Source organism: Acinonyx jubatus, chromosome A3 (genome assembly GCF_027475565.1).
Source record: "Acinonyx jubatus isolate Ajub_Pintada_27869175 chromosome A3, VMU_Ajub_asm_v1.0, whole genome shotgun sequence".
Lineage (NCBI taxonomy): Eukaryota > Metazoa > Chordata > Mammalia > Carnivora > Felidae > Acinonyx > Acinonyx jubatus.
Window position 1 is genome coordinate 12,299,146 of NC_069388.1, and position 242,727 is coordinate 12,541,872.

Consider the following 242,727-nt stretch of genomic DNA (forward strand, 5'->3'; position numbering starts at 1 on the left):
ACGAAGAAACTGGAGTTCAGAGAGGTTATGAGATTGCCCAAGGTCACGCAGCTGGAAGAAGCAGGAGCTGCTCCTTCTAGGACACTGGGGCCAGGACCCTCACGGGCCCCACCCCAGCCAGGAATCAGCATCTCACTCCTACAGCACCTCTGTCTCCCAGGCAGCAGGCTCTACAATCATACTTCCCCAAGCCCAAGTTCCGCTGCTTACCCTCCGGCCCCACCGCCATCCCCATAGCAGCACTGGCTCCTGGTGTCCTGGGCAGGCCACTCACACCTCAAACTGTGTGGCCTCGGGTCAGGTACCTCGTCCACCGGGCATGCAGCCCTCACCTGCCGGCAGCTCCCTGGAATGGGCCCCAGCTGGAACCGAACACAGTACCTGCAGCCACACAGGGAGACACCACCCCCAAACACCCGTGAGCATTTATGGAGCACCTGCTGGGTACCTAGCCTTATGTAGACCCACGTTGGTACAGTCTCTCCCTGAGAATAGAAACCTTCCCGGCAGCCCAATATTCATCAATTGAATATGGTTGCATAAAACAAAAGACCGGCTCTACTCTTTAAAACTAACCTCACTGAGGGGGCACCTGGGTGGCTCAGTCGGTTGAGCGTCCGACTTCGGCTCAGGTCATGATCTCACGGTTCGTGAGTTCGAGCCCCATGTCGGGCTCTGGTGCTGACAGCTCAGAGCCTGGAGCCTCCTTCGGATTCTGTGTCCCCCTCTCTCTCCGCCCCACCCCTGCTTGTGCTCTGTCTTTCAAAAATGAATAAACATTAAAAAAAAAAAAACTAACATCACTGAGGATTTCTGTGTATCAAGCCTCTTCAAGCATCACATCCAAAAGATTATGTGGCTTATTTCTCACCTGCGTCCCCACTCTAATGCCAGTGCCGCAAGGGCACAACTCCTGTTTATTCTGGTCACAGGTGTGTCCAACTCCTAGAATAGTATCCAGCTCCATAAAAATTTGCTGAATGAATCATTGAAGTGTTGCCCCACTTTACAGATTAGGAAACTGAGCATCAGAGAGATAACGTGCCTAGAGCCACACAGCAACTAAGTGGCGGTGCCTAAAATGGAACCACCTAAACCCAAAAAAGCCCAAGCTGACACTCTTGAGGGTGCCACTGCAGTTTACAAAAAATCCTCTTCTATAGAAAAGATGTATCGGGAGAATTATTTAAAAGGGCAGTCCCCCATTCTGGAGTATCTGAAATAATGAGCGAATTACAATTTTACTTCTACCCACCTTCTTCTACAATTAGCAGGAAATGCCCCCCCCCCCCCCCCCCCCCCCACCGCCCCGGTCCTTCGGGAAGAGACACAGCCTGTGGAGCACTTAGGGGAGACTCTGTGTGGGGCTGCTGCCCCCTGGTGGCTGCAGCCTCTGGGAGGCCTGAGGAATAGACTTTTCCAGGACAAGCCAGAGCTGTCCACAGCCCCTTCCATTCTGTGCTGCCCCAGAACCCTCCAGAATCTGTCTCTTACCAAAAGCCTGTGGAAATTGGAACGTTTGTCTTCCCAATACACTTTCTCTTCCCCTTTTGGTGGTTTATTTGGAGGATTCTTGCCCTCATCCTGTGAGTACCCTGCAAGTAGTTCTGTCCTTTTTTGTTCCTTGCTGTAGCCCCAAGTACCTGTCATATAACGGGCGTTTAATAAACACCGAGTGAATGAATGAACAAATGAACGAAGTTGAATGGAGACCCATTACTAAGGACTTCAAAAATCCATGTTAATGAGCTTACAAATGAACCAGGACAAGAAATGGGGAGGTGTTGATGCTATCAAAGTAAGAGAAAGGGACAGGATGGAAATTTAATCCAAGGAAAAGTGTTCACAAATTTTACCTTGACTTTGGGTTTATTTGCATTCACTTACCCTAGTGTCTCCTGCTCCTTGGGGACACCTTGCTTTTTCCGCTCTTTCCCATAGCTATCTGCGGCTATCAGAGCAGGGACTGTGGGCCAAGGAGAAAACAGAGTTAGGTAGCCCAGCACCGCCCAGACTATGACACCACAGGAAGCAGGGTCAGATACTGCTGGTGTTTGAGCTATTTCTATGGCAACCCAAAGGAGAACGTGGGATCTGGTAACTGGGTAGGTGAGCCCCACTTGTACCATTTAGCAACGCTGGGGGCAGGGTCAGATTGATCTCTGTGTCTCAGGGACTAGCACAGTGGGCTGCGGAGTGGGTCTCAATAAAAGGGTTTCAAATGAATGATTTCCATGAATGAATGAGTAAAACAGAGTAGATAAAACCTCCCAGCGGAGTGAATGGATGGCTGGCTAGCTGAAATGATGAAAGAAAGAAAGGGAGAATGGATGGCTGACGGATAAATAAATGGGGAAGTGGGAGGATAGATGATTGGTAGAAGAGCTGATGAATAGAAAGAAGGATGGATGGAGAGATGACAGGTGGATGGATAGATGAATGAAGAAAAGAAATCGATAGACGGAAAGGTAGACGGATGAGCAGACGAATGAGTGGATAGGAAGATGGAAGGATGGAAGAAAGGAGGTACAGGGCAATGGATAAATGAACCAATAAAAATATTTTGTTGAGCCAACTGCCAGGTTTCTTTCTTCCTAGAGCAGACAGAGAGCAAAGAGGAGGTGAACAGAGAGTTGGTCCATAAGAGAGTGGAGTTTCCTCAGGAAAATTAAAAAGCCAAAGGACATTCCCTACCTTGCCCCATTCCCTGAATGATTCGGCGTTGAACTAAATGATGCTTGTGACCTAGACGAGGGCCGCACCAGGGCATCCCAGGCCTCTCTCCCTGCTGCTGCCATTAGGACTGGGTTTGGTCTTTGCCATAACATATGTAATAACAATTGGCCTTTCCTCCTCTCTTCCAACATCCGTAGTACCTTTTTTGGTGCAACCTACGGCCCTGAGGAGAGTGCAGAGAAGCTCTCCCTCTTACAGCTGAGTGATGTTGGTCAAGTTCCTACTCCTCTCTGAGCCTCAATCTCCTCGTCAGCAAAATGGGGATGATATTAGTGCCTATTCATAGAGTTATGGTGAGAGCTGAATAAGATGTTACAGAACGAGCCGTGCACCCTGGGCAAGTTTTGCGCCTCTCTGAGTCTCGATTTCCCTTCGGTAAAATGGGAACAGTAACACTGGCCTCATAGAGTCAATAATGTGGCAAAGTGCTTGGCACCGAGATGTCCAGAGGAAGCCAGAGCTCCTCACCTCATTCACAAGGTGAGGAGGGCAAATCAGGGTAAGGGAAGACAAAAGTCCTAAACTCAGACCCCACCCAGGAACTCGTGGAAGGCCCCCACGTCCAGCCAGGTGGTTCCCCCCGACAGCTGCCCCACACCACCACCCCGGAGCCACTCCAACTCACTTAGAGACTGCTGGCACTCTGCTCCCTGGGGCCTCTGGTCATCCACACAGCCGGCCCGCTCTTCCAGCGGGGGGCAGGGGGCACCCCCGTTCCTTGGCTCCCGCAGGACATGCCTCTGGCGGACGCGATGGGAGATCTGGCAGGGCTTGAGACAGCGACCCCAGCCACTCCACTCGGCCACGACACAGGAGACCCCTGGAAGAGAAGGCGGGGTCTCCAAGGGTAACTTGTGCGGAATGTGGCTGGCCAGCGGCCAGGTCTTCACCTTCCCCACACAAACCCCCCAAAACACCACATGGCCCCTAGAACTCGTGCAAACCTGAGTCCCTGCCTTCCTTGAAAGTTCCTCTATGACCACTGTTTACAGGTCCAAGGAAACTTGGAATTTCATGTTTTATTTACCCATCATGCTGCCGGTGACCATTGGGCTGTCTCCATCACTCATTCTTTCAATCAGTGTTTCCTGGGGCGCCTGGGCAGTTCAGTTGGTTAAGCATCTGACTTCGGCTCAGGACATGATCTCAGCGTTTGTGAATTCGAGCCCCACATCGGGCTCTCTGCTGTCAGCACAGAGCCTGCTTTGAATCCTCTCTCCCCCTCTTTCTGCCCCTCCCCCTCCTACTCTCTCTTTCCCTCTCTCTCTCTCTCAAAAATAAAAGAAACATTTTTTAAACAATTAAATGTTTCCTAAGCTCTTAATGGCAACTGATTTCACCTCCCCATCCCTCAGTTTCTTCCTTTGTCAAACAGAAACAATAGCAATATTCATGTGATAGGGTGGCCTTGAGGATTCAGCCAGATATGAACATAAAGCGCTTGCTCCTGGTACATAGCAAGTACTCAATAAACACTAGCTTTTCTGTTGCAGCAGTGAAACGAACCACAGCTGCACTAGCAACATCATGGGGTGGAAGGAAACCCCTTGCAGAAGCCAGTTCTGGCGTGATAGTATTTACAGTTTTAGAACCTGCAAGACGGTGCTCTACGGTGTTTAAGAATTCGTACAGGTAGGGGCACCTGGGTGGCTCAATCAGTTGAGTGTCTGACTCTGGGTTTCGGCTCAGATCCTGATCTCACGGTTCGTGGGTTCGAACCCTGCATCGGGCTCCGTCCTGCTGGTGTGGAGCCTGCTTGGGATTCTCTCCCTCTCCCTCTCTCCCTGCCCCTCCCCCGGCTCACACTCTCTCTCTAAATAGAGAAATAAAACTCAAAAAAATTAATTCATACAGGACTCATATACATGAGAATATATATGGTCAATCCTCATTATTCCCAGATTCTGTATTTGCCAATTCACCTTCTGCTAAAATTTATTTGTAACCCCCAAATCAATACTTTAAGGTGCTTCGGCGGCCGTTCACCGACACGGGCAGAGCAGTGAAAATTCTGAGTCACACGTTCTCGGCTGAGGTCGAACAGGCCGATGTGCCTTCCTGGGTGGAGGCCGCGGGTGGAGCTTCAGCCCTGGGGCCAGGTCTACCCGGTCTGAATCCCAGCTCTGGCACCCGGTAGGGAGGCGGCTTGAGGCCAACCCCTTGACACCCCTGAACCTCAGCTTCCTCTTTTGTAAACCAAAGGAAACAGAATCTACCAAAATGAGTGGCTTTAGGATTTAAGATCATAGTCTCTGTGAGATATAGGTGTGCTTATTTCCCTAGGAGCAATGGTTCGGTATTCATTAAGTCAGTGTTTGCTGTGATTTCATGGAACATAACTACTGTGAATCATGAGAACAGACCGTACATATGTATTCATTGCATATATTTGTGTATGTAAACACAGGCGTACATATGCAGGGGAACTGTAAATACCAAATTCAGCATAGCAGTTACCTCTGAGGAGAGAAGGAAGGAGAGCCACTGGGTGGGGGGGAGGGGAGGGGAACTCAGAAGTGCCACAGTGGCATTCCTCAAGACTTGTTTCTTAGCTTCGCATGATGGTTTGTTGTAGTGGAGTATGTCTGAAATGGCTCATCACAATGAAAGAGGGAAGGCGCTGGGTGTCGGGGTCCTTGAGATGTTCTGTGTGCCTACCACGGTGGGGGGCTGTGTTGGGTAGGTATTTGCTGATGATGGAGCCCCTGGGACCTTCAACATCTTTATCCAATTCCATAGCCCCGGATCAGAACGGGACCAAACGAGACAGAGAAGGGAATCAAGCCAAAACACAGGATCTGAGGACTTCACCGGGAAGAGAATTTCTACAGATGTGTCAGCACACTCACACACACACACACGCACACACACACAAGGCAGCTCCAACTGTCAGAATTCATTCACTCATTCCACAAATATTTACCAAGAGTCTGCTATGAGCCAGGCACTGTCCAGGGGTGAACAAGGAAGATGAAGTCTGTCCTCATGCAAAGCACTCATCACCTATGAGACATGTCCCAATTCAGCAACATGAATGAGGTATGACCACCTCAAAATCATTGACTGCTTTCACCACCCACCTAATAACGACACTATGTCGCTGGTGCTGGACCAGGCAAGTCACATACTGACCTCCTGTAATCCTGCCAACAATCTTAGGATGTTGTGCTCTCCTGGATCCTTCTTTGTCCTGTGCCCTCAGGAAGCCTGTGCATCACAGAGGCTCCCTGGGCAGCTGGCTGCCAGGTGACTTGGGGGAGGGGGTGGGGAGGGCAGGAACCAGCAGGGAAGAGAGCCCAGCCCTCCCTTCTGGGTGGGGGGAGCCTCAGCCACGGATCCCGCTCTCACCAGGCTCCCAGAACACCATTTCCTCCTGCACCCCTGCCCTCACCTTTGTGAATAGAGCCCTCATCAAATTCTCTTCCATTCAACTGTTCTGGGTGTACCATCTGTCGCCTGCCAGGACCCCGGCTCCAAATGTATTTGCACTGTTGTCAAATCCATCTCGCAGGGGAGGCAAGTGGGGCTTAAGGGGGTGGAATATCTGAGCCGAGGCAAGGCGTTGGCATCGAAGTTGGATTCAAACTGCAGTCTCACAGGATCGGCGCAATGACAAATGAGAAGCACTGTGCAGACTGTAAATGCTCAATACGACAGGGGTCTTGATGCATTTAGGGCCTACTGTGTGCTAAGCACTGGTCTGGGTTCTGGGAACACAGACGAGCAAAGCAGAAAAAGCCGTGCCCTTGAGCAGCTGACATTCCATCCGGGAAACAGACAGCAAACAGCACATTATCCAAGTTCAGTGACTGATGCTCTGGCAATGAACAAAGCAGAATAAGAGGGGCAGCGGTGGGTGATAAGACACTGTTTCAGATGGAGGAGTCACAGAAGGCTCCTGTGACAAAGGATGTCTGAGGAGATGAGGGAGGGGGCTGTGTAAGCATCTGGGGGGGAAGTGTTCCAGGCAGAGGGATCAGGGGGTGCAAAGGCCCCGAGGCAGGGTCAAGGTCGGATGCTGGAGGGACAGAGTGGCTGGAGGAGAACAAGCAGAAGGAAAGTGATAGGAAGTGAGGTCAGAGAGGGAGAAATAGTGATAGCATCCAGGGCTCTGATGACTACTGTAGGGAGTTTGGATTTTATTCTAAGCATGAAAAAGAGCCATTGCCAAATTCTGAGCAGAGGAGTGACATGATCACATTTCAGGGTTTGGTTTTTTTTAATGTTTATTTATCTATTTTTGGAGAGAGAGAGAGAAGGAAGAGAGAGAGAGAGAGCATGAGCAGGGGAGGGGCAGAGAGAAAGGGAAAGACAGAGAATCCCAAGCAGGCTCCACGGGGTCAGTGCAGAGCCCGACGCGGGGCTCAAACTCGCAAACCGTGAGATCATGACCTGAGCCAAAATCAAGAGTTGGATGCTTAACTGACTGAGCCAACCAGCCGCCCCCACATTTCAGGTTTTAACAGGATGTCTCTGGCTGCTGCATGCGGTGAGAACAGAAAGAGGGAGACCAGGAAGACTGCCACTGCTGTTGTCCAGACAAGAACAGATAATCTACAGTAGAAGAAGCTTCTAGAAGAAAGGAGTTCTATGTCACTGGAAGTGCTCACAGAGTGGCTGGACAACCTGGCAGGCAGACTGCAGATCACAGTCAGGCACTGGCTGGCAAAGTCCCACCATGATCCCCTACCCTGCCTACCAAGCAGGTGAGAGATTTTGCAGAAAATTAGGCAAGCACCACTCTGCAGATTCCTTTGCATGTTGCTGGCATCTGTGAGGTCAGCAAGGAGGATACACATGTGACACTCCCAGGGAACGGTCATCACGTCTCACCTGGGCCTGGGGTCGTGACCTCAATACATTCATGTGATTAATCATATGTCATCAGCCTCCTCCACTAGAATGTCAGCTCTCCGGAAGCAGGGCCCCTGTTCCCTGCTGAATCCCAGTGCCAAGCACGGTTCCTGGCACACAGGGACCCAGTAAGTACTGAGTCCGTGAATAACAAACGAGCAAATCTTGCCTTAGCAACAGCAAAAGAAGACCACAAGTTGGCGTTGCAGAAAGATACCACCAGATGGCAGTGTTTCTCAAAAAAGGCCATGCCCCTTTTTTCTGAGCAAAGGAGAAATTCTAGCAAAAAAAGAGGGGTTGGGGGGTGGTTTAAGGTTGCTCACCCAACCCTGGAGACTCAGATAACATCGTGCCATCTGAGCCGGCTGGAGCCAGACCAAACTTCCCACAGTCCCTTTGGACCCCTGCCCCTACTCCAACAGGCCCAAGCTCCTGGGGAAACCCTTTCTGAATAATCAAAACCCCACCTTCTTCTCTGAACCCCATTGCCCAGCCCCCTGACTGTCCATCCTCCTCACTGCTTACCAAAAGGATTTTTCCGGAATGTAGTTCTAGCTCTAGACTGTTACCTGAAATCCTTTGTGCTTCCTGTCTCCTATTCATTGCAGTGTTCACCAAAGGTCTTTTTTGATAGTGGATCATAGAGATCCCCAAGCCTAGTGACTAAAACTCATAAGTGTTCCTACAACACACTGCAGTCACTCACTCACTCCTCCCATTTAATATCTCAGCACGGTTTTCACTTTGAGTTTCCTGAAACGCATGGTCTCCCACAGCTCAACTTTGGGCAGCTGTCATTTCTGCCCTCCCAGCCTCCTTACCCTCATCTTCTGGTAACACCACCTCAAGTTTTCTTTTGGGGAACCAACCCTCCCCACTCTCCACCCACATGAACAGAGTTGACCTCACGCTCTCATTCCTAGGATGGAGTATGTGACCCAGACAGGGCCAATTGCACATCCCTTCTCCCTAAGCTCAGCAATTGACTGGATCTGGAATGAGCCTGTGACCCAGTGGGGCCTAACAGAACCATCCCTAGGATTTTGATTGGAACGGCTGGGAAAAGGATGCTCTCATTTCACGAGGGACACAGTCTGGAGCTGTTGGGTACTACCTCTGCCACCACCTGGTGACAGTATGCCTGAAAATGAGCTAACACAAGCAGAGCTGAGTGGTGGAAAGAATCGTGACGACATCCGTGGAGTCCTGGGATCCAGCCATGCCTGAAGCCAAAATCCGTGGATTGGCTTTCAGTTACCTGGGCCAATAAATTCCCTTGTTCATTTACATAATAGGAATTATGCCACAACCCTAAGAGCATTGGTTAGTACAATGAGGACTCAAGTGCATAAGTGAGGACATTGATCCTCACAGGGTTGAAGTGGGAATTTTTTTTAATGTTTTTATTTATTTAATGTTTTTTATTTTTGAGACAGAGACAGAGCATGAGCAGGGGAGGGGCGGAGACAGAGGGAGACACAGAATCCGAAACAGACTTCAGGCTCTGAGCTGTCAGCACAGAGCCCGACACGGGGCTCGAACTTACGGACTGTGAGATCAGGACCTGAGCGGAAGTCGGACGCTCAACCCACTGAGCCACCCGGGCGCCCTGAAGTGGGAATTAAAGAGCATATAGGGCGCCCGGGTGGCTCAGTCGGTTGAGCGTCCAACTTCCGCTCAGGTCATGATCTCACGGTTCATGGGTTCGAGCCCCGCGACGGGCTCTGTGCTGACAGCTCAGAGCCTAGAGCCTGCTTTGGATTCTTTGTCTCCCTCTCTCTCTGCCCCTCCCCCACTCATGCTCTGTCTCTGTCCCTCAAAAAAAAAAAAAAAAAAAATGAACATTGAAAAAAAAGAGTATAAAATACGTGAAAACATTCGGTAAAGAACTTCAAAAATGTGAAACTGGTTTCTAACTAATGGCTCCAGCCCCACCCTCTCCCTGCCTACACTCCATCCTCGCCAACCATTGCTAAGCTGCATCTTGCTCTGACTGAAAGTGTTTATTTCTTTCATAGCTACCCAAATATGGACTGTCAGCCTGAGGCGAACCACAGCCTCATCTTCCTAGACCCGACTGTTTCTCGCTGGCCTGGGCACACAGCAGATGACCACCTACTGTACCGCACAAGATGCGGGAAATGTCAAGGGCTGCTCTTTCACCTGGAGGGTCAAGCCTCCCTCGCCAACATGCCTCAGACGCCCCCTCCCTCGAGCAACCATATAATACTGTGGTCTGGAGCCAGCCTGCTGGGGTCCAAATCCCGTATCTGCTGCTTAATACCTGTGCAACTTGGAGCAGGGCACCACCTCTCTGTGCTTCATCTGTAAAATGGACACAACAACCCCATCTATTCTGTAAGGCCGTTATGAGGCTTAAAAGAGACAATTTATTTAAAGCACTTAAAACAGTACCTCCCTGGCACTCGGTATGTACTCAGTAAACGTTAGGGGGTTTTTAATCATCCTCAACATCACTGCCCACTACCATCGATTACTGAAGTCAGTAAATTTGAACTCCTATATATCTCATGAAAAAACACACTCTTCTCTCCTCCTTATCTCTTGCCTCCCTACTGGTCCCCGCATCCCCTCCTGCCCTGCTCCCCCGGGTGGTGGGAAAGTGAACCTATCCCTGCTCCATTCAAGCCCTCGGCTCCGCCTAGCCCAGACACAGGGGCAGATCCTAGGCCTGCTGCTTTTTTGCTGCCTTCCCAAAAGAACAAAACAAAGAGGACGGCAAAGCTTTGAGGCTCCTGGGCCCATGAGCCCAAGCTCTTTATGCAAAGGAATACGCTAGAGAGCTGATAAAATCCTGTGATTCTGTAGGTGTGGGTCAGACCGTGGGAAAGTGATCCCTCTGATCCCTCTGCCTGGTCCTCTTCCTGAGGCCCCCATTCGTGGGCTGTGGCAGGGGAGCTCCTGTGGCTACAGGGAAAGGAGAGATGTCAGCCCCACACTCTAAATGACCCCATGGCTGCCTGCTCTCTCTGCACAGAAAGCAAAGGAGTACAAAAGTTGTCCCAAGACAGTCCTTCAGCAAATTTAATCTGGGGGGAGGCTCACTTGCTATGATTTAGGAATATACCATGCCCCAAATTACTTTTCCCTCTCACTGTTGCCCGAATGTCCACCATTAGCCACTCAAACTTGTGGGAAGCTAGCACTAAGGGCTAGAAGACATAGGATTGGATCCAGACCCAAATCCCGCCGGATGGCCTTGGCTGGCCAAAACCCTCTCCCCCAAGCTAAGCTTTTTTCCCCCTACTGAACAGGCACATTATTGTAGGCCAGAACCCCAGAGTGCTGGCAGAAAGTAATCAGATTTGATGAGACACCCAGTGCAGCCCATGGGCACAGAGTAGGTAGGTGATAATAAAAGTCAGGTCCCTTCAATTTTGAATTTTTAAAAATTGTCCCCTCTTTTAAATGTAAATTTCCTGAAAGAAGCCCCACTGATGTCTCAGGGTGGAAGAGTCCACCAACTTTTCTCCCTGACAAAGGAAAGTTGGATCGCATCACTTCACAGGGTGCCACAATTTAGATTTTTGTCTCCAGTGGCTGTGAAAAATTTCCTTCCAGAATATGAAAAAGGCAGAGTCCTCCCATTACTATCTCAGAAGCAGACCCTGGGGCACGTGGCTGGTTCAGTCAGTGAAGCATGGGACTTTTGATCTCCAGGTCATGAGTTCAAGCCCCACTTTGGGCTTAGAGCTTACTTTAAAAAACAAAATAAAATAAAAAGGCAGCCCCTAATTTCCAAGCCTAGTGGATACCACTCTGGCAGGGTCTTTATTAGAGGGTGTGTTTGGATCTTGGTCTGGTGGCCACAGGCCTGTGTTACCTACTTATGGATCAGGTCCCTTTGCCTCCGCCGGCCTACCCAAATTTTAACCTGCTCCCCGCCACACCCCACACCCGCAGTTCCTCCGCCCTTCCCAGACCACCCAGCCCCGGGTCCCTCCACTCCAAGCTCCCTCCAGATTTCAGCGCCCCCCTCGGTTCTCATCACCTTCTCCCTGTGCCTTGTGAACTCCCTGCCCGCTCCCCGGCCGCACCCCATCCGTGACCCTCTATCCTTGCCCCATCCAGCGTTGCCAGATAAAATCCGGGACGCCCAGTTAGATTCGAATTTCAGAAAAACAATCTCTTTTTAACATCAATATGGCCCATGCAATATTTAGGATATACTTAGACTGAAAACGATTTTTTATCTAAAATTTGAGTCTAAATGGGCGTCCTGTATTTGAATTTGCCAGATCTGGCCACCCTACCCCAATCCAAGCGCCCTTCCCTCCCTCGCACCCCTCGCACCCCTCGATGCTTTCCGAGCCCCTCTGACCTCACGCGCCCCCTCCTCTCTCGCAGCCCTGTGTGCCCCGACCCGCCCATTTCCGTTCGGTGCTCTACGCCCCGACCCGTGCCTGGCGAGCGCCCCTCTTCCACGAGGCACCCCACCCTCGTGCCGCCCCCCTGGACCCGCGCGCGGCCCTTGCGCCCCCACCTCCCAAACAGCCCTTAACTCTCCACGCGTCCTTCTCCATTCGGCCCCCGGGACTCGCGCAACCCTGTCCACGCCGCACGCATCTCGGTCCGCCCGCAGCCGCACAGCGCGCTCTTCGCTGCTGCGTCCTGCGCGCGGGAGCCCCCCTCGCGCCTTGCTCGCGCGCTTCTCTGTGCCCAGGGCCCCTCCGTGGGCGGCTTCCTTCCTGCCGCCGCCGCACCCCCTTAATCCTGCTCCCTTCCGCGCCCATGGCCCCGCGGGCTCCTCCTGGCGCACCTGGGCGGACCGCGCGGCAGTCCCGCACCGCACCGCACCGCACGCCTGGTCGCAGAAGCAGCGCGGGGGCCCGCGGGCGACGCAGGTCGGATCGCGGCCGGGACAGCAGCGGCCCAGCGCGGCGCGGCCCTGCCCGGGCCAGAGCGCTCCCGACGGCCCCCGGGCCCAGGACACCCGGGCCACCACCGTCAGGGCGAGCGCCAGGGGCAGGACCCGCGTCGCGCTGCGCAAGGCCGTGGCCGGGCTCAGGCTGGGGACCGAACATGGACGCCGGCGGGGACCGACCCCACCTGGCCCGCCCCGACTTGGGGCGGAGGCTACGGGCCCGACCCGTCCCCAGACCCACCTCCCACCTGTCAAGGAGCTGATGCCCGTCGCCCATTGGTCCGATCCAAACTTTGCACAGCTAGTGGAACCAGGATAAAGGTAATAACCTCAACAACTTCGCAAGGGGGCCCCACGGCCCCCAGTTTCCAGGGAGATAGAGGGAGTAGAGGCTCATCAAAGTAGTGTGTTGTAAGAGATGACGATAGTGCTGTGTATTGTTATAGTGATAGCAGTAATAGTCACTAATCATAATCATATTACCAGTAATACCAACAATAGCTGTCAATACTATTAAAAATAGTGGTAGGCATAGTAATTGCCAGGAAAGGAGCCTGGGAGCCAGGCTGCGTTACCGTACTTTAGGAGTGTCGTCAGGATTGTCCAAACCTGGGTCCCTTGGATGTACCTTTATTTTTTGCTATACCCCTACCAATATTTTTCTTTGAATAGACTCACTTTTAAAACTTAAAATAGTTGTTTTTTTTTTTTTTTTTTAAGAAAACCATATCACTCAAGAGGATGAGAAGACAAGCTGTAGACTGGAAGAAAAAAATTTGCAAAAGACACATCTGGTAAAGAAGAATTATCTGGGGGTGCCTGGATAGCTCAGTCAGTTAAGCCTTGGACTCTTGATTTCCGCTCAGGTCATGGTCTCATAGTCATGAGATCCAGCCCTGTATTGGGCTCCACCTTGGCCGTGGAGCCTGCTTAAGATTCTCTCCCTCTGCCTCTCCCTCTGCCCCTCCTATGCTCACACTGTCTCTCAAAAAATTTTTTAATTAAACTAAAAAATAAAATGTAAAAAAGGGTGCAAACATTTAAAATGTTTATAATTTCTTTTTTTTTTTTTAAGAAAAGGTAGGGGCGCCTGGGTGGCTCAGTCTGGTAAGCGTCCCACTTCGGCTCAGGTCGATATCTCGGGTCCTGTCTGTCTCTGTGCTGACAGCTCAGAGCCTGGAGGCTGTTTCAGATTCTGTGTCTCCCTCTCTCTCTGCCCCTCCCCTGTTCACTCGCTCACTCTCTCTCAAAATAAATAAACATTTAAAAAAATTTAAATAAAAAAATAAAAATGGGCAAAAGATCTAAACAGACACCCCACAGAAGAAGATATATGGATTGCAAGTAAGTATATGAAAAGATACTCAACATCATGTGTCATTAGGAAATTGCAAATTAAAACAACAATGAGATACCACTATATACCTACTAGGGTGGCTAAAATTCAAAACACTGACCACACCAAATGCTGACGAGGATGTGGAGCCACAGGAACTCTCATTACCACTGGTAGGAATGCAAAATGGCACAGCCACTTTGGAAGACAGTTTAGCGGTTTCTTAGAAAACTAAATATAGTCTTAGCATACGATCCAGTAAATTGCACTCCTTGGTATTGACCCAAATGAGTTATTTACCCAAATGAGTTGAAAGCTTATGTCATTCAAAAACCTTCACGTGGATGTTTATAGCAGCTTCATTCATAATTGTCGAAACTTGGAAGCAACCAACGTATCCTTCAGTAGGTGAATGGATAAATAAACTGTGGTACATCCGGACAATGGAATATGATTCAGCACTAAAAAGAAATGAGCTATCAAGCCATGAAAAGACATGGAGGAAATTTAAAGGCATGTTACTGAGTAAAAGAAGCCAATCTGAAAAGGCTACATACTGCATGATTCCAATTATACGACATTTAGAAAAGTCAAAACCTGGGGCACCTGGGTGGTGCAGTCGGTTAAGCGTCCGACTTCAGCCAGGTCACGATCTCGCGGTCCGGGAGTTCGAGCCCCGCGTCAGGCTCTGGGCTGATGGCTCAGAGCCTGGAGCCTGTTTCCGATTCTGTGTCTCCCTCTCTCTCTGCCCCTCCCCCGTTCATGCTCTGTCTCTCTCTGTCCCAAAAATAAATAAACGTTGAAAAAAAAATTTTTTAATAAATAAATAAATAAAAAAAGAAAAGTCAAAACCATGGAGACAGTAAAAATATCAATGGTTTCCAGGGTTGGGGAAAAGGAGCAATGAAAGATCTTTAGACAGTAAAACTATTCTGTTCTGTATGATACTATAACAGTGGATACAAGTCATTATTCACTGTCAAAACCCATAGAATCTACTGCTAATACCAAGACTGAACCATAATATAAACTATGGACTTGGGTGATAATGATGTGTCCATGTAGGTTCATGATTGTAACAAATGTACCACTTTGGTGGGGGATGTTGATAGTGGTGGAATCTGGGTGGGGAGCAGGAGCTATATGGGAACTCTGTGCTTTTTGTTCAATTGTACTGTGAATCTGAAACTTCTCTAACAAATGGAAGTCTATTTTAATAAAATTTTTAATGTTTATTTATTTTTGAGAGAGAGACAGACAGACTGAGTGTGAGCAGGGGAGGGGCAGAGAGAGACAGAGACACAGAATCTCAAGCAGGCTCCAAGCTCTGAGCTGTCAGCACAGAGCCTGACACAGGGCTTGAACTCACGAGCCCCGAGACCATGACCTGAGCCAAAGTCAGACGCTTAACTGACTGAGCCACCCAGGCACCCCCAAAAGAAAAGTGTGAAGTCAGTAATATTTTTCATAAATAAAGGGAGGAGGAAGGAAGGGCACAAAGACATACAGGGATACTATAAGTGAACTAAATCCTCATGTATTGGGGGCAAAAATCAATAGATAATGTCTAAACTGATAAATCAACAAATGTCCACATAAGTACATTATTTAGCTATATGGAAATAACAACTAGAAGAAATAGCTATAAAGGTTAGAAGTGGTTGTCATGCCAACTAAACATGTGAAGATGCTCTCCTAATAAGACACTGCAAATATCAAAGTACGGAGACACCAGCAAAGGTCTGAAAGGTTGGTTTTTATTTAAATAGAATTGAGGAGGGTGAGAAGAAAGGAACCCTTGAGTACGAAGGTGATGGGCAAGTACATCCATACAATCTTTTTGGAGGACGGTTTGTCATTAGCTACCAACACTATAAGAGCACATACTTTTCACTCAGGAATCCTTACAGATAGAGGCACTCATGTGCAGGGAAACATTAGAACAAGGTTCTTTGCTACTTCATTGTAATGTCAGAAAGTTGGCATCGCTCTCACCGTCCCTGAGTAGGGGCTGGTTAAACCTATCATGATCCATCCCTATCAGGGGATATTGTACAGTCTCCTAAATTAATAAAGCAGTTGATGCACTTATGTGTTAGATCTTCGAGATTCACTGTGAGGCAAAAAAGCAAGGTGCATAGCAATGTAACAGGTCACCATTTCTGTTGTTAAAGTATATTTATATTATATGCTGACATATGCAAAGCATATCTCTGGAAGGGGATGTAATCAATTGGTAAGAAGGGTTGCCTTTGGGGAGAGGAGCCAAGTGGTATTTTTGGAAATGTTTACCTCATGCCTATATTACCTATTCAAATAAATGTGGGGAAAAAAGTGATTGCCTCTAGAGAACTGAATGGGGGTGGGAAGGGTGGGAAGGGGTGGTGCATTTTAATTACACATATAATAAAAGATATATAATATGCATATTATATATAATATTGATATAATATAGAATATTGATTTACAAACGTTTTCACTACCAATAAAGAGAGGCAGAGAGAGAGAAAGAGAGGCAGTCTCTGTCGAGGTAAGGGTCAAGTGGGGGCAAGCAGCCACTCCTGACCATGGCATGTCCCTGAGCATACCCCATGACGAGGACCAGCAGCTTCCTGTAGTTTTCAGCCCCCCTGCTTTTGTGGCTTCTCTCTGTCCTGCCGGGTTTGAAGCATCCAAGTAACTGGTGACCCAGTTCCCAGGAAACCTCCCATGCTGCCCTTTTGTGAGGGTCCTGGGGGCTGTGGGGCTCTTGGCAGATGCCACATTTGTGTGCACAGAGAGAAGCTGATTCACCTCGTAGCAGGGAGAAAAGGACCCATCAGAATGCAATGAGCTGTCCAGCTGAGGGGTGGCACCCCTCTCCCCACGGGTCTGGGCTGCAGGGCACTGTGCTCTGGGTGGGGGCAGGAAGGCTACTCAGTCTCCCTTCACCCCTGTCTCAATTACCTACTGCTGCATAATGAACCACCCCAGAATATGCAGGCTTAAAATAACAATTTATTATTATCTTTAAAAAAAATGTTTATTTATTCACTTTTGAGAGAGAGAAAGAGCACAAATGGAGAAGGGGCAGATAGAGAAACACACAGTGTGAAGCAGGCTCCAGGCTCTGAGCTGTCAGCACAGAACCTGACGTGGGGCTCGAACCCACAGACTGGGCGATGATGCCCTGAGCTGAAATCAGAGACTTGACCAACTGAGCCACCCAGGTGACCCCAAATGGACGAGGTCATTCTGCCAAACAAAGTCACCTGCTGGATTTGAGCCAAGGGTTTCTGAGGGCAAGTTCCCATCTGGAGACAATGAAAAATGTGCTCCTCAGAACAGGACTTTATTTACACCTAATATCTACATTCCAGACTGGGGCCTGGACAGGATGATTGCCCAGGAAGATAATGGAGTCATTAATCTCTGCCCAAGACTGGGCTCCCCCTGCCAACTTCCCATCTGGATAATTAAATCAATTGGCAGTCCCATGTCAGGTCTCCATGGAGTCTGCGGGGCAGAAGGACAGAGCACCTCTGGCTGCCGCACTTGGCGTCTCCAGAGGGATAGGTTCCTGGGTGACTTTAGGACAAGCCAGCTGAGCCCAGGCTGGGGTTCCTGGCCCTGACTTGCTAGGTTCAGGACTCAGGCAAATATGGACGTGTTGGCATGTCAGTGGTTGGGAACAGTTGTCTGAGCTTCTGTGTTTGTGTGGTTGCCCACGGGGCCCTTCCATTCTTTCTAACTTTACCCTAAACATTGGTTCCTTTACACCACAAGAGTTCTGCACCCCACAGCTGGTCCATCTCTCCCCCCCCCCAACTTTTTTCCCTCCTCTGTAACTAGCACCAACATGTTTCAGGGGAATGCCCTCCAATCTTTTTTAAGTTTTTATTTATTGTTAGTAATCTCTGCACCCAACGTGGGACTCGAACTCACAACCCAGAGATCAAGAGTCCCTTGCTCTTCCGAGTGAGCCAGCCAGGCGCCCCAGGAAGATAAGCTTTTAATCAACTTGGCCCTCACTACCCAGAGCACAGCCCAGCCTCGGCATCACCTGGGAGCTTGTTGGAAAAGCAGAATCTCAGGCCCCATCCCAGATTTACTGAGCCAGAATTTCTGTTTCAACAAGATCTCTGGTGATTTAAACTCATTAGTTCTCAACCCTGGCTGGGCATTAAAAACACCTGAAGAGAGTTTCCCATAATACCAATACCTAGGATCCTTTGCTGAAATTTCGATTCAGTTGATCTGGAATATGGCCTGGACATCACTATTTTTTATGGTATAACATACATTTAGTAAAATACACTAACTTCAGGTGAATAGCTTAGTATTTTTTACACACGTGTACACACCCACGTAACCACCCGGATAATAACGTAACATTTCCCAGAGCACCCCACAAAGTTCCATTTTGTCCCTTCAAGGTAGGGTGATGGGCCATCCCAGTTTATCCAGAACTGAGGGGTTTTTCCGGGACATGGGACTCTCAGTAGCAAAACAGAGTCCCGGGGAAAATCAGGACAAGTTGCTCACACTCCTTCCAGGTCTATACTCCAGCCCACCTCCAGAGGGAAACATTATCTTGCATTTTATCTAGCAGGTACGTTTAAGTGTCCCCCCAGATGACTTTAATGTGCAGCCAGGGCTGACCCAGCAACAGAAACACGTGGGGACCCTGTGAAATTATTGCTGGGCCTTTTACTCCTACACTTTCTAACTCAGTAGGTCTGGAGTGGAGCCAAGAATTTGCATTTCTAACAAGTTTCCCAGGTGATGCTGATGCTATTGCTCTAAGTACCTTCCTTTGAGAGCTACAGGTCTAAGCCAAGCACAGGAATTCTCCCCTTGACATCCGGGTTTAGGCTTGAACACATTACACACTTCTGGCCAACGGGCACGAGGAGAAGACTTCCCATCACTTCCCGGGATGCACTCAGGTAGTCTGTTAAAACGGTACCCCTGGATTGTGCAAATCCCTAGCCCTGGGATGAGGGTGGGGGGGTGGGGGTGTGGGTCCTAGGTAATATTTTTTCACCGATGGAGAGATGCATGGAAGGGGATGCTCTCTTCTTTTGGAAGTCCAGCAGCGTCTGGGCATGGCCCCTGGAGCTGCCTCATGACCTTGAAACAACAAGCCTGAGGACTAAACACAAACCAAGCAGGGTAGGGGAGAGGAAGGGGGAGAGAGCCTGAGTCCCTGAAGAGACTGCTGAACTACAGGGTCGACCAATCTTATACGACCTTCTCAGGAATGTCTTTCCTTTTGGTTTCAGTCACATATAATTGGGTTCTCTCTGATTTGTGGTCAAAAGCATGTAATACCCTGCTGTTCAATTTGTGGTCCAACAATCAGCAGCATTGGCATCCCCGGGAAGCTTGTTGGTTTCAAATGATGTCTAATGCCCTTTATTCAAAGGGAAACAGTGCAAGCAGCAGAGCACTGTTCCTAAGGGATTAGGGGCAAGCTCGAGTTTTATAGAGCTTAGAAGAGGCAATGGCAACTCGAAACAGAAGGGTGATGGGCTAGGAGGTCCTATTTCTAGGGTGTGGTAAGCTAACTAAAGCAGAGTTGAAGGATATGGCTGGTGCGTGTTAGATTTCTTGACAGGTGCTTCCTGTGAGTGCAGGCTGGCTTCGGGCCGGATTCGTGACCTGGGCTGGGCCAGTAGGACAGCCTCCATTCTTGTAGGGGGTCCTGATACACGAATTAACTTTACCTCAAGAAATTCAGACTCTTGGGCCCCACCACAGACTTACTGAGCCAGAATCTGCATTTTCACAAGATGTCCACAGTCGGGTCTGAGAAGCACTGCTCTAACTATACAGCAGCACACAGGCTTTGGATTTTCTGCACCCTTCTACGGGCCACCTCCCCCAACTGATCGCTGCATGAAACCACGTCATTGCTAATAATCATATGAAAAGATGCCGTGGCACTGCCTACAGGAGCCCTCCAGCTGAGCTTCCTTTGTGACTCATTGGTCAGAACTAGACTACATGCTTCAGCTGCCAGTGAGGCTTGGAAGGTGGGTGCCTGGCTTCATTTCTCTCTATTGTGGGAGACAGGCTCTGCCTGCAAAGACCCAAAGGAGTTGAAAACTTACGTTCACACAAAGACCTGCACAAGGATGTTTATAGCAGTTTTATTCATAATTGGCAAAGCTTGAAAGCACCCAAGATGTCACTCAGTTGATGGATTGCTAAACTGTGGTACACCCAGACAGTGGCATATTTTTCACTGCCAAAAAGAAATGAGCTCTCAAGCCATGAAAAGACATGGAGGGAACTTTGAATGTATATTGCTAAGCCAAAGAAGCCCATCTCAAAACATTGCTGGATGATACTAACTATATGTATGTAGCATACTGTATGATTCTAATAATATGACATTCTGGAAAAGGTAAAAATATGGACACAATGAAAAGATCAGTGGTTGCAAGCGGTGGGGTGAGGAGAGAGGTGGATAGGCAGAGCACAGAGGATTTTTAGTGAAAATACTCTGTATGATACAATAATGTTGGATATACAGTCAACCCTTGAAAAATGCAGGGGATAGGGGCACTGACCCTCTGCACAGTCGTAAATCTCTGGATAACTTTTGACTCCCCCAAAACTGAACTACTAATAGCCTATGTGAACCAGAAGCCTTACTAATAAAACAATTGATTGGCACTTACTTTGTATATGTATTATATATGTATTCTTACAATAAGGTAAGATAAAGAAAAGAAAATGTTATTAAGAAAATCATAAGATGGGGCGCCTGGGTGGCTCAGTCGGTTAAGTGTTGGACTCTTGATTTCAGTTCAGGTCACGATCTCACAGTTCACGGATTCAAGCCCTAAATCAGGCTCTGCACTGACAGTGTGGAGCCTTCTTAAGATTCTCTCTCTCTCTCTCTCTCTCTCTCTGTCTCTCAAAATAAATTAAAAAAAAAGAAAATCATAAGAGGGGCACCTGGGTGTCTCAGTCAGTTAAGCATCCAACTCTTAGTTTCAACTCACGTCATGATCTCACAGTTCATGAGTTCGAAGCCCACATTGGGCTCTGTGCTGACAGTGGGGAGCCTGCTTGAGATTCTCTGTCTCCCTCTCTCTGTGCCCCTTGCCCACTTACACTTGCTCTCAAGAATAAATAAATAAACATTTTTTAAAAATCATAAGAAAGCCATGGCTTGCTCAGCCAGTGGAGCTTGCAACTCTTGATCTCGGGGTTGTAAGTTCAAGCCCATGTTGGGTGTAGTGATCACTTAAAAGTAAATTTAAAAAAAAAAGTAAGAAAATTGGGGCACCTGGTTGGCTCAGTCAGTTAAGGGTCTGACTCTTGATTTCGGCTCAGGGCATGATCTCACGGTTCGTGAGTTCGAGCCCCGTGTTGGGCTCTGCACTGTGTCAGCGCAGAGCCTCCTTAGAATTTTCTCTCTCTCTCTCTCTCTCTCTCTCTCTCTCTCTCTCTCTCTCTCCCCCCCCCCTCTTTGCCCCTCCCCCAGTCATGCTCTCTCTGTTTCTCTCTCTCTCAAAATAAATAAAGTACATCTCTTAATAAATAAAAGAAAATCATAAAGAAGAGAAAATACATTTGCAGTACCATACTGTAAAAAATTCATGTATAAGCGGATCATGCAGTTCAAACCCATGTTGTTCAAGAGTCAACTGTATGTCATTATACTTTCGTCCAAACGCATGGAATGTACAACACCAACAGAGAACTCTAAAGTAAACTACAGACTTTAGGTGATTATGATGTGTCGGTGTAGGTTCATGAGAGGCTGTGCATGAGTGGGGGCAGAGGGCATATGGGATATCTCTGCATTTTCCTCTCAATTTTGTTGTAAACCAAAAACTGCTCTAAAATATTATCCTCTTTAAAATAGCCCCCCCCCCCCATGGGGCGCCTGGGTGGCTCAGTCGGTTGAGCGGCCGACTTCGGCTCAGGTCATGATCTCACGGTCCGTGAGTTCAAGCCCCGCGTCGGGCTCTGTGCTGACAGCTCGGAGCCTGGAGCCTGTTTCGGATTCTGTGTCTCCCTCTCTCTGACCCTCCCCCGTTCATGCTCTGTCTCTCTCTGTCTCAAAAATAAATAAACGTTAAAAAAATAAAATAAAATAGCCCCCCTCAAAATACATATAGTATGTATAAGTACATAAAAGATCTAGAAAGATATACAATAAGGTTTAACAGTGGAGTTTCTGAGTTACGTAATACTGTTTTATTTATTTTTGTTCTACATTTATGGCTTTCTATAATGCCCTTATTCTGCTCTGATAACAATGAAAGTTTTTTTTTAAACTTTTTATTTAAAAACATTTTTTTCTTAATGTTTATTTACTTTTGAGAGAGAGAGACAGAGTGCGAATGGGGAGGGGCAGAGAGAGAAGGAGATGCAGAATCTAAAGGAGGCTCCAGGCTCTGAGCTGTCAGCACAGAGCCCAACTCGGGGCTCGAACTCATGAACTGCAAGATCATGACCTGAGCCAAAGTTGGGCGCTTAACTGTCTGAACCACCCAGGGGCCCCTAAACTTTTTATTTTGACATAATTATAGGCTCACAGGAAGCTGCAAGATAGTACATAGACTATCGTGTATCCTTCACCTAACTTCCCCCAAGAGTGCTATCCTGTATAATTGTAGTAGGATATAAAAATGAGGGAATGAACTTTGTTACAATACGTTTAACTAGACCACAGACCTCATTCTGTTGTCACCAGTTTTTTGTATCTTTATTTGTGTATGCGTGTACACAAGTATTATTCTATATGTTTTTATTCATGATAAATAGATTCATATATTCATGTAACCACCACAAACAAGATACAAAGGAATTCCATTGTGGTATCCACTTGGGATTACACTCCTCTTCCCAGTCCCTATACCCAGGCAACCACTAATCTGTTCTCCACCTCTGCAATTTGGTCATTTCAAGAATGTAATATAAATGATCATACATATGCAATCTTTTGAAATTGACTTTTGTCAATAAGCATAATACCCTTGAGATCAGTCTAGGTTGTTGCATGTTATCATAGTTCATAATAAACATTTTTTAATGTTTATTTATTTTGAGGTGGGGAGGGGCAGAGAGAGAAGGAGAGAGAATCCTAAGCAGTCTCTGTGCTGTCAAAAGCCTGATGCAAGGGGGCTCCTGGGTGGCTCAGTGGGTTAAGCCTCTGACTTCAGCTCAGGTCATGATCTCACAGTTCATGAGTTCAAGCCCTGCGTCGGGCTCTGTGCTAACAGCTCAGAGCCTGGAGCCTGCTTGGGATTCTGTGCCTCCCTTTCTCTCTGTCCCTCCCCCACTCTCTCTCTCTCTCTCAAAAATATAAAAACATTTAAAAAAAAAAAAAGCCTGATGCAGGGCTCGAACACACGAATTGTGAGATCATGACCTGAGCCAAAATCAAGAGTCAAACATTTAACCAACTGAGCCACACAGATGCCCCTTTAATAAGAATATATTTGAGTATATATCCCACCTGAACTCTAATATATATGTTTTTTATTAATTTTTTTAATTCCAGCATAGTTAACATAGTGTATATTAGCTTCAGGTGTACAATATAGCAATTCAACAATTCTTTTTTTTAATGTTTATTTTTGAGAGAGAGAGAGAGAGAGAGAGAGAGAGAGAGAGAAACAGAGCACAAAACGGGGAGAGGCAGAGAGAGAGGGAGACACATAACCCGAAGCAGGCTCCAAGCTCTGAGCTGTCAGCACGGAGCCCAATGTGGGGCTCGAACCCACAAACTGCGAGATCATGACCTGAGCCCAAGTCAGACGCTTAACCAACTGAGCTACCCAGGCGTCCTTTTTTTTTTTTTTTTTAAAGTAAGCTCCACACCCAATATGGGACTTGAACTCACAACCCTGATATCAAGAGTTGCACTCTACTGAGTGAGCCAGCCAGGCGCCCCCGATTCAACAATTCTATGCATTACTCAGTGCTCATCATAAATCTACTCTTTAATCCCCATCACTTATTTCACCCATTCCCCCCTCCCCTCTGGTAACCATCAGTTTGTTCTCTATAGTTAAGAGCCTGTTTCTTGGTTTGTCTCTCTCTCTTTTTTTTCCTTTGCTCTTTTGTTTCTTAAATTCCACATATGAGTGAAATCGTATGGTAGTTGTCTTTCTCTGACTGACTTATTTTACTTAGCATTATATTCTCTAGCTCCATCCGTGTTGTTGCAAATGGCAAGATTTCATTCTTATTTATGGCTGGATAATATTCCATTGTGTATATATATATCTATATCTATCTATCTATCTATCTATCTATCTATATATATCTATATATATCCATTCATTCATCAATCATGGACACTTGGGCTGTTTCCTAATTTGGCTACTGTAAATAATACTGCAATAAACATAGGAGTGCATATATTCCTTTGAATTCATGTTTTTGTATTTTGGGGTACACTGTAGTATGATTACTGGATCATTTTTAACTTTTTGAGGAACCTCCATGCTGTTTTCCACAGTGGCTGCACTAGTTTGCCTTCCCACCAACAATGCAAGAGGGTTCTCCTTTCTCCACATCCTCTCCCAACACCTGTTATTTCTTGTATTGTTGATTTCAGCCATTCTGACAAGTGTGAGGTGATACCTCATTGTAGTTTTGATTTGTATTTCCCTGATGATGAGTGATGTTGAGCATCTTGTATCCATTGGCCATCTGGATGTGTTCTTTAGAGAGAGGTCTGTTAATGTCTTCTGCCCATTTTTTAATTGGATTATTTGTTTTCTGGGTGTTGATTAACATATATGGTTTTAATTCGTGTGTTGTGTGTGTGTGTGTGTGTCCCTGTTTCCAAATGTGAGGATAGGATTTGGAAACCACATGTTTGGTTTTATCCCCCATGATAGTCTAGCCCGAAAAATTAACCAGGGAGTTGGTGACTTGGCTGTGAGCTATTTTAGGGCAGAAACTGATGGATAATTATCCTTCTTGTTGCCTCTTTGGCTCAGCTCAATGATTTGGTCCTGAAATGATTCTAATCAAGCACATGGGGGAGGGAGTGCAAGTATTCACTAGGAGCTCGCTCCTCAAAACACATCATATAAAACTAGCATCAGTTTGTGTGTATGTTTTTAATATACACTGGCAGGCATAGAAAGTACATTTAACAACATTGCCTGCAATTGTTGTGGGAAAATGCTAGAAATGAGAGCAGATTATGGTCTGTGCCAAAGGCAGACATGGTGCCTGGAAGGAGCAATCTGCAAGGATCTCTGGGAGACCACTGGCAAAGAGGTTATTTTGGAGTCCTTGGGTTCGAATCCCAGCTCTGCCTCTGTACCAGTCATAGCCCCTTGGAAGGAGAACAATTCCGGCAGACTGTATTTAGAGAATACCGCAAGTGTGTGTGCAGAATATAAGGAAACCACCAGGGCTAGTGAGGAACGCTGGAGCTGGAAATAGAAGGGGGCACCCCCTACGGGGGTGAAGGAGCCAGGGAAGGAGAAGCTACCATAACCCGGAAGAAGAGTTAGGTGGAGAAGCACCCTGCAGGGTGAGGCCAGGGGAATGGCCAGCTCAACTTCAATTACCACTCCCCCTTCCAATCTCCTATTGAAGCTCCCAGCACGGGCTCTAGCTGTCCATGCTCCAGGAGCACTGAGCAAGGTAGACTAGGGTGAGGAGGCAAGGGAAGACCTTGGCAGAGCCATTAACTACCTGTTTGGCTTAGGTAAATCACTCCCCCTCCCTGGAGAAAATGGAGAAAGCTCCATTTTCTCATCCATAAAGTCGGGATGATAATATTACCTCCTTTGTAGAATTGAGGTAGGGAATAAATTATAACATGTGAAGTACCTAGTGTGGAGCCCGGCAGGACATTTCAATAAATGACAATTACAGATGATGGTCATGACAAGAATGACTTGAGTAGGGAGTAATGGGGCTTAGAGAGAGGTATGCTCTCTATGCATCAGGTACTATGACAAATACCACCACACTTTGTACATAGCTCCTCTTGCTGTAAAATCATCGGGTCAACCTAGGCAGAGCCAAAATTGATGTCAGAACTCCAGACGGCACCAACTGCCACTTTAACACTGGAGAGAAAAAAGAAAAGCTCTCACCTGCTAGGACCACCCCCAACCCAAGCCTTCCCATCTGCAAACTGTGGCCCCGTGGTACAGGTCTGTTTTAGCAAAAGGACCATTTGTTTAAATGAGCCTGCCAAGTGAGAGGATCCAGATTCCTCCTTTTCTCTCTTTTTAAAAAAACCACAGATATAAATAAGCCCAAGATGGTCTGTTTCTGCCGTGACTAACAGATAAAAGGAAAGACAGTCACCTTCTAAATAGATCAGCAATTAATTAACATTGGGAACTTGGGAGGAATTGATTGGGGGACCTGTCCAATGGGTGGGCCACGGGGCCTGCCAATTCCATCCACCCAGGCTTTGAAGCCAGTTTAGAAACTGTTGGGAAAACCCGAAAAACCCAATTCCCACCCCCTCCCACCCACACCAGACAATCTTGAAGGAAAATACCCAAGTTGACGGAGAAATGAGTTACTCGGAACATACAAAGTCCATCAAATCTTCATCTTAAAGAGTAGATGCCATGTTCCCAAGCCAGGTGCCCCCAAGGAATTAGGTTGACAGATTCAGCAAATAGAAATATGGAATGCCTGGGGCTCCTGGGTAGCTCAGTCGGTTAAGCCACTGACTCTTGATTTCGGCTCAGGTCATGATCTCACAGGCTCATGGGATGATGCCCCACATCAGGATCTGCACTGACAGTGCGGAAACTGCTTGGGATTCTCTCTCTGTTTCCCTCTCTCTCTGCCCCTCCCCTGTGCATGTGCTCTAGCTCTCTCTTGCTCTCTCAAAATAAATACATAAAGTTCAAAAAAAAAATACAGAATGCCCAGTCAAGTGTGAATTTCAGATAAACAACGAACAATTTTAACTGTGTCCCAAATATTGCATGGGATGCACTTACACTAAAAGATTATTTGTTATTTATCTGAAATTCACATTTAACAGGGCATCAGGTGCTTTATCGGGCTCAGGAATGATGAGGGCGGTCCTGAAGGGACACAGCCCAAACCGAGCCTGTGGACACAGGCTCAAACTGGCAGCCTCCTGGACATCTGAGGCCCATACATGTGCATTTTCTAAGTCTTTGCAGTTAGTAAAATTGGAATCGGTTGAGAACAGTTTAAGGATTTCTGGCTTCCTTTGAGAATGGGAAGCTCCAGCCGTGCTGCTACTAGCCACCCTCCTATGATAACATAATGGGGACAGAAGGGAACGTGGGAAAGTGAAAACTGATCACTGATGTGTTAGATTGAAGGGATTGTGGGTACACTTGTTTCTGGCTGGTTTGTTGCGTGAGTCTAGTGGTAGCACCATTAGTAGCCCACGTTTCAGGCCAGGAGAATGTGCCCTTTCTCAGGCTTCGCTGCTGCACTCGACCCCAGAAGTGCTAGCTGCACGATCTGAAAAGCTCGCCCATCTGCAAGGCCACTCACTACCAGGCCATCTTCCTTCTTCCCAGCACAAGGGTGGAGGCTTTGCTCCCACCAGTTGGAGAAATATGTGCCCACAGTGCCGCCTAGAGACACAGGCTGGAGTTGCAAGTCCTGGAAGGCACCCCTCTCCATCTTCCCTGGCAATTGTGTAGCCATAATTAGAAATGAGGTAGACAAAATCTAGAAGGAGAAAAGAGGAAGATTAAAAGAAACTAAAAAATAACAAGCGTGTGAGAAGTTCTTTCCATATTCCAAGCAGAGTTATGTGTTCTTTTATGCCTCAAAAGATCCCCAAAGACTGGATACCATCCATGTTCCTACTTTGCAAATGAAGAAACTGAGGCTCAGAGATGTGAATCATTTGCTCAAATCTGCATGGTTAATAAAGGGCAGAGCTATGATTCAAACCCAAGAAATGCAAGTCTACAGCCCATGTTTTTTAATACATATATTTCTAATGTTTATTTATTTTGAGAGGGAGGGAGAGCACTCATGCATGTGGAAGCAGGAGTGGGACAGAGAGAGAGAGGGACAGAGGATCTGAAGCAGGCTTCATGCTGACAGCAAAGAGCCTGATTCGGGGCTCGAACTCACGAACCATGAGATCATTACCTGATCGAAATCAAGAGTCAGATGCTTAACTGACTGAGCCACCCAGGTGCCCCTGTTGTTAATATTTTTTAATATTATCATACAATAAGGTTGACTTTAGTTTTTCTTCTGGTGCACAGTTCTACAAACTTTGACATATGTATAGGGGCAACTGGTTTTGACTCAATTTTGGCTCAGGTCATGGTTTCACTGAGTTCAAGCCCTGCATCAGCTCCACACTGACAGTGCAGAACCTGCTTGGTATTCTCTCTCTCTCCCTCTCTTTGCCACTCCCTGCTCCCCCGCCCCCCACTCAGAATAAATAAACTTTAAAAAATGTATAAAGTCATGTTACCACCACCACAATAAGGATACCCCAAAACTTCCTTGTACTATTCCTTTATATTCACATCCCCTACTCATCCTAATTCTGTCAACCACTGTTCCCCATCACTATAGTTTTTTCTTTCCAGGAATATCAAATAAATAGAATCATGCAGTATGTAACCATTTGAGGCTAGTTTCCCTCACTCCGCATATCTTGGGATTCATCCAAATTGTTACCTGTATCACAAGTTTATTCCTTTTTACTTGGGTGAAGATGGTTATAACTAATTGAACACTTAACCTGTGCCAAGGCTATACTAAGCATTTTGACATTATCTCATTTGATCCTCACAGATTCTGAAGAGGAAGGTAATGTTATACCCATTTTATAGATGGGAGATTGGTAGAAGTCACAGGCTGTATGCCAGGGGTCAGGACTAGTCCCAGACTCAGAACCATTTATAAAATTGCTCTGTTCCCGGACAACAAAAAGTGAGGTGTGGGGGAGACAATACCATCTCCTTGCTGGAATTCTGCAAGATGATCTGTGGGTCCTTATCTTTCCCCACAGCCTCCCAGAAATGCTTGTGATTCCATTAATGCAGCTAGTGAGGGTCTCAAGCAAAAGCCCTTGCAAGACAGTAGAGCATAGAAATTAGGGGCCCAGGATGGAGTTCAAATCCTAGCTGTCACTCCCAAGGTGTGTAACCTCAAGTAAGCTGGTAAACCTCCCTGAGCCTCAGTTTTCCTGTCTTTAAAATGGGATAGTAAAAATAAAAATAAAATGGGGTAATAACAAGCAGGGTTGGGATATAGATTAAATAATAATTAACAAAATATCACACATGATAAGCACTCAATGAACACATTTATCCCTATAGTACCCTAACACAGACCTCCTCCCATCTCAGTGTGGCAGGAAGATTTGTTTATTCACTAGATATGTATTGCATCCCTACTATTTTCCAGGCCTTGGGCTAAATGCTTTGCAGACATGAGTTTAGTGAACCTTACAAATTATCGGAAGTAGATATTGTTATGAACCCCTATTTCACACATGAGGAAACTGAGGCTTGTAGAGGTGAAGTTATTTGCCAGATCCCTCTGCTAGGACAGAGAAGTAAAATAAGACTGAAGCATCAACTGTTTGGTGGGACTGAAGCTAGGGAGACAGGATGCAGAATTCGGGTATCCAAGACCTACCATTGGCCCTGGAGCTCAGGGAAGCAGTGACAGCAAACCCAAGAAACAAGGTGGGTGGGAGATCTCTCAGGAGCTTCTTTGGTCCCTAGCTGGCAGGCATTTGGGGCCACTTCTTCCAACAAGGAAACCCAGCAAAAGCATTTGAACTTTTAAGAGCCAAAAATTGACTCTTTCCTACATCCATTAGGCGGCATACGAGCTATTGGCTGCACTTAAGAGCCAGACGGACAGGGCTCGAATCCTGGCTCTGCCACTCTTACCAGCTGTGTTGACCTTGGGCAAGTTGTTTCACCTGAGACCATTCCTTCAATTGTCAAATGAGGTTAATAACACAGCCTGCCTCACAGGGTTGTTGGAAGAATATTTTATTACATGTAAAGAACTGTAATTAACACATAGTGAGGGCTCAGTAAATGTTAGCCGTGGTTACTATGATTATTACTGCAGGGGCCGGTACCTAAGAGGGAAGCAGACCATGGTGAGACCTGTGGTGACCTGGAAAGCGCAAGGGCATCCCTGCCCAAAGGGATGGATGTTATTCAGCCACAGTCATTATTACCAGATAGGAAAATGAGTCCACAATGACCAGACCTTCCAATTTTCCACTCAAAGCCACGCTGGCCTCCTTTCTACTCTCAACACAGCAACCAACAGGCATGTTTTTACCTCAAGGCCTTTGCACTGGCCTGCAATGTACTATCCCACTGATATTCACACAACTTACCCTCTGATCTAATTCAGCTCTGTACCCAAATGTCCACCTTGACATTTCCATTCTTATCCCTTTTCCCCACTGTAATGGGTTTTCTCTATTGTATTCATCATTAAATAACAGGCTACTATTTTTTTTAAGTTTTTTACTTTGAGAGGGCGAGAATGAGCGAGGGTGGGGCAGAGAGGTGGGGAGAAAGACAGGCTCCACACTGTCAGCAGACCCCGACACAGGGCTCCATCCCACGAACCACAAGGTTGTGACCTGAGCTGAAACCAAGAGTTCAACCAACTAAGCCACACAAGCACCCCAACACACTATTATTTTTTATTCTTCTTCCCTCCATTGGCAAGTTCATTTTCCACATTGGCAATACCGCCCCCCCCCCCCCCACCCCCACACTATATATTCTCACACCTAGAACAGAGCCTGGCACATGGTAGGTACTCAATACTTATGGAATGGATTATGTCTTCATGCTGCCAGTCTGTGAGTGATAATTCAATGACCAAAGGAATCATTTGGCCATTTTTGCCTTATTGAGCACCTACTATGCAAGGAATAGGTCTGGAAACTGCAGAGGATAAGAACAGAAAACCCTCCTGTTCTAGTAGAAGACAATAAGTTGGAGAGGAAAAAGGAGGGGCGCTTTGGAATCAAACACATCAGTTGGTGACCCAATTCTGTCTCTTGTATAGAGCTGGGGAACTGACTCTTTGAGCGTCACTCCCCCACCTGTACAATTGGGGTAAGAATCATGCCAGGTCTCTCCTCACTGGGCTGTTGTGATGAGTAACAAAGTGTGCATGTCAAGTGCTTTAGCACAGTCCAGCCAAAAGGCGAAGTGTGTGATTCATTCTTTCATTTAACAAATATTTAGTGAGTGGCCTACCACATGCCAGGGACTGTGCCACTTGCTGTGGAGGGGCTACAAAGTGAAAGTTGCTACTTACATGGAGTTCTGGTTTAATAGGGGCGGGGGTGAGGGAACACTGACAATACACTATATACACATACTATGTATATATACATATATATACATACACACATACTATATCATATATATATATATACACACACTATATATATTAAAAATGTCACATATGCATAGGTACTATTTATTAGGCAGTAGTAATACGAAAATAAAATACAGGGTAAAGGAATAGAAAGGGAACAGATTAGATAGGTCCCCAGAGAGGGTGACATTGAATAAACAGCTGATTGAGACAAGGGAGTGAACCAGGCAAAGATATGGAGGCTAGGATTGGTCACTCCAGGCAGAGGGCACATCAAGTCCAAATGTTCTGAAGTAGGAGTGATCCTTAAGTGGAAGTAAGTTTGATGGCTGAGACAAAGGGATGGGAGGTCAGAAATCAAGGAAGATGGTGTGGGCTGCTGACTGGCTTCTACTCTGCGTGAGGTGGGGACGCTGGACATGGAGTGATTCTTTGGTTTTCAAGATCACTCCAGCTGCGTAACAGATCTTAAGGGGGAGTGGTAGTAGAAAGGACAGTAATGAAAGCTTGGAGGATGGTTTGAATCAGCAGTGACAGAAACAGATGGTAAGAGGGGCAAACTTCAGATGTAATTTGGAGGCAGAAACCAATAGGATTCACACAAGCAAAATGTCAAGGGTAAATTCCCAAGGTTTTCAGCCTGAGCAACTAGACTGAAGGTGTTGCCAATACCTGGGATAGGACTGTGGGAGGGGCAGTGGGGTGGGGATCAGTTCAGCTTTTGAAGTTTAAACTGAATACAGGAAGGGCAACACAAGTCTGGAAATGTAGCTTGGGGACCAGTTTCTAATGTGCTGACAAATTCAGGAAGGTCAGCTGGCTGAATTCAGGGACTTAATCTTAGAATTTGTCTGGGGAAGGATCTGCTCCCCAATTCAGTCCGTGGCTGGAGTCCACCTTGTTGCATAGATGTTTCACAGGAGAGCTTGCTTCAACAAAGCAAGCAAGCCGAAGACAGATATGAAGGGAACTAGCCAGAGAATTAGCAAATCAGGAATCTAATCTCCAGTGACCTACCCTCTTCTGTGGTTTTCTAGTCACTGGAATCACTAGGTCCAACACACTCAAGGAGAGGTGATCACCGGAGTAAATACCAAGAGCTAGCATATAAGGCACAATAGAAATGGCCCAGTGTGGAATGCCATCTTTCTCAGGTTAGATGGACTCTTAGGACATGTTACAATTATTGGGCAAGGGGAAGGAACACTAGGAGGAGACAAAGGAGAAGGAAAATTGGCCAGTCTGCTATTTTCCAAATCAAGTATAGCCCCAATCCCATTTACTAATCTCATTAAGTCACCTATAAAGCAAAGAATCTACTTGTCCAAGTTTGGGATCTGCCCTCCATTTGCTCTGTCCCTGGAGTTTGACCCCTGTAGACGTTTTGTTAATTACCCCTGGGTTCAAGGTTTATCTGTTAACCAACTATAAGAGCATTTTTATTTGAAGAATTTTATTTTCTTACTCCAGATTGGGAAGATACAAGTTAGAAATTTTACCACAGTTCAACAATAATTCTTTATTCTTCAAAATGCACACAGGCCCCTAGACAGTCTTCAGGTTACACAAAAGCCTTGTGAGACTGATTCATCCAGAACTATTAATTATCCTTTCTCAGAAAAGCACAAGGTCAAGGCCAATCTTTTTCGAGGCTTGTATTCAAACTCCAGTTGAGAAAGTCCTTAAAAAAAAAAAAAAGATTACAATCAGTAATACTGACATTCAATTCTGATATAAAATGCTCCTTGTTTAGGATATGAGACATCTGGTTAAGACTTCAGGAACTAGGTGGATGTACAAATAAGTACCAAACATTCTAGAAGCAAGCTGCCACGTTCAAGAGGAGGTCCATGCAGCAAGGATTTTCTTACAAAGAAGAATCCCAATTGAAACATGACCTGGAGCTTCCTGCTTTTTTGTATTTTCTGCCAAGACAGACAGAATTAACTTCATTTTTTCCCTTCTTCCAAGACCTAGCAGTACCAATAGGTTAACAGTCTTCAATTCTCCCCTCCTGTTTTATACACCCACTTGGGAAATAGGTTCCTAGGTTATTCCCTAGTGGGCAAATGCAACACCACTATTGGGCGGCGGGGGGAGAAGCACATTTAACCTTCTTACAAGGGGACTGACAAATAATGCCATTTGCAGAAACCTCACCTGTTATGGGACAGACTGAAACAAGCAGATCAGTCTACATCAATCGACTTACTGCCCTGTGCTTCACAGGGCTGCGGACCTGTAAGAAGTTAGCAGATAAAACCAAAATAAAGGACCCAATTCCTGGGAGGAAAAAAGCAGAGCAAGCTCAAACCCCACTAAAAACAAAACCCACATAGAAGGATAGAGATAAGTTATCTCTGGGGCCAAAGCATCAGACAAAACACTGGCTAATGGTTCAGTTAGATCAACAGGGTCGATCTGATGGGGAAAAAAGTTATGTCATCAGCTGCAATGGCCAAATTTGAGTTAGAACAGAACACGAGGAGGGCAATCCCCACATTTGAAATTAAAGTGAAAGTAGGGTGCCTGGATGGCTTAGTCGGAAGAGTATGCAACTCTTGATTTCAGTGTCCTGAGTTTGAGCTGCATGCTGGGTGTAGAGATCACTTACAATTTAAAAGAAAAGCAGTTACTACCTCTCCCTTCTCCAGATCCTGTGTCTACTCAGCCACGTGGACATCACTTACCAAGCCCTTCCCACTCCTGGTCCACTTGGAAGCCTGCTTTCTGCCAACAGTAAATCTGAGATGAAAAAAAAACAGGAGGTCCCAATCAGCTAGATGCCCAAGGGTGTGGGGAATAGAGGAGCTGCTCCAACTGGCATATCAGACAAAAACTGGCTTAGAAAAGTTAGATCAACATGGTCGATCTGTTGGGGAAAAAAGTTCAGTCATCATATATGCCAGCAGGGAGCTCTTGTTCTCGCAGAAAAAGGACTGAACAAGGAATATTTGCTTGATCTACTTCTAACACCTGCATAGTCAACGTTTGAGCACACCTGTATTCTGTTGGCAGTAACAACTAAGACACCCCTGCTTTCTGAGGGTGTACTTACAGAAACACTCTGGGACTGCAAGTTTTAAGAAAAATCTGTCCCCCCAGTTAAGTCCTACCCTTAAGAGGTCATTCCTGGACTCAAGTGAATTTAAAGGGTACACAGTGCAAGATTAGCTTGAGCGTCTAGGTCAACACACTTCGCTTTGCTTTAAAAATAAAAAAAAATCCTTATGTGGGCATCGATCTGGCTGGCTGGGTTGGTAGAGCATGTGACTGACTCGATCTTGGAGTCGGGAATCCAAGCTACACAAAGGGTGTAGAGACTACTTAGAATTTTAAAGTCTCTTGTAACTACACCCCCACCCCCGCACTGCCTCCTGCCAGTCTCTCCCTTGCAGTGTATTCCATCTCCCTTGTTCTGCCTTAGGTGAACCCTTTTTACCACCAGCACACACAGCCTCGGCCTCCACCGCACTAGGCTGCCCCATGCTCGTGTTATCCATCCACTTGGAAATCTAAGTGCACACAACGGTGTATCACAAAAATGAAAACCAAAAAACCCACATCACATGTGAAGAAATGGGACCCAAAAATGTGCTTTCAGGAGCACTAAGGCATTTAACAATGAGCTAGGGGCCCTGGGGTGGCTCAGTCAGGATTCTCTTACCCCCTCTCTTGGTCTCACCTCCACTCCCACGTACTCTCAAAATAAGCCTTAAAAAATTAGCATCTATTCACCTTAAAGAGATCATTCCTTGGGTCGTCTGGGTGGCTCAGTCAGCTGAGCCTCTTAACTCCTGATTTCTGCTCAGGCCATGATCTTACAATTCATGAGATCAAGTCGCTCATCTGGCTCTGCACTCAGGGGAATGCTCTCTCAAAATAAACATTAAAAAAGACAGAGAGAGGCACCTGGGTGGCTCAGTCCATTGAGCATCCTACTTTGGCTCAGGTCACGACTCAGTTTGCGAGTTCCAGTCCTGCATGGGGCTCACTGCAATGGGCGCGGAGCCCGCTTCAGATCCTGTCTTCTCTGTTGCTCCTCCCCCACTCACGCTCTGTCAAAAATTAAAATCTTCATTTCTTTCCCCCGAAGTCTGCTTAGCAGGTGAAAAGGCTCCCCACAGCACGCATTTCCTACAATAGGCCAGGAGACCTATGCTTACCCCAAGTCAGGAGACCGAAGGCTGGAGACGTCTACGTGGGGGTCTCTTGGAGGCCCAGCAGCGAGTGCCTCCCTCCTCCAAGATCCATTCGGTACCCTCTGATCGCGCTAACCTGCGAACCAAAAAAGGGGCATCAATCGCCATCCTTCCCACGGTTGGAAAAGAACATGGCCGGGCCTCGTGAGGCCGGTGTATCAGAACTAACTGGCAAGTATTCAAAGACATCACCATTGTCGATCTGATGGGGAAAAAAGCGAAGTCATCATTTACACCAGCCAAGGACTCCTCAGGTCCGCGGGCAGGCGCGGATTTTTCCCAGTTTAAACTCGTCTCCTCAAAGCCTTAAGGCCCATTTAAGGTCAGTAGAGAGAGACCGGGCAGGGGCGACAGCAAAGAGGAAAAAGGAGGAACAGAGATCTCGAAGAGAAAACAACAGGATCTCCACTCACCACACACAGTAGCAAACCCGAGTTTCCGGGCCCAGACTTCATCGGATGGGTCGGATGAGGTAGGACCCAACACGAGGAGGGAGAACCAGGGCCAAAGACGCAAAGGAACGAGAAACGCCCTAGACCTCTCTTATATAACCAGAGGAGGCTCTCGCGCCTGCGCACTGTGCCGGTGGCACTTCCCGTTCCCTCCCGCGCCACGCGGGGCTCTCTGGGAAATGTAGTCTCGGAGTCGCCGGGGCGAAGGCTATCTTATGGTTGTCAAGGCCGCCCTAGCCCCGCCCCCTTCCCGGTACACTCGGGGCCACCAGGGCTCGTCGGCCTCGCCGCCATGTCGCGCTTCACACGCACCAAGCCACCCGGCGGGTTCCCCCTCCTCCGGGGCGGGCTCAGGCCTGCGACGGCCCTGGGCGCTGTTAACCCGCCCTCCTCAGTCCCCTCCCCTCAGCCGCGCCCGCCCGAGCCCGCCGGCCCCGCCGCCGTGGGGAGCTGAGGCGACACCAGTCCGTCCACCTGCCCCTGCCGGGCCTGAGGGCGGAGGCGCCGGCAGAGCATCAGGGCCCGGCCCCCTCGTTCGCAGCCCAGAGGTCCCCTCCTCCTCCTCTTCCTACTCTTCCTCCTCCTCCTCCTCCCCCCCGGCCCCCGCTCAACTCCACTGTTTCCCCTCTTCCTCCTCCCCTCCTCTCGGCCCCTCGCCCCGCCCAGTGTCTGCGGGGGGAAAGGAAACCGAAAGTGCGCGGCGCCGGGCGGGGCCGCGGACCAGCCTGGGCCGGAGTCCGAGCACCAGTCGCGGCGGCGGCGGTGGCTGCGAGAAGAAGCGTCGGAGCCGGGTGAGTGACCCCCCCCGTCCCGCGCCCCGGCCCCGAACCTGCTTCTGCCCGCCGCGAGCCCCGGCGCCCGCGCCGCCCCGCCACTACATCTGCCGCCACGAGCCCCGGCGCCCGCCTCAGCGTCCCCACCGCCTCCTCAGCCCCCAGTGCCCCCTACCTGCCTCAGCATCCCCGCCGCCCCCTCAGGACGCCGCCCCATCACCCACCTCAGAGCCCCACGTGCGTCCCTCAGAGCCCCACCACCCCCTCGGCGCCCCCGTCTCCACCTCTGCCTCCGGCCCCATCAGCTAGTTCCGCCTCCCACCCCCATGTCTGCCCTCATTTTCTGCCCCGGCCGCCCCCTTCGTCTTCCTGTGTCCTCCCCGGCCACCGCCTCCTTCACCCTCAGCACCTGGGTTCCTCATCCCCATTTCCAACACCGGCCTCCCCCCCCCCCCCCCAGCGGGGCTCAGCCAGACCTTCTTGAAGCCCCCCTACCTCCCTGCCATTTCTGCCCCAGCCTAGCCACTTCCCGGTCCTAACCCTAACCCCCCCCCCCCCCCCCGACCCCATAATATCTCCATCAGAAACTCCTGGGCTCCTGGTTGCCGGTGACCCCTCCGTCCCACCTTCTATCCTCTCGGGACCCTGGAGAATCCCCCTGATAACCCACCTCCGGCCTCTGGTTTCAGCCTCCTCCACCCCCCTCCTACCCCCCCATTACCCTTCTCTGATATGACCCCTCTACCACCTTGACCATCACTGATTTTCTTCTTCCTGCCCTTTTAGGCCTTGATTCCCAAAGAAACTCACTTTAGTCTGCTTTTTTTCGTAGCATTTCCTGTTCTCTCTGCTCCTTTTTCTTTTTTCCCTTTTCTTTTACCCCTTTTCAGAAAATTTGAGTATCTATTTTAGTATTTTTCAACCAGAGGAGAAGACATTTTCTCCTCAGAATTTTTTTTTTAATTAAAACACACACACACACACACACACACACCCAAAATACTGAATGCACTTGAGAGCTGGGTTTGATAAGATGAGAGAAGAGATTCACCCAAAATACTCCCGGCAGGAAGGAAAAGGACTCCTTTTTCTGAAAGGATAAAAGCTACTCCTCATATAATGCCAAATCTATTCACAGTTTCCAACTATGAATATTTTAAAAGTCAGTTACAGGGACAGTCTCAAAAATCCCTTTGCTGGGGACTCTGAGTCACCCACTCATTCCCTAGCCTCAGCTCATATGTATGAGTTGCATTGAGAAGTTCCCTTAAAGGGGCTTCCTCTTCCTCTTACAGGATCACTGTCAAAAATCTTTAAGAAGAAAGGAGAAGGAAAAAACTGCAGATTTCTAGCTGGTCCTGGGGAAACAGCATTCTGTAGATGCTAAGCCTCTGGTTATTGAAATATGTAATTTTTTCTCTTTGGTTCAGTAGAACAGAGGGCTTAATCGGTTTGGCTGCATTCCAAACGATAGGATAAGGAATAACTGCTCACTAATTATTTACAAACTGTAGAATACTGTAAGCTATAGAGTTCTGCATAGCATAACTGTTGGATGGCATGGTGAATACATGGTTTTTGGATTAACAAAAATGTACTTCTTTCTTCCCTGGCAACAATATTTGTCTGCTTCGTGGGAGAGGAAAATGCAACCTAGCAACCGATTAAGTAACTTGGCTAAAGACATAAACCAAACAGTAGTTCTGAATGGGAATTGATGACACTCCCTGTGCCCCAACGAAGTGCAAGGATAAGAGGGAGGGAGGAATTTGAAATCACCTAAATGGTGGATTTAACATTTTATATCATACTGGGCATTCACAGAGTTGAACACTTGTGCCTGTGATTAAATCTGTGTTTAACTCTTAGTTTACAAATCGTTAAGATGTAGAAGCAGGAGGATTGGCTTGATGCTGTTTTGGGTATTTTTCTGCTAGCTGCTGTGTTTTAGGGGCCTTAATCTCTCTCAATCTGTGCAGATTTCCAGATAACCGAAAATAACGTGAGCGTGGAGGAATTCAGGTAACTCAGACATGGAGGACAGAAGACCTTGTTTGGAGGCCAGGCCAAGAAATCCTTATACTAACCACAGAGGTGAGCAAGATTTTCTACTTAATGGGAAGGAAATTGAATTCCTATGAATGAGCAGACCCGCCTAAGACTAACAGCCTCTCTTAAGTAAAGAATGGCTTATTCCTTAGCCACAGCATGAATGACTGAAAAATAGACAACCCTCTCTTTTTCCTAAGAGCTGATGAATGGGTATAGTTCACATTAACAAAGACAGCGATGAGGTAGGTGTCTGAATTGGAAATAATTTTTAGAGCAGTACTACCCAAAAGAAACATAATGCAAGCCAGAAATGTAATTTTTCATTTTCTAGTAGCATTTAAAAAAGTAAAAAGATGGGGGTGCCTGGGTGGCTCAGTTGGTTAAGTGTCCCAACTCTTGGTTTTGGCTTGGATCATGATCCTGTGGTTTGTGAGTTCAAGCCCCGCATCTGGCCTTGTGCTGACATCACGGAGCCTGCTTGGGAGTCTCTGTCTCCCTCTCTCTCTGCCCCTTCCCTACTCATGCTATTGCTCTCTCAAACATAAATAAATAAACATTTTAAAAAAAGCAAAAAGAAACACATGAAATCCATTTTAAAAATTTAATAGTAATTTAACGTGTTTAAATGAGTATATCCAAATAATGTCATTTATTGTAGTAACTGAGTACAAACATTTTATTGTCAAGTACTTTAATAATTTCAGCATTTTTACTTCCCTAAATACTCAAACATTATCATTTTTTTAAAGATTTTATTTTTAAGTAATCTCTACACCCAAGGTGGGACTCTAACTGATGACACCCCCCCGACCCCCCCTCCCCGACATCAAGAGTCGCCTGTTCTTCTGACTGAGCCAGCCAGGCACTCTTCAAATATTATCATTTTAAGGTGTTATCAGTATAAAGAAACTTTAATGAGATGTTTACCCTATTTTTGGTATTCAGTGTTCAAAGTTACACATCTTAATTCAGGCTAACCATGTCTAAGATTCTTAATAACCATACGTGGCTAATGGATATGTATTTAATTTAATGGCATATGTCTAGAATCCTAGTCACCAAAGTAAAGCTCATTCCAAAAACATTACTCTACTGCTATGATTTTTCTATTTGCTTAGAACTTTCAAACAAAACCAAATGGATTCCTGTTTTTCCCTAAGTTTGCAACATGTCATCTGAGTTTTAGCTGTAGAATAAATGAGGAAGAACTGTGGAATTTTATTTTATGAGCTGTGTGACTATTCAAAGAATGAGAAACAATACCAATTTTAATTCTTCAAAACATCAAGTCTTTGGGTCAGATTGAAATATTAGAAGGACTTTCTTTTGATATTTTGAGAGTTTGAAAAGTAAATAAGGTAACACTTATAAAATTTAGACTTCAGTAACACAGGGTTTATATTTTGCCAAATGTTCCTTTATGTTGTCACCTCAAAATTTTCTCTGCAAAGTACAAAACCAGGAAAAGTGCACATAAATAGATTTAGCATCTAATGTCATGAAATGGTACAGTCATCTTGAATATGATGTGCATTCATAACATTTTTATTCTCACATCATTGTACACAATCTTATTTTGTTTGTATTTAAAAGCTCCAAGTAATTCTGCCAAGTTGGGTCAGCTCCATCAATTTTATAGGAAACGAAAGTGAAAGACAGTGGGCTCTTGGTTAATTTGGCCAAATTTACTTCTGAAAGGTGTGGCAAATTAAGGAAGACAAGTTCAGCTTCATCCACAGGGTGATGTTAGCTTTCATGTGTGAACTTGGTATATCTCCTCCTTCCCCCAACAACTTCTTATCTGAGGGCTGGTAGTAAATAATACTATGTGGATGAACTTGTGCTTCAGAAAGGAGAAAAACTTGAGTTTCATTTTTCAGTTTCCTAAAACAAATTTGAGTTTCCTTTTTCGGTTTCATTCTCAATGTATTAACTAGCTCAAAAACATCTTGGTAAAGGAAACCCCACCTTCCCCCTTGCCATCTGATGCTGGACAAATTTCAAGAAGCATTTCTCCTGTAATTTTATCCCACTTGATGCCTGTGTTGCCTGTAACATAATTGTTTAGTGGCAGATCCAGTGGCCTGGAAATCAATAGAGTATTCCCAATGGAAAAGTATTACTAGTGCTACTAGTAATAACATTAATGAGAACTTTTTACATGTTGGGTATACTATTAAGCATCTTACAAACGCTTAGTCTTTACACCTACATAGATACTTAGGCTTAAAGAAAGTATTTGACTTGTTCAAGGTTATACAGTGAGGAAGTGGCAAGGACAAGATTTGAATCAGGACTGTTTTGCTCTGAAATTCATGCTTTGGCTATTATTTGGTACTGGCAGAAGACTCAGAAGCAATGAGCTGATCTTTTTGACCATCTGAAATAATCTCAGCTCATGAGGATTAAATGAGATACTGCAAGTATTTATCCTCTAACACGGATTAGGCACTCAACAAATGTTTCTTTTTTTTTTTTTTTTTTTAAGTTTATGTATTTAAGTAATCTCTATACCCACCATGAGGCTTGAACTCACAACCCCAAGGTCAAGAGTTGCATGCTTTTCTGACTGAGCCAGCCAGGCGCCCCAACAAATGTTTATTCTTTTTCCCTTTTGCACCCTTTGAAAAAACAGTGTTTTCATAGTATGTGCTGCAACCACAGTAATCTATTTTACATTTATTACATGATTTCATAGGAGGTCTTTTTTCTCTGCAAAGAAAACCTACTAAGTTCCTTTGTTGTTTTGGAAAATGAGAGTATGTCCCTTGTTGTTCTGTTAGATTTCCTTGTACCTTGACTTTTGTGCTTACCCAGTATTCCCATTGTGTTTAGGGCCTGTGGATGGAGAATTACCACCAAGAGCTAGAAATCAGGCCAATAACTCACCAGTGAATGCTCTCAGAGGAGGAGCTAACCAGCCTGGGAGGCAGCCTAGGGCCACCAACCATGCTGTTCCTGTACGGCAAAGAGAAGAAAGGTTTGGGGCTATGGGCAGGAATCCACATCAGGGAAGGAGAAACCATGAGGGGCGCACTAGTGATGAACCTAGAGGCCAAAGACGTGGTCAGGAAAATGATGCTAGGCGGAGAAATGGCAACCAGGAGGGAAGGAACCACAGACCACCGTGGTCCGATGAAAACTTCCAGCAGTGGCGAACCCCACACCAGAAGCCTGCAGAACAGCCACAGCAAGTGAAGAAACTGGGCTACAAATTCCTAGAAAGTCTTCTGCAGAAAGACCCTTCTGAGGTGGTCATCACTCTTGCCACAAGTTTAGGGCTGAAAGAGCTCCTGTCTCATTCTTTTATGAAATCCAACTTCCTTGAGCTCATCTGCCAGGTTCTTAGGAAGGCTTGCAGTTCCAAAATGGACCGCCAGAGTGTTCTCCATGTCCTGGGCATACTGAAGAACTCCAAATTCCTCAAAGTCTGCCTACCAACTTATGTGGTAGGAATGGTCACTGAACCCATCCCTGACATTCGAAACCAATATCCAGAACACATTAGCAACATCATCTCTCTCCTCCAGGACCTTGTAAGTGTCTTCCCCGCCAGCTCTGTGCAGGAAACTTCCATGCTCATTTCCCTCCTGCCAGCTTCTCTTAACGCTTTGAGAGCCTCTGGGGTTGACATAGAAGAGGAGACAGAGAAGAACCTGGAAAAGGTGCAGACCATCATCGAACATCTGCAGGAAAAGAGGCGAGAGGGCACTTTAAGAGTGGATACCTACACTCTAGTGCAGCCTGAGGCAGAGGACCATGTTGAGAGCTACAGGACCATGCCCATTTACCCTACTTACAATGAAGTGCACTTGGATGAGAGGCCATTCCTTCGTCCCAACATCATTACCGGAAGATACGACAGCACTGCTATCTATCTGGATACCCACTTCCGACTCCTGAGAGAAGATTTTGTTAGACCCCTCCGTGAAGGCATTTTGGAACTTCTCCAAAGCTTTGAAGACCAAGGCCTCAGGAAGAGAAAATTTGATGACATTCGAATCTACTTCGATACCAGGATTATCACCCCCGTGTGTTCCTCATCAGGCATTGTCTACAAGGTGCAGTTTGACACAAAACCACTAAAGTTTGTTCGCTGGCAGAATTCCAAGCGGTTGCTCTATGGATCTTTGGTGTGCATGTCCAAGGACAACTTTGAAACATTTCTTTTTGCCACCGTGTCCAATCGGGAGCAGGAAGATCTCTGCCGAGGAATTGTCCAGCTCTCTTTCAATGAGCAGAGCCAACAGCTGCTAGCGGAGGTCCAGCCCTCTGACTCTTTCCTTATGGTGGAGACAACTGCATACTTTGAGGCCTATAGGCATGTCCTGGAAGGACTTCAGGAGGTCCAGGAGGAGGATGTCCCCTTCCAGAGGAACATTGTGGAATGTGACTCTTACGTGAGGGAGCCAAGGTACTTGCTAATGGGGGGCAGATATGATTTCACTCCCTTAATGAAGAATCCCTCAGCCACTGAGGATTCTCTGAGGAATGCCGAAGGCTTAAGATATCCCAGAGTGAATGTCTTAGACGCTAGCCAGTGGCCCTCAAAAGAAGCCCTGAAGCTGGATGACTCCCAAATGGAAGCCTTGCAGTTTGCTCTCACAAGGGAACTGGCTATTATTCAAGGACCTCCCGGAACAGGTAAGAGAATTTTTCAGATCACGTGACCTCTTCCCTATGAGATAGGCAAGGGAGGCTTGTCTCTAGGTTTCTTGAGTGTCTTGATTAGAAACATTCTCCTGAAATGGGCATCAAACCTACTTACAAAGTAGCTGTTCGTGGTGATTTTCCAGTGGGCAGCCATTGGTATGCATGGTAATAAAAGTCACTAGGTTAGAGAAGACTGCTGAGGGGTCAAATTTAGGAAGATGCATGACCTTTGCTTCATCAAAGGCTATGTTAATTTTTATTTAATTTTATAGTACTTTAAATTAAATAATATCAAATACATAATATTAGCACTGTGTGCCAAGTAGCATTTTACTACTTGCTAGTAGTGTTGTGTCTACTGATTGCATCCTCACAACAGCTCTGTGAAGTAGAAACCATTCTATTTTACAGATGAAAAACTAAGACAAAGAGGTTGAATAATATGTTGAAGTTCATAAAGGTGGTAAGTGATAGACCTAGGACTTGAACTCAGGCACTGACTCTATAGAGTCCTGCCTCTTGTAACTACTACACCATACTTCTCATGGAAATATGCCTCTCTGCACCCTCATCCCCATATGTCACTCTAATCCTACTTTGTGGTGATAATTGCTGTTGTTTGATGTGTATCTTTCCAGATGTTCTCAAAGGTGACCATTGATCTCTGTGTCTGTATTCTTATGTTTACATACATGCACTTATACTTTTTTCTTTCAATAACATAAATGGTCAGTTATTTTTATAACACGTTACAGACATTTTTTACATTCGTTACACTCCAGTCACATTTAGAAATGTGTCTCTTTTTACTATGCCTGCATTCACTGTAAGGAGTGAGTGTACCATGATGTTTTTTGTTTGTCTGTTTGTTTGTTTTGTCATTACATAGAGTGCTTTGGTAAGTGTCCATCATCTATATATCTATGTATCTGGTATGTGTTTATTTTTAGGTATTCTTATTATTTCCTAAAGTGGGAATTCACATTAATAGTTATAGTGTGTACTGCAAATTATCCTCCATAAAGGATACACACACATGCAAAAAAACACTGGAAAGAGGTCTTTAAAAAACACTAATAGGGCTATTGACTGGCTGGCTCAGTCAGTAGAGCACGTGACCCTTGATTTCAGGGTTCTGAGTTCGAGCCCCATCTTGGGTGTAGAGTTTACTTAAAATCTTTAGAAAAATAAAAAACACTGATAAAGTAATAGCAACTCACAATAAAAAGTTATATAACCTGGGGCACCTGAGTGGCTCAGTTATTAAGCTTCCGACTTTGGCTCAGGTCAGGATCTAACGTTTGTGAGTTCGAGCCCAGCGTCGGGCTCTGTGCTGACTGCTCAGAGCCTACAGCCTCCTTCAGATTCTGTCTCCCTCTCTCTCTGCCTCTTCTCCATTTGCTGGCTCGCTCACTCTCAAAAATAAATAAACGTTAAAAAAAAAAAAAAGTTATGTAACTGAATGGAAACTTTTTTCTGATAAGAAACACCTATATAATGGAAAAATATGCATAATTAAAGAGATGCTTTCAAGGCTTAAAAAAGAAAAAGAGGATGTATCAGTTTACACTCTCACCAAGAATGAACTAGTGTTCCCATTTCCTTATATCTTCTCCAGTATTGTTGTGTGTTATCTCAATGTTTTTTGCTGATCAGCAGGTTTTGCTGATCTGTGTGGTTAAAAATTTTGAACCATTATTTTTTATGTTTTAATAAAAATGGTTCAAAAATTTTTTTTTAATCTCTCTTCCCACCATTCCACTCAGTTCCTTTCCCTAAAACAATGTTATCTTCCTGTTGATCCTTCCAGAGGTATTCTATAAATGTTCCAGCAAATGGTTGAATTGAATATATTTATTGTACTTTATGATTTTCTTTCTTTCTATTTATTTATTGTAAATTTTTTAAAGTTTATTTTGACAGAACGGGGGAGGGCAGGGAAGAGCGAGGGACAGAGGATCTGGAGTGAGCTCTGTGCTGACAGCAGAGAACCCAATGTGGGGCTTGAACTCAGGAACTGTGAGATCATGACCTGAGTTGAAGTCAGACACTTAACCAACTGAGCCACCCAGGCACCCCTCTTTTTGTTCTTTTTTGGTTTTTTTTAAGATTTTATTTTTAAGTAATCTCTCTACCCAACATGGGCTTGTTTGAACCCATAACCCCAAGACCAGGAGTTGTGTGCTCCACTGACTGAGCTAGCCAGGCACCCCACCCCTTACTTTTTTTTTAACCCATTACGCTAGAAATCATCTTGTACATGTTGCTTGGTCCATTTAGAAAATATCTTGGTGTTCCTTTCATATTGGTACATAAGTAGTAACTCTTGTTTATGATTGCATAATATTCCATACAGTGGAATAATGTCTTTAACCAGTCCCGTGTGGAAAGATTTATTAGTACAAACAATATTTCAGTGAATAGCCTTGTTTGTGAATCATTTCATATACAAACAAAATATATGCAGAAGAGAAATTTCCTAACCTGATCAAAGAATATATAATTGTGTAATTTTAATAGATATTGCCAGATCACTCCCTGGAAATGTATGTCACGGTGGTTAATTTGTATTTTTTTCATTAAGAATGAGATTAAAAGGGCACCTGGGTGGCTCAGTCAGTTGAGCATCCAACATTTTTTTTTTCTTTTTAACATTTATTTACTTTTGAGAGAGACAGAGTGAGGGAGACACAGAATCCAAAGAGGGCTTCAGGCTCCAGGCTCTGAGCTGTCAGTGCAGAGCCCAGCGTGGGGTTCAAACTCATGAACTGTGAGACCATGATCTGAGCCGAAGTCAGTTGCATAACCAACTGAGCCACCCAGGCGCTCTAAGCATCCAATTCTTCATTTCAGCTCAGGTCATGATCCCAGGGTCGTGTGATCGAGCCCTGCGCCAAGCTCCTTAAGCCCTGCTTAAGATTCTTTTCTCTCTCCCTCTGCCCCTCTCACCCGTTCGCAGTCTCTTGCTCTTTCTCTCTTAAAAAAAAAAAAAAAAAAAAAATTTTAAAAGAATGAAATTAAATATCCTTTTGTCAGTTTATTGGCTATTTATATTACTACTTCTGTGGATTGGGTTCTTTTGGAATGACTTCTTACTGCTTTGGAGGAGCTTTTTGTATATTCAAAATCTACATGTTGCAGTTAATTTCCCTTAATGTTATCACTTGAATTAGGACTCATTAGTTCCAAGTGTACTAATAATTTCAGGCTAGCTTAAGCCACACACATAAATGGTTACTAGGGAAGAACTGGTGAATATGAGGGGGAAGTAGTAAAGGGGGTCCTTTTTGAGGTGGGAATCCCAAAAAGTATCTATTCTAAGGGGAAGGAAGGAGACAAAGTAAATGTTAAATTATAAAGATTTTCTTTCCTTCTGAGGTATCCTTATCCATCCAGTCCTGCAACTAGAAACCTAATTTTCCTTTTCTGTTACCCACCCTAGCCAAACCATTATCAAGTTCCAGTCAATGTTACCTCTGAAACTTCTCCCCAGGCTTTAGCCTGGAATATGGCAGAAACCTCCCAACCCTATCCCTATTCCTTCTTGCCCACTCTTAACTCAGTTTTCACTTCCCCAGAGAAGTCTCTTCTAACCTCTGACTAGGCCAGAATCCCAATTATATGGGTTTTTTGGTACTGGGTATTTCTCATTTCCCACATTTATGATTTTACATTTGTTTCTGTGATTATCTTTCTCTTCTACAAGTCTGTAAGTTCCAGGAAAATAAGAACCATAGTTGTTATGGTCACTATGGTATTTCTTGCATCTAACCCAGTGCCTGACACCTGTTAGGCACTCAATACTTACTTGAAGGGGAAAAAGGTGACTAACCCATCCAGGCACCCCTGTGGAGCACAAGATTCTTGCTCTCAGGGTCGTGAGTTCAAATCCCATGTTGGGTGTGGAGCCTACTTCATTTAAAAAAAAAAAACAACAACCCAAACGAAGGGAAAAAAGGAAGGAAGAAATTGTTGTTATTTATCTTGCTATACTGAAATCTTTGATTTTCTTGTATTGCTACCTCACTCACCTTTGATTTTTTGAAAACAAAAAAACTTCTCAACCTGACACAGTGTAGGGATTTAGCTATTTGTAGACATAATTAATTAATTATTGGCCGTTTACTAATGAGCCCATAACTCTAACTTGAATGTTGATTTTTCTGAGTTTTTCCCTCCTTTCACAAAGGCAAGTCTGTGGTATATTGAGAGCATTTCTAAATAATTTGCTAGATGAGAGTTAGCAAGTAGCCAGTAAACAACTGGCTAAAGAATACCTTACAGTTGTGAAAAAATATCTTAAAGCTGCAAAAAACAGAAGGGATTCTTTTTATGTGCTGATAGCTATCTCCAAGGTACATTAGGTGAAAAAGCAAGATGTAGAGTAGTGAAAATAGTCTGCAGCTATTTGCATTGAAAAAAAAAGGGAAGGCTAGAGAAAGACTATATTCATTTTTTGTTTGCATTTGCGTAGAATGACTAACTCTGGAAAGTTACACGAGAAACTGGTAATACTGGTTTGCTTCCCAGAGAGGAACTGGATGACTGGGAGAAGAGCAGGGACACTTTTCGTAAAATACTCATTTGTGCTTCTTGGATTTTTAAACCATCTCAGTGTATGACTTCAAATTTTTTTTTAATAATAATTTGCTGTAAGTAATTAATTACTCCTTCTAGAAAGTCTTTATTTTTTTTTTTAACTCTCCTTTTTCTTTCTTTTTTAGGCAAAACCTATGTTGGTCTAAAAATCGTTCAGGCACTTCTAACCAATGAGCCTGTCTGGCAAATTAGCGTCCAGAAATTCCCCATCTTGGTTGTATGTTATACTAATCATGCTTTGGACCAGTTTCTGGAAGGTAATTCTAGGCAAAATTGTTCTCTATCAAGACATTTATAGTTGAACCATCACCAACTTCGGTAGCTTAAATTTTATTGCTATTTGAACTAAGCCCGTAGTCCTATCCATGACCTGCAGGCTCTGTCTGGTCTGCTCCAGCCAACTCTGAACCTTATCTCCTTCCTCTTCCCGACTCCAACAACACTGATTGTCTGCAGTTCCTTGAATTCCTCCAGCTTCTCCCTTGGGCCATGCTGTTCCCCCATCTCTAGAAGACACTTTTTCTCTCTGCATCTTGACTTCATCTATCATCTAGCCTGGTTGACTCCAACTCATTCTTTAGATCTCCCCTTAAATATCTCTTCAGGTGTATTTTTCCAGTTGCCCCCAGACAAAGTTAAGCCTCCTTTTGTATTTTTTCTTCAGAGACTTAATACATATGTAACAATTTATTGTATGAGTTTCTACCCTAGACCATAAACACTGTGTGGGTTGGTCCTCTTTCTTGCTATATTTATGGATTCTAGCACTCAAAAAAATACTAATTGTATTAATGAATGAATAAATATATGTTTTTCCTTTTCCTTGAATATTATTTTCCATATCTTCCTTTCACCCAGATTAAATATTTTTTATTCTTGGAGTCTCAGTTTAAATATTAGATTACCCCACCCGAACTAGGTAAGTTGCCCTCTTATATATTTACAGCATCATGTACTTACAGTACTTACTGTACTTATTGCTATTATGAGAAATTGTTTAACGTGTATCTTCTGTGCCAGAGTGTGAGACCTGAGAACAAATTAGGAATAGAGTCTGTGCTTTACCTGCTATATCTTAAGAACCTAGCACATGCCTGGCACATAGTGACCAGTTGGTAAATACCTGTAGAGTGAATAACAGAGAACATTTACTAAGTGCTTACTTTCAAATCACAGATGAAGAACTGAAGCCTTAAGTTTAGAAACTTGCCCCAGTTTACATAGCAATAGTGGTGAAGTCAAGGTTTGGGTTCCCAGATATCTGATTCTAAACCTATGTTCTGGGGTGCCTGGGTGGTTCCATTGGTTGAGCTGTTGATTTCAGCTCAGGTCATGGTCTCACGGTTGTGAGATCGAGCCCTGCATTGGGCTCCGTGCTGAATGTGAGGCCTGCTTGAGATTCTTTCTCTCTCCTTCTGTCCCTCTCCCCAGCTTGCTCTCGCTTACTCTCTCAAAAAAATAAAGGCTGTGTTCTTAAGTACACATTTTACTGCTCTGCAGGTCATATCATCTCTGAGGCCTTTTTGGTCATTAATAGGGTGGATTCCTGTAGGTACCAGTTTGTTCCCTAAGGAACCAGCTGAGATAACATCCGAAACACATACAGCTCTCACCTGAGGGAATCCAGCGTAGCTCCTCTCACCTCTGCTATGCTCCACTTTGCTCCATAGGCATCTACAAGTGTCAAAAGACCAGCATCGTGCGGGTAGGTGGAAGGAGTAACAGTGAAATCCTGAAGCAGTTCACCCTGAGGGAGCTGAGGAACAAGCGGGAATTCCGTCGCAACCTCCCCATGCACCTCCGAAGGGCCTACATGAGTGTGAGTCCCAGCTTTGGATATCTGAGATAGTTCATGGTAGAAATAGACTAGGTAGCAGTGGCTTTCTGGGTAGGCAGTCCAGAGGAAATAGGTGCTCCACAAAGTGGTGAAGGACTCAGGTTCCTTCCAGCATTCCATCTGTTAATCCCATGGTGTGACCTTTGCCCTCAAAATCAAGATGGAAAAAGGGCAGAAAGGAGCATACCACCCCTCCCAGCCCCTGCCAGGACCTTTTAAAGCTACTCCCCCCGCAAACCACCAACAGCCCTATTTACAGCCCATTGGCCAGCGTAATGTCATCTTCTAGCTGGGCAGCAGTGTACCCAAGCAAAACTCTGAGTCCCTATTACCAAGAAAAAGAGAAGTAGTCTCCACAACAGTATCCTTAGCCTGTTTTTCTGTTGTGTTATTTGTTCTTTTTTCTTACTGGTGGTAGGAGTCTGTTAGACATTTTAGATAGTAACCCTTCAGTTTTAAGATTATTTAAATTAAGACTTTTTTGACTGGTCTATTTATTTCTTCTCTCTTGCTGTTCCTGTTTTAGCTTTGTTTTCCCTCATGGCAGAAACTGAGTTTAGGGGATGATCTCACTTGCTTATCATTTCTTTCCCTCTGTTTTTGGCAGATTGTGACACAAATGAAGGAGTCAGAGCAAGAGCTGCATGAAGGGGCCCAGACCCTGGAGTGTACCATGCGTGGTGTACTACGGGAACAGCACCTGGAGAAGTACATCTCCCCCCAGCATTGGAAAAGCCTGATGAATGGACCAGTACAGGTAGGGGTCATCCTGGGGGCTGTAAGCATTTCTCTTGCCTCAGTACTTGGAGGCAGTCTCTAGCAGAAGCAACAATGCGAAGCATTAGCTGTTAGGATAATCTGATGCTGCCATAATGTGAGAAGTCCCTTTTCATGAGGAGAGGTGGCTGAGTATACTAGTCAAGAGCAAGACTCTGGAGTCAGCATGCTGGATATGAATTCTGATTTTGCACTTGGCAAGTTACTTAATTGTTCTGTGCCTGCTTCCTGTTTTATAGAGTGGGGATAATAATAACATTAAGTTGAACCATATGAAATTGCTAATATTTGTAAATTTGACTTGCAGAAATGGCGGTTTGTAACAGATCAATGTAATTGGTATAGGACTATTATTTGGATAAACAAGTTAGTATTTATAAACCACTTAATTAGTATGCTATAAGAGATTATTCTATAAAGCAAAATCATAAGGCAACCCAGCCCATATAGAGAGCCTGGAAGTCAGGCTTAGTGACCTTAGTGACCTAAGGTAACATAGACTGTGTGCCATGGCCAGTATGATCCTCAACAGTCAGCAGTCTCTCAACAGTCAAACGGGTAATAATGCCTGTGTTCAAAGGATGTTCTAAGTAGTAACTGACACAATTCCTGTAAAGTGGTTGGCCAGGAACCCATTGAAATGGTAGCTCTGTTATCATTGAGTTGGTGATTTCTAGGGTTACCCAGAAGCCTGAAGGGGTCAGTCAGTCAATCTATAAATGACTAAAGCAAGCTGGGTGTGAGACATTGGAAAGTAGAGAGGACTTGGCAGACTGGAAAAGAAATGGTAGCAACCCACTCTTAGCCATTTGTTGCCATCTCAGATGCAGGCTCATTGCTGCCATAGATCCTGATTTTGTCAAGAGCAGAAATTTTTATTTTTAAAATTCTCTACAAGTTGTATTTAATGATCCCGTTGCCCAAGGGTTGCCAGCTTGTAGCCTCTGAATTTTAAGAGAACTACTTTTGATCCTTCTCAGAAACCTTTCCTTTACACTGGTTGTCATGGAATTCTCATGACTGATAATTAATTCCTTCCTCAGGATAGTGAATGGATTTGCTTCCAGGGCTGGAAGCATTCCATGATGCTGGAGTGGCTGGGCCTGGGTGTCGGTTCTTTCACCCAAAGTGTTGCTCCAGCAGGACCTGAAAATACAGGTAAGAGTGCATGTCTACCAAGAGTCACATCTTAAGGTGGAACATGGTAAAGACCGGAGACTAAAACTTGAAAGTAATACCTAGAATATATAAAGAGCTGTAATCAAGTAGAGAAAGACAATAGCTTGATAGTAAAGTAAATAAAAGACACTTAACAAGCACATCACAAAATAGGAAATTGTAATGGTCAATAAACATATGGAAAGTACTCATTAGAAAAGAGCTAATAAAACCACAATGAGATGCTGTTACACATCGGATTGCCAAAAATTTTCAAGTTTGCTATATTGACAAGAAGGTGGAGCAGTAGGAACTATGATACACTGCTAGTGGGGATATTAATTGGTACACCACCTTCAAATAATAGAAAAAGAGAAAACTCAAATATTCATCAATATTTGTACAGCACATGGATCAGTTACTGTCCATTTAGATCATGAAATACTGTACAGCAGTGAAAAGGAATGAATTACAGCATATATGGCAACATGAATCTCAAAAACAGGCTGAATGAAAAAGCAAGGTGTAGGAAAATACATTATAATATTCCATTTATATAGAGCTCAAGAAATGAAAAAAAAGCCAAAATTAGATGATGTGTTGTTTAGAGATGTATATGCATTATGTATATAGTAAGGTTATTTCAAAAAGCTAGGGAAGGGAATGAGCAATACAAAATTCAGGTTAGACAGGCCCACAAGTGTCTTCGAGAAATTGGGGATTTTCTCCTTAAATTGGTTGGGACGTACCTAGTTGTTCATTTTTTTTTTTTCTTAATGTTTTTATTTTAGAGAGAGGGCATGAGCGGGGGCGGGAATGGGGGCAGAGAGAAGGAGACACAGAATCTGAAGCAGGCTCCAGGTTCTGAGCTGTCAGCACAGCGCCCAACACAGGGCTCAAACCCACAAACTGCAAGATCATGACCTGAACCAAAGTCAGGTGCTTAACCAGCTGAGCCACCGAGGCAACCCTGGATGTTCATTTTATGTATTTTTATTATCCTTTAAGTTGCCCATTTACATCATATATCTTCCTTTGTGTATTTGACATAAGTGAAACCTTTCTTAAAAAGGGATATGTTTATATGATATTTAAAAATATAACAAAAAAGTATATAAGGAAACCTAAGTCTCCCTCCCCTAACACTCATTTCTCCCAGTTTCCCCTGCTAGAAGTAACCACTTAAACCCCTTGAGAATGTTTTCGTACATCTAAGGTCTTATAAGTGTCCCCTTCCATTCTTTGGCTTCAAGAGTTTCACCCCTGTCTTGCCTGCTTTCCTCTTAGCCCAGGCAGAAGGGGAGGAGGAGGAAGAAGAAGGAGAAGAGGAGGGTTCGCTGATTGAGATTGCCGAGGAGGCTGACCTAATTCAAGCAGACCGGGTGATTGAGGAGGAAGAGGTGGTTAGACTTCGTCGGCGGAAGAAGGAAGAGAATGGGGCAGTCCAGGAGTTGGCTAAAGTGCTTCTGGCCATGAGGCTCGATAACTATGGCCCCGGGACAACAGCTGGTCAGGAGCAAACTGGAGGAGAGTGGGAGGTAAGCTCACTTCCTCATGGCCTCTGGAAGCCCTGACAGAATGGGAAATGGGAGTTCAGTTATTACTGCCAGATGGTGGGGGTTAAACTCTCCTGAAACAGGCCTGAGAACATCTGTTCTGACTAGAACTGCAGCCCCTTATTTTCACCCATTTCTGTTATAGCAGCGTATTCACCTTGTCCTCACAAGGTATTCACCTTGTCCTCACTGTAGTATAAGATGGGTCCAGTTCCCAAGAGTATAAAAATTGTGACCCTTCAGAGGGGCGCTGGCAAGAAATTCCAACTTAGAAAAACAGGAAGCAGGTGACCAAATGGCTTCTCTTGAACTTTCAGAAAAATGCACCACATATGGGTCAGATCAAACACTTACAGTCTCAGTGCTTGATGCTTTCATGGATATTGTCTTCTCAAGTACGAATGAATCTATGAAAAATACATTAAGATTTTAGAGAATTCAAGTAAAGCAGAATGAAGCAAGCCTTCCAGGCTGGAGGGAGTACTCATCCTTTATTCACCCTGGAATTTGACATTTCTCTTAAAGCCAGAATAATGTGAATGCCCAGACTTTCCCTTTGTTCATTCCTTTGGTAGAACCAAGTGGTCCTCCAAATTTACCATTCATTACTATGACGGTAGAGTACTGGATACTCAAAATAACATTTTCTAAACTCATGATTTAAGAGACTGTCAAAGTCAACTTTGGATGCAATTTTCCCTGGTCTGCTAGCTTTTAACTTGATCTTCTAGTTCAAATCTGATCCTAATACTTGGAATTATGGGTTGGGCATCTCTCTGCCACGTGGCCTCAGGGGGAGTTGATTGGTTTGGTTTGGAACTAAGGGGAGGTTCATAACATTGTGACATCCATCTTTCATGCCAGTCCTTAGTGACAGAGCCAGGGGAGAGCACTTTCTCCTAACTGGTGCCTTTCACCCTCTTGTGAAAGGTACTGTCTCGATATGATGGCATTAAGACCATCTTAGCAGGCCCTGTACAGCGTTTAACAAGAAAGACCTACCTGTACTACTTTTCATGACATGTTTTAGGAATGAGAAATAGCATGTGGTCAAAGGACATTCAGTGATAACAAGTGTCAGTACTATTCTAAGTGCTTTCATGTATTTATTCCTTTAGTCAAGTCAGCAACCCTGCAAAGATGTATTGTTATTATTCCTCATTTTGTAGCAGGCGATGCTGAGGTACATAAAGGTTGAGTAACTTACTCTAGAGGTAGATGGGGCTTTGAACCCAGGCAGACTGGATCCAGAGCCCCCAATTAGCCACTTTGCAATGGATATGTGTTAGAAGAGTTTGAGACATTCAAGGAAGTTCTTCCGAGGTGGCAGCCCCTTTTTAATGTGCTCTGGTCTCGACCTTGGTCTTAGAACTGAGCCAGTTTCTGCTCAGATGGTAACCCTGGCTGTTAATGATATCCACAGACTCAGCGCAGCCAGAAAAAGAAAATGAAAAAGAAAGTGAAGGTTGAACTTCGCAAACTCAACACCATGACTGAGGCTGAGGCCAGTGAAATCCAAGATGTTTGGCAGCTGGACCTGAATTCTCGCTGGCAGCTATATAGGTATTTATGCCCATTGCCTCCTCCCCCCAACTCCCAACCAGTGCACATGATTACCCCAAAGGGTTCCTTTTCTGTTCCTGCAACGTAACCCCCCCATCCCTCCACCCCAACCTTCAACAGTGTTAACTAATGATTGGTTGCATACCCCCAGTGAACTGAGTGCTAGGGGTGCAGACATGGGATAAAATAGACACTTGGCTCTACCTTTTTTTTTTTTTTTTTTTTAACGTTTATTTATTTTTGAGACAGAGAGAGACAGAGCATGAATGGGGGAGGGACAGAGAGAGAGGGAGACACAGAATCGGAAGCAGGCTCCAGGCTCTGAGCCATCAGCCCAGAGCCTGACGCGGGGCTCGAACCCACAGACCGAGAGATCGTGACCTGAGCCGAAGTCGGACGCTTAACTGACTGAGCCACCCAGGCGCCCCTTGGCTCTACCTTTAAATGGAGCTTAGAGTTTATCCAGGGAGACAAATTAGTTAATTCCACAAATAAAAAGTTAACAAATGGGCATAACCGCTAAGAAATAAAAGAACAATGAGTGCTAAGAATATGAACACGGGATTTGAGCTGGTCTGAGGTATCCAGGAAAGTGACAAGGCAAGATGTGAAGGATTAGTAGACATTAACAAGACCAGCAGGGAATGGGGAGCAGATGAAATTATGGGGACCACATACATAAAGGCCTTGACGTGGAAAGGAGTATGTCTATTTGAGAAATTGAAAGAAGGCAGCCAGCATAGCTGTGGCTCAGAGAAATGGAAAGTGAGGTCAGAGAGGTGGGAGGGGCCTAACTGCAGGGACTCATGGGGCAAAGGTGAGGAGCCGGATTATCAAAGCCACTTTTCAAAAAGTACCGAAAAGCTCTTGGAACATTCTGTAGCAGAGTAGTGACATGATCAGTTTTACTTGTAAAATGAGACTGGAGAATTAGGGAAGGGGACTCAGAGATGTGCCAAGGAGAATTTGTGAGAAATTCTTGAAGCTTTTGAAGTCCCTTACTCTCTTCTCAATAATTAACCTGTATTCTTTATTCTACTCTCCTCCTTAGCTCCTAGCCACCTATGTACATCTCTCTGTACTTCTTTTTGTTGGGCATTTTGGAATCTTGGTTCCCTGCAAACCTAGGTCTCTCCTTCCTCTCCCTCTGTGGCCCGTAAGCTCCTCAAGGGTCTCGGTTCCACCTCATACACACTGCAGGGGGTTCCTCCACCATCTTAAAGAGCACTCATCTTCTTTCTCTGGTTCTTCACATTCTCCAGGCTGTGGCTACAGATGTACCAGGCCGACACCCGCCGGAAGATCCTCAACTATGAGCGCCAGTACCGCACGTCAGCAGAGAGAATGGCTGAGCTGAGGCTCCAGGAAGACCTGCACATCCTGAAAGATGCCCAGGTTGTAGGAATGACAACCACAGGTAAGAAAGCATGGGGACGTTTACCAGATCCAGCCATTCACTCCTGGTGCCAAGCTTGTATCAGATTATCTAGAATAGGTAAAGAGAAGCTTCTTTAGGAGGTTAGAGGGAAAGGCCATGAAAAGCTACTGAAAGTGAGTTATGTTTAGGGAACTCATGATGAAATGCACCCACTTGTCCCTGCTGCATTCGATAACCTGACAATGACCAACATGGGTGTTGGTGGTCTGGAGACCACTCATTAGCACTTAATCTCTCATTCAGTGGCCACCACAGCCCTGGATGGATGTGAGGACTCAGTTTTCACAGACTCAGATTCCAGCCTCCAGTGCATCAGCTTAGAGGAACTTCTTCTCTCTTGACTCCAGGTGCTGCCAAATACCGTCAGATCCTGCAGAAGGTAGAGCCTCGGATTGTCATTGTGGAAGAGGCTGCTGAAGTCCTTGAGGCCCACACCATTGCTACATTGAGCAAAGCTTGCCAGCACCTCATTCTGATTGGGGACCACCAGCAGGTAGGGCAGGTGCCCCTGGAAGATGAAGAGAGAGGGCTCTTGGAGGGTTGCACTCAGACAGAAGACCCTGGCCTCTCTGCTTCACCAGTCCTCAAACTTATTAGTAGCTCTCTGTGATTCTTTCCCTCACCTCCCACGTTCAGTCTAAGAGCAGGTGCTCTTACATATCGGGTATATTTGAGAGATAGTATCATTCATTTCATAATGACCTTTCAAGTGGACTATTAAAACAGCCTCCTTCTTGTTCCCCTACTTTGGTTTTTGCCGTCCTCTAATCTATTCTTTGTAAAGGGGCCAAAGTGAATTTTTTTTAAAAAGTAAGTCAGATCATGACACTCTATAGCTTAAAACCCTCCAGTGGTTTCCCATTGACTTAATACAAAAATCCAGCTTCTTAAAGTAGCCTAGAGAGGCAGATATTCTCAGGTTCAGCCTGCTTCTCTGACTTCCCATATCACCATCATTTGCTCACTGTGTTCCCACCACCTGCCCTCCTTCCTGCTCCCTCATACCTTGCTTTTCAAATGATAGGCAACTTCCTCCATGCTGGCATCAACTCAGGTGTCACTCTTTAGGGAGGCCTACTTAAGGAACCACCACTCCTGGGCACTCCATCACATCACCCTTATTTCTTGCCTTCATGTTCTTGTCACTCTTTATCCTTAGCCTGTCAGTACCTAGAGCAGTGCCTGGCATATAGAAGGCACTTGAAAAACATTTGATGGGTAGGTTGGTGGTTAAGTGAGTATATGATTGGATGGATAAAATAAGTCAGTAGAGAGTCCTCAGACATGTTTGTTTTCTCAGCTGCGTCCCAGCGCCAATGTGTATGATCTAGCCAAGAATTTCAACCTTGAGGTGTCCCTCTTTGAACGACTGGTGAAAGTAAACATTCCCTTCGTCCGTCTAAATTACCAGGTAAGAAGCCGGACCTCTCTTATTACCTACCACATGTTCAGGAGAAGTCTCCTGGGAGCCTGCCAGTTGCCAGCAAGAAAGGTCTCATAAAAATAAAACTGGCTTAGGGGCGCCTGGATGGCTCAGTTGGTTAAGTGTCCGACTTCGGCTCAGGTCATGATTTCAGTTCGTGAGTTCGAACCCCACATTGGGCTCTGTGCTACCAGCTCAGACCCTGGAGCCTGCTTCAGATTCTGTATCTCCCTCTCTGCTCCTCCCCCACTCATTCTCTCTCCTTCAAAAATAAATAAAAACATTAAAAAAAAATTTTTTTTAAATAAAAAAAACCTGGCTTAGTAATTCAATGACTGTTAGACTTTTTTTCTTTTCTGTTTTAAAATACCACAAGATGAGGGGCGCCTGGGTGGCGCAGTCGGTTAAGCGTCCGACTTCAGCCAGGTCACGATCTCGCGGTCCGTGAGTTCGAGCCCCGCGTCGGGCTCTGGGCTGATGGCTCAGAGCCTGGAGCCTGTTTCCGATTCTGTGTCTCCCTCTCTCTCTGCCCCTCGCCCGTTCATGCTCTGTCTCTCTCTGTCCCAAAAATAAATAAACGTTGAAAAAAAAAAAATTAAATACCACAAGATGAGCTGAGTTTGTGTTGGATGAAAGAGCTGTTTACAGTCTGCTCTTTTCTCCTTATTCTTTCACATTATCTCCAGATTTTCCACCAGCAACCTGGTCTTTAGAAAACTGTCCCTTTATTCTCTGCCCATGTTTCTTTCTTTTCTTTTTTAACTAGGCTCTACACCCTATGTGAGGCTTGAACTCGCAACCCTGAGATCAAGAGTCACACACTATACCAACTTGAGCCAGCCAGGCACCCTCTTTCTGCCCATGTTTCTAATGACCTGTATGTCTTATTTCAGCACCGCATGCGCCCTGAAATTGCCCGGCTTTTGACCCCCTACATTTACCAGGATCTGGAGAATCATCCCTCTGTTCTCAAATATGAGAAGATAAAGGTGAGTCTGTCCTATTTGATCTTTCTGTGATGTATCAACAACCAAGGAGGCTGTATTACCTTAGGATGAAAAAGGGTTTTCAGAAGGATCTAGAGCCAACTTTTTTAAAAGCTCGTCACTAAGTAGAAATAGTGTAGAAGTTGAGAGATACAGACGTGGGTTTTGAATCCCAGCTCTGCAGCTGTGTAACTGTTTAGCAAGTGATACACCAATTCTGAATGTCCTGATCTTCTGTACAGTGAGAATAATGGGTACTGCCTTGTTACATTATTGTCTTGAGGGAGATAATGTGTGTAAAGCAATCAGCACAGTGGAGTGCTTTTAAGTTAGCTGCTCACTCAACATCATCATAACTTTTGCCTGTTTGCTGAACCGTAATAGTTGGATCATGGATGGCTGTTGGAAATTATAATATTAAATGTATTAGTAGTTAAAATAGACAAATTCTGTATCCATTTTCCTACTTGCCATGGTCCCAAAAGAAAACATACAGTAGTGACTGACACCAGAATTAAAGATTATGGTACAAAGTATACAAAAAGCCTCGCTAAGTCTCTCCCTGGAATAGGGTCAGTGGCCAGTACATCTGAAAATAGGAAGAACTGCATGAGTGAACCTTCTGACATACCATTTCTTTTCCTTTCTAGGGGGTCGCTTCCAACCTTTTCTTTGTAGAACACAACTTTCCTGAACAGGAAATCCAAGAAGGCAAAAGCCACCAGAACCAGCATGAGGCTCGCTTTGTGGTAGAATTGTGCAAGTACTTCCTGTGCCAGGAGTACCTCCCCTCCCAGATCACCATCCTCACCACCTACACGGGGCAGCTATTCTGCCTGCGCAAACTCATGCCAGCCAAGACATTTGCTGGCGTCAAGGTCCATGTAGTTGACAAATACCAAGGGGAAGAGAATGACATCATCCTCCTCTCATTAGTGCGGAGCAACCAGGAGGGCAAGGTGGGTTTTCTCCAGATATCCAACCGCATCTGTGTGGCCTTGTCCCGTGCCAAGAAGGGTATGTACTGCATCGGAAACATGCAGATGCTAGCCAAGGTGCCCTTGTGGAGCAAGATCATCCATACCCTTCGAGAGAACAATCAAATAGGCCGCACACTCCAGCTGTGCTGCCAGAACCATCCTGATACCCACACCTTAGTATCCAAAGCTTCTGATTTCCAAAAAGTGCCGGAAGGAGGCTGCAGCCTACCCTGTGAGTTCCGGCTGGGCTGTGGACATGTCTGCACCCGTGCCTGCCACCCCTATGATTCCTCACACAAGGAGTTCCAATGCATGAAGCCATGCCAGAAGGTTATCTGTCAAGACGGGCACCGGTGCCCTCTTGTTTGCTTCCAGGAGTGTCAGCCTTGTCAGGTGAAGGTGCGCAAAATCATTCCTCGGTGCGGTCACGAACAAATGGTTCCTTGTTCCATGCCTGAGTCAGATTTTTGCTGCCAAGAACCTTGCCCCAAGGTTCTGAAATGTGGGCACAGATGTAGCCATCCCTGCGGTGAAGACTGTGTGCGGTTTTGCTCAGAAATGGTCACCGTGAAACTCAAGTGTGGGCACAGCCAGCAGGTGAAATGTGGTAATGTGGAAGACCTTGTGTATGACCTGCCAGTCAAGTGCACCACCAAGTGTGGCACGATCTTGGACTGTGGGCATCCTTGTCCTGGGACCTGCCACAGCTGCTTCGAAGGGCGCTTTCATGAGCGCTGTCAGCAGCCCTGCAAGCGCCTGCTCATCTGCTCACACAAGTGCCAGGAGCCGTGCATCGGCGAGTGCCCACCCTGCCAACGGACCTGTCAGAACCGCTGTGTCCACAGCCAGTGCAAGAAGAAGTGTGGGGAACTGTGCAGCCCCTGCGTAGAGCCCTGTGTCTGGCGCTGCCAGCACTACCAGTGCACCAAACTCTGCTCTGAGCCCTGCGACCGACCCCCATGCTACGTGCCTTGTACTAAGCTGCTGGCCTGTGGCCACCCCTGCATCGGTTTGTGTGGGGAACCGTGCCCCAAGAAGTGCCGTGTCTGCCACCAGGAAGAAGTCACCCAGATCTTCTTTGGCTTTGAAGATGAGCCTGACGCCCGCTTTGTGCAGCTAGAAGACTGCAGCCACATCTTTGAGGTGCAAGCCCTGGACTTCTACATGAATGAGCAGAAAGATGATGAAGTTGCCATCAAGTTGAAAGTGTGCCCTATCTGCCAGGTGCCCATCCGCAAAAACCTGAGGTATGGAACCAGCATCAAACGGCGGCTGGAAGAGATTGAAATCGTCAAGGAAAAGATTCAGGGCTCAGCAGGGGAAATTGCAACCAGCCAGGAACGACTTAGGGCCCTCCTGGAGAGCAAGAGCCTCCTCCACCAGCTGCTTCCTACAGACTTTCTGATGTTAAAGGAGAAGCTGGCCCAGAAGAATCTGTCAGTGAAGGATCTGGGCCTTGTTGAGAATTACATCAGCTTCTACGACCGCTTGGCTGGCCTGTCAGACTCTCTAAAAAAGGTGCATGTCTTAGAACAAGAGAGAGTGAGGAGTCGACTAGAGCAGGTCCATGACTGGCTAGCCAAGAAGCGTTTGAGCTTTACCAGCCAGGAATTGGATGACCTCCAAAGTGAAATCCAGAGGCTCACATACCTGGTGAACCTCCTGTCCCGCTGCAAGATAGCAGAGGGGAAGCTGAGAGGTAGCACAGCAGAAGAGGTCTACAGTGTCCGGAAGATCCTCGAGAGAACATGTAAGTTCACCCAGGAGGATGAAAAGTTGGTGCAGAAAAAGATGGAAGCTCTGAAAACCATTCTTCCCTGCTCTGGCCTGGGCATCTCAGAGGAAGAACGAGTGCAGATAGTCAATGCTATGGGTTATCCTCGGGGCCACTGGTTCAAGTGCCCCAATGGTCACATCTACGTGATTAGCGATTGTGGGGGAGCCATGCAGAGGGGCACATGTCCTGACTGCAAGGAGGTGATCGGGGGCATAAATCATACTCTGGAAAGGAGCAATCAGCTTGCTTCTGAGATGGATGGAGCCCAGCACCCTGCCTGGTCTGACACGGCCAACAACTTGATGAACTTTGAGGAGATCCGGAGGATGATGTAGGAAGATGGTGCACCGCTGCCTTGTGCCTAGCCACCACCTGGCTGGGATCGGCTCCCTTACGAAGGAACCGAAGTTTGTTTTTTATTATTGTCCTTTATTCTTAGTACCTATTTAAGGATCCACTTTTAGGGATTGCCCACGTTTGTTTCTAGATTTCCCCTGCGCTAGAGTAAGCACTTTACCTCCAGAACTGAGAGCAAAGTTAACAGATACCTTCTTTTTTTCTCCTGCAAGTTAGTGGACAGGCTCTCTGGAGCATGTTTGGGGCTTCCACCTAGGGCTACCTACTGGTATCTCTGGGTCCTGACTCAGATATTTTTTCTGCAGTGCTCCGGGGGCACAGAGTATGAACTCAAGTGAAGCAGACTCATTCTAATTGCCAGGCCCTAACTTGTAGACTAATTGTAATTTCCAATAAACAGAGGCCCAGAGGAGTTGTTTATGAACTGCTTATCCTTTCAAGGAGCACAAAAATCCCTCCCACTCTCCTCCTGGGGCATCCTCACTCCCAGAGATGGAGGCATGAGATAAGACAAAGACTTCCGTGACTAACCCTGACCCAGTTACATATTCACAGAGTGGGAAAGTGCGACTACCCACAGCTGGGGGCTCTGCAGCAGGCCCAGGCTGACTAAGGAGTGATCCCTCATACCCTCTCCTGTGACTGGCACTTTGGAATGGTGGTTTCTTTGCCTGCAGGAGTTCAGTAGCAGTGCTGGTTCCCCAAGGCCCTGAATGGAACTAAACCAGCAGCACCTATCCAAAGTGTGACCTTTTGTCCCAACACTACTACAGCTTTTGCCTGGGCAGGGTTAGCATGCCAGCAGCTTCTGCAGGCCCCAGACCCATGCCAGAAGCCAGCCCCCAGGCCTGCTGCTGCCTGCATACATATTCCCTCAGTCCAGTGTTCCTAGAACAGACACTTAGGCATCTCAGGTCTTTCTAATGTTGGTGAGAAAAATATCCTTTTCCTATGTATGCATTTCCTTTTTTGTCTTTACTATGCACTTTAGCCTATAAAGCCAATTAATAAAAATGATGATTGAGAAAATCAGTGGTCCATGTTTGTCAACTTCTAGAAACAGCTCAGGCAGCCTGAGACCATGAGGATGGGGATGGAGCCACTGCCTACGAGGAGGCCAGTCTGGTTTCTGTGGTACGGAGTTTTTATTTAGCTGGTGAGTCCTCTGTACTTATGGTAAAAAGAATTTTTTGTTGTTGTTGTATAAAAGCATAACTTGAAGTTTGCTTCCCCAGAGGCAACCCTGTTAACAGCTTCATGAGTCCTCCCAGAGGTAAGCTATACATATGCAATGTATGTAACTCTTAAAAAAAAGTACGCAGCTCTGCACTTGGCTTTTTTTAACCCAACAACTTAGCTTGGGGACCTTTCTGTAAGCATATACATATGAGGAGCCTGAACCCTACTCCATCATGCATGTGTGCCATTATTTACTGGAATGAAACCCTCTGCTGGTGACTGTTAGGTGCAGCCTAAATGAATAGCTTCGAACACACTTTTAATCTCAAGGGTTTGTGCTACTGGTAACTTAAAATTTTTGAGCTGGTGGTGGGGAGGTGTATACTCCTTGAAATTATATAGGACAGGGTACAAACATACAATTTTGTTAAGGGGGATCCCTTCACTCTCATTATCAAAGGAACCTATGATTGAGAAAGGATGAGAACCTCTGTTCTACAGGGTAAAAGCTGGTTTTTGCAACAAAGAGCTAACTCATCCCTTCGGTCCCTTTGAGCTTCCATCTCTCCAGTAGCACTTCCACAGCACAGTCTGTCAGGGTATGGGTTCAGGTAGACCCTGGTTTCAAAAACCTGAATTCCCAACAGTGTAACTCTGGAAAGTTACTCTCTTGGCTTCTTTATCTGCAAAATGGGGCTAACTACCTCGCTCACAGGGTGTAGTGAATTTAAGGAGACGGTGCACTGTACACAGAACGTCTGGTACGTGGCAGATGGTCACTAAATGATAGCTTTTAGGTCTTAGGACACATCAAGAGAACTTCTAGCAAGAACATCCTCCACAGCCACTCCTCTATAAGCATATAAGATGCATAGGAAGTATATGGGGTAGACTATATTGAGGGAAGAGACAGGAATAAAATCTACAATTCAGATCGGTTTATTCTCTCCCAAAATATACTTCCTCTGTTTGGGGTGTGTGTGTGTGTGTGTGTGTTAACTTGTAATTTTTTTTTTAAGTTTTATTTAATCTCTATACCCAACATAGGGCTCAAACTCCCAACCCCGAGATCAAGAGTCACATGCTCCCTCAGCTGAGCCAACCAGGTACTCCCCCATCTGGTATCTTTGTGTGAAAGTTAATCAGTAAGAAGTGAGCCTTGGCTGACTCACAAGGATGCTTAGGAAACAGCTCTACATATCACCACCACTCCCAACCTTTTTTTCTTTTTTAATGTACAAATGACACACTAAATTTTTTAAAGTTTTTTTTACAAATGGAGAAAAGAGACCAAGCCAGGATGACTTCCCATAAGGAAGGGATCTAAGGGCTGCCCCACGAACTCCAGGCCACCACAGCTACTTCCTCCTCTTGTACCTACAAAGAAAATCAGCAGAGTGAAGACTAGCTCCCAAAGACAGAAACAAGGTGGAGCTTTCCCATGAAAGGTTTGTTCTCCAATCCTAGTCATAACCTCTGGCCCTCCAAAACTGCAAATATTACCTGGATTTAGATTTAAAGTTTCCTCCTCGTCTTTGGTGGTGCAAGCCCAACTGTTTCCTTTCTTCAAAGGAGGGGCTGTGGGTTCAAGAAGGTAAGATGCTGAAATGGCTGCTGGAAAGACAGATGTCCCAAAACCCCTACCGCCTGCTCCCACATGAGGCATCACTAATGCATCATTTTCAGGGCCTGAGGTTCTACACGTAGTGTTTTCCCCTGATTAAATATGGGACTGTGGAATTTAGGGCCCAGCTCCAAAAAAAAGACTCCCTTCTCATGCATATAAAACTAATTGGGGCACCTGGGTGGCTCAATTGGTTAAGCCTCTGACTTCAGCTCAGGTCATGATCTCACAGTTTGTGGGTTCGAGCCTCACGTCGGGCTCTGTGCTGACAGCTCAGAGCCTGGAGCTGTTTTGGATTCTGTGTCTCCCCCTCTCTCTGCCCCTCCCCTGCTCACACTCAGCACTCTGTCTCTCTCTCAAAAATTAAACATTTTTAAAAACTAAAACATTTAAAAAAACAAAACTGGAGCACTGGCTTGGCTCAGTCAGTTAAGCGTCCAACTCTTGGTTTGGGCTCAGGTCATGATCTCATGGTTCACGAGTTTGAGCCCCAGATCAGGCTTCGTGCTGACAGCACAGAGCCTGCTTGGGATTCTCTCTCTCTCTCTTTCTGCCCCTCCCTTGCTCGCTTGCTCTCTCTCCCTCAAAATAAACTTAAAAAAAATTTTTTTTTTTTAGTTTTACAAAAATAAACTACTTGGGAAGCTTAATCTATCCCCATCCTGGGGTGGGGTGTGTATAACACATTCCTATGAGTAACAAGGGATCCTCTGCTATTCTATTTCTGAACCAGAAATGTGCTGTTTCTCCTCCAAGGTAGGAGGGCCTTAATTCTTTCCTCCTATTCTCACTCTGGGATCCAGAGATGGGCTGTGGAGGGGGGAAGGTGTCAGACAAGAGCCCTTAAAATTAAGTATTATAAAGCTACAGGTATATGGGAATTGGGGAGCACAGAAGGAGGAAGAAGGTGTATAGCTTTAATCATAATATGAAGAACCCCATGATGACTTAAAACTCTACCCGGCTCGATACTGTTTCAAGGCCTTCTTGCTTGTGTTAGTAAGTTCTTCATCAAATACAGATTTCTTCAGCTGCTTTTGTTTCTTGGCTGTGCAGAGAAAGAACAGGTTACATATGTCCTCTTTGGCCTAAGCTCCCAAATCCAATCCTTAAGCTCAGGGTAATGGTTCCAAATTCAGTGAATGCTCTGGTCTGGTGATTTACTGACATGGAAACAAGACATCAATCAGGTCCCAGCAAAAAAGATGAGGAATTCAGAAGTGCCACATCTGAAGAACCACTCCAAAGGACGACTGCAGAATCCCAAAGTAAAAACCACTGAAATGTGAAATGGGCTGAAAGACTGACTTCACTTCTTTCTACCCTGACCCACTCCTCCAAGTAGCAGTTTGTAAGGACATAGGCTCCAGAGTCAGAAATGCCTGGGTTCAAATCCTAGCTGTCCCCACTAATCATGGGGTCACTTCTCCACTTGGGAACCCAAAACTGGACAGCTGTACACACTGGTGCACACTCATTACTCAAAAACTACAGGGTCTTATCATCCCTCCAATCTTCTCCCTGACCACAAGTACAAGTTTCAGGGAGAAGCCTCCTACCAGACAGTCCCATCTGCCTACCGGGGACTCTTGCTGGCTCCTCTTCCGGCATTGCTCGGGCCCTCTTGGCTCTGCGATTCCTCTTGGCCAGCCGCTCAGCAAACATCTGTGCCTTAAGGATTTCAAACTGGGACCTTTCTTCTGCCTAGAAAGAAGGATGATGTGAGTATGGAACAGACCAGGAAGCCCTGACACATGCCACTGGGCCGGGACTCAACTCCGAAGGGAAAGCCACTCACTGTCATCTCCCCCTTTTTCTTGGCATCCTTCATAAACTTCTTCCTCTTCTTCTTTCCTCTTAAGGCCAAGTCAAACTCCTGCAGAGCCTTGGCAACTAGGATGAGGAGACAACATGAGATTTCCGGTACTCTTTTGTATCTTTTTTTTTTTTTAAAGCAATTTAATTTTTTTTTTTCCTCTTAACGTTTATTTATTTTTGAGACAGAGAGAGACAGAACATGAACTGGGGAGGGTCAGAGAGAGAGGGAGACACAGAATCTGAAACAGGCTCCAGGCTCTGAGCTGTCAGCACAGAGCCCGATGCAGGGCTCGAACTCATGGACCGTGAGATCATGACCTGAGCTGAAGTCGGACGCTCAACCGACTGAGCCACCCAGGCGCCCCTTTTGTATCTTTTTTTAAAGACGTGCATGTATTTTAAATTGGTATGTAAGAGTTCAAAAAGAAGCAGCAAAAAAAAAAAAATGAGAAGCAGCAAATCATGTCCTTTCCTGGTGGTTACCTCCACCAAGTGGTAATCTCACTAAATCACATGCTTATTGCACTATTCCTCAACCCATTTGAGACATTATCTACCTCCTGTTATGAAAGATGATTTGGTTCACTTACAGTCCCAGACCTTTCCACAATATAACTATTTTTAACACAGAAACTTAACGTACACACACTCTAATTTTTTGTCCCATCAAATACAGGTGGTATTTCTTAAACTGCGGATACAACCTCTTAGCAGGGTAAGTTTGCAATCCCTAACAAAATAATAAATACACACACCCTACAGTTTCACTTTCAGGGATTTATCCTACAAATCAAATATACTTGCTTAATTGTGAAAGGGCATTTGTACAGTTATTCACTACATGTTTACAACAGCAAGAAATTATAAACAACCTCAGTGTTCCTCAACAGTAAACTAATTAAATAAATTATAATCTACCCACATGATGGAACACCGTGCACCCATTAAAAAAAAAAAGTTAACTAGGTACGTACCTGTATAAAATACAAGCTACAAAATTAAGTGGAAAAAGCAAGGCATATGGGGCACCTGGGTGGTTAAGTGTCAGTTGGTTAAGTGTTCTGACTCTTGGTTTCGGCTCAGGTCATGATTTCATAGTTCGTGGGTTTGAGCCCCGTGTCATGCTCTGTGCTGACAGCACACAGCCTGCTTGGGCTCTTTTTCTCCCTTTCTCTCTGCCCCTCCCCCACTCTCTCTCTCTCTCGTCAAAATAAATAAAATGAAAGAAAGAAAGAAAAGAAAGAAACGAAAAAGAAAAGAAACTAGGTGTAGAAAAATCTGAATTCATTTGTGTGATAAAAAGGGAGGGAGTGTAGGGAATACATATAAATATCTTCCCAACCTACTTTTTTTAAATTGTGGCAAAAAGGACAGAACACAAAATTTGCCCTTTTATGCATTCTACATCTACAATTCAGTAGCACTAATTACATTCACAGTGTTGCACAACCATCACCATGATGTTTCTGTAACTCTTTCATCATCCCAAATGAAAGCTCTGTAACCATTAATAACAACTCCCTCCCCACAACCCCTGGTAATCTCTATTCTACTTTCTGCATTTATGGATTTGCCTCTCTAGGTACCTCATATAAGCAGAATCACAGATATCTGTCCTTCTGCGTATGGATCATTTCACTTGGCATGTATTCAAGGTTCACCCTTGCAGCACGTATCAGGTTGTACCACGTACTGTCGTTTTGTGTATCTGTTCATCTGCTGACAGACACAGGTTGCTTCTAACCCTTGGCTATTGTGAATCATGCTTTAATGGATACTGGCATAGAAGTATCCATTTGAGTCCCTATTCTCAGTTCTTTTGGGAATAGACCTAGCAATAGCATTGCTGGGTTCCAGGATAATTCTGTGGTTAGCTTTTTGAGAGACCTCTCCAACATACTTTTTTCCTTCTTTCTCTCTTCCTTGGTCTGGAACCAACTCCTCTCAGGCTCGTGGTTCAGCACCTCTTTCCCCTTCTCCAGGAGCCGTTTTGCTGTGTTGATCTGTGGAAACAGCAAAAAGGTGGCTGCCGTGAAACCTACATCTGAGGATACGTAACATGGCAGCTGCAAGAAGCCGCTGCCTGCAAACGTCTGGGGCTCCGATAACGTTTGGCAGACACAGCATTTCGGAAGGGCAGAGCCGGCAGGGGCTGCGGGCTCTGCTCTGTGGTCGGCTTTCTGCACTGTACTGCGGGCCACAGCCCTCTACGCGGCCACACCTGGACTTCCGACTGCTGCAACTCTTTCTCCTCAGCCTCGAGCTGCAGAACCGCATACACGTCCTTCTCCATTTTCTCAATCTTGTCCCGGAACTTGAGGATGACATCTCAAGGGAAGGGAACCAAACAATTTTTTAGCTGAGGATAAGTACTGTGTAACTGATGAAAACAATATAAATGTGTATTTAGTGACGATAGAAAATGGGGATTTTTTACATGTTATTTCTCTGCTTAACAACACCCCCCCCCCCGCCCCCCCCCGCCCCCCCCCCCCCCCCCCCCCCCAAAGAGCCTGTTGCTCTTGGAATAATCCAAACTCCTAAGCGTGGCCCCTACCTACCTCTCTGAGCACCTATCTCCACCTTGCTCACTGTGCCCTGGGCCCTCTGGCTCTTCCTTCACTTTAATTTGCACACCAAGTCTGCTGCCTCAGAGGCTTTGCCCTGTTTTCCTCTGCTGGGCACACAGTCTCCAGAGCACTCACGGCTGCCTCGTTCTCCTGATTCAGGACTCAGCTCAAATGCCATCTGTTCAGAGGCCTTTCCTAAACAGCTTTCGAAAGTAGCATCTCTCCTCCTGTCATGCTAGATCACATCTATGATTTATTGTCTTTTTTCCACCAGAGTCTCAGCTGTTTTGCTTTCTGCTATATCCCTGATACCTAGAATAAACAGCACGAGGCACTTGGTAGTCCCAGGAACTGTTAGCTGACAGAATGAATGACGTGAAAATGAAAACGAGAGGAAAAAGACATCATGAATGGAATAAAGGTCTCAAAGGATGTGGCCCAAATGCTAACGGTGAGCTCTTCCACTTACTGTTTTCTAATACTGAATATATATTATTTTTATAACTTTAAAAAACAATTTTTAGAAAGGATGTGCTTTATATGACCCCTACAGAGGAGAAGGAAAAGCATGAAAGATATCTAAAACATAGAAGTGCTGCCCTCTGCCCCCCTGTGAAAGGAAGGAGGGTGATTAGTAGGGATTTTACCCCAAAATGAAGCCTTCTCTTCCCAAAAGATGGAAAATAACCTAACAGTGGGGCACTCAGGGCACAAGTCTGTCATTATTCCCTTTCACATAGAGAGAGACCAAAGCCCAGAGAGGCAAGGTGAGACCGGCCCAGGATCAGTCAGCAAGGAAGGGGCAGGACTGGGATTCAAACCTGACTCCTGACCGCAAGGCACCTGCTCTCACCTATTACCCTCTACCCCCAGCTCTGTCCCACAGAGTCCGATCTAGGACCCTGCCCTGCCCACCCCAACCACCCTGAGCTGCTGCAGTGGTGCCTGCTCACCCTGGGGAAGTATCCGGGCCTTCACAGGGGCTTTGGCGGCTTTTACAATCTCCTTCAGCATCTTCCGCTCCTCTTCTCCCACCAGAGACACTGAGCGCCCAGCCCTGCCAGCCCGCGCCGTTCGCCCCACTCGGTGGACATAATGCTTGATGGTGTTGGGCATCGTGAAGTTGATTACCTGCAAGGTCAAAGTCAGACCTGGGAGTTGGAGGGAAAGGGGACACAAGGAGGCACAAAGACTCCCACCAAAAGTTCAAGGAAGATACGAGCTGCTCACCGTTTTGACCCCCTCGATGTCAAGTCCACGGGCTGCCACATCTGTGGCCACAAGGATGTCAATCTGTTCGTCCTTAAAGCGCCTGGAAATAGCCACAAACAGATGTTCACTTGGATACTTAAGCCCAAAAACGCTTGCAGGAGCCTGAGCCAGCAGAGAGAACACCAATCCCTCTGGAGTCAAGCAGCAGAGTATAGATGGTCAGAGTGACCATCTGGACAAGATCCTAAACGTCAGACCATCTAATACTTCACACAACACCTTAAACATCCTGTAACACAGAACAAATGTAGTTTTGTTTATACCACCTTAAGCCCCAACTCTACAAATACGAAAGTCAGGAACCACAGAGCTAGATTATAGGAAGTAGCAGATGCAAATGTCTTCCGCGTTCAAAACAGCCTTTCTTTATAAAAATAACTTTCAGCTGCCTATGATCTATGGGGATAGGTGGAGAATTCTAAAGGTTTCTCCCTGCCTACCAGCATGACTCCATTCTATGAGAATTAAACAAGAAAACACATGGAAAAACAAAGGGCAAGGGCACAGCAAAGTAAATGATGAGGAAATGGTGGCTGGCTTTGATTCCAAATCTCGTTCTATCAGACCCAGGTATGCCCACTGCTCTGGAAAACCTATAAAGAACAAGACACATGCTATGTCCTCCCAAATCAGAATTTCCTGCTGTGGCCCCCTCAGCAGTTCCCACACTCTATCCTAGGGCACGGGTGTCATCTGCAGGACTACAAGGAGTTCTGAATGTGTCTGAGACAACCTTACAGCAGTGAGACTAAAATCTTTGAAGTAGGGAGTCATGCTATCTGCATTCCATGCTACTGCTCTAACGTAACCTCTGTGTGGGATTTCCCCCCTTTCAAATGAGAGCCCTCTCTGAAGGATGGAGGGGAGCCTCAGGCCCCGAAGTTTACCGGAGGGCCTCCAGCCGCTGTGTCTGTGACAGGTTGCCATGGAGCTCGCCCACCTGCAGCCCCATGAGCCCCAGGAGAATGTGCATGCGGTGGGCCTGCTTCTTGGTCTGGGTGAACAGCATCACGTGGTCAGTGAAGGTTCTTGTCAACAGAGCTGGAGAGGAGAGAAGAGTGAGCTGGAAGCCACCTCCAATACATACTCCCCACTCCCTCACCTATGAAGTGGCTGCTGTGCCTGGCACTGGAGAAGACAGGCTCACGTTCCAGGGCAGAGAAGAGAAGCCAATTCCCAAGTGTGATAAATGCTGTGGGAGAGTGAAAGCAAGACAGGGAGGCAGCTTTAGGGCTGGCCTCTCTAAAGAGGTGATACTAGGCTGAATGACAAAGTACAAGATTTGGGGGAAGATTTCAGGCAGAGGAAAGAGCAAATGTAAAGGCCCCGAGGCAAGACAAACTTGGTTTCAACGAAAGCAGGAGAGCATGGCTGGGCATCATGAGCAAAGGCACCAAGGCTAAGGACTCCAGGCAGGCAGGGGCCAGGTCCCAGAGGGCCATACGGGACTTGCTAGGGAGTGTAGATTGTGGTCTAAGTGCGATGGGGAGACACCAGAGGGTTGTAAATAGGGAGGTAACATGAGCAAATGTTCACTAGTAAATGATCACTTTAAATGATCAGCAGTGTGGAGAAAGGGTTACCAAGGAACAAGAGTGGGAGAAGGAGCCAAGTACAAGGCCACTGCCAACAATTCAGGCAAGAGAGGCAGTAGCTTGAACCAAGGGCCAGAGGGGTGGTGGTGGGGGAAATAGCTATGTATTCAGCAGGACCGAAAGAGGACTGGACAGCAGGAAAGAGGTGAGGTGACAGAAAAAGGGGAGGAAGGACCTGTGGCCCACGTGGCAGAGCAAATAAATAAACAAGTACCATGCAACAGGTCAGGGGATCCTGAGAGAGGAGGTGTCAGGAAACACCCCACCGCTAGAGTGTGCCACCCACAAGGCCAAGGGAATCTGGCACCCTGGGCTTTCACCTGCCACGATGGCTTCCCGGTCCCCTTCCCGATTCGGCCGGATCCGGACAAACTCCTGCCTCAGGAAGGGGGCCACATCCGTGTTGCTGTTCACAAATATTCGGACGGGATTCTTCAAGGAGACAGAAGCCAGATCTTTTACCTGCCCAGCACAAAGACAGGAATGCTCACTGGCCTGCCAGGAGGCAGGGAGGTGGGGAGAGGAGGAAGCAGTGGAGGCAAGCCATGTTTGCCCCAGGCCCCCCGCTGCAGCCCAGGCAGGGTCCTCTGCACCCCTCCGTTCACCCCACCAAGCAGAATTCCTGAGGCCCACCTCGTCTGTCATAGTGGCTGAGAAAAGCATCGTCTGGCGGTGGTGGGAACACATCCGGATGATCTCCTTCATCTGTTCCTCAAAGTACTCGTCCAGCATCCTGATACGCAGGGAGAAGGAATCAAGAGAAATGGACTGGGCTTGCATCTGTTGCAGTGATGTTGTAACTGGTTACGTTGCAGGCTCATTTATTGACTTATGAATTAGTACTGTTGGTTTAGCCGTTCACCAAGATTCACTAAGAACTATCATCTGGCCACGTTTGTTTTTATCTTTTTTTTTTTTTTTTGCAGAGCTATTTATAAGTTGCAGACATCACCACACCTTGACCCTAACTATCTCAGTGCACAATCCCTAAGGACCTTCTCCTACATAATCATAATGTCGTTATCACACCCAAAACGTTGAAGTGTTTGAGTAGTGTCTAAACTACAGTCCATATTGAAATATCCCTAACTATCTCCAAAATGTCATTTTATAGCTGTCTTTTTATGTTTTCAGTTCAGGAACCAAAGTTCCTACACTGCATTGGCTGTCATGTTTCTTTGGTCTCCCTTCATCCAGAAAAGTCTCCTCAAGCTTTTTCACATTCTGTCTTTGTCTGATTATTTCCCAGTGACCTGATTCAATAACTCATCACTGCGAGAACGTGCAGGGATGTGGCTGTGCACCTCCCTCTCCATCTGGAGACAGACAGTCACTGACGTGAGTTTGATCACATGATTAAGGTGGGACCTGCCAGTTCTCTTCACTGTAAAGGAACCTTTTTCTTCTTGTAGATAATATTAATCAGTATAGGATTACATTAACTCCAATTTGTTCAACTGACCAAATCCTCTACAGTGTTTCTCCCTCCAGCTCAGGCTCCAGTCAAGGATCAGGTACCACATTTAGCTGTCATGGTCCTTGGTTGCCTTAATAAGACCCTTCCACAGCCTTTCTTGGTCTTCTGGGACATTAACATTTAAAAAAACTTTTTTAACATTTATTTATTTTGAGAGAGAGACACAGAGTGTGTGCGTGCACGAGAGCAGGGGAGGGCGGGGGAAGGGGGGAGGGAGGGAGGGGGAAGAGAGAGAGAGAGAGAGAGAGAGAGAGAGAGAGAGAGAGAGAGAATCCCAAGCAGGCACTGCACTGTCAGCACAGAGCCTACCGCAGGGCTCAAACTCATAAACTGCAAGATCATGACCTGAGCCAAAATCAAGATTCAGACGTTTTAACTGACTGAGCCACCCAGGCGCCTCTAGACATTAACACTTTTTAATACAATTCCCTTCCCCTTCAAAACCTAAATCAGATCATGTTCCCTTTGCTTAGAAAGATCTCCTTTACCTCCCTCAGGACTCAAGAATGGTTCATTTGCTCAGGGGGATTTAATCCATTATTCAATAAACACTTACCAAGCATCTGCTAGATACCAGACACAATCCTGGACGTAGAGCAATAAGCTCTTCACAAATATGTTCCAGGGGAGAGGAGGGACACAACCACCACGGAACCATTCGGGTGACAGTGTAGGAGGTAGGAAAGGTGTAACGCCTCAGAGAATGGAAGACAGAAGTGTTAGAGGGGCCAGCAAAGGCTCTTCCAGTAAGTAACAGCTGGAACAGAAACCTGAGGAACTAAAGGTTCAGTCCAAGCTGAGAGGACAGCAAGTGCAGAAGCCCCTTCATGGGCTGACAGGACTTCCCAATGGCTGCTTTGTGGGTGGACGATGAGGACACAGATGATGCGAAGAATTCTTCCCAGAACAACTGGAAGACAGGGCTGCCAAGCACTGGGATGGGAAGAGAGAGGAAGGGGCATATGGGGTCAGAAGTTCAGTTCAGGACCTGTTTAGTTTGGAGATGCTTCAACTGGAGAGGAAACCTGAAGAGGCGCCTCATTCCCCTGCCTCCACCTCAATCATTAGTCCGGTTCGTTGAGGTTCATTCTGTTTGGTCATGAAGGAAAGAGGTAAGCAGATGGGAGCCATATGAGAGAAAGGGAGGGAGGGAGAGAGGGGGAGAGAGAGAAAGAGAGAGAGAGAGAGAGAGAAAGGAGGGAGGGAGGGGGTCCCCTATCTCAGTAACAGACTGTTGAATCCTCACCATGCACCTGCCACTTCACCTATATTACTCCTTGAATCCTCAACACCATGAGGAGGGTATTATTCTTAAAATTTTTTTTAATGTTTTTATTTATTCTTGAGAGAGAAAGAGAGAGAAACAGCATGAGCAGGGGAGGGGCAGAGAGGAAACACAGAATCCAAAGCAAACTCCAGGCTCTGAGCTGACAGCACAGAGCCCCACGAGGTTCTCAAACCCATGAACCGCGAGACCTTGACCTGAGCTGAAGTCGGACGCTCAACTGACTGAGGCACCCAGGCGCCCCTTGGTGGGTATTTATTCTTATCCCTCACTTATATTTCCAAATCTCAGGAAGTGGCAAAGCCAGAATCTGATCTATCCTCCCTCTTCACCGTCACATTATAGAGAGAGAAAAAAAGCAAAATAATCCAGGCTAATGAGGAAGAGGTCCAAATGTGAGCAGCTAAACTGGCATCACACACATGGCTATGGCAAGATCCATGCAGAATAATGTGGTGGCCACAGGACCTCAGAGCACCTGGGGCCTCACCATTCCAGGTATACCTGTCAGCCTCATCCAGGATGAGCACCTCGATACTGCTCAGGTGGAAGGAAGGGCAGTTGTGGAGGTGATCGATGAGCCGGCCTGGGGTGGCGATGAGGATGTCAGGCGCTGCCCTAAGAGCTGCTTCCTGAGACTTCACATCCAGGCCCCCTGCAGAGAAGAGCCCCCCCCCCCCACAGGTGGTCAATTCGGTCAGTGGTTCATCTGTATTGACTGGGCCCTGCCACCTGCCATGTCTCATCCCAGATGCAGGGGAAAGAGCAGAGGACAAGACTGGCAAAGGCCCTGCTCGTGTGGATTTAAAAGACACTGGGAGAGGCAGATCATTACATTACAGTTGTGCTAAGTGTAAAAAAAGATGATGACAGGAAGACACTTCAGAATAGGTGGATTCAAACACACAAGGACTGACAGAAGCAGCTGCTGTGAAAACTAATGCTTTCTACATTACCTCTCACTTCCCCCTGCACAGGGAAGGGAACTGTTAGAGAACAGTTATCACATAACATCATCAGAAATATTCTGCCCCAAATATTTGATTCTTTATTCATACAAACCAAAAATTACATCCTAAATTGGTTTAGTACCAAGAAAATTTTTTTGCCCCAAATCTTGGAAGTTTCATTTTTTAAGGCTGGGTAAGTCTCAGTTAAGCCCTCCCCCCTCCCCCCTCCCACCACTATCTACTTTGACAACACCTCGTCTGCTTTTTCAGTGGGTTTAATCGTAGGAAGGCTTTCCCACCCGCCACCACGTCACAGTCTCTCAGGGACAGCCAGACACTCACCCACAGCCAGGCAGGTGGTAATGTTGCAGAACTGAGCCAGCTGCTTGGTTACAGAGTGCACCTGGATGCCCAGTTCTCGGGTGGGAACCAGCACGAGCACGCGGGTGACAGGAGCCTGGCGGGGTTTGTAGATCAGACGCTCCAAGACAGGTAGGGCAAAAGCAGCAGTTTTACCTGTGGGAAAAGGTAGCAGCAAAGCAGTGAGGGGAGCTTCAGTCCCTTCCAGATTCAGGTATTCACCTGAGCCCAGAAAACCTACGTATCTGTTCAGGAGGAAATGAAGCAAATTTTTTTTTCATAAAGCTTTTTTTCTGGTTTTAAACCACAGCATCCATGCAAACAATCTGAGAAGTACAAAAACAAATATGAAAATAATAAAAATCACCCACAATTCAGCCAACCAGAGATAAAGCACCAACATAATGGTATCTATATTACCAATATTCTTCTGGATGGACAGAAATATTAAAAGACAAATTTAATGCAATAACACTATATATTCTGTTCAGTAATCCCCGTTTAAAAAAAGCACCTTGTTAACGGTGCCTGGCTGGCTCAGTTGGCAGAACATGCAGCCCTTGATCTCAGGATCGTGAGTTAAGAGACTCATGTTGGGGGTAGAGATTACTTAAAAAAATAAATAAATAAATGTTTTCCTGTTTCTTTAAATACGTTTATTTTAATGCTTGCATAATATTCAATCACATGACTATTTCTACTCTATAATTAACTGTACTGATATGAAACACCGTGATGAACATGTTTTATAAAATCCTTACTCCCATTAGAGCAGCGACAAGAAGTCATGGTCACAAAGATACCCTAATAGGATATTCACAGGTCACAGATTTCAGGGGAGTCTGGTGAAGGTCATGTTATTTATACATAAGCCCCAGTCACAGGAGTGAAGATTTTATGAAAGGAGTGTTCATCACAACCTTGTATATTAGTGCAGTTAATTGCAGAGTAAAAATAGTTACGTAATAGAATACTATGCAACCATTTTTTAAAAATGAAGAGCATTTTAAAAAATAAGAAAATGTAGGAGCGTCTGAGTGGCTCAGTCAATTAAGCGCCAGACTCTTGATCTTGGCTCAGGTCATGATCTTGCAGTTCCCGGGGTCGAGACACGCATCGGGCTCTCACAGAGTGGAGCCTGCTTGGGATTCTTTCTCTCCCTGTCTCTCTCTATCCCTCCCCTGCTCTCACTCTCAAAATAAATAAATACACATTTTTTAAAAATAAGAAAATATAATGTTGAGGGTTTTTTTTTTAAAGGAAATTAATAAACAGAATATACAGTGTTACTACGTTACCGTTTATATTTATATATATTTTTTTAACATTTAGTCATTTTTGAGAGAGAGAATGTGAGCAGAGGAGGGGCAGAGAGAGAGAGAGAAGGGGCAGAGAGAGGGGAACAGAGGATCCAGAGCGGGCTCCTTGCTGACAGCAGTGAGCCCAACACGGGGCTCGAACTCATGAACCGTGAGATCATGACCTGAGCTGAAGTTGGACGTTCAACCGACTGAGCCACCCAGGTGCCCCTATATTTGCATATTTAGCAAAGGTGGCCCTTGGGTAAACCAACATAGACCCTTGCTGCAGGTTGAACACCCTCCTTCTGCCTCTTCCTCTTACCTGTCCCAGTGGCTGCACAGGCACAGATATCCTTCCCCAACAGACCCACAGGTATGCATGCCTTCTGAATCGGGGTGGGCTGCTTGAAGCCCATGGCTGTAATGGCCTGAACAGAAAAGACAGGGTCACACAGGAGGGGGAGGAGGAGTCCCAACATGAAACAAGCAGGTGGTGACTGCTTCAATCCCTCCCATTCATTCCGCATTTATCAAGTGCCTACTGTGTGGGAGGCCTGTTCTAAGCATGGAGGACACAGCACTACACCAAAGAAATAAAAACCCCACCTTGGCAATCTTACAATCTGGTAGGAAAAAAAGACCAGAAAGAAACACATGCCACATGGAGATAAATGCTATGGAGAAAACTACAGCAGACAAGGGGGTTTGGGAGGAGAACAATTTACAGTAGGATCAGGGAATGTCTCACTGAGCAAAAGACACTGAGTAGAACCCTGAAAGAGGTGAGGAGCACCCCAACAAGATTACTGAAAAAATCTTCCAGGCAGAGGGAGCAGGAAGTGCCAAGACCCTGAGAAGAAGACACCTAACCTTTTTGAGGCCCAGTGAGGAGGCCAAAGAGCGAGGAGACATATCAGAGGAGACCAGAAGGAGCAGAGCCTTACAAGCCAAAAGGGAACTTTTTGTTTAAGAGGGTTCTTTGGCAGTTGTGTGGACAACAGAATTCAGGGAGGCAAAGAGCCCAGTTTAGGGCCAGGAGCCTAGTTAAGGGTGACTGCAATAATCCCATGGTTGCCAAAAGAAGCCAATACCTTCAGCAGAGGGCGAGAAAGGTTCATGTCCTGGAAGGAGAGGTTTTCATCATACTGGGATGCATCTTCAAAAAATCCTCCTGCTTCCTACACCAGGAAATCAAAAGATGGACCAAGAATTCAGCAAAATGGGCCTAAGAAAACTAACTGGCCTCAAAAATCCAGTCAGGATGCAAAAATAAGCTGCACACTGTTGTCCACGCTCATACGCACCTGTCCTTTCTTCTTCTTCCGCTCCTTTACTTTGAGTGTATCTGTGGAGAAAAACAGAGCTGACAATCAGGGCTTGTGCTTACTGAGCATGTACAATCTGCTAGATGCGGTCCTAAGTGCTTTATGTGGACACCTCACTGAATCTACCCAACAGCCTGAGGGAGCTACTGTCATTAGCCTCGGTTCACAGGTGAGGACACCAAGCAGCAAACTGGGCAAGTTCCAGAGACCACCGTGCTGTATTATCATATTTTAGCACTCGTTTCTGCAAGAAATAATTACAGAGCACCCTTTTCATGGCGGGGCCCATCTGAGGTGGGATGTGGGGGACCTATCACCCCAAATAGGTCTGAATCTTAGAGGTGCCAGCAACTGTGTGGGGCTGGGGATGGGGAAAAGGGTACAGTCTGCCTGCAAAGTACGACAACCATAACAAAATCCCAAGAAAAAAGAGAAGCTAGAAGGAGTTTAACAAGGAGATCTTAAATGGAACTGTGTAGAAGAACATAGGAAATCCTACAGAGGAAAGGCAGACCCTTTCCAACTTCCTGTCCCCCGTTCTGACATCGCCTCTGTAGCATCCACCTGCTTTGGTGAGGATTTTCTCATCAGCTGATGAGTAATCAGTCTCTGAGTCTTCATCTTCTGGGCCTTCCTCATCCTTCCCTTCAAGGTCTTCCTGCTCCTCCAGTTCAGAGCCCTCCTTTGCTTCCTTCTCCTTCTCTGACTTCCCAGACTTGGCTTCTTTATCCTGGAAAAAATATTTTAATAAAGCAAGGCAACTACAAAACTTCAGGAAATCCAGAACCTCTGAAGAGCAATCTTATGCTCTCCAGCCTGGGCAGAACTCTATGTGGATTCTTAAGGAATATTAACCACAGACAAAGAAAAGCCTGTCTGCACCAGACATTCTCCAGTTCATACTTAAAGAAAAATGGTGGGGTTGTGTTGAGGGTAAAGCTCAGGGCTTAACTACACACAGAAGTACCTGCTCTGCTTTCTCACCTCTGTTTTCCTTTTCTTGCGAACTTTCTCAATCTTCTCATCTAATGTAGTAGCTGCCCTCTGCTGATAAAAATAGACGAAAAAGAAACACACATATGGGAAAGGGACGAAGCAAGATTTCTCTGAGGGTTGGGTCTCAAATGTTACTACAGAAAAGGCTTGTCTGTCCTTGGACAGATTAATCAATCTGCAGATTATTCACAACAAGAACAACAACAAACATAACAAATAGTCAACTGTGAAAAATCCTGACCTGGAACCAAGAACATCTATATTTTAGAAGGTGTTTACTATTTACAACAATATAATTACCGAGAGGTCACATTTGTATCTGAATGCTACTTAGAAAAACCCTTCCCCATGCCAATCAGACAGAATTTATTTGTGATTTTTTTCCCCTTTTCAGTATGTTTTTAGAGAATGCCTTTCCTAATGAAGGAAATAAGATCTTTCTGATACATTAAAAATAAGATATTTCTGATACAGATTCTGATCATCTGTAGATCAATTCATTGGTTTGTAACTAGTCTGTAATACACCTATTTTGCAATATTTTACACGTTTGTTTTAGTCAAGACTATGGGTTATTTGTGACTGCTTCTCCCCACCCCACGTGTTTATTTCCAAGAGTTCCAGTGTCTGTTGAATGTAAGCAAGTGGCAAAAGGCAGTGAGGTCCAGGCTAGACTCCGAAACCTACTGTCCAACTCTACCAGGCCTGGAACCGCCTATCTCTGTCAGTTCTCACCTTCTTCTTGAGCTGGCTCATGAAATCAGCCATGGCCCAGCTGCCATCGTATGCCCCCTCCTTCTCAGTGAAAACAAAGTCAGGGTTGAAATCGGCACTACGGTTCTTCTGCAAGGCTTTCTGCTTTCTGCCCAGTACAATGGGCCCCTGGGAAGAGGGAGAAACAGAGTGACTATGGTACTGAGATGAAAGAGTATAGAACAGGAATCTACAATTGTGGCAGATTTTAACACAGCTCTCTCAGTAACTGATAGGTTAAGCAGACAAAAATTAAGTGTCTGTAGAAAACCTGAAGAGTACAATAAGCTTCTTTCCAGTGAACATGTAGAGAACACTGCACCCACCATTATAGAATGTGTATTCGGAACAAACATGGAATAAGTACAAAAACTGATCACATAGGAGGCTTTTAAGCAAATCTTCAAAGTTTCTTTTTTTTTTTTTAACGTTTTTATTTATTTTTGAGACAGAGAGAGACAGAGCATGAACAGGGGAGGGCCAGTGAGAGGGAGACACAGAGTCTGAAACAGGCTCCAGGCTCTGAGCTGTCAGCACAGAGCCCGACGCGGGGCTTGAACTCACGGACCGTGAGATCATGACCTGAGCCAAAGTCGGCCGCTTAACCGACTGAGCCACCCAGGCGCCCCGAAATCTTCAAAGTTTCAAAGAATCAATATTACACAGATTATTTTCTCTTGCTGCAATTCAATTAAGTTAGAAATCAGTAACAAGGGGTGCCTGAGTGGCTCAGTCAGTTGAGCGTCTGACTCTTGCCTTTGGCTCAGGTCATGACCCCATGGTCATTGTATCAAGCCCTACATCTGGCTCTGTGCCGAGCATGGAGCCTTCTTAAGATTCTCTCTCTCCCTCTGCCCCCTCCCCCACTCATGCTTTCTCTAAAATTAAAAAAAAATTTTTTAATCAATAACAAAAAACCCATACATGTGGAAACTGGAAAGGGAGGAAGACTGGCTGGACTATGGCTTCCAAGAACTAAAAAGTGCTATGCTGACTTTTTTCCTTACTTGACTTAAATAATTTCATGAGAACTCTCACGCTAAACTTTGTTAGTAGTAATGATTGCATATCATTTCTTGGATACTCAGTTTAACTATCGATAGCTGTATAGCACTTCATATATCAACTTTGGCGTCATCATTTATTTTATGATAGTTTTACATTCAAGAAATAAAAAGATTCTAGCTGCTAAGCAGAGAACACCCTGGGGGAAGAGGGTGCAAGAGAGGTGGCAAGAAAAGAGCTGGAGATCAAATATGTTAGGATGCTAGGTCCCCAAGCACAAGGTCTCAGTAGCATGGACTACGGTGGGAGCAGTGTGGTTGGAGAAAGGGGGAGAAGCTTAAGAGAGATTCTTGAGCTAGCCTGCACAAGACTGGAGGGGGGTGAGGAGGAAGCTGTCAAGGTTGACACCCAGGTTTCTGGCTTGAGATGGAGCAGATTGGCAAGGTGAGGGAGACCAGAGTTCAACTTTGGTGCTGAATTTGTTGAGGCCCCGGGTCACTCAAGTGGAGGTGTCTGTAGGCAGATGAGGCCACCATGGGGCAAACACCCAGGTTGGATCTTTCAAGGGTGAGCATCTTTTTCATGACACGATTCCTCTTTTAACTGCCATAGTGCTTAAAGTCTGTAACCGTCCCACCCAACATTAGCTTCAGGAGAATGGTGTCCTTGCCCATCTTGTTCACTGCTGTGTCCCGAACGCTTAACACTAGGTGTAGCACACGTAAGTGTTCAATAAATACTGGCTTAATGAACGAATCGCTGATCAGGAATTAGGCCTGGCCTCGCCCCTGGGTCTCTAGTACGCAGGGCGTGGATTCAACATGAGGTCAGTGATGGACACTGAGTTCACCAAGACGACACAGCACGCTGCCGGCACCGGAGCGGAGGTGATGAAAAGTTAGTGGCGAGCAAACTGAAGAAGATCTTGGGGCCCCCTTCCAGGGACACTTGCCGGTCTGGCAGGAGGCCGCCGAGGAGTTGAGGGCAGCGGCCTGAAGAAGCATGGAGAAAGGAAGCAGTGACAGAAATATGAATGCGCGCCGCAGCGCCCCGAACCCAGATAGGCTCATACCTCCTCCTCCTCGTCCGCGGAGTCAGACTCAGGCTCCACCGGCACCTCGTCATCTTCGCCTATGGTCCCGATTAAACCCAACTCTGCCAGCATGCTGCCGCAGCACCACTTCCGTAAACCAGCTCGCGCGCAGGCCGGCCCTTAACTTGCCCAAGACCTCCTCGTCGCCACTGCGCATGTGCCGACCTCACTTCCGCTTGCGGGCAGGCCCCGTGGCGCTCCCTTCCCCCATCGCGGAGTGCGCACGCGGCAATCTGGGAGGTAACTTGGGGTGACGGGTGTTGGGTGACGGGCTAGGCGGGGCTGGGCTTCGGTGAAGTCCTTTGTCTTGCTTGGTTCGCCGGTCGAAGTGTGCGCGGTGCGAGGTGGTGCGCCGGCCTAGCCCACTCTGTGCGTGTGTATTTACGGACAGTTGTGGAAGAATGTACAGTGAACTCTTAGCGGGGAATGCCACTGCCTACTAGAATTCATGTGTTTTTATTTTCCTCTTAGATTTTTTTCCACATTAACATTTATCTTCATAAAGAAAAAAAGTTAAAAAGAATAGCTAACACACAGTGCTAGCGGGGGAGGGGCAGAGAGAGAGGGAGACACAGAATCTAAAGCAGGCTCCAGGATCTGAGCTGTCAGCACAGAGTCCGACTCAGGGCTGGAACCTGAGCTGAAGTCCGACTTAGCCACCCAGACACCCCAGATAGCTAACACATAGAAGTTACGGTGTGCCGAGAACTGATTAGAACTGATTACGGTACTTTTACGTGCATTAACTAATTTAGTCCTCATAGCAACCCTAGCAGAAGGTACCATTATTATCGACATTTTACACACGGGGAGAATGAGGCACAGAGAGGTCCCGAGGTCACAGAGCCAAGATTACAACCGAGGCAGTGGCTCCAGAGTCTGGGAAGTAGGTCCCAGAGCTTACCAGGAACTTTTCCTCCTTTTTGCGTGTGGAAATCCTGGTAAATGTAGCTCGTTGATTGCCTGCTCACTGATTGCCTCCTCTAGGCAACTTGCCCTACACATCTGCTGGAACGGGTACTTCTCCCAGACTACCTGTCCTTGGTAGCTATTTGCTTCTTCCATATCAACACCAATTGTTTAGTTATCTTTTCCGTGTGTGTATGCGATTTTTACCATTAAAAAAAACACTTTTAATGTTAATTTTTGAGAGAGAGAGAGAGAGCGCGCGCGCGCGAGCAGGGCAGTTGGCCCAGAGAGAGGGAGAGGGAGACGCAAAATCCCAAGCAGGCTCCAGGCTCGGAGCTATCAGCACACGGCCCACTGTGGGGCTTGAACTCAACAAACTGAACTGGGAGATCATGACCTGAGCTCAAGTCCCACACTTAACCGTCTGAGCCACCCAGTCTCCCTGATTTTTACCATTTTTAAGTGTACAGTTCAGTGCTATGTTTACAGAATTTTTTCATGAATGCAAATGAACCCATTCTCCTCTCTCCCCAATCCTTGATAACCTCTCACCTACTTTTTGTCTCTATGAATTTGCCTATTCTAGGTATTTCATGTAAGTTGAACTACACAATATTTATGCTTTTATGTCTGGGTTATTTCACTGAACGGTGTTTTCAGGGTTCATCCATGTGTTGTAGCAGGTGTCAGAACATCACCGTGGCTGATGTTCTGTTGCATGTATATACCACATTTTGTTTATTCATCAGCTGATGGGCACTTGGGTTGCTTCCACCTTTTGGCTATTGTGAATACTGCTTCAATGAACAGTGACATACAAGGGTATATTTGAGTCTCTGTTTTCATTCCTTTTGGGTATATATCTAAGAGTGAAATTGCTGGGTAATACGATAATTCTAATGTTTAGCTTTTTGAGGAACCACTAGCACCACACTGAGTGTTATTTACCTATAGATCTTAATGGAAGATCTACCTCTCATAAGCACATAGAATAAAGCTTTTTATACAGTTACATGGGCCTTTTTGGCCTCCTGAAGTTCATGCACTCATCCCAAGTGAAATCCCTGTTCCAGGCAATGGACAGCAGAGGCTTGATCTGATTCACTTTCTGTCCACTTCTATTCACTTCTGCTGCCATCATCTCATTCAAGTCACCACCTTCTCTCAACTGGATATCTGCAACAGCAGACTGGTCTCCCTGATTCTACTCTTGCCTCTTTTCAGTCCATTCTGCACACAACAGAGAGATCTTTTACAAACCCAAATCATATTGCCTTGCTCCCCTGCTTGAACACTACATTACACTTAGAATAAAATCCTGATTCCTTTTGAGCAACATGATCTAGCTCTTGCCTAACCCATCTGCTTCTACTGTTACTTTCCCCCTTGTTTCCTGTACTCCAGCCACGTTGGCCTTCCTATTACCCATATAAGCCAGTCTCATTCCCACTCGAGGACCTTTGTCTGACTATTCCCTCTGCCCAGAATGCTGTTCCCTTCAATCAATTCGTGACTGCCTCATTCCCATCCTCAGATTTCAGCTCAGATAGAGAGTCCAATGACCACCCTGTATACCAGCAACACCCATCTTACAGTCGTGCCCTATCCCATCCTTCTTATTTCCCTCCTAGCACTTAGCACTTAGCACTCTTGGAGATCATTTTATTTGTTAACTTGGTGAACTTGTTTACAGTCTGTCTTATTAGATGTGAGCTCCAGCAGGGTGAGGGCCTTGTCTATCTTGTTCACTGCAGTATCTGTAGTGCTTAGTATAGTGCTTAGCACATAGTAAATGGCACTCAGTAAATGCCAGGTGAATAAACAAGTAGATGAGTGTCCTTATGTGTTTTTGAATCATTTTTAGATGTATATCAAGTCTGTATGCCAATGTTTGCTCAACTCAACTAGACCTTATATCAGCTCTGGCTCCTTCCTCATTACCTGAGGGGGGAACCATGTCCAACTCATCCTTGTACCTTGGAGCACTACTGCAAGTTCACCATCTGTAACAAAGGACCAACATTTTAAATGTCCAATCCAGGGGTGCCTGGCTGGTTCAGTGGTAGAGCGTGAGACTCTTGATCTCAGGGTTGTGAGTTTGAACTCCATGTTGAGTATGGAGATTACTTAAAAATAAAATCTTAAAGGGGTACCTGGGGGGCTCAGTTGGTTAACTGTCCGACTCTTGGTTTTGGCTCAGGTCATGATCTCATGGTTCATGACTTCAAGCCCCACATCAGGCTCTGTGCTGACAGTGCAGAGCCTGCTTGAGATTCTCTCCTCTCTCTGCCCCTATTGCTCTCTTGCTCTCTCTCTCTCTCTCTCAAAATTATAAGTAAACTTAAAAAAATAAATAAAATATTTAAAAAATAAGTAAAAATTAATTAAAAATTAATTAACAATCCATTGCAGACTGGTACTTATGTGACATATAATGAAATTTTATATTTTATAGCAATGTCAGTTTGCTAGAAGACTTTCTAAAATCTTATTCTCAATTTCTGTACTTGTATTGTCCTGAGTAGGTAATAAACAGATTATAAATGGGCATCAGGTACAGTCCATATTTTAAGTCTTACTGTCTTAGAGCTCAGCACGACACATGGTAGATGTCAGTGTTTAGAACATTGACTCGAATTCTTAGAAACCCAAGACAACATCACACTGGATTAAAAGCAAAGATGGACATGGACTTTGTTTACTACAAAACATCAAATAATGCCAATTGTAGAGCAGTGCTGTCCATTGGAGAACTTTCTTTCTTTCTTAATTAATTAATTAATTAATTAATTTAGAGAGTGAGAGAGAGAGCAGGGAAGGAGCAGAGAGAGGGAGACAGACGATCTGAAGTAGACTCAGCAGGCCCAATGCAGGGCTCAAACTCACGAACTGTGAGATCATGACCTGACCCAAGGTCAGACACTTAACCTACTGAGCCACCCAGGTTCGTTCTTTCTCTCTCTCTTTCTTTCTTTCTTTCTTTCTTTCTTTCTTTCTTTCTTTCTTTCTTTCTTTCTCTTTTTCTCTCTCTCTTTCTCTCTCTCTTTCTCTCTTTCTTTCTCTCTTTCTTTCTCTCTTTCTTTCTCTCTTTCTTTCTCTCTTTCTTTCTTTCTGTAGGCTCCATGCCCAGCACAAAGCCCATATGAGGCTTGGACTCACTACCGTGAGATCAAGACCTGAACTGAGATCAAGAGTCAGATGCTTAACCAACTGAGCCACCAGGCACCCAGGTCCACTGGAACATTCTGCAGCAATTAAAATGTCATATCTGTCCTTCCCAATATGGCAGCCACTAGCCAAATGTGGCTGTTGAGCACATTATAATGTAGCTAGTTAAGGAATGGAATTTTCCATTTTTATTTTAATTAAGTTAAATAGCTACTTGTGGCTAGAGGCAAATACTTTTGATAGTGCATCTGTGTCAAGTTATATCTTTCTCAAATGACTTTATTTTATTTATTTAGAGAGAGTGCACAGCTGGGGAGGGACAGAGAGAGGGAGAGAGAGAATCCCAAGCAGGCTCCTCAGTGTCCACACAGAGCCTGACATGGGGCTCTAATTCATGAACCATGAGATCATGACCTGAGCTGAAATCAAGAGTCGGAGGCTTAACCAACTAAGCCACCCAGGTGCCCCTCAGGTTATATCTTTGAAAACTTAGTCCTCTGTCTCCTTTAGAATCTGATATCCAATCAATTTCCAAGATCTATCTTATTCCACTGCCTAAATACTGGTCCAGTGAGACCTTCCCCCATTCTCCAGTTCAATGGATGACAACACCATTCAAGAAGTCTTACATACTTGATTTCTCCCTCTCCTTCAATATTCTCTCCAACCTCCCGTATCTTCATATCCTCTCAGTATTAATTCATCTTACAGGTCCCTTTACTTCTCCCCATCTCTACCATCGCCATTATCTCACCTGGATAGTAACCTCATAACCAACTTCCCTGCATCCAGTCTGGTTCACCATTCCCATCCCCACTGCTCTGCTGAAAATCCTTGAGTGACTTCCATTGTTTTTTAGGATAAAACAAACGTCCTCCTCTGGTGCCTATAAGCCCTTCTTTGGTCTAGCCCCATTCCCACTCCCAACCAACCCTTAAGTAGGTCAAATCTCCTCCTCCTCCTCCTCCTCCTCCTCCTCCTCCTCCTCCTTTAATTGCACTGTCATGATCAGTGCAATTCTTTGGAGCATCAGACACAAGTTCAACTTTACTTTCATTTGTAGTGAGCTGATTTTTGATCTCTCCCACTAGATTATCAGCTCCACGAAGACCAAGAGTGGGTCTGTTTTTGCTCAACATTTTATTCTACCACCTAGCAAGATGATAACATTTGTTACCAAGGCAGGTTAGCAGAGTGACTGAGTTCACAGCTTGTGACACTAGCTCTCTAGGTTCAAATCCTGGCTCCACCTCTTATTAGCCGTGACTTTGGGAAGTTATCTTCTCTGTGTATCAGTTTTCTCGTCTGTAAAATGGCAAGAGAATAACACCTACTTTTTTTTTTAAGTTTTATTATTTATTTTGAGAGAGAGAGAGAGAGAGTGCAATTGGGGGAAGGGGCAGAAAGAAAAGGAAAGAGAGAATCGCAAGCAGGCTCTGCACCAGAGTGCTGGACCCACTGCAGGGCTCAAATTCACGAACTGTGTGATCATGACCTGAGCAGAAACCAAGAGTCGGACACTCAACCAACTGTTATTTGGTGCCCCAAATAACACCTCCCTCTTAAGAGTTAAATTTTTTTTTTAATTTATTTTAGAGAGAGAGAGAGAGAGCAGTGGGAGAGATGGGTAGAAGGAGAAAGAGAGAGCATCCCAGGCAGGCTCCATGCTCAGCATGGACCCTGATTCTGGGCTTGATCCCACAACCTAGGGATCATGAGCGGAGCTGAAATCAAGAATCAGACGCTTACCCAACTGAGCCACCCAAGCACCCCACCTCTTAAGAGCTTTGGATTACATGATTTAAAACAGCACTTGGCCTTTGGAAGCACTTAATGTCAATTACTATTAAATGAATGCTTTCCAAAAGTTTGCGTTATACCACTTGGCTTTTATGAAAGACCTGTGTTAGTGCTGTGCTGTGCTGTGCTGACTGAAAGAAAGCAGAAGAGGATGTTCGCTTAAAAAAAAAAAAAAGCAAAGCAAAGGCAAAAAGCAAAAATAGCTTTGCTGTTACTGAAGCAGTGCCACAGCCTGAGTGGCCCCACCAAGCCCCTTCCCTGGGAACTAGGCATCTTAGCATCAAACCACTATAGATTTGTGATTTTTTTTTTTTAATTTTGAGAGCGAGAGAGAGAGCCAGCACACGTGCATGTGCATGTGAACAGGAGAGGGGCAAGAGGGAGAGAGAGCATCTTAAGTAGGCTCCATGCTTAGCACACAGCCGGACATGGGGCTCTATCCTGTGACCCTGGGATCATGTCCCTGTGATCATAACCTGAACCTAAATCAAGAATCAGACACTCAGCTGACTGAGCCACCCAAGCGTCCCAAACCACCATAGCTTTGAAATGTGTGTGTGAGCATCCGTACTTTTATCTCAATTTATTTTGTGCATCTGTTACCAAGATGTGTCCTAAAGTATCAGAAAAGCCTAAGAGGTTGTTTTTGGGGGTCTGGACCACTCACAAAAATCCATATAAATTAACAGTAATTGCTCCTTCACTTTAAGATATTTCAGCTTACGGTAGGAATGCTCTACTTTTGAATAGCGGGGGAAACCTGTACATGGACTTTGCTATCAGCCTCCCTGTTAGGATCCGCCAGTAGGGGGCGCATGGGGGAGACGAGGGCTGGAGGAGGTAGAAAGGACCTGCTCTATTTGCCTCCTGTTCCTGCGAGTGTCACTCCAACAGCTCCTCTTCGCCCTAGAATGGCCGATCATTCCAGTTTCCAGTAGATTCTAGTTTGCAGTTTTTTACTGTTCTTTTTAACACTCACAGAAACCAGTTTCAGTGTACCCGCTCAGAGCACCAGCAAAGCTGAGCCGTGATGCCTCCTCCACGGGGACTTTGGATCCCAGCCCCGTGAGAACTTTCTCTGGGTTGAGAGACACCGGCCTCTTAGTGCTTCTCTGCTGCAAAGGTCCCGCTTCTCGAAACTTGTTAGTGTTGGTGTTTCCAGCCTCTTCCCTTTGTCCCCCCAGCTCATGGCTGTTCCTTGCAATTACTACTTCCATAATACTTAGTGTTCCTTCTTGCCTTTTACGTTGCTAACACCTGGTATGTTGCTCTTTAAATACGTTCACAAACTCTTTGATTTCCTACCTTCAAGAGGGAGAGCTGAATCCCCTCCCTTGAGTGTAGGCTGTACTCAGTGATTTTCTTCTAAAGAACAGAATGTGGTGACGATGTTGAAGTTTATAAAAAATTTAGTGGCTATACTTAGTGATTTCTTAAATACCTGCTCTGGGAGAAATTAGCTGCCGTGAGGTGAGGACACCAGCAGCCTATACAAAGGCCCACATAATGAGTAATTGAGACCTCCTGCTAACAGCCGGTAAGAAACTGAGGCCTCTGTCTTGTGAGGAAGATATCCTGAAAATAGATCATCCAGCCCCGGTCAGGCCTTCACATGACTGTAGCCCCTGCTGATATTGTGACCACAACTTCCTGGGAGACCCTGAGCCACAACCCTGTAGCTGAACCAGTTTCTGAAATCCTCACCTGTATAAACTGCAAGGTACCAGATGCTTATTTTTTATTATTATTTTTTTTTATTTTAGAAAGAGTGCATGAGAGTGTGCACAAGCAGACGAGCAGCATGCAAGCACGTGAGCAGAGGAGGGGAAGGTGTTTTTTTTTTTCAGATTTCACATACAAGTGAGATCATATGATATTTTCTTTCTCTGACTTATTTCACTTAGCATAATGCCCTCAAGGTCCATCCATGTTGTTGCAAATGGCAAAATTTCCTTTAATGTGGCTGAATAATATTCCATTGTGTATATACACCACATTTTCTTTTCTTTATTTAAGTTTTCTTTTATACCACATTTTTTTATCCATTTATACATTGGTGGACACTTAGATTGATTCTATGTGTTGGCTATTGTTAACAATGCTGCTATGAATATGGGGGAACAGATATCTTTTCAAGTTAGCATTTTCATTTCCTTTGGATAAATACCCAGAAGTGGAATTGCTGAATCATATGGTAGTTCTTTTCATTTTTTGAGGAACTTCCACACTGTTTTCCACAGCAGCTGCACCAATTTACATTCCCACCAACAGTGCATGAGAGTTCCCTTTTCTCCACACCCTCCCCAATGTTTGTTATTTCTTGTCTTTTTGATTAAAGTCATTCTAAGAGGTGTGAGGTGATATCTCATTGTGGTTTTTATTTGCATTTCCCTGATGATTAGTGATGTTGACTGCCATTTCATGTATCTGTTGGCTATCTGTATGTTTCTTCGGAAAAATATCTATCCAGATCCTCTGCCCATTTTTAAATCAGGCTGTTTGTGGGGGTTTTGTTTTTGTTTTTGTTTTTTGCTATTGAGTTATATGAATTCTTTTTTGTTTTTTTAATTTTTTTTCAACGTTTTTTATTTATTTTTGGGACAGAGAGAGACAGAGCATAAACGGGGGAGGGGCAGAGACAGAGGGAGACACAGAATCGGAAACAGGCTCCAGGCTCTGAGCCGTCAGCCCAGAACCTGACGCGGGGCTCGAACCCACAGACCGCGAGATCGTGACCTGGCTGAAGTCGGACACTTAACCGACTGCGCCACCCAGGCGCCCCCTGATTTGTTTTCTTTTCTTTTCTTTTTTTAATTTTTTTTTCAACGTTTATTTATTTTTGGGACAGAGAGAGACAGAGCATGAACGGGGGAGGGGCAGAGACAGAGGGAGACACAGAATCGGAAACAGGCTCCAGGCTCCGAGCCATCAGCCCAGAGCCTGACGCGGGGCTCGAACTCACGGACCGCGAGATCGTGACCTGGCTGAAGTCAGACGCTTAACCGACTGCGCCACTCAGGCGCCCCGAGTTATATGAATTCTTTATGTATTTTGGATATTAACTCCTTATCAGATATATAATTTGAAAATATTTTCTCCCATTCAGTAGGTGGCCTTTTCATTTTGTCAGTGGTTTCCCCTGCTGGGCAGAAGCTTTTTTTTTTTTTTCTAAGTTTTTGTTTATTTACTTTGAGACAGACAAGTGGGGGTGGGGGCAGAGAGTGAGGAGGACAGAGGATTCAAAGTGGGCTCTGTGCTGACAGCAGGGAGCCCAATGTGGGGCTCAAACTCATAAACCGTGAGACCATGACCTGAGCCGAAGTCAGATACTTAACTGACTAAAGCACCCAGGTGCCCCTGGACAGAAGCTTTTTAGATTGGTGTAGTCCCACTTTTTTTTTTTTTTTTTTTTTTTTTTTGCCTTTGTTGCCTTTACTTTTAGCGTCAAATCCAAAAAAGATTCCCCATTGTATATCCTTGGCTCCTTTGCTGTACATTAATTGATCACATACATCTGGATTTATCTCTGGGCTTTCTGTTCCATTGAGCTATGTGTCTGTTTTTATGCCACACCATACTTTGTAACATAGTTTAAAATCAGGAAGCATGATGCCTCCAACTTTGTTCTTTCTCAATATTGCTGTGGTTATTTGGAGCCTTGAATAATATTTTTTTAATGTTTATTTTTGATAGAGAGACAGAATATGAGCAGGAGCAGGGCACAGAGAGGGAGGGAGACACAGAATCCCAAGCAGGCTCCAGGCTCCGAGCTGTCAGCACAGAGCCCAACGCGGGGCTTGAACCCACAGACTGCGAGATCATGACCTGAGCCGAAGTTGGACGCTTAACCGGCTGAGCCACCCAGGCACCCCAAATAATTCTTTACATTAAATTTTTTCTGTTAAAATAACTACTATAGTTCTGTCTCATAACTGAACTTTGACATACAAGCCAAAAGTAATCCAGACAAGTACACACAATCATATGTACATCAAAGCACTGTTTCTAGTGAAAAATTTGTAAATGATCCAAATGTGTATCAGCAAAGAAATCATTCAGGGGCACCTGGGTGGCTCAGTTGGTTAAGTGTCTCTCTCTTTTTTTTTTTTTTTTTTTTAATGTTTATTTATTTCTGAGAGAGAGAGAGAGACAGAGTGCAAGCAGGGGAGGGGCAGAGAGAGAGGGAGACATGGAATCCAAAGCAGGCTCCAGGCTCTGAGCTGTCAGCACAGAGCCTAACACGAGGCTCGAACTCACAAACCTCGAGATCATGACCTGAGCTGAAGTCAGACGCTTAGCTGACTGAGCCACTCAGGCGCCCCAAGTGCCTAACTGTTAATCTCAGCTTAGGTCTTGATCTCAGGGTCATGAGTTCAAGCCCACATTGGGCTCTATGCTGGATGCAGAGCATACAAGAAAGAAAGAGAGAGAGAGAGAGAGAAAGAGAGAGAAAGAAAGGGAGAGAGAGAGAGAAAGAAAGAAAGAAAGAGAAAGAAAAAGGAAGAAAGGAGGGAGTGAGGAAGGAAGGAAGGAAGAAAGAAAGAGAAAGGAAGGAAGGAAGAGGAAGGAAGAGAGGGAGGGAGGGAGGAAGAAAGAAAGAAAGAAAAAGAAAAACAGAAGAAATAGTTCACTCAATTGTGTCACATTCCTACAATGGAAAACTGTAGCCATTAAAATGTATGTAGCTTCATGTATGCTGACAAAGAATTATCTAAAATATCTTAAGAAATCAGATTATAAATGCTTTTTTATTTTAGACTTTTTAAAAAGTAATCTCTACACCCAACATGGGGCTCAAACCTACAACCTCAAGATCAAGAGCTGCATGCTCTGCTGACTGAGCCAACCAGGCACCCCAAGAAAGCATCACATATGGTAAGATGGAATCTGATGGGTGAACTATTAAGAAAATAATCAGATTTTGTGCTTTTTGCTGCTGTGGACTTACCAACTGAAAGAAGGGGAAGCTAAACTTCAGGCCCATCAAGGAAGGTGAAATTGAAGAGACCAGAGGTGAAAGCAATAGAGGTATTTGTTATCAAGGTTATGAGAAGAAGGTTTTGAGAAGAATGCTTCTGTGGAGATACAGATTCCTTAACACAGGAAAGGGGTATAGGCTATTTAAGTTGAATACAAACAACTAAATCAATCCCAGAGAGTTCTTTATGGGGCAGTGTGATGGTTAATTTCATGTCAACTTGACTGGACCATAAGATGCCCAGATATTTGGTCAAACATTATCTTGGGTGTTTCTCTAAGTGTGTTTTTGGATGAGATTAACATTTAGGGGCGCCTGAGTGGCTCAGTCAGTTGAGCATCTGACTCCTGATTTCAGCTCAGGCCATGATATCAAGGTTCATGGGATCGAGCCCCACCTCGGGCTCTGCACTGGCAGTGTGGAGCCTACTTGGGATTCTCTCTCTCCCTTTCTCTCTGACTCTCCCCCACTCATGCTTTCTCTCTTTCTCTCTCTCTCTCAAAATAAATAAATAAGCATTAAAAAATTTTTTTTAAATAAAAGAGAGAGATTAACATTTAAATCATTAGGCTGCGTAAAAGATTGACCTCCATAAGGTGAGAGAGCCTCATCCAAGCAGTCAAAGGCCTGATTAGAATAAAAGACTGACTCTTCACTGAGTAAGAAAGTATTCTTCCTGTCTGATGGCCTTTTTAGAACTGGAATCAACACTTCCTGATTCTACAGCAACTCCCAACCTTCAGACTTGAACTGGGACATTGGCTCTACAAATTTTGGATTTGCTCGCTCCATAATTGCATGAGCCAGTTCCATACAATCTCTCTCTCTCTCTCTCTCCCTCCCTCCCTCCCTCCCTCTGTCTCTTTCTCTATGTCCGTATCTACATAGATATCTCCCTATATAGCTATAGATATCTCTAGAGGAATGAGATAGGTTGATAATCTCCAGACCTGAAGGTTATATCCAGAAACAGTGGCCAAATCACTCCACAGATCTCCTTTGTTCAAGACACTACTGCTGCTTCTAGACATTGTGATTTATCCTCTGCCCATAAGACCAGAGGCCACTGCAGCCTCTGAAGCTGAGAGTTTCTCCTGCCATGCTGGCTAGAGTGGATTCCAACCGTGGCTCTCTGCTTCCTATTGAAGACTGGCACTGATGCTTCTGGTTGGCAGAGTCTGGGTCATAGACTAGTTAGGTCACTCTAGCTGCAGAGACCCTGAGAAAGTCATTATCTAGTCTCAGTCTTAGAGAAGCATGAATTGATAAGATGGGATGTTCCCCAACACTGCAAGGGGAAGGAGTCCAAGGATGTTGAGCAGCCATTATTATAACAAATATTCATGGCAGCTAGCCTGGAAGGGCAGAAGGTGTTGAATTTCTGAATAGTTAAGACCTACACCTCTCACTCCTGTAGCACCCTGGGAAGCAGCAAGTCTCTTGAGAGTAGTCCATGCTTGGACAGACTTGGTACAAAGGAAATGGTTGCTAAGAGGAGTGCCATCTAACTCTAATAGGACATGGTTTTGGACTCAGTCTCTGAGCAAATCAGCAGTGATCATTGAGCAGAAAACTAAAGGGCCTATCCCAATTTTCTTTATTCCTTTTTTTTTAATGTTTATTAATTTTTCAGAGAGAAAGCATGAGCGTGGAAAGGGCAGAGGGAGAGGGGAACAGAGGATCCAAAGCAGGCTCTGAGCTGACAGCAGTGAGCCGAAGGCAGGGCTCCAACTCACAAACTGTAAGATCATGACCTAAGCCGAACTCGGACGCTTAATTGACTGAGTGACCCAGGTGCCTCCCCAATTTTATTGTATTATGGGAAGCTGGGTTCTTATTATTTTGTTTTGTTTAGGTGATTCCAAGAGATGGGAAAGAGCCCCCCAAAAGAGTTGACATTAGATTTACTGCCAAACTTGGTGAATGTATACTGAATCAAAGAAATTCAAAGTTGATTTCTCTTGATAAAAGGGCAGATAGGGTGACCCAGACTCCTTCTATCCTCTTGGTCCACATCATCATCACATGGCTTCTACTACACTGTCCAAAATGGCTGCTGAAACTCCAGCCATCAGGCCTCATTCCAGCAAACATGAAGGAAGGGGCAGGGAAAGAAGAACTCATATTCTCTCCTTAATCACACTTCCTGGAAGTCATACAGACAACTTCTGCTTCCATCTCATGACCAGGACCTACTCGTGGGCAAAGAGGCTGGCAAATATAGATTTTATTCTGAGCAGCTATAGACCCAACTAAACATCTAGAGTTTTACTGCTAAGGAAAAGTGGATAACAGCTATTGAGAAAATAGGAAATTTCTGTTACAGTCAAGAGGCACATAACACTAAAATGTTAGCCACAATTATATCTGGAAGGTGAAATTATAGATGATTTTTAGTTGCTTCTTTTAATTTTCCCTAATGTGTGCTTTTTTTTAACTTCATTTATTTATTTTGAGAGAGAGTGGGGGAGGGGCTGGGAGAGAGGAAGGGAGAGAGACTTCCAAGCAGGCTCCGCACTGTCAGCACAGAGCCCAAAGAGGGGCTCAAACTGAACTCACAAACCGTGAGATCACCACCTGAGATGGATTGAGCACCCAGGTGCTCCTCCCTAATACTTGATTTAAAAAAATTTTTTTTTAACATTTATTCATTTTTGAGAGTGAGAGAGACAGAGCATGAGCGGGGGAGGGGCAGAGAAAGAGGGAGACACAGAATCCAAAGCAGGCTCCAGGCTTTGCCAGACATGGCCTCAAACTCAGGAACCACAAGATCATGACCTGAGCCGAAGTTGGACGCTTAATCGACTGAGCCACCCAGGCGCCCCATCTAATACTTGATTTTTAAAAACACTAACCATATATTTAAAACTAATCAGAGGGGAATGGGGTGCCTGGGTGGCTCAGTCGGTTAAGCACCTGACTTCGGCTCAGGTCATGATCTCACAGTTTGTGAGTTTAAACCCTGCATCAGGCCCTGTGCGGACAGCTCAGAGCCTGGAGCCTGCTTCTGATTCTGTGTCTTCCTCTCTCTCTGCCCCTCTCCCGCTCATGCTCTGTCTCTGTCTCTCTCTCAAAAATAAATAAGCATTTAAAAAACTAATCAGAGAGTAAAAAAGTATTGCCACTCTTTCCAATCTGAAGGGAAAAATACAATATGAATAAAATAAATGATAAAATGATGTATCAGATCTAAGGCGATTTCTAAAGAAACACCTGTGTTCGCAGGAGGGCTAGTACAATGTTCCCAAGGAAATAAAACTTCTCTGAAAATGCAGCTCCCTCTAGCAACCCAATCATGATTCTTTCCACCTACAGATAAGATCTTGTCCTTCCCAGCATGCCGCAAGGATCTGTTTGGACTTGTCATGGCACAAAGTATGTTTAGCATTGACTTACACCCTGGTACCACGTGACTACATTCCGTGAGTGTTGAGCATCTCCCTGGATCATGAATGCTGCTCCAAGGGTTGCAGCTTTGTTATTAGATGGTGCCAAATCCAGGCTGTCTTTACATCTTAATTCCCCTGTGTGATTTGCAAATGATAAGATCCGGGTAGATGTAGAAACCTTGACAACCTTGCCCAAGAATGAGCAAGACACATTGTGAGATGCTTGGTGGTCAAAGATGTCAAGAGCTTTGGAGATTTGCTGCACTTGTCTAAAATACATATTTTTAAAAATGTTTACTTATTTTGAGAGAGAGAGAGAGAGAGAAAGGGCAAGGCATGTAAGCAGGGGAGAGGCAGAGAGAGAGAGGGAGAGAGAGATTCCCAACATGGGGCTCAATCCCACGACTGGCTGCAGGATCATGACCCGAGCCAATATCAAGAGTCGGACATATGCAACTGAGTGAGGCAATTTCATCTAATTCCTTATCTCTTCTCCAAACCTGAGTCCAAGAAGCTCAGGCTGGAAAAAAAGACTTATTTTCCTTCTGGGAGGGAGGCGCCTGATATCAACACCAGAACTTGAGCTGTGTTTAGGAGAACTCAGTCTTCCCATCCAATTCAGCACAGAGTTTCTAACTGACTTTATTCTCAGGGAGTCAAGATGGATGTTAATAATTAATATTGAGCAATATTCTACTACCAAACAGTGGCACCGACTTAAGGTCACCTCACTAACATAATATCTTCATATGTTCTGGAACAAAAACAGACACTGGGGATAATTCCATCTCGTTCCCTCCGCCGTGTTCAGGGTTAACCATTCTCATGAATTTGAACCTTCATGTAACCTTCCTGTTGGTGCTATTATATCTCCATTTTACAGGTAGAGAAAATGAGGCACAGAGAGATAAAGGAATTTGCCCAAGGTCACACCTTTAGTAGGTAATAGAACCAATACAGACAGGTGATAAGTGAGATGAAGGAAAGACTGCAGGTTGGTAAGAGGGAGTGGGACATGTGGTCAGGATAGTCAGCTGTGGAGAGGTGACCATGTTCCAAAGCTGAGAACCAAAGATGGGGCAAGAGGCACTCAGCGAGATTTCTAGGAAGAAAGAATAGGTGCACAGGCTCCAAAGTGGGAACAGATTTGGACAAAATGGCTGCCACGCTAGCTGCTATCTTGGACCAGGAGGGTGAGGATAGCAGACCAGTAGGTAGAAGGAGCACGCATTACTAAGGTCTTTATGGAACAAAAATCTCATATAGGTCTTGAACTACCAACCTAGACTTCATTTATGAATGAAGCCAAATGATCTTCTGTGTTGTTTAAACCCTGTTTTGTTTTGTTGTCACATGCAACCACATCTAATCCTAATTGATTCATTGTCCCTTCTATGCATTCAAATAAAATGTATGCATCTGTACAAATTCACTGTATTGATTTTATTATACCTGTCTCATTTTTGTTTCTACCCTATAATGTCTTCATCTTTTTTTTTTCTTTTTTTAAGTAGGCTTCACAGCCAATGCCGAGCCCAATGCAGGACTTGAACTCACGACCCTGAGATCAAGACCTGTGCTGAGATCAAGAGCTGGACGGTTAACTGAGCCACCCAGGTGCTCCTGTCTTAATCTTTCTTAAAACAAGTTATAGTCATGGTGCAATTTTGCTTTTGGCTGTGGTCTTAATTAGAAATCATTTTATTGTAAGAAACAGTTGACTGTTGAAATCAGATTAGAGGCATCAGGTGTGGGGCACCTGGCTGTTCTGTTGGTGGAACGTGCAACTCTTAATCTCAGGGTTGTGAGTTCGAGCCCCAAGATGGACATAGAGATTACTTAAAAATAAAATTAAGAAAGAAAGAAAGAAAGAAAGAAAGAAAGAAAGAAAGAAAGAAAGAAAGAAAGAAAGAAAGAAAAGGCATCAGATGTCTCAAGGAAATATTAACAATATAAGCCTTCTTGAGCACTTATGTTTTTTTAAATATATTTTTAATTTTTTTAATGTTTGTTTATTTTTGAAGAGAGAGAGAGAGAGAGAGGGCGAGCGTGAGCAGGGAAGGGGCAGAGAAAGAGGAGACACAGAATCTAAAGCAGGCTCCAGGCTCTGAGCTGTCAGCACAGAGCCCAATGTGGAGCTTGAACTCACAAGTTGTGAGATCATGACCTGAGCTGAAGTCAGATGCTTAACCAACTGAGCCATCCAGGCGCCCTTTGAGCACTTATGTTTTAAACATTATTCTATGATTTATGCACATTGACTGATTTAATTCTCACAATAGCCTTATGAAGTACATCAATACCCTAATTTTTGTAAGTTTTATTGAGATACAATTCATATACCATGTTTCCCAGCCACTTAAAGCAACATCACCAAAATCAATTTTAGAACATTTTCATCAAATGAAAGCCCAAGAAAAGCCCCATACTCTAACTATCATCCCCAATTTTCACACACACACACACACACACACACACACACACACACACTCAGCCCTAGGCAACCATGAATCTACTTTTTGTCTCCATGTATTTGCCTGTTCTAGAAAATTTATGTAAATGGAATTATACAATATGTGACTAGTTTCTTTCTCGTAACATGTTTTCCAGGAGCATCCATGTTATAGCATGCACAGTACTCCATTCTTTTATATGTGCCTAAATAATATTCCATTATATGGATATGCCACATTTTGTTCATTTATCAGATGATGGGCATTCAGGTTGTTTCCTTTTTTTTTTTTTTTTTTTTTGGCTATTATGAATGATGTTGCTATGAACATACATGAACCCATTTGGGGGAAGACATATTTATTTAAATTTCTTGGGTACTACAAGTGAAATTATTGGGTCATATGTTTTATTTTATATTTTTTAATTTTTTGATGTTTATTTCTGAGACAGAGCATGAGTGGGGGAGGGGCAGAGTGAGAGGGAGACACAGAATCCGAAGCAGGCTCCAGGCTCTGAGCTGTCAGCACAGAGCCCGACGTGGGGCTTGAACTCACAAACCGCAAGATCATGACCTGAGCTGAAGTCAGTTGCTCAACCGACTGAGCCACCCAGGTGCCCCTTGGCTCATATGTTTTAACTCTGTGTTTAAATTTGGGAGGCACTGCCAAACTCGTCAAAACAACATCAGGAGCATCAGACTGGGAAGTCTGCTTATTATAATTACTCATAGGCCCAGGCTTCACCTCAATGTGAAATTTGATCATTACTGAAGCAGCAAGAAGGGGATTATGGCAACAAGTGAACTGCTTCTTAGATCCTTTGCCCAGAAATGACACATTTCCCTTCTGTTCACCTTTCATTGGTCAAATTAAGTCATATAGCCACACCCAGTGTCAAGGGGGGCAGGAAAGTACCGTCTTACCTAACATGCAGAGAGGGGAAGGAACTAGAAACATTTATAGAAGGATCTTATCACTGCAGTGAAGACTTAGGGAAGGCCCTTATGATGGGGATGACGTCTACTCTGAGACCTGAAAGATCAGAAAGAGCCTGTTTGAGTTTATCAGGGCAAAGAGATACTCAACATCACCAGTCAGTAAGGAAATGTAATGTAATTAAATATAAATAAATAAAATAATGTAAATTAAATAAATAAATAAAATAAAAATAATGTAAATAAAGACCATGAGGAACTATCACTTCACACCCACTAAGATGGCTACACAATTGACCCTGAACAACACAGGTTTGAACTGCATGAGTCCACTTATACATGGATTTTTTTCCCACAAATACAGTAGAGTACCACATATGTATTTTCTCTTTATTCTTTATTTTTTTTAATTTTTTGTTTATGTTTATTTATTTTTGAGAGATAGAGAAAGACAGAGCATGAGCAGGGGAGGAGCAGGGAGAAAGGGAGACACAGAATCCGATGCAGGCTCCAGGCTCTGAGCTATCAGCACATAGCCTGATGCGGGGCTCGAACCCATGAACCGTGAGATCATGACCTGAGCCGAAGTTGGAAGTTCAACTGAATGAGCCACCCTCTTCTTCTTTTTTTAAGCATAAGCTCTACACCCAACGTGGGGCTTGAACTTGCGACCCTGAGATCAAGAGTCCCATGCTTTACCAACTGAGTTAGCCAGGAGCCCCTATTTTCTCTTTCTTATGATTTTCTTAATAACATTTTCTTTTCTCCAGTTTACTTTATTGTAAGAATGCAGTGTATATATAACATACAGAATATGTATTAAGTACCTATGTTGTCAGTAAGGCTTCCAGTCAATAGTAGGCTATGAGTAGTTATGCTTTGGTGGAGCCAAAAATTATGTGCAGATTTTCAACTGTGTGTGTGGGGTCACTGTCCCTAATGTTCAAGGGTCAACTATAATAAAAAAAAATAGATAATAACAACTGTTGGCAAGAGTGCAGAGAAATTGAAACCTTCATGTGCTGTTGGTGGGAATGTGAAATGGTGCAGCCACTTTGGAAAACAGTTTGGTGTTTCCTCAAAAAGTTAAACATAGAGTTACCATATGACCCCCAAATTCCACCTCTAGGTATATGCCCAAGAGAATTAAAAACATATAGCCACACAAAATCTTGTACCTGAATGTTCATAGTTGCATTACTCATGATAGCCCAAAATAGAAACAACACAAATGTCTATCATTTGATAAATGAAAAAACAAAATGTGATGTATGTATACTATATACTATACATTTTAATTTATTTTTTAAAGGCATCTCTACATCCAATGTGGGTCTTGAACTCACAATGCTGAGATCAAGAGTCACACACTCCATCAACTGAACCAGCCAGGTGCCCCATTATATATGTGTTACTTATACAGGAATATTAATTGCCAGTTAAAAAAAAATAAAGTACTTGGGAATGCAGGCTGCTGCAGCCACTCTGGAAAACATTATGGAGGTTCTCAAAAAACTAAAAATACAACTACCCTACGACCCAGCAATTGCACTACTAGGTATTTATCCAAGAGATACAGGTGTGCTGTTTCGAAGGGACACATGCACCCCCATGTTTATAGCAGTACTATCAACAATAGCCAAAGTATGGAAAGAGCCCAAATGTCCATTGATGGATGAATGGATAAAGAAGATGTGGTATATATATACAATGGAGTATTACTCGGCAATCAAAAAGAGTGAAATCTTGCCATCTGCAACTACATGGATGGAGGGTATTATGCTAAGTGAAATTAGTCAGAGAAAGACAAAAATCATATGACTTCCCTCATATGAGAACTTTAAGAGACAAAACAGATGAACATAAGGGAAGGGACACAAAAATAATATAAAAACAGGGAGGGGGCAAAACAGAAGAGACTCAAAAATATGGAGAACAGAGGGTTACTGGAGGGGTTGTGGGAGGGGCGATGGGCTAAATTGGTAAGGGACACTAAGGAATCTACTCCTGAAATCATTGTTGCACTATATGCTAACTAATTTAGATATAAATTAAAAAAAATAAAAAATAAAACAAGTTATAAAAAAAAATAAAGTACTGACATACACCACAATATGGATGGACCTGGAAAACTTTATGCTAAGTGAAAGAAGCCAGCCACGTATTTTATGATTCTATTTGTATAAAAGGGCCAGCATAGGCAAATGCCCAGAGACAGAAAGCAAATTAGTGGTTGTCAGTGGCTAGGGAGAGGAAAGAATGGATGTTAATGCATTTGTTTTCGGGATGATGAAATTGTTCTAGAATTAGATAGTGGTGATGGTCATACAACTTTAAGAATATACTAAAACCTGCTAAATTGTATACTGTATTTTTTTAAGTTTATTTGTTTATTTATTTAGAGAGAGAAAGAAAGAGGAAAAGTTGGGAGGGGCAGAGAGAAAGGGAGAGAGAGAATCCCAAGGAGGCTCTGTGTTGTCAATGTAGATCCCAACACGGGGCTCCATCCCACAGACTGTGAGATCATGACCTGAGCCGAGATCAAGAGTCAGACATTCAACCAGCTGAGCCACCAGGGCACCCTTGAATTGTACACTTTAAAAGGGTGAATTTTTTTTTAAAGGAGCGAATTTTATGGTAGGTGAATTGCATCCCAATTAAAGATAGATAGATAGATAGATAGATAGATAGATAGAGTAATAAATTATAACCCACTGAATAAGAGAAAAATAAAGAAATTGAAAGTGTGATAGGAATAGGACATTTACCTAGTTTCAAAGTACCTTTTTACAAAATACCTAATAAGTAAAAGGAAAAAGAGTAAGTATACAGATGTGAAGACTGGCAGACGTTGCCTTAATCAAATGAGCAAAGTGAACACCATTAGCAAAGGGACAGATCACAATCATGTGCCACCTGACTGGATGTAATGAGAACACAGCATCGTTGGTGTTTGATTTTTTTGCCAAAGATGCATAACCTGAATCTAATTGCGAAGAAACCTCTGCTAAACCCAAATGGAAGAATATGGCGCAAAATAACTGGCCTTCGACCTTCAAAAGTGTCAGGGACAAGAAAGTTGAGGAAAGACCAAAGAACTGCTCCAGATTGAAAGAGACTAAAGAGACAGAACAACTTAAATGCAAAGATCTCTTCACTGCAAAGGACATTATTGGACAAACCCGCGAAACTTGATGAGTTGGCTGAGGATTGAACAATGTATTCTATCATGTTAATTTTCTTATTTTGATGGTTGTATTACGAAGAAATCCCTTGTAGGAAATACACGCTAAAGTATTTGAAAGTGATGAGGTAACAAGTCAGCATTTAGTCTCAAATGGTTCAGCACAAAAAAAAAAACCCCAAAAAACAAAAACACCTATCAGAGCCGTATTTATAACCTGTTTGTAAGTTTGAGGTTGTTTTATTTATTATTTTTAAAGGAAGTATATATTTTTAAAAATGTTTATTTATTTTTGAGAGAGAGAGAGAGAGAGGCAGAGAGAGAATGAGACAGAGAATCACAAGCAGGCTCTACACTGTCAGTACAGAGCCTGATGAGGGGCTCAAACTCATGAACCATGAGAACCTGAGATGAAATCAAGAGTCAGTCACCTAACCAACTGAGCCACTCAGGCGCCCCAAGTTTGAGATTGTTTTAAAAAATTCATATACTAATTCCCAGTGAGGTTTCTTGTTTTTGTTTTTTTTAAGCTTATTTATTTATTTTGGGGAGCAGGGGAAAGAGAAAAAGAAAATTCCAAGCAGGCTCCGCACTGACAGTGTGGAGCCTAACACAGGGCTCAAACTCACAAGCCATGACCTGAGTCGAAATCAAGAGTCAGATGCTTAACCGTCTGAGCCACCCAGGTGCCCCTCCAAAGAAGTTTCATACTTTCTCAATTAACTATATTTTCTTCATTTCACAATCTTCCTTATAATCCTAGAGTATAAATGATATCTACAATTTATTTGGCACAAAATTCATACGTGTGTGACAACATTCATAAAAACCCTTGTAAACTGTTGTATCACTTAGAGCTCAGAAACCAGCACTGCTTAACTCAAGCGGGAAAAGTTATTGACTAGAAGGACATGAGATACATGGCCAGCTCTTTTGGAAACAGCTCCTTCACTTAATACATGTGTGTTGATCTTGGGCAACTGACTTAATTACTCTGTGCCTCAGTTTATGCATTCATAAAATGGAGGAAATTATAGTACCTACCACATAAGATAGTTGAGGGGGTTAAATAAATTAATACATGTAAAGCACTTACAACAGTGCCTGACATATCATTAGTGCTTTGTAAAGGTCATTTATTATTATTAATTGACTTGTCCAAAGAAGCCAATGAGTGGCCAATGCAGGATTTGAATCCAAGTCCATTTGAGACCAAAACCTGAGCTCCTTACCATGACAATCCTTTATCACAATGTCAACTGAGCCACAATTCTCCCTCTTTTCTCCTAAATGCTGGTGAAATCCAAGAGCTGTTCCTTCTCCCATCCCACTAGCAATTACTTCCTTTTGCATTCTCCTAGGGTTTATAAACAAAAACTTGTCAAGCCGGCTGGTCCCTATGAGAAGCGCAGTTAGTGCCCACACCCTGCAAAAGCTTTTGCTTTACTGGTTTACTTTGTTTGCTTTGGGTAATGCTATTCTTTTAAATATAGAGGGCATTCTGTCTAAGTAATACTGTCCATAGTCTTTGATCTGGGCATGCAACGGCTGCAGCTGTGAGGTAATATGCTTGGTTCATGCAGTGTCTGTCTGCCTTGTAACTAAGCATTATCCTTCCTTCTCATATGTGATGGAAAATACGGGGTCAACATCTGAAAGAGTAGTGAAGTTTCCTGGAAGGTGTTGTATTTTTTTTTAAGTTTATTTATTTATTTTGAGAGAGAGAGGGACAGAAGCAGAGAGAGGGGGAGAGAGAGAATCCCAAGCAGGCTCTGCACTGTCAGCGTGGAGACTGATGTGGGGCTCGAACTCATGAACCATGAGATCATGACCTGAGCCGAAATCAAAAGGCGGATGCTTCACCAACTGAGCCACCCAGGTGACCCTGGAAGGTGGTGTATTAATCATGCTTTAAAAAAAAAAAATTGGTATTTTGTGTTTTGACATCTTAAAAACTTGTCAGTAGGAGAGCCTGCTCCCCCCAGGGCTACTCCTTAGAGACACAGAGCAAAGGGCTCAGCAGCACATCCCTTATATGCAAGCCAACCAATCTCTAGTGTGTGGCTCTTGTTGTCCTTCTCAAACTAGCACACAACAAGCCAGTGTTTCCTCTGCCCTAAATCATCCCAGGGCCAGGTACAGGCAACTAGAGAGCACCCCTGCAGCCCAGAGCCCATTGGCATTATTCAAACTGGACAGTCCTAAACCCAGCCTTTCCCCTCTTTCCTGTCTTCTGCCACCAGGTGCCAACAACACTTGCTGCTTCCCCTGTGACTCCACATGGCACATGGGTATCCCCCTCTAGGACCTGTGAGTACAGTAAACTTCTTCCTTGAAGAAGAAGAGCATTGTTCTCGTTTCTTCTTATGGCCACACCAACTTTACCATTCTATCTCCAACATACGTTCTTAGAACAGCTATTATAAATTTTTTCTAAAAAATATATTTGATTTATGTTTATTGTGAAAACACTACTAATGCCTGTTAATTCTACTTAAATAAAAATATATAGTACAAAACACTGTTAGACTATAAAGAAAATTTGAGAAAGGCAAAAGATAACACCTATATCATACCACTTCAATAAAACCATCACTCTCCTTTTCCAGTCTGCCTTCTAACTTTGCTCCATATGCATTCCTCTTTTTATATGATTAACAAGAAAATATTAATGATCTATACTAATTTTTTAAAAACTTTTTTTTAAGTTTATTTATCTATTTTGAGAGAGAGAGAGAGAGAGAGCGCACACGCGCGAGAGAATCCCAAGCAAGATCCATGCTGTCAGCACAGGCCTGATGCAGAGCTTGATCCCATGAACCACGAGATCATGACCTGAGCCAAATCAAGAGTCAGACACCCAACCTACTAAGCCACCCAGGCATCCCTAAAACAATTTCTTCTGTCTCATTTTAAGACCTTAAAAAGAAAAGGAGTGATCAGAGAAACAGGAGAGAAACTAGCAGAGAGTAGTGTCCAGATGCCCAGGAAGGAGAATATTCTAGAAGAGAGTGATGGGCCATGTCAAATGCTAGTGGAAGATCCAGCAACAAGAGATGTGAACATGCTCACTGGACTTAGTAATGTTTTAACAAAGTGTTGGTAAACCTTTCAGTAAGTTTGGCTGTGAGAAGGGAAGGAAGAAAATGGGATGGAGCTGGAGATACAAGGAAATTAAGACATTTGCCTGTTTGGGTTTTGTTTTTCAGATAAGAAAGACTTGAGAATGTTTAAATAAAAATTGGAAGAATATAGTTGAGAGCTAAAGCTTAGATATCCAGAAGAGAAAATGAATCCTTGGGAGTGTAAGGTTTATATGAAGCAGAGGAGGAGATAAGGATTGGTTTGGATAGGAGAGACACCAACCATTCCTACGGGAACAGCAAGAAGATTGTTTCAGATATAGGTGGGTTATTGTTTTTGTTTTGGGAAGATGAGTGAATTTTTCAAATAGATACTGGGTGGCTCAGTTGGTTAAGTATCCAACTTTGGTTCAGGTCATGATCTCACGGTTTGTGGGTTCGAGCCCTGGGTCTGGCTCTGTGCTGACAGCTCAGAGCCTGGAGCCTACTTTGGATTTTGTGCCCCTCTCTCTCTGCCCCACCCCTGCTTGCTCTCTCTCTCTCTCAAAAATAAGTTAAAAAAAAATTAAACAAATTTAAAAAAATAGACACTGACAAAGCAAATAGGTGGAATTTTGATCAACAGGTACAATCAAAATACAGATGGTCATGGGAATTTAGGGTGCTGGAAAGAGTGTTTTTGAAATGATGGGCCATAACATTTTGCTGAATATAGAAAGATATGAAAGGTGGAGAAAGTTGATGGAAGGAGAGAAACTAGATGGGTAAATAGATTGGAGTTCTGATTAGCTAGAAGAATAGTCTTAGTGAGTCATGGAACACAGAAGTTGGAAGTGTTGTGGCCAGAATGTAGAATGATATTTTGGATATATTTCTTTTTGATGTCAAGACCCAGTATATAGTCATAAGGAGGGATGACTGAGGTAGGATGGAGGAGAAGGTCACTGAAAAAGAGAAAGTCCTACAACTAAATGACCAGGATCTTGGATTGGCTGTTCGTATGAATGTTGAGGTCACCAGGATGATAAGTGGAGAATATGTGAGCCACGTGCTAAAACATGGTGTAAAGGAGTACCTGGGCATTCAGTCAGTTAGGCATTCAACTCTTGATTTCGGCCCAGGACATGATCTCGTGACAGTCTGTGGGATTGAGCCCCACATCGGGCTCTGTGCTGATAGTGTGGAGCCTGCTTGGGATTCTCTCTCTCTCCCTTTCTCTCTGCCCCTCCTCTGTTCTGCATGCACTCTCTCTCTCAAAATAAACCGAAAAAAAGAAAGGAAGGAAGGAAGGAAGGAAGGAAGGAAGGAAGGAAGGAAGGAAGAAGGAAGGAAGAAGGAAGGAAGGAAGGAAGGAAGAAGGAAGGAAGGAAGAAGGAAGGAAGGAAGAAGGAAGGAAGGAAGAAGGAAGGAAGAAGGAAGAAGGAAGGAAGGAAGAAGGAAGGAAGGAAGGAAGGAAGGAAGGAAGGAAGGAAGGAAGGAAGGAAATGTGGTAGGTAAAACCAGTGGGGAGGCAACAACAGGGTCATATTTCTCCTGAACTCCCTTCTTGAATTTCCAGATATCTAACCAATATCTCCACTTGGATGTCTAATAAATATCTTAAAATTAACAATGTGGTCAAGCCTAGAAGTAGGGGGACTAGAAAAGTCATTTTTTAGGCACACTGTTGCCCTAAAAATGAAGTTGGGGTTTTACTGCAATACGAAAATGGGAAAATGGATATCATTAGGCAACAATGGTCTCTCCCACATTGTGTAACACTCATTTACCAGATTATTATCACAGTGAAAATTCAGGTAGGCTCAAAAGTTAAGGGGAATATCCAAAAAATATAAAGAACTCTTAAAATTCAGAACTGTAAGACAACACAATTTTAAAGTGAGGAAAGGACTTGAATAGACATTTCTCCAAAGACAATATACAAATGGCCTAAAAGTACGTGAAAAGATGCTTGATATCATTAGTTATTAGGAAAATGTAAATCAAAATCATAATGAGATACCTCTTCACACTCACTAGGATAGCTATAATTTTAAAAATGGAAAATAACAATCATTGGCAAAGATGAGGAGAAATTAGAACCCTTGTACATCACCAGAGGGAATGTAAAATGGTTCAGCTGTGGAAGACAGCTTGACAGTTCCTAAAAGAGGTAAACATGGAGTAACCACGTGACTCAGCAATTCGACCCCTAAATATATACCCAAAAGAATGGAAACAGAATTTGAAAACAAATTCTTTTACATGAATGTTCATAGAGGCACTATTCACATAACCAAAGGTGGAAACAGCCCAAACATCCATAAACAGAGAAGCGGATAAACAAATTGTGATATGTATATAAGGGAATATTATTTGGCTATAAAAAGGAATGAAGTACTGGGGCACCTGGGTGGCTCAGTCAGTTAAGCATCAGATTCTTGATCCTCAGCTCAGGTCATAATCTCACGGTTTGTGAGATGCAGCCCCAAGTTGGGCTCTGCGCTGACGGCATGGAGCCTCCTTGGGATTCTTTCCTCTCCCTCTCTGTCTGTCCCTCCCCTACTCTCTCTCTTTCTCTCTCAAAACAAATAAGTAAATAAACATTAAAAAAAGGAATGAATACCGATACATGCTGCAACGTGGATGAACCTTAAAAACATTGTTATGTGGGAGAAGTCAAACATTAAAGGTCACATACTATATGATTCCGTTTGTATGAAATATCCAGAATAGGTAGATCCACAGAAACAAAAAGCAGATAGATGGCCTTCAGAGTTTTGTGGGGGAGGGAGGATTGGGGAGCAACTGCTTAAGGTTTCCCTCTGGAATGATGAAAATGTTTTGCAACTACATAGAGGTGGTGGTAGCTCAACACTGTGAAATGACTAAATGCCACTAAATTGTTCACTGTAAAATGGTTCATTGTATGTTATATGGATTTCAGCTCAATTTTAATAAAAAGAAAAAAATTAAGTGAAAGAGTTTTAGTATTAGGAATGATAGAAAAGTCATTTATCAAGATACAGCAAATTTTCAAAAATATTTATTTATACTATTTTTAAAATGTTTATTTATTTTGAGAGAAAGAGAGAGAGAAAGAGAGAGAACAAGTAGGGAGGGACCCAGAGAGAGGGAGAGAGAGAATCCCAAGCAGGCTCCATGCTGTCAGTGCAGAACCTGATTCAAGGCTCAGTCTCACGAACTGTGAGATCATGACCTGAGCTGAAATCAAGAGTCAGACGCTTAGCCTACTAAGCCACCCAGATTCCCAGACACAACAAATTTTTTAACTGATGAAAGCAATACATGATTATGTATTATGATTATACACACGATTATACATGATTATGTATAGAGGTATGGAGTATAGAGTAATTCAAACACAGAACAAAATGTAAGTGCCAAATTTTTTTTCTGCCATGTAAATACAAGTCTATGTTAGGAATACAATTTTGTGGTTTTTGACAGCTAGAGTTTGAAAACCCAGTGATAAAGGAATTTTTCTCTACCACTATCAAGAAGAAAGAGAAAGAGGAGACAGAAAATGAAGAAGGAGATGGGGGCACTTTGCTGTCTCAGTCAGAAGAGCATTCGACTCTTGATCTCGAGGTCATGAGTTTGAAACCCACATTGGGTGTAGAGATTACTTAAATAAAATTTTTTTAAAGGAAGAGGAAGAGAGACAGCAGACAGAGGTGAGGGAGTAAGAAAAAAGTTGGTTTTCTAACTAAGTGTAAAATACTAAGAAACAGATTTTTCCCCCGATATGAGAAAGAAAAACTCTGTGTTCTGAAAGACAATGATTTCTAACCCAGAATTAGACCCAGCCAAATTATCTAGGAAGTGTGAAGATAGAATAAAGACGTTTCGGGATATGCAAAGTCTCAAAAATTTCTTTTCTAAGTCTCTTTCTCAGAAAGTGAGTGGAGCATGAGGGAGAAAACCATGGAAAAGGAACTCATGGAATACGAGAAACAGGAGATCAGCCCAGGAAAGAGGCAAGAGCAAATGCCTGTGCCACAGCTGCCCAGCAGACCTGGAGAGAAATCAGTCCCAAACAGAGCAGGAGAACAGAGAACGGCCAGGTAGGGGAATGTCGCCAAGAAAATAAATAAATAAATAAAAAGAAATGGGTAGACTATCTGATGTGTTTGAATCTCTTGAAAGGAAATTTCGGTTTCTGTCAGAGATTTTGTGGATCAATTGGTGATAAATACACAGAAAGTGAAGTGTAGCCAATTTGTTGTACAGATGGGAACTGTGGGTGTAGGAAGAAAAGAAGTTTATTCTTGGAATTGTTCTTCCCCCATGCACTTGAATGAAGTCTAGGGCAAGTCTCATGGCTTTTTTAGTCACTCTCAGGTAATAAAATTGTCTCAGTCACTGAAAACCTCCAAACAGCCTCAGTTCAGTAACTTAAAAGTCCACTCCCGTGCATTAAGCTGAACCGTATGAAATTGCCATTTTTGTGAGTCGAAAATGATTGAATGTTGGCAGTTTCATCTGATTCACTCTAATAAGAGTCAAAATTTCCAAATTAGATTAAAATAAAATCATGTCAGGGCGCCTGGGTGGCTCAGTTGGTTAAGCGTCCGACATTTGGTTTAAGCTCAGGTCACAATCCCAGGGTTTGTACTATTGAGCCCCCACATCGAGCTTCTCCTTGACCGAGTGGAGCCTCCTTGGGATTCTCTCTCTCCTTCGCTCTCTGCCCTTCACCCACTCACACACGCACGCTCTCCCTCAAAATAAATCAATAAAATAAGATAAAATAAAAATAAATAAATAAAATAAAATCATCTCTCCCTCTGCCACATAAGCCTGCTTTGGACTGGCCACCTGAGGTAAGAAAGGGAGGCCTGGTAGGCTTCTCTATTTCCCCACAAAGCCTTCCACCATCCTCTTCCACCAGGAGACTGTCTCTGGTTCCTCTGGGATAGAAGGGGGCTGTGGAAGCAGGAGGGAAGAATCAGTGTGGCACTCTCTGACCTTGGCAGAGATTCACAATGGACACTTCCTCTCCTGGAGTGCTTTTGGCTTGTGTGATTCTTCCAAGGTGCTCCTCCAACCCCCTGCCCTGAGCTCTGCTCCATGGGTGGGGCCTCACTCAACAAAAAGGCCCCTTGATTTTATGACCGCTTATAATTCTGCCCTCAGCCCCAGGCATTTGGCCTCCTTTACCTCACACCTTGGGACCAACCTCTAAGACCAGATCCAAACTAGTGTTTCCCCAGCACGGCCCAGTCCGGTCCTCAGGATAGTGTCTTGCACCCTGGAACAGCACCTCCACTTCTCTCTGCCACTATCAGAGTTGCTAGCCAGCCATGGCCCCTTCATTTATACTTCTCAGGCATGAGTCAGGCACCACCTACTGTGTCACCTCAGGTTCAGGAGACACATCAAGCTCATCAGGAGGTCTGGCTGAAGTGCCTTTTTTTAAGCTTGAGGTGAAGAAAAAAAACATCCTTCTCCCACAAACAGGCAGAGGTGTACTCACAGCTCATCACTGCTCTCCAAACATTTTCTGTGATCTTGGGAAATTTCAACCTCAGCCCTTCATGCTCTTGAATGGGTAGAGGACCAAAGGTAACAAAGCCAGGTTTTGTTTTTGTTGTTCTTTTTTAATGTAATAGGCCTTATTTTTTTAGGGCAGTTTTAGGTTTGCAGCAAAACTAGAATACAGCAGAAGGTACAGAAAATTCTCACGTACCCCCTAGCCCCCACACACGCACTGCTTACTCCACTATAAACATTTTCCACCAGAGGGTACATTTGTTACAGTCCATGAATCTACATGGACACATCATTATCACCCAAGTTCATAGTTTACATTAGGGCTTACTGTTGGTTTTGTACATTCTATGGGTTTGGATAAAGGTATAATGACATGTATCCACCATTATAGTATCATGTAGAGTAGTTTCATTGCTCTAAAACTCCTCTGTGCTCTGCTTATACATCCCTCCGCCTAAAACCCTGGGGGCCACTGATCTTTAATTGTCTCCATAGTTTTACCTTTTCTAGAATGGCGTATAGTTGGAATTACACATTATTTAGCCTTTTTAGATTGGCTTTTTTCACTTAGTAATGTGCATTTAAGTTTCCTCCAGTGTTTTCATGGCTTGACCACTCATTTCTTTTTAGTGCTGAATGATATTCCATTGTCTGGATGTAGTACAGTTTATTTATCTTTTCAGCTACTGAAGGATATCTTGGTTGCTTCCAAGTTTTGGCAATTATGAATAAAGCTGCTATAACCAGTTTTTAGTCACCTCTTTAGTCACAAGTCCTGCCTAGGCGGACTTACATTGAAATAGGGAAGCATCAGCTGAAACTGAGACTGAAATGGTTTCCTGTCTACATCCTGTTACACAAGAAAATGAAACACCAAGGCAACTTATAACTTCAGGGGAAAAATTATACAGGCATCATAATAGTTATACAAGTAATCATAATACTCTGCATGGCTTAGGGGTGACTACTACTTATTAAGTCTTAATAATATAAATATTAACTATTGATTGAGTCCATAATTATGATAGAAAGATACTGGAATGGAGAAAGGGAGTTTTTGTGTTGGAGCGGGTAGGAACAGGACTAAGAGAACCAAATTCTCATCTTCCATGAGAATCAACAGATCTAAATGGGAGAATCAAGAAAAGCTGTGTAGACATATCTTTTAGAAATATGAAGGAAGTGGGGCACCTGGTGGTTTAGTCAGCTAAGTGTCTGACTCTTGGTTTCGGCCCAGGTCATGATCTCACAATTTCGTGAGTTTGAGCCCCACATGGGGCTCTGTGCTGACAGTGCAGAGTCTGCTTGGGATTCTCTTTCTCTCCCTCTCTCTCTGCCTCTCCCCTGCTCAGGCTGACTCTGTCTCTCTCAAAGTAAATAAATAAACTTAAAAAAAGAAAAAAAGAAATATGAAAGAAGAGGGGTGCCTAGCTGGCTCATTTGGAAGAACATGTGACTCTTGATCTCAAGGTCATGGGCTCAAGCCCCATGTTGGGCATAGAGATTACTAAAAAATAATAAAATACTAAAAAAAAGAAATATGTAGAAATATACCTGAAGAAAAGAGTTGAAAGTGAGTGGATTGGAGTATTGATTTTCATGATAAGCTTCTTAAAACTATTTGTCTCTTTAAACTATGGGCACATATTACTTTAAGAAGCTTAATTAAAAAAATTTTTTTAACATTTTAATTATCATTGAGAGATAGAGAGAGACAGAGCATGAGCATGGGAGGGGCAGAGAGAGGGGTAGACACAGAATCCGAAGCAGACTCCAGGCTCTGTGCTGATAGTTCAGAGCTGTCAGCACAGAGCCCCATGTGGGGCTTAAACCCACGAACCATGAGATCATGACCTGAGCCGAAGTTGGATGCTTAACTGACTGAGCTACCCAGGTGCCCACTTTTATTCATTTTTCTATTGAGTTTTAATCTTTTTGTAATTCATGGGACCTGTATATGTTATAAAATTTGCCTTTCTGTGCTTGAGATGCAATTTTTATTCCAGTTTGTGACTTGTTTCTTTATTTCCCATGATTATATTTTATTTTCATGAAGTTAAATGTATCAATCTTTTCCTTTAAGTCTTCTGAATTTTGTGTTACAGTAAACGGGTCTTCTTCACTTCTCCCACGGATTCTTTTGGTACTTTTATGGTTTCCTTCTTTCCATTTAAATCCTTGATCCATTTGCAGGGCATCTGGTTGGCTTAGTCAGTAGAGCGTCTGACTTCGGCTCAGGTCATGATCTCACAGTTCATGAGTTCAAGCCCTGCGTTGGGCTCTGTGCTGACAGCTCAGAGCCTGGAACCTGCTTCAGATTCTGTGTCTCCCTCTCTCTCTGCCTCTCTCCTGCTCATATTCTCCCCCCCCCCCTCTCTTTCTCAAAAATAAATAAACATTAAATCCTTGATCCATTTGATATTTTTCCAGGTATAAGATAAAGTATGGGTTTAACTCTTTTTTCCCCACAGATACTTTGTAGTTGTCCCAAATCTTTTATTGCATGATATCTGTCTTATCTCTATCAATTTGAAATAACACCTTTATTGAATACTAAATGCCTACTTATGTTTGGGTCTATTTGAGAATTTCTCTTCTCTTCTGATTTGTGGAACTAATTAGGCACTAGTACCTAATAGTTTCTGTCTTTTTTTTAAGTATGCTCTGTGCCCAACATGGGTCTTACACTCACAACCCCAAGATCAAGAGTCACATGCTCCACTGACTGAGCCAGCCCAGGCGCCCCCCCTAACAGTTTTAATTAGTAAGACATGATAATATGTTTATTATTTGGGCAGGAATTTTCAGAAATGTTTTCTTGTTAAATTTTCCATAAGAATTTTAGACATGGCTCATCTAGTTCCAAAACAGAATCTTGTTTGTTTTTTTATTAGGATCTCATTGAATGTCTGATATCTTTAAAAAAAATTTTTTTAATGGTTATTTATTTTTGGCAGAGAGAGAGACAGCATGAGCGAGAGAGGGGCAGAGAGAGAGGGAGACACAGAATCCGAAGCAGGCTCCAGGTTCCAAGCTGTCAGCACAGAGCCCGACGTGGGGCTCGAACTCACAGACCGTGAGATCATGACCTGAGCCGAAGTTGGACGCTCAACCGACTGAGCCACGCGGGTGCCCCAGAGTGTCTGATATCTTAATGATGCAGTCTTGCTAGTGAAGAACATAAATTATATATTTTTAAGTCTTTTTCTTCATCCTTCTGTAGAATTTAAATCTTCTTTTCATATACATGGCTCCTGGGTGGCTCAGTTGGTTGAGTGTCCTACTTCAGCTCAGGTCATGATCTCGCAGTCTGTGAATTCGAGCCCCGCGTCGGGCTCTGTGCTGACAGCTCGGAACCTGGAGCTTGCTTCGGATTCTGTGTCTCTCTCTCTGCCCCTCTCGCTCATGCTCTGTCTCTCTCTGTCTCTCAATAATAAATAAACATTAAAAAAATAAAAAAAATAAATCTTCTCTTTATATAGATTGTGCATTGTTATTGTAAAATTTATTCCTAGGAATTTTCTTTTTTTTTTCTTGCTTTGTAAATGCTGTTTTCCATTACATCTTCTAAGATATAACCTTCTCCCCTTAAGATGCTGAAATAGCCCTAGGGGAGCAGTCTACCTCAAATAATCTTGAGAATTACTCATCCAGACCAGCAAGTAGTTCTCAACCTTGTTTCTCCTTGCAACATAGTCTACAGTGATTTTGACATATACTAATCAATCCTCAGGTGTTCCTTGTTCTTTAGGGACTCCAGCAGAGTTGAGAGACTGTGGTTCTTCAGCAGCTTATGGAAATATATGTGTACCAGGCACTGTCTTAGGGGCCAGGGACACACCGTGGTGACCAAGATAGCTTGAGTTTGTGCCCTCATGGAAGTTGCACATAATCCTAGCCAAATAGAGCAAACTTATCAGATAATTGAATAATTATAAGGGTAGAAAGTTCTGCTAATGGGCCATGAGAGTAGAGCAGAGGTAGTTCCTCAGGTGTTAACATCCGTTAACATCCACACCCGAGGCTTCAATTACCTTTCAAACGCTACCCATTCATACATTAGGTGTCCAGTTCTGACTCTCCTCTGAGCTTCAGACCTGCCATTTGCACTTCCTCATAAGGAAGTAGAGTCTAAGTCTCCTCCCTTTGTATCTGGACAGGCTTACATCTCATTTGTAGCTAGTAAACTACAGTGGACGTGACTGTATATGACACCCAGGGCTAGGCCACACAAGGCAAATGCAGCTTTGCCTTGTTCTCTGGAGCACTAACTCGGAAAGCCTCCAGCTACTGTGTAAACAGTCTGACAGCCCTGAGGCTGCCATGCTGTGAGGAAGCCCAAAGCAGCCCATGCAGAGACCACGTGGACAGTCTCTAAGGCTCCATGAAGAGGGAGAGGCCCAGCCAGCCTCCAGGGGCTGCATGTGGTCCAGCTCTACATCAGAAACCCCTAAGTTAGAAAAGCCTAGGCAAACTCTTTCTGAATTCCTGACCCACATATCTGTGAGGGATGATAAAATCATCACTGTTATTTTAAGCCACTAAATTTGTAAGTGATTTGTTTTGTAGCAATAGAAACCAGAATATGGGCCACGTGGCTTTGTATATCTTTTCTTCCTAATTAGAATCCTTCCTGCACCCCTTTTGCCTAGTTACCATCTACATATGCTGCAGATATTTGCTGAAGCTATAATACTTTAGTATGCTTTGTCCCTAAACCTTGAAACTTGGGTTCATAACGCCCTCATAACACCATGTACCTTTCTTTAAACTTTATTTATTTACTTTGTGAGAGAGAGAGAGAGCTGGGGAGGGCGAGGGAGAGAGGGAGAGAAGGAGAGAGGGAGAGAGAGAGAATCCCAAGCAGGCTCCACACTGCCAGCGTGGAGCCCGATGAGGGGCTCAAACTCATAAACCATGAGATCATGACCTGAGCTGAAATCTATAGTTGGATGTTTAAGCAACTGAGCCACCCTGGCGTCCCATCTTTCCTTCCTGTAGTCATCACAGTTGCATTTGGAGTTCTTTGACCAGGGTCTGTCTTTCTGACAAATGTTCAGCTCCACAGGCCAGCATTCAGTCCATACCGTTACACAGTAGGCCAGGCATTGCAAACTTAAATGTTCACAGGAACAGGAAAATAACATAAATGAGAGACCTGGGCAGGGTGGGGACTGCAGTGAGATGAAAAGAATGTGCCCATGTATAGAGTGCAGTTGCCACTCTGCAGGCTGTGTGCAGCCAAATCTGCTTCATGTTTAAAGAGATGATATAAAAAAAAGAAAAAGAAGGAAAGAATAAAGAGATGATACAAACCCATATTATTATGTATTAGAATGATAGCAACTAATTAAAACTAAAAACACAGAAGAAAGAAAAACAACAGGCTGAAGATTTAATACTCATTGGTTTTTTGGGGGGAGGGGAGGCTGTTTTTGTTTTTCCATCAGGTCAGCAAAGAGCAAGCATGGGGCTAGAGATTGGTCAGATAATACACATGACATGACCCTTTCAGGTTTGGTTGGTCCCCAGCCACCTGACCATAGGAGTGTTCTTAATACTCCTTGTTTTTTGAGAATGACTCTGAACTCATTTTGTGTAATCAAGGAATTTTATTTAACTGAGGCATAGGTTAGCTGTGGGGCTGGCTGGGTTCAGGGGTGGGTCATTTAGATTTGTTTTCTCTCTTTGTACCTGGAGACTGTGAGTCAAATTCTCTTCTAAGGGCCTGCAGACTTCTTGACTCTTGCCAAACAATAAAAGAATTATTTACTTTTCTTTAAGATAACATTGGAAATAAGAAATTGTGACCATTAAGTAAATTACATTAAAATCTGTGTGTTCCTGCCTAGAAGATAAATTATAGGTATTTGTAATAAGGAATGGGAACAGGTAAATCTTGTAAAAACCCTGTAAGAAGTTAATTTTTATTTAAAAATTATACTTTGTATTATTTATGATCTATCAAAAAATAGAAAAAGAAGGGGTACCTGGGTAGCTCAATGGGTTAAGCACCCAACTCCTGATTTTTGGCTCAGGTTATGATCTCACAGTCATGGGATTGGGCTCCATGCTGATCATGGAGCCTGCTTGACAGTCCTCTCCCTATTCTCCTCTCCCCTTCTCTCGAAAGAAAGAAAGAAAGAAAGAAAGAAAGAAAGAAAGAAAGAAAGAAAGAAAGAAAGAAAAAGAAAAGAGGTATCAATCCATGAAAAAAACATAGAGGAAACTTGGCATATTACTAAGTGAAAGAAGCCAATCTGAAAAGGCTACAGAATGCATGATTCCAACTATATGACATTTCTGGAAAAGGCAAAACTATAGGGATAGGACAAAGATAAGTGATTGCAAGGGGTTAAGAGGAGGAAAAGGGAGGCAGTACCCTAAGAACACGTGACCCCTAGAATGACACGTGATCAGTTGCTGGCAAGAGCAGATAGTAGCCTAGGCTGCTCAGTGCGGCACACCTAGAATTTCACAACGCTAAAGAGAGTCCTATCATTCTTAAGATGGGAAGATGAGACAGCGTATCAAGCTCTCTACCAATTCTTATGTCCACTGGTTAAGTCAGGAAATTGTTCCCATTTAACCAAGAGGGAAACTGAGGTCCAGCTGTATTACGGTCCAAGTTGTGGAATAAAATCCAAAGTCTGGATTAGGAAAAAAAAAAATAGCGGGATCTCCCTCTGAATATATGGAAGAAGGGAAATAAACTGAGACTGGAAGTCATTCGCCCATCACTTAGGTCCCCATGGGTGATAGTAAAATGGGTAAGAACATCCTCTTCTACCTTTACATCTTTGAAGAGATTGTCTGATTGTGCAGGGACCTCAGCTTTGAGTTTAGAGAAACACTTCTGTGTCTGCTCCTTTATCCGAGTGAGCTATACTTAGGAGACTGCTTAAGGGTTAGAGAAAACAATTCTCCTCTAGCAGAGGACTGGACAAGATCTGAATGTTGCTTATCAATGTTTTGGACCGGCATTAAATGGACAGTGAAAGTATTTTGACTGTTTGGTGTCCTGAAATTCAATCTTATTGCACTTTACAAGAAGCAGAATAAGGAGGCCTGGTCCAGAGAAAGGAGCCCTCTGTGGCGGGGGCAAGGTCCCAAAGCCATGTTTGGAGAAGCCCCTTTAGCCAGAGAACCTCGTATCATGAATTTATGCAAACTAAACTCTATTGCCTTGGCTAGAAGGATTGAGCAATAGTTAGATTGAAAGATACTGAGAAAGACAGGCAGAGAGAGAAAATAAACTATTTTTAAATAGTGGGGAAGCAGTCCCAGAGTGAGAAGAGAGGAGGCCTGGGCATCTGCAGTTCTTTCCATTTCCTGGCCCTCTCACAATGAGTGCATTATTCTTTGCTGAGTGTGATTGTAGATATCCAAAATTTCTCACCATTAACCCTCACCCCCAGCCCCCATATGAGCGTGATGAGAAAAGCCACTTAGTTTATCCAGAGCTGGGTAAAAGAAGTTGCAATTTGGCACTCATTACAAGTTACTCATTGTTATTTATTATGTGCTTCACCCTCATAGAACGTAAGCTCCATGAGGGTAGGGATTTTTGTGTGTTCACCTCTATATTCTCAACTCTTGGAGTAGTACCTTGCACAGCAGTAGGCGTTTAATAAACATTTACGGAAGGAGGAACTAAGAGAAGGAGAGAAACAAGGAACGGAGGCTGGCGAAAAAGGACGCAGAGGAAAACGGGAAGAACGAAGTGGGGCGGAGTTAAGTAGGACGGCCCAGCCTCGCTGCGGGTCCAGTGAGCAGCCCTCAATTCCCAGACTACAACTCCCAGCAGGCCCCGGGAGCCAGGGCCGGCCGCCGCGACGCCGGCCCGACCAGGCCTCAACCCACCAGGCTCCCGAAGTGCCTTGCGATGGCAGGCGCCCGCGCAGCGCCAACCGGGACTTGTGGTTCGAACTTCGGGGGAGGGGGGGCGGGGGCGGGCGCAAGCCCCTCCCCCGTCACTTCCTGCCGGGCTGCGGGCGCCGGAGCGGCTCTTCAGCGTTTGCGCCGGCGGCCGCCGCGTCTGGCTCGGCTCCCCCCCTTCCTCTGACCCCCCGGCCCGGCGGCACCCGCCTTCTCCGCGGCCACTCCGCCTCTTCCCTCCTGCCGTTCCCTTCCTCCTCTCCCTTCTTCCTTCCTCCTTCCCCTCCTCGCCGCCCCCGTCGCCGCCGCCGCCGCCCAGGACCGCCGGCCGGGGGACGAGCTCGGGGCAGCAGCCAGGTGAGGCGGCCGGGCCTGGCGGGGCCCGCGCGGGCGCCGCGGCTACGGAGGGAGGCGGCGGGTGGGGCCTAGGCCTCGGCGGGCCCGCGCGCTTGGCTTCTTCCCGGGCCTCTGTCCCGCCCGCGGGGCCTTCCTGGAGGAGGCGGGTCCTCCCGCGCCCCCCGCCTCGGGGCGCCCCGCGGCCTGGACCCAAGGCGCCCCAGCTCCTCCACCCCTTGCTGGGGCCAGAAACAGGTGCCACGCCGCCTTTCCCCATTCTTCCTCGCGCGCGGGGATGCCGAAGTTATTCCTGGGGCGGGGGGTGGTAGGGTCGGGGGGGAGCTCCCCGCTTCAAGTCCCTGAGCGTCTAAATCTCCCCAGCCAGATCCGGAGCATAGTGGTTACGAGCACAGCCCAGGTGTCCTGACACGGGTACAAATCCCAGCGCTACTCCTTTCAGCAAGTCACTTAAACTCTTTGTGTCTTGGTTGGAAAAGGGGCTAATGCGGTTCCTGCCTCGTAACGCTCGCTGTTAAGGTTCCGTGAAATAGGGCGTGTGAAGCGCTTATCAGAGTGCCAGACCCACAGCGTGTCCCAATAAACCGTCTGCATAATTTATTAGCGTGATATTAAGGTATAACTTAATGGGTAAAGTGGAAATAAATTGACCTACCTAGGTTTTCCTTGAGGCAGAAAGCTTGAGCGTGCCCACCGCCTGCGCCGGGGCTTTGTTTTGGGTTGTTAACATCTGAAAGGGGCGTACGTTTAATTGGGACACTCTGTAAGCAGGCAGTCTGTAAAAGATGCTGTTATTTCCATCTCCTCCGCTGAGCCAACTACAAGATTTCATCAGTTCCTTCAGTGTGAGCAACCTGTCCATTTTTCCTGCCATCCTCCGGCTTCTTGTCATTTCATTTCTGGGAAAGTTGCTGGCCGAAGCTTTCCTTGAGTTCAGGAACCCTTTCCGGAGCATTTGCTCGGTGTCAGGCCCTGGAGGGGGCGGTGTATGAAGCTGGAAAAAAATATGTCTGTCTTTTCTTGCGCTGCATCTCTAACTTCTAACTTTTTTTTCACTGCAGCTTTGCTTTTATTCCCTCCGTCCCTGTTGGCCGACTTTCCTTTTAAGCCCTTGCCCCATCTCCGTGTCGCAGTATTGCTTGTGTGGAAGTTTTCTTCTGTTCCTGCGAAGATATGTGCTTCAGTCTGTTCTGCCTCTGTTCTCTGGCTGTGGGGACGTTTTTAAGGTCACTCTTCCCTTCTGCTTGTAGCTTTAATTGTTTAGAGGGTGGTGGAAAGAGAGTTAATCGGGCTTTTTGATTGATTTTGGCCTTTCAGGAGTCTGTGTGCTTACCAAATATAAATTACATTGCCGCTTGTTGAAGTAAAAACTAAAAATACAGTTGGATTGTAGAGGGAGCAGTTTATGTCCTTCTGGTGACAGGTGGGATTTTTAAACCAGCAACTTTAAAGATACCGAGTTTGTTTTAATTCTTTATGTAGTTGCGATGTGTACCTTTCATTAAAGGAAATGTAACTCATAGTGGTTCAAATTTACAAAAAAGCAGAGAGTGTGTGTTTGCTCTACTGAATGATCTCCTGTATCATAGGATTGTTTTAGGTAGTAAATTTCCTTACTGAATTCAAAATTGTTTTGATTTACACCTGTCTCTTAATAACATGTGATGCAAAGTGGCCTCTCTGACATTGACATTTTCCTGTAATTTTCTGACAGAGTCATTTCTGGTGTAAAATATTTGTTTGGATGACTCTTTAAAAACACCTAAGAAACAGCTGTACCAGAGTGCCTGGGTGGCTCAGTCAGCTAAGCATCGGACCCTTGATTTCAGCTCAGGTCTTGATCTCAGCGTTGTAAATCCAAGACCCACGACTGGCTCTGTGCTGGACATGAAGCCTACCTAAAAGAGAGAGAAAGAGAGGGAAAGGAAGGAAGCAAGAAAAAAAAGAGAAAGAAAGAGAAATCTGTGCAACAAGCATGCCTCTAGCCACATCTGAATTGTAGTTTTGGGAAAATGGTATTTTAATATTGCAGTTGATAACTTTTTTTATGTTTATTTTATTTTTGAGAGAGAGAGCCAGAATTCTGGGGTGGGGGGTGGGGGGGCAGAGGAGAGGGAGGGGCAGAGAGGTAGAGAGAGAGGGAGACACAGAATCCAAAGCAGGCTCCAGGGTCCGAGCTGTCAGCACAGAGCCCGATGCGGGGCTCCAACTCGTGAACTGTGAGATCATGACCTGAGCTGAAGTCGGACGCTGAACCGACTGAGCCACCCAGGCGCCCCATAACTTTTTTTAAACAACTTTTTATTACGGAAAACATGCAAAAGTTGGATAACTATAGAGAATCCCCATGTATTGGTCACTTAGCTTTGACAATAATTAACTTGTAGCCAAGGTCATATTGTTTCAAGTAGTACCTCCTCCCCCAAAGTAGGTTATTTTGAAACAAATCCTAAACATCATATAATTTTACCAGATTGCCCCAGACTGTTAATCTGTCACAAAATTTACTTTTAGTGAAATCCTAGTTCTCATTTTGTTTATTGGACTTGTCATCTTTGTTTATACTTGATTATCATACAGCAGAAAAAGAATGAGCTGCCACATTAGCTCTTGGTTCAGTGCTTTTCCCACTCAAAGTCATGTCCAAAATGTTGCCTTGCTTCTTTGTGTACAAAAGCAACAGTTCTTGAGCTATCAATGGCTATAATTGAAAAGCCATTTTCGTTTTCGTGGAGACCTGTTAAACCACTTCTAATGGAGAATAACTTTGTGTCATAGTTAAACTATAGTTAATAATTCATAATGAAACTTTCAAAGTTTCTTTATGGTGGTATAAATATGCTGCTGTCACCTCAGGTTAAGAATTAAGCAAAGGGTATTTGCTTTCCAAACTCTGTTGTAGAATTATTTTTAGTAAGTATGAATGAATTTCACAGCATAGATGCTCATGTTTTTTCTTTCCTGTCTGAAAAGAGATTTTTTTCCTAGAATGGAGGTTGACAGGAATATTGCGTAAGTAAGGAATCATTACTTAATTTTCAAGTTTCTGGTCATGGACACTTCACAGTTTTTAGACCTGTAACGTAATTTCAATTGTGTATGTTTACTTTTGAGCTTGATCAGGTGTAGTGAAAATGGATGTTAGGTTATACTTGTTACAATCTGAGAGATGGAGAGGGATATGAATAGCTCTTAAAATTAACTTAGGAAAAAATAATTTGGTATCTAAGAAAGGGCACAAAACGTACTTTATTTTTTAAAAAAATGCTTAGTGCTTCCCAGGAGGCTCAAAGTAAAACTTTTAAGTATTTGGAATTGTTACCATAAATACAGTTTGTTCAGACTTAAATTGCTCTCTTTTAAGATTCAGCCAGAAAACCCATTTATATACAGATTATTTTAAGTTTGGAAATGAGCATGACTCATAGAACTTCCCCCCCTCATCTCTGAAGTCTAACCCATTAACATTCTGAGTGTAATCTTCAAACGGTGGCCTATACTGTGCTGCTGTATCCAGCCTCCCCTCAGTAAGACAACGAAGATACTTACTATAGGAGTCCAAGCGGGTCTCCGCTTACTGAGCAACTTTCTCTTGCTCTTAGGGGATGGAGTGAAAGTGAAATTCACCAGCATAAAAATGAAACTTTCATGAAAAAGACATCTTTTTGTTGGATGTCATAAGTCAGTTCCAGGGAGCTTGTTTTTATGATCCTGCAAACTGGATCATCTTATTTGCTGTTACACTTAGTGACACAGACGTGTTCGGTTTGTGGAAATGTGAATTCTTCCCCCTCAAACAAGAGCTTTTGGCGTTGCTTTCTTTCTCTCGGAATGGGATTCTGGGGCCTTCAGAAGTGTTTAAAGAAGTTTATGACAGATTTTGTTTCACACTAGACCTTTTGTGTCACACTAAACCTATAAAAGCTTGTTTTAAATTTTCAACTTTTGGTGACAGAGACCTTTGTGGCTAAAATGCTTCTGGTGTAATTTTCTAAATGAGCTTTTCCTTAAATAAAACCTCATTAAAAAAAAATCAAGGCTTAACATTTATGCTGTTTCAAAAAGTATAATTTACAAGTTAGAGATTGAACTAGAAGACATGTTATTCACTATCCTTATTTTTCCCCAACATTCTATTATGAACATTTTCAAACCTGTAACAACATTTAAAGAATTGTAGCGTGCACCTCTGTATCTACCATCTGCTTTCTGCTATTGACATTTTACTATACTTGTTTTATCACGTCTCTTTGAATTCATTAATTCATTTTATTTTTCTTTTTTAAAAGTTTTTGTTTTTGAATTTTTTTAAGTTTTATTTGTTTAAGTAATCTCTGCACCCTGCGTGGGGCTCAAACTCATGACCCCGAGAACAAGAGTTACATGCTCTTCTGACTCAGCCAGCCAAGTGCCCCCCATTTTATTTTTCAGTACATTTCTTTTTTTTTTTTTAATTCATTTTTGAGAGAGAGTGAGCAGGGGAGGGGCAGAGAGAGAGGGAGAGAGAGAATCCTAAGCAGGCTTCGTGCCGTCAGCAGAGCCTGACATGACATGGGGCTCGATCTTTTTTTTTTAATTTTTTTTTCCAACGTTTTTTATTTATTCTTGGGACAGAGAGAGACAGAGCATGAATGGGCAAGGGGCAGAGAGAGAGGGAGACACAGAATCGGAAACAGGCTCCAGGCTCCGAGCCATCAGCCCAGAGCCGGACGCGGGGCTCGAACTCACGGACCGCGAGATCGTGACCTGGCTGAAGTTGGACGCTTAACCGACTGCGCCACCCAGGCGCCCCAACATGGGGCTCAATCTTAAGACCGTGAGATCTTGACCTGAGCTGGAATCCAGAGGGTGGATGCTTTGCTGACTGAGCCACCCAGGTGCCCCCACCACAGTTAATTTTACATCGAGGCAGCTCTATAAGGTGTTCCTAGGACTTTAAAAGCTTTGTTGATATTTGTTTCCAATTTTGCTTTGACTCTAGAACTTTTTGCTTTCTTGAAGAAATGTTTAATGAATTTTTGCACCAATGTGTGCTTATCTATAAATCAAGTGTTACAAAGTTTGAATAATGTTGGCCAGATCCTTTGTTCTCACCTACTAAAGAGAGAATAGGATTACAAATATATAGCTGTGTTAATTGTAACAAATGCCAATAGATAGATGACTTGGATATCTGTTGCTCTAAACTAGAAAATCTTACCAAAGGAAATTATTTATTATTAAATGGTAAAGTGGGGGAAATAACTGCAAAGAGCTTAATTTTTAAAATATTTACATTCTCATAGTAGTGAATAAGGTTGATGTAAAAGTAATTTATGTCACTGGATAAGAGAAGGTAGACACAAATTCTGCACAAACTTTATTATAGTTTCTGGAATTACACATTTGCATTTATTTGTCAAAGGAGTATATTCAGGGGGTTCCTCCAAAGTAAGTATATTTACTGAAAGCAAAAGTGGGAAAATCTATCGAAGAAAGTACTTGCTTTCGATTAAAAATTAGTCTTCTAAATATTAAATTTGTAGCCCATCTGCTTCTGTTTAATCTGGAATCTAATTTGGGGGAGAAGTGTGATGATTTTGTGAGTTTATAACAGTAATGGAACCAAATTAGGCTATTTTTTTATAATGTAATACAGAGGTCATAATTGTTCTAGAAGATTTTTGTTATGTCTACCAGACTACAAAGTCTAAAAAAAATGTACTTAAGTGCCCTGGGGTCTTTGCCTTAAATGAAAATGATTGTTCATTAGATTGTCTCTATATTTGATGTAGCTTTAGAACTGGTTGCCCAGTGAGTGGGTTGATTTTAGTCAGCATGTTCTCTGTTCCCATTTAAAATGGTTTTTACAAGTGGTGTGTAGCTATAAGCTTATATTTATAGATGTTTATGTGGCTGAGGACAGGATTAGTAAATTTGCTGGATAATAATACTTGCTACTATTTATTGAGCTCTTAACCATGTGCTAGGTAGGTTAGGATTACAGGATGAGGGTTACTTGATGCAGGAAAGGAATCTGAAGGGTCAGATTGAATTTAATAATATAAAAAGCTGCTGTTCATCAGGCTCTTCCTTTGTGCTAAGAGTTGAAGTAGACGCTTTATGTTATATTTCTGATACTCGCAAACGTCTTTGTAGATGTAGGTTCATAGTGGCTGAGGATACTGAGGCCTGTCTAGGAGGCCAAGTAACTGTAGTGGGGTCCTGAGCTCTATCCATTGAACCATCCTTCGTCTCTGATTATGCTCAGGTGCTTTTTGTTTAGGGTAATTTTTTCTGTGTGTCACCAGTGCTTTACCATAGGTAGGATGATTTTTGTTTACCAGAATATCAGACCAATTTGAAAAAAAAGTCTGTATCAGTAATACTCAATTTTTAAAATGAACCCTATTCATCATTCCCTTGAAATAGTTTGAAGACTTACGGTGTCCTGGTTTGCTGTGATGGATTGATACAGTCAAACTAAAACTTTTAAGGTGATTCAGAGTTTGTGGAGTTGGGGGAACTACTTAGAAGTAAACGGGGAGAAGGAGGTTTCATGAACCTGTAGGAGGCTCTCCCCTAAATTATTGCTATAATCATTCATGAAGTTTGCTAAAAATGATTTATGAGCTGTAAATAAGGTTGTTGTTAAGAAAATCAGTTTCTTTATTTTTTTTTCATGTTTGTTTATTTTGAGAGAGAGAGAGCAGGGGAGGGGCAGAGAGGGAGAGAGAATCCCATGCAAGCTGTATGGGGTTCCATCTCATAAACTGAATTGTGAGATCATGACCTGAGCCAAAATGAAGAGTTCGGATGCTTAACAGACTGAGCCACTCAGGCACCCTGAACATGATTATCTTTAAAATTACAATATTCTACTTTATTGGATATGAGTTAACTAAACTTCCAATTAACTTTATAGGGCCAGGTAGCTGTTGCCCTCTTTGCCTCCTAGCCATTTCTAACATCCATTTCCTCACTGATGGTATTGGGAATATTTCATGTAACTTTCTGTTTGGTATTGAACTGCCTCCTGAACAGTTTCTTTTTTATTTTCTTTGAATTGCTGATCTCCTTGAATAGGAAGCCTCTTTGGTTCTCCACCCTGGCGGTAGTCCTCTCTTAGGGTTAGTTTTAAAAGGCTACATCAGTGAAATGAAACCTGTTGTTTGGATTTGGGGTTTTCATGAGTTGGTGTGTGAGTTTCCATTGTGTGTTTTAACCTCAACTGAGGTGACCGTGTAGTCTGTAATGACATACGTGTGTCTCATTAATCATGAAAAGGTGTTGGAAATGGGTCTTCTCTGGGGATGAAGTGAGCACATGCTCCTTCTTAAATTGTCTATATCGGCTCCCCTTAGGCACAAGCTTTTTGATTTAACTAGATCTTGTCTGATTTTCTCACAGTTTTACTTTTTGAAGTCCGTGCTTTCTATAGATTAAAATTAACTGAGGCATGAATTTTCTACTCTTGCAGATTCCACCCTGATACAAACAGGGCCATTGTCTGCTGATGGCATTGTGATTTCGTACAGAATGCTAGGCAGTCCTTTCCTCGGTCAGAAAGAAGATAATTTATATGTAGTGATAAGTCTGATTATGCCTGGAGGCTTATGTTCTTTGTTGCACAGTTTAACCAACTTGCTCATTGAAGCTCTGTGACCCTTCACCTAGATGACAAATAGAGTTAGGTAAATAGTTTCCTTTTGGTTTGTAGTATAGTGAACCTTTACAGTCTGGAACATTCAGAGTATGATTACTGGGTACTGATTTTCCTGTTAACAGACCTTACCTGTTTAAGCACCATACATAAAAAAAGAATAAATTTTTTTTGGAGGGAGGGATAAAGTTCTTTCTAATTTTGCTTTTTTTTTTCTTAATTTTTTTTCTTTTTTAAAATATTTTTTTAAATGTTTTATTTGGAGAGAGAGTGCATGTGCTCGAGAGAGAGTGGGGGAAGGGCAGAGAAAGAGGGGGATAGGGGACTCGAAGTGGCACAGAGCCCAGTGTGGGGCTTGATCTCACAGTTGAGAGATCATGACCTGAGCCAAAGTTGGATGCCTAACCCACTGAGCCACCCAGGTGCCCCAATAATGTGTTTTGACTGTGACTTAACATCATTTTATAATATCAGTTGCAGTGTACCCTAAGAAAGTGATGTTTAACAGCTAACCCTGGCATGGAATATCATACTTTACAAGCATTTCACCTACATTACCAGTTAATCCACCCGAGAAATACACAGTTATTATTTTACTATCATATGAAATTGGTGGTGGTAACCCCATTTAATATATTAAAAGGTTGAAGCCTCTTGCCCTATTAAATGAAGCATTTATCATCCAACTGAGCACCAGAGTTGGGACCCAAACTCAGATTTCCAGCCAGGAGTTTCCTTCCACCATACCAAACAACACTGTGCTTAGCTGGTTTGCCCTTATCCTAAATCAGCATTTTGCAGCTAAGGGGTCTTTGTGTTCTTATGTATCTTCTTTAGTTATGATGTGATGTGTGATCATAAATGATTTGTTACTACAAGTTAAAATGCCACTGTGAATTCTTAATTTAAGTTTGTGTTAGGTTCAAGGTTGTTCCTGTACAAATGTGAATTCCACAAGGACAGGGACTGTATCTTATTTGTGCACCCCTTTCTCCCCAGTGCCTAGGATACTGCCTGCATATAGGTGTTCAGTAATTGTTGAATGAATAAAGCAATGAATGTAATTCACTGTTTTGCATTCTAGTGTGTGTGCTTGAGTGGGAAAGAAAGAGATTTGGGCTTTACCCCCCCCAGTCTGTCTTCCCTACCACTGCTTAGAGAGAGTAAGTGCTGTGTAGATACACTGGAAACAATCATGACAGCTTGGGATTATCATTTGAAAATGGTTGAGGGATTTCAAAAACTGAGTTTGCTCACAGGAGTGTGAATGTGTATGAGTGTCAGCTATCCTTGTATTGTGTAAGTATGTCTGAAGTCCAAATGGTTGCACGCTGCTATATTTCTCTCCCCTCCTCCTTTTTTCTTTGTTGTAAAGTTGTTGGTGATTGTTTCTTACTGTTGTCATGATGTCAGATTCTAGCAGCTCCCTTTTTCCAGTCTTATTTATTTCATTCTAATTTTTTTTTTTAATTTTTTTAACGTTTATTTATTTTTGAGACAGAGAGAGACAGAGCATGAACAGGGGAGGGTCAGAGAAAGGGAGACACAGAATCCGAAACAGGCTCCAGGCTCTGAGCTGTCAGCACAGAGCCCGACGCGGGGCTCAAACTCACGGACCGTGAGATCATGACCTGAGCCGAAGTCGGACGCTTAACCGACTGAGCCACCCAGGGGCCCCTCATTCTAATTTTTTAAATTTCTGGGTTGGGCTAGAAAACTTAGATACCCAAACCTAACCGTAATGGTTCAGCACAGATAGGCTTGAACTAAGGCAAAGGCCCCAGGAGTAAAAGGCATGAGCTCTCCAGGGTGGTCTTAGCTATCTCTTTGGGCTGCTCAGAGGCCTTTTTCAGTTTCCACTAATGCTAGTCTTGTGAATGGGTGAGATTATGGAGCAACAGGATTCTAGATTGTTAAATTGTTAGCATAGTATACTATTTACAGAAGGAACTTTAATTGTTAAAATACTGTAAAACAAAGAATTTATTTTATTTCTGAAATTTTGGACAGTGAACAGCTATTTCCATCCTCTGTTAAGCCCCAATAGCAGTGAGGAATTGAAATGAATGAAATTACTTAATGTTGTAAAAATGCAAAAGGCATCTCAAGGTAAGGAGTTTTCTTTGTTACTGACTGCAACCCGGGTTTGAGCTGCGTATGTCCATTTATATGAGGATTTTTTTGAAAATACAATACAGTATTGTATATGTATCTTCTCTTTATGATTTTATTAATATTTTCTTTTCTCTAGCTTGATTGGAAGAATACTGTATAGAATACATATAACATACAAAGTATGTGTTACTCAACTGTTCATGTTGTTGGTAAGGCTTCTGGTCAACAGTTAGGCTATTAGTGAGTAAGTCTTCGGGGAGTGAAAAGTAAAAGCCTGAATTTTCCACTCTGTGGGGTGGGGCATCGGCACTCCTAACCCTCTTGTTCAAGGGACACCTGTACTACCCTTTAAAAAGGAAGATACCTGTAGCTAAATCAGACCTGAGAGTTTGAGAATTAAACTCTTATGTCTCCTGAAATCCAGTTCTAAAGAACGATTATGGTTTGGATTTACTAGAGGTAATGTGCTTTTTTGTATTGTGCAGTTTAATATAAGAATATTTATGTACAAAGTGCCTTTTTGTAAAGTTTCCCATGCAATTGTATTTGTATCATCAAGCATATGGTAATATTTATAACAGAATATTTAGCCAGTAGTTTAAAAAAATCCATAAGTTTAAAAATCAGGCTTGTGTGATCAGACAGTATATGATGTCCAGTTTCTTTCTTTAAAATTAGTTTCGAGGTATTCACAGCTCTCTCGTGGTCATGTCTCCACAAAGTACTCTTTACCCAGTTGGCAGTTGTATCTTTCCTGAATTCTGCAGTGTGCTGCTTTAAGCCATGACATCATGCTTTCAGACACTTCCCTACTTGTAAATTTTAGGTTTCCCCAAAACTTGAATAGTATATATCTTCATTTTCAGAAATGATCTACTCTAATAAATTATTATTGTTTCTTATTTTCTAGGAGTTTCCTAACCACATAACCTCTCAGAACTGAACCAAAACAACATTATTCCTGGAGCACCTCTTTTTAAGGTACACGTAATTTGGTGCTATAATTTCAGGCCTGTTCATAATCTAATATTTTTTGAACTCTTGAATGACTTGTGTGGAAAATGACTTTTATTTCTGGCTGTAATATTAGAGAAACAGAATAAATTGTATGCAGTTTGAATTCCTTCTCATTCTTGAGATTTAATTAGAAAGTAAATACAGGGAAGGTTGATGACTAGAGTGGAAAGCCCTTTAGCGTGTACTGCCATATACTTTAAATGTTGAGACATGAAAGTTGACCACCAAAACTGTCTTTTTTTTTTTCTTTTTTTTGAGATTATTTATTTTGAGAGAGAGATAGAGTAAGCACACGCACGCCAGCAGGGAAGGGACAGAGAGAGAGAACCCCAAGCAGGCTCTATGCTGTCAGCACAGAGCCCAGTGCAGGGCTAGAACTCACGAACCATGAGATCATGACCTGAGTCAAAGTTCAAGAGTCAGATGCTCAATTGACTGAGCTCTCCAGGTGCCCCTAAAGTTGTCATTAAACATAACTTGGTTGGTGAGCATCCTGATTATAGTGGCTTTTGTCGTTTGCCTTTCAGATTGTTAATGTAAAACTTGGTTTTCAAACTTGTGGAACTAATCCAACATTGTTTTCTGTCATGAGACAGGGTTATGAATCAAGTTCCATTTACCACTGGCTGCTTGTGATGATCTGGACCAAAAAGATTTTACAGTTTTATGTCAGGGCACTGTGAAATACACTGCACCTGTCATACTGCCTTTTGTTTTTAGCACTTTACCTCAGAGCTAAAAGCATATCATTATACCGTATCCCCGAGGTAGTGATTAGTGGACAAGTTAAACCCAGCTTTCTTTGGGAATGAGGAAATTGAAGCATAAGGAAATTAGAGAAGTTGTACCAGGCTCAGTGAATGGATTTACACTGCGTTTATTTAATGCTTTTCTTTTCAAAAAACTGAATAACTGTTACAATGCCTCAGGATTTTTTCATTGTTTCAGCTCTCAGATTGCTACAGCTAAAGCCTTGTCAAATATCCTACTACAAGGTGTCTGGGGAAACTGAGGCACCAGGCAGTGGATTGCCAAGAATTAGGTGGATAATTGCTATTTTGTTTGGGAGTAGAACTGAAAGCCACAACTCAGAAGTTTGATCTGATTTAACATCGTTGGTTGCTACTTAGCAGCAAGGCTGGTTTCTTAGAAACTGGGTCTTGACTCTGGTCTGTTTTGCATGAAGATGATGGTAAATGCAGTCGTGTTTCTAGGTAGTCGGCACATAGTTACAGAGTACAATTTCCCTTTCTGAAAGGAAAAGCCAGTTAACTTTATATTAAACTAAGCCCCTTCCTATTTAAGAATAGGTCACACAGTACTACTCTCCAGCAAATCATGAATAGTTATTCATTTTGGTTGGTTTAAAACATTTTTTATGTTTTTATAAGTTTAGATTTTAAAAAACACTTCCGTGTTTACAAGAAATAATGTGTTTGACTTTAGTAATTTTTAAGAATTCCTCCTAGGGAATGGGAGAGAGGAGGTTGATAAGGTTTCAAAGCTAGGAAAAAAGTAAGGTTTGCAGCTTATTGGGCTGTAGAGGTAAAGTTTTTTTCATCTTAGTATACAGTTTGGTGTGATGGTTTTTATAGGATGAACAATTGAGAATGAATTCTCTTTTAGGAAGTGTTTCTTTAAACAGACCACCCAGTGGTTACATTTGTGTGGAAGGAAAAGCCTCCGCTTCCCACTTGGCACTGAGCCACGTTTGAGACAGGAGCCACATTCAGTCACTTGGATGCAAAGATCTTAACAGCCTGAGCTTCCAGGCATTATTTTTGGCTGATTTTTATTGTTTTGCAAGTGATTATGCCTCCTTGGGGCTACTTGTCCCGTCTTTCTTTTGAGCACCAAGTACGTAGTGGTCTGTTTTGTTTTTCCCTCTGTCTTAAGTAGATGGGTCATATTTCTTTTAAAGAACCTTTTAATTATCGGGTAATTTGATATATGGGCCTGCTATGGGATATTATTTGCTTGATAATGCTGTTATCTTTTTAGAATTGATTATGTAGGAGTACAGCGATTGCTGTGTTTCTGTTTTTGCAGCTGCCTTGCCTACAGGTGTTTGGATGATGTTTGGAGTCAATGAATTGCTATTCTGGGAATCAGAGTGGGGATGGTGGGTGCTGGTAGGGGTGAAGATAGGGAGATAGGGTGAGTTTATTTGTAGAAAACATATGACTGCATTGCAATTTCTAAGGTGTGTCCACAGAGGATCTTGGAAATAACTGTTGAATTTAAAGGAATGATGTGGGCATTTTAGATGTATTTTAAGGCTATTGTACTACTCTTGCATTTGTGTACCCATGCTATGTAAGATTTGAGGGAGGACTTTGAAGGAAGAGGTATTTACTAAAATGTTTGTGGCTATCGTAAAAGCTTGTCCAGAATTGGGATGACTTTTTCTTTTCCTTTTTTCTTTCACACACCTTGTTTGGAAACATTGCTTACGGCAAAGGGGAATGATGTGTTGAATACAAAAGTAAAGTCATATATTACGGTAGCTACAAATTGGATATTAAAAATGATGTTCTTCCATAATTGCTGAAGTAGTTGTTTCATATGACAACATTTAACAACCTGGTAGTTGAAAGTAAGACTAAGCACCCTTATAGATATTTCTGTAAACTATTTCTGGAAGGATCAGCCTTCTTGTGTATTAAACAGATCACTCATTGCATTCACTATGGCCTAGACTTGGTAAATCACTGCTGAGTGAGGAATTTGCATTTGTGCCTCATCACTTTTTAACACATTACTTGTAATCTCTTTCTTTCTTTATTTTGAAAGAGAGAGTGAGAGTGTGCGTGTGAGCAGGGGAGGTGCAGAGAGAAAACGAGAAAGAATCTCAAGCAGGATCTGCACTGTCAGCATAGAGCCCCATGTGGGGCTCGATCTCACGGTTGGTGAGATCACAACCTGAGCCAAAAGCAAGAGTCAGATGCTCAACCGACTGAGCCACCCAGGCACCCCACGTAGATATAATTTTTTAAAAATGCTTTTGTAGTATTCATGTACCCATATTCCCCTTCCCTACTACCCATTAAAAAGTACTTGACACTTGTAAAAAGGAAGCTGCCAGCCAAAGTGAGACTCTTTGTTTTTATAAGAAGACTTTTGTATCACCAAGCCAAATTTGGGACTTGGGGGAGTTGGAATTAGGAGTCTTTTAAAAAAGATGGTACCCCTAACTCTGCCCTATCACTCCTCTGTGTTATAGTGCTGATTATTTGTGCTAGATAAATATAAGGATTTGAGAATAAGATGAACATATTATCCTGAGTTGGTGTCTAAAGCTCTTCAAATAAGAGAAACCAGGAGATTAAAGGCCCTCATCTGTGCTGGAGGCAGGGAAAGAGCAACGCAACACAGGCTTAACAGTTAAAGGTGTTTCCAGAGCTGGGGGAAACTGAAGTCTTTGTGTTTTCAATTTTCAACCTAATTTTACTGTGTGTAAAATATTGTTCTTTTATAAGAAAACTAACAAATCATTTTAATCTCTTTTGAGTCCCTAATGTGTCTGGTGGAAAGTAATCCTTAAAGATAGGCTCAAAAGAAAAGACAAGTTTTCATTTAAGGTTTTAATCTTCGGGACAGAGTACTGAACAGCAACAGATTCTACATTTATACAGAAGTAGTATCTTCAGAATTCCATGATTCCACTAAATGCTGCTGTGAACTGTATAATTAGCAGTAGTGAAAAGCTTTATTTGTTCAAATTATGTGGGTAAATAGTATATTTTACCCTATTTGTAAACTACGTTAGCTGCCTGGCTTCTCTTTGGGAGGGGAACATCTGTTTGGGTAAAATATTAGCCTCAAAATTTTTTTTAGAGCCTTTTGAAATGAAAAGGAGATTTTCTTTTCCTAAAAATATAAGCTATTTATTAAATTAGTAATATTTTATTTTGTTGGTTGGTATATGTATACTCAAAATAGCATCCCTGGTCCCTCTATCCACTAGATCCCAGTAGGTCATCCCATCCTCCAGTTGTGACAAACAATATCTCCAGACATTGTAAGATGTCTTTGGGGACGAAAATTGTCACCTCTTTAGAACCACTGCATTAGCTTCTCTTTTCAGGCTTAAAGACACATAGAAGTGTTCATGTGCTAATGAGTACTGTTTGTTGAATTTTACTATTGGTCATGGTGGAAATTAAAAATTTGTAAATTACTAGGGTTTTAGGAAGTTTCTATTTGCTGTTTTGAACTACTTGTTTCAACCAGTTGTTATAAAGATACAATGCCAGGTGAAGATGAGGTTAACATTTTGGGGGCAGTCTTAATTAAAGGCCATTTGTTCCCTTTTTCAACTTCTAGAAAATCTGTGTATTTATGTCTGTGACTGGAGATGCTGGTTGTGGGCCTGCTGTAGACAGCATTAGCCAAAACAGATCCCCTGGGGCCCTACCCTTTCTAAATTTAGTTCATTCATTCAGTCTCCTCCTCTGAGAGCCACCCAGGGCAGGGTTGGGCTGCTGCTTATGGGATGGCAGGTAGGCTCTGGAGCAGACGCTTTGCTTTTGACTTTTTTTTTGACCTGTAACCAGCGGTTGGTGTTGTGCAGTTGTGAGTGCACTATAGATGATTTGGGGAAGGGGTGGGGGAAATGCCATTGAGGCAAAGTGTAGAAAGAGGGGGTGCAGGTGGGTGGGGGGGCATTGAGAGAGAAATATTTCTATTTTGACAGCTGAAGGAAATCAGAATAATGACACAAGGTCCTAGCTAATTTTTGGGTGGTTCTGGACTTGTTTCTTGACATTGGCAACTTGTCTGCCAGAACGGTTATCTAGTCTTCAGTGGACCTCGTCTGTCACTTTGTTCTGACTCCAAAAGTAAACAAAGGAATAACTGCAGTATGGGGGATTTTGGTGAACAAGGTGGTGCTTAGGTCTGTATATCCAAAGTCATGTTTCAGCTGAGGTATTTGGGTTGTTGTTTTTAGTTTTGCAGTTCTTTTTGCTCTCAGCAAGAGAGAATGTGCCAGAACTTCTCAAGTAACTTAATTGTGGTCCTTCATCTCTTTCTAAAGATCCAGCTTTAATTAAAAATCATCTTGAGACTGTTAAAAAAATTAAAGTAACACTCTATAATAGAACTTTTGATTTGTTTGCTGGTTTCTGTTTTGATTGCCTTTTTCTACTCTCTGTTGCTACTGGTTATTTTTGAGTACTTTTGACTTGCTTAAACATTTTCAGCTTTTTGAAGGATGGCCATGAACGTAAGCAGAACTGCCCTTATTTTTGACTTAGGAGGAAATTTAAATGTAATAGAAGTAATGCGTTTGGAACTTATAAGATGAAGTAAACCATCTCCTCTGCTTCCTGGGTCCCACTGCCCAGCCACACCGATGCAATGGCCAGTCTGAAATCTGTTCCTCTCTTCTTCCTCTTTGCCACTTTTGCTTTTAATAGTACAAAGGCTATAGAATGTTCTTTACTATTCAGATGATTTCTCAGGATCTTGCGTATTAATGTAGATGCAACAGTTTTGTTTGTGGTCTGTAACTAAATGAGACATCTAGACAAACCTCGTAGGAAAAAAAATAGATCTTTTGTCATCATGAGGAAAAAGCAGCAGCAAAAGTGAGAAACTCTTCTCTTTCTTCAGTGAGCTTAAAGGAAAACTGTAAGGGCACCAGTCAGCACATGGCCCTTCCATGGAAGCAGTGTTTACAAATTCCGCATTAAAGGGTCTTACGAACCCATTTTGCTTTCAGCTTCTTACAATTTTGAGGCCAGAAATCTTTACCATATCCTATATGGTATGGAAATCCTCTCCGTATTTTTTAATTTGCCATTTTGAATATAAACTATAGTTCATAGCTCTTAATATTCAATAGTGAATGTCATTTCACCCTACTGGATTCTCTTTATAAAATGAACACGCAGAGCCTATGGGTATTGTAAGTCCTTTAAAAGCACTGTGAGAAAGTCACGAGGCCAGGAACCTCACTGTATACCAAGGAGAGAAACACTTCTAATACATCAACATAGCTACAGGCCTAACGGGACTAATTTCATTCTTGAGTAGGTGACACCAATTTTGACTGAATATTGGCGATTACATATCTCCTCTATAATTTACCTTTTTATTTTCTTTCCCTTACAACTTTTAGGTAGAACTTTAGACTTCATAGCACTGAATTAACCTGCACTGAAAGCTGTTTACCTGCAGTTGTTCACTTTTGTTGAAAGTGACCATGTCTCAAGTTCAAGTGCAAGTTCAGAACCCATCTGCTGCTCTCTCAGGGAGCCAAATACTGAACAAGAACCAGTCTCTTCTCTCACAGCCTTTGATGAGTATTCCTTCTACTGCTAGCTCTCTGCCCTCTGAAAATGCAGGTAGACCTATTCAAAACTCTGCTTTACCCTCTGCATCTATCACACCCACCAGTGCAGCTGCAGGTAAGCGTATGAATCCAAGTGTCTTCTTTTTCAAATGTTTTCTTAGCCTGTTTTCTGATCTGATAAGTAGACTGCAGATGTAGGGAACTCTCACATTACCTTCAAGAAGCAGAAGAAAGTATTAACATCCATGCTTCTTTTTTCCAGATATAAAACACTGGTTGTATATTGGGTTGATGGAGGCCTGAGTTGACAGACCACTTCAAAGTGTAAGAAAGAGAATTGAAAAGTAAACTATAAAACCTAGTTGGTTATAAAGTGGTGTCTAGCAGAAAGAATTGAACAGTAAATACCACTCTGGATATTTGTTGTTTTATGGGAAAATTCTGCTTTAAAAATTATTTCCCAGAACTGACCACGAATTCTTGTATGTGTGAGCCTCCATTTTATATGCCTTTGAGATTACATCCCAGGCAAGGGGGCAGCCACATTTACTGGAAAGCCAGAGAGTATTGGCATTTGTTAGTTTTTATTTTGAACAAGTGAGTTTAAGTTGAGGTTCCAGAGGTAGTTCAGAAATCACAGTGAGGACCCATTAGAAATTGAACACTGAAGCAGAGAGTTTTAGAGAGGGAGTAAGTTCGGAAGCATTTAAATCTGATTATTAAGAAAATAAAAAAGAACTAAATGTGCTTGTCGATGGGGTGCCTGGCCCGCTCAGTCAGTAGAGCACGTGACCCTTGATCTTGGTCATGAGTTCGAGCCCTGCATTGGGTGTAGAGATTACTTAAAAACAAAACTAAAAAAGGAAATAATAGCAAATAAATGTGCTCATCGGTGAGAAAAGACTTGAAACACCTGAAAAATAAACAGACCTGAAAACAAATGTTCTGCTTCCCAACCCTCCCCCAAAGTGGTAAAACCAATTAAATGGGGTGTCAGCATGGGTGTCTCCATACCAGAGTCACCTTCTAACACATCTCTCAACCCCTTGTGTTTGACAATTTCCCTTGCATTTCCTCTTTCATTTCTCATTTCCTTTACTTTATAAATCTGTTCTTAGAGTGTTGGCTCACCCCACTCTCAGCTGCATGGCATCTGTCACACTACCTCTAGACTTCCGTGGATTGGCTCACCGGGTAGCAGTCTTGACTGGTCATGATAACCTAAGAATTCAGTTTTCCCCAAATTTGCCGTCACAGACCATCTTAAAAGGAAATGTTATAGACTGTTTCAGTCCTCTGGGATTTACTGCCTTTTCTTCTAATGTGTTCTTATATCCACATCCTATTACTCCTGCCCACCACGGACATTTTATTTTACTTGTAGAATTCTCTGAAGTAGATAAGGTCTGAGGATGGCAGCCTCTGAGAGAAGACTAGGAATGAGACACTAGCTGTGTAGAAAACGACAGTCATTGTTTGAGAGATGGTATTGGCATGTTGAGTTTTGCGAAATAACGAACAGGGTACAGCTGACAGCTGTTGTGAGAACCAGTGTGTCTGTGCTCAAAAGACCTCCTTGTTATTCCCTTGGTTGGTTATAATACCAGGGCTGCCTCTGATTTAAATCTTGCTTGCCTGCCATGGGTTAGTTATTCCCCTGCCTTCTGTTCTCTCTTTGGAAGACCTGCCCTCTCCTAGGTTACCTGGCTTCAGCTGGTCCGGAGAAGACCCCAGCTGTGTATTCAGGCAGGTGCCCCCTTGTGGTTTGCAGTTGTGCGTCACTGCTGCTCTGAATCCTTAAGACCTTCCGTTTTCCCCTGTTTTTTCATGTCCCTGGGAGAGCAGCAGTCCTATATACTGCTAGTTGACTTCATTGCTCTTACGTTATTTTTCAGTTCCTTCTAGCATGGCACACCCCAAAGAGAAAACCCCAATGTGTCTTGTGAATGAGTTAGCCCGTTTCAACAAGATTCAGCCTGAGTATAAGCTTTTGCGTGAGCAAGGTCCAGCTCACTGTAAGGTAAATATTGTGCTTGTGCATTTATAACCCACCAGGAATGTTTTCTGTTTTTTATACTGCTCCACATGGTGCTGTGGTTCAGAATACATATTTTCAAACCACTGAGGCTGTCTTCAGGAGATGCCAAAGTATAGATTTTTGGCAAGTCGCTTCTCTTGACCCTTGCAGAATGGGTCAAAGAAAAGATATGCTTCTTTTTGGGAACTCCAGTTAGCATGTGGTTGTGTTTAGGATTCTGAGTAGGGACCATTCCCAAGCCCCTGTGAATGATTTCCCGTGAATTTTCCAGGCTCTGGGTCTCCTGGCTGCAGCCTGCCTCTGGCTCCTTTCCTGCTTGTTTTCACGTGTACCTTACTTAGGCTGGGCCGGGATAGGAGGGGAACAGGAAATCCATTTTCCCACTTGTTAGCCATTCAGGTAAAAGGTTTGAAAATGAGAGGTAGAAATTAGTCTCCAAGTGAGTCAGTCCTTTGGACTGTCTCTGACTTCACTTATCCTTGTCCTTCCCCTTATCTTAGAGAATGGAAGACTGTAACTTAAATTTTTTACTATTTGCTATTTGGGAATTCAGTCTTTGAAGCTTGTTTGATAATGTAAATCTTGGAACTTAAATGTGTGCATATCTGGCTTTATCTTTGCAGCTGCAGTATGAGAGAGGGTGTGGTATGAGAGAAGGAATCCGGCCTCCTATTTCTGATCCTAGCCTTGCAGTAAACCTAATTAAGGATGAATTATTGGTCTCTTTATGCCTCATTTTTCTTGACGTGCAAACCTCAGGCCTTGAATGATATCAAGTTTCTCTTTTAATTTGACTAAAAGTAACATCAGCCATAATCCTAAATAGGTACCTTAGTGTGGTGAGGTGAGTCACCTTTGGTGTCAGGCAAATCTGGGTTTAAATCTCAGCTCCTTACTAACTATGTGACCTTGGGCAAGCTACTACTGTTTTTTGAACCTCAGTTTCCTCATCTGTAAAATGGGGATAATACCTGCCCAAATGGGTCTACTGTGAAAATTAAACCAGAGAATATATGTTAAAGTGTGGAGCACAATGCCTGACAGTTAGTAGATGCTTGAGAGATGGTAGCTATTACTGTTATGCATTTCAGAAACACAAATTTCTACTCACATGAAGCTAGTTTTCACATTTTTCTAAAGCATAGTGATATTTGAAAGGTTTCTTTACTTTTGGAAGGCAATTAGTGATTTCCTATAACTTCTGTTTCTTCTACAGGATTTTTTTTGCAGACCTTAACTTTGGGATTCCCTTTTATTAACTGTTCTTGGTATTTTTTGAAATACGCACTTTCTCACCTAACCTTTAGTGGTGTGTTAGGTAATTTGGCTGTGTGTTCAATCTGTAACTGCACTTTTATTTACAAGTTGTTCAAAGACGAGAAGTTATTCCCTCCTCGGTGACTATTACACTATTTATTTAAAAATCAGTGGTCTGATGTACTTTTAATTCTATTAAAACCAAGATTCTAACCTTGTTACCAACCCTCTACACAGAAAGGCAGCAGAGTGGCAACAGCGCTGGCGGGGAAAGTCCTGGAGAAAGGCAAAACTGTTAATGGAATTAACCCTTTTTTGTTTTTTAGCTTTTTCCCTTTAAATGTCTTTCCACGAACGGATCCTGAAAATGCCCCAGGGATGGCACAGCGTAGGCTTCTGCTGTCTGGCTGTTAGGCCAGCCAGGATTTTCAGTCCACGCTAGTGGTGCCTAAATGAGTAACCTTGTGAACTGCAGCAGAAATACAGGGGACCCCTAGTGTTTCCACTGGGGTGAAGGATTCTTTCATTTTCCCCCTTTAGTGGAAGCTGTGTACTGAGGGAATCCTGAAGTTAAGACCTACAAGAAAAGTCAGCTGTGAAGGCACATCGCGCCCATCCCTTTAGGCACCAAATTTAAGTGATCTGGACATGTTCAGAGGAGCACATTCACATTAAATTATTCACAGTAAATTATTTGCAAATGAAACAGTGATATCCAGTGATAAAGAAAAGCAGAAAAACAAAAGCTCCAGTTGGTTTTGCTAAATTCTTAAGTAGTGAGTCTCAAACTTTGCAGTGCGTCAGAATCACTAGGGGAGCTTATTAAAGAATACTTGCCTAGGGTCTCCGCTCTTGCTTCTCAGTCGAAGTCCCTGGACATGTATATTTTACTAAGCTTCCTAAGATAAGCACCAAAGTTAAAGAATCACTGTGCTATGATGGGTCATAGTTTTTGACAGAATATTCAGTTCTGATAGGATTAACATAACCTAATTTCAAGAACAGAGTGTGTATTTGGGTAACCTTTATACTTAAAAAGGAATAAAGAGGCTTGCCATTGTCAGCGTTTGCTGAGGGCAAAATCAGCTGTTTTGGACGCCTCCTTGAGTTCAGAAACGTTTCTAGATCTTTGCTTGCTACTGATTGGATTTTCTTCCCCAAATGGAGGCAGTGTCTGAATAGTATAGTCTTAGGAAAATAGAAGGCAACTTTTTAGAACCTGGCTCACATTCCCAAATTCATTCTAGTTTTTGTCCTGCTAGGGTTGTTTTCAGACGAGACCACAAACACGAGAACATCAAAACAAACGTCTTAATTTGCATGAGATACTACTTTGTGTCTAAATCAAGTTTGCTGAATTTCTTCCCTGAGAAGTAATTGGAAGACAACTTCTGTTTGGCTGACTTCCAAATTAGCATCTAATATTTTAATATAGGGGAAAACATTTTTTTTTAAATCTCTGTACTTACCTCCATTTTTCAAAGCATAGTTTTGTCATAGAGTGTTGTTCAATGCCAGTCAATGAGACATGTATCTTTTTGTGTTTATAAAAATAACAAAAAATGGGAGTGAGGGAGTAATTTGCCAAGGTAATGACCAGGCCTTTTAAACCATGACCATAAACAATGTTCCAGGTCCAAGCGACATATTACAGTCAACCTCAGGTATCGTGAATTGAGAGCTCACAATTTTCATTTGTAGGTGTTTACAGTACAGCTAACACTTGGAGATCAGCACTGGGAAGCTGAAGGAACTAGTGTTAAAAAAGCCCAGCACACAGCTGCTGCCAAAGCTTTGGAAGGAACAAAATTTCCTAAACCCATAGTCCGCCCTTTTCGTAGCGAAGGAAGGAATCCAGGTATTATGCGTGGGCCAAGACAGGTTCCTTTCAGAAGTGTGTCTAGAGGTACCCATTTAGTATGTATATGCATTCTTTCATAACTAACTTACTGACTTTGCAAGCACGGTTTCTACACTACCAGTGGCAAACGCTTACCTTTTTAGAATCCTTAACCATACTCCAAAGCATTGGTTCCCAGTCTCTGGTCTCTTGACTCCTGAGGATCTGGAAAGAAGGTCCTGAGAGGTAGTGGTGTCACCAAACAATGGCTAAGATTGCAGAGAAGCCTAGTGAAAAAATTGCCAAGAATGTAGGCCTTAGCTGGAATCACTTCAACCCAGTGTGGAAATACCAATTATAACATGTTGATCAGAAACGCAGATTGTCATTTACACGTCTCCTGATCATCAAAAAGAATGAGAAAATGACTTAAATATGTATTACTTAAATACTATTAGTAGATAACACCTCTTCAAACAAGGGACCGAAGGAGGGAGAAGACTAATAAAGAAGAGCTTCTGGTAAAAGCTTGGGGACCATTGACCTGTTGCTGTGGATGGAAGTGGCTGAGCCACGTTACCACCAGGCACACGAAGCCATCCCAGTCCCTTTGTACGTAGGAAGGAATCCGGGAGATTTCAGCCACACCTTCCTTGTTGCTTTTGATTTCTTTGTGGTATTTCAGATTCATTCTCCACTGCAGGTAAATTTTATGGGTCAGAACTGTTCTTGAGATGATTCAGGTTATGCTTAGTAAGAACCTGTATGAATCATATAAAAAATATAATTCTGAAAGTAAGAAGAGAGAGGCTGGTTACTTCTGTGACCTTTTGATTTTGCAAATCCAAAAATATTCTTATAAATTTGATTCATGCACTAAATTTAGTTGAACCAGTTCCTAGTACAGAATCAAGTCTTTTTTGTTGCTGTTGTTTTCTTCTACATACCTCCTAAAGAGGCATTTTAAAGTGGATTTTTGTGTGCATTTAAGTTGAACTTTGCCATTGCTAGTGTTGTTCTGTGTTTGATGTGAAAGTGTTGTTCTTAGATGTGATTGTGCGCTCACACTACTCTTTCCAGCCTGGTTTTTCTTTTAAATGTTTTTAAAGGTTTATGAATTGGATGAACTGAGAGAAAAAAAAAATTGGGAAACGAACAGTGTGTGTGTTTTCTACAGTTGATGATTGTGAGATAACCCAAATTATACTTGGCTCTTATTTATATGGAAACAGAACTCCTTTTCCTAACAAGTATGCTCACAGGTCAAATCCCATCGTAAATACTGAGATTGGAAATATCTGAATGTTTTGTGACCCTCATCTGACTTCTCCAGATAGAATTTACTTGCCTCCTCCTTCTTAATGCCACACCTTTCCTTATAGCACACCTCCTGTTGGTCCTCTGGGGGTAAGAATTGTGTCCCTTAGCACCGTGCTTTCCATCCAGTTACTGCTTAGAAAGTGCATTGTTCGATGAAGTAGTGTGCAATAAACATACTTCTAAGTGTAAGCCAATAACCCAGCGAGTCAGTACAACCAGAGTTATATCGGCTAAGGATTCCCAAACAGTAAAATGATTTGGACAGTCACATGGGATTTTTTTTTTAATCGTGGAATTTGATGTGTATTGGAACTGATATCTAATAACTGGAATGAGTGACTTTCTCTGGTAATGTCTTATGCTAGTTGCTGCCCCTCTAATAGCTCTTACACTGTATTTTGTGCTGTTGACTGTGTATTAATATCTAGAAATCACAGCAGATTCTTGGATTTCCTGACCTGATGCCTAGCAGTGAAGTACTTAGATACTTTCCTGAAATGCATCATGAATCCAGTTAGTAGAAAGCATGCTATTCTTTCTGATTTTAGTAACTGTCATTCTCATGTCAGAAAATAACCAGTTCTCTGTGTTGCTTCTGTATTGCAGAAAGCATAACCCCTACTGTAGAGCTAAATGCACTGTGCATGAAACTTGGAAAAAAACCAATGTATAAGCCTGTCGACCCTTACTCTCGGATGCAGTCCACCTATAACTACAACATGAGAGGAGGTGCTTATCCCCCAAGGTATGTGCCTGTTTTACTTATTTATAGGGCAAGAGAGAATGGAGGAGGGGCAGAGAGAGGAGGAGAGAATCCCAAGCAGGCTCCACGCCTGGCACAGAGCCCAACACGGGGCTCCGTGTCACAACTGTGAGACTGTGACATGAGCTGAAACCAAGAGTTGGACGCTCAACCGACTGAGCCACCCAGGTGCCGCTGTTTGTTTTAAGTACAGGTGAAGATATATCTCATTTCTGACATGGAAGAAGAAAATCTGTAGACTGTGGAGCACACAACGATTTGGTCATCTTCAGGCTTGCCAAATGCTGAAGTCATCTTAATCGTGGTGCCTTTGGAACTGTGTCTTGATGCCTGCTCCTTTACCTTCTGTCACTGGCAAGAGCCTGAGTGTGCTCCTCACTAGCAGTATGGCTGTGCCCTGAAACCATCTGGTTAAAGATCACCTTTCTAACTGCTTTTTGTAACTGAGTCATATTTGAGCGTGATTCCCACAAACACCAAGATTCTCAGCATTCATAGATTTGTTGATTATTGTTTATTGGGTACTTTTTGGCTTTGCATTTATGTGCTTGGTAACAGCTTTGGAGTACAGGTCCAGCAAAATACTAATCGAAACCCGAAACTATGTGTAAAAAGCCTCCTGTTGGGCAATCGTGAGATGTTAGCGGATAGGTTGATGATGGGAATGGAAGTCTTCCTTTCCCTGCCTGACTTGAATGGAGGCAAAGCCACTTAAAAAATGTAAGCTCTGGGGGCGCCTGGGTGGCTCATTCGGTTAAGCAGCCGACTCTTGATTCCAGCTCAGGTCATGATCTCACAGTCTGTGAGTTTCGAGCCCTGCATTGGGCTCTGCGCTGTCAGATTCTTGGGATTCTTCTCTCCCCCTCCCTCCACCCCTCCCCTGTTCGTTTTCTCTGTCTCTCTAAATAAACTTTAAAAAATGTAAGCTCTGACATGTAGAGGCCAGGTTCTGCCAGGCTGTAGGCTGTTGGGATTTCTAGAAATGAGGGTCCTTCCAAAAAAATTTCTGTTAAAAAATTCCCAGGGGCACCTGGGTGGCTCATTCGGTTAGGCATTAGACTCTTGATTCCGGCTCAGCTCATAATCTCGTGGTTTGTGGGTTTGAGCCCCACACCGGGGTCTGCGCTGTGTGGAGCCTCCTTGGGAGTGTCTCTCTCTCTTTCCCTCTCTCTCAAAATAAATACATAAAGCATTAAAAAAAAAATTCCCAGGCTTTTCTGGAGACAGGCAAGGGTGTCTCTCAGATATGAGAAAATAGAGCAAGTTTTCTACCTTAAGCCAAAGTCTAATTTTGTAAATTTGGGTTACATTATAAATTGAACTCATGTAGTCTATAAGGTGTTTTTGTGGAACATAAGTTTGCTTGCTAGACAGTATTTGCCAGTTCTAATCCAGTGTAAGCTTGTGAAGTCTCTGGATATACTGATGAGGAGTCATTATTGGCAAGCAGGTCCTGATGTGATTAGGACCCGTGATGAAGGAAAGACCTGGGATTTGCCAGGGAGCGTATGGGTGACTTACTGATCTGAGATTGTAATTCTGCTAAGACCCCCTTTTACTTTCAGGTACTTTTACCCATTTCCAGTACCGCCTTTACTTTATCAAGTTGAGCTTTCCGTGGGAGGACAGCAGTTCAGTGGGAAAGGAAAGACAAGACAGGCTGCAAAACATGATGCTGCTGCGAAAGCCTTGCGGACCCTGCAAAGCGAGCCCCCACCGGAGAGGCTGGAGGTGAGGCGGGTGGGCGAGCAGGTGAGTGGTAAAGGTGTCCTCTCCAGTGGCTTTTTCTGAGAAGCACTGAGAGCTGTCCGGAATTTTTGTGATTTGGCAGCTTGCATGATTTTGTACTCTATAGCCTTTTGGCCTTTCTTCCCCACCCCCCCTTAAAAAAATGTCTTAGCAAGAAAGTCAGATGCCTGCTTTTTCACTCTATGGCATAGTTTTGAGTGAACATGGTAGAAAGATTGTGACTCAATTGAGTTGTGAAGCACATGCCCGGAGGAATTCTTTGGTGGTAAAGGTTACTCTTGTCAGAACCTACTGCGGTTTATGGCACCAGCTTAGAGAATTTTCTGAAGCCGTTTTTGACCAGCTACTCTGACATATCAGAGTGCCGGTTATCTGTTGCTGCGTGATAAGCCATTACAAACTTTAGTGGCTTAACCACCTGTAGGCATTTATTTTGCTCACAAATCTGCCATTTAGGCAGGGCTTGGCACCCAGCTGGTCTCTCCCCTACACAGCTCTGGCTAAGGTGGCTCCACAGGGGCCAGAGGATCACTTCCAAGATGGCTCCCTCACAAGACTGGTAAGTTGATGCTGGCTGTCTGCTGAGACTGAAGCAGGGGCTGTGGTCCTGAGAGGACCTCAGTTCCTCTCTTAACTACCCTGTGCAGAGACTGCTGACCCACGGGATGGGATGGTGCTGGGTTCCAAGTATCCTAGAAGACAGGAAATGGAAGCAGCTTCCAGTTTTTAAGGCCTGGGCCCAGAAATCCCCCACAGCATTGCTTCTGCTGTATCTATAGGTCAAGCAGGCACAGAGCCCAGATTCAAAAGGAGGAGATACAGAAACTCACTTTTTATAATTAAGCAAAATTCACATAACATAAATTCACAGTTTTAACCAGTTTAAGCGTACGGCTCAGTTGTTTTTATTTGGTACATTGACAATGTTAAGTAAGAACCTCACTTCTGGATGAGAAGAGTGTCAGAGAATTTGGGGGCCAGGTTTTAAAAATCCCACAGTAAGAATAGGTTTTTAACTCCTTGTGGCTAAATGGGAATCGAGGTCTTAGGAAATCAATGACTGTTTTTCGTTATGGTGTGTTTGCCTTTTCCAGTGTAATCACACATTTTACAATAGAGATAATCTGTTTCCAGGGTCCACTGAGGACCAAATAGAAGAGACTGTCACTTAGAAGAAGGGATTTCATGAAGTTAAAGGGATAAGCTTCTCACTGGTGAGATTTGTTAGAAGCAGTAGGTAGTGTAATTTGAGTCATCTTGGAGGCTTTTCATTTTTTGACTTCGCCGCGGTGCTGATCTAATTGGAGTCAGATGGGCTGGTTGTTTCTCAGCTGCTTCTCGCCAGCAGTTGTTAAACGATCGCTGAGCCCTGGCATGTGGGTTGTCTGCTTCACAACCACTTGAGAAGTTTAAAAAAAATTCCTTGGTCCAACCCACACGATTTCTAATAGGAGTCTGTCTTTTGCCTTTTTTTTTTTTTTTTTTTAAGTGTGCTCTTGCAGTAGCTCTAAAGCTCGGTCAGGGTTTGGGAACCACAGGTCCTAAGTCCTAAGTATTATCGGTGCTTCCCCCTCAGACAGCCACCCCACTTTGAATGCTGCCTGGAAGTACCCACCCTTTTGCTGAAAAGGGAAGGTACCTGATTGGTGTCCCCGGTCTGACCCCATTACCCTGGAGCAGCGAGGTTGGCTCTGGCCTGAGGGCAGGGGCTGGCGCAGATGCACTCTCCTGGGCTGGGTTCCACTGGCTCCTCTGCCGTCTGTATGGAGCTTTGCTGAGAGTAATGTTAAATCTCCTTGTGCCCCTGTTCTCGTTCTGTATGGTTTGAAGTAGAGACATTGCCCTTCAGAAACGGCTCAAAGACTGGGCTCACCCAGTGCTTCAGAAACAAGAGTCATTGAGTCAGATGAGACTTGCTTTGAGATAATAAATGAAACACTTGGCCTCCCACCTCAACCAGGCTTCCTGATAGCTGGGTGGTAGGGCGTAAAGAGACATTTTTAGAAGGGATCTTTAATTTTTTTCTTACAATGAATGTATGTAAACTATAAAAAATTTTTAAATTAAAAAACAAAAATCGTTTATAGATTTGCTGCTTAATGGATGGATGATCACTATTAACATTTTGGTGGGTGTCAGTGCATACGTAAGTAAATACGTGTACCTGTCTAATGACAAAAGTGGGAGGATATTGTATGGTAACCACTTTTTTTCACGGAACTGCTTATCATGAATCTGTTGTCATGCCATTTTACTTCTAATTCCTTGGAGGACTCAAGTTCAACTTGCATCTAAATACTTTTTAATAGCTACAGTGTGTTTCATTGTGTAAACATACCAGTTTATGTTTTCAACAGAGGCTTGGTTATTTAGATTGTTTGCAGTGTTCCCTTTTAGAAAATAGGTAGTGAGGAACATTGTTGTAGTAAATCTTTGTGCGTGTCTATGACTATTTTTATGAGCCCAGACATGGAAGTAAATATGCCACTTGCATGGCAGTAAATATGACCAAGTTCTCAGAAGCATGGTGCCACTAAGAAATCTGCCACCAGGGTGAGAGCAGCCTTTTTGCCTGTGGTCTGCCAGTATTGGAAATTGCAGGTTTTTTTAGAGTTTCTTTATCTTGAGAGAGGGAGAGAGAGGATCCCAAGCAGGCTCTGCACTGCCAGCATAGAGCCTGATATGGGGCTCAGACTCATGAACTGTAAGATCATGACCTGAGCCAAAAGCAATAGTCGGATGCTTAACCAACTGAAACACACAGGCACCCCAGAAATTACAATTTTAAACAAATTGTTGATTTTGCTTTTGAAAGTATGTAGAGCATGTGATTGTGTGATAGATCAATTTGTCTTCTCTAGAACATGGCCAATAAAAAGCCAGCAATTTATATCTATAAAGCAGGGGTTGTCTGGTTCCTTGACAACAGGCATCATGCTAGGCTTTGAGGAAAAATCTGCCCCTTCCATGTTGGGGCTTCATCGAACAGAGCTGACAGATGTTAACATTAGAATCATCAAAGAGTGCAACGAGTACTAAGGTAGAAAGTAGCAAGTATTAGAAGGGCATCAGATGTCTCATTTAGATTGGAGTAATGGCGATGCATTCAAGGAAGTTCTTTCTGAGGAAGCATCATTGAAGCAGAGACTAAAGATAAGCAAAAGAACAGCAGGAGCAGCTTGTGCAAAGGTCCTGCCTTGGAAAAATGCCTTTCTTTGGGGTGCCTGGGTGGCTCAGTAGGTTGGGCTTCCGACTTTGGCTCGGGTCATGATCTCGTGGTTCACCAGTTCGGGCACTGACCGCATCGGGCTCTGTGCTGACACTTCAGAGCCCGCAGCCTGCTTCAAATTCCGTGTCTCCCTCTTTCTCTCTGCCCCTCCATCACCTGTTCTCTCTCTCTCTCAAAAATAAATAAAACATTAAAAAAATTTTTTTAAAATGCCTTTATTTTTTTTCCCTTTCCTTTCCTTTCTTTTTTTTTTTTTTTTTTTTTTTTAAATCCAAGGCTGTGGTAATAAAGAATGACTTACTCAGTGTCTGAGCTGTTAGGAGCAAGATGGCCAATAGCTACAGTATATGTAATAGACAAACAGAGCTGACCTAATGTCCACGAGTAGGGAAGTGGTTAAATAAACATACATTCGTGAGAGGGAGTCCCGAGTGTGGTAGGTCTGTACACATAGGCTTGAAAGGAGGCCCCTAAGGTACTGAGAAGGAGGAGTCAAGAACCAGAGCTGTAATTTTGTAGATAGTGTGATCCTGTTTGTGTTTAATTAAAGTGCCAGCTGCGTGTGTATGTGGGTATGTGTATATCTGTGTGTGGTTGTGCGGTTTCTGTCTTGAAGATTGTATCAAGCTTTAAAAGTTTTCTCTTGGTGGTAGTGGTAGAAGGCCGACTTGAGAAAAAACATTATACTCTTTGAGGGCCTTTCTGGTACTACTTTTGTGAAAATAAATTAGCTCTTCTGGTCTTGTTGTTTTCACTTGGGCCAGGGACGTATTTAGCTGGGGCTTAAACTGAAATTGATTTTCATTATTCTGTCAGGATCCATGGGACCCAGTTTTCATGTCTGAGCTTCTTTTTCAAGCCTTGTAAGGATTGATATTGCAGGACTCGTATTCTTTTCTGGGGATCTTACAAAGAACAAAGGGAAAACGATTTTTTTTTTTAATATTTTCTTTTAATTTTTTTTTTAACGTTTATTTATCCTTGAGACAGAGAGAGACAAAGCATGAACGGGGGAGGGTCAGGGAGTGGGAGACACAGAATCTGAAACAGGCTCCAGGCTCTGAGCTGTCGGCACAGAGCCCGACGCGGGGCTCGAACTCACGGACCGCGAGATCATGACCTGAGCCGAAGTCGGCTGCTTGACTGACTGAGCCACCCAGGCGCCCCGAGATTTATTTTTTAAGATACAATAAAACTCCTTCTGTCTGGCAGTGATCATGTAGGTCCTTTGGACCCTTTCGTAAATCTTCACATTATGGAATCTAAATTTTCCTTTGTCTTGAAACATTTTGCTGTTTGTTTGTCATCCATTCCTAAATACACTAAGCAAGACTGAAGTAAAAGGAGATGGAATTATGGTGACTCCCCAGGTGGATGATACAGTCGTGAAATAACTCACTACTGCCCCAGCCTTTGCTGTGCTTAATGCATTGCCTGGCACGCCGCCTCCTTCTTTCAGGAAGATGCAGAAGACAGGGGACACCGTCTTTTCCCTCTGCTGTTAGCTTTCTTTGAACTCAGGTGAGAATTTAGAACTTTTCTTTGTGTGCCTCTAATGGCCAAAAGAAGACCGTTGGCAGAGGAAGACCTGCCCACTCTTAGATGAGTGAGAAGGTGAACATGGAGGGGCAAGCAGGGCCCGGGACTCGGCGATGGCTGTGGGATTGAGAGTTTCGGCGAATCTCAGCCTGCCGGTCTTCACGTGGGATCGATGGTAGGTTAGCTTCCCCAGACTCAGGAATCGGCAAGTGAACAGTATGTTTCTCTGGGGTCTGAAAAGGAAATGTGTACACTCTTCTGGCCATTCTACAGGAAAGGCTTCATCACACAGTGTTTTATGACAAGAACCTGGAACATCCTGTTTTGATGTTTTAAAAAAGTATATGTGACAACATTTCTTTCATTTTTGTTGTGTGTGATGTTTGGCCACCAGAATTTATTTTTTACCACCTACTGTTCACAAAATAAGTGGGCAAATGCATAAGGAGGTATGTGTGCAAAGGTGATTGGGAGGATACAGATGATAAAACAATGAAAAAAACGCATTAGATCCTTTTTTGGGGGGGGGGTTATAAATCTAAAAATGAAAGCATGTTGGTAGTTATGGAGCAAAGAAGATGGCTGTTCTCCAATAAAATTGTGTCAGTTTCACAAGTAGTGTGTTTTGATGAAACCAGTCCAAGAAGAATCAGAAGTCATGATAAGCTGGAACCCACTGGAGGTGGATTTGAAACATGACATCGTTACAAGTGGGCTATGCTCTGGGTTCAGACGTAGCCAGCTGATGGGCGGCATTTAAAGGACCATGCCCGTTTTGGGTACATAGATGCCTTCCAGACTACAAATCTGAAATAAAAACTTGGATTTGCTATTTTAAATTCTGATTAAAATCTCTAATGAAAAGATTCTTAGTTGTCCTTTTAGTCTGTGTATTATTTGTAAAATGACTTTAAATATAGAAAAATAAAGAGTGTGTTGAAGCCAGATAGTAAGTAAATGGTTAGGTGAATTTTTTTTTCTGACATACTGAGGGTTAAGCTTGGTTCAGAGTGTTTTTTTTATAATGTTGACTAGATTTTATTGATAAACCATACATTCTGGAATTGATATTAACAGTAATTCCCACTTCGTGAAGATAAGATTAAGGCCCCACTATACTTTTCCCATCTTACTGAGAATGGTATTTGTGGATTGGTTTTGACTCATTTTGCTGCTTTCCAATCCAGTCCAACATTTTGTCCAATCCAGATAATATCAAAATTATTTATGTAAGAGAGCAGCATAACGTGACTTCTAAGTACACGTATATCTTTGTTTTCTGTTTTGCATTTTTATGTTATTGGCCGCTTTGTCCCTATTGAAATCCCTTTAGAAACAATGGCATAAAGCAGTGAATCTCCACGATGCTAGTAAAATCAACTGGGGTCTTAAAAAAAAATAAGTACCTATAAATAAAATGGATATCTAAGCCCTACCTGAAAAAACTTGAAGTTAATTTGTCTGGAGTGGGAAGCCAGCATCTGTCCTTGCAAAGCTCCCAAGTGATCCTGCTGCTGCTGTGTTTAAGAAACACTGGCTTACGGTTTAGATTTTTGCAATAGATTGTTATTTTCTGTCAGACTTATGTGGAACCTCAATATAGAGTAGCATTTGATTAGTATAAACTTACAAGTTTGAATTGTATAATATTTATGAATATAATCAGTGAAAATGATTTATGTGAATTTTCAAAACACAAAATTATACCATGTATTGTTTTCGTCCATTACAAAAAACATGGTTGGGAAAGATACATGATTAAGGCTGCCCTGGGAAGGGGAGTGAAAAGGGCTTTATTGTTTTCCTTAAAAAATAAAAATTTGATGTCAGTAGTTCTTAAGGTTGACCTTTGTTAAATCCAGCACAATTGCCTGTTACATTGTTTATCTGTACTTTTCTGAATGTTGGAAATTAAAAGTTAAAACTAATTGGGCTGGTAAAATGAACAACAGATTTGAAAATCGGAGTGCATGCATGGTGGTTGAAGTCTCATTTTAGCCTCAGCACCCAGTTTATTTCTAAATTTTGTTCTGCTTGCATTAACACAGTTACTTAGTATGAGAGTGAACTCTTTGTTTTTAACAGCTCATATACTTAAAAAAAAAAAAAAAAAACCTCTGAGGCTGCCTGGGTGGCTCAGTCGGTTAAGTATCCAGCTCTTGATTTCAGCTCAGGTCATGATCTCACGGTTCACGAGTTCAAGTCCTTTATCAGGCTCTGTGCTGACAGCATGGAGCCTGCTTGGGATTCTCTCTCTGCCCCTACCTGCTTGTGCTTGCCCTCCCTCTCCCTCTCCCTCCCTCCCTCCCTCCCTCCCTCCCTCTCTCTCTCTCTCTCTCTCTCTCTCAAAATAAATAAACTTAAAAAAAAAAACCTAGATACCTTCAAATAAATAGCTGTCAAGAATTTTTTTTGTGCACAAAAATGAGTACTTATTAGTGCAAGTTAATAGCAAGTTAATATGTTGACGATCTCTAGTGTGTTACTATTTGGTATAAAACATACTTTTCTTGGTTCCTTTTTAAAGATAACCAGGGGCACCTGGCTGGCTCAGTCAGTAGTGTGTGTGTGACCCTTGGTCTCGGAGTTGTAAGTTTGAGCCCCATGTTGGGTGTAGAGGTTACTTAAAAATAAAATCTTGTTAAAAATTTTTAAAAAATGAAATCTTAAACATAAAAGTTACCATCTCAACCATTTCTAGGCGTACAGTTCCGTGGCATCAACTATCACTACTGTCCATTTTCAGAACTTTATTATCCCACATTGAAACTCTGTACACAATGAAAGTAACTTCCCCTTTGCCACCTCCCCCTGCCCCATCTCCTGGTAACCTCTGTTCTACTTCTGTCTGTATGCATTTGCCCATTCTGGCTGCCTAATATCAGTGGATTTTCATCTTTTGTGTCTAGCTTATTTCATTTATCATAATGTCTCAAGGTTCATCCATGTTGTAGCCAGTGTCAGAATTTCATTCCTTTTTAAGGCCGAAGAATATTCCATTGTATGACTATTCCACATTTTGTCCATTCATCAACATGTTGGTGGATGTTTGGGTTGTTTTCACCTTTTGGCCACTGAATAAAGCTCCTGTGAGCATAGGTGGCAGAGTATCTGTTTGAGTCCCTACTTTTAGTTCTTTCAAGTATATATATCTAAAAGTGTAATTCTGGATCATACTGTAAATCTGTTTAACTTTTTGAGGAACCACCCAACTGTTTCGCACAAAGGCTGGGCTATTTTACACTCCGTCCAGGAAGGCCTGAGGTTTCCTCCGCGACCTCGCTAATACTTGTTATTTTCTGTGGCCATTCTTAGGGTGTGAAGGGTGTCTCACTGTGGTTTTGACTTGCATTTCCCCAGTGATGAGTGATGCTGAGCACTGTTGCATGTAGTCCTTGGCCATTTTTCTGTCTTTTTCAGAGAAATGTCTATTCAGGTCCTTTTCCCATTTTTAAATTGAATTGTTTATACGTTCTGGGTATTAATTTTTTATCAGATATGTGGTCTGCACATGTTTTCTCCCATCTGTGGGTTGTCTTTACTTTCGATGCACGGAAGTGTTCGGTTTCAGTGCAGTCCAGTTTATCTGCTTTTTCTTTTGTTGCCTGTGCTTTCTGTCTCATATCCAAAAAGTCACTGCCACATCCAGTGTCCAGATACTTTCTTCCAAGAATTTTACGATTTTAGCTCTTACATTTAGGTCTTAGATCCATTTTGAGTTAATTTTTTGTGTTGTTGTTTTTTTTTTTTAATGTGGAAATCTGGGGGTTTTTTTTATTAAAAAAATTTTTTTTAATGTTTTTACTTATTTTTGAGAGACAGAAACAGAGCACAAGCCAGGGAGAGGCAGAGAGAGAGAGGGAGACAGAATCTGAAGCAGGCTTCAGGCTCTGAGCTGTGAGCACAGAGTCTGACATGGGGCTCATACTCACAGACCACGAGATCATGACCTGAGCCGAAGTCAGAAGCCCAACCAACTGAGCCACCCAGGTGCCCCCAGGAGATCTGTTTTCCTAAGCACCATTTGTTGAACATACTTCTAAAAATACAGGGTGGGGCTTTAGGTTTAAAACATATTTAAAAGACAAAATTCAGCGGCGCCTGGGTGGCTCAGTTGGTTAAGCGTCCGATTCTTGATCTCGGCTCAGGTCATGATCTCACTGTCATGAGATCCAGTCCCACGTTGGCTTCAAGCTCTGTGCTAGGTGTGGAGCCTGCTTAAGATTCTCTTTCTCCCTCCCCCTTTCCTTCCCAAGCTTGTGCGCGCTCTCAAGAATGAACGAATGAATGAATGGATGAATTTATTTCAAACCAAACTTCTGTGGAGCTCTAGCCTTCCAAGGCATCTTGCTTGAAGATTTCTGGCTGTAAGGATTCACTCATAAAAAGTCAGGCCCTCTTTCTGCTTAGGATTTAAGCAAGAAGAAAAGTATTTTTAGGTTAAAAAGCCACCAGAAATGCTGTGCAAATAGTTTTGACTAGGCAGAGAGTGAAGTGGGAAGAACATCATCATCATGGAAGGAGAGAAAGAATTAGAGTGTCTGGGATGAATTTACTTGTACAGGATTATATTCTTGATTGTATTAATGTTTTTTAACTTAGGGTTTCATTTCTTTTAGCTGTAGTTTGAAATACTGATCCAATGTAGGTATAAGATCTATCTGATAAACATAGGGAAATGCACAACAGATACAATCCTGGATAGTCCTACGTTTTGCCTCTTCAGCAGTTTTAGCCACAAGTTCTTGTCCCAAAGTTCTAATCTTGGAAATAGGATTGTACAAATTCCTTGATAAAAGAGTCTCAATAATACGAAGGAAAATTCAGCTCTCTAGCCATGACTTGGCAGGGGAGAGGGTGTTGCTATTACTGAGCTTATCTGGATTCTCATCACTACCGCACATCTAGAATCTGTGTTGTCAGCTTGCACAGAGAAGATCTCTGCCCTGTCTAATCCCAGCTCTGGCTGGGGGACTGTAAGTGAACCTTGTTAGAAAGATAGTCTCTTGGGGCGCCTGGGTGGCGCAGTCGGTTAAGCGTCCGACTTCAGCCAGGTCACGATCTCGTGGTCCGTGAGTTCGAGCCCCGCGTCGGGCTCTGGGCTGATGGCTCGGAGCCTGGAGCCTGTTTCCGATTCTGTGTCTCCCTCTCTCTCTGCCCCTCCCCCATTCATGCTCTGTCTCTCTCTGTCCCAAAAATAAAATAAACGTTGAGAAAAAAAAAATAAAAAAAAAAAAGGAAAGATAGTCTCAGCCTTTGTTCAGCAGACTTCATTAGTTTGCACCTGCGTATTTGCTGGCAGCAGGAAGTGCGAGATTTTGTATGCAGTTTTGTAATTTGTTGCACGCATCCTTGTTTTTAAAAGAGTGGATTTCCAGGGACTTTGTGTCCAAATAAGAAGCCTGCATACTTAAGTGGAGAGACTTCTAATTTGGACTTGCCATGTCCCTCACAGATCTGTCTGTATTCTGACTTTTTCCGAAAGGTAGCTTGCCAGTCCTCAAGGAAAGCTTTGGAAGTCCGTCCCTCTTCCTGAGCAGCTGTGGTGTGGCTGTGCCAGAGTCTGTTAGGTGTGGATTGTTTATGGTGGATTTACGAGGTACAAGCTGACCCAGATTGTTTGTGTTTTGTTTTTTTTTTTTTAAACCTTTTAAATTCACTGACACATGGCACACAAGCGGCCTTGCTCACCGGGTTAGTGCTCACTCCATACAGCGAAGGTTCAGTGCTTTTAAGGTTTATCAGAGCTGGGGTGTTGATGTTTTTTCATAACAGTTCACTACTAAACAATTTTTCTTCCTTTAGGTGAATGGAAGAGAATCAGAAGAAGAAAATCTCAATAAATCTGAAATAAGTCAAGTGTTTGAGATTGCACTTAAACGGAACTTGCCTGTGAATTTTGAGGTAAGCTTGTTTTACATGTAGGACTCGCTTGGAAAACACTGTTGGCATTCATCATTGGAGTTTTTTTTTCCCCTAAAAAACATTGGAATGATCATCACATACGTGTGAACCTCCAGATTTAAGATTCAGACTTGGTATTTAGCCAAAAAGCAGTATCGATTCTCTTCTTTAGGGGTCATTAATTTGGGGACGGCCACGTCCCTCCACACAGTCCTTGCAAGGTCTCGGTAGGTCGGTCAAGCTCCTGGAATGGTTCTGAAGAATATTGTGTTTATGTTCTCATGTGTATTCCCGAGACAGGATCCATTGTTTTCAGAAGACTCTGTTACTCCCAAAATGTTAACCTCCCTAAGAGTCCCTAGAAATTGTACAGTGTAGTTGTTAAAAAGGACATCACTTTTGGGGCACCTGGGTGACTCAGTCCGTTACTTGGCCAACTTTTTGTTTCGGCTCAGGTCATGATAGCATGGCTTGTGAAATCGAGCCCCACATTAGGTTCTGTGCTGATGCTTGAGATTCTCTCTCTCTGCTCCTCCCCAGCTTGCACACACTCTCTCTCTCAAAATAAATATTTAAAAAAGAAAAAGACATCAGTTTCATCCTTGTGTAGCTTTTGCCTTCTAATTCACCACTCTAATAACTTCATTTGTTGTTAGAGACTTTATGGTCTAAAATTAATTAATAGGTTGTTAGTTCAAAATGGAAAATGAGATACATTTAGTATATGTTTCCTTCAAAGACCCAGTGAGTCCAGATAGACTAGGCAGGTAAGGGAGGTTAAGTTTCCATTAATGGTCTGACATGGTGAATTCTTTGCAATTCCTTTTGATTTCCATGCTTGGTTATGCAAGGTTGTGTTTTACTATATACAATGCAAAGTTCTTTGTCAATGCTTTGGTCTTTTAGAGTTACAAAGACTATATTTAGTTTTTCAAAATGCTTTATACTTGTACATTGTTTCTCTAAGCAAATGTAATGTGAGGTGGGGCATTTGCTTAAAACAATTTTAAGTGGTTCATAAATTTCTTTTGTCCTATTCTTAAAGATTCCTTGAAGTTTATTATCCTGTAAAATAATTATGTAGCATTTTTGCAGTTACAAGTGATCCCCAAATTCATGCCTGGCCTTTATAACATATATACCTTCTCTTATTAATGTGCTCGTGCCCTGCACTGGCTCCTGAGTTCAGGCCTTAATCTGTCAGCTGCATGATGATGATTTCTGACTTCTACCTAGCATTGCTTCCCGGCCTGCCATGGGACACAGGTGGGATGGGAAGTTTCACTTGGATCATGGGGCCATCCTGCATCCCCTTACACCCATCCCTGCCTCACCCTGGCAGGCAGGACCTGGTTTATACTGTCCGCCTCCCTGAGCAGAGCCCCAGATGGATCTAGGGCTGTATCTTCTCACCTGGCTCTATATCCCTTCTAGCCCTTCCTCATCTGTTGGGAGTGGGGCTGGGGAGAAATGAGATACACAGATTAACAGGGCTGGTTGTTGAGTGGGAACTAGGTGGGAGCTTCGTTCCAAAAAGCCACAAGGTCTCCCTGGGTACCTGTTGCAGGAAAGGGAAGAAATACTCCTTTTTTCTTCCTGGTGAAGGATTAGTGAAGCATGAAAATGGATTTTTAGAGATTATAGAAGGGGTGTCATGATTGTTGGGGCGGGGGATGCCTAGCTTCGCAGGTCACCTCAAGATTACAGAGGTGACTTCTGGTGCCAGGACCCTGGTTCCCTGTGAAGCTTGCCACCTTTTCATGCTAGTCTTTGCCTTGAGAATCACAGAGCTTTCTGGAACCTTAGTGAAGGAATGCCACATCTGTGGGAATTGGAGACCAGATTGCTTCTGCCCCACTGCCACTCTGTTTAGATTTCAGACTTCTGTTCAGGAATATGTAACCTATACCCAGGAACAGTCAAGGAGTCACAGAAAAGAAATGGGAGTGCCCTCTGGTGGGTAAATATCTTACAGGGTAATTTAAGACCTTAACAGTGTGTGTTGGTGGCATGGAGTTTGTTAATGTGAGTACTTAGGTTAAATAACTCCTATATCAAAGGTTCATATTGCTTCCACTGTTAGATTGAGTAAGGGCTTTCATTTTTTCTTTCCCACAGTTCTGTCTCTTGCACTTGGAAGATTGCCTGGCACATAACGGATGCTCGGGAAATATTTATTGAATGAATGAATGAACAGTTACTTTTTTTTTTATAATTTTCAAAAAATTTTTGGAGAGTGAGCGTGTGCATACCCAAGGGGGAGAAGAAAGGGGGAGGGGGAGAGAGAGAATGAATGAATGAATGAATGAGAATGTTAAGCTGGTTCCACACTCAGCATAGAACCCAATGTGGGACTCAATCCCATGACCTGGGATCAGCCGAAATCAAGAGTTGGGCACTCAACCGACTGAGCCACCCAGGTGCCCCAGAACAGTTGTTATTATTATTATTTTTTACTAAGTTTTTAATAGTCAAACCTGTCACGTAGAAAACTGGGTTAGAAGTATTTAATAGGAGAAAAGAGGAGCTGTTCCTACAGTTCTTTAGGAAAAATGTATACAGCTTGACTTTTGATAAAATACGTAGTTTTAGTTACAAAATGTGATGGTGTTGATTGATAAAGTCACTGGGAGGCAGTTGTGACCTCATCACACTAAATCCATTGGAGGTGAAGCTCCGTATTTAGATTGGTGGCATCATGATGTGATATGAGTAGCTGATGAAAATGGTTGCCCGAAGGGCCAGGGTGGGGCTGTGCATCTGAAGCATTCATTTGAAGCTGGTGCGTTTGAAGCGAGATCCAGGCGGTGGGAGGTGGTGAGTGGGGGGTGATTGGGAGCTCTGTCAAGTCCATCTGCTGGTACAGGTGTCAGCTGGTCCCTGTCAGCAGACCCCTTCCTCTGGGGGGCAGTGAAGGCCATTCTCTGAGGGGCTGCTTGTCCTCACCTTGGGAGCACAGCACCGCTGTTTCTTGGGCTTACTTGGTTTTCCTAGCCACTTCTTGAATATTTTATTTTGAAAGACTTCAAACCTGTGGAAAAGTTGGAAGGACAGTGAATTTAGCCTTCACTTAGATTTTTTAGTGATTAACATTTTACATTTGTTTTTTCTTTCTGTCAATATACATATTTTATTTTCTACCTGTTCTTGCTCTTGCTGCATCATTGGAGACCAAGTGGCAGATAGCATGATTCATAATATTTCAGCAAGTATCTTTTAGGGACAAGGACATTATCTTAAATAACCACAGTCTAATCATCAAATACAGGAACTTGAGCATTGCTGTAGTTCTTACGTAACGTATGTCCTGTATTCACATTTTGCCACCTGCCCTGTCGTGTCCTTTACGGAAAGTATTTTCTTCTTGTGGTATCCAGTGCAGGATCACACCCTGAGTTTAGTAGAGGCATCTCTTGGTTTCCCTTTCATCTGGAACAGTTCCTCAGCCCCCCCCCCCCTTTTTTTTTTTGACAGTTTTAAAAGTTACTTTGTAGAATGCCCCTCAATTTGGTCTGATTGTTTCCTCATGATTAGTTTCAGGTTATGCATTTTTTTGGGCAGGAAACCCACAGAAGTGAGCATCACATGAAGGCATTTTACTGTGTTAGTAACACTTGTTTCCTTGGTTTACATCAGATGCTTCACCTTAGGAGACTTTCTCTTTGTAATTCATAACCTTCGAGGAGCCTCTTGAAGGTTGTTCCCTAAGAGACCTCCCCAATGAATCTAGTCATTGATCATTCTTCCTGGCATCAGGGACTACTATGGTGCATTTTCTGCATTTGCAGGTTGACATTCCACATGAAGAACCTTCCACAACATTAATTTATATTAGCAGAGGTCCGCTGCTGCTTTTTTATTCAAGATGTTCATTATTGTCGTCAGTCATTAGGGGGTGTCCGGCTGGCTTAGTCAGTGGAGCGTGTGACTCTTGATCCTTGGAGCTTACATTTTAAAAAAAAGAAGGGGTGCCTGGGTGGCTCAGTTGGTTGAGCATCCGGCTCGATCTCGGCTCAGGTCATGATCGCAAGGTTCGTGAGGTCAAGCCCACATGGGGCTCTGCTCTGACAGTACAGAGCCTGCTTGGGATTCTCTGTCTCTTCCTCTCTCTCTGCCCTTCCCTCACTTGTGTGCATGTGCGTGCTCTCACAAAAAATAAACATTTTTTTTTAATTTTTTTTTTTTCAACGTTTATTTATTTTTGGGACAGAGAGAGACAGAGCATGAACGGGGGAGGGGCAGAGAGAGAGGGAGACACAGAATCGGAAACAGGCTCCAGGCTCTGAGCCATCAGCCCAGAGCCTGACGCGGGGCTCGAACCCACGGACCGCGAGATTGTGACCGGGCTGAAGTCGGACGCTTAACCGACTGCGCCACCCAGGCGCCCCAAATAAACATTTTTAAAAAGAAAGAAGAAAGAAAACCATAGATCGTTATTATCACCGTTCGTGTTGATACTCCCATTGCCATTCAGCTGGCTCCTGTGTCCTTTGACGTTCTCCTATGGGATGTTATTGGAAGTGAGGGGTTAGCTTTTTTGAGGTGTAATTTTCATACAGTAGAATTCTCCCTACTCCACACTTTGATGTGTTTTGATGAATGTAGATAGTTGTGTAAACAGCGCTGCAGTCACCACCTGAGACTTCTCTCACCACAGAGCTGCCCTGACTCCCTTCGCAGCCCGTCCCTCTCCTCCGTCCTCGGCCTCAGACAACCGCTGGCCTCTTTCTGTCCCCACGGTTCTGCTCTTGTCACACACAACGTGACACAAATGGAATTACAAAATGGAATTATTGCCTTTTGTCTGGCTGCTTTACCTTAACACAGGTCTCGAGTGTCTTTGTTGCACAGATCAGTAGTTTCTGTGTTTATTGCTCGAGGAGTTCCCAGTTGTGCGGACACACCGCCCTGTTGAAGAACATTTGGGTTGCTTCTGTTGTTGGTGACAGTGAGTAGAGCTACCGTAAACACACATGCACGTCTGTAGAGACGTGTTTTCGTGTCTCTTGAGTAAAAACTTGGGATTGAATTTGCTGGGTTGCATGATAAATCTGTATCTTTAACTTTATAAGATGTTGTCAAACTGTTTCCAGAGAGGGGGTATCGTCGTCCTTCCCCACGGCCGTGTGGGGGTGTCGTCGTCGTTCTGCGTCCCCTCCGACACTTGGTGTTGTCCGTTTACAAAGACTCGTTCCTTCTGGCAGGTGTGCGGTAGCAACTGGTGGCGGTGCAGTTGGGGCTCCGTGCGGCCCGGTGATGCCGAGTGTCTTTCTTGCGCTGCTTTGCCATCTGCGCGTCTCCCTTGGGGGAGCGTCTCTTCACACCTTCTGTCAGTTTTATTACTGAGTTTTTTATTTTTGAGTTTTGGGGGTTATCTACATATTCTGAATACAACCCTTTTATCGGATAGGTATTTTCCAAATACTTTTTCCCAGGACGTGACTTGCCTTCGTATTTTTTAAACAGTATCTTCCAAACAGCAAAGAGATTTTAGCAAGGTCTCCTTTGCCTAATTTTTCTTTTGTTTTGTCGTGGTTTTGTGCAACCTTAGCTACCTTTGCCTCACCGAAGGTCATACTCCTGTGTTTTCTTCTAGAAGTTTCGTCGTTTCAGCTCTGAAATTGAGGTTCATGATTCATTTTGAGTTACAGTTTTTCTGTGTGCTGTGAGGTGTTTTCTTCCTCTCCTGTTTGTGGGCCTCGTCATCCCTGCATGCGTGCTCCTCACCACCCCTCTTCAGAGTCTGAGTGAATGTACTACCTTCTGGTGCAACAAAACGTTTTAGCTTTGAACTTGCCCCGCTCAAGCTTTGGTGCCAGTGGAAATGGAAATTCAAACAGAAATGGCCCCAGCTGTTCCTGCGAGGAGCCCTGGGTCCCTTCCACAGAGAGTGGCACGTGGGGACCAGCAAGGGGTGCCAGGCGTGCTGGTTGCTGCCAGAAGGAGAGTCCTCGCTTCGAGACCTTGTGGGCAGGTAACTCTAGAAGATCCCTGTATGTACCTTCACTTCAGTCCAGCATCATAGGCTCTTCCTCTCCATTCCGAATTTCATACTGAGATCTCCTGCCGTCGGTCTGGTGAAACAAGCTTCCTCTGCAGGCAGGCACGCATGTCTTCTGTGCACAGCTGTTCGATTTTACCTCTGTACAAGCCTGAGACTCACCGCCTGGGTCCAGATCTGGAGGGCTCCCGTAACCTCCAGCCGTCCCTGTCCCCTTTTCACATTACCCACCCAGAAGAAGCTCTTTCTGATATAACTATAGCTTCATTTTCTTTGTTCTTGGACCTCACGTAAATAGAATGATATGATATGGGTAGTTTGATGTTGAGTCTCATCTGCGTGTGTCAGTAGTTTTTTTCTATGTGGCATTTCACCGTGTGAATGTAAAATTGTGTTTATCCATTGTCCTGTTGATGGACATGTGACTTGTTTCCACTTTAGGAACCATTGTGTATAAAATATAAAACCAAGTCTTCTTGTGTACATGTGCACCCAGAATTGCCAAGGCCCAGGGCAGGTGTTCAATAAAACTTGTCAAGCTGTTTCCCAAAGTGGTCGTACAGTATATGCTGCCACCAGCTGTTCTGTATCCTTGTGAACACTCAATACTCTCAGTTGCTTTGATTTCAGCCATTTGGGGGGTGTGGATATTATAGTATTGCATTGTGGTTTCAGTTTGCATTTCCTTGATGACAAACAGTGATCACTTTTTCACATGCTTATTGGCCACTTGGAGATCTTGTTTTGTAACGTGTGTGGTCAGGTGTTCTTTAATTGGGTAGTTGGTCTTTTTATTGTTCACTTGAGGCGTTCTTTCAGTATTCTGGGTATAAATCCTCTGTCAGGTACACATGTTGCAAATACTCTCTCCCCTTCTATGGGCTCCCTGTATTTTTTACACGTTGTCTGTTGATGAGCAGTTTTGTTTTTGTTTTTGTTTTTTGAGAGAGATAGAAGACAAGCGGGGGAGGGCAGATAGCGAGGGAGACACAGAGTGAAGCAGGCTCCGGGCCCCAAGCTGTCAGCACAGAACCTGACGCGGGGCTCAGACTCACGAGCGTGAGATCATGACCTGAGCCGAAGTCGGACACTCAACCGACTGAGCCACTCAGGCACCCCGTGACGAGCAGTTTTTAATTTCGAAGACCTTCAGTTTTGTTTTCCTTATGGCTGGTACCTTGTGCTTTCAAGAGCTCTTTGCTACTCTCATGGTCGTGACTTGTTCTCCTGTTTACTTTGGAGAGCTCTATAGTTTGCGCTTTCACATTTAGGTCTGTGTTCCGGCTCCAGTTACCTGTTTGTGGTGGTTTGAGACTGTGCTTCTCCCATGAGGATATCTAGTTGCTTTTTTTATTTAAAAGACTTTTGGTGCGCTGTGGTGTGTTTGCCAGAAATCACGAGACCATATGTGTGCAGGTCTGTTTCTGCATTCTGTTCTATTTTATTGATCTCTTTCTTTGCCCGTAAACAATACCGTGAGGGCACGGTTGCTGCAACTTAATGGGAAGTCTTGAAATCTGGTAGTGTGAGTCCTCTAACTTAGCTGTTCTTTTCAAGACCATCTGAGCTAATGTAAGCTGGAGTCAGTTTTTCTTTTCCCTCTGTGTGTTCCTGGAATAACTTTATACTTAGGTTTCTGTTCATACTCAATTTTACTGTTTCTCTCTCATCATTGTGGACTTATTTTTTATATTTCAATATGTAAAACCAAAAGTCAAAACTATGCACAAAGATACATTCAGCAGTATCATGCTGTCCCCTTTCTACCCCAATCCCTCCCACTTGCTGTAGGGAATTAATTCTGTTGGTTTCTGCTTTATCCATCTTGTGTTTCTTTTTGCAAAAATAAGTATATAAACACACGTGTGTGTCTGTTTACATATAAGTGTGTATATACAAATCTTTTCTTTAACACAAAAGTTAGGGTACTATATAAACTCTTTTGCAGTTTCTGCTTTTCTTACTGTGTACTGGAAATCCCTGCCAGTGCTTAGAAGTTTCTCGTTCTTTTTTGTGGCTGGATGCATAGCAGCCAGTATTTAATAAGCTCAGTCTTGGCTTGAGGCTCAGAGCAAATATTAAACTTGAACTCTTTAGGTCGCAGTTATTTCTGGGCTTTGCTGGGACGGCTGCCTTCCTGCCATTTGCAGTGGGTCTCCCCAAACTCAGAGCAGTCTGTGACCTGGGGACACAGATGGGAGCCGTTGTGCTAGGAGGACGGGAGCAGAACTTGCTTCCCATTTCTTTGCTGCTAACTGGGACTGATCAGACCCAAGAATATTAAGAAGTCTGGAAAATAACGAACAAGGGGAGAAGAGCATTCAGGGTTATCACTGTTTCCTTTTGCTGACGCGTGTGCTCCCTTCATTTCACGGGTCTTACCGAAACTCCCCTTGGCCGGTGTTTCCCGGGAGGTAGTGCGCTAAGCAGCGTGCCCTGCCGCTTGCAGGAGGTGTCTGTCGCGCTTTCACTCAGTCTTTCCCTCTAAACCAGGTTGCCCGGGAGAGTGGCCCCCCCCACATGAAGAGCTTCGTGACCAAGGTGTCAGTTGGGGAGTTTGTGGGAGAAGGTGAAGGGAAGAGCAAGAAGATTTCGAAGAAAAATGCTGCCATAGCTGTTCTTGAGGAGCTGAAGAAGTTGCCACCCCTGCCCACAGTCGAGCGAGTGAAGCCCAGAATCAAAAAGAAAACAAAATCCATAGTCAGGGTAAGAACCTTCCCGAACGAAGAGGGTATTTCCGTTGCCCACAGACGGCTGGGGGCTTCAGAAGGCTCACTAGGTGGCAGATCCTAGTGACAGCAGATGGCCGCTGACGTGCCACCTGCCAGGCCGGGCGCCGGGGCCTCCTCGTGCAGCTCTCCCGGGAGCACTCCCTGTCAGGCAGACGCGACCCCGAGCTGGGGTGGGGTCGGCGGGGCCCCCGCAGGTGTGCGCACACATCTGCGGATGAGGGTGTGACTACAGCAGTGCCCGTCTGCAGACAGGATGGCGAAGTCGTCCTCACTCCACCTCACCGCCCCTGGCACTGGTGTGAGTGTGGAGGAAAGACGTCTGGGGACAGGCGGACGAATGAGACGTTTCACCAAACACCACCTGATTCTTCGGGATTTTTTTAAGCCGTGTCAGTGGACCTGCCCCCTCCTCCCCACCCAGAGAAGGGGCAGGAGTCCATTCGGGCATATTTAGGGATACTAGGGTCTGCTCTGTCACGACTGTCAATACGAGTTGACCCTTGAACAGCACAGGGGTTAGGGTTGCCGACCGCCCCCCCCCCCCCCGACACACACACACACACACACACACACACACACACACACACACACACAGCGGAAGACCAGGGTTTAACTTTTTGACTCCCTAGGAGCATAACCACTAATAGCCTGTTGACCAGAAGTCTTACCAATAACATAAATGGTCGATTAATACATTTTATGTATTGTATATTGTTACATACATATGTGTATTCTATGCTGTATTTGCACAATAAAGTAAGCGGGAGAGAAGAACATTATTAAGGAAGTCGTGAGGAAGAGAAAATACATTGAGTATACTATACTATAGTGTATTTATCAAAAAGACAGAAAAAGAAGAACCCGCTTGTGCGTGGACCTGGCGGTTCAGACCCTTGCTGCTCAAGGGTCAGCTGTAGTTTGATGCTGTGTCAAGGCCAGGACACAAAAGCGAGCACTCTGCTCACTGCTGCACTTTCCTTTCTGCTCTTCATATCCGCGTGAGTCTGTGGGTGAGGATTCTGTGGCGCTGAAGGTGGCCACTGGGAAGGAATGGTGGGGTTCTTGGGTGTCAGCTTGGGGTTTTTTTTAATAGTTTTTGGATGTTGAATCATTGCTAAGAAAGCTGGGGACCCATCTTTATAACAGACTTTCAGGGGAGTTTTAGGAATAGTGTTCTGTATTTCTTTTCTCCATTGTGAAGTTGTAATTTATTGTCAAAAAGCAGACATTACGATAGTTGTCTGCTCATAGTGAAATACTGATGTTGGTTTGCCAGGAAGACCTTTAAAAAAGTCAACCTCAGTGCAATCCTAGAAAGTCACTGAGCATCTTTTAACTTTAAAAAAGTTTTAAAGGGGCGCCTGGGTGGCGCAGTCGGTTAAGCGTCCGACTTCAGCCAGGTCACGATCTCGCGGTCCGGGAGTTCGAGCCCCGCGTCGGGCTCTGGGCTGATGGCTCAGGGCCTGGAGCCTGTTTCCGATTCTGTGTCTCCCTCTCTCTCTGCCCCTCCCCCGTTCATGCTCTGTCTCTCTCTGTCCCAAAAATAAATAAACGTTGAAAAAAAAAAAAATTTAAAAAAAAAAAGTTTTAAAAAGGTCTGATTAATTCGGGCCCTTAGATCAACATAAAAGTAATCTCTTGTCACGTCCCGATCTCTAAGTTGGCAAAGTCCTTTCTGCGACTAACATGGCACGTGGATTTTACATTAATTGTTTCTCAGCTACAGAGCAGCACAGACTATGGCCAGGGGATGAACCCGATCAGCAGGCTGGCCCAGATCCAGCAGGCGAAAAAGGAGAAGGAGCCGGAGTACATGCTTCTGACGGAGCGAGGCCTCCCACGCCGCAGAGAGTTTGTGATGCAGGTAGGTCGGCGTGGGTTATGGGCAGACTTCCTCTGACCACATCCCATCTCGGCTGGGCCAGGTCCAGCGGCTGGATGCTTCCCTGAGGAGGCTGGATGAGGAGCTCTGCTCCAGTGGGCCCTGCTCCCTGCCATCAGGCGTTATCAATAGTAAGACCGTGGCACTTGCAGTAATCTGACGCCTTAAAACATACTTGTGTGCGCACCACACGTGCTGCTGTATCAGCAGGTGGGAGCTTGGACATACCGCTGGAGTGTGTGAGTGCGAGGACTGTGGGATTGTGGGTGAACGCTTCTCTTCATTACATCTCCTTGAAGGTTTATATTATTCTTTTCAGAAGATAAATTTTACAAGTTATATCAGAGGATCTGTTCCTGTTCTCCTAATCTTTCTGTCAAATCTGGAGTCTAGGGTTGTTGGATCTTCCTTACATTGGGATTACACTTCATTCAGATGGGTGCAGAGTGTTTCTCCTTATGCTCATTAAACAGTTATTCATATGGGCAGCTCACTTTGATCGTGATTTGAATTTAATAGTGTTTTCTGGTGAAAAACCCAGTACTTAACTCTTGTGTAGCAGTTTACAACTTTGGAAGCACCGTCACTTAGCCTACCCAGTCAAAAGGCCAGAAAAGTAATGGTCCTTCTGTGCTACCAAGGAAGATTGCAGCGTGCCAGGACAATCGGTCATTTGACCAAGATCAGAGCTGGTAGACAGCAAGGCCAGGATTCAACCCCCGAGCCCTTGTCGCTGGCCAGAGAAGGTTTCCTTGATTTTCAGTTCTGTGACGTGGGGCTTTTGGTTCTGGTCTGTGCTCAAGACCAGCATGGAAGGGGATTGTAAGCAGTGGTATATGCTGGAATATGTTTAACAATCAGCTGTCTTAGGGGTGGGTGGCACAGTGGGAAGGGGGCCGGGCGCGTGTGCGTTTATGGATGTGTGTGTGTGTGTGTGTGTTATAAATTTCACTGACAAAGGATGCGTAGCATACAGTTTACAAATAATATATAAAATACATGTTCTCTTGACTGTCAGTTTTATACATCTGTAACTTCAGTGTAACTGTCATCTTGAGTAGCATAAAGTCAGGCTGCACACAAATGCTTCATTACTACTGTCCAGTTCAAGCAAAGAAGTTGCTCAAGCTGCTGACAAAGGACTGTAGTCTTAGCATGGGTATTGACTGTTTTGTTTACATAAACAAGATGAAAGTGAAACAACAAAGAAATGTTGGAACTTCACTCGTTTTTAAACAATGAGTGACTTTATTGAATTGAATAATTTTCAAAGATTGGACAGACGTCCCCAGTTTTTTGTGCTAGTTACAGTGCCACGGCTGCGGCCTTGACACGCTTTTAAGCTTAATTTGCATTATTAACCTTTTCTCCGTCTTGTAAGTCTGGAGTAGACAGCAAAACAACCGAGCGCTTGCTGCGCTGTATTCGCAGATCTTTGGTGTAAATACTCCCACCGTGGCACCTGGATCCTGGGGCTGGGAAGGGGAGCGTGCAGGAGCGCACCCCGGTAATATTTCCACTGAGCAGATGCCACGGATGCAGAGGACCTCAGAAGCACAGATATTTGTGAGATGTAGTCCTGTTAGGAAGTGACGACTTTCTTTAGCTCTGTTGGTCACAGTCGTTATAAGCTGCCGTGGTCTAGTGTGTCGGAGGGGCTGCCTTCACCGTGTGTCGCAGGCCGCCGCAGGCCCGCTCCGGGGCACCGCTGTTAAGCATCTAGCTTCTGACCGTTGCCGGGTTCTTTTGCCAGCACACTGATGCCTGATCGGTCTTTACTCTGAAGGCGTAAGCACTGGTCTGAGCCCTGACTTCGTCCTCATGCAGGTGAAGGTGGGAAACCATACCGCGGAAGGAACAGGCACCAATAAGAAGGTGGCCAAACGCAACGCAGCCGAGAACATGCTGGAGATCCTTGGTTTCAAAGTCCCACAGGCTCAGCCCACCAAACCAGCCCTCAAATCAGAGGAGAAGGTGACTGCTCGGGGCTGTGTCCTTGCTCTCTAATTGCAAGATGACCTCCTCGCCTCATCCTAGGGGACTCTGGCACCTCCAGGGCCAAGCTTCAGGGCAAGGCTTCATCCTCCTGGCAGTAAAACAGCCCTGCTGAGCAGCGTCTTATCCATTTGGACCATTATAATGTGGTCAGAAGGGGAGTTGCATGTCCATGGCTCCAAGCGTGGCTCTGGGTTAAGTCGTTCTTGTTTCCGTATCTTTGTGGTCGGGACGCTTTGCTGGAGGGCAGCTTGCTCTTTCCATTTGTAGGATGCTAGGCGACTGGGCTTGAAGTTAACACGTCTAGTTCTGTCGTCGTGCTCTCATAGTGAGGCCTGCAGGAATGAGTTATCAACCTTAGGCTTCTGCTAGTTGGGGAGCAGCAGGCTTTGGGTTTTCTGGGACACCGGCACAGTGTGATTTATGGAACTAAATCCACAGTTTAGATTCGGGATTTCTTTTTCTTTATGAATTTAACACTAGATAAAAATCTTCAAGATTGGTAAGCGGTACCTTCAAGCAAGTTCTTGACTGAGCTTGTTTCCACGGAGAGGTCCCAGGATGGGTTCACTCCCTGTGCCTGCCGTGTCCCCAGTGGGACACGGCATCTGCTCTGGCTGCAGACACTCGTCAGAGAATCTGCATAGATCCTGGACTTGGTGTTTGGGTGTTTCGTTCCAAAATCTGGTAGAGCATTCACAGCACCCTTAACCTTCTCAAAAAGGAGACCCGTGTTTGAGAAAATTTTCATCTCGTAACATTTGCCCCCCCCCACCCCCGTTATCGTTGGAAATACCCCTTCTCTTTTAACTGGATGTTAGTTACACAGAGAGTCTAAGAGCTGCTTCCCCACCGTGGGCTCTACCAGTGTAGCACCCCCGGCTCCCTCCGGTTAAACGCTCCCCTGTCTTCCTGTGAGTGCAGAGTTCAGTACCTGGTTCCGTGTGCCTGTTGGCATCTCTTCAAGGACAGGCTGTGTGGGCCGGAGTGTCGCTGGGTGAGGGCAGGAGGCTGCCAGGGCGGCGGCGCGGGGGTAAGGCTTTCTGCCGATCACCTCTTCATATTGCAAAATGTTACAAACTGCAGGTCAATGCTGGTTGGAGCTTGTTTAATTTTAGACAGTAGGAACTAATTTTGCAAGAGTTTGATTTATGCTCATGGCCTTTTTTGTTTTTTTGTTTTTTTGTTTTTTTTTTTTTTTTAAGACACCAGTAAAAAAACCAGGGGATGGAAGAAAAGTAACCTTTTTTGAACCTGGCTCTGGGGATGAAAATGGGACTAGTAAGTGTGTTGTTAATATTGTCCTGATCTGAACTTGATTCTGGGATTTGTGTAGCTCCCGGAATGACGAGCAGTGTTGAGCTTTGTGTCATCCCCGTGCCGCTGTGTGCACCGAGGGAGGGCCAGCGGGTTGGAAAGTGTTTTCCTGGCGGCGTGTGTGGCCTTGTGTTGACCCGTCTGCATGTCCCTCCCTAGGCAATAAAGAGGATGAGTTTAGGATGCCTTATCTTAGCCATCAGCAGCTGCCCGCTGGGATTCTTCCCATGGTGCCCGAGGTTGCCCAGGCCGTAGGAGTCAGTCAAGGACACCACACCAAAGATTTCACCAGGGCAGCTCCGAATCCTGCCAAGGCCACGGTAACTGCCATGATAGCCCGTGAATTGTTATATGGGGGCACCTCGCCCACAGCCGAGACCATTTTAAAGAATAACATCTCTTCAGGCCACGTACCCCATGGACCTCTCACAAGACCCTCTGAGCAGTTGGACTATCTTTCCAGAGTCCAGGGATTCCAGGTAACTGTTAGACCTGAGCTGTGTGGTCCAGACATCAGTGTCATCCTCTTTTTTGGGGGTTTTCTCTCAGGAAATGAGCCTCGTACCTTGTTTATTAAATCAAGGTCTATTTATATAGGGGAAGGGGTGGTGGAGGGCACATGGTACCTGGGTGGTCCTGAGAAGGTCGGGGAGGTAAGGAAAGTCCCACGGGCCTGTACGGTGTAGAGTAACCTTGTCCTTTGGTAATAAAATTGTAAAAAATCCAAGCCAACCATAACAACAAAGCTGCTAATATTCGTGGTGGTTCTAGCAAGCATGGATTCATTGTGCTGGCCCTTTCTGCCTAGTAGAAAAGGGCACGGCTTCTTTGAGACTGGGGTCTCTGGGCAGACGTCTGGGTTCCTGGAAGATTTCGGAAGCTAGGGCCCTGGTGCTTGTGGCCCTTGGTGCCCCCGACAGCAGGCCCCCCGACGGCCTCTTGCCGACTGAGTGGGAGTTGGTGGAGCCTCCTCAGGTTGAGGGCAGGGAGAAAGAGGTGTCCTCTGCCTGTTTGCTGGGCCCCGTTTGTATTTGCCGCTTCCCTACCTGGCCTCAGTTTTCTTCTCCCCTCAGGTGGAATACAAAGACTTCCCCAAAAACAACAAGAACGAATTTGTATCTCTTATCAATTGCTCCTCTCAGCCACCTCTGATCAGCCACGGGATTGGAAAGGATGTGGAATCCTGCCATGACATGGTATGTTACCCAGTGGTCCTGGCTCCTGCCTGTTGCCGGCCTGGGGGAGATAGGAAAAGGGCTCTCCCATAGCCTTTGGTTGTTTTATAGATTTCGTCTTTTGAAGCCCTCTTCCTTAGTTTATTGGATTGATTTCTCATCCTGTTTATCAGAATTCATCAGGTTTAGATACCCCTTCCCCTTCCCTTGCCTGTGCTGACCTGGGGGGTGGACTTGGATCCTGGAACGCCTGCCTCTACATGCTGTATCCGTTCGTCTCCTTCCAGAACACAGAACCCCAGCCAGGCCCAAGTTCGGGCAGCTGTAGAAAGCCCCTTATTGTGGTCTGCTGTTCAGGTGAAACTCCTGTTCCGAGAAATACTAAAACTGAGAAATGGCATTGATTAATCGGAGTAAACTGTGGTATATCCACCTGATGGAGTGTAAGGCATCGGTCAGATTAATGTCAAAGAAGGAAACGTGATAGGTTTTTGTTTTAAAGCAGGATACAGAATTTGTAGTCTGGTTGCCACAAGGTTAAAAACGCTGAAAGAAAATCTAATAAAATTAACAGAGGTTGTGATTCAGTGAGGTAAACATGGATCATTTATTTTTTAATTTGTATTTTAAGTTAAAAATTCAAATGTTAAGGGAAAGTGTGATTTGGGGGGCTCCCTGTTTGGACCCTCACGGGCAGTGGCCACACCTTGACTCTCCCTTTCGTCCCTGCCAGGCCGCACTGAACATTTTAAAGTTGCTGTCTGAGTTGGACCAACAAAGTACAGAGATGCCAAGAACAGGAAATGGCCCAGTGTCTGTGTGAGTGAGCCCGTTTACAGAAAGGCAGCTCTTTTCGTCATTTGCATTCAATTCAGACCGTCAGCTCAACTCAGTAGTGAAACTCACCTCAGTCCCTTTTCTGTCCCTTTCTTTCTCCGAGGGGTTTCTAAGTAGTGGGCAGAGCGTGCAGTTTTTTTAAATTTTGAATAGGTAATACATTCACGTGGTTCAAAAATCAAAATTATTTTCAAAGGTGCACAGTGATCAGTCTTGCCCTCCTCGCAGTCCCCACCCACCTCATCCTCCCTCCCCTCCCACCCAGAGATCTTTTTTTTTTCTTCCAAGATTTTATTTATAACATACAGTGTGATATTCCTTTCAGGAGTAGAATTCAGTGATTCATCACTTACATACAACACCCAGTGCTCATCAGAACAAGCACCCTCCTTAATGCCCGTCACCCATCTAGCCCATCCCTCATCCACCTCCCCTCCAGCAGCCTCCCATTTGTTCTCTCGCTAAGAGTCAGAGGTCGCATTTTTATTAGTTTATGTATCTTTCATATGTGTTTCTTTATGCAAATATCATCCTGTGCTGCTTCATTATTTTTTCTGTCCCAGAGCTACCATACTACACATGCATTCTCCTTAGTGTTTTTTCACGTGGCGGTGACATCCTGACAAAACTTGAACCCCATTATCAAAACTGGGACCTGTGCTATTGGACTTCAATGTCAGCTAATTTCATTGGTAACATGGGCTTAATTCCCTTAAATTTCAAAACTGGCATCATTTTTTCATTTTTCTTTTTCTTTGAAGGTGTGGAAGGTGCTGAACCTTTTCTGGCCACGAACCGTTGTTAAAACCCCAACATATATACTGAAAATACTGAAACTGCTTTGAGAATTTGGAATTTCTGATACCTCCAGTGGGCTGAGACACGTGCTGGGTAAAGAAGCAGAGGCGGCAGTGGTGACGAAGGCGGGGACGCAAGGAGGCAGTGTGGCTGCGCGTGCGCGGTGTTTTGTGCCACACGCAGGCAGCTGCTTGCTGAGGGGTGCTGCGAGGCCTGCCAAGCGGCCCTGGCTTGACCGGGAAACCAGCAGGCCCCGGCCCCTGGCACCTCGGTGCTCGGCTGTCATCACCTTTTGGGCCGTGTTAAGGACACAGGAGAGAGCGTGCGCAACCTTTCTCAGACTGGCTCACGCAGACGCTTGGGACAAACCCTGGACACCCACGCTGGGGACAGGGGCCTTAGACCAGCCCCAGAGCCGAAAGCACCAGAGAAAATCAAATGCTTCCTACTCGGCGCCAACCATTCTAGTGTGCTATGGCCCCACCTCCGTGGTGCCCACACCGTCCCCACTGCTTTCTCTTCCAACAGATACGTACTCTTAGTTTTCTTATTTTCTTTTGATTGAAATGACACTATATAAATTTTAATTTGAGAGTTTCTCAATTGTATCTAGTTACATAGCACAGTTTAGAAACTTGTCCGAGACTGACCCTACTGGAAATCTAATCAGAGATCATATCCGTGTGTATGTGGTTCCACATTCTTACTTTGTCAGACTGAGCCAGGACCGTTGCAGCGATGCGGACGGTGTGCCCTCTGGTTCAGCTGCAACGGTCCTGGACTTGTCAGCATCCTGGATGAAGTCTCCCATGGTTGTATAAATTGGACAGTTTAGGAGTTTTAAACTTTAATGATCATTTGTTTCCTTTTCTGTTTTATTTTTGTTAATGCAACAGGACTTAAATGAATTTTGGTCTTTGTTTTAAAGATTATTAAAAAAAAATTGTGTGTCTATACATACGGCTCTTGAGGACACGTGGCTTTCACACTACAGGATATGGTCTCCGTGTAGTACGTCTAAACCCGCAGATGGATTTTCCTGGAGTGCTTTGTACCACTGTTGCATCTCCATGTAGGGCGGCAGAGAGTGGCCTGTGTTGAGCTCCGAAACTGTTGCTTTTGATGTTGTGTTACTGCGCATAGAAGCGTGTGCGGTAAGGTCCTGCATATGGTCCAGATGAAAAGCACCGTAGTCTTGCAAGTTAAGTACTGCTTTTGTTCGATTCATTGTTTACGCTGGAATTTTATCTCCCCATGGAATGTAAGTAAAACATAGTGTTTGTCACCAATAAATGGTAATACTAAATTTTTTTTGTTAATTTATTCTCAGATGCCACTACTGCTAGGTAGGTCCCCTCCCAACCTACCTCCTACCCTTTTTTTTTTTTTAAGGAAAAAACAAAACAAAACTTTGTAATGCTTGTGATTCTGTTTGGGCAAAATTCTGAAGATCTGAAATGACTTTATATCAAACCATTGATCAATAAACAGCTACTAATGAATTTTTGGTCCTTTCGAGCAGTATCTAAAGAAGTGAGGGAAGATGTGAGGGTGTGGAAGCGAGGCGTGTGGGCAGCCAGGTGAGGGGACAGGCCTCTCCTCTCCAACCTGACACTGTCACCCGAAGAAACAAGCCAGAAGAGGAGACTTCTCGACACTGTGAGTCTCATTTCCTGCCGGTGCGCTCACACTCGGAGGAGGACGGTGAGGCACTCGCTGCGTTCAAGCCTGGCTGAGGAGCGGGCCGGCGGCTTTCTGTTTAATTTTAGAAGATGCTCATAGAGGTGGTTCGCTGTAAAAACCAGCCCGTGGGTGGGACCGCCAGGATGAGAGTGGTCAGAAGGTTATAGAAGAGTGCTCAGACACAGAAGGGGATTTGACGTCGCAGGGAGAAAGCAGGGAGAGTTTCTCCATTGTGTCTAGTTACATAGCACAGTTTAGAAACTTGTCCGAGACTGACCCTGTTGGAAATGTAAGCAGAGATCATATCCGTGTGTATGTGGTTCCACATTCTTACTTTGTCAGACTGAGCCAGGACCGTTGCAGCAATGCGGACGGTGTGCCCTCTGGTTCAGCTGCAACGGTCCTTTCCCTGGTCCTGCAATTTTTCTTTCCTTAGTCCTGGAGTCAGCCATTTCTCCAAGGAGCTCTGGTCCCCTTTAGTGATGACCACATCTGAAAAAATAAGGTCGGGGGCGGGGGGGGCGCTTGGCTGGCTCAGTCAGAGCACGAAACTCTTCATCTAGGGGTTGTGAATTTGAGCCCCCCACCCCACTGGGTGTAGAGATTAAAAAACATGGAAAGAAGCCACCGAGGTCTGGGTGTGCTTGGAGCACTCACTGCTACTAGGATGTTTCCTAGGCCTTCCGAGCAGACCTCTAGGGAACAGACCCATGTACGTGCGTGCGTGTGTGTGTCTAGTGTAAACACGCTCATCTTTTCTTTTTAAATGTTGGCTTTTGAGAGAGCGCGCGCGCGCATGAGTGTGAGCGGGGGAGGGGCAGAGAGTGAGGGAGACAGAATCTGAAGCAGGCTCCAGGCTCCGAGCTGTCAGCACAGAGTCCAACATGGGGCTCGAACTCACGAACTGCGAGATCATGATGACCTGAGCCGAAGTCGGACGCTTAACCTGACTGAGCCATGCAGGTGCCCCCCCACACTTCTGTTTTTGTCTGTGATGTATTTAGAAGTCTTGCATTTATACTGATAGCACCCGGGGGTTCTTCACAGCTCTCTTCTGTCTTTAGTACCTTCTCCAGTATTGAGATTGTAGCCAGTCTCCCGGCCTTGCCGGCCTCTTCTGCCCAGTGTTCCTGTGTGTCTGTTGGGGGTGTGTGGCCTCTGCCCAGCACCCCTCTCCCCCCTGCCTGACAGTATGCCCACTGGCGACCTCCAGCTGCAAAACGAAGATGGGAGGAGCAGGATGGTACAACCTTCGAAGAAATTCACAACTTCCAGTTGGCTGTGTGAGTGGCCCTCACTGCCAAAACTCCAGGAAGGGGAAGTTTCCCCCTTTATATCAGGGATGTTGTGAGGATTTCCAGGTTTCTTTGACAGGAGGTTTTTCAAAGGTGATAACATCTCTGGCTGTTTTAGGAGGTCCTTGAATGTTCTTCAATAGTGAGCTCTCTGGGAAGGCCCTGTAGCTGTCCTCTGCTACAGAGGACCCCCCTGCAGCACCTCTACCCGTGTCAGCAGGCTCTGAGAGAGCCACCTGGGAATGGAGTATGTGCTGTGTTTTACGCCGATATCATCTCTAAGAGTTACAAGGTTAGAGCCAAACAAGGTGCTTCTGCCCTTGGGACAATACATGCACTCTGTTTCCAGACTGCAGGCAGGAAAGGGGATTGGAATGCTCCTGAGAGGTCTGAAATCATCAAAGGTGCTGTGGGTCAGTCATGAGAAGACTGAGGGTCTTAGGATTTGTGGGGCATTGGTCCTCAGAGGGGAGTGGCTTTTGTGGTCCTTGGGACAGACACACTTGGGTCTTGGTCACCCACAGTGGGTACACAGATGTCCTGTCAGGACTTTAGAAAGTTCCTCTCATCGCAGGGAGATTTTAATGAGTAAAGATAATTTCCGCAGAGCTGGTGGTTTTGTTACTGGTTTTCGAAGGCCTTCTTGAGCCACAGGAATGGGACCGATGGCTCTTAGAAAAACATGTCACTTGAGTCTAGATTTCCTTCCCCTGCTCCCCAAGCTCACGTGTGAAGCTTTGCAGGGCGAACACCCAGTGACAGCTTCCTTGGCCCAGATCCCAAGGTTATTAGAGATGGGATCTGTGACTGATGTGGCCCATGGGAAGGGAATCCGCATTCCCTAGAAGCAGCATGCTGCTTGCCTTACAGGAGCTATGAGTTCAGTAGAACAGGACCAGGAAATAAACCTGAGGACAGAGATGTATAGCTTTGTTTGTTTGCATGGGATTTAACGTTGGAAACTTCCACCACTGCTATCTCTGCTTTTCGTGCTTTAAATGTGTGCCCTTAAAAACAGACCAATATTTGAAATCTCCAAATCCATATATAATGGATTTGTCAAGCACTTAAGCACTGCTGGATTGGCAGGGAGGGGTTAGCCAGTTTTCTTCAATCTGTCTTTTAAAAAATGTGGATTCTTAGAAGAGGCAATGGCCATTTTCTTGGAACCTCAAAGTGTTTATTTAATCACTACACCCAGTGTGGGGCTTGAACTCACGACCCCAAGATCAAGAGTCCCATGATCTTCCAACTGAGCCACCCAGGCGCCTCTCAAGTCTGATTTTTGAAAAATATTTCTGGGGCGCCTGGGTGGCTCAATCAGTTAAGCATCTGACTCTTGATTTCAGATCATGATCTCATGGTTTGTGAGATGGATGGAGCCCCAACAATCCTGTCGGGCTCTCTGCCCTGACAGTGCAGAGCCTGCTTGGGATTCTTTCTCTCTCGGTCCCTCCCCAACTTGCACTCTCAAAATAAATACTTAAAAAATATATAAAAATATTTCCTTTGGGGACACCTGGCAGGCTCAGTGTGTGACTCTTGATCTCCAGGCCATGAGTTCCAGCCCCATGTTGGGTATAAAGATTACTACCTAAAAATACAATCTTTTGAGGTGCCTGGGTGGCTGTCAGTTAAGTTTCCAACTTTGGATCAGGTCAGGATTTTGCGACCTGAGTTTGAGTCCCACGTCGGGCTCTGTGCTGACAGCTCAGAGCCTGGAGCCTGCTCCACATTCTGTGTTTCTTTCTCTCTATTCCTTTGTAGATTGTTTCACAAATATTCATCAAAACCTGTTTCGACAGACCTACCCACTAGGCTTGCAAGGACAACTGAAAAATTTGGAAGTTATCCCCAAATCCTCCATGTTACCATTTTTTCCATCCCTTTTTGCATGTGGTTCTTTTCACGATCAGACATGCAGAGCACACAAAATGCTGCTGTTACAAAGCTGAGCAGGGCCAGAGCAGGCAGGCTCCGATATGCCATCCACCCGCCCCACAGGAACCTGCGGGCTCTGGGTCAGCCTCAGCTCGTCACGGTCACCCCAGCTTCCTTTGGCCGCAGAAGCAGCAGAGTCTCCCTGACCTTTGACATTACGGAGTGGGGATAGATGGAGGAGCACTCGGTCCCACTCTGGAGTGACCCAAATCCTTACTGTCATTATTCAGACTCTGCCTTTTACTCGATTTTTTGTAAAAGATTTTTTAAAGTTTATGTATTTCGAGAGACAGAATGAACAGGGGAGGGGCAGAGAAAGAATCCCCAGCAGGCTCTGCACTGTCAGCACAGAGCTTGGCATGGGGTTTGAACCCACGAACTGTGAGATCATGACATGAGCCTGAACCAAGAGGCAGATGCTTTACTGACTGAGCCACCCAGGCACCTCTGTATCTTGCTTTTTAAACCGTGTATTTTCTCTGGTTGCCAAAAAGGCCTCCCCAAGAACTGGCCGGAGTTTCTCTAGGATTTGGAAGCCCCTTGGGCTTTTGTTGTTCAGTCCAAATACCCGCTGGGGGCCCGTGGCCGGTGTGTGTCCTGTGTATTGTGCGCCCATGTTCATCGGGCAGATGGTTTAGATGAGGGAGACCTGTGCAGACGGTGTGGAAGGGCAGGCCTGGAAGCTCTCCTCTGGGCCGATGTTATGCTCCCGTCTGGTTGGCTCTTTCATGGACAAAAGCGATGCAAACGTGGAAGGGGGAGTCAGACTCCTCCACCTAAGGAACCAGAAATGTGCAGGCCTTCCCTAGCCTGGGGGAGGGGGACAAGTTGGTTTCTGGCCGTGTGGGACGGCGGCTGTGCTCATCACTATACCACCAGTGTCAGCATTTTAGGCCATGTTGAACGGCTGAGTTTGGGGAGTCTGGGCCTGGAGGATTTGTTGGCAAGTCTGTTCTCTGAAAGCCCCAAGGTCTGAGTGTCCCCAGACGTGGCCCAACCTTTGTCACTGCTCTCCTTGGCCATGTAACATTTTCCAGAGGGCCTGCGTGAGGGAGCAGCACCGTAGAGGGTAGACTCCCATGTGGACGAGGCTTCTGTGCTGTGAAGAGATCACCTCCTGAAGGACCAAGGTGCTATAACGTAGGTGGATGAATACCTAACGTTTGGCAGAGGAGCTGGTTGGAGGCCGCCTTGGAGGGGGAGGCAGTGTGCTGACCTAGACGGCAGTGTGAGCTGCTAACAAGCACAGGTACTGACCAGCGGGTCAGTCCCGACTCGTCCCCTCTTTGCTGAGACCTCAATTTATTTCACCTCTCTGTGCCTCAGTTTCTCTCTCTAAATTAGAAAACCGCTTCTCTTGTGCACTTAATACACGTAAGTAGCTTCTCAGAGCACCTGGTGCCGGAAGTACTTTGTAAACACCCTTCTGTTGTTCTTACAGCCCAGAGGAAGCCGTTGCTCCTGGTTTGTCTTCATGGTCCCACCACTCAGGGCAGTGGGTGGAGAGGAATTTGCCCACTTCCTTGCTGGAAATGCTGAGTCTTACTCTTGTTCATTCTGTCCTGTCCAGCTCTCACGGTCGTCCCGCTGGGATGCAGGCCCTCGTCCACTGCAAGTCTCTCAAGAAAAAGTACAGTGACACACTCCACAGGAGCGAGAATTTATGTCTGTCTCCTCTGTAACCGTAGGGAGTGGGTGACTTTTTGGAAGAGGTCCGCTAACAGGGCCTGCTTACCCTCTGCCTGCCTTCGCTCCAAACTAAAGGTGTTCATTAACTGCACATCTTTAAATACGATCCCTTCTTACTTTTCAGGCCCTGGAGCTCCAGACAGCATGCACAGCTTTTACCATGTCTGTGTGTCTTCTTGATGGATTCACTTGTACTTGGCTTTATCCTGAATCAGTGTTCACCAACTTAGTTTCTGGTGCAGGAGGTCTAGAACTCAACATTTATTTCTAATAAGGTCCTAGGGGATGCTGTGGTACTTTGAGAAGCACCATCCTAAGCAATTAATACTGCTAGTGATTTGCTCCTAATACAGCACGTATAACCGTAAGTCACAGATGTTCCTTCTGACTGCACCACGACCCCTTCTACTCACGTGGAGAAATGCTGCCTTTGAGTTAAATGGAGGACACCTCTGGCCACACGATTTCAGACGTATCTCCCCTGGCTCTGGAGACTGCTGTTGAAGTTCAGAGCCAGTCTGTCCTTGGGACTAAAGGGAGTTTCCTTCAGGACACTGGCAAGGACTGGATTGGTGGCTTGTGGCAGGAGGGTCAGAGCCAATCGCCAGGTGGTCACATGGTGTGGGGTTTGGAATGTGTCACCTGTGGCAGTTGGCTCAAGTTTGTTGTCCCCACCCTGCTTCTCCTTGTGAGGGTTTTGTAGCTTCCCTGACGGACCAAGATGCTCAGCAGGCCCATGACTGCGGCTTCTTCCCTCTTTCTGCCCAACAGAAGAGCCTGTCCAGCTTTCGTAGGACACTTAAGCCTGCTCTGTGAGTGGGAGGCCCCGACAGGTGCCAGGCTCTACTTCCTGTTGTCCTGTAGACTTTCTTGGGAGACAGATCGGGACACCTGCTTAGCTGAGGTTTGCTACAGGAACCCAGGCACCTGGGAGCAGTAATCATTTTCTCCTCTCGACTCAAGGGGACTACTCTAATTCCCTGCAAGGAGACGGGACCCTGTTCCGATGCAGTAAGCTGCTTTTCTCCTAACGTTTCCCACCCAGCTTTGTGACACATCTGAGAAACTTTTCCCTGACCTGCCTTTTGTGGCTTACTCTTCACCTGGACGGTGCTTTCACGATGCCACGTTTTCTGTTTATATCCTCTTAACAGAGAAGGGAGGAAACCCAGAAATAGGTAAATGACTTCACATAGCTCCGGACTGCCTTCTCCACATATTACGCAGCAACCCCAGTCCAGAAGGGTAGGTGGACAAGGGGAGTTGCCCACCCATGGGCAGGTGTTCCTGTGCATCTGTAGCCAGGCCTTCTTAGCTCTTTTAGAGAATCCACTAGAAACTACCTGGAGTTATTTCCAACTGATCCATGAAGCTCCTTTGCCCTACAAAAGAGCAGTCCTAAGAATACCCCAGGGTGGACCCAAGGGTAAGTCCTGCCTTGTGGTCACACCCAACAGGAACAAAAGGGCACATCCAGCAACCAAAAACAATCCTAGTATTTATACTTTTAAGGGGTATCTGGGTGGCTCAGTCGGTTAAGCGTCCAACTTCAGCTCGGGTCACGATTTCAGGGCTTGTGAGGTCGGGCTCTATCTACACTGACAGCTTGGAGCCTGCTTCGCATTCTGTGTCTCCCTCTCTGCCTGCCCCTCCCCTGCTCATGTTCTCTCAAAAATAAATGAAAAAACATGTATACTCAAGAAGTTATCAGCAGGGTACCTCATGATCATGCCCTTATTAACCGATTTCCTATTTCTGACTTGTGCCAAGCCCTATGCTGCCTGGGTGTAACTCCCGGTCCCATTCCCATCCAGCTGTGTGACCTGGTAGCTTCCTCCACCTCTCAGGAATAAGGATCACAGACCTCTCAGATTTGCAACCGAAGACTCACATCCAGTTCTCAAAACTTTCCATGGAACACTGGTAGTGGGAGGCTTGACAGGGAGCCATAGCGATCTGGAGAGCCGCAACGGCCCGTGAGAGCCAGTGAGCTGCAAAAAGAGCACCTTGGGGAAGAGTTAAAGAGATGCCATGTGACACACAGAATGAGAAAAAAGCCAGGATCCAAATATAATCCAAGCTAACATGGGACTTGGCTTTCAGCAAGTGACGGGAGTATGACAGAAAAAAAGCAGTCCATTTGACCTTGATTCTAATATTCTCTTTTAAAGAATGCAAGAGTCAAGACCCTGGGCCCAGGGAAGAGGAAATGCAGCCTTGACACGCTGCCAGGCCTGGGACTCAGCTCTCTCTCTGCCGCCAACAAGTACTGGTCATCACTTTCTCCCTTTCAAAAGAGACCTACAGATACTGCACAGAGTGAAGCGCCCCTCCTGTGACAGCATGAAAGCGAAGGGACAGCAGACACACGAGAGACACCTTTCGTCGATGCTGAGGTGTCAAGAGACACTAACCCAAGTTTTGAAGATAAAAAGAATCAAAGAATGGCATCACTAAAAACACCCAAAAAGACCCCAGGAGGGTAGAAGAGGGGTCAGCTGGAGTCTTACTTTCCACAGCAGGGAGGTAACAGATGCTGAAGGCTGATGTGTCAGGAGGAGGAGGAACTAGGAGCTACAGGCAGTGCAGGCCGAAAGCGGTTGTCTCCAGGAGTGGAACATGGAGACTTGTCCTCAGTTAACCTCACATGCACGTCAGTTTCATTAAAGCCAAACTGGTTATGCTGCACAAGTGGAAAAATGAGATCGCATTTTCACCCATCAAAATAGCAACAAAGGAAAAATGCCCAGTGTGAGTTGGGGGTGTGCTCAAAAATTGGCCCTGTTCGCACTGTTAGGAAACAGAGATATAAAGACTGATGTATAAGAAACATTCAGTTCAAGAGTCTATCATTTCCAACAGTTTTTCAGTTTTTCAAAAAGCATATAAAATTATAAATTATCTCAACTTTGTTTGGGGGGTTGGGGGGGCAGAATATTTAAAGGCAGGAATATGAAGGATCTTTATATACATTTATAATCAGAAATGTTATTTTTAAAAATCAGGTTGTTAAAAGGGAAGATGTGCATAAAGGAATCCATGGGCCCAGCAGGAGACTCTCATGAGGAACTCGGCAATTTAGCTACATTTCCCCCATGTCTCAAACTACCCTGGTCAGAGTGCACGCCTTACCTAGTCCAGTACCTTTCTGGAAAGTCTTCCCACACCCCAGAGCTCCTAGAGTACTGGTAAGATAGGGCAGTGTTCTGCACTGCTCAGTAACAAACACTTCCTCCCAGCTAGGCCCCTGCTGGTCCTCAACCCCACCATGAACAATTAAGTAGCAGCTTCTATTTATTAGTACTTACTCTATATATGTTCTTGTCTCCGCACCATCCTGAAAGTGTTTATTACTGTTTTTCAGAAGACTGAGTAATTTGCTCAAAGTCACACAAGTCCGTGGCAGAGTAATTCAAACCAGATTGGCCCTATTTCAAAGTACGAACCCAACTCTTTAAAACCACAAAGAATATGCTTCACCACTGAGGAAGTCACTAAGGCCTGTCAGAAACTCATGACAAATCATTTCAAAAATCTTTAAAAGCTAAATAGATAAACCCTCAGATGATGGAATAAGAAACCTCAACAGAATTAACAACTCATGCCAGACTAAAAGAAAGTAAGTACCAGTCTTCCTGTTCAGAAATGATCTTAAAAGGAAACAGTTCACAACCTGATCAGTCCTCCAAGTTTAAGATGCTGTAGTGAGCCCTGGCTGCAGCAGTATGTACTATTCCATGACAGCCTCACCACAAAGAGCCAAAAAGGCGCTCTTGGAGCTTACGTAAGCAGCAAACATAACCATCACCACCAACTGTTTTCCACTCCAGACTGTGTAGTTTAAAAGTAGATCCCAATACTATCTCAATATCCTTCTGCCGATGACCACTTACATAAGTAATATAATTTAATGCTCTGTCACTATGTCAAAACAAAAGTGATTAGATTGGGACAAGAACACTTCAATTAAGCTGGACAATTTCTCAAGCAACACGACAAAAACAACGTGAAGAAAAAGGATTCAAGTCAGGTACCTGAATTTTAAAAGAAATCAGTGATCTGTGAAGAATGAGATTCTAGTTTAATCTGCACTACATGGACAACAATTCCAGCATAAATAAACTGTGCCTCTCAGATGAGATAGTCTGCTTACTTCCTAAAAACGAATGGTCACGGAACTTGCCCAGGCAGCCTTGTTTGCTAGCATATACCCATTCCTGTGACTCACCTCGACCTCAGGTTCTAAGATGCTGTGGTTTGAAAAGTTCTAAGTAACCTCCGATCTGCAAAGAAGACATGCTTTGAGTAAGAGCAGACTCCTACACTGTCTAGAGTATGGGACAGCCTCGTGAAGCCAGGCAAAGCATTTCTCTCCCATCCAGAGGAAACCCATCTGCCTAGAGTTCATGCTGCCACCTGGGAACAGGTCCAGAAAAGTTCTAATAGATAAGCTCCAAATCTGTATTAATGTTCCCTTTTCCCAGGTAAGGAAAAACTAATCTGAGTTTGAATTTGAGTTAAATTCTTCATTATTAAGTTATCAGCACCAAAAACCTGTCCTTAAGATGTTCTTGGATACATATTTGAGGGGGCTTTTTTTTATTGCTGATTACAGATTTCAAACTTGAAATGTGCATTTCTTGGCAAGTTAACACCAGTGATTCTTCACTTACATTTCCAATAAAAGCTTAAGGAAACAGACAAAAATACAAAGGATGAGAGAAACACAAACAGCGATGCCTCAAAACAAAAGGATTTAGTAACAGAAAGAAGTCTCCACGCTCAGTGTCCGTCACAATTTTAAAGTTCTCCCAACAATGCAGATGCTCATCATGATCATGTACTGAACTTATTAATACCTGTCCCTTGAAGCTGCAAACTGGAAAAGTCAGCCACTTACATTTAGGATCATACAAACCACCTAATTTGCTCAGGGTTCAGCTTAAAGCAACATTTAATATTCATTACAAGATGGAATTTGTGACAAGTTCAAAAGGAAAACTTGCTTAAATGCAGCTGTACTCTGACGTCTACGAAACGTTCCCAGGCTTAGCCAATTTGGAAAATGCAGTTCAAAGCAGTGTCACACTGGCCGCCTGAAGGTATCCTTGGAGATACTGGAGCGCTTCTGCATTGAGGCTGGTGCTCACCATTGATGGAACCTACCAGAGATGGAAAACACACATGCTAGTTGTTGGAGAGCCTAACAAACCAACACAAGCCCTGTCTTCTATGGGAGAACCACCACAGTCCGTCACCAAGGGCTCTTACTGGGATTTGTAAGGAGATCAACTGCTTTATGCCTTCAAAGTTGGACAGGTCTCGGGACTCCTGGGTGGCTCAGTTGGTTAAGCGTCTGACTTTGGCTCAGGTCATGATTTCATGTTTTGTGTGTTTGAGCCTGGTGTCAGGCTCTGTGCTGACAGCTTGGGGCCTGGAGCCTGCTTCGAATTGTGTGTCTCTCTCTGCCCCCACCTCCCCCCAGCTCATTCTTTCCCTCGCTCTCTCAAAAAAAAAAAAAACTGGACAGGTCTCAAAAGCAGATCCACAAGGAATTGCTGCTGTTCAGTGTGGTAGAGGTACTGTGATACTAAAAACTATATATGCATCACGGACCAACAAGGACTTTTTTTTTTAACGTTTATTTATTTTTGAGACAGAGACCGAGCATGAACGGGGGAGAGAGGGAGACACAGAATCTGAAACAGGCTCCAGGCTCTGAGCTGTCAGCACAGAGCCCGATGCGGGGCTCAAACTCCCGGACCGCAAGATCATGACCTGAGCCGAAGTCGGACGCTTAACCGACTGAGCCACGCAGGCACCCCCAACAAGGACTTTTTCTAAAATACATGTGGGTTAAATGACATGTTGCCCAAAGAGAAACAAATGCAACATGATTGGCAGGATGCTGATCATTTCTAAAGGTCAGCACATGATGGTTTGTTATGCTGTTTGTTATTTGTTTTTCTGTGTGTGTGAAGTTTTCCATAACACAATGGAAAACAAAAATTTTATCAGATAATCTAGAAGATTTGGTAAAAGGTGCTAGCTAATGCAACTCTACAGCCATTATTAGGGTTACTCCATGAACCATTCTTTAATTTTTGAGTATGTTGTGGCTAAAAAAACCCAAGAAACCATTTATATATACATATACGTGTGTGTGTGTGCGTGTATATATGCCTGCAATAAAAGATTATTTTAATCTGGAAAATACACATTTTTCTATCCAAAGAGTTTTAGGGCACCTGGCTGGCTCAGTCAGAAGAACATGTGGCCCTTGACCTCGGGGTCTTGAGTTGAAGCTCAGGTCAGATATAGAGATTACTTAACTAAAACTTTAAGAAAATTATTTGCGTAAAATCTATTTCTAGCACATCATTTTACTAAAGAAAATTAAGGCCTAACTATAATTCAGTGGGATGTTTGATCACGCTGACCAGTGAAGACCTGCGCCAGAGTAACTGCTACCTTCTTGGCTTCCCAAAAAAGTCTCCATGACTTAGAGTTCTGTGACAGCAGTCACTTACCCTTCCTGGACAGGCGGTAGACAACTTGTGAAGTGACTGTGCCAGGTGAATTTTGGGGTTATTGACCATTTGACCTACAGGATCGTGCTCTTTTTTCCCGGCAAATGCCAGTTGTGAGAAGGCGGTCTGATACCCTGGTGTATCTTCTATGTCAATAAAATGCTCTTCATCAGGAATGGTATCATCTTCAGGTAACTCAAAAAGGCCAATCAGGGACTGTAATAAAGGAGTCCTGAATTTGAAGAAAGCAAACAGATGAAAAATTATTGTTTACATCTTCAGAAGTATTTGCTTAAACAGCAATTCTTCAGAGATGCAAAATTAGACCCACAGTCTAAAGAAAAGAACAGTAAGGTAGCTTTGATATGGAAGAAGAAAAAAAAAAAGCCCCAAATCATCAGATCCCTTTCTGGAAGAGGCAGCCTAAGTGAGCCCCAAATGCGGAAAGGAGATGCAAGAGGTCAAGAAAAGCCAGGAATACCAGACACCAACAAGCACAAGCATGCGATGTCTTCTCATAGCCTATTCAATTTCTCCTTAAAAAGAAAATTTTTTTCAATGTTTGTTTATTTTTGAGAGGGAGAGAGAGTGTAAGCAAGGGAAAGGCAGAAAGAGAGGGAAACAGGATCTAAAGCAGGCTCCAGCTAATAGCACACAGCCTGATGCAGGGCTCGAACCCACCAACTGCAAGATCATGACCTGAGCCGAAGTCGGCTGCTTAACTGACTGAGCCACCCACGTGCTCCAATATCTCCTTTTAAAGATTTAAGCCAGTTTGGTTGGGTGTCATGAACAGTCCTAGATATCATGCAGACCAGGGACTTTCACCAGATTCTCAAAGGGACACATGAACCCTCTTCTAGTAAAGTTAAGGAAGCAGCAACAAGAGGTTTCTAGGCCCAGGGGTGCCGAGGTGGCTGTCAGTTGAGCGTCTGGTTCTTGATGTCGCCTCAGGTCATGATCTCATGGTTTGTCGGATTGAGCCCCATGTCAGGCTCTGTACTGGCAGTGCGGAGCCTATTGGCGGGGGGAGGGCCGGGGGGGGGGGGGTTCTCTTCCCCACGGTCTCTACCCCTTCCCCCGCTTGCTTGCCCTCTCTCTCGCTCCCAAACATTTAAAAAAAAAATTCAAAGTTCCTTCTAGGCCCAGAAGTACCCACATGTCCTGTCTTGGATCTGATGGTTGCTAGTGGAGAACCCGAGATCAGAATCCAATTCTCAGCCCTCAAGAAAATAAGCTTATTTGAATTTGTAGTCATAAGGAAAGGAAGCTGTAATTTCTAACAACTTTACTTACCATAGCTTGGTATACTCTGTGTCCATCATTGGGGGACATTCCGTTAGTAATTTGGTTATTCCAACTGCACAAATCTTTTTCTCAACATTTCCAGAGACTTTCTGAATTTCAGGAATAATGATTTTTTCCAAAACCATTCCAAACATTCTATTAAAACAAATTTTACATTAGACTATCATTATAATACTGTGAAATTCTTAATGTTATTTACACTGACTCCTTAGGAATGTAAGAGAATCCAAAATAACAAGTTGGTCAACTGAATGGCAGAGTCCTTGAGATGACAAAACAACAACAAAACCTCAGGCCTCGACTCTGTGGCCAAGTGCCACCAACAACTTCTGTGAAATACTAACGACAACTGTGCTCAAGGAGAATCTTCATGGCCACTTTTCTTTGTCTCATATGCTTTAAAAAAAAAAAAAAAAAAAGAAATTCTGAAAAATTAGAAAACAGAAAAGCAAAGGAAGGAAGAAAATGAATTACCCATCACCCCGCTATCCAGCAGTAACTACTTTTAACATTTCTGGATTATAAACTTCCCAACCTTCTATGTTTACACACCTGTAATCATGTGAAAGTTGACAGATACATTAAAACAATGATTTGGCCAACAATTCTAATACGTTCTTGCAGACATCCGAAAGTAAAGTTTTTCATGGTACTAAATGATGCAAAATCCTCAGTGTATACTCTACCACAAGTATCTGAAGTGGAAATCGTGGGTTATCAAGGATACTGGAAATTTTAGCTCTAGGTAAAATAAAAGTGTGCATAGGTTTTCCTCTATAGCAAGATCATACCAGTGTAGGCACCCACTAGCAGTTCATGAAACGGATTTCCTCACAAACCTCTACTTCTGGAAAGCATATTTTCTGGCATGACATTTTAGGCAATCTGGAATTCTGGGGATATAATACCAATACAAGGAACTACCTTGAACATTTTCCCCAAATTGTTCTCTTTCATTTCTTTCTATCCTTCCTTTCCTTATTAAATGGGAAATACTACCAAACTATACTCTGTCTCTACACTAAGTGAAAAGCAAGCTCCTGGAGACAACCCTGGCCATCAATAACACAGAACACTGGCTGGCAGAGATGGGGGAGAAAAATGTTTTGCAGGGGTTTTCCTTGCCCCTCAACAGTCCTAAGAATATTTTGAAAACCACAAAGATACTATAACTCCACCAAGAACTATAAAACCATGCATAAAATAGAAATACTGATTTGTGCTAAAAAAGGTCCATTTTTTTGCTTTAATAAATAAATTATAGGGGCACCTGGGTGGCTCAGTCTGTTAAGCGTCTGACTCTTGGTTTTGGCAGAGGTCATGATCTCGTGGTTTGTGGGACAGAGCCCCGCAATGGGCTCCTTATTGATAGCACAGAGCCTGCTTGGGATTCTCTCTCTGCCCTTTCCCCACTCATGCACATGCTCTCTCCAAAATAAACTTTAAAGAAATTTTAATTGTATAAATTGTAATAAATAATAAAAACAAACTTACTTTGGTTGTATACCATCAAATATTTCTTGCAGTGCCAACGCCCCATACTTTATGCAGTACAAATTAATAAAGACTAAGAAGCCTGTTGAAAAGAGATACAGAGTATCAGTACAGAGGCCTCACTGTGCTGAACAAGCAATTCACCACTGAAGTCCTCCAAGTGAAATATTCCTAATCATCAAAACCAATGGCTAACTGTGGCATCAGTACTTGCCTTTATTATACAATTTAACATACAGTACAGACAAAAAATGTTTTGATACCTAACTTTAGAAACTAACCTTTGGAACACAATATATTTGAAAGTGATTTAGTGTTTGGAGAATACAAACATCTTAAAATACTGTATATAGACAGCTTATAACTTGATAAAACATTTATATGTAACCAGAAAGTCTAGGAGTTTTAGCTACTTTCCTTCATTATTTGTGTAGGAATAACCAAATGATTTTACTTACTCTTGATAAACTTTGTTGTTTTGGAATTCTGAAGTCTTTGGAACAGTAGAATGAAGATCTGCTTCCTATACTGATCAACCGACTCACTGAAGAATTGAATAAAAGAAACAATGTATCAATTCAGCATCTTCTCACCACCTAACAGTCCTTGAATAATCCTACAGTGATGTTTTATGCTCATACTCACGGAGGCATGTGCTCTATTATACTGTTTAGAAGATAAAAACCTTGGTGGTCATTGGCTTTGGATGCAATTAGCTTCTGGAACACACCTAATAACCCAGGCTACAACAAATTAAATCAAATAATCAGTTAAAGAGACAAGTATTAATTGTTCCAAAAGTTACATGTTAAATAGGTGATGTCTTGGAAAAGGGTGCATGCTAGAATAATCAGTGTTTTTGCTTCCGTTCTTACTTCTGAATATCCCATCGCAATAAGCCCTTAAAGTTAAGATCTTGAAATTAACCTACTGGACTCTTTATTTTCCAGCATGGAGATAATTAAAGGATACCTTATTACAATAATAAATCTACATTAATATTTTCTACAACTCCTTTCCTCACGGTTGTATTTATTTTAAATCAAGTAAAAAAAAAAATCTACCATCCTCAGTTTCTCTCAGCTACCTCAGAAACTTACATCAAAATAAATTCACTCACAATTTTGTCAGCCGCAGCACTTGCTATGGTGTTGGAACCGCGTTCTAAGAATGCTTGGAGAAGCCTCACTAGAGCAGGAATGTTTCCTGTTCTTTCCCAAAGCACCGGCTGAAGGAGATGAGGAAATAAGGCCATATAGGAAGATGGGATGTCATTTTTGTGTGTTTCCAGAAGCAAAGACATCACTTGAAAGACGTATGGAATAAATTCTGTTGATGAAAGTAAACACAGAGCTGTCAGATTCGAAAGCAATAGCTCCCATACAAAAGGCGCACACCTCTTAGGCAGGCTGCATTCTATTAACCCCTTTAATAGCTGTATTCAGGGGCTCCTGGGTGGTTCAGTCAGGTGAGCATCCGACTTCAGCTCAAGTCATGATCTCATGGTTTGTGGGTTCAAGCCCTCCAGTGGGCTCTGCCTACAGCCCAGAGCCTGGAGCCTGCTTTGAATTTTGTGTCTCCCTATCTCTCTGCCCACTCTACCCCCGCCGATTGCGCTTTCAAAAATAAACATTAAAAATCTTTTTTAAAAAATAGTTGTATTCGGTAATGAAGAAAGTAACTTCCTTTAACTTACCTTGAACATCATTTTGTAAAATTTCAGTAAACACGAGAAACAAAGCTTCCTCAAAATTTACAACAGCAGCAGGGTTAGCTTTGCAAGTTATTCTTATGGATAAACATATTGCTTCAAACATGTAGTGATTGAAGTGAGGTTTGCTTGGGTTCTGAAATTAAAAACGAAAGCTTATTACTGACTATATTAAGTATCTAAAATAAAACACACCTACCCTTTCTAGAACACAGTAAAAGGCCATCTTTTTTAAAAAAATCAGTATTAAAGCATTGATTACACTTGCCTGCATATATGCTGAAGTTTTATAATTAACTTTAAAATTCAGAAAATACTGCCTTTTTCCTCGGAATTAAAAAAAAAAACATTTTTTATTTGAGATACAGAGGGAGAGAGACCGAGCACAGGAGGGGCAGAGAGAGAGGGAGACACAGAATCCGAAGAAAGCTCCAGGCTCTGAGCTGTCAGCACACAGCCTGACGAGGAGCTCGAACTTGCAAACCTCGAGGTCATAACCCGAGCTGAAGTTGGACGCTCAGCCGGCTGAGCCACCCAAGCACCCCACCTCACCTTTTTTTTTTTTTAATGGGCAAAATCCACCACGAAAAATACCTCTGAGTCACAGATTACTACACAAGCATCAGCTCCCAGGGCTGTGAGGAACTTGTCTAAAACCCATGTGCTCTAGAGCCATCACTATAAACAGTGGTGGAAGAAGCAAGCAGGGACATGTTAAGTCCTGGCTATGCCACTAGCCTTGTGTGGGACGCCTCAGGCAAACCTTAACTTCTATGGGCCTCAATGTCTATATCTACAGAGTGACAATCCTTTTTAATTTTTTTTTGACGCTTATTTTTGAGAGCGAGTGAGCGAGCGAGGGTGGGGCAGAGAGAGAGGGAGACACAGAATCCAAAGCAGACTCCAGGCTCTGAGCTGTCAGTACAGAGCCTGACGTGGGGCTCGAACTCATGACTGCAAGATCATGACCTGAGCTGAAGTCGGACACTTAACCGATTGAGCGACTAGGCACCCCTGAGTGACAATCCTTTCTATCAGTGGTTTTCAATGGTTTTTAAAGGAACATAACCCTGTTTTCCTTCAAACGAAATCCTTCTCGAAAGGCTACCACAGAAAGTAGATGAACGCAAGAGATGGTTGGGGGAGGCCCCAATGTGTCTTCTATCTTAATCTTCCAAGGCCCAAAGCAGTGCAACACCCTTACCCAGAACCCAGTGAGAAAATGATCCTTCTCCAAAGTCCTTGTAACAGTTCCAAGAATTTATCTCCTTTCCATAGAGTAATTAGGAACAGGCATCTAAAAAGGAGTTTTGGCAGCCTTAAAAGGACTTTTATTTTCTAAAACTTAGTGTCAACAAATAGGAATCAAATTATCTATAAAATTTTTAATCAAAGGAATGAAATTTACTTGGGGGAAATAAGAATAAAGAGGACCAGGGGTGCCTGGGTGGCTTAGTTGATTAAGTGCCAGACTTCAGCTCAGGTCATGATCTCGCAGTCTGTGAGTTCGAGCCCCACGTGGGGCTCTGTGCTGACAGCCCAGAGCCTGGAGCCTGCTTCGGATTCTGTGTCTCCATCTCTCTCTGCCCCTCCCCTGCTCATGCTCTGTCTCTCTCAAAAATAAATTTTTTAAAAATTAAAAAAAAAAAAAAAAAAAAAGAATAAAGAAGACCAGACACAAAGGTCTGCACTGTTTTACAGAAGTCTAAGTAAGCAGCCTCTGTGTCCACTTGGTACAAAGTCTGCTTTCCTCCATCTAAGATCAGTCATCTTACTTTTTCAATTTTATTTAATAAAACGTTACTTTTTTGTTCTTAATTTTTTTTTAAACGTTTATTTTTGAGAGAGACAGAGACAGAATGCGAGTGGTTAGGGGCAGAGAGAGAGGGAGACACAGAATCCGGAGCAGGCTCCAGGCTCTGAGCTGTCAGCACAGAGCCCAATACGGGGCTCAAACTCACAAGCTGTGAGATCATGACCTGAACTGAAGTCGGACGCTCAACCGACTGAGCCACCCAGGCGCCTCAATGAAACGTTACTTTTAAAGTGAGAATAAATTAAATGAAACATTTTCAAGTTACTGGGCCTGCACTTAAAGGCGAGTGCTGCTAGGTCTCCAATCTAGTGACTCTCCACACTTCTCATATGTGTATTAATTGTTGGTCAGGAAGAATTCAGGGAACTTTTCCTATGCCCAGTCTATTGCCAGGGAATTCTGAGGCTCAAATAGTTTGAAGCGTAAGTTAAAAAGCAACTGCACTTTTAAAACTGATCTTGTTACCTTACTAACAGCTAATAGCTTCTGTGTAAGCTGAGTGATGAGGGTGGGGATGTAGGGGATTATGGCTTCTTGTAGGAGGGAAAAACTTCTCATGATAGCTGTAAAATATAAAAACAGCAAAAGTAAATAGTTAAACTTCAGAATAAAATCGTGATTAAGGAAAAAAAGTCCACTGATTCATCACCAAAACTTTAAGACCCTTAAGTAACCCCCAGATAGCTCTCTGTATTTCAAAATAATCTAACTTTCCTTTCATCTTAAAATTAGGCCAGGGATTGACAATAAAATCTAGAGTGCTAGGAAATATTACTTTCAGAAGGCCTAAGGCTTAAAAGAATTAAAAAAGGGACAAGAAAAAGTAGTAAGTGACTAAAGAGGCAGACACAGAGCAGGAAAAAGGGTAGAATGACTGGGGGAGGGGGCGGGGAGGAACGACAGTAGCTGGAAGGGAGTGCAGTTTCCAGTGTCTTTCACTTAGAAATCAGTGGCAGGAAATGTTTAGCCCTAGCCTAATGGACACATCACAGCCCACCAAAAACTGAGAAAAGGCCACTGCCCATCTCCCCACAAAAAGAGAGATTAGGAGCCTAAAAAAAATCTAAAAATACATGTAAAGCTATGGAGGTTCCATACTGCAAGAATACAGCCCAATAAATGCCTAAAAACATTTTGCACAGATTACTAAGCTTAAAATATAAATAACTGTTTCTGCATGAGTAAAATAGATGTTTACTAAGTATAGCCACTACTACATGCCAAGCAAGAGAGCACAAAAAGTCATCATCTCATCTCCTCAACTTTGTGGATGTTTCTCCTACCTGAAGCAGACTCACCTCCAACTAGCTAACCACTGCTTATCCCTCACTTCCTAGAGAAAGCTTTTCCTGAGCTCAGTTTAAGGGGCTTAGAGGATGGATCGGTTCCCCTCCTCTGGGCTGGCAGAGTCCATTCACTCATTCATCCAACAATATTCATTGAGAAGGTATTACATACAGGTGCTCCTTGTATAGTCCAGGAACACAGTAATGGGACCACATGCCAGGTAACCTCACAGAAATGGACGTTAAACAACAGTAATCACACATCACTGTTGGGAAAAGAACGATACTGAAAACACACACGGATACACACCTATCCACATACATAAACACACGTGTACACACAAACACACAACACATGCCAGGGGCCCTGATTGGCCACGAGGGACAGTTTGTTTGAAAAACATCTATGAGTCAGACACAGCTAGGCTCTTGGAACGTGACAGTGAATAAGACTGAAATTGCCCCTCGAGTCAGAGCTGTCCGCACGACACTCTCCTAATGTAGCACCGGGCAGATGGTTTATAGCTGCCTGTGTCCTCGGCAGTAGCTCTATGAAGGCAGATCTGTGTGGAGTCTCTCAAGGGCATCCAGGTTGCACAGCAAAGATGTAACCTAGCATGCCACCAAGAAATGTCTGATCTGAGCTCTGCCCCCAAATTCAATCTAGGTAAAGAAGGGAGTTTGCTACTTTTTAACAAGAGGAGTATCTACATCAAACTAGGGTAGACTTTTTTTCTGAAAACACTTGTTTTAATATAATAGTAAACCAAACATTTTCCACGTAAAGATATCTAAACCTACCGACTTCATAGCCAACAGTATCTGGTCCATGGACTATGAAACCTGAGTACAACTCAGTATTTACCCCTGTAATCGGAGACGGGATTCTTATAGTCTGTACACCAGGGGAACGGCCTACCTTTCATAATATATTCATTTTCTGAAGAGCCAGGAAGTGTGAGAGCTTTGAAAAGGTTTGTTAGCAGAATCTCAACAAACGGTGCGATTTCTGCGGCTGTAAAGCTATAGATGAAAAAACAGCTTTCAGTCACTGCCAACTCTTGAGCTTGTCACTCTGGAATACCCTTGACAACCACTAAATCACACTTCTTGGCATAAGAGTAAGCCATCTCCCACCACTGATAATCAGCTGACAGCTTAGGAAAGTAACTGTTTACATGTGTTCATGTTAAGTCCCTAAAAAGGGCACATCTGTGATCAAACACAAACCAAAAGCCAGGCAAACCCGACATCATCCAAAGCCATTCAGGTCGTCCTTGGTTCCTATCCATCACTGTCGAGAACAGTACTCAGACTCTCAGGGTCTCGGTCATTTGTTTTTCCCGGAGGTGGAACAGATTCATAACTTCTGCATGAATTCCGGGCCTGAAGACAGGTACTGGTCTGACTCACCTCAGAGGATGTCCTTTCAACCCTTAATTGGTCACTGAGAAGATCTGTACTTCAAGTTCTTGATGAAGAAAAGAACCTAGAATTGTTTTCCATCTCTCACCCAAAGCTCAGTTTCAAGAAATAACACTGGTGGATAATGGCCTGAAAGATCTGCAGACCGTCCATCCCTCTACATTTATCCTCGGATCAGGCCAGAAGAGCTACCGCCTAGGTAGCTTTCTTTCACTCAGCTATGTCATATCTCCGCAAAGAGTAAAAACACCAGGTAAAAACAACACTGTCGCGTGACGGTGCTAAGACCACTCCCTTAATGAAGGCCCATTTCTGAGATGCCTTCTGAGGAACTGTTTTAAGTTGAATCTCAAGGACACCGAAAATTTTAACTGACCAAGTTCCTCTCTTTGCCTTGGTTTGCCAGAAGACAGCACATAAATTTCAGGAGCTTCCTTAATTCCTGTATAGGATCCTCTGACACCTATTTCCTTTTAGTAACCTTACCCCGTTATTTCCCTTTGCTCCGATTTCCTGTTTAACTTTTTGCCATTATGTATCTTCATAGCATACTGCTTCATCCTTCTAGACTGACACACAGTATAAATAAATGAGGAAAAAGTACACATTTATTTTTCAAACTACTAATGAAATTATGAATATAGTCAAAGAGATCTCTGACAGCACAGAACAGTTCCCACCCCAAGCTGAAAAAATAAAAATTGCTTAGAATCAAATACTTACAGAGTGGCGTTGTTAGGTCCTCTCATAGTAAACAGCCTCTCAAGTGCATGTGCCGCGTAAGTATGGACAACAATGCTTTCAGCCTGAAGGTGATTAATCAAGAGAGGAATGGAGACTAAAAGATGCTCTTTTGGTACCTGAAAAACACAGTAACGTGCAAGCTTTAACTCAATGGTGCTACCTTAGAGTAAAAGACAACTGGAATAGAAGGGCTTGACGATTCTAGAAAGTGTTTTTTCAGCTGTTACAATGGGAGATGATACGGTTGAGAAATTAAAACTTCTATCTCCACGTAATGATTCAATTCATGTTAACTTTTCTTATTCTCCTTCTCTGAGCATTAAACTACGGTTAGAGTAAAATCTTACAGATAAAAAAAGAAGCACACCATAAAATAATATGGATAAGCACACTAACTTCATTACTACTAAGAATTATACTTTTCACTAGCAGGTAGTTCTTGGAAAAGTTATTCAAGCTCTTTGTGCCTCATTTTTTCTTCTAAAAAAAGAGGTGGGGGCAAAGATAAGAATACTAATCTTCATTAGAAGCCTCTAAAAATTTAGAACACCCATTCATTACTCTTTAAAATAGAACAGCTTCACAAGGTTGCATGTAACCCTGGTAACTACCTGCCAAAGACATAAAAATTATAAATCAAGAAATTAAAGAATCATCCATAGGAAATAAACTGTGGCATATTCTTATGATGGGATACTACACAACTATTAAAAAATGAACTACGTCTACTAAAATGAGTAACTCTCAAAAACAATGTTAGGCACACACAAAAAAAACAAGATGTGTAGACCAAACCTACAGCATATCATTTATACAAATAAAATTTTAAGCCTATAAAATACTACAGAATTTTTGTGGAAACAAGTTATGTAGTAAAACCATAAACACACGAGAATAAAATTGGCCAAAAATACAATGTGAGAAACTCCACAAGACAAATGACTGGTTTCTCCAAGAACTAATAGTCACAAGAAAGGGGAAGGAGGACCTCTCTGTTGTAAAATAAGAGATAAGAGACAATCAACCATAAAAAATGTGTGTACCTTGTTTGGATCCCAATTTTTATTAAAATCACTATATAATGATATTTTTGAGACAAAGGAGAAAAATAAGCATGGTCTGGATCGTAAGTTCTTAAGAAATTATTGTTAATTCTGTTAGATATGGATGTCAAGTATGACTGCACGGCAGGGAGAGAAGCTGGTATACAATAAAACTCTTAAGAGATTAACTGGTATTAAGACATGTAATTCAAAAGCTACTTACTTGATTCCTAAAAATCATTATGTATTTGATACCATCAGCTTTAAGGACAGGAAATTCATTCACTATTAAAAAAATAAAGCCATAGTTATTTAAGTGCTAAAGACCACTACTCCCAAATTGGTGACATTATTGGATCTTTGAAACAGTTTGGTAACCAAAATGTCAAGTAACTGAAACTTAATTACATAAAGATCTACTATGTAGTTATTAGTAAGATTATGAGTAATTTTATTTTTTCCCCTTGTTAAGTTTCATTACAAATGAACATGTACTACTTACATAACTGAAGGACCACAAACTAATGACCATGTATCAACTTCTTCCTAGAAAGGAAGCTATTCTGAATCAAGAGTATGTGTCTCTGGATAGAATTTGCTTTAATATTTGTACTACCGAAGTGAGCAATGGCTGGGATTTGCTTTAAACTACTCTAATTATGGGAAAATTAGTAAAAAAGATAGAATACTGGTCAATTATTAAAAATTCTTGAATCTATCCAGATTCAAGGTACATTAAAATATTCTCCCTTTCAGTGTATTTAAAAATCCATACAAAAGTATTTTTTTCTTTCTTTATTTTTAATATTTATTTTAAGAGAGAGAGAGAGAGAGAGAGAGAGAGAGAATTCCAAGGAGGCTCCATGCTGTCAACACAGAGTCCAATGCTGGCCTTGATTCCACAAGACTTGAGCTGAAATCAACAGTCAGACACTTAATCAACTGAGCCACCCAGGTACCCCCAAAAGTTTTTTTAAAAAGGGATTAAAAAAAAGGGGGGGGGAATACATAAGGTATCTTAATCAACATACTTTCATAAACATAGAAAATTATCCTTAAGACTTACTCAGTTTCAAGTACTTTAAATTTGCTTCAATTTTTAAGATTTCAGTTTTTATTTTTTTCTGCCATTAAATATAAAAATATTTTTAAAAATTTTAAAATTCATTGTCAATTGGCTAACATACAGTGTAAAGTGTGTTCTTGGTTTTTGAAGTAGATTCCCATGCTTCATCACTTACACACAACACCCAGTGCTCATCCCAACAAGTGCCCTCCTCAATGCTCATCACCCATTTTCCCCTCTCCTGCCCGCCCTCCCCTCCCCCATCCACCCTCAGTTTGTTCTCTGTATTTAAGAGTCTCTTCTGGTTTGCCTCTCTCCCTCTCTGTAACTATTTTTTTTTTCCCCTTCCCTTGGGGAAGACGATGGGGGCATGGTCTTCTATTAAGTTTCTCAAGGTCAACGTATGAGTAGGATTTCGGTTTTTAAATAAGAAGGAAAAGAAAACTAAAGTATAATTCCTATAGGAATTTGTAGCTGAGCTACAAATTTAGTTTTAGTCGTTCCCATTTTCCTTCTACACAAGCAACTTCTTCTTTAGACTGTTCATTTCAACTGGGCAAGATCTGGGGAAACCATGTGAGACTTTATTCAGTAAAAGAAGTAACTGCAACAAGCATAGGAGCCATTTTTTTGAGTGTCATGGTGATGCAGAATCCGTTATGACTTTTGCCATAATGTTAGTTATTTTGCAGTATAAAATAACAAGCAGGGGTGCCTGGCCTGGCTCAGTTGGTAAGAGCACGTGAATCTTGATCTCAGGGGATCATGAGTTCAACTCCCACACTGGGTGTAGAGATTACTTTACATACATACATACATACATACATACATACCATTGCAAGTAAAAAATGTTGTAAGCTGTATAAAAAACATTTTTAACAGGGAAGCCTAGGTGGCTCAGTCAGTTAAGGGTCCCAAATCTTGATTTCAGCTCTGGTCTGGACTCCATGGGGTTCATGGGATTGAGTCCTACATTGGGCTCTGCACTAATAGCGTGGAGCCTGCTTGGGATTCTCTCTCTCCCCCTCTCTCTCAAAATATATTAACCACCCCCCCCCCGCCAACTCACCGTTAGCTGATTTTAAATCGGGGAGAATGTGATTCACAAAGAACTCAGTCAGGTTTACAAGTTCATTTGCTTGTGTAATTCCATGCTGAAAAACAAATTTTTAATATGATAAAATAAAATGAAATACTTCTATCTATCTAACACATAAGAAATTAAGGCAACTTTTAAAAAACAGGTTAAAAATGGAGATGAACACTTCAAATCACAACTGCTTAAATATATTAAAAAAAAAAAACAAGACTTTTTTAATAAACAAGAAAGAAGCGTCCCTAAATTAAAGAACAGCTAAATTTAAATTTAGCACATTTTATACACCAAGTCTCAGTGAAGGGAATCCATCAGTTTTTTGTCCAGGAGAAAATGAAGTGCTTCATACATCAATGTCAACTCATCTTTGGAGACTATATGATTCTCATCAGAACAAACAGGTTACCTAGCAGAGTAGGCTGCATCATTAGAAATCTATTACTTCTTTCTGATTTCTGTGGTTACCACCAAGACTATTTAAAAAATTTTTTTAACGTTTATTCATTTTTGAGAGACAGAGTGCGAGCAGGAGAGGAGCAGAGACAAAGAAAAAGGGGGGGGGAGGGGGAGAGGGAAAGGAAGAGACAGAGACAGAGACAGAGACAGAGACAGAGAGAGAATCCAAAGTAGGCTCCAGGCTCAGAGCTGTCAGCACAGAGCCTGACGCGGGGCTCGAACTCACTGACCTGATCATGACCTAAGCTGAAGTAGGATGCTTAACCAACTGACCCACCCAGGTGCCCCACCAGCAAGTCTATTTTAGAAACAAAACTACATTGAAGATTCACCTTCTGTGTTTGGGCTTTTGATGCCAACGATGTCACGAGGTAAATGGCTGCATCTTTGTGTTTCCAGTTGACAGACGGATTTTTTGCATATTCCTGCAGCATGGAATTAACATAACCAGAGAAGATTCCTGTCACGGGTCCCTCAAAAAACTTGCACAATCCTCGTACCAGATCACAAGCAGCCCTGCGTCTAGTATCAATATCTATAAAATCAAAGGGAAATATATCACAGGATAAAGAAACCACCAACTGATCAAGATTATAAGGCAAAAAATTGCCATTTGATAGCTATCAACAACATAAACAATGAAAAAGACCATTATTTTATTCACAAGACACACAAGAATGGGAATGAAACTAAAAAGATTATCGTAGTAGTTACACACTAATAAGTATGTAAGAGACAGAGGACATTCAATGCTGGACACTTGGATAGAACTCAGACGAGAACTGCTCTTAAAGGTGTACAAATTAAAGGAAGAAAGGCAGTTGAGACAACACACTTACTCTGACTACTCCTCCTCCCCACAGTGACAAGAACTACTTTAAAGTGCCTTGCTATCAGACTAACAGTTAAAAACCAAAATACATACCAGATCCTTCCAAATCTCTCCTTATGTACTCCTCAGAATTATCTTCAAAGGCTTCTTCATCAGCAGCTACAAAGAGAGATGGCATTTCAAATAACCCCTCAAAAGACATGACAAGCCACTGTACTTTCATAACTGAGTACACAGAAGAGTATGTAGACGTGCCATGTTTTATAGCAAAGTGTTCCTAACAAATGACGACTTGGTGTATTCTTTTTTTAAAAATGCTTATTCATTTTGAGAGAGTGACAGCAAGAGCAAGACAGAGCATGAGCATGTGAGCTGGAGAGGGACAGAGAGAATCCCAAGCAGGATCCACGCTGTCAGCGCAAAGCCCAACACGGGACTTGATCTCACAACCGTGAGATCATAACCTGAACTGAAATCAAGAGCTGGAAGCTAAACTGAGCCACCCAAGCTTATATATATTTCGTTTATTCTTAATCATTACTTAGAGCACAAATGCCACCCTGAGAGGGTAAGTATAGGTAATTCACACAGCTCACCTGTTCTAATGTGATAGTGTCCCCAGAACGGGACTTTAACCACCAACATCAAAAAGGTGACTGCTGGAGCCCAAGCTAGGGATGCCAACTTTTTATTCTGCTAAATAAGGACATTAAAAAACCAAACAGCCTAACAAATATAACCACCATTATTTCATAAAAGTCATTTCCACACCAATAAAAGTAGGATGGACAATATCAGAATAAAGATCTGTCCTTTATAGTTTCATGAAAAAAACACAAAAGGAAATAAACCCTTACATGATATTGTCCTTTATTCCTTTTAGTTCCTGATAATTTGAGAACCACTGATCTAATAAATACTTTAACATAAAACACAATTCCTTCCATATTTACTACCTGTCCTTCTCAGCTCTAAGAAGGAGAGACAATTTGTACACTAATACTCTTAAGACTCTCTTAACCTTAATTACAAACTAGGTGGGCTTCAGCTCTGTATTTACAGGTTATCAATCACTTCCACTCTCAACTACACTGTTTGAAAACTGCTATCTGCCTTGGTGAAACACTATCTCAAACAACACCATCCTGGATGGTTTACTTTCTTATCCATGGAATAGGAATTTTTTTAGTCTTATTCAACATTTCTGTGAAAAACCCTCCACAGTGTAAAACAAACCTCACCACAGTGATACAAATGTCTTTTGTTTTTAAAATTTATTTTTTAATGTTTTATTCAGTTTTTTTTGAGACACACACACACAGTGAGCGGGGGAGAGGCAGAGAGAGAGGGAGACACAGAATCCGAAGCAGCCTCTAGGCTCTGAGCTGTCAGCACGGCACCCCACACAGGGCTCAAACCCACGAACTGTGAGATCACAACCTGAACCAAAGTCGGATACTTAACCGACTGAGCCACCCAGGCCCCCCCTCACAAATATCTTTTAAACTACACTTTGTCTTAGTGTAGAAAATAGGCAGTAAGTGGGGGAACCCCAGTGGCTCAGTCGGTTAAGCATCTGACTCTTGGTTTCAGCTCATGTGATGATCTCACGAGATCAAAACCTGGCATCGGTCTCCTCGCTGACAGTGTGAAGCCAGCTTGGGATTCTCTCAAAATAAACAAACATTTTTTTCAGAAATAGGCAAATAAGTGACCTGCAGAAGTTTTAATTAGCAATAAGAAAAAAATCAGACTGGCTTCCTGGGTGGCTCAGTTGATTCAGCGTCCAATTCTTGTTCAGCTCAGGATTCTCTCTCCTCCTGCCCCTCCCCTGCCAGTGTGGCATGTGAGCTCTCTCTAAAAATAAATAAGTTAAACTTAAAAAAACTAGGGCGCCTGAGTGGCTCAGTTGGCTAAGTGTCTGACTTTGGCTTAGGTCATAATCTTGTGGTTCATGGGTTCGAGCCCCCACATCAGGCTCTCTGGTGTCAGAGCAGAGCCAGCTTTAGATCCTTTGTCTTCCTCTACCCCTCCCCCACCTGCACGTGTGTATACTCTCACTCTCGCAAAAATAAACATTTAAAAAAAATCAGACTCAATATATTATATAAAAAGCAGCAGGGAACAGACTTACTAAACTTATACTAACATACTCTTTAAAAAAACAAGCTCTTAATCTTCTGAAAAGGCTTCAGACTTTGCCATAATTACCTCTAAATTCCATGTTAGGCACGATAACCTTTTCACAGATACTTGTCAGCGTGTTCTGGTCCTCAAACAGATTCTTATAGTGAGGTCTCTCACAAACTGAAGCCAGAAACTGAATTGCATTACTTACTAACTGGGAAAAAACAAAAACAAAAACACAAAAACAGGCATATTTTTAAGAGCAAAACTAAATCATTTCTTTCTTGGGGGAGGTAGGGAGGGAATGTCTTAATTATCTGTCTCTCCACCATCATCTTACCAAGTCATATTTAACCTCTTGACCTGTTGTAACCAGTAAATTCCAGATGGCTGTGACAAAGCGAGGCAGGTACCGCTGAAATTCCTCATCATACTTCTGTGCATAGAGCGCAGCATTATCACAGATCTGGGATTTTAAGAGCTCCAACAAGCCGGCTTCCTCTTCATCCTCATATAAGAGAAAACAGAAAACTCAAACATACACGTATAATGTTATCATACATAGAGAATAGCTTTAATTCCTGAAACAAACTCCTTAAAAATGTAATCCAAAGCCTAGTGTTACAAATGGCATTGATGCCACTATCAATTTATTCATTTAGTCTTTCAAATACAGAACAAATGAAATACTTCTCATTTATTAATCAGTGAGAGTAATTTCAAGTTTTCAAGTTAAAAAGACTTTTCTTGGGGCACCTGGGTGGCTCAGTCGGTTAAGCATCCGACTTCGGCTCAGGTCACGATCTCGCGGTCCGTGAGTTCGAGCCCTGCGTCAGGCTCTGTGCTGACAGCTCAGAGCCTGGAGCCTGTTTCAGATTCTGTGTCTCCCTCTCTCTCTCTGACCCTCCCCCGTTCATGCTGTCTCTCCCTGTCTCAAAAATAAATAAACGTCAAAAAAAAATTAAAAAAAAAAAAAAAAAAGACTTTTCTTCAGGTTGTTGAATTATAAAATATTTACATGTTAAAGTGAAAATAATGTATTCCTACAGAAATCTAAATGATAAAAGCCATATCACACTTTCCTTTGCAACATGGTCAGGTGTCTTGCTATCTCCTCCCAAAAGGCTGTCACTTCAAATATATAAGATAATGCTGTAAGATTCTCACCAACAATACTCTGGTTATAAAGTATTAAACAGCAAACTAATTCAGGGGTCAAACTACGGTCTGCAGGCCTGCTGCCTATTTTTGTAAGTAAAGTTCTACTGAAATACAGCCTTGCTCATTCCTTCTTTACACTTATATAATTTATAGTATTGCCTATGGCTGCTTTCAACTCCAAATGGAGGGCTGAGTAGTTGGGACAGAGACTGTACAGCCCACAAAGCCAAAAATATTTACTACCTGAACCTTTACAGATAAAGTTTGCCAACCCCAATCTAAACCATGAAGGTCATTTATACGATGCTCTCTACTGTAACAGCAATCCATAAACACCTTTTAAGCTGTACCATGTGACAAAGAATTCAAATTTAGAAGAGATAAAAAGAACTCCCTAACAGGTGGCTCCTCAAGGCATAAACATAAGGAATGTTACATATTAAGAGGACATAAGGTATAACTGGTTAAACGGGCTAAGAGCTCCCTGTAAGAATCCTAGGTGAAAATCTTCCTTTAAAGTGTGAAGACGAGCTTTGTTTTTCTGAGTTTTTATTTCACTGGACTGAAAGAATTATGTCATAGGAACCATAGCTTTTTTTGTTGCTTTAGTCGGTAAATCTCAGAGAAAATTTGCTATACACCCACTGAAACAATTCTCTCTGCACCGCACTCCCCAAAATTGATTTGAATCACCTATTCTAATTTTATCTGAAATTGAAGCATTCTCAGTATTTTACTTTTTACGTTTTTTATTTCTTGGGAAAGAGGTAGTAGATCACGAATCGATTAATAAACAAACAAATGAGCAACACAAAGTAAGTGCCCTATGTTGGAAAGTATGCATTATTACAAACCCCAGACCAGAAACTATAACACATTACAAACCTTCATAATGTCCCCATTTTCCCATGCTGTGGATGCTTTTTAAAAAGAGGCTATTGTTGCAAAGGTTTATGTTTTCTTAGTATCTTCAGTGACGGTTTTCTATTTCATAAAATGGTCATAGTGTGAATACTCTGAGGCTTTCCTTTTATTTTTTTTTTTAATTTTTTTTTTTCAACGTTTATTTATTTTTGGGACAGAGAGAGACAGAGCATGAACGGGGGAGGGGCAGAGAGAGAGGGAGACACAGAATCGGAAACAGGCTCCAGGCTCTGAGCCATCAGCCCAGAGCCTGACGTGGGGCTCGAACTCACGGACCGCGAGATCATGACCTGGCTGAAGTCAGACGCTTAACCGACTGCGCCACCCAGGCGCCCCTGAGGCTTTCCTTTTAATAATGTAATGATATAGCCTTCTCTATAAATCACGGACCTACCTACACCAGGCCCACAAGAAGAGTAATTCTGTATGTTACAAATAACCAAACATAGAACATCCCACATAATTAAATATTACTTGCCTTCTTGGGTTCTACCTATCAACAGTGCAAGAGTAAAAAAAATTTTAAGATCCAGAATTTAATGTTCAGTGAAACAGGAGACTTTTGATCTCTGGGTCTTGAGTTCGAGCCCTATGTTGGGCAAAGTTTACTTGTGGGGCGCCTGGGTGGCTCAGTTGGTTAAGCGTCCGACTTCGGCTCAGGTCATGATCTCACGGTCCTTGAGTTCGAGCCCCGCGTCGGGCTCTGTGCTGACAGCTCAGAGCCTGGAGCCTATTTCAGATTCTGTGTCTACCTCTCTCTAACCCTCCCCCATTCATGCTCTGTCTCTCTCTGTCTCAAAAACAAATAAACGTTAAAAAAAAATTTAATTAATTAAAAAATAATAATAAAGTAAATGTTCTCAAATAACTATTTCATTTTTTGAAGTCTAATTATATTCCAAAGGTTTCAGAGGGCATTTTTTTTTTACATATTTAAAAACTGAGATATAATCAAAATCTAGTATTTCAAACAATTCTTCATTTAAAAAAAGGCTACTTGGGAAACATTTTAAAACAATACTTACATCAGTTTGTAGAAGCTTGTTATCTAATGTCAAGAGGGTATGAAAATTGTTCATCCAAGTTTCCATATTATCTTCAAAAAACTCAGGGAGATCCTAGAATAAACACTGACTTGAGACTTTTGATTAAAATAAATGTTATTTTAGTAAGTTTTGCCCCATGCCAAACATTTCCCACATACCTACTGCCTCAAGTCCACACTTTTCAGCCTGAGCCAACCATTAACTATTTAGACAAGACTTCTCTATTCCAGCTGGGTCTGGCAGCTGAATAAACCATTGTGTCTTATGTTTATACACTTTCAACCACAAAATGAGGCCACCTCTATTTCCTGTCCCAATCTAAATTTACTTTCTCTCGGAAGGTCTAAGACTGTATGAAACCTTTCCTTACAAAAACTCAGTGCTTACCAATATCTTCCTTTTCCTTTCTGAACTATCGCATTTATTGCAAGATGACCACCCATTCAAACTCATCATCTTACAGTTACTGATTTCCTGTGCCATAGTACTGCCTTTTTAATGAGGGATAAGCCCCCCAAGGTAAAGATTATATTTCCTCTTTTGGTTTCCTTAACTATGCCTAACAAGTTATTAAGAGCCTCAATTCTACCTGATTTCTAAAAATAGAATTCAAAAGAAGGTATAAGCAAAAATAGTAACATCCTTTAAGTAAAAATTTCTCAAACTGGTGTCCAGCGGAACACAGATGCAGATATGCCATTTTGGGATGTTCATCTCCTACTCCACCCATTCCTTTTAGAGAATGCTTTTCCTACCACTGTGAGTGTAGTCATGTTATGAGGATGACGTTCAGGTACTTGGCCCTGGCTCTGAGCAATGAAAAAGCCAAATACCTTCCTCCTGTCTATTTGACATCAAAGAATCAAAAGCAAGAAATACAACAAAACTGGGGCACCTGGGTGGCTCAGTCGGTTGAGCAACCAACTCTTGGTTTTGGCTCAGGTCATCATAGTTCGAGGGATGGAGCCCCCCATCAGGCTCTGTGTTAAGACCCTTCTCATTCTTGGAGCCCTGAATCTTAAAGTAACATTTCAAGAAAAAGAATGGAGGCCACTATCTCAGTAGCAAGAGGGGGACCAGACATTTTCTACTAGAAGTCCATGGCTGTGTTTCCTCTGAAATGCCACAAATTCTTACACCTTTCAACACCTGGCTCTTCAGCCTTCTGTCCCCTATGCTTTCAATAAAAGCCTTTTTGTATAAGCTAGCCAGAGACCTGTAACCAAATCATGGTTTCCCCAGTGTTAATATCCACTTAAATGAATAAAAGAGAAAGGCCTGAAAATGTGATCTCTCAGTGTCTTCAATACTGTATACAGGGTGACTCTCCAAAGCAGTGATTTAGGAAATGGGGTTTCTCTGAGTTATTGGACTACAAGAGAACACTACCTTTCCCCACAAAATACCCACTAGAAATATCCTAGAAATATCTCCAGAACAACTATAAAGTAGAACACTATTTGCAGACAAAAAATGGAGAAAGTCAGAGAAATACTAATTACTTTCTTTGCAGAAAAATCAATGCTGGCCAAGAAGTCTTTATCAATTCAGAACCTATATATTTGACATCAAAGAATCAAAAGCAAGTAACACAACAAAACTGGGGTGCCTGGGTGGCTCAATCGGTTGAGCATCCAACTCTTGGTTTCGGCTCAGGTCATCATAGCTCGTGGGATGGAGCTAACAGCTATATGTGCTATTATATGTGCTATATATTAGCTATCTGTGCTAACAGCATGGAGTCTGCTTGGGATTCATTCTCTCTCTCTCTCAAAATAAGTAAATAAACATAAAAAATAAAAAAAAAAAAGAAATGTAACAAAACTCACCTGAAAGTTTAAACTGTAGAACAATTTTGAGATAAGGATCAGGGAAGAAAAAAGAATCCTTAGGGCAGAGGCATCATTTGCATGGGTACTGCAGAGTTCAATAGTGGCCTTGGAAAGGAAATTAGGAACACAGTTTTAATGTTATATAAACTTTAGTCAAATAAGGTGAGACTACTTATATCTTCTCCAAAATTTACCTTTTAAATAGTATACGGTCATAGAAGAGATTCTGAAAAAATATATTACAACAGTATATATTTTTACATTGTCCATAATAGCACTACTAAAAAGTCCAATGTTAATTTTTCAAATAGATCCTTCTACTCTCCTTTGTGCATATAAATATATTACAAAATTGTCTTTATCTGCTCTCATTAAATAATTCCCCTGCCACCTGGCATTTAATTTGTTTCCAATTATTTATTATTCTAACTATAATAAACAGGCTTATCTAAAACTATGCATACCTTTAACTTTTGCAGTATGAAATTCTAGAAGTGTATTACCAAAGCAGAGCACTATGCTATGAGCACAGGTTTTGCAAGCCAGATAAAACTGGATATAATCCAGACTCTTGTTCATCATGAGCATTACTTTGAGCAATTATTTTACTGAGCCCCAATCTCCTCATCTGTAATCTGAAAATAATGCCTACCTCAGAGAATGAGAATGAAGAAATACACTTAAAATATCCTAGTACTTCGTGGAATATGTAAAAGACACTCAACAAATCTTACTTCCTATATCCTGGAGTTAAGAAATATGAATATAAAGGTTTTCTTAATGAAATGTCAAACTCCAGACACTACCATTTATAATCCAATGGACAGGACATCAGACTTCATTTCACTGCACTCTAACACTTTTAACATTAGTAAAACGAAATAAAAATCTGTGCCAACCCAATAGGTGGAAAATCTTGATTACACTTTATCCAATTTTATTTTCTTAGATAAAAATGTACATCGACAGGGAGCCTGGTGGCTCAGTCGGTTGAGTGTCTGACTTTGGCTCAGGTCACGATCTCACAGTTCTGGGGTTGGAGCCCCTTGCTCTTGCTGTCAGCACACAGTTCACTTCAGATCCCCTCCCCACCCCGCTCTCTCAAAAATAAATAAACATTAAGAAAAAATGTACAATCAGTAAGACATCCTAACCATGAAAAATTTCTGTGCACACTTTACATCTTAGAAGTTGTATCATACAACTTTCCTTTTTTGAATATAGGAAAGGAGTAGCTTTTCCAGAGTTATTAGCAAAACTAGGTTAAGGCTTGGCTCCCTTTTTTATTAGCTGGGGGATACTGAATCCTCTCTCCTTATCTGAAAAAACGTTAAAAATATATCTCTTTCGGGGTGCCTGGCTAGCTCAGTCAGAAGAGCATGTGACTGTTAATCTTGGCATCTTGAGTCCAAGCCCCTTGTTGGGTGTAGGGATTACTTAAAAAAACTTAAGAGGGAAAAAAAAAAAACGGGGGCACCTGGATGGCTGTTGGTGGAGCACGTGACTCTTGATCCCATTGGGGTTTTAAGTTCAATCCCCACATTGCACGTGGATATTGCTTAAAAATAATTAAAAAAAAATTTTTTTAATCTTTCAATCTTATAGGATTCTCAGAGATAAAGAACATGTTTAGGAAAGCAGCCTGTGCACCATAAGATGTACAAATATATAAATTAATTAGTTGAACTATATGTAAAGTCAAATCAAAATGGGGAGCGATTCCTTTAGAAACACACATTCAGGCAAACCGTAAGAGACTCTTAAGGACTGAAAACAAACTGAGGGTTGATGGGGGGTGGGGGAAAGGGGAAAGTGGGTGATGGGCATGAAGGAGGGCATCTGTTGGGATGAGCACTGGGTGTTGTATGGAAGCCAATTTGACAATAAATTATATTTTAAAAAATAACAAACATTCAAATACTTGAGTGAAATATGATGTCTGGGATTTGCTTTTAAGTATTCCTACAAAGGAGAGGAAGGGAGGGGGAAAAAGTAATACTGTTAACCTTGTGTAACAGTAACAGATACATGGGAGTTAATGAGATCATCTTCTCTATTTCTGTACAGGTTTGGAATTTTTCAAAAGAAATGCTGCTCTAAGTATTACCTATCAAATAGACTTAAAGCATTCTCTTAAATAAAATCCACACAAATAATTAAGCAGTTTAAAATATTAAGTAATTTTACAGTATCACAAAGATAGTATTCCATTACCTTAAATAGATTAGTCAAAGGTAAAGCAAAGGCATCCAGAACAAGTTTAATTTCAGTCCATAACTCATTAGACTTAAATTCATGGCGATATCTAAAAAATTAAGGTAAAGTAGGTAAATTTACAAGCTTTATGTTTATTGACTTTAGGCCTTCAAGGATAGATTAGACTACTTAAGAAACAAACATAATAATGAACTGAGAAGCTTATCTCTTATTCTAAGATTACCAAGTTCAAAGGAATGACAACAGTCACAAAACTACAACTATTTACACAAACAAAAGCATTTGAAAAAAAGTATTTTAAAAATATGAATTGGGCCTCCTGGGTGACTCAGTTTAGCTTCCAACTCCTGATCGCAGCTCAGATCATGATCTCACAGTTGGTGAGTTTGAGCCCTCTGTGTTGAGCCCTCTGTGTTGACAGCAGGAAGCCTGCTTGGGATTCTGTGTCTCTTCCCTCTGCCCCTCTCTCTCTTAATAAATAAAATTAATATTTTATAAATATATGAATTTATCGGGGCACCTAGCTGGCTCAGTTGGAAGAGCATGAGACTCTTGATCTGGGGATTGTGAGTTTGAGCCCCAAGTTGGGGGTACAGATTACTTACAAATCTTAAAAAAAAAAAAAAAAAAGAATTTATCAATACCTTTTAAATAAAGAATGTGCTGTACGAAGGACTCCATTAATAACATGGAAATCTCCACTCTGAAAACGATTCACCATTTCTGTCAACAAGTCAGGCCATTTCTGAGGGAAATCTTCTCTGCCAATAATGCTAATAGCATCACTTAACTGGAGCGGGAAGGGAAAAGATTAATTAGATCAAAGCTCTGCAAACAAGCCTCCTTAAATAGTAGGGCCTTACATTACCTGCTTCTGAATTTGCTCTGGGCTGCTAAGCATCAAGTGCACTATGTTGGCTTTAATAGCTACACGGTCAGCTTCGCAAATTTTGTTCGGTTCATCTTCAACCTTAAAAGCAAAACATCAATACCAAGTAACATGAAGTCCATATCCATGACCATATGGGTTTATAGATAAAAATGTATATTCTATCCCAAATGCAAATATTTTACATACAAATCAACGAGCTTCACTGGCTCCCTGATGCCAATGAAAAATCTGAGTTCTATATGTCACCATTCTCAGAACACATGGTTAAAGTCTTTATGGACATGCACGGCACAGGCCACATCCATCTCCAGAACCTTCAATCTGACCCTTGCCTTAAGTCAGAGGTCTTTTCAATGAAAACTTCTTGATCATTACCAGCTGGAAAACATCCAGGACTACATCACTCAAAGAGGTTCTGGAGGTCTCACCACTTTTACAAATCAAGACAGAAGAAGAGGGCTAGCGTGTCTGCAGAGGGATGGATTTTTAAACATCCTACGTTTCACTAGTTGTTTCTTCACTATGTGTGGTAACACCTAACTGCACAAGCTTAAAAAAACTATTTACTACATTTACTACCTCATAAACTCTTTCACGAAATGAAGACAAAAGAAGAATTCTAAATAAATATTTAGGCATATTTATAGTTGACTTTTTAGAAAAACTGACCATTTTTGTCAACCTTAATACTTTCTAAATATCATCATTGCTATCATTTCAAAACAATTCTTTTCTTTTTTTCTTTACCCTAAGTCAGGGTTTCCTCAATCGCAACATTACTGGCATTCTGAGTCAGATAAATCTTTGGTATGGGAATCTTTTTTGTACGCTGTAGGGCAGTTACCAGCATCCCTGGTTTCTACCCACTAGACCCTGGGCCCCCAGCTATGACAACCAAAATGTCTCCAAAGATATTTGCAGGCAAAATTATCCCCCATTGAGAACCACTGTCATAAGGTAGGGAAAATACCTTAATTCCTAATTTTGCAATTAAACTTGCAATATAATAGGATTCACCTTAAAATTAGAATCTATTTCCACATACCCCTTATCAAAAACTCCAAATCTAAATTATTTCACATTCTACAAATTTTTAATATATGTAACATGGTTTTATAACTGTGTTTAATTTTTTCCAGTCCATAAGAGACACTGCTTCAATTATTCAGTAAGATCTGTGTCTTCCCACAGAATCTCTCTTCAGTTGACAATGAGCTGATGTTCAAATTCAACCATAATGGATGGGCGCCTGGGTGGCTCAGTCAATTCCTGATCTTGGCACAGGTCATGATCTCGCAGTCTGTGGGATGGAGGCCCATACCAGGCCCTGTACTGGCGGCATGGAGGCTGCTTGGGATTCTCTCTCTCCACTCTCACCCCCGTCCATGTCTCCCCCCAACCAAATAAATAAGCTTAAAAAAAATTTTTTTTTCAACCATAATGGAGGCAAAAACCAAGTCTCACACTCTACCAACCTGGGTTAGCAAGTTCAAGTTATCTATATGAACTCAAATGAAACAATAGGAACTTTGGAGAAGCATCCTGTCTAGCTTTTGTTAAGTCTTTCAGAATTTCTATACAGACAAATCATGTCATCTGTGAACAAAGTTTTATGTTTTCCTTCCCTATCAGTATACCTTTTCCTTCCTCTTATTCCATTAGCAACGACTTCCAATACAATGTTGAAAAGGAGTGATGAGAGGGGACATCCTTGCTTTGTATCTCATTTTAGTGAAAAAGTTTCAAGTTTCTCACCATTAAGTAGGATATTAGCTCTAGGCTTTTTGTGGTTAGTCTTTATAAAGTCAAGAAAGTTCTCTTCCATTCCTAGTTTACTGACAGTTTTACCATGGATGGGGGTAGGATCTTGTTATATGCTTTTTATTCATCTACTGATATGATGCATTAACTGATTTTTCAATGTTGAACCAGCCTTGCATACCTAGGATAAATCCCACTTGGTCATAGTTTGTAATTCTTTTTACACCTTTTTGGATTTGATCTGCTAATATTTTGTTGAAGAGGGCTCTATTTAATTTTATCTTTAATCTGTGTCTGAATCTTTCAGGAGCACTGCATATATAAATCTTAAACATACAGGTTATGAGACTGTGTGTTCACAAAATACTTACAATTCTCCAATTTCTTTTAATATAGTTCTTGAATGTTACTGAGGCACACACTTTGATAACATTATCCTGGGACTTTTCCAGCAAAGTTAAAAGCAACAGTGGATAATTCTGATTTCCTTCTACAGATTCAAGAAACTTCTCAGCTGTAAAAGAATTTTCATGTTAGAAGATTTGTTACTTTAACCAAATCTTTCCATTTTATATACAGGTGAGCTATGTAGATCTGATTAAAAGCATCAAAAAATTAGGGGCACCTGGGTGGCTAAGTTGGTTAAGTGTCCAACTCTTGATTTCAGCTCAGGTCATGATCCCAGGGTTGTGGGACTGAGCCCGCATCAGATTCCACACTGAGTGTGGAGCCTGCTCAGGATTTTTTCCCTCTCTCCTCTCTCTCTGCCCCTTCCCTTCTTGCACTGTCTCCCTCTCTCTAAATAAACAGTTTCAAATCACTTTACCATCCATTAAAACTCACTTGAGGGCACCTGGGTGGCTCAGTCAGTTAAGTGTCAGACTCAGGCTCAGGTCATGATCTCAAGGTTTGTAAATTTGAGTCCCATGTTGGGCCCTGTGCTGAAAGTTCAGAGCCTGGAGCAGGCTTCAGATTCTGTGCCTCCCACTCTCTCTGCCCCTCCCCTGCTTGTGCTCTCTTTCTCTCTCAAAAATAAATAAACATTAAATTTTTTTTTTTTTTTTAGTTAAAAAAAACACAAAAAAACACCTCACTTGATTCTGGCAAACCTGTAACATGGCCTGACTGACTGATCACCCCTGCAGAAGGAAAATCTGCTTCTCAGATTGACTCTCTGGTAAATTCATAATGAGACCTTCTTCAACTTAGGATGGAACTATGTCCCGATAAAAGCATGCTAAGTTCAAAATGTCAGAAGTCAAAACTGCATTCATTATACCTAATGTACTCATTAGCCCAGCCTACTTGAAAGTGCTCAGAACACTTAGATTAGCCTACAGTTGGGCAAAACCATCTATTGCAAAGCCTATTTTATAACAAAGTGTTTCTATCTCATGTAATTTGCTGAGTACTATACTGAGAGTGAAATCAGAAAAGTTATATGGGTACAGAATGGTTGTCAGTGTGCTGGTTGTTTACCTTTGTGACAACATGACTGAATGGGAGCGTGGCTTGCTGTCACTGCCCAGCACCGTGAAACAGTATTGTACTGCCGCCTATCACTGGCCCAGGGAGAAGTTCAAAATTCACAATCTGAAGTATGGTTTCTACTAAACATGTGTTGCTTTTGCACCAACCTATCATCAAAAATTCACTGAGGGATGGATGGGGCACCTGGGTGGTTCAGTCAGTTGAGCGTCCAGCTTCAGAGCAGGTCATGATCTCACGGTTTATGGGTTTGAGCCCCGCGTCGGGCTCTGTGCTGGCAGCTCAGAACCTGGACCCTGCTGTGGATTCTGTGTCTCCCTCTCTCCCTGCCCCTACTCCACTCGCGCTCTGTCTCTGTCTCTCAAAAATGAATAAATGTAAAAAAAAAATTATAAAGAATTACAGTAAAAAAAAAAAATCACCAAGGGGCACCTGGGTGGTTCAGTCAGTTGAGCGTCCAACTTCAGCTCAGGTCATGATCTCACGGTTTGTGGCTTCGAGACCCACACTGGGCTCTCAGCTGTCAGTGTAGAGCCTGCTTCAGATCCTGTCTCCCTCTCTCTCTGTCCCTCCCCTACTCATTCTCTTTCAAAAATAAATAAAAACACTAAAAAATTTTTCACTGAGTGGAACCATCAAGTTGAAGACTGTTCTGGTTTATTCCAGAAGGATTATTATTAGTACTATTAGTAATGGCAGTAAAACAAAATTTATACTACTGTGATGAAAATCAAATGAATTAATGCATGCTAATGTATATTTTTATTAATCATATGGGTCTGGTGCTTTACTCACATCTCGCATCTATTATTTCCTTAATTGTCACTACTACCCATAGGTATATTATCCTTATTTTAAAAACAAGACCCCTGAAAATAAATAAATAAATAAATAAATAAATAAATAAATAAATAAATAAATAAATAATAAAAACAAGACCCCTGGAGTTAGGTAGTCTTAAGATCACACAGCTAGATTTCATCACTGATAAAGTTTTAGTGCAGTCCTTATTCTATCATACTGGCCCTCAATGTTCTTCTCAAACTAAACATTGTTAATACCAGCAAAAAATATTCAAAGATTTTACCCACATATTTTCAACTCCTACACTTAAGGGATAATCAGTCTTCTGAGTTTACTGATCACAGTGAGGGTTTATAACATTTCCTCTTTACAAGCTTCATAAGGCAACACCTACCCTAAGGTCCCGATATGTATTGAGAAGGTCTCCTTTTAGCATCTGTTTCTACAATTTAGTATTTTCTACAATCTACACCTCTCTTCTTTCTGAACTGGGTCCCAAGAGTTTGGCGTCCATCCTCAAATCTTCCCTACTTTGTGCTCATCATGTCTTTTTTAAAAGATGAGGAATATGGGGCACCTGGGTGGCTCAGTCAGTTAAGCATCCAACTTCAGCTCAGGTCATGATCTTATGGTTCGTGGGTTTGAGCCCTACATCGGGCTCTGTGCTGACAGCTCAGAGCCTGGAGCCTGCTTCAGATTGTTTCTCCCTCTCTCTCTGCCCCTCCCCTGCTCACATTCTGTCTCTCAAAACTGAATAAAACCGTTAAAAACATTTTTTTTTTTTAATAAAAAATAAAAGATGAGGAATGCTAGGGGGCGCCTGGGTGGCTCAGTAAGCTGAGAGTCAACTCAGGTCATGATCTCACAGTCAGTGGTAAGACTGACCACTGCATCAGGCTCAGCACTGGACATAGAGCCTGCTTAAGATTCTCTCTCCTCTTCTACCCCGCTCCTCCTCACACGTGCACGCTCTCTCTTCTCTCTCATTCCCTCTCTCTCTCAAAAAAAAAAAAAAAAAAAGATGAGGAATGGTAAACTGGAAAATGTTGGGGCACCTGGGTGACTCAGTTAAATGTCCGACTTTGGCTCAGGTCATGGCCTCACAGTTTGTGAGTTTGAGCCCCATGTTGGGTTCTGTGCTGATAGCTCATAGCCTGGAGCCTGCTTTGGATTCTGTGTCTCCCTCTCTTTGCCCCTCCCAAGCTCACACTCTCTCTCTCTCTCAAAAATAAAAACATTAATAAATAAAATGAACTGGAAAATGATTTTCAAGAGGGACACACTATGGTTTTGTAGGAGTCTGGAAGGCTTTGGCTGTTTCCTCTCAGTGGTTAGCACTGCCCACAGGGCAACACACTGTATCCATGCTCTGGGGAAAGCCCATGTAAATTGCCAGATCTCTTTCTTAAATTGAAATCAATACCCTGAAAGAAATCTCATGAGTTTAAGTCAAATTATTTCTGTGCTCATTTCCTTCAACTTGCTCACAAAATATTTACAACGACATGTTTCTACACACTCAAAGCGCCTCAAACTGTCTTCCAGTTCATCCATACCAGTCTCATCTCAAGAACCAAAGGAGCACAGTGCTATCTATAAGCTGAGATCCGCTACACATTTCAACCTCCAGATCATTTTCTAAAGATGTTGAGTTGGTCTAGTACAACCTGAGAAATGCTATGTTCATAACTCTTTTCCAGAAAACATCAATTTATTCCTACACTCTGTCCCTGGAATCGTAAAACAGTAACCACCTCACCTTACAAACACACAATTATTAAAAATCATTTTCAACAGACAGGGTTTGCAGAGGCTTTCTGGGAAAGTCTAAGAAGATTACAGCCATTAATTTTCCTTCCTCCAAGAACACATTACTTCTTTAAGCACTAATGGGGAAAACCACAATTTTCCCTCTCAGAAATCACAAGGCTATCCTAGAAGAGAATGGATGTATTAACATGTTTACAATTCTACTTATTTTACAGAACATAAATCTTCAACACACACACATACACACATGCACTCACTCACTCATTTCTTTGTGAGGCCATGCTAAAAGCCTCTTTCTGAGCATGCACATTAGTATGTTCTACAGAAGTGGGATGAGCATACCTGGTTTTAATAAGGCTTACATTGAGAACCATCAACTTACTACCCCTCCCACAAGAGACATCTGGCTCTCAGAAGTAGTTTGCTTTTTCTGCACAGTATTTCAATTTTTTGAACTCAGATGTTATCATTTAAAAATGAGGACATTGCACACTTCACAGAAACGTCTTTTATTTTTGAAGCAAAGCTGGAAATCTGATCCAGCAAAACTGGTTTGAATCCCCCAAAGTTAGCTCATCCCAAAAGCCCTTAACCAAGGTATGTAAGTCACATATTACCAGTCCCCACTTGGCCTGCCTCCATCATTTACCTTCACATCTGACTCCTGTGGGCATCTGAGTTTACAATTCCAAGCTTAGGGGCACTTGGGTGGCTTACAGGGTTAAGCATCCAACTCTTGATCTCTCTTGTCTGACTTTGGGTCAGGTCATGATCTCTGGCGGTTCTGGAATTCAAGCCCCGCATTGGTCCAGCACTCCGTGCAGAGCCTGCTTGGGATTCTCTCTCTCCCTCTCTCTCTCTGCCTCCCCTGCACTTGACAGGCACTCACTCTCTCTCTTTCTCTCTCTCAAAATAAATAAACTTAAAAGAAAATCTAAGCTTATACTAAATTTCTAACAGAAACTGGTCAAATACAGAAGAGAGGAACCTTGGTCTTAAAACGTATTAATTAAATCAAACTCAACATGGGGATTATGAGACTGTCTCATTACCTGATTTAATTAATCACTTTTTAGGCAATTAACTTTCATCTCTGTGCCCTATTATCTCTCTAAAACTGGCAAATGTGGGGATTTTCAGAAAGGTGAAGGGACAAGGTATTCTAGACACAGTGCTTTTTAATCCAAGACACCAAATAAAAGAGATTTTACTCAAAAAACAAAACCAAACCAAAAACACCCATCACCATACATTACAGCAGCTATAAGCAGCCAACCATCTACTTTATAGCTGGAGAATGAAAAAGAAACTATGCCTGAAAATCAAAGTGTAAATCTTTTTTTTTTTTAACTTACAAATACAGGTAGATTATGCAAAGGTTTTCCTCACCTGTTCTTAAAGAATAGATCAAACCACAAAACATCTATTCTCTTTACCTGGACGTCTGATGGCAGGATCCGGATCAAGAGTTTTCTTTAAATATTCTGTTAGCGTTTGCAAATTTGCATCGCTGAGCTCCATTGCCATAGAACCTAAAACAAAAAATGAGGTTTGGTAAATTGGTCACATTGGGACATAGTGATTTACATAAAAGAGTACTTTTGTACTATGGGTCTTCCCCTCTCTGAAGGTCATCCATTTGTTACATTTTAAGGTATGGGCTATATAAGCCTGACTCAGCTCAGACAAGATTCCAGAAGATAATGGGCTTTTTTGAAAATGGTTAGCTAATTTTGAGATGAAGAATATACATACCACAAAGTAAAAAAAGAAGGTGCAGAAAAACAAAGCTGAATAGTTGATCAAAGTCACATAACATTTATTAGATTTAATGCTACAGAAAAAGGCAGACAAGAGTTTAAAAAAAGACTCAGTAGGAACTTTTTTTTAAAAAGGCCCACCATGGGGCGCCTGGGTGGCTCAGTCGGTTGAGCGTCCGACTTCAGCTCGGGTCATGATCTCGCGGTCCATGAGTTCGAGCACCGCGTTGGGCTCTGTGCTGACAGCTCAGAGCCTGGAGCCTGTTTCAGATTCTGTGTCTCCCTCTCTCTCTGACCCACCCCTGTTCATGTTCTCTGTTTCAAAAATAAATAAACTTAAAAAAAATAATAAAAAATAAAAAAAAATAAAAATAAAAAGGCCCACCATAGGGGTGCCTGGGTGGCTCAGTCGGTTAAGTGTCCGACTTTGGCTCAGGTCATGATCTCACAGTTCGTGGGATGGAGACCCATGTCAGGCTCTGTGCTTTCAACTGGAGCCTGGAGCCTGGAGCCTGCTTCAGATTCTGTGTCTCCCTCTCTCTCTGCCCTCCCCTGCTAGCACCTGTCTCACTCCCTCTCAAAAATAAACATTAAAAAAAATAAATAAAAGGGGCCACCATAAGAAATTACAATTTTAAGAAGTAAGGATCCCATAAAGAGTTCTGAAATTAAAGAAACTAGAATTTCTTTGTGCACAACATGCAATCACAAGCACTGACAACAAACCAGATGCTAAGAATCTGTACCTGGGGAGAGAACGCTGGGGTTCAGAGGATGACAGCTATTATTATGATTAAAAAGGAACCTTCTACACTAAAAGCAAAGATAAGCAAGTGGGACTACATCCAACTAAAAAGCTTCTGCACAGCAAAGGAAACCATCAAAATAGAAAAGGCAGCCTACCAAATGGGAGCAATTATTTGCAAATCATATATCTGATAAGAGGTTAATATCCAAAATATATTTTTAAAAACCCACACAACTCAGGGTGCCTGGGTGGCTCAGTCGGTTAAGCCGTCGATTTCGGCTCAGGTTGTGATCTCGCAGTCTGTGAGTTCGAGCCCCGCATCACGCTCTGTGCTGGCAGCTCAGAGCCTGGAGCCTGCTTCTGATTCTGTGTCTCCCTGTCTCTCCCCTGCTTGCTGTCTCTGTCTCTGTCTCTCTCTCAAAAATAATAAACATTAAAAAAATTAAAAAAAAAAACCCCACACAACTCAAAAGCAAAAAAAAAAGAAAAAAAAAATCTGAGTAAAAAATGGGCGGAAAATCTGAACAGACATTTTTCCAAGGCACAGAGATGGCCAATGGTTACACGAAAAGGTTCTCAACTTCACTAATCATCAGTAAAATGCAAATCAAAACCACAATGAGACATTACCTCACACCTGTTAGAATAGCAATCATCAAAAAGACAAGAGATAACAAGTGTTGATGAGGATGTGGAGAAAAGGGAAGCTTTGTGCACGGCTGGTGGGAGTGTAAACTGGTACAACCACTGTGGAAAATAGTATGGAGATTCCTCAAAAAATTAAAAAAAGAACTATCACAGATCATGTGATCCAGAAATTCCACTTCTGGGTATTTCTCAAAGGAAGTGAAAACATTAATTCAAGGGGCGCCTGGGTGGCTCAGTCGGTTGAGCGTCCGACTTCGGCACAGGTCACGATCTCATGGTTCGTGAGTTCGAGCCCCGCGTCAAGCTCTGGGCTGATGGCTCGGAGCTTGGAGCCTGCTTCCGATTCTGTGTCTCCCTCTCTCTCTGCCCCTCCCCCAATCATGCTCTGTCTCTGTCTCAAAAATAAACATTAAAAAAAAATTTTTTTTAAAATAAAAAAAAAAAACATTAATTCAAAAAGATATCTGCACCTCTATGTTCACGGCAGCATTTTTTTTTTTTACAGCAGCCAAGACAGGGAAATAACCTAAGTGTTCATCACTGGATAAATGGATACAGAAAATGTGATAATGTGTATACAATGGAATATTATTCAGCCATAAAAAGGGTAACCCTGCCACTTGTGACAAAACGGATGGATTTTTTTTTTTTAATTAGGCTCTATGCCCAACGTAGAGGTTGAACTCATGACCCCAAGATCAAGAGTTGCATGCCCTGAGCCAGCCATGTGTGCCCTGGACGGATCTTGAGGGCATTATGCTAAGTGAAATAAGTCAGAGAAAGATAAATACCGTATGATTACTTTAATGTAGAATTTAAAATTTAAACAAACAAACACACCAGAGCTCATACATATAGAGAACCAAATGGTGGTTACCAGAGGTGGGGCTTAGGGGTGTATGAAATGGGTGAAGAGGGTCAAAATGTACAAAATTCCAGTTATAAGTAAGTCATGAGGATATAATGTATAGCATGGTGACCATAATTAATAATATAGGGGGCACCTGACCAGCTCAGTTGCGGGAACATGGAACTCTTGATCTTGGGCTTGTGTGTTCAAGCACCACATTGGGTGCAGAAATTACTAAAATAGATAAACAAACAATACTGTATTGTGCGGCAGCTGGCTGGCTCAGTCGGTAGAGCATGGGACTCTTTATCTTGGGGTCATAAGTTCCAAGCCCCATGTTGGGCACAGAGCCTATGTAAGAAAAACAAAGTTCTAATGACAAAAAAAAAAAATCTGTAAGGGCACCTGAGTGGCTCAGTTAAGCATCTGACTTCAGCTCAGATCATGATCTCACAGCTCGTGAGTTCAAGCCCCACATCCAGCTCTGTGCTGACAGCTCAGAGTCTGGAGCCTGCTTCAGATTCTGTGTCTCCCTCTCTCTCTGCCCCTCCCCTGCTCTTGCTCTGTCTCTCTCTCTCTCCTTCAAAAATAAATAAACATTAAAAAAAACTTTTTTTTTAAATCTGTAATTATGTTTAGTTATGGATGTTAACTAGATGTGCTGTGGTCATTTCACAATATATACATATATTACTCATTGTATTATACACCTGAACCTAATGGTAATGTCAATTACAGCTCAATAAAAAAAGGTAACCATTAACTTAAAAAGGGGGGAAGGATGGAAGGTCTCCATGGCTCAACTGGTTAAGGTTAAACGTCTGACTCTTGATTTCATCTCAGGTCATGATCTCATGGATCGTGAGTTCAAGAAGCCCCCTATCAGACTCCTCACTGACAGTGCAGAGCCTGCTTGGGATTCTCTCTCCCTCTCTCTCAAAATAAGTAAACTTAAAAAAGTAACAATTTTATTAAGTAAATATTCAAATCTTAAACAACACCAAATATAAATCACAGAATACACTGCCACTGACCAAAAAAAATTCACATCTAATACATTACAAATTCTAAACTAAATCTATGGCTTATACCCACATGACTGATGACATAAAGAAATACAGACAGAAAAAACAGCACATATATACAGATTATAAGAGTGAGTGCGTGCACACATCATTCTCCATAAACAAAAAGCTTGAGAATGCTATAAAAGAGGACTCTGTGGTCTCCGGGTTGTTGCTGAGTAGGTAAAATTAAGTGCAAACTGACAGAACTTTCTGGGGCGATAAAAAATGTTCTAAAACCGTGCTGATGAGATGGTGGTGACAGATGCACAACTGTATACAATTATTAATGACACTCACCAAAAAGTACACTTCACATGAACTCACAGTAAGTTATACTTCAATAGTTATTTTTTAAAACTGCACTTCTGCTTAGATCCCAGGACCCAGCTTTAGGGAAAAAGTCACACTAGCTCCCAGGAACTTAGGAAATGTCGCCTTTTCAAGGCAACCATGCACCCAACTAAATTTGGAGCGTCTAGAACAAAGAAGAAAAAAATTAAGTATGTAATAATTTTTGTAAAATGTAATTAAGCTAAGTGGAAAAAAAGTCAAATACACCACAATTCAAACTATGTAAAAAAAAAAAAAATTTAGGGGTGGCTGGCTGGCTCAGTTGATAAGAGTGTGCAACTTTTGATCTCAGGGTGCAGGGTTTTAAGTTCGAGCCTCACACTGGGTACAGAGATTACTTAAAATCTTTAAAAAATGTATACATACCCCCATCTATAGAAAAATACACTCCAAAATGTAAACAGTGATAAATGTCTATGTGATGAACACCGGACATTTTTGTTCTCTTCATATTCTTTTAGATTTTCCTGATATCCTACAGAACTACCTATATGTATTACACTTACAATCAGAAAGTTATTAAAATTTTATGGCATTTTTAAGGGGACCTAGGTGGCTCGATCAGTTAAGCATCCGACTTTGGCTCAGGTCATGATCTCAGTTTGTGAGTTTTAGCTCTGCACAGGGCTCTCTGCTATCAGCATAGAGCTCCCTTCAGATCCTGTCCCCTTTTCTCTCTCCTCCCCTGCTCGCGCTCTCTCACTAATAGTAAATAAACATTAAAAAGTAAGTAAATAAAATTTTGTTGTCTTTTTAAAATGACCTTGTCACAGGTAATTAAATTTAGGCTCTCAATGGAGCTTACATATTAGTTGGAAGACAAGACACAACTGTGATTCCAGCTACAAACTAATCCCTTTCCTGCAGTTTTGAAATCCAAAAATCTATAAACTGAAAGGTTTTTTGTTGTTGTTGTTTTTTAAGTTTGTGGCAAACTCATTTAGCAGCAAAACCTGGCCCAAACTGCCTGAGGCTATAAATAAAGTATCTTACTTTGTATAAAAATTTGTCTTACTTAAGAAATACTAACGTGAGTGCTACCCCACATCCCACAGAGAAAGTTGCATAATCCACAGTATGTGCATCCAAAAAGAAAGCCTGAAACACATTTGTCCCCTGGAGTAGAGGTGCCAAATCAGTCACACAAAAACTTAACTGTTAGGAGGTTGTTAACAAGAGAGTCACTTGGCCTACATTTCCATGTGGGCCAAGATTTCCAAGAAGCTGAGTCTTGAGTTGAACTTGAAGGATACATAGAACTGGAAAGGCAAAACAGAATGAAGACCCATCCAACACAAGAACTAGTGTGAGCAAAGTAACAAACAGGAAGCTACATAGCTCCTTTGGGGAACAGTGGAATTGGAGGCTGAGATCAGATCATATTATTAGATCCTTAAGACTTAGCTGAAGAGTTACATGATTTAATGTACAATAGGAAGCCACTACGGTTTTTTTGAAATGGGTCAAAACTTAATGAAAGTGGAGTATATGAACTTTGGGCTGGTAATGGTTTCCGGAATGGAGCTGAAGGGAACAAGTGAAGATCTGTTAGGACACTTTTCTTTTTTTTTTAAACGGGACAATCTATGAACCAGGCACATCTATGAACCAGGCACAATGCTATGAACCACAATCTATGAACCAGGCACAATGCTAAATGTTTTTGTATGCTTCATATCATTTCATATAAGCATTTTACATACAAGAAGACTCAGAGAGATTAACTTGCCCCAAGTCACACACAGTTAATAAAAATCAGATTCAGGAACGCCTGGGTGGCTTGGTTGGTTACGTGAACGGCTCTTGGTTTCGGATCAGGTCATGATCCTGCAGTTCATGAGTTTGAGCCCTGTGTCAGGGTCTGTGCTGACAGCGCAAACCTGCTTGGGATTCTCTCTCTCCCTCTCTCTCTCTGCACCTCCCCTGTTCACTCCTGCTCTCTCTCAAAATAAATAAACTTAAAAAAAAAAATCAAATTCAAATCAGTCTGACTCTATAGGTCTACTCTCTTCCTACCAAGGCTATCTTATCTCTCAGGTGGAAGAAATAATGACAGAAGCCTGACCTAGAATGGAAGCACTGGGAATGGCAATAGAAAGGACATGTTGAGGAAGGGAGAAAGGAAGAAAGGAGGGAGGGAGGGAGGGAGACAGATAGACAAAGGGCTATAGTTAATGCTGTGCCTGTGCAGCTTATACCTCCACAGCCAGAAACCACAACCTTCTAAGGAGAAAGATTTGTTTGAAACTATCTGTATTCTCCTTATTAGAAACTGGAAACATTTTCATCATAAGGGAAGCCAATAATCTGACTGTTCTAGTAGATTTGCCCACCAATCTATTCACTTCTTTTGACCCAGGGCAAAACACTCCATGGCATGAATATTAAGTCCTACTCAACCATACACACAATTTGAGAGGCCACCCTTTCTGGGTTTTATATCAAAAGTTTGGAAAAGGTAAGGGTGCCTGGCTGGCTCATAGTCGGTGGAGCATGTGACTCTTGATCTAAGGGCTGTGAGGTCAAGAGATCCTTAAAAATAAAATCTTACAAAAAAAATAGTTTGGCAAATGCTATACATTATAATCCCCTTTTGGAAATTCACCTTAAAGTCTTCAGGAACTGAAGCAGTAAGTTATCAGGTTAATGTTGTTTAACCCAGAGTTCCCCCTCATTACTTGGCCACAGAACTACTTCATTATATAAAACTTTGCAACATGTGATTTAATCAATTTATTTCCCATTCTTTTTTTGTGTTGAAATGCTCGATCTGTTATGAAATCATGAAAGTTGGCTGTTGCCAAGCAAAATTATTTACATCAGTATACACGAGCTTAAAAAATACGAAACAAAACTCATCTTTTTCTATCACACAAATCTGTCCTACCTTTTTGAGATTTACGCAAGGCAGCATGTTAGAAACTGTGTGTGTGTGTTGGGAGGATTAGAGATTAACTGGATCTATTCTGTTGAGTTTAATACACTCCTCAATAATTTTGCATTTCACTAACTTTCTTCATTATGTTCCTATAGCACTGTACATATCACAACCAAAATCTCTTAGATTCCTCATAATTTATCTGAATTAAAAATCCAAACTCTTTACCATGGCAAAGTCTTATGCAATCTGACACCTGTCAACCTCACCTACCTTCCTTTTGGCTCTGTGCTCAAGCCACAAAGCCTTCCCTCTGTTGCTTGAACCAGCCAAGACAGTTCTCCATGCCTGTAATAATGCTCTTCCTTCTAATCTGATACTGGGCATCATTCAGCTGTCAGCCCACCATCAACTTCTTAAAAAGGCCTTCCATCACTATCATCTACACTATTAACAGCAGTAACATCATCTGAAATAGCTTTTTTGCTTTTTTTAAGTATCTTTAATGTAACTGCTATCCTTATTTGTAAGCTCCTTAGGGCAGGGACTTTGTATGTCTTGTCTCTGTAAGCCCAGGACTTTTACCACTGCCTGGCACATAGAAGATATTCAGTAAGCATTTGTTGCATGAACTAAAGGATGAGTCAATGTCAGTCAACTAGGTAAAACAGGAGTTCCCAGTATGGATTAGAGACTATTCTTCAAGGATCAGTTATGAGGGACCCCAACAACATAGGAATTCAGTTACATGACCAACTTACCCACCATAATTCGTTTCTGTTCACTTAAAAGTGTTTCAAGGAAGAAGTGAATCCGACAGACTTCAAGCTGTATTACAAAGCCGTAATCATCAAGACAGTATGGTACTGGCACAAAAACAGACACTCACATCAATGGAACAGAATAGAGAAGCCAGAAATGGACCCACAAACATACAGCCAACTAATCTTTGACAAAGCAAGAAAGAATATCCAAGGGAATAAAGACAGTCTCTTCAGCAAGTGGTGCTGGCAAAACTGGACAGCGACATGCAGAAAAATGGACCTGAACCACTTTCTGACACCATACACAAAAACAGACTCAAAATGGATGAAGACCTAAATGTTAAGACAAGAAGCCATCAAAATCCTTGAGGAGAAAGCAGACAAAAACCTCTCTGACTTTGGCCATGACAACTTCTTACTCAACGCATCTCTGAGACAAGGGAAACAAAAGCAAAAACGAACTATTGAGACCTCATCAAAATAAAAAGCTTCTGCACAGCGAAGGAAACAATCAGCAAAACTAAAAGGCAAGCGACGGAATGGGAGGAGATACTTGAAAACGACATATCAGATAAAGGGTTACTATCCAAAATCTATAAAAAACTTATCAAACTCAACACCCAAAAAACAAATAATCCAGTGAAGAAATGGGCAAAAAACATGAATAGACACTTCTCCAAAGACGACAGGCAGATGGCCAATCGACACATGAAAAAATGCTCAATACCACTCATCATCAGGGAAATACAAACCAAAACCACTATGAGATACCACCTCACACCTGTCAGAATGGCTCACTAACAACTGAGGCAACAACAGATGCTGGTGAGGATGTGGAGAAAAAGGATCTCTTTTGCACTGTTAGTGGGAATGCAAACTGGTGCAGCCGCTCTGGAAAACAGTATGGAGGTTCCTCAAAAAATTAAAAATAGAACTACCTTACAACAAGCCATTGCACTACTAGGTATTTATCCAAGGGATACAGGTATGCTGTTTCGAAGGGAAACATGCACCCCCATGTTTATGGCAGCACTATCAACAATAGCCAAAGTATGAAAAGAGCCCAAATATCCATTGATAGATGAATGGATAAAGATGTGGTGTGTGTGTATACACACACATACATACAATGGAGCATTAGTCAGCAATCAAAAAGAAGGAAATCTTGCCATCTGCAACTACGTAGATGGAACTAGAGGGTATTATGCTAAGCGAAATTAGTCAGAGAAAGACAAATATCATATGATTTCACTCATATGAGGACTTTAAAACACAGAACAGATGAACATAAGGGAAGGGAAGCAAAAATAATATAAAAATGGAGGGGAACAAAACATAAGAGACTCTTAAATACAGAGAACAGAGGGTTACTGGAGGGGCTGTGGGTGGGGGGATGGGCTAAACGGGTAAGGGGCACCAAGGAATCTACTCCTGAAATCACTGTTGCACTATACGCTAACTAACTTGAATGTAAATTAAAAAAATAAATTAATGGGGTTCCTCGGTGGCTCAGTCGGTTAAGTGTCTGACTTACGGCTCAGGTCATGATCTCATGGTTAGTGAGTTCGAGCCCCACATTGAGCTTTGCGTTGACAGTGCAGAGCCTGTGTCATCCTTTGTGTGTGTGTGTCTCTCTCTCAAAAATAAACATACATTAAAAATAATTTAAAAAAAGAAAAAAATAAATTCTTTAAAAACGTGAATTTGAGATCTGTCCTATATTACTGTTCATATTGTGTCAGTGTTCATACTTTTGTTTCAGGATTCTGCACTTACCGTCCTCCCTGCCTGAACAGCTCTGCCTCTGGAGAGCTCCATGGCTCACTGCCCACTTCACTCAGGTCTTTTTCCAAGGTTGTCTCTTTTCAGAGATAAGTTCCTGGACCATCCTATCTAAAAGAGCACCCACATTAGTCACTCTCCATTCCCTTATTCTATTTTTCCAAGCTCCAAATTCCCAAATATTATAGGCCATATTACTTTGCTTTCTTGTTCACTGTGCTTCTCTCTTCCCTAGACTCTAGGTTCCATGAGAATAGGGGCTTTGTGTTTTGTTCATTTCAATCTCCCTAGAGCTTTACAATAGTGATAAATACCTAATATATATTTCTTATACTATTTTCAAAAGCTACATTCCCTTGATTTTTCCATCAAAAGCATTATCATTTCACATGTTTGTTCTGGTCAATTGACTGTGAAAAATAAGAGGTGGGGAAAACTGATTCTAAGACCACATGATAGAATGACCCTAAAATGACAAAGTTGAGGTACTAAAATACGACTATTTGTAAGTTAAAAAAAAGTGGGGGCGGGGGGGGCACCAGCGTGGTTCAATTAGCAGAGCAACCAACTCTTGATTTGGGCTCAGAACTGACAGCACAGAGCCTGCTTGGGATTCTCTCTCTCTCAAAATAAAATAAACTTTAAAAAAGTGTGCACTGGGGACAGGGGAGATATACAAACATACATGCAACAATCCCTAAAAGTCAAAATACTACACAGACTCTACAATTTAGTATTAGTTAAGGAACTAAATATTTATAAACAAACCCTTTTTGTATCTCCTTAATGATAATGTCTATAAAACCAAATTATAAGCTTAGCCCTGATTTGGGAAAGCATGACAAATAAGGTAATTTTAGAGAATACTCCATAGGTATTCACCATACATGGGCAAAATCAAGGTCTAATTAAGCTACCTAATTTGGCCACGGGTGAAAGTACTTTGACTTTTTAAAATATCAGCAAGATGTAAACATAGAAAGTGTTACTGATTTTAAAATAAAGATTCAAACTAAAAATGGGAAATACATTCTTTTGCCTTTAAAAAAGGGGCGACGCTTTAGTTTTTCCACAGAACTATCTTTGGAAATCCTTACCAATTCAGTTAAAAAATAAAACACATGTGCCACAGTAACTCAATTATGAGAAACTTATCTAAATTCCAAGTTCTTCTTGTTGAATGAATGGCTGGACCTAAGTCTAGCCTCTTCCCACAGGCCCTCAGTTATGGATGAAGACTTGGAATAAAAGCTTTCCAAGGCCATCTCACAGACATCTGTGACATAAGCTGATCCAAGATCTGTGCCTTTTCCTTAGATATTTCTTCCACATTAGAGAACCATTCCTGAGTCCTTACATCTGGGGAAAGGGAAAGAGTTCCAATGAATGAAAACTATCTGGCACATACACATCAAGAACATACCAAGGCACTTTGACCCACCCTCTGCTTTCTAATCACAGGAACATACCATTTAGAATCAAATCCAAACTCTGTAATTGTCTACAAAGCCCTACATGATCTGGCCCCTGGACACCTCTCCTTTCTTCATACACTACTGTAGCATGCTGGATTTTCCTCCAATATTCTAAGTCTATTCCTATCCTCGAGCCTTTGTACTTTCTATATCCTCTGCCTAGAATCCTCTGTCCCCTCACCTTTCCATGGCTGGTCTCAGCTCATACGCCACCTTCTTCACCTGTCACTTATCAGTATCTGAAACTATCTAATTCATTTATTTGTATTGTTTCTTTCTCCCACTAGGATATAAGCTCTCCACGGGAAAGGACCTGTCCATGTTTATTTCTTCACTGTTTTTCCAGAGATTAAGTGGATGCTCTATAGTTATTAAATGAATAAAAGAACAAATTAATTCCAAAGCTAGAGCAGTGCTCTCAAACCCATCCAGTCCTGTATAGGAAACCTCTGCGCCCACCACTTCTCAGCCTTTTGGCTAAGATCAAATGTAGGAAACCACTGTCCCAGCCCTCAAATAGCAGAAATCAAAGTAACCAGATGGGAAGAGAAAATTCCCTTGCATTGATGGAAAGAAGGGGAAGAGTCTTGGGGCGGGCGGGGTGGCGAGAACAGGGTGAACTAAGAGTCTTGGGAATTATGCAAAAACTGGAGAAACACACACACAAGTAAAAACTTCGGATGGGGGTGGGGGGCGAGGGGATGAGAAAAGAACGCTGGTGGGATCCAAGAGTAAAAGTCCCCTTCTGTGCTTCCAAGGAATAATACCACGTGGCAAGCACTCATCACCAGAACACAACAACAAAGACAGGCAAGGTCCTTGCTCTTCAAGTTCACAGCCCAGCAGCGGAGAGACAGTGAACAACTCTAAGTAGTTCTAGATAATGATAAATGCTATTAAGAGGTGAAAGAAAGAAGCCCTCAGAGAAGCTGGTCAAAGAAGGTGTAAGAGGCGTGAAACAGGGAGCCAGTCTTGCAAACCTAAGAGGTCGGTAAGTTTCAAGCAAACGAAAAGGCAGGTCCAAACGCTTTACGGTGGGCACGAGCTTGGAACATTTAAGAAAACAGAAATCAGCAGTACAGCTACAGCGGCTAAGAGCAGATGGGTGGAAGAGGCGGACAACGGTCACTTCAGGTGGGACTCTGTAAACCACGGTAATAACTGAGTGGATTCTCACAACCACTTTACCAAGCAGATTGTTTTCAAACCCACTTTGCGCATAACGAAATGGGAGACACCGAGGGATGAAGTGACTAGCCCTGCATTGCACTCCTAGGGAAAGGCCAAATCTGGAGCGAACCCAGGCCTTCCAATTCCAAAGCTCATGCTCCGAACTACCGTATTACCGCGTTTCCCCCCAAGAGCTGGACTCTACATTACTGGGCAGGTGCAGGGATTAGGACATACTCCTTAACTCAGCAAAGTGAGATCACGATGCTCAGTTACGGTCGGGGAGACTGAAGCACAGGGAAGTTAAAGTTCCCCCCTCTCAAATCAGAAAGTGAGTCGGGGCAAGAGGAGGTCTGGGCGGCGGCCGGCCCTCACCCAGCAGCCCGGCCGGACAGGCCTCGCCGCGGCACTCAGCTCACGTTGCGGGTGGCTGGGCGCGACGAGAACGGACGCGCAGGCGCGACCAATGAGAGGCGGCCTTCCCGAGCGGCCCGGCGGCGGCGCGACCAATCGGCGCGGCGCTGGAGGGGAAGGGGCGGACGCTCGGGCAGCTCGCGTTAGGCCGCGCCTCGGGGGCCCTCGCCCCTCACAGGCCCTGGGGCCGCCGGGCGTGGGCCCGAGCCTCGGGACGCCGCGAAGTGAGGTGAAGAGAGACCCGTCGGTGCAGGCAAAGACCTCGCCTGAGGGCGCCTCCCGAAGCACGGGCCCGCATTCCGCTCTCGCCCAGAGGCGCGGTCCTTGCTTCCCAGCGCTCGGAAGTGTCAGGAGCGCCGCATCCCTCCCCTAGCTGGGTCCCAAGAAGCCACCCTGCCAGGCCGTGCACGCCCCGCGCCTCACCTCCTGGGGATACGGGAACGGAGAAGGGAATCTCAGCCGCGAACTGTGGCCGGCACTACCCACCCCTGCCGCTCCGCCTCACATTCAAACCCCGGCAAAATGGCGCGGCGGCGAGGCTGCGGCCCGGGCGCATGCGTGAGAGGGGCAGAGGCGGGGGGGCGGGGCCAGGAGCGCTCGGGCCCCACCCAAACTCGAAAGACCAATGGAAACGCGCTCCGTGTTTGCGCTGACGTCACAAGCGACAATGCCCTTTGGCTTAGATCACCGCTGCGGGCGGGCATCGCAATCCTCATCCTTCTCCCCCTCCCCCCTCCCCCCCGAGATGGACGCTGGTTCGGCCAGGGGCAGCTGGAGTGCGACTTCGTCTGACGTAGGGCTTCAGTGAGGCACGTAGTAGGTCTTATATAACTGTTGAACGAACTGCTCAAAGTCCTGTCCATAGCCTTAGACGGAGAACTTTCTGCCCCCTCGCAGAACGCATGTTTTAGAGCGAGAGAAGGAATAAACAAAATAATTTCAGATCTTGATAAGCGCTATGAGAAGAAAATTTAAAACAGGGTGATATGACAGGCAGTGACTTGGAAGGTCATTGGATGGTCAGAGAAGGCCTCTGAACAAGTGACATTTGGCCTGAGTTTCAACAAGGAGACAGCTGTGTGAAGATCAGGCGTGAACTAGGCTGGGGCTTAATGAAGTGCGGAGGAACAGGAGGCGGAAGGTAGAGAAGCCAGCAGGGGCCAGATGATGTAGGGCTCATAAGCCTTGTTAGACTGTGCCTTATGTGCATCCACTACAGGATGGCCACCAAATCTATATTTCATTTTATTTATTTTTTTAAAGTTTATTTATTTTTGACACAGAGCATGAACGGAGGAGGGGCAGAGAGAGAAGGAGACAAAGAATCTCGGAAGCAGGCTCCAGGCTCTGAGCTGTCAGCACAGAGCCCCACGCGGGGCTCGAACTCAGGGACCGCGAGATCATGACCTGAGCTGAAGTCGGACGCTTAACCGACTGAGCCACCCAGGCACCCCCCAAATCTATATTTTAAAAGGCCCACCAGTTGCTGTGTGGAAATGGACTGTATGGGGGGAAGAGCTTGAAGCAGGGGAGACTGGAGGCCTCCAGGAGAGAGATGAGATGCTCAGACTCAGGTGAGTAATGGTGCATATGGAAACAAGTGGACAGCTTCAGGAGATACTGTAGAGGTAGGGCCTGCAGGATCTTATGATCCATTGAGTGTGACAATGACAGGAAGCAATGAGGACTTATGGCCCAGCCCTCAGTTTTGGCCTCCAGCGGGCCCAGCTCTTTCAGAGCCCATCCCTTGCAATTGCTAGTTTGCTCCTCCAGGGACTGAAAGGCACATATTTGGTTATCATTCAAGGAAACAAATATAAGAACACAGAATTACATAGGCACTGAGAATTGCAGAACTCTCACCACGTAATGACTCTGTCCAAACCTCTGCAGCAAGAAATGACCGAACTTGAACTTGGCTTCTAGCAGCATAAAGCCATGACCTTAGTATGACCCCAGTGTCTCCCCCTCCCCCCCTCCGCATAACTGCTTGAGAAAACTCAATGCTGCCAGGAGAATTTACTGTTTGTGTTTGTTCTAGCCCAACACCTAAGGATAGGCCCTCACTTTCTTAGAACATTTACTTTTTTTTTCTTTTAAGTTTATTAATTTTGAGAGAGAGAGAAAGCGTGAGCAGTGGAGGGGCAGAGAAAGAGGGAGACAGAATCCCAAGCAGGCTTTCGGCTGTCAGTGCAGAGCCCAACACGGGGCTCAGTCTCATGAACCATGAGACCATGACCAGAGCAGAAATCCAGAGTTGGTCGCTTAAACGACTGAATCACCCAGGCTCCCCATCTTAGAGCATTTACTAAGAAGGGCTTACAATTGTGAATTCTTCTTCAGTCTCTTTGAGATATATATGTATCTGTTGCAATTAGGAGTGTCTTTCTCAATGACCTGAAAGCCGTTCCTTTGAAATACAATCATCAGGAAGGTAAGGCCTCGGTCTCTTGGTCTCTGTGGGAGGCTGCAACCTTGATAATTGCCAGCTAGCAGACATAGCTAACCTGATCACATTTACACCGACCAACCCTTTGTAAGTTTTTACCTGTGCCCTCACTCTCTCCCGCACTCCCTCATTCTCCTTTAAAATGCCCAATCACCTCTGCATAGTCGGAATCCGCTCTTTCCCCTACTGTCAGTAGTTACTGAATAAAATCTGTTTTTACTGTTTTAACAATGTCCAGCTTTGTTTATCTTTGATAGCACCCTGCCTATGAACATGTAAAAGCAATTCCTGAGATAAAATGTAAAAAAAAAAAATGCTCTGTTTGAGTGAATGATGTAAGTTTTTGTAAAATTGTTCAACATCTCTTATCACAGCCCACAAACGCTGCAAGATCTGGCCCCTGCCAACCTGCCTGACCTCATCACCTTCCTTCCTCCTCCTCTCCACCCTCACTCAGTGTAGCCACCTCACCTTCCTTTTTGTTCTTCCAAGATCCAAGCTTTCTCCCACCTCAGAGTGTTTGTAGCTGCTCTTCCCTCTGCCTGGAATGCTCTTCTAGACCCCTGAATAACTGACTCCATCTCTGTACATTCAGATTCCAACTCGAATGTCACCATCCTGTCTGAAATTGCCCGCTGTCCACACCCAGTAACTCGACATTTAGGTTTGCCAGATTTAGCAAGCAAAATACAGGACACCCAGTTCAATGTGAATCTCAGAAAAGCAGTGCATGATTTTTTTAGTGTAAATATTGCATGGGACATACTTATACTAAGAGATTATACATTGTTTATCTGAAATTCACATTGACTCAGGTGCCCTGAATTTTATCTGGCAACCCTAGCCTCATATTTTTCTGTTTTCTTCATAGCATTTATCACTCTTTGTGATTGTCTCTTTGTTAATTGTTCCCTCATCATTAGCTTAAGGACTCTATTAGAAAAAGTACCTTGGGGCACCTGGATGGCTCAGTCAGTTAGGTGTCAGACTCTTTTTTTTTTTTTTTTTTTTTAAGGTTATTTATTTTATTTTGAGAGAGAAAGTGCAAGTCAGGGAGGGGCAGAGACAGAGAGGGAGAGAGAGTGAATTGCAAGCAGGCTCTGCACTGTCAGTGCAGATCCCGACACAAGGCTTGAACCCACAAACCGTGAGATCATGACCTGAACCCAAGTTGGATGCTTAACTGACTGAGCCACCCAGGCGCCCCAAGTACCCCAAGATTTTTGATCTTGGTTCAGATCATGATCTCACAGTTTGTGAGATCAAGCCCTGGATCGGGCTTTGTGCTGACAGCTTGGAGCCCACTTGGGGCGCTCTCTCTTCCTGCCTCTAAAATAAAGAAATAAACTTTAAAACAAAGGACGTCATTTATCTTATTTACAGCTGTACCCCCCAGCACCTAGCACACAACACCTGCTCAATAAGCATTTGTTGAATGCTGAATGAAATACCCTATATAAATAAAGTCCACTGAGAAAGATGTAAGTTACTGGGACATTGGTGGAAAAGATGTATTTTTACCATTACAGCAACAGGACAAGCAATCAATCATACGTATCTGCTTTCCTGGACAAACATTGTCTTCCAGTCCTGGTGAGAACAATCCTGATGATTTAACAGTTTTCCATCTCTGAGAGCTAATCACGAGGGAGGCTGGCTGGAGTCCTGTGTCGTCCAGCATCTGTGCCAGTTTCTGCAGAAAGCCCTGAAGTGTGCCAAGGTTCCCGTGTCTGTGGATACAACTCTAGTGGTGCCCACTCCCTTTGCTCCTCGCAGCCGCGAGAAGAACTGTGCAGGTGCAGGTGAGGGGCACAGAAAAAGGTTGGTGTGTCCTCCAACCTCCATGGGTGATACCTGAAGACTCCCCTGGGAATCTGCATTGTGTTCTCTATGTCCTTACTTTTTTTTTTAATTTTTTTTAAACGTTTATTTATTTTTGAGACAGAGAGAGACAGAGCATGAACGGGGGAGGGGCAGAGAGCGAGGGAGACACAGAATCGGAAGCAGGCTCCAGGCTCTGAGCCATCAGCCCAGAGCCCAACGCGGGGCTCGAACTCATGGACCGCGAGATAGTGACCTGAGCTGAAGTCGGACGCTTAACTGACTGAGCCACCCAGGCGCCCCTCTATGTCCTTACTTTTAATTTTGCTTTATCAGATGTTCTCTGAGAGGCTCATTTATTGGTCTCCCACCGTGATTCTGGCATCGTCATTGTTAAAGTGTATTCACTGGTCTTGTGTTGTATGTTGTAAAGCTATTAGGCAGATAAGGTTCCTGCCATTTCTTCCAGATGTTGAAGTCTATCGACCATCTCACAATGCTCAATATTCCTCTTTGGCCTGTTCAGACCTTTCCTCTTCCAATTCTATCTTGTCTGACATCAATATTATTAGACTTGCTTTCTTTTGGTTAACAGTTTCCTGGCGTATCTTTTCATCCCTCTGGCTTCACTGAGATAGAATTAACATGTCTTGACACATCTTTTACCAGCCCTTTACTGTCACTCTTTGATCTTGTGTCACACTAGTTAAGAGCATGGACTTGACTACCCATGGACTTGACTTAATGCCATCTGCATGACAGCGGGCACGTTACTTGTAATTGAGCTGTCTAGTCTCTACAGTAGTGATAGTAATAGGAATTGGCCTCACAGGGTAGGCAGGAGGATGAAAGAGACAGGATAGATGAGGCCCGTGGAGAAGCACCTGAAAAACAGTAACCGTCCAAACAGTGTTAGGTCTTATGCCCATCCTGTGACTGGGCGGCAGTGTATTTTTGATGTCCTGCTGTTGTCCCCAGTCCTGCCTTTCCCAGATGGTACCGCTTGAGACCTGGACAGACCTTTGGATGCTTGCCTTGGCCCCTGTGCTTTAAAAGGTGCCATTCTGGTCCTGCCCCAGCTCCCACAGGTGAGGAGGGGGCCCTGCTCCCAGTGGGTGTGCTCACCCAGAACCCGTGCCACCTCCTTTCAGACCTGGTTCCAGTGACACAGGACCCTGGAATTCTCCACCGACAGGCCCCAAGCCCTCTTCCAGGGTCTGTGGAAACCTCTTGCCTGGGTCGCTCCTGAGAGCTGAGACACAGCAGCTGTGAGCATCCCTAAACTGGCAGTGGGACTTGTGGACAGATGTGTTTGCAGGGAGTTTGGACAGAGCTGTGTATCCTCGCACACACATTCAAAGCCTCGTGGTACAGGTTGAGGCCTGGGGTGGGAAGAGAAAGGGTGCAGGACGAGGGCTGATTCTCCCCATGTTGCTGTGTTCTGACATGGAAGTCTGAGCCTGAGAATTCCATCTTTTTTTTTTTTTTGTAGAATTCCATCTTTGAACCTGGGCTTCCAGGTTCTGCAAAGGTGTTGCTTGTCAAGGAAGGAAGATGGAATGTGTGTTTTTGAACACTTACTATCTTGACATATAACTTTTAAATATTTATTAGTTTAGTTTAGTTTTAATGTTTATTTATTTTTTGAGGGGGGTGACGGACAGAGGATGTGAAGTGGGCTCTGTGCTGACAGCAGAAAGCCAGACGTGGGGCTTGAACTCACAAGCCATGAGATCGTGACCTCATGATCAAGCCGAAGCTGGAAGCTTAACCCACTGAGCCACCCAGGCACCCCAACTTTTAAATATTTACACTTACTGGATGCAAGGCCACATCTGTATGTCTGCCCCAGAGCCACAGACATCAGTAGTGTGCTGTGCTTTCTGCCGAAGGGGGCCAGTGCCCTACATCACCTACTTCTGAATGTCTGCTGTACCCTGTACATCAACACAGTCCTCCCTGTGTGAGATCCGTCCTTGGAGACAGACCGAAGACAGCATCAAGGATGCAGTGCCTGGAGGGATGGGGCCAGGAGCTCATGGCTCTCCAGCACCAAGAGGTGGTGTGGGACAGCGTTTAAGAGGCAGGCTCTGGAGCCAGACTGCAGGGCTTTGAATCTAGCTGTGTTGCCTTAGATGAGTTCTTTGACCTCTCTGAGCCCCAGGTACCCTTCTATAAAAAGCAGAGCGTGATGATGGTAACGACACCTACCTTAGGCAGTGGTTGTGACAGTCTAAGGAGATGACGTGTGCAGGGCAAATGCCTGGCACGCTCAGAATCCAATAAATGATCATTATTACTGTTATTAATCTGCTGCTAGGTGCTATCTCAATAATGAAAACAACAATAGCTGACATGGAAAGAGCATATAAAATGATCAGTGGGGAAGCCTGACAGGAGGAGTGAAGTTCTCTTTCTCTTATCCTTTGGTGGAGGGAGAAGAGTCCAGGGAATACGGAGCTTCAAACCAGAGCCCTTTGGGTACCTGTGGCCTTTGGAGTTGAGGACTGAGGAGGACTGAGCACCTTCCAGAACTCTCTCAGAGGGAAGCAGTGCCTAGAGCTGATTTCCATCATAGCAGGTATGGAGAGGAACTGGGCCTTTGGGTGGGCCAGCTTCCTCTTCAAGCCGAGGAAGGAAAATGGAGAGTGGAATGCCAGCAACCCAGGAAAGCCAAGGAAATGACCCAATTCTCTTGAGTTTGTGAAGTGTCCTGTGAGAATTCTAGAATTTCCATGAAAAAAATTCCTTGGGGTGCCTGGACGGCTCAGTCAGTTGAGCATCTGGCTCAGGTCATGATCTCTTGGTTCATCAGTTTGAGCCCCCGCATCCAGCTCTGCTTGGGATTGTGTCTCCTTCTCACTACCCCTCCCTGCTTGTGCGCGCGCTCTCTCTCTCTGTCTCTCTCAAAATAAATTAACTTCAAAAAAAATCCTGCACTTTCACCAACACTTTAGCGAGTGCCTGCTTTGCATCTGTTACTGTGTTCTAGCAAGTGAGATTGTCATAAAACAGCCAGGGTTCCTGTCCTCACACACTTACATTCCAGTGGAGGAGACAGATTTCAAACACATCATTGCAGATGGCAGTGGGTTCTGAAGACACGGTGGAGGTAACCGAGGAGTTAGCAACTGGGTTGAACCCCGGGAGGAGGAGGAACCAGCCATGGAGCAATCTAGAGAAAAAGCCTTCTAGGCAGAGGTGATAGCAAGGGCAAAGGCACTGAGGAACGAGCAAGTTGTGAAAATCTAAAGAAGTCACTAATTGGTGTCACAGACTTTGAGGTGTGTAACATTTCAATGGAGAAATGAAGGCAGCTTCTGAGACAATATCCATGGTGGGCATGAAAGGGTCCAAGGTACAGCCCCCAAAAGGCTAGTCTTTAATTGTTTAACTTTATTACTGTTGCACCATTTATACAATTACATATAACTTCAATGCATCCATTGTACTTTTTTTTTTTTTTTTTTTTTTTTTTTACCATTTTCCAACGAGTGGTGGGTTGGTGTCTGTGACACAGAATGGAAGAGAAACCAGAACTGCAATAATGCAGACTTTTTTTTTTTCATTTCCACTGACCATTAAACAGAACTACAGGTGCACCCAGCCACGGACACGCATTAACAGGTCATGAGAAATCTAGGGAGGCTAAGTAAGATGAGAGAATGTTTGTTACTCCCCAAAATACCTGGGGACGAAGAATGGAGTCTTGGCATCAAGATACGTGTGGACAGGCTAAGTGGGCTGTCTGAAAGTTGGCGTTCATCCACAACATTACAAAAATGTCAAGAAAAGCTGTAAATTAAAAGGCAAACACAGAACATACTACTTTCAGAAAGATCTGCTTGCCTTGGCATAGGCCCTGTGGGCAGAACGTATCATTCCCCAAACCCTTTGCGAAAGACAAGATACTCGGATTGTAGTGGCAGAGTGCACGTAACGGCAGTTCAGGTACAAAACTTGTACTGCGCTTTCAGACATTGATTATGAAGGCTAGTCTAAGAGATCTGGTAAAGATTGTTTTTTTTTTTTTAAGTTTTATTTATTTGTTTTTGAGAGAGAGTGAGTGAGTGAGCAGGGAGGGATGGAGAGAGAATTTCAAGCAGGTTCTGTGCTGTCAGCGCAGAGTCTAACTCAGGGACTGAACTCACAAACCGCAAGATCATGACCTGAGCCGAAATCACCAGTCGGAGGCTCAACCCACTGGGCCACCAGGTGCCCCCGGTAAAGATTGTTTCTAACTCAGGTGTTTGCAATATCCAAGCAGATGAATTTACAAACGGGCTTTGGAACATAAGCTCTTCAGAGACCAGGACTGTGTTCTGCTGGATACCCTGCTTGGTTGCCCCGCCCCTTCCCTCAGATTAACCAGTGACAGCAAGAGGCAGTGTGGTTGGCATATGATAAGTGTGTGCTCTGTCCCAGTTGGGCTGCTTCCCAACCGTGTGATCCAGGTACACAGCCTCAGCGGGCCTCTCCGGGCCTTAGTATCCACATCTAAAAAATGGGTGAGGGGTGCCTGTCTGGCTCAGCTGGTGGAGCATGTGGCTAGATCCCGGGGTTGTAGGTTCGAGCCCTGTGTTGGGTGTAGAGATGACTGAAAATAAATATATATAAATAAACTTAAAAAAACAAAAGGGAGGTCTAATACTGCTATGTCATACAGTTGTTGCAGTATTAAAAGGACTTCTTGTATGCAAAGCACTTGTATCTGGAGTGCAGGAAACCATGAGTAAATGTTAAGAAGTGACATTGATAGTCTGCTTATTGCTGATGCCCTAAAAGGGGCATAAAGTTAGCACAAATCCTACCGTACAAAGAGTTCTTCATTCCAGCTTCCATGATCTGTCCACTGGCCTCTCCCATAGAATGGTGCTGGGTTTTTGCCTGCTTCTCAGAAAACCATAGCACCCTGGACAAGAGAATCAATATGCCATTATTTAAGCTCAAATTCACTCAAGATAAGAAGTTTACCAGAATGCATGGTTATTTCTTGAACATAAATCAAGATGAATTTTAGGTCAACGAAGAAGCAGCTACAGAAGCTTTATGCAGGGATTGGGAATCTCTGGAAAAGATGAAAATTGACATATAAAATTATCTGCAGAGGCTCAATCTTCAGTTGATTACCAGGGACGGTTGGCTTGCATTTAGAAACGGACATTTCAAAAAAATACTAAAATCATTTTTGCCAGAATCCTTGGGGAATCCCCACCCCTTCTTTTGCTGTGAGCATGTAGTTGCCTTTACTAAGCTGGATACTCCTAAGATGTGACACAAATAACTAACTCAAGGACGATTTCGCAGATTTCTTTAACTGGACAACAGGCATGTTACACAGCTTTGCAAAAATTCCAGGGAACTGGGGTGCCTGGGTGGCTCCGTCAGGTCAGCGTCTTTTTTTTTTTTTTAATGTTTATTTTTTGAGAGAGAGAGATAGAGACAGAGCGTGAGCAGGGGAGGGGCAGAGAGAGAGAGAGAGAGAGAGAGAGAGAATCTGAAGCAGGCTCCAGGCTCTGAGCTGTCAGCACAGAGCCCGACTATGTGGGGAGTTCGAACTCACGAACTGTGAGATCATGACCTGAGCTGAAGTCGGACACTTAACTGACTGAGCCACCCAGGTGCCCCGAGCATCCAGCTCTTGATTTCGACGCGGGTCATGATCTCACGGTTCATTAGACCGAGCCCCGCATTGGGATTCCCTCTCTCTAAATAAATAAATAAATAAGTAAACATGAAAACAAAAACAAAATCTCTAGGGAACCACTCTGGTCCTTTGAAAAAGAAAACGTACTTTTGCCTCAAACATGTTCCAGTCTGTTGGCATAGTTACAAATGCAACATAATGCTGAAATTACCTTTCAAAATGCTTAAATAAGTAGCACTTTATTTTTTTTTAACGTTTATTTTTGAGACAGAGACAGAGCATGAACAGGGGAGGGGCAGAGAGAGAGGGAAACACAGAATCGGAAGCAGGCTCCAGGCTCTGAGCCATCAGCCCAGAGCCCGACGCGGGGCTCGAACTCGCGGACCGCGAGATCGTGACCTGAGCCGAAGTCGGACGCTTAACCGACTGAGCCACCCAGGCGCCCCAGTAGCACTTTAAATAAATAAAGTGGAGTTGGCCCTTCCTCGACCAGTGACCTCAGCACGGCCTCCTTTCTAAACTGGGTAAGCAGAAGTGACTTTTTAAAATAAGGCCAAAGAAAGCTGAAAGGGTCTGCCACAGATGGACTTTTGGGTTTACACCACCACGCCGAGGAAACCCGGTTAGACTGAGTCGATTTAGTTCAGGGTTTTTCAACCTTAGCACCAGTTACGACCTTGAGGCTGGTATTTATTTAAAGTTTATTTGAGAGAGAGAGAGAGAGAGAGAGAGAGAGAGAGAGAGAGCGCGCCCTTGGGGATGGTAATTCCTTGCGGTAGGGGTTGGTTAGTAGCATCCTACCCACCTCTCTCCTGCTGCGACAACCCAAAATGTCTCCAGCCATTGCCAAGTGTCTCCAGTGCCTCTTGGGGACAGAACTGAAAACTAGTGATTGGCAGCAGGTTGAAAACGACTGCTCTAGATAAAACCCAGGCACCATCTGCTGTGGAGAGATAATGACGCTTTGGAAACCTTTTCCTTTTGTTCTTTACTGGAAGCACCTGAAATGTAGGACCACAGAGAGTCGCAGTTTTACTCCAATCAATTAATAAAGATGCAAAAGTATTAGTCGATTTCAGGGGAATATTTTAAGTACAATACTCATTTACAATTTTAGAATATTTCAGAAAGAATATTCTGAATTCAGAAGCACTAAAGCCAAGCCATGTCCTCCTATGTTGGCAACCTCTGTGAACCTTAGAATTGTATCCCACTCAGTGCCCAAGTTGGCTACCCTGTGAGTCTTCCTTTGTAATCTTGCCCCTCAACGGCAGCAAGAGGAGACTTCTGTCTTCTCTTGGGAACCCACTGTTCAAACTAATGAGTTAAAGCGAATTCAAGAGATAAATAAGAATCTTCTCATGACTGGATTTTCCCCTCTTTCATGGGGAGGGAAGGAGTAAGAAGAGAACCTTACTTAAAATAATTAAAACCCACTGTTAATATTCTCCATTAAAAATTATTTTTGTTAATTACTGAGGCCAAATTTTACCACCAATTGAGAACTACATGCTTACAGCTGCCATAATTACAAATGAACCCAAAACTATAGCTTGATATATATAAATATATATATTTATATAAATTGATATATTTATATAAATTACTATATTAAAAACAGCTCTATTTTTTAAAACTTTATTGATTTATCACCTGATTAAAGCATGGGATTTTAACAGTATTATACATAATTTTTTACATAGAAAACTTTACATAGCATTTCATATTATATAATTCGGCTTATTCTTTCAAAAATGTATACATCCATTGGGCAAGGAATGCTTTTCATTAAATTACCAATATTAAATGCACTTAATCATCATGTATAGATTAAACAAAAGTAGCTATTAACTAACTTTTTAGGCATTTTAAGGAGGTAAAACACATTTTTGCAGATAAAGAAACATTTGATGCAAATATGAAGATAAAATTTTTTAAAAATTAGAACACTGAGAAAAACTACACCTTTGATGAGTGTCTTTGAGAGCAAGGATTTCCAGATATAATCATTCTTTTAAATATTCAGCTTTGGTTTCTTTGTTTCTCAAACTACAAAGCTGCTGATAGCA

General features: G+C 43.4%; 4 protein-coding genes, 1 long non-coding RNA gene and 3 other non-coding genes across 22 annotated transcripts; 2 read left to right on the forward strand and 6 right to left on the reverse strand.

Moving 5' to 3' along the window:
* Window positions 1–32,572: 32,572 nt before the first annotated feature.
* LOC106986036 (uncharacterized) lies at window positions 32,573–35,910 on the reverse strand. The gene is made up of 5 exons (XR_001432028.3): window positions 35,752–35,910; window positions 35,303–35,414; window positions 33,827–33,881; window positions 33,297–33,375; window positions 32,573–32,817 (listed from the first exon to the last, which is right to left on the reverse strand). It is a non-coding gene; the product is annotated as an uncharacterized LOC106986036 (long non-coding RNA).
* LOC113595802 (small nucleolar SNORD12/SNORD106) lies at window positions 33,502–33,595 on the reverse strand. Its single transcript, XR_003416405.1, has one exon. It is a non-coding gene; the product is annotated as a small nucleolar SNORD12/SNORD106 (small nucleolar RNA).
* On the reverse strand, window positions 33,956–34,046 carry LOC113595801 (small nucleolar SNORD12/SNORD106). The gene has a single exon (XR_003416404.1). It is a non-coding gene; the product is annotated as a small nucleolar SNORD12/SNORD106 (small nucleolar RNA).
* Window positions 35,488–35,578, reverse strand: LOC113595807 (small nucleolar SNORD12/SNORD106). The gene has a single exon (XR_003416408.1). It is a non-coding gene; the product is annotated as a small nucleolar SNORD12/SNORD106 (small nucleolar RNA).
* Window positions 35,911–36,063: 153 nt separating the features above from the next.
* Window positions 36,064–62,751, forward strand: ZNFX1 (zinc finger NFX1-type containing 1). The gene is made up of 14 exons (XM_027046717.2): window positions 36,064–36,581; window positions 38,543–38,657; window positions 41,451–43,259; window positions 47,993–48,124; window positions 49,538–49,686; window positions 50,312–50,461; window positions 51,525–51,639; window positions 52,927–53,177; window positions 54,619–54,758; window positions 56,021–56,175; window positions 56,544–56,689; window positions 57,497–57,607; window positions 58,513–58,608; window positions 59,256–62,751. Exons 2-14 carry the CDS (start codon window positions 38,597–38,599, stop codon window positions 61,695–61,697), a joined length of 5,757 nt encoding a protein of 1,918 aa, XP_026902518.1. The 5' UTR covers window positions 36,064–36,581; window positions 38,543–38,596; the 3' UTR covers window positions 61,698–62,751.
* Window positions 62,752–63,904: 1,153 nt separating this feature from the next.
* Window positions 63,905–82,482, reverse strand: DDX27 (DEAD-box helicase 27). 2 transcript variants are annotated; one of them, XM_015084220.3, is made up of 21 exons: window positions 82,302–82,482; window positions 80,207–80,353; window positions 79,460–79,519; window positions 79,040–79,205; window positions 78,455–78,495; window positions 78,242–78,328; window positions 77,473–77,578; window positions 75,832–76,005; window positions 75,044–75,194; window positions 72,411–72,510; window positions 72,098–72,239; window positions 71,070–71,223; window positions 70,141–70,222; window positions 69,864–70,041; window positions 68,562–68,668; window positions 68,241–68,343; window positions 66,321–66,415; window positions 66,103–66,226; window positions 65,483–65,570; window positions 64,402–64,476; window positions 63,905–64,275 (listed from the first exon to the last, which is right to left on the reverse strand). In XM_015084220.3, the coding sequence occupies exons 1-21, from the start codon at window positions 82,392–82,394 to the stop codon at window positions 64,257–64,259; spliced, it is 2,292 nt and encodes a 763-aa protein (XP_014939706.2). In that variant the 5' UTR covers window positions 82,395–82,482; the 3' UTR covers window positions 63,905–64,256. The 2 variants fall into 2 exon arrangements, with proteins under 2 accessions (XP_014939706.2, XP_014939705.2); XM_015084219.3 differs by having other exon boundaries at window positions 79,460–79,522.
* A 10,474-nt stretch (window positions 82,483–92,956) lies between these two features.
* Window positions 92,957–174,899, forward strand: STAU1 (staufen double-stranded RNA binding protein 1). Of its 13 annotated transcripts, none has more exons than XM_027046783.2 (16): window positions 119,811–119,952; window positions 130,617–130,687; window positions 136,848–137,136; window positions 138,917–139,041; window positions 142,018–142,222; window positions 144,083–144,221; window positions 145,805–145,991; window positions 156,562–156,660; window positions 165,155–165,367; window positions 167,114–167,257; window positions 169,103–169,249; window positions 170,476–170,551; window positions 170,747–171,066; window positions 171,661–171,783; window positions 172,496–172,581; window positions 173,361–174,899. In XM_027046783.2, the coding sequence occupies exons 3-16, from the start codon at window positions 136,932–136,934 to the stop codon at window positions 173,374–173,376; spliced, it is 2,085 nt and encodes a 694-aa protein (XP_026902584.1). In that variant the 5' UTR covers window positions 119,811–119,952; window positions 130,617–130,687; window positions 136,848–136,931; the 3' UTR covers window positions 173,377–174,899. The 13 variants fall into 13 exon arrangements, with proteins under 13 accessions (XP_053055816.1, XP_026902584.1, XP_026902593.1 ...); XM_027046792.2 differs by lacking the exon at window positions 172,496–172,581 and having other exon boundaries at window positions 170,747–170,907; window positions 170,993–171,066; XM_027046787.2 differs by having other exon boundaries at window positions 145,805–145,970.
* Window positions 174,900–184,581: 9,682 nt separating this feature from the next.
* On the reverse strand, window positions 184,582–231,320 carry CSE1L (chromosome segregation 1 like). Of its 2 annotated transcripts, none has more exons than XM_027046868.2 (25): window positions 231,165–231,320; window positions 218,271–218,366; window positions 213,144–213,286; window positions 210,988–211,089; window positions 210,764–210,909; window positions 210,117–210,207; window positions 207,900–208,007; window positions 206,050–206,142; window positions 203,280–203,447; window positions 203,024–203,153; window positions 200,906–200,971; window positions 200,313–200,515; window positions 199,498–199,582; window positions 197,586–197,647; window positions 196,299–196,435; window positions 195,070–195,173; window positions 193,330–193,427; window positions 191,034–191,184; window positions 190,458–190,666; window positions 189,983–190,080; window positions 189,796–189,881; window positions 189,338–189,419; window positions 187,832–187,978; window positions 186,536–186,767; window positions 184,582–185,167 (listed from the first exon to the last, which is right to left on the reverse strand). In XM_027046868.2, exons 2-25 carry the CDS (start codon window positions 218,359–218,361, stop codon window positions 185,078–185,080), a joined length of 2,922 nt encoding a protein of 973 aa, XP_026902669.1. In that variant the 5' UTR covers window positions 218,362–218,366; window positions 231,165–231,320; the 3' UTR covers window positions 184,582–185,077. The 2 variants fall into 2 exon arrangements, with proteins under 2 accessions (XP_026902669.1, XP_053055815.1); XM_053199840.1 differs by lacking the exon at window positions 231,165–231,320 and adding an exon at window positions 227,677–227,793.
* Between the last annotated feature and the right edge of the window lie 11,407 nt (window positions 231,321–242,727).

Coding starts and splice junctions, on each gene's coding strand:
- CSE1L (XM_027046868.2), bottom strand. CDS start 218,361: ATGGCAATGGAGCTCAGCGATGCAAATTTGCAAACGCTAACAGAATAT. Junction 206,143..207,899: donor TCTACAGTTTAAACTTTCAG/GTGAGTTTTGTT, acceptor TGTTTATTCTAG/GATCTCCCTGAGTTTTTTGA. Junction 185,168..186,535: donor CTACCGCCTGTCCAGGAAGG/GTAAGTGACTGC, acceptor CATCTCTGGTAG/GTTCCATCAATGGTGAGCAC.
- STAU1 (XM_027046783.2), top strand. CDS start 136,932: ATGTCTCAAGTTCAAGTGCAAGTTCAGAACCCATCTGCTGCTCTCTCA. Junction 156,661..165,154: donor ACTTGCCTGTGAATTTTGAG/GTAAGCTTGTTT, acceptor CCTCTAAACCAG/GTTGCCCGGGAGAGTGGCCC. Junction 165,368..167,113: donor AAACAAAATCCATAGTCAGG/GTAAGAACCTTC, acceptor ATTGTTTCTCAG/CTACAGAGCAGCACAGACTA.
- ZNFX1 (XM_027046717.2), top strand. CDS start 38,597: ATGGAGGACAGAAGACCTTGTTTGGAGGCCAGGCCAAGAAATCCTTAT. Junction 43,260..47,992: donor TCAAGGACCTCCCGGAACAG/GTAAGAGAATTT, acceptor TTTCTTTTTTAG/GCAAAACCTATGTTGGTCTA. Junction 54,759..56,020: donor TCTCGCTGGCAGCTATATAG/GTATTTATGCCC, acceptor CACATTCTCCAG/GCTGTGGCTACAGATGTACC.
- DDX27 (XM_015084219.3), bottom strand. CDS start 82,394: ATGCTGGCAGAGTTGGGTTTAATCGGGACCATAGGCGAAGATGACGAG. Junction 79,523..80,206: donor TGAGCCAGCTCAAGAAGAAG/GTGAGAACTGAC, acceptor TATTTTTATCAG/CAGAGGGCAGCTACTACATT. Junction 76,006..77,472: donor CTGTGCAGCCACTGGGACAG/GTAAGAGGAAGA, acceptor CTTTTCCCACAG/GTAAAACTGCTGCTTTTGCC.